The sequence below is a fragment of the Natator depressus genome, chromosome 11 (genome assembly GCF_965152275.1).
Source record: "Natator depressus isolate rNatDep1 chromosome 11, rNatDep2.hap1, whole genome shotgun sequence".
NCBI lineage: Eukaryota > Metazoa > Chordata > Testudines > Cheloniidae > Natator > Natator depressus.
In genome coordinates, this window is record NC_134244.1 from 30,358,902 (window position 1) to 30,603,039 (window position 244,138).

The 244,138-nt window shown below is 41.9% G+C and overlaps 2 protein-coding genes and 2 non-coding genes across 6 annotated transcripts; 2 read left to right on the plus strand and 2 right to left on the minus strand.

The window, feature by feature from the left end:
• Nucleotides 1–48,932: 48,932 nt before the first annotated feature.
• On the minus strand, nt 48,933–66,498 carry NR4A2 (nuclear receptor subfamily 4 group A member 2). 2 transcript variants are annotated; one of them, XM_074966820.1, is made up of 8 exons: nt 66,447–66,498; nt 54,694–54,815; nt 53,385–54,250; nt 52,462–52,591; nt 51,917–52,080; nt 50,962–51,164; nt 50,545–50,723; nt 48,933–50,426 (listed from the first exon to the last, which is right to left on the minus strand). In XM_074966820.1, exons 3-8 carry the CDS (start codon nt 54,246–54,248, stop codon nt 50,170–50,172), a joined length of 1,797 nt encoding a protein of 598 aa, XP_074822921.1. In that variant the 5' UTR covers nt 54,249–54,250; nt 54,694–54,815; nt 66,447–66,498; the 3' UTR covers nt 48,933–50,169. The 2 variants fall into 2 exon arrangements, with proteins under 2 accessions (XP_074822921.1, XP_074822920.1); XM_074966819.1 differs by lacking the exon at nt 66,447–66,498 and adding an exon at nt 56,465–56,824.
• Nucleotides 66,499–97,198: 30,700 nt separating this feature from the next.
• Nucleotides 97,199–97,270, plus strand: TRNAA-CGC (transfer RNA alanine (anticodon CGC)). Its single transcript has one exon. It is a non-coding gene; the product is annotated as a tRNA-Ala (tRNA).
• A 319-nt stretch (nt 97,271–97,589) lies between these two features.
• Nucleotides 97,590–97,660, minus strand: TRNAG-GCC (transfer RNA glycine (anticodon GCC)). The gene has a single exon. It is a non-coding gene; the product is annotated as a tRNA-Gly (tRNA).
• Nucleotides 97,661–117,614: 19,954 nt separating this feature from the next.
• On the plus strand, nt 117,615–241,185 carry GPD2 (glycerol-3-phosphate dehydrogenase 2). 2 transcript variants are annotated; one of them, XM_074967369.1, is made up of 18 exons: nt 117,615–117,902; nt 118,510–118,614; nt 143,971–144,080; nt 156,456–156,627; nt 172,411–172,535; nt 173,489–173,586; nt 177,746–177,909; nt 205,945–206,109; nt 206,949–207,093; nt 217,628–217,821; nt 224,617–224,751; nt 224,987–225,162; nt 225,733–225,864; nt 226,327–226,485; nt 231,360–231,472; nt 231,571–231,649; nt 231,761–231,859; nt 238,100–241,185. In XM_074967369.1, exons 3-18 carry the CDS (start codon nt 143,979–143,981, stop codon nt 238,223–238,225), a joined length of 2,184 nt encoding a protein of 727 aa, XP_074823470.1. In that variant the 5' UTR covers nt 117,615–117,902; nt 118,510–118,614; nt 143,971–143,978; the 3' UTR covers nt 238,226–241,185. The 2 variants fall into 2 exon arrangements, with proteins under 2 accessions (XP_074823470.1, XP_074823469.1); XM_074967368.1 differs by lacking the exon at nt 118,510–118,614 and having other exon boundaries at nt 117,616–117,902.
• Nucleotides 241,186–244,138: the final 2,953 nt, after the last annotated feature.

Genomic DNA, 244,138 nt, shown 5'->3' on the forward strand with positions numbered 1-244,138 from the left:
AGAAGCATCAGTAGTTACAAGTGTGGGCAATGCAGAACTGAATGGGGCAAGTACTGGACTATGTAGAATCAAGTCTTTCACAGTTTCAAAAGGAGCTTGTGCATCATTGTCCACACTAAGGTTCGACTTCTCCGTACTAATTCCCATAATGGTTCAGTGACAGAAGCATAATTGGGAATGAATTTTGCATGCGAGGAGGTAAGATCCAAGAAGGAACGTACAGTCTGCAAATCTGTTGGAGGAGGAACATTTGAAATTGCCAGGATATGATCTGGAACAGGTTTTAGTCCAGCCTGTGAAATTGTATGTGCCAGAAAGGAGAGTTCAGTTTGTCTAAATTTGCATTTGGACCTATTGAGCTTGAGGCCTGCTTTGCTGATGCAGTTTACTACAGACTGCAGGTTATTGTCATGCTCCTCAGAAGTATTTCCAAACACGATAATATCATCCAGATAGCACGGAACTCCATGTTGATTCTTCAAAATCAACGACATTTTTTGGAAGGCACTTGGAGCAGATGCGAGACCGTATGGAACACGTTTAAAAGGAAATAGTCCCTCATGTGTAATAAATGCTGTGAAGTCTCTGCTATCTTCATGCAACATAACCTGGTAGTATGCGCTCTGCAAATCAAGAGTATAAAACATCTTTGCTCCATGGAGTTCTGCAAATACTTCTTCTGTGCGAGGAAGAGGACGGCTGTCAATCACAATAGCTTTATTTGGCTCCCTTAACTCCACACAAAGGTGAATGCCTCCACCCTTCTTCTGCCTCACTACTATAGGTGAAACCCATTCCGAGGAGTCACTCTCTTCAATAATGTCCTTTTGAACAAGTTTTCTCAGTTCCTCTGAAACAGCTTCCCTGACTGAAAATGGTAAGCGCTGTAATTTCTGTCGTACAGGCATCACATTATTCCTCATTTTAACGTTATGCAGAAACCCACAAGCACAGCCAAGTTTCTCCTCAACCTGGTGTTGGGTCCCAGCTGAAACTGGTGTGTGCACCTCAAGAGTGCTTTGCTGAGGAAGATCAATTCATCCATTAACTACCCTGAGATTTAAAGCAGCCAATAAATCTCTGCCAAGGATAGGAGTGCCTTTGTGGACAAGGTAGAACTCAGCAGTTACACAGCAATCACCAAAAGTAACTATTGCTGGCAGGCAGCCATGTACTGGAATATGGTTTTTCAAATAGCACAGTAAGTGAAGCTTGGGTTCAATAAGAGGCATATCTTTAAAGTAATACAAATCGATGGAATCAGGTAGTATAGATACTGCTGAGCCAGTGGCCAGCATTAGCTGAATAGAGTGATTTGCCTGAGGGTATGGTGGGACCGTTTACAGTGCACTTTATTTGTTCTGGAATATGTGCAGTAGTGATTTTGTCAACGCTCAGCATAGTAACATCTGGTATTGTAACTGCATGCACCTGTTGCGAACCAGCTGAGCGGCAAACAGCAGAGAGGCTAACAGAGGGAGTTTGCCTGGGATCTGTCTGAGAGGAGGTACGCTAAGGGCTGCATTAGGGAGGCTGTGTTGGTGAGCCTTGAGTGGGCCTGACTGTTATAAAAAGCCAGTCAGCTGCGAACCAGCTGAGTGGTGAACAGCAGAGAGGCTAACAGAGGGAGTTCGCCTGGGAGTTCGCCCAGGGAGAGCCCACTGAGGCTTACATCTTGCCGGCTTCTCTGAGTAGTTACTACAACTCCTGAGGAAGCTCGTAGAAGGAAGGTAATATGGATGGGGAGCGTTCAGCTGTTTTGACCTTCACTGGATGTGCCATGTTTGTCTTTCTTCCACAGGACAGAAGCGACTTTGTCTGTACAAAGTGCAAGCTGGTCTCCATATTGGAAGAGAAGGGTCAAGGTCTGGAGAAACAAGTATCGACCCTGCGTTGCATAAGAGAAACTGAAGATTTCCTGGACAAACGTCAGGATATGCTTCTACGGGCTCAATGTTTTGAAGATTCAGAGCAGGCCGCGCAGCGGGGACAGGAGGACGGTGAAGAAATTTGGCAGCATGTGACCTCCAGAAGAAGAAAAGGGAGCATCCATGTACCAGCAGCGCAGATATAGGTAAGCAACCGTTTTCATGTTCTCTCCAATGGTACTAATGCGGAGAGTGGACTAGATGATTCATCTGAAGGAAGGGAACAGAAGGAGACTCGCCAATTGGAAGGCATGAGATGAACTGTCCTAGGGATGGGGGTTCCACGACCACCGAGCGGAAGGAGGAGGTGGGTGGTGGTGGTCAGGGACTCTCTCCTCAGGGGGACTGAGTCATCTACCTGCTGCCCCGATCGGGCAAACCGAGAAGTCTGCATCTTGCCAGGAGCTAGGATTCACGATGTGACGGAGAGACTGCCGAGACCCATCAAGCCCTCGGATCGCTACCCCTTCCTGCTTCTCCACGTGGGCACCAATGATACTGCCAAGAATGACCTTGAGTGGATCACTGCAGACTACGTGGCTCTGGGAAGAAGGATAAAGGAGTTTGAGGCGCAAGTGGTGTTTTCGTCCATCCTCCCCGTAGAAGGGAAAGGCCTGGGTAGACACCGTCGAATCGTGGAAGTCAACGAATAGCTACGCAGGTGGTGTCGGAGAGAAGGCTTTGGATTCTTTGATCATGGGATGGTATTCCAAGAAGGAGGAGTGCTAGGCAGAGACGGGCTCCACCTAACGAAGAGAGGGAAGAGCATCTTCGCAAGCAGGCTGGCTAACCTAGTGAGAAGGGCTTTAAACTAGGTTCACCGGGGGAAGGAGACCAAAGCCCTGAGGTAAATGGGGACGTGGGATACCGGGAGGAAGCACAAGCAGGAGAATGCGAAAGTGGAGGGCTCCTGCCTCATACTAAGAAAGCAGGACAAACAGCAAGTTATCGCCTATACACAAATGCAAGAAGCCTGGGAAACAAGCAGGGAGAACTGGAAGTCCTGGCACAGTCAAGAAATTATGATGTGATTGGAATAACAGAGACTTGGTGGGATAACTCACATGACTGGAGTACTGTCATGGATGGATATAAACTGTTCAGGAAGGAGAGGCAGGGCAGAAAAGGTGGGGGAGTTGCACTGTATGTAAGAGAGCAGTATGACTGCTCAGAGCTCTAGTATGAGACTGCAGAAAAACCTGAGTGTCTCTGGATTAAGTTTAGAAGTGTGAGCAACAAGGGTGATGTCCTGGTGGGAGTCTGCTACAGACCACCGGATCAGGGGAATGAGGTGGACGAGGCTTTCTTCCGGCAACTAACGGAAGTTACTAGATCACAGGCTCTGGTTCTCATGGGAGACTTCAATCACCCTGATATCTGCTGGAAGAGCAATACAGAGGTGCACAGACAATCCAGGAAGTTTTTGGAAAGGGTAAGGGACAATTTCCTGGTGCAAGTGCTGGAGGAACCAACTAGGGGCAGAGCTCTTCTTGACCTGCTGCTCACAAACCGGGAAGAATTAGTAGGGGAAGCAAAAGTGGATGGGAACCTGGGAGGCAGTGATCATGAGATGGTTGAGTTCAGGATCCTGACACAGGGAAGAAAGAGCAGCAGAATACGGACCCTGGACTTCAGAAAAGCAGACTTTGACAATCTCAGGGACTGATGGGCAGGATCCTCTGGGAGAATAACATGAGGTGGAAAGGAGTCCAGGAGAATTGGCTGTATTTTAAAGAATCCTTTTTGAGGTTACAGGGACAAACCATCCCGATGTGCAGAAAGAATAGTAAATATGGCAGGCAACCAGCTTGGCTTAACAGTGAAATCCTTGCTGATCTTAAACACAAAAAAGAAGCTTACAAGAAGTGGAAGATTGGACAAATGACCAGGGATGAGTATAAAAATATTGCTCGGGCATGCAGGAGTGAAATCAGGAAAGCCAAATCACACCTGGAGGTGCAGCTAGCAAGAGATGTTAAGAATAACAAGAAGGGTTTCTTCAGGTATGTTAGCAACAAGAAGAAAGTCAAGGAAAGCGTGGGCCCCTGCCTGAATGAGGGAAGCAACCTAGTGACAGAGGATGTGGAAAAAGCTAATGTACTCAATGCTTTTTTTGCCTCTGTCTTCACGAACAAGGTCAGCTCCCAGACTGCTGCACTGGGCAGCACAGCATGGGGAGGAGGTGACCAGCCCTACACCCCCTTTCCTGGGGAAGACTTGATAAAAAATCCTCACCAATTTGCAGAGGTGAACACAGACCCAAACCCTTGGATCTTAAGAACAATGAAAAAGCAATCAGGTTCTTAAAAGAAGAATTTTAATTGAAGAAAAAGAATCACCTCTGTAAAATCAGGATGGTAAATAGCTTACAGGGTAATCAGATTCAAAACATAGACAATCCCTCTAGGCAAAACCTTAAGTTACAAAAAGACACAAAAATAGGAATATACATCCCATTCAGCACAACTTATTTTATCAGCCATTTAAACAAAACAGAATCTAACGCATATCTAACTAGATTGCTTATTATCCCTTTACAGGAGTTCTGACCTGCATTCCTGCTCTGGTCCTGGCAAAAGACAACACAGACAGAGAGAACATTTTGTCGTCCCCCCCTCCAGCTTTGAAAGTATCGTCTCCTTATTGGTCATTTTGGTCAGGTGCCAGCGAGGTTATCTTTAGCTTCTTAACCCTTTACAGGTGAAAGGGTTTTTCCTCTGGCCAGGAGGGATTTAAAGGTGTTTACCCTTCCCTTTATATTTATGACACCTTCCTTAGACGTTTTTAAGGTCAGGCATGACAAAGCCCTGGCTGGGATTTATTTTTATATATTTTATATATAATGAATATGAATATATTTTATATTCATTTACTTGGGGTTTGGTCCTGCTTTGAGCAGGGGTTTGGAGTAGATGACCTCCTGAGGTCCCTTCCAACCCTGATATTCTAGGATTCTATGATTCTATGTTGATTGAACTGGCTGCTGCGACATACTTTAGCAAAATGCTCAATCTTTTTGCAACAATTGCACTGAGCTACTTTTGCCGGACATCCTGTGTAGCTTGCAAGGTGTTGTGGGGATCCACAGCAAAAGCCTGTTTTTACTGTATTTTGTATTTTGAATTTGCTGATTCGATGATTTTTCATTCGTTTTTCTCTAATGAAAATTGTTTGTCTGCAGCGATAGTGAACTTTTCTGCAAAGGAGTCACAGCCTGGACTGTGCCTCCTGTATCCATGCTCATTATTTTGGCTTCAGCTGTAGCTGACTCAATCTGAGTAGCAATGGTTATTGCTTTTTCTAGTGTAAATTGTGGTTCTAGAAGTAAGTGTTCTCTTACACAAAGCATAGTTGTTTTCTCAATGAGCTGGTCTCTAATCATCTCATCTGCCATATTCCCAAAGTCACAAGTTACAATCAGACTCCTCAGGGAAGCAATATACTGCATTATAGCGTCCCCTGTTTTCTGCTCATGCTGGCGAAATCTGTAGCGATTAGCTACTACATTCACTTTTGGCACAAAAAAGTTCTTTAATGCAGTGAGTGTAGTCTCATATTTATCATCTGCAAGGGGAAAAGTGTAAAATATATGCCTTCTCTCCAAGGCAGTGGATTAGCAAAGCACGCTTTCTTACTCAGAAATCTCTGTAGCACTGATTGTAAGCAGGTAAGTCTCAAACATATGGATCCAGGCAGTAAAAAGCAATTGGAGGCTCACCTGGGCTTTGCAGAAAGGGTGCACGTGGCCTCAGAGGCAGAAGATCCATCCTCGTCGCCAAAATGTTGTAACAACCAGGCAAGGGACTAACAAACTTCAACAGGACTTTATTTCTAAAGTGGAAACCTCTTTACCAAACTGCTGCTGCATCCTCGGTAGCTCTCATTCCGCCTCCTCAACTCCCCCCCCCCCGCCACTTCCTGTTTCCTGTCCTTTCAGACTCCCAACAGCCAGTGCTCCCAGTTCTAATCATTACAAGCAGTATCTAAACACCACAGGCTGCTGTAGCCACTTGGTGAACTCTGAGTGGACTGAGAGATACTCCTGATTTTTTGAGAGTCATTATACAATCTAAGGCCATTGGGAGAGTATCAGATTACAGGGAAATTTGTCTGGAATTATACCAAGCCTGAAACCTGGTCCACTTTTGCAGGTAAGTATGACGGGTAGTCGATTTTCTACTGTGTAGTAACACTTCCTTTACCCCCCTCAGAGCAAGATCTTTCTATGTGCTGGAACCATGAAGGAGCCAGGTCTTGAGATGGAGTATCCACAAATTAGGATGGCGAATGCATCCTTCATTCTGCAATAGGAGGTATGGAGTGGGTTGGAGAGAGATCAGTGGGCACATTACCAGTTGTTGCAGGAAAGGGTATCAAGTCTGTCTCAGCCAGGTGGGAGCAATCAGTATGACGTTTGATCTCGCTCTCTTTTTATTTTTAGTAGGACTTTTGATAGTAGGGGGAACAGGGGAAAGGCATAGAAGGTCCCTGTCCCACAGAAGAAGGAGAGCAACCCCCCAAAGAGTGTTGTCCTATTCCTGCCCTGGAGCAGTAGCATGGGCATTTCTTATTCAGGTAAGTGGCGAACAGGTCTGTGGTCAGTGTCCCCCATCACCTGAATAGGTCATGAAGTACTGCTGGATTTATCTCCCATTCGTGGTCAGGAGGGATCTTGCGACAGAGACTGTCCGCTATCGAGTTTTGTGCTCCTGGAAGGTACGCCGCTGACAATGTGACATTCTGGGAAATGGGCCAGTTCCATAGCTTTAGTGCTTCCGCACAAAGAGAGGGCAATCTGGTGCCTCCCTGTCGATTTATATACAGTGGAACCTCAGAGTTACGAACACCAGAGTAAGGAACCGACCAGTCAACCACTCACCTCATTTGGAACTGAAAGCATGCAGTCAGGCAGCAGCAGAGACAAAAAAAAGAAAAAAGAAAATACAGTACAATACTGCGTTAAACGTAAACTACTAAAAAAAGCGGGGGGGAATCAGCATTTTTCTTCTGCATAGTAAAGTTTCAAAGCTGTATTAAGTCACTGTTCAATTGTAAACTTTTGAAAGAACCACCATAACGTTTTGTTCAGAGTTATGAACATTTCAGAGTTATGAACAACCTCCATTCCCTTGGGCGTGTCATAACTCTGAGGTTCTACTGTAGTACATACATTCTATGTTGTCTATCAAGACTCGTGTGTGTTTCCTTCATTAGTGGGAGGAAGTCGGCGCATACATTCTTGACTACTCTGAGTTCGAGAAGGTTGATGTGAAGAGACATCTACGTGGATGACCACTTGCACTGTGTCGTAAGATTGCTGAGATGTGTGCCCCATCCTATGAGAGATGTGTCAGTGGTGAGGAGTAATAATGGGAAAGTTTGTGACAAAGGGATCCCCATGCAGACATTTGCTGGGTCTTTCCACCAGACCAGGGAGTGCTTGATTTTGGCAGGTAGTGCTAGAGGTTTGTCTAGTCTGTCTCTGTTCAGCTGGTAGACCGAGCTGAACCATATCTAGAGGCATCTCATGTGAAGTCTGGCATGAGATATCATGGACACACCTGCTGCCATATGCCCCAGAAATTGGAGGCAGTGTTTACCTGACATGTACTGTCTCTATGAGCATGGCCAGGGTGTGGAACCTGTACTGTGGCAGGAGTGTCTTTGTCTGTAATGAGTCATGGTCATTCCCTATGTGACTCTAAGTGCTGTACAAGGGTGAACGTTGATATTTTAATGTTGATCTGTAGACCCAGTTCTGTGAACAAGTCTACAGCAGTTTGGGTAACCTGCTGGGCCTCACCAAAGGAGCCAGATCTGAGGAGACAATCGTTCAGGTAGAAATAAATCATGATCCCCTGTGAGCGCAGGTGAGCCGCCACAATGGACAGGACCTTGGAGAATTACTGTCAGAGCCTATGAGAAGCAAAAGGGGAGTACTCTGTACTGGTAATGGTCCTGGGCCAGGGTAAATCTGAGAAATCATCTATGGGAAGGTAGGATCAATATGTGAAAATAGGCATCCTGCAGGTCGAGGACCGAAAACCAATCTCCCTGTTCCAAAGATGGAATGATTGCTGCTAGTGTGACCATCCTGAATTTTTGAGCTTTGACAAATTTGTTCAGTGTTCTGAGGTCCAGTGTGGGTCTCCAACCTCCCTTCTTCTTGGGTATTACAAAATAATAAGAGTAGAAACCTTTGCCTCGTAGATGCTGAGGTACCAGTTCTATGGCTCCTAGACGGAGGAAGTGATATATTTCTTGTCGTAATAAACTCTTGTGAGAAGGGTTCCTGAAGAGGAATGGGGAAGGGTGTTGCGGGGAGGGGAGCTGAAGTGGATGGAGTACCCGTTGCGGATGATTTCCAGGACCCATCAGGTGGATGTTATTCATTCCCAGTTATTGTAGAACGAGACAAGGCGGTACACAAATGATGTTGAGGGGAGTGGTCTGTCGGTGCCTCGACCAACATGTTAAAACTGATGTTTTGAGCTGGATAGTTGTGATAAGAAAGAATGGAGGCCTGATGGTTTAACATTTAGTAAATCTGGATTTTTTCCCTTTGAGGCTCATAGTAGCGCTGAGTTGGAAAATGTGGAGTGCAGGATTTACGCTGAATTTGTGGACTACATTTTTTTTGTCCAGGAGTATAAATCCTTAATGAATGGAGAATGGCCTGGAGTCTTTGAGGTGTACCTCCATACACTTAATCTTCTTGGCAAATAAGTTGGTGCCTTCAAAGGGAAGGTCCTCCACAGCGGCCTGCACTTCCTTAGGGATGCCAGATACGTGCAACCAGGACGCTCTCTGTATAATGGAGATGGACCAGGCCACTGTGTCGACTGCATCAAGCGCTGATTGGAGCGCTGTCTTGGCCACCAGTTGTCCATCATTGATAATGGCCAAAAACTGTTCACGGTGCGACTCTGGGAGCTGATCAATAATAGCGTTAAGCTTGGTGTAGTTGACATAGTCATACTTTGCTGTCAGAACTTGATAATTTGCAATTCTCAATTGCAGAGTGGTGGAGGAATAGGCCTTTCTCCTGAAAAGGTCAATCCCTATCACAGGAGGTGGATCTCACTTGGGGTTAGCAACCCCAAGTGCTTAGGACTTCCATCACAATAGAATTGGGGACAGGGGAGAAATTCCATATCCCTAGCCAGGACATAATATTTCTTATTGGTAGGCATGACTGATGCCAGCGTTTGCCATATAAGCTTGGCCGGGTCCAGAAGGGCCTTGTTGATGGGGAGGGCTATTCTGGAGAAGGAGTGCAAGATGTCCAAGGCCTTATAATGAGTGTCTTTTACCTCCTCGAGAGGTATCTGCAGCATGTCTGCTATCCTGTTAGCCAGATCCTGAAATAGCCTGAAGTCATTGGCTAAGGAAGGCAGCAGGGTTATCACTGCCTCATCTGGGGAGATTCATCTCCAAGGCAAAGTGTAAGTTAGACTTCATTTCAAAAAAGTTCCCAACAATCAAATATTCAGTCATAATACAAACAGCATATTTGCCTAACAATCTCTTTTGGACACATGGTAATTTTCAATATCTTATATTTCAGCCAAATCTGAACAGATTTTAATGTCGACAGCAAAAGATTCTATAACACTAGAATCATCTGGAGACAATTATGGAGATTCATGGACTATAAGGCCAGAAGGGACCATTGTGATCATCTAGTCTGATCTCCTGTATAACACAGGCCATAGAATATAATTCCTAGAGCAGATCTTTTAGAAAAACATCCAATCTTGACTTAAAAATTGTCAGTAGAGGAGAACCATAACCCTTTGTAAATTGTTCCAATGATTAATCACGCTCATCATTAAAAATGTACGCCTTATTTCCAGTTTGAATTTGTCTAGCTTCCACTTCCAACCGTTGGATCATGTTATACCTTTCTCGGCTAGATTGAAGAGCCCACCGTTAAATATTTGTTCCCCATATAAGTACTTATAGTTTGTCACCCTTAATCTTCTCTTTATTAAACAAAATAGATTGAGCTCCTTGTGTCTATCACTATAAGGCGTGTTTTCTAATCCTTTAATTCTTCTCATGGATCTTCTCTGAACCCTCTCTGATTTATCAAAGTTCTTCTGAATTGTGACTACCAGAACTGGACACAGCATTCCAGCAGCAGTCACACTAGTGCCAAATCAAAGGTAAAATAACCTCTTTACGTCTACTCAAGATTCCCATTTATGCATCCCAGGACCACATTCCCTCTTTTGGCCACCGTCTCACACTGGTAATTCATGTTCAACGGATTATCCCCCTCAACCTCAATATAATGAAGCACTAGAGTTCTTCAAAATCTAATTCAGAATTTTATTCATAGTGGGAAGTGTTAGGCAACCTCAATATAGGGGTTACTACCACTCCTGTAGGTTACTGTCACAAGGAACATAAATATGTATTATTTTTGTTCTTCTCAGCATGAAGAATCACTCAGCTGGTGTAGGACTGGCACAACTAGCTCCCATACCAGCACTTAGCCTGGAATAGAGGGTACATCAGCTCATTGAGAGGGCATGGCTACAGTGCACTGTGCTCTTGCAATCCCCAGCTAGGAGACAGTCATTTGGGAGCTGCTAATAGTTGGTGCAATGTGGAGCAACTCCTAGGCTGCTCTAAACTATGCTATAACAAGTGTGATACGGTAGCTCTACCCTGTCTCCCTTCCCCCACTTCTCTGTCACAAATAAGACCAAGAGCGCAGGTTTGCCTCTCTTGCTTTTAAGGTTTTGCCTTTAAGGAGGGGAACTGCAGTTAATACTTTCTGAGAACATCCCTGAGTAAGGTTCAGCATCTAAATCATTTTATTTCACACCTGAGTAAGAAAAGGGGAATAGTTCTTCTTTCCTGCTGTAAGTTTAGGGATTTGTTTTGAAGCAAGCGTTGCTTACATTTCACTAACTTGAACAAAATTAATTTAACATGTAAGCAGTGTCAGGGTGAGCTCCACCCTGACATCTGGTGGTGAGGTGTGGCAAGTTGTGGAAAAAAAACTTTAGGGGCTGATCTCATTTGCATAGGCACACCCACCCCGCCTAGACTGAGGCCATAGCTGCCCAAATGGTCACTTCGGCTGCTGTGGGATCCCCAGTGTCTCTGTTATTGGGGCAGGAAGAATAAATTGTTATTACCCTGATTATGGGAACTGTGCTTGGAACTGTACTTGGCCTTTTGCTATGATGGAGGGACTCACCATCAACTAAGTAGCACTCACTAGGCAAGGGTCATGGGGTCCAAAACTGTGTGAATTGAGAGAGACTTGAGACAGGTATTAGTACCTGGTGGTGTGGGCCCCTTTGTGAGGGCCTGAAGCACCAATTGCACCTCTGTCTCTCTCCACTGTGGAATGTCAGAGCTAATTTTGGGTCTATTAAGAGTCTTGCTACAGGTACTGTGCGGCATTCACTTTGGCCTTAAGGTGCACCAGCACTAAGGCCCCCACTACTATGAGCTGAAATCACTGAGAGCTGAAATCATTAAGAGCTGAAATCACTGAGCACTGTGTCAAGTAGTGGGGAGCCAGAAGATCTAGAGTGCAGCGGTGTGTTCGTGAGACGGCGAGCTGTGCGGAGTGGAGCCGGTCGTGGTGGAGCGGAGCCGTCTGTGAGACAGCGGTGTGTTCGTGAGACGGCGAGCTGAGCAGAGCTGTTCGTGAGACGGCGAGCTGTGCAGAGCGGAGCCATTCATGAGACAGCGAGCGGTGCAGAGCAGAGCCGGTCGTGGTGGAGTGGAGCCGTTCGTGAGACAGCGGTGTGTTCGTGAGACGGCGAGCTGAGCAGAGCTGTTCGTGAGACGGCAAGCGGTGCAGAGCGGAGCCGGTCGTGGTGGAGCAGAGCCGTTCGTGAGACAGTGTAGCAGAGCAGAGCCCTGTGGGGCAGTCAGCTTCAGGACACGTAAGGTGCCCCTTACCCCTTTCCCCCACACACAGGCACATTTTAGCCAGACTGGGGAGTAACACTATGCCGATGAACTTTTGAACTCTGGGGCTCGACTTTTTGGACTTTGGGTGATTTGTGGATTGCTGGACTCAAGAGACGTTTGGGTGCTGGGACTCAAGAACCCGAGGGAAAGGGGCATGCCCCAATTTGCTTGGGGTGGTTTTTTTTTGCTCATGGGTTGTGTTATGAATCCTGTTGGTGGTGTTTCCCCAACATAATGCCACATTGTTTCTCTCTGTTATTAAAAGGCTTTTTGCTACACTCAGACTATGTGCTTGCGAGAGGGGAAGTATTGCCTCTTGGAGGCGCCCAGCGGGGGTGGTATATATTTGTCCCAGGTCACTGGGTGGGGGCTCGAGCCGGTTTGCATTGTGTTATTGGAATGGATCCCCTAGATATTGAACCCGGCCCTTGTTGCTGCCAACTCTGATGGGCAGAAGGGTTACAAACATATATAAAGTTCACATAACTGAAATGAAACATCTGGGGTTTTCATTCTATGATGAAAAACTGGTCAACTAAGTAAAGTTTTGCATTTGTTTTTGGTGGTGGTTTTTGTTTGTTTGTTTTGGTTTTTTGTTACTGATTTCAAAACTTTTCCAAATACTAAAAATTTCAGTGTGGAACTGTTTGTCAAGTAAGATGCCACGATAGCATCAAGAACAACATAAGAGATAATATTAATGGACTAGAACATTACCACCGTATAATGGTTTTGGTCTGTTACATTAAAAAAAGAAGAAATCAGTCGAAACAAAACCAAGATGTTTATTTTCAAAGCTGGAGACATTTATCCTCCAATATTCCATTACAAAGCCTGGATCTTTTATACCAAATAATTGAGGGTTAAATCATACAATTTGATGGCTGTTGTTGTTATAGACAGTTACTCACTATATCAGTATTTAGGGTGTAATAATAATTGGGCAGGATTTTGCAGCCTTTCCAGGTTTATAACTCCTATGCAAATCAAGTTCTGCATGCAGAAGGACTTCAGAATCAGGCCCAATAGAAAAAAGTTCATGTATCAATGGGAAAATTAATTCCTTAAATTGCTGTACGAAATACTATCATAAAAGTATGCCTGGTATGTGACTGAGCCAGAGGACAAATCATCCGCACAACTACACGGTATCAAGATTCTTCTTAATTAATTTTCAACTTCTCAACTTTTATTTTGATATTTTCTTAGTTTTGATATAAAATGAAATCTAACCAGTCATCTTGCTGGAAAACTAACTTATTTACTGATAAAAACCACCACACAAAAAGTTTCAACCTGTTAGAACATCGGATACTGTTACTCAGATGTACAATATATTTTACGTTCTTATGGATGAGCTGTTTTTCGATTGACATAGTGACATAGCTATGCAAGCCAATAAGAAAGTATTCTGCAAGCCAATAAGAAAGTAGCTTATTTATAATGACAGACTGAGCAATTGTCACTGTATAGAACCACTGCCCTTCAGACAGATCATTATCTTCATCAGCCATTTGATAAAGCAGATATAAAGCAACAGGAAGATTTTGATCTCACACAGGAACAGATGAGCATTAATTATGCTGAAAGTCAAGACTTAGACCAGCACAATATTATTGTAAGACAGATCAGAGTGAGACCCAGCCTAACATCATGTGTATCATAGGATTTGTCTCTCACTTTGAAAAAAAATCTGTGCTTCATCTCACTATGTATTTTGGCATCAGCAAAACAGTTATTACTTTCCAAATTATTCAGAAAACTCCACATCATTTTCATACCCTTGAAGAGAAGCTACACACACACACAAAGCATAAGAAGTTGCACATACTGCATGCGCACGGTTATGTCATTCACCCAAACATTGTAAAACAAACTACAGTAGAGAAATAGTTAATTGCATGCATAAAAATGTATCGTGTAGAAATGCTACACTTAAATCTCAGCTCTGCCTGCATAGATATGGTAAGTCTCCTTTTAATGAACTGGGCTCCAGGCCAACAACTATTTATCACATTAGTTTCTCAACTGACTTTACCAAAAAAGAGTGAGATCCTTGGGTCAGCCTTTATGCACCTGCTGTTGCTAGACACCCTTACCCCAACCTAAAACTAGTCATGGGACCACTGGGCACCAGTTCTCTTTCCCAAGGCACAACTCAGACAAGTTTCAAGGCTTCTCTAAGTTGTGCCAGTTCATAATGATTCCCAAGGGCCTGTTATGTTCAACTGGTTCCTGGCTGCCCTAGCAGCTCATCATCCATGTCCCTCTTTTCCACACCAACATTACCTATGCAGGAGATTGGGGGAGAGGGGAAGAATGGAAGAGAACAGCATAGGAGCCATTATACATTTTGTCACCTGGAATTCCCCATGACAGGAAAATCACATTGTGAGTTAAGGAAATTTTCTAGTTGCATTGCACGTGAGGTGGGGGACAAATCTAGCCAATGTTTTTTATTATTTATTATGTGTCCGCAATTGTAACTGTAAGTTGTTAAAGTTAATTGCAAGTTATTCCGCAATTGTTAACACAGGTGACTTGGTTTGTTTCCTGTTCCCTGATTGGATTAATGAACCCTTTAGAATCAGATTTCCAGAGCAGATACTCAAGATTACAAATTCAAAATGAATTTTCCATAAGTGTTCTAAAATATGTATTTAAATATGCCATTTCATCAAATATTCCTGCCAGTAAAATAATCTAGTAAGATATTCAGGGAGAATAAATGCAATATAGGTACAAACACATTCAAAATAAATTTATTTAAAAATACGAAAGCATATCACTTATGTGTTTTTGCTGTACACCCTAGCGCCAGTCTTTTAACAGGCTTCTTTTATGCATATGTCCTGCTATTGTTCTATCAGGATCAGTGACCTTACCCCGGAGATCTTACAATTTTATAATCATTTTTAATCTTCCTAGCATTCCATTTGATCTACACTGTCTCTTTCGCGAAGCATTATATGCTATAAAATATCTTTCTGCAGACCCAGTTTCAACCATCATCTATCTTATCAGTTACATTTGATCTTGTTTTATATTATCTTGTATATGTAGCTCAGTGGCTTGGATTTATTATATCCTTTCTTAACTGTTTGATTGTGACTAAACAACGGCAAGAAGCAACTTAGATATTTGCTTTGAATTACTTACCTTGCCTATAAGATTTTACCTCATGCTGAATATAACATCAGTCCCAGCCAAATATAGAGGACACATGGGGCTAAGACTAAGCTGTTTGGTGCCCAAGGCAGAGTTGTGCAAGAAGTCCCCTCTGAAGAGGAAATAACGTTCTGGATAGTGTGGATGGGAGGGGGAGGCTCTGAAGACTAAAAGACTGAATAGAGTTTGGAGGGGACATATTTTGAATCCATCACATTTTGGTACCCTAGGTAGCTGCACAGTTTGCCTTATGGACTGCACAGGACTCCGAGGACGCATATAAGGAAATCAGTTTACATAACATAATTGAAGTAGACACTTCTGTCCAGTTTGCCTTTCTAGAGGTACAATCAGCCCTTACCAATCTACCAGAAATTTGTATTTTTGAATGACAATTAGAAACAAGTTCTAAATCTGAAGATAAACCCCTTTTAAAAACACAGCAGACCTAAAGAAAGGAATACCTATCAAATTACAAACATCACAGTGAAAAATCACAGTCATTCGGCTATGAGTCAAGATACACAATATGTGGGACTTAGCTGCAATAGAGCGATGCTCATCCCTTATTTCCTTTGACCTTTTTTTACACCTGATCTTATCTACAGCAAACATGCCTATTTTGTCCCCCCAAAAAATTACGGGCTTTCTCCAAGTAATTACAATACTAATGCAAATAAGAGATAAAGACGACAAGAGGCGTCTCTGACAAGGACTAGTAACAAAGGAGGAAAAATATACTGTAGCTGATAGTAGAGCCACATATCTAGAAGTCATGGGAGAAACCAAATAAGTTTGTACAATCAAGGCAATTAATACTGTAATTATCAGACATCGGGGTCATGACTCTTTTCCTGCTATAAAGACAGGTAAAGATGATTGAGGTTCCTATACTTAACGTTTGTCTGGTAAACCTCTTTCAAGACAGACATCTCCAGGTTTATGTAAAATAGTTTAGTTCTGTTTTTTTTCCTGCTGATACTTTCCCCATGCTTTTGTATACTGTACTATTATGATGATTTTATTAAATCCCTCAGCCTATGAAAAATTTAATTCCAATATCATCAGGTACATCTATTTTTTTATTAACAAGTATAAGTTTACCAGTAGGTAAGACATTTGATTTTAAAATTACTATCAATGTCTCCACTGCACACTGAGCCCAGACTCTGCTCAGGTTTGAGCAAAGCCTGTCTTCCATTCACACACAAAATCAGTCTGACTTGGGTCAGCAAGCATTCAGGATCCAGGATGTAGGAACCTGCTTGGGGGAGTGGCTCGGGTCCAAGCCCTGCCATTTTGTAGCATGGATGCACTATACTGACTGAGACAGAAGGTTGGCATAGTGCAATATAGATGCAATAGCAAGGCTCAGAGACCTGGGCCCAGCAATTGTAAACCCAAGTTTGCAATGCAATGTGGAGGCTCGAGCGCAGGCTTGGAAACACTGAGTCCACCAGCCCAGGACTACAATCCGGTGCAGACATACTCCTAGTGTCAAGACCCAAGAGGGTTATGAGTCAAATCCCAGATTTGGATACAGAAATTGGGATCCTCATTATTTGCATAGAACATGTAAACTGAGTCAGGATGAGCTCCACCCTGACACCTGGTGGTGAGGTGTGGCAAGTTGTGGAAAAGGACTTCAGGGGCCGATCTCATTTGCATAGGCACACCCACCCAGCCTAGAATGAGGCCATAGCTGCCCAAATGGTCATTTTGGCTGCTGTGGGATCCCCAGTGTCTCTGTTATTGGTGCAGGAAGAATAAATTGTTATTATCCTGATTATAGGAACTGTGCTTGGAACTGTACTTGGCCTTTTGTTATGATGGAGGGACTCACCATCAACTAAGTAGCACTCGCTAGGCAAGGGTCATGGGTTCCAAAACTCTGTGAATGGAGAAAGGCTGGGAACAGGTATTAATACTTGGTGGTATGGGCCCCCTGGTGAGGGCCTTACATGCTAATTGCACTTCCTCCTCTCTCCACTGTGGAATATCAGAGCTAATTTTGATTCCATTAGGAGTCTAGTTAAAGGCTGCTGAGCTCACTTTGGGCTAATGGTGCACCAGCACTGAGGCTCCCCTACTACAAGCTGAATTCACAAAAGAGCTGAACTGACTAAGAGCTGAAATCACTGAGTGTTGTGTTAAGTAGTGGGGGAGCCTGAAGATATATTGTGGAGCAGTTTGTGGGATGGCTGGAGCACCTTGTGGACTGGCTCGTGGAGCAGTTCATGGGACGGCGGGAGCTGCTTGTGGGATGCGGAGCGGAGCAGTTTGTGGACCGGCTGGTGGAGCAGTTCATGGGACAGCAGGAGCTGCTTGTGGGACGCGGAGTGGAGCAGTTCATGGGACGGCGGGAGCTGCTTGTGGGCCGCGGAGCGGAGCTGAGCCAAGCAGTTCGTGGGGTGGCTGGTGGAGCGGAGCAAAGCCCTATGGAGCTGCGGGGCAGTCAGCTTCAGATTATGTAAGGTGCCCCTTACCTCCCTCTCCCCCCTCCCATCTCCACCCAGGTTGGGAGGTAAAACTCCGCAGATAAACTTTCAAACTCTGGGTCTGCCCTGACCAGGGACAGAGACTTTTGGGTCATTGGACTTTTGGTGATTTGGGGTTGCTGGACTCAGAACCAAAGGGAAAGGGCATGCCCCAATTTGCTTGGGGTGGGTTTTTGCTCATGGGTTGTGTTATGAATCCTGTTGGTGGTGTTTCCCCAACATAATGCCACATTGCTTCTCTCTGTTATTAAAAGGCTTTTTGCTACACTCGGACTCTGTGCTTGCGAGAGGGGAAGTATTGCCTCTTGGAGGCGCCCAGCAGGGGTGGTATATATTTGTCCCAGGTCACTGGGTGGGGGCTCAAGCCGGTTTTGCATTGTGTTATTGGAATGGAACCCCTAGATACTGAACCCAGCCCTTGTTGCTGCCAACTCTGATGGGCAGAAGGGTTACAAACATAAGAGATAATAGTACCAATATCTTCTTAATATGGCCAGTACATATTTAACTGTGATAATTCAACACAGTTTATTGTGGTTGGAGTTCATATTGCCCTCACAGCTGAACAGCAATATCAGAAAGAAGTAAGAGGTGGAGCTATTGTTAATATTTCATGTGCATCCATAGTCCCACTCATCAAATACTACTTGTCAAAAATATGTTATTCAATTAATTTTGCCCCTTTTTCACTGACTAGTTTATTTGATTAATCATTTTTTCTGGTAACTGACTAGCTCTAAGTCATACATACTTCCATTGTGTGAGTAAAATTGATTCTCATTTTGGTTCCAATGGTATTTTCCAGAGAGTTAGAAAAAGGATTCCGGCAGATGGTCTTCAATACCATCAGATCTCAAGCAAACCAGGATAGAGTTGGGTCAGTGCTTGAACGGAAAGAAGTCTATGAGGATCATCAAGTAGTGCTGATGTGTCTGTAGGTGGCCAATACTCCAGCACACTATCCTGAGGCACTACCCTGCTGGGGGAGCAGGTTTTTTGGGTGACATGTAAAACTGAGGTCCTAACTAGTGAATCTCAAATATCTAATTACATTTATCACAAGAATAGGAGCAATGACTTCTGGATTCTCAGTAGTGACAGTCTCATTTGAAAAGATACTCACATCCTGATCTAGACACTATTGCATAATATTGTTCTCCACTATTAAACAGCTGCTGTTTCCCAAATTAGTAGTGGCTACATCTCAGCAATGGATGACGTCATCCCTGTCTGTAGTTTATATATCAGTTTGCAAAGTACTTTGGGATCCTTCTGAATAAAACACTTTAAATATAAATACAAACTTACTAAGCAAATCTTGCTGCCTCTGTATTAGGTAGGTCTTTGGGAATTATTCAATGAAAAGTTTTTTTCTTCAGACAAAGCCTATTCCTCAAAACTGAAGCTGTTGATGGGAAAAGATCGGTTCTTTTGACAAATTTCCTCTTTTGGGGGAAAAAGAGGTTTCAAAACATTTTCAAAACAAAAGTTCTGCTTTTTGATTTAAAACAACTTTTCATTTGGAAATTTAAGTTAAAAAGGTCAAAATCAAAACAAAGCATTCAAAAATTATTGGAATTAAATGTTTCATTTAATCTGATCCAAAAAATGGATTTTCAGTTTATGAAAATGAGAGATTTAGCCTTTTCGTCCCAATTTGGGACAGGATATTTTTCCAAATCTCAAAAATGCCCACTCAGTTCTAGAAGTAGGCACTGTTTCCCTCCTTCACCACTTGTGTGAAGAACAGGCTTCCAAGGAAGGTGGCATCATTGGAGGTTTTTAAGAAAAGGTTGGACAAACACCAGTCAGACATGGTTTAAGTATCTTGGCCCTGCCTCAGCACAGGGGAATGGACTAGATGGTCTCTCAGGGTCCCTTCCAGTCCAACATTTCTATTATCTCTATGAGGATATCGTAGTTCAGTTTCCATACCTATCAAGTCTTGTCCTCTTTGCTAAGACTGTCATAGAGTCTGCTGATTATGAAGGTGGGTTTCATGTTGTTCACCTTACCCCCACTAGAACTGAACCGAGGCCAAACTCAACCAACTCAACAGTGAACATTGAACAGCCATCCAAAAATAACAGTTTTCAGCTACTAACAACCTGGGCTAGAACTGAACCAGCAACCTAGATGCTGAAGGCGATACATAGCCCACTGCCAGTTTGCTAAGCCATTCAATTTCCCTTATATACTGAATATGAACTACTGTTATATAAAATGTGAGACAGAAAAGTCGAAGCCTAATTTCTGTTTACATACAACTATATGAATAGTGAACAATTGTACATAGTTTTTGTAAAAATTAGATTAAAAGCTTTTTTTTGTGAGCCCCCTGGATTTCCTTTAAATGTTTGATATGAAGCTTTTATCTCTGAGAACTGAGCACAAAAGATACAGCGACATGGAAGAGATATTTCTGAATATGTTTGAAGAAATTTCATCCATGAAGGAACCAAATTACTATGGTAATTATCATCATCTTACTTGTAATTGTAAGAATAGCCTTACATGGTTCATACATATGAACCTTTCTTATTCTGTGTCCCTTAAAAAAGAGATTATCTTTTATAGAGTAGCAATATTAAATGTGTTCTGTCAACCAGAAAGCTATGGTTTATTTGGGTTCTTTGCAGATGGTGCCTTATTTGTGGCATAATTTTAAATGTTCCTGTTCTGCTTCAGTGCAACCTTACAGAAGACTGAGAAAATGAAGGTTCTAGAAAGCCTGCAAGTCTCATATTCACTAGTGAAGCCTGAGAACTACCTGCGTGTTTATCCGTGTTGCATTGTCAAAAGCCGACTAACTGCAGTAATGCAGAAGTGTGCAGTGGAATCAATATAATTTCAATTCATTTCAAAAATATGTAAAAACTATTTAATATGAGAAGTCCAAAACAAAGGGACGATCAGTATTAGTTTGTCTAAATTGGCGATTATTTAAATGTGAAGGGGTCTTTTGGTGTGAATCAACTATTTTGAACAATGGTAGAGCAGCGAGCAGGGCCGGCTCTAGGATTTTTACTGCGCCACACACACAAAATTTTGGCCGCCCCCACTTTTTTTCGTGCCCCCGCCCCCAGCTCTGCACCAACTCCGCCCTTTCCCAACCCCTTCCCCAAATCCCCAGCCCCCCCCATTGCTTCCTGCAACTCCCCCCCCCGGCCCTAGCTCACCTCCGCTCTTCCTGTTCCCCTGAACATGCCGCTGCTCCGCTTCTCCCCCCTCCCTCTCAGGCGAGGGAGAGGCAGGGTATGCAGGGGAGCAGGCGGAGGGGAGGTGAGGGGAGTTCAGGAAGTAATGACAGGGGTAGAGGAATCGCTCCCCGCCCCAGCTCACCTCTGCCACCTCCCCCAAGCATGCTGCCACTCAGCTTCTCCTCCCTCCCTCCCAGGCTTGCCGTGCCAAACAGCTGTTTCACACGGCAAGCCTGGGGGGGGGGGCAGAAGCAGAGCGGCGGCAACGTGCTCAGGGGAGCAGGCGGAGGCGAGCTGGGGCAGCAGGGGCACATTTCTAGGGGCGGCATGGCCGGCGCCGGAATGCCGCCCCTAGAAATGTGCCACCCCAAGCACCTGCTTGTTTTGCTGGTGCCTAGAACCGGCCCTGGCAGCAAGTCAAGTCAAGTGTTGTCAAACGGTATGTAGGTAAGAGTCTTTAGCTTTGCTGGCCCATTCTGGTGGTCCATTCTTCTGAATCAAACGTTGTAGGTTGCCATCTTCCTGGTCCAATTCATTTGTAGAAAAATCCATTTTTCCAAACGGTTCTCAATCACCCAGGAGGGCAGAACTAGGGACAGACAACTACTCACTTATTCAGCCTAGGAACCGAACAAAGGACATGTGGAGTCTGGGTCACAAGTTCAGTTTAATTCAATCAGTGCCTGAATATTTGTTTCCTGAATGTTTGTTAAATGTTTGTACTGAGGGAGCAGGTAAATTAATTCATAAAACTGGCTTGACTTCAAAGAAGGACTTTCAGTATAATTAAGTGAAAAGAAAGACTGAGTCAGTCACCAGCTGGCAAAGCTCTGTGTGGAAATGAGTGACTCCTTGACTCTCTGAGAGACTAGCAAGCAAAGCGAAACTCAGGATAAAGGTCTTATGAGTGAGAGAACACAAGTAGGATTTCCCGCATGATAGCTCTACAACCAAACATTGTAGAAAGAGATTAGAACTAAGACAGTTTATGCAACAAATTGTAATGGGCTTGAATGCTTCACTAACATTTAGAATCTTGTTAATTTCTTACTCGATATGTTAAGGTATTCTATAGAACTTCTAATTTATAGAATATTTGCATGTAATACACTTTTTAAAACTATATTTATCACTAATTTTCTTTGCTTTTGTGCGAAAAGCTTAATATGAAATTTAAACTGAAAATGAGACCACTTTCTTACACAACTTACACCTACATTTTTTGCACCCTCCGATTAACTGTGGGCACAAATCTTAGTAGATACCTGTGGAGAATGAAGGAGATATATATTATTTTGCATAAAATTATGTACCTAAATTTACCTTCTTGATATTATCTTGGCTGACTGGATGGAGTCAGATCAACGGACGTTATATAGGGGAACAAGCAGGAAACAAAACAACGAGTCTGATAAGGTACCTCCTAGGAGAATTCCAACAGTCATTAAGTGCCCAATGGATGAGCTGGTCATTGGGAAATGCCTACCTGCCTGTTGCCAGTCAGGTTCACAGGGCTACTTTTCCCAAGGCCAGAGCCTAAGATCAAAAGAACACTAAAAACTCTGCTGTAGAAAGAAAAAAAAGAGGGGGTGGTGAGCAAGCAGCAGCAGCTGAGGATAAGAGGTGATGCAGGAGGGGCATAGGGAGAGTCTGTTCTGCAGCAGTTCCGTGGCACTAAGCTTTGCCTAAGCTTTGAGAGAGTTGATAGACTGTAGGCAAGACCCAGGCCTGTGGACCTTGGGTGGTTTTAACCCTCTCCTGTGCTTACTATGTATCACTGGCGAATAGACTATATGTCTGTTTGGAACAACCTGTTCTGAGTTACTTTAAATCAGCTACCTGTCACAGGCACCCAGAGGAGTGTCTTGCAGGTACTAGTTAAAGTTGGGCCCATCGCATTAACATGTTTGGGAATAGGGACAGCGTGCCACCCCGCAAGAGGCTAAGACTGTTAGAACGGCTGGTTTCCACCCAGAGAGAGGTAAAGGCAGTGAAACCTGTCCCCTGAGGGATGCTGTTGTGAGGGACTGCAAGAGGTTATAAGGCATTGTTCATTCTAACTATGGCAGGACAGTGGACTAGAGGGTGTTGTAGCAGGATAATCCAGTCTAACATGGGGCGAACTTTAAAGTGGGGAGTTCCACTTTGGGAAGGGTGCAGAATAGGCCTGTTACTCGGAAAGGGCACCAAGGAGAAACTGGGGAAGAGATCACAGGTGCAGCTCGCCCCTGAGCAACCACAATAGCCATCTCATTTGTAACTGAAGTTAGTAGTAACACATTTAAATACCTAAGATTTGCATCTACTGTTAAACTGCAAGAACAGTAGAACCTCAGAGTTACGAACCCCTCAGGAACGGAGGTTGTCCGTAACTCAGAAACGTTAATAACTCTGAACAAAAAGTTATGGTTATTCTTTCAAAAGTTTACAACTGAGCATTGGCTTAATACAGCTTTCAAACTTTACTATGCAGAAGAAAAATGCTGCTTTTAACCATCTTAATTTACATGAAACAAGCACAGTTTCCTTATCTTGTCAAATCTTTTTTTTATTTCCCTTTACTTTTTTTTAGTAGTTTACATTTAACACAGTACTGTACTGTATTTGCCTTGGCGGATGTGGGGGGGGGGGGGAGGGGAAGAGGGTGCTCTGCTGCTTGCATACTACCAGTTCCAAATGAGGTGCGTGGTTGACCAGTCAGTTTGTAACTATGGTGTTCATAACTCCGAGGTTCTAGTGTAGATTTTTCAGAGTACAAATTGAGTCTATTAAAGGTACACAAGACCATTGAAAATGTGGACTTTAGTCTTACCCATATATGGGTCTGCTTAAAAAACATTACATAGTCTTACTATTTTATGCTGTACACCTGTTGGGTAGAGATAGTATTTGTAAACAGATTCTATTGTATATAAGGTATTGATGACTGGATCTATTCTGAAAGCATATTTCTTAGCTAACTGGGAAAGACATTACCTAAAGAAGCAGCAGTTAAAAATAACCTTCTGCCACTGAAGTGGGAAAACAGAATAATGAGGGGGTTCTTTTCACAGGCCATCAAGTCAAAGAAACCTCATCTTGAGATAAAGGCTGTATCAGTGGTTGTACAAAAGGGGTGTGGTTTAAGTTTCCTCAGGGAGGTCAGAGTAAGCATCTGACGGGACCAGTTTTAATGGGACGTTGGAGGAGTGGATGACTGTGAGAAAGAAATATTAAAGAAGCTAGATGTTTATGCCTACAATTGAAGATGCGCATTTGTCGTGAATTTTCTGTTTACTTGCTGCAGATAGAGGTTTCTCTGTTTCAGAAACATTAATAAATAAATAATCATTCAGAATGCAGAAGCCTTGCTCGGTTTTTATTTATTCCCTACTGTGGCAAGTTCCCACTGAAGCCAATGAAAATTCTTCAAACTCCCCCTTGAAGACAGTGGGAGTTTGTCTAAGTAAGGACTAAATATATACTTCAGAATATGGCTGAACAAATAACTACATATGTAAATTTTCACATTTCTTACTGGCCCAGCCTTCTTCCCATTGAACTCAATAAAAGGGATTTTGGGGGGTTTTGTTTGTTTGTTTTTACTGATTTCCATTAAGAGGACTGAGACCTAAGCTTTGGACCAAATATAAAAGCAAAATATTAAGGCGTTATCTGACTAACTTGGAGAAGCTGATGTAAATACAGCAGAAACACAATAACCTTACTCATTCATTAACCTACCTGAAATTTCCTGCACCATGGTTGTTAAAATGAACATTACAGAAAATGGTTTTTTAAATCAGCTTTGGTTATTTGGAGTTTACTTGTCTGATTTTGAACTCACAATATGCTTGATAGATCTGTGTAACTGTTTTCCACACAAGACAACACAGGTGTGACTGGCAGCACCACCTATTAAGGTTGCCTGAAAGGTCCCTATTTGTAGTTGCTTACATCTTTGCCAAACTTTAACCATTTGGGGTGAAATTTTCCATGCTGAGTGACTGCCTCAGGCTGAATTTTTCTGGTAAATTACAGCCAAAACAGTTAGGCTGTTTCTGAGAACAAGTGTAGGGAAAAATACATAGTACTGTCTCTGTTAAAAAATTCTTGAGATGTTTTCTTGGAAGTGTTCTGGTACTTTGGAGTAGGGACTTGAAATTTTTCACAGGAGTGGCCTTTACATCAGGGATGTGCCTTTTGCTGTGCCCATGAAAGTCTGCTCAAACTTGGTCAAGTTATAAGCATTTTGAAAAAAAATCAAACTTTGCACATGGTCTGTGGCGACTTGCTAGAGCTTAACAGATAAAATCTCCAAAGATTCTGTTTCAAGCCTCTCACAACTCCTAGTGCAAACAGGATTGTGCATGCACCATCCCCACAGAGAGAATGAGCATGTTCAGCCCAGAGCTACTCAGACTCAGAAGGAATTTACTTGTAATGGCTGGTCCCACTAAGAGGTAGGGAAGGCAGGAGGGAGAGGGCACAGGTGCCAAGAGCAGGGAACCCAACTCTCTTGTGTTCTCAATGACCTCCTTGCTGGTACACAAGGAAGCCATCTGACGCTAATGCTGAGGCGAGGGAAAGGAGTAGATTGGGATAAGGAGTCTGGCAAGACTGGGACGGGTGGGTGAGTGAGTGAGAGAAACTGGGACTGGCTGGGCAAGACGACTGGGAGTGAGAGGATAGAGGAGGTTGGGATTGGTTGTGCAAGGAGACTTGGAGTTGTGGGAGGAGGTAGGGGCAGGCAAACAGACTTGGATAAACAGCCAGAATGAGGGTGTAGGGAGATTGGATGAGAGGCCCAATAAGGGAGATGGACTGGGAGAGTGTTGGGGAGAGGGGAGAGACACATCAGGTGAGGAGCTGGGAAAAGGGAACTAGGACTGGGGAGGGGGTGAGAGGGACTCAAACAGTGAGCCCAGAGAGGGAGACTAGGACTAGTTGGGACAAGGAGACTGGGATGAGAAGCCTGAGGAATGGAGACAGAGCAGGTGAGGAGAGTGGGACTGAGAAAAGGAGCCAGCAGTGGAGAAGAGACAGGTTGGAGGGATGTGCCAGGAGTAGTAAAGCTTACAGGACAATGAGCAGAAGAATCTGTGCTCACTAGACAATACTCCCCACCAAAACATGGAATGAAATTCAAGATTCCCAAGTCTAGCCACTCCTCTGCTATCAGCCAATATCTGTGAAACTCACCGGCAAAGTATGTTCTCATCCCCTCTAGTGGTGGTCCACATACATGATTATAACTTAGTATCGTCAGTATGCATATGATTTTGTCAGAGTAAAATTAGGCAAAATTCACAGTCATGGTAAAAATGTACAAAATCAGGGTATGGTCATGGCAACAACAAAAATTGTAACAATTTAACAATAAAGTATTACAGTGTAACGCAGAGGCGTTGACAAAGACCCACAGGCTGGGTGGCCCCCTGAGGTGAGTCAGGGGTGGAGGTGGCAGTCTCTCCCCAAGCCCCGCTGCTCAGGGCTGAAGCCCAACCCTGAGCCCAGAAGCCCAAATTCAGAGACATCTCTTAAAATCAGGGAATCCATGACCTCCATGACAAAATTGTAGCCTTAATTATCAGTTACTCTTTTAGCTCCAGTGGCAGAAGTCTGGGCAGTGGATATAAAGATTCCATGTCTGCTGATGTCCCATGTGAGTTTCAATATGAGGTCACATGATGGAGTTTGTTTTTTCAGTTTGCTTTTTTAAAATACCTAGGAAATTACACACATGCACAAAAAAACTACATTTAAAAGAAAATTATTAAGGTTGCAAAGTCAAGCACTCAAAAGTTAGGAAATGCCAGAATTAAGGCTGCCTGTGCAACCCAGCTCTGCTCCCATGTCCCATAGAAGCAGATGCAGAGAGTGTTGACTGGATTTTTAACTTGGCCAGAGGACCAGTCTCAAATACGTCTCCCCTATCCCGTGTCTTTCAATGGGGCCTTTGTTCCCCAAAGAGAACTAACAAAAGGATAAGGTGCAAAACAAGAACAAGTTTATTGACAAAAAACAGTTACCTGAGTTTACTTTTATCTTGTTAAGTAACACAGGTAAGTATAGCAAAGTAAAGTATTGAATAAAACACTAAGGACTCCCACAATACAACCAAATGGGGCCAAATACAAAAACGGGCACTGAGTGTAATGGAGGAGGGCTTAAAGCCCTAACCCAAGGCTACTCCCAGATTAGGCTAGGTAGAAAGAAAGATATTGGGTCTCTACTGTATCTTGAACCTTTAACCAATGGCACCGTCACAGTGGGACTGGCTCCGGTTCCAGGTCCAGATGACTCGGCAGGAAGGAAAGAAGGACCTTCTGGCACAGGCTGATGGATGCTCTGTTCTTGCAGCTCTTCTTCCCTGCGTCGTCGTGGGTGGATGTATGAGAAGGGATGGCAGATGATAGCTCGTCCTTGAGTGCAGGTATGTGCCATCCCGACAACCCTTAGTGTGGTCCTAGGCCTACCCTTCAAGGTGAACAGCAGCACTTGCTACCTCCCAGACAGGCAACCCCTCCTGACTGGAGACCAAAGCCTTATATGCTGCCCAGTCACTGGGGCAGACTGCAAGTCAGGTGACCTGCCAGTTTCCCAGCCTTAGATGAAAAAGCGTGCCAAAACACAACAGGGGGTGATGAAGGATACCAAACATGGATTCCAAGTGGTTGTTACAGTAATCCAAGATGGCGTTATGAGGAAGATGGTGCTACAGGGATATTACACAACAAAGGAAAATTTCTCTCTACAGGAGGAGTCCTGGCCAAAGTGCACCACAGTACAGGTACTCTCGGTTTCCAAATGGTCACAAGAAGCAGAATCTAAGTTAGAGGAGCCTCTTGGTCCAATAATACAGAGAATACAGCACTTAAGTAACTTAAAGCTACCTTTGTCCTCCTCCACCCCTTCCATTTCTGACTCAAGTGTAGGTCTGGAGAAAACTGAAAATCAAGCCAAAATTTTCAAAACAAACCTTTCAACCAAAAAGGTCTGAGTTCGGAGTTGGTAACAAAACTTGAACTTGTATTTCTATTCATACACTAAATAAAGTTGTAATTAATATTCTAACTTGCAGCTAAATCCTTCAGTCCTTACTCAGCCAAAGGGACTTTTGTGTGAATAAGAGCTGATTACTCCATTGACTTTAGCCCTTTAGGATCTATTATTTTCCACTGAAAACACCTACTAGGCTAAGCAATACCTGTGAGAGTTCTGTACAATGCCAGTGCAGCAGGCATCCTAAGATCCAGCAAGCCATATCCATGTCCCTAATGCCTTCACATATCATAATCATTTTGAAAGCTTCAACACATGTCTTCTAATGGTGTCACTCTATATAATGAGATATGCAAATTAGAATGCTATAGAGAGTCTTAATTGCATTATATCATTCAGAGTTGTAAATGTTCAGCTAGTTACTGCCCAGGTAGGGCAATCAGAAAAAGAAAAGAGAAATATTCTTTTAGCTGTCTGACCCCAAAATGAAATAGACTTCCATTACTAATAGGCATATTAATATGCTTCTCAGACACATGTAGAAACAGTGGGTAAACACAGATAGCCTCAGGAAATCATCAGCTTTTCCTTATAAATGCTTTATGAACCCTGGCTTCAGTGTTTTGGGGTCCTCGGGCCCTATTTCATATATTGTTTTTAAAGCTTATTGTAGACCCTGAGGAGAAAAACTTAGATCAAATACAGTTTGGCAGGTAAAGGGCATACTGGAAACTGCATAAGCATACCTGCTAAAGGGGGAAATGTGTTCACAGGATAAGAAACCCTTTCAATGCTGTGCAGAAGGAAGTCTCCCCTGCAGAATTATTTCCCTTTGTCTCAACTATTGTATCCCTCTGAAGGGTTGTTGGACATTCTATTTTTTTTAAACAAACAAAAGACAACATTCATTACTACTGGTGATCCAGAGAGTGATGTCACTCCATTTATATAAGGGGTCACTACCCTATGTCTCTTTGTTCTTACCCCCACTGGTGTGTTGCTAATGTGCGCATCATCAGATGCAGGAGCTAGAAACCAAGGGGAATGAGAATGAAACATTGCAGTGTAAGCTGTGTAGCCGCCGCCCCTCTGCCCCACATAGCAAATACCAGAGCTTTGAAACTTTTAGGTTTCCTTTCTATTTATTCATTAATCTAGATAAAACAAAAAGTATCTAAATTTTCAAGAGTGACTAGCAATTTTTTGTGCCTAAGAGAACTTAAACAAGTGGTTGATGCTCTGCATTTTCTGAAAATCAGGTGTCTAGCAAGTATCATTGTGGGCACCCAAAATCACTACTCACTTTTGAAAATTTAGGCCAAATTGACTTGTTTTCCAGAGTAGCATTTAACATACATATAGAGACATATGTACATTAAAACAGGATAATTCTTAGGAAACAAACCTTCAGAAATTCATAATATTCATAAGGACTTCCTCTAGTAATAGCCAAACTAGGAGACATACAGAGCAATAGGAAGTAGACATATGAGATAGGGTGCTGTACTATCCCATTACTATAATACTTTTCACTTCTACAGTGCCATCTGTCTGAGGATCTCAAAGCTTTTCAAATATTAATTAAGCTTTGCAATACCCATTGAGGAAAGGAGGTATTATTATTCCTTTTACCCACAGGAGGAAATCTCCACAAGACCAGCCTTCTTCTCTTTATTGACACACTGTATAGTAAGTCAGTAGAAGAAAAAGCTGGTGGAAACAGTTCTGAAAATAAATAGAGGCTGCAACTCCTTTAGAATACTTCTTTCTATTCCCTTTGCATAACTAAACTCCCTTCCATTGGAATAAAAAAAAACCTCATACCAACCTGAAAATGTTAGTTATGTATGATAATCCAGACAAAAAGCTAAATAATGTGACTCATATCTCCTTTCCCATTGGTGTAGAAGCTCAACAAGACATTTGAACATTTCTGACAAGGTCTCTTACCTCCAGCTAGTACATCTGATATTCATACAGAATTTCATGGCTGCCAACACTCAAACTCACATTACTATACTATTACACCCATCTCAAGTTTTTTGGACCATTACACTTGTGAATTTGTTCCAGCTGGCAACTCACAGATTTATACTGACCACCAGTGGAGACCTCCATCAGAATCAGATATGTAGAAAAAAGATAAGTCTCTGATACAGATGAGGCAGACCAACAAAGAGGGTATATTCAATATGCAAGAAACACTTGTTCAAGAATCCACCACTGAAGACCCCAAGTCTTAACAGTCTGCCTATTCTGTCTCAAGTATTTCAACCTATTTAATTCCATGGAGAATGCTTAACACTTCTTTTTGATGTTACATTTTTAAGACAACTTCTCTTCTTGCCATGGGAACCACACAGATCTGTCGTTGCTTTTCATATTATTGTACGAGATGTTGGATGGGGATTTTTATATAGCTCTTCTGAGCTCCTTGATCCCAAAACATAGACACAGCTGGGAACATCACCAGGCACTGTTCACAAGTCAGATGATGGAGACCAAACTTCCTCATCAGCTGTACACAGACAATAGTATTTCCTCTATTACTTTTTGTCTCTACATACTTTATGTAAAGACCAGAATGTGTTCTTCATAGGTTGAAGAGAGACATGCATCCTACCTAAGTCAGACGACATTCCCACTCACACCCCACACCAAATCAAAATGAGCAGAATACATCTGAGAAGGTCTGATTAAGACCCTGAGAAAACCCAAAGAAACCCTGTAAATCATGCCTAATGAGTGATTCACTGTATGTATCTTCTCCCACAACAGAAAGTATCTGTTACCTTCCTCTGAAGTTAAACTGAGTTATGATCAGCAACTGGATAATCATGAAAGACTCAAAATTCCTGGTCTCTCCCGGCTTTCATCTTTTCCTTCACTAAATGTAGAATACTATGATATTGTGCTTCAGTTCTAAAAAGGGTAAGTTACTTTGCTGTTTGAGTCTTTAAACTTTATGATACAGCTCTAACTATAGAAAGACAATTTTGTTTCTCCTTTCAAGTTGCCTTCAGTTTCCCCCTTTGGTTTCCAAACAGTGGCAAACACTGTACGGAAATGTTTAAATTCAAACAAAGAAAAAAATTTCCATTTAATATAAAATTTTGATAAACTATTTTACAAAACCTAAATTTCATGCCTATGCTGCAAAGCATCATCACTGCAAGATTATTTCCTCGCATTTAGTTCTTTACATATTCTTATTTATTTCCAAAAATATGTTTTGCTCAAGTGCAGTTACTAAAAAACTTGCTTCATTAAAAGACATCTGTTCATTTTAAAATATTTTCATATGCACAAGTATTTTATGCATTTCCCTAATCGAAAAGATCACAATATATGGTTTTGTGAGAGATTGCATCTATGTTCCTTTTTTTTTTTTTCCAAAGAGATTGCATATTTACATTATCAGACTTGAAAAATACTAAAAGCTACAGAGAACCAGAATGGCAATCACTTTTTTTCTCGGGAACTTTGCTACCATCAAATACAGATATACACACACACATACATATTTAAAAGGGTCCGAGAATATTCAGACTCCAAAAAACAGATCAGATATAAATTATGTCATTGCACTGCAGGTGAACGATGTAGCCTAATGCTTTGAAAGTATGACAGAAACTGCCTATTAAAATAAATATCATCACTCCATGGTTTTGGTGGTATTCTTTGCAGATTTTACCAGCAATAAGCTAAGTATCAAGCATTTATCTAAACACTGAGAAGTGAAAAGAGGACAACAAAAAGAAGTTTTCAAAGATTCTCATGTGGTCAAAGGACTTTCCTGTTACCTGGGCGGAGCAGAATCGTGAGTTTAAGCGAAGTCTACCACTAGGGGTCTTCACCACTTACAGAGTAATCATGCTGTATTTATACAATATTCTCTTCTCCACTCTCAGACATTTTATGGAACATGCCCTCTTTTGTTCATAAAGGTTTGGGGAGCATAACTTGAGAAAAGCTTGTCAATATGTAAAGGGAAAACCAGAGGATAATAGACTACCCTCATAAGGGGGAAAATGGAAACCTACATTATTCTGTTGCCTAGTGTTCGGCATTACTTAATTTGTGCCGGGGCTTGCCTGGGCTGAGCCCCGACACCTCGAGACTTGACAGTTCATAGCCCGGCACCTCTGGACTTACGTGTCAGTTATGAAAGTAAAAATATTGTTTGAGCCCCAGCACCTCTTTCATTACAAACGAACACTGGTGTTAGGCAAATGTTTGCAGTGAACTCCCAAACCACAGAAAATTCTGAGCTCAGCTTTGAAGAAACCTCAGCTAGGCTGGAGTGAACTTGGGCCACAGTTATGGTTTTGCATAGAAATCATGGAAAATTTATAATTTCACAATAGCTTTATTGTAGAACCAGGGGAAGGATGATGTTTTAAATTAATTTTTATTTTAAGATTTTAGGCTCACTTGAACCTGAAACTCAGATGGGTACAACACACTTGAATCAAAATAAAAAAAAATGTTTGCACAAAGCCCTATAAAATAAAACAGCTATGTTTCATATAGCGCTAGTGTTGACTCACATGCTGATGATCATTTGTTCTTCCTCAGTTTTCCTCTTCCCACTAGGCAAAGTAGAATATTTAAAACTGCTTTAACCTAGCACAATGTAAATGCTTTTGAGCATAATCTGATGGACTTTCTGCACATTGCTGTCTGTAAGAAATATGCTCTTTCCCTTACACTCGTGCGGATCTACAGGCAATATATGAAAATGCTAAATGGTATACGTATTTAATATATACAAAATCTGAAATGAAACAATCCTTATTACACTATCCAAGGAACTCTGATGACTACTTACCGATTATTTAGCTAAGATCAAGTGTAGAATCTCTTTAATAATACCTGATACATCTTCTATCTAGGAGATTATATCCTGCATTTGCAGGGCATTGACTCAATAATCTAATAGGCCTTTTCCATCTCTGACTTCTATTAGCCTATGAATCATAACAAAAGGACCATTAGGCAAACCATAATTGTGGAAACAGCCTTTGACACATGAGACTAACTACTGTCATGATACAGGAAAAACCCTAAAATTACAACATGGACAGGCAATTGAAAGTAAAGCTTTCACTTTACCTGGGTGTTAACTTGCTTGATTAAAATTGAGACAAAATTTCAGTCAGTCACAGCAAAGGCAAATATATTTCACATACTTTTTCCTTATTAGGTAAATCTCTGTCTTGACTGCATAGAAAATGCTGTGTTGTCACAGTAACAACCATCCAGTCACTGAGTTTCACTCCATTTACATAGGACATTTTCCATAGCTTGTGTGTGTATACCACTAAACTTGCCCTACAGTCTAAACCAATAATGGCAGACTGCCCTTGCTCTGTAGTGGAAAGCCGCATGTCTTATCTTCCAGATGAGATTTTTTTTTTTTTTTTTTAAAGGAGGCAAGCATATTGCCAAGGTTTGCTATCTCAGCTATCTGTGGAGGATTCAGAAAAATAAGACGTACTCTAACAGCACTGTCTACCACATGCCACCTAAAGAAGGTCATCTGATGATTCACAGCTACCACAAGCTGAAAGGATGAGTAAGAAACAAACAAAACCATACATTTTAATCTATTTATAGTAGATGTAAAACCACATATTAATGTAGCAAACTTAAAATATTGTAAATAAGACCAGCTAAATCTTAAGAATCTCCAAGTTCCCCTATGTAGAGGCTAGAAAACTCCACAAATTTGGATTTATCAAGTCCCCCCACTCCCCTCATTCTCCTGTCATGGGCACAGGGTCCCCCTTCTCATGGAAGTAACAAGAGTTTCAGCCCCCTAAATCAATGGATCTCATGGGATTTGTCGATGTGGAAACCTTGCTTCCTCTCACAGTTTCCCCTCTCTTCCCCCCGCCCCCATCAGTAGCCAAACTGCAAACTCACTTGACAACCACTACCTCTAGAATCCCCCTCCATGAAGTTAAACATCATGGAAGAGGAATTTGTGCACATGCTTAACTTACGTTTGTGAGCAATTCCCCTGACTTCAATGGGACTATTCACCAAGCTTAAAGTTAACCATGGACCTAAGTGTCACCAGTAGCATGACCTTAGGAAGCAGTAACTTGCACCAGACTGGCCCTTCAACACATGCTCCACTTCCTCCCAGTCTGCAGAGGGTGAGTGTCATAGATCCCCTAGCAGGGTCAGAAATGAGGAAGGGAGCATGCTATGATGTTGTCTTTCCTCACTTTCATTCTTTTCCAGTCCAGATCCGTGATCCTTTCTACTCAAAGAAGCTGTGGGAGCATTTAGGCCTTAGATATTAGCAGAACACTACTTAAAGCATTCGGGGACATCAAAAGTTAAAAAAACAAACAAACAAAAAAAGTACTTTCAAGCAATGATTTTCTTCAGTTTTCAACAAATGTGCACAAAACACTGAACATCGCTTCAAACAGAAGTTGCTCTCATTAGCAGTTTGACTGATACATACTTTTTCCATTAATACATGCTCCCTTTTTCTCACTATCTTCCAAAAACAACATTTATGCAATGGATGCTCATTAAAGACACTCTGTGTGGTTTCATCTATTTACAATGTTCCTATTTACAAGTGCCATAAAGAAAAAACAACACTGACACACAATACCACTGCCTTACCCTTTTTTTAAAAAATGTAGATTCACTTCTATTGCTAGAAACATGAGAATCTAGCTGTAGAACTGCAAAGTGGAGCCAAACTAATGCATTAAATTGTTGTACAAGCTTTCCCACACAGCTGTGCCAACGCACCACAAAGCAGACTTGCAACACATCTGCTCTTCCAGTCCCAGCCCTCTGCTGAGGAGAAGCTGCCAACTGTGCCTAGCTGTGCCAAACCATGTGGCAGAGGGTTTTTTATTGTTGATGTGGACAGACGTCCAGTAGGGACTGGGGGGAGACTAACGTTTATTTCTATTTGTGACTAGCAAGATTTGAAAATAGGTCTTTTTGAACATCAGTGGGTGAAAATATATACAGACAGTTTTTGCAATACTATATTCAAGGCTGTATTAACACTTCCATTTAAAAATCCTATTTTAATGGGGTTTATTAGTTGGCAGGAAATAGTCTCCGTGGCCATACATGATCCCAACCTGAAACAAATTTTTCTAATTAAAGACCTTATACCAAAGAACATATAAAATACATTTAAAAAAATCTATGCAGGCAGACCCTTGCAGGGAGCACTATTGATTCAATAGGTATCCATGTAGGTACAAGGGCCCATGCAAACAAAGCTCCTTGAGTTTGGACCTTAATTGTTAAATAAATATGTATGTTTTTCTGGTTTAGGATAATGCCTTTAAAAAAAAAAGGTATTTGCTTGTTTTTATCACTTTTTTATATTTAACTCCAAAACAAATCTGATTTTTAGAAGTCCAATTATTCCACCTTTACTCGCACTGAGTAGCACCTTACTATAGTCTAATAGAGTTTGAAACATGCTTTTAAGGAAGCAGAGAATACTTTAACCACTGACTTTAATGAAAGTAAGCTCTAAAATATAGGGAACAATCCTGCATTGGCAGGAAACACCTGAAGGCAGTAGAAGCAAAATTATTCTAGTATTGCAACCTTAACACAAATACAATAATACTAACCCATTTTTAAGGTTACTCATTCAAGGCACAGATCTTGGCATGCCACTGAGGCCCTTTAATTATTTTACTCTTCCCCAAATTCCATCTAACTTTCTGACATCTTCTAATAATTAAATACTCAGGACAGACTACAATATTCCAGCAGGTACAGATTCCTCATATAGATAAGGACTATCACTGCCCAGGTCTGTCCCACAATGCCTTTGCATATACAACTACAAATCGTATTTGCCTTTTTCTTTTGTCGCCATATCACATTACAAGCGCAAATTAAACTTGCTGTTCACTCTTAGCTCTGATTTAACATCACTACTTTCCAGATATCTCCCTCCCACTGAATATCTGTTTTGTGTTTACTTTTCACCAGCTAACAAAATGAGAATCAACCTAAAAAAAAATTCAAAATCTATTTCCTGACCGTGACCTTAATCAGATCCACTGAGGCAGACCCTTACAAACCATACGGAACACCTTACCTCATTCAGCGTGACTCCACATGGATCTGCTTACAAGAGCAAGATCCATATTCCCAACCTCTCAGTGTCCCCTTTGTATTACTTATCTGTCCTCACTGATGTTTGCAACTCCTCCCACGTAACTATTATCTACAAATTAAATTCACTTTCTGTTCACCTTTCTCTCTCAAATCATTATAAAGATGCTGATCACTGTAGCACTCCATTCTACATCTCTCACAACTCGATACATTGTTGTTTATCTTACTTACCATTTTATTTATGGCTCTTCAGTTGTTTTCATTCACGTGAAAGTGCTCGTATCCTAACCTAGCCAGTTTGAATTAATCTTTGAAGTAAGATTTTGTGAGGCACTGTATCAAAAGTCCACATATATTACATCTAATGTGTTTCCTTTCATCCACTAACTTTGTAAATAATTATAAAAAATGACTGAGTTTGACTGGCAAGATTCTTCCATATAAAAAAAATCTCATATTATTTACGTAACTTTCCTGAATAAATATTGCATTTTTCATACTAACTGAATACTTAGTCCACCTGCATCTAAAACATACTATAAATGTTCCCAGAAATGGCATGTATGTATTCTGTTCACAAAGGGATTATTATTCCAGAATCAAAACTTACAAAGAAATCTGCATGACACAAACATTTCCAGGGATACAAAAATTTCTTAACAATGACTAAATGCATACACCTAGCCCCTTGCTTTCTGAAACTGTAGCTCCCTTCTTTTTGATGACCCAGAAGATATCAGCAAATTAATAGGTAACCATGAACATCAGGTTAATGCTAAATAACCATGATCCCATCCTGTTTATTTTGATATCTACACCAGCACCTTCTTATGGTTATCTAACTTCATTTATGCCATTTTGCTTATACTGTTTTATTTTGTCAATTTGTTCAAAATATAAAGTTTTAGAAAATATAAAGTTTTAGAAAAAATGCACTCTAGAAAGCAGGTATAGATATGGTTTCATCCTATTCATGTGCTCCAGTTAAGGACAGACTATAAGTGGTGTATGTGTGCTCAATATGTTTTTAAACAGGAAAATGCAGTGCATTCAACATTTTTATTTTAATTCCCTAAACCCTAACTTTGGAAATTAGAACCATGTTAATTTGTAATCTTATAACAGAAGCCTTTTCAGGCATATAAATACTCCTAGTGTAACTTAAAATTACTTTCCATATAAAGGGAAATGATACAATTTTCAAACCCGCAGAAGAGACTTTGGATTCTAAGTCACTTTTTACCCTAAATCTCCAAGTAATTAAGGAGACATGCTGATACTTAGAAGGAATTTTAAACCAGTGTGCAGAATTTATAGCCTCGCATTCTGATAATAAAGAGCAGAATTTGTAAGGCTACCTTCTGAACATTACTTTTCAAACTGATCCTTTAATGCATAGGTGCTGAAACTAGGGGTTCTGCCACAGCCCCCCGGCTTGAAGTAGTTTCCATTATATACAGCATTTGCAGTTTGGTTCAATGGCTCTCAGCACCCCCACTATAACAATTGTTCCAGCACCCCTGCTTTAATGCCAATGGACTAATTTAGCTCGCCTGGATGCAGATAGGCAATAAATTTCACTGCAAACTGGGGGTGGACTTATGATCCCAGACCCCAGGCCACTGAAGCTGAGCATGTCATAGTAATGATGAGTTCAGACTCCAGGGAAAGCGTGCAGACCAAACTGCTCATAAAGCATCCATTCCTAGCAACTCCATGAAGTAAACCAACCCTGACATCACTTCCAGAGAAAGCTGCTCACCTGCCCTTCCACCTGGAGGTAAGGAGCTGTCATGGCAGCTGACAAGAAGTAAGTGGAGATAAAAACAGGAGAAATATCTGGGACGAAAAAAATGTCAGACCTTACAAAGTTAGGAACATTCTTAAAGAGAATAACATTTACAATAATCCTACAGAATTAGCAACATCAGGGTTAAGGGGGAAAAGTGATTAGTGGTATATTATAGTTACTAAATCACCTGCAGAACTTTCTGCCAAGCCTATCTCACAGATTCAGCACACAGAAAAGGTTCTGCATACCATTTACGTTCATCACCTATGGAAATAAGTGTCTGCATATAGTTTTCATTCAAAACTGTTACACTTGGCAGTTACCTATGAGCATGTTAAAACATGCTATTACACACACACACGCAGCTATTACACAGCCACAAACTACAGCAGATACTATACCATACAGTGTACCACATTCTATAACTCACATAGCCACAACTACAGTGCAGTCACAATTATTGATTCTTTTGTGAGTGCCAGACTAAATTATAGTTATTCTTTGGGTCTGTACCTGGAGCCCACCTCAGAAACTTCAGCTGGTGCAGAATGTGGCTGCGGGCTTACATAGTGATGGTTCTTTCATGAATGATGTGTGCACTCTGGTTTCCAATTTGCTTCTGGGTGCAATTCAAAGTATTGGTTTTGATCTATAAAGCCCTCTCGAATTTGGGTGCTGTGCATTTTAGAGACTACTTCTCTCCTCATGTTATAATCCAGCTACTGAGAACATCTCAGTCTCTCAAGGTCACATTCCCTAGAAGTGGAAGATGGAGGCAGAACATTATCAAAGGGGGACTCAACTCCGCAATTCGTTCTTCAACCTTCATCCAGCAGAGCCCATCTTTTTTGGCCTTTAAGACATGCTGCAAAGCTTGCCCCTTCTTGTAGGCTCTTTCTGAAGGCATTGTTTGAGAGAATTGGAAGGGGAGGCTGTTCTTGATTTAAAGGAGATACTTTAACCATTAATCAAGATATTAAATCAAAGTAAGCCTAAGAGTATGCCTTGCTGCACTTCACTGGACTTGTCTATGAGAGCCCCTCAATTCTAGATATTTTACCTACCTACCCCTCGGTCCAAAATAGCACAACTCTATAATTCAGTAACTAATGTACCACTGATCACTTTTTCCCTTAATATTTTAGGGCACATCACAAGTTTAATCTGTTTGCCCAGGCTTTTGTGGAGGGTGGGAGCACAAACAATGGTTTTTTGCTTTGTTTGTTTTATTACTGGATTACAGCTAAATTTTGACAACGCATAGGTCTTGAGTTGGTGAATGTATTATACTGTATTATTGTGTGTGTGATTTTAAGTAATGACAGACTGTTTAAAGCTTTGGATGGGTCTGTTGTTCTAGAAAACAAAATAAAACAGGGCTAGTAGATATCTAATGTTGAAAATTTATTCTATTCATTTAAGTGTGACTGAATGGACACATTATGTGACAATACTGTATTGAGGGGGGTTTGTTTGTTTTGATAAAGTACTTCTACCCACAGGGCTGAAGTACATCTCTCACAAGCACTACTCTCAAGCATACATGCACAACCATGCCCACATAATGTTTTAAAAATTACAAGGGACTGGTTGTCAGAGGCACTGGATTCTGTTTCTGCCATGGATACTCTGTGAAGGAAATGTGAATAAAAAGCACTATATATAGGGGGAAAGTATTATTTTATTAAAATATCTTTTCTCATAAATGGGCAGATGCATAAAGGTTAAAACTACACTCTCACATTGTTTCAAAGATCCCTTTACTCTAAAATGTACAATAAAGGTTAAGTATCAAAATAAAAGGGCCAAAAATGTCACACCAATTCTTCTATCACACTCAGGATTACAGATCAACCTCATGATCCTACACAAATTTAGGTTTGTAATCCCAGATATTTAGGTTTTTTCATCCCAGATATTTAGGTTTGATTTCTTATAAAAAGACTATACACCACACAACCACTCTAGACATAATTTCACCATATTTGCAGCCTACTCAGCAAAGGTGTACTTGTGAGTTTGTAATCCACAATCAATCCTTTACTATCAAACAAGTCACTTATTGGTCAGTTATGCTAACTAGCTTGTAGAAAACATTGCATTTGAGATTCAAATGCTGACAAACCCATAATTTTTGTGAGTATGATCATCCTAATCTATTTACAATAGCACTCCCTACTTTAAATTGATACTCGGTAATAAGCACACCACATTTATAGAGCATCTACATCAAGCTTCAGATATGCAGAATCCATTGCCTTCAGGTCTTTCTTTTGAAAGAAAACGCAAATCACCTCTTTCGTCACAAGAACTGCTCAGCTTACGATTGTGTCACAAAACAAAAACAAAATCCCATACATTTCTTTGCAGACCCAGCTCCCTGCCTCCAACCCAGCCCACCACACCAACCTGGCAAAAGCTACATTTTACTTTAAAAAAAAAAAAAAAGAAAGAGAGAGAGAGAATCAGGAAGACAGACAAAGCAGCACACCATATACAAAATGTCAAACATGTCAAAACATTAACGAATACCAGTATCTCCCACCACACCATAACCAGCTGTAAAGGTTATTTAGGGCTAACACCCCTGCCAAGGCAGATTTTGCAGTTATGGATTTTATTTTTCTTATACTTAAAAATGAGCCACAGGTGTGTCAAATATGTTTCGAGGTATGCAGGCCAGGGATTCCTACAACTGAGAGGGCACAGGAGGAAGTACACAGAACAGGGATTTTCAAGTTTTGACTACATCAAACATGAATTCCTACTGACTTATTTCTAACTGTACATTCTACAGGCAATTATGGTAATTAAGTAAAGGATTAATAAAGCAAGCATTGCTGGTTGCATTCCAAAACTAATAAAGCTCCTGTAAGAGTCTGCCTACAGTAATATATCTTTTCAATACTTCATCTTTAAAAGGCAGTTTCAGAAGATGTTGCATAGCTTTCTTGTCCCTAAGTCACCAACTGTGAATTATCTCAGAATAACTGCAGACAAGTGTAGTTTTATGGGACTCAGCATAATACATGCAAAGCATACTTTCATACTACCCAGGCCCTCAGACAAATGAAGCTTAAATTAAATGTTAAAAAGGAACAGAATCTATTGTATAAGCAAACACCTGACCTAAATCCACCATCAGGACCAGCTCTAGGCACCAGCAAAGCAAGCATGTGTTTGGGGCGGCACAATTCAATGGGTGGCACTCTTTTTTTTTTTTCACTTGGGCAGTTGCACTCTCGGACCTTGGGGCGGCAAAAAAACTAGAGCTGGCCCTATCCACCATATCTTGTTTGTGCAAATTCTAATAAACTTTGTAAATTAATATATTTGTGCAACCCCATCTTCCTTACGAAGTAGACACAGATAGGTGTTCCACTGTCCTCTGGAAGGAGGCAAAGACAATCCACTACCTTCACATGGAAACGCTGTATGGACTTCACCGGAAATGGAAGTGTGGCTTTTAAAGAAAGATTACTACAGCTAACAGCCCTGGTTCTGCTTTCACTTACACATCAGGGTACAGAGTTCATGACTCCTCTGAAGTCAGTGAAGTTATAGCAGCATAAATAAGGTCAGAATCAGGCCCAAGGAGTTCAAGGGGGGGGGGGGGGACAGCTCAGTGGTTTGAGCATTGGCCTGCTAAACCCAGGGTTGTGAGTTCAATCCTTGAGGGGGCCATTTGGGATCTGGGGCAAAAACTGGTGATTGGTCCTGCTTTGAGCAGGGGGTTGGACTAGATGACCTCCTGAGGTCCCTTCCAACCCTGGTATTCTGTGATTCTGTAAGTGGTGGGTGCAAGACAAAATGAGGCTTGGGGGCCAGCTCATGGCTGGGGCTTTTCTTCCTCTACCATCGTGCGACCACTTGCTCCCAGAAGAGAGACAACTTCCATAACAGCTATGGAGCTACCATAACTAAGACAGTGACCTGGAAACGGGGGTAAAAAGAGTCAAAATGTTTGTATTGCCCACAGACACGGATTGGTAAAGCGCTTTTACAGTCACTCCTCCAATTTGCAGCTTGACGTCTGCGATCTTTGAACTACACCTGCACGCGGCTGCCTGCCTCGGCCTCCCCCGGGGCTGGAGAAACCAAACTAAGGAGCAGCCGGTCTCTCTCTCTCCCCCATTCAAGGGGCCCTTGACTCCCCCAACCTCTTTCCCGCCCCAGGCCTTGAAGGAGGGACAGCCGCCGCCCCCGGCTACTTACACACTGTCCGCTTCCCTCCCACTGCCCTGCTGTAGAGGCACCGGCCGGCCGGTAGGCTCCGGCGCTGCTGCGGGAATCATTCCCCTGCCTGGCGAACGCACCGGGCCGCTCGCTCTCCAGGCTCCGACCACACCCAAGCGCCCAGGAGCCGCGAGGCAAGGCGAAGGCGAACGGAGCCAGCCACAAAATGGCCGCCCTAGGCAGACAGCGGCTTCTCTTCGCCAGACTTAAAGGGCCAGCTCCCAGCACAGCACGTGGGCGGGCACAGGAGCTCCAGGGAGGGTCTGAGCTCCCACCTCTGGGCGCTGGGAGGATGTGAGGGACCTGCAGGGGTCTAGAGCCGCAGCCTGGTGCTGCTGTAGGGCCCGTGGGTTTCCTTGGGCTTCAGGGGCCCACTTCTACCCGTGTGACAACGGCTCGGTTGCAAACGGCCCGCGCTGGTTCGTATGTGCCTGATACCTGCTCCTAGACCCGCTGTGGGGAAGGGGCCCACCGCCAGGCTCCCGCGGGTGTCTGCTTATCCCGCCCCTGCAGGACGGCCTAGTTCCTCCACCCCAGCCGCTCCCGGAGAGGCCTTTCCCAGGCAAACTCCAGGCGCCCCGTTCAGTAGAAAGGGCCGCACATAAAGGAAATCAAAGGGCCCCAGCGTTCCCTTCGTTGCAATTATGAGCCTAAAAAGGGGGTAGGGGAGAGGCACCTAAGGGTGCAGTGGGGAAGGGAGGCACGGAAGGGTGCAGCCAATTCCAAGTGGTCACACCGCGGGGGTGGCAGAGTCAGGCACAGAGCCATGTTCCTGGCTCCTCGTCCCCTGCTCTCACCATGACACCCGCTCCCCGGTGATACCCCCTTTGCAGTCCCCGGTGCCCAGGTACCCACTGTCAGCTGGTGTCTATCCTGACATCTGTTCACAGCTCTGCTCCCCGTGCTCCATCCTCCCATTGAAGTCCGCAGGAAACTTGAATGGGAAGAGGATCACCAGACCCAGACATCCCTGAGCTACTTCGGATTCCCTCTGCCTCCTCCAAAAGCCCGCACCAGGCTCAGGGCCAGCGGCTGTCTCGGATCTCACCCACTCCCAGCGGGTCAGTCTCCATATCTCCTTCCTTCCCCAGCTCCACCTGACCTTCCCCCTAGGACTCAGTGCGCTCTCCCCTACCCTCCACCCCACAAGTCCCCTGGCTTCTCCCTTCCCCCGATCTCTTGTTTTCTCCCATCTCTTTGCCCCCTCCGAGCTCCTTCTCCCTCTTCTTTCTCAATTACCCTACATCATCTCTCCTCCCACGCCACCTACCCGTCTGCTCTCTCCTGTCCCTTCTTTCCGCCACTCCCCGCCCCTTTCCCAGCGTCCATTTGTCCCACTCTTCCTTTTTCTCGCCCGGCTCATCTCCCTCCCCGTCCAACTCAAGCTCAGTCTCTCTCTCTCTCTCGTCTCTCTCCGTCTCCACAGCAGCCCGGAGGGTTACATTTTGCCTGTCCCTCTGTCTCACACCACAGCAGACTCCCCCATAATAAACGCGAGTGCTGGGCGTTTGCCTACTAAAGATGAGAGAATCCTCCATCAGCGCTAGATCCGTGTGCGAGCCCTCTGAGCTGGAAGTGGGACAGGCACTTTCCCTAGCTGCAGGAAGTAAAACAATCCTTTACCAAATATCTTGTCACCCCCACAGCAGCAGAGCCCTGCAATAGCAGAGCTCGAATCACAGCACAGTTTGGCTGCGCTCGCCTGTATTGTCCACAGCCTTTGTTTCTTTCTCCGATCACAGAAATAATAGTTGATGATAAAGAAGCAGTGGGGGAAATCCAATCGATTGCCATAATTTCTCCACCTTAGCATTTATACTTCTTGTTATTCATGGGGCGGGGTAATCCATTCCTTATACTTGCAAGGGTTTTGTCGTTTGATCAAATAGACAGCTTTCCCCTACTGAAAAATGGGATCGCTTCTTATGCCTAACAAAAACTTTCAGCGGTGGATTTAGCTGGACAGATGTTTAAGGACTTGCTATCATTTCCGATATGCGTAGGACTTGACAAAAAGCTTAATACCTATTACATAAACGTGTGCGTGCGTGAGTAAATGCATCCTCACTCATTTTACCGATGTGTGTGTGCTGCACGTGCCAGTTTATGACTGTCACGAAAGAAATATGCTTAAAAGACTCTAATGAATTGACCCGAAGCCTCATAAGCTCTGTTACTTGCCTTATACGGCTCTCTGAAAAACCTGAAAATAGGTGAGCCCGCATAAAATATAGTAAATGTGCATAGAAATTATTGGTAATTGTCTGTATGTGAGTAGTAGTATTAAAATGCGTCGGAGATATCAACTCCAGTCTATACTAGCGTGTAACATTTAAATTCAAACAACTGCTCTGAAGCAACATGAAATGGCACCCTCCCTTTAATGTGTGCATTACTCCCGTTCCCTTTAGTGGAAGTTCCTTGTGATACCCAGAGGAGAATAGATGCTTACATGTCTTTAGCGTCCTTTCCTTGTTGCAGGGGTGTTTGAACCGTGAGTGATTGCATGTGTTTTACACTTGCCCCTATTAGGTGGGTGCCTGTCGCCACATATACGTAAAACCATCTAGTGCATATGCATGCACCAGCAGCTGCTGATTTTACAGAGCACGTGGCAATGAGCCCCATCTGTCTCAGAACAAAACTGAGACCCATATGTGTGGTAAGGGCGGCATTTCAAGATGAAACCTGAATTTCCTGGCTTCTTTTATTATGAGACTAACGGTTATCCCCTACATTTTCAAAATGGTGCGCCGGGTTTTAGTCCTGGGATTCCCATTAAAGTCAGTGACCTCCGGTTTGTTTAAGGGTATTTTCAGAGAATAAGCCTTGAGTAGAAGATGAAACTCTTCCCAAGCCAGGCAAACCAGTATCCTTTCCATTCTGTTGCAATAACCAGCCGAGTTATTGTGACATACGCCATAGCTGCGGCTGGGGAAGCAACATGACCTATAGGCTTAGCTGAAACGATGCTGTTTGCACAGTGACGGTGTATTATAAACAATGAATAGAAAAATGCAGGTAGTTTCGCGGTTGGTGTGTATACTCACTCTTCTGGCAATGCATGCGTACGGGTGTGGCACCTCCTGTCTGATGAGTGCCACCCAGAGACAGGCTGACTTCTCCCTCCCCTCTCAACGCCCGGAAGGCTTCATTTGACTATTAAGATCTGTGATAGCGCCTGAAAAATTATTTCAGAAGGCGATGGAACATCCACAGGGCAAGGAATGAGGCGCACGTGCTCACAAGTCCGGCCACACTTGCAGGCACGCTGGTGCATCAACGATTTATGGGCAGACCCTACGCTCTTTAAAGCAAATGAGATGGTTGCCATTGCTTTCGATGGGAGCAAGATTGGGGTCTCTTCGAGCTAAGGCATGCGAATGGTTGATGACATGTTAAAAGATTGCCACGAAGACGTATCGCCTCATCATCTTAAACTGATGATCTGTTATGTGGGTTTGGGGGGGATGAGGAACCACACTAGGGTTTTTGTTTTCTGTCTAAATGATTTGCAAAACATGATTGTAGAACTAAGAACAAATCATGCACTCCGAGTAGCTACCAAAGAGTGACGTTTACAATGTGCCAATAACCCCCGGTAAGTGCAAAGGTGTTGAACTGATTTCTTTAAAACTCACACACACCGAGAGAACTAAAAAAGTCAATGATATAATAAAAAGAAATACATCCCTGGCACTATTCCACGTGGTAATATTTGTTAGGTTGTTGGACTGGGAGCACATTAGGCCTCCAGCAACTGTTAGATAGGTTCTGTTTGTTGTGTATCCCCAGCACCCCTATATTGACTGTGGTAATGGAATGGTCCATCAGAGTTCAGGATCAAATAACTGCTCTGACAAAATGGGAGTGTTTGCTGTGTAAAGAATTGGAAGCATTTCAGATGTTGAATATAACCAGGATCTATAATTTTAGAACAATGCACACATGCAATACAACAGATAAGATTACATCAACTAAAAGCTGCAAAATATTGTCCCTGCACCTTCTGGCTTTTGTCTCAGAATACTGTCCCCTGCTGGGGCAATATTTTGCCCCTCTTGACCTCCAGAAGCGATCAGGTATGCAGCCTCCCGGAAGAGGCTAGGCCTTGTTGCAAAGGGCTTTGGCTCAGCCGTCTCCATGCCAGAGAGGCAACAGATGAGCTCTGGATTAAGGGGTATGAGTGGATGAGAGTATGTGAACAACGAAAGGTCACTGTGAAAGAGTGTCTGCATATTTGGGCTAACTGGAGATTTTTCTTTAGTTCAGAGAACTTCCCTGGGAACATGAAATCTGTAACAACACAGAAAACACAGAAAGTTCTTCCCATAATTGTTAATTGTGTGCACAGAGCTATATATTATGGAGCTAAGTAATCCTCTCTTTTTAGAGGTATTTACATAAAGTGTACATGAAGTGTTCATATGACAATGGATCTCTCTTCTCTAAAGCTACGTGTATTAGATACACAGTGAGATATGCAATAACTCCCAAGACCCACTTATTGTCCTTCAGTGATGTGCAGGAGGCACCTAAAAGGGAAGGCTGAGCTATTTGTGTCCAGCGACTGAGAAAATAAGTCGCACAGGCAAAAATGAATTCTTCCATCACTTGTAAAAAACACATGTTCCGTCCTTGTGCCCTGGCTTTCAGACCGATGCGAGTCCGTAACTAGATATAAAGGTGGTTCTTGACAGAAAAGCATCTTTACATTTAAAGTAACTGTAATAAGCAAAGTCCCGGTAGAGGCGTGCCTGAGAATGAGAAGCGAAAAGACATTCAGAAGACGCGCACGAAAAGGAGGAAATCAGTTTGCAGTCGCTAAGAGAGACGATCAGCCTCAGGAAATAAAAATAACGTTACTTCCCAAATTGATTTAACTCTAGGTGTCTCCATAAATTAATACTATTGTCCCTCTGTTGACGTGTATCCTGCATAATCTGTACATTTACCTAGAGAAATACTCATCTGTTAAAAGCTTTGGGCTGTATTCTGATGTCATGCACATCTGGATAACGCCGGAGTAACTCCGTTATAATCACAGATACACTTGAGTACATTCGGAGTAACTTCATCAAGAGAACAGAATTTGGCCCAGCGGGGGGATAGTTTCAGCGCATTTGGGGATAAGAAGTAAAATAACCCCCAACCTAAAACGTGCCCTGGAAAGTTTCGAAGTCTTTGGAGAATCTCACTCCGGCTTGGATTTCTAGGACTGCGTGAGGCAATCACAGGGCCCTGCCATTTGATCCTTCGCCTTTTCTCTGCTTAAGGGATCGGTCAGGGCACTAACTTACAAAGTTTGATCCGCAGCGACAGAAGCTTCCTGCTCAGAGACCTTGAGTTCCCCGGCCCCAAACAGCTGGGTGACATTGGGAAGATTTTACATCCCCCGTATTGCTAAAGAGTCAGAGACTTGGAGAGCAGATTGTACCGCGGAGAGCCCGCGACCCTGCTCCCTTTAGTGACAAACAACAGACAAGCTGGACACAGGACCTGTCCCTTCTCCGCTCTGGAGCTGGGCAGTCCTCCGCCCGCCTTAGCCCAAGCGCAGCCTGGGGGATGAAGCGGGGAGTCGGAGAGCCGGTCTCCGAAGGGAAGACAATGAAGATCCCGGGGCGTCGCTGCGGTACAACCCCGGCGACAGGAGTTCAGTGATACCGGGGTTGTGCGTTGTACAGCACATCCTCCTACGGTATCAGCTGGATTCACTGTTAGCCTGAACAGGTAAAAAGTGAAATAACTAGTTGATGATACCTACGCAGACTTGAGCCGCACAATGGGATGGAATAGGTTTAAACTACACACTCGCCCTTCCCCTGCTTTGGCTCTCGCCTTCTCATTCCTTTGCCTCCAGTTATCTAACTCCGGAGGCAAATTTCCTTAGTTTAATAAGGTTTGTTAGCTGTGACTTGGGCTTTTACCTCCCACGCTCCTAGACTCTGAGAAGAGATTGAGAATCTCTCGCTCCTAAATCCCCTTTTCTGGAAACCCGGAAAACTGGTCTTATCTCTTTCTCCCTAATCTGTCCATCCATTTTCTTTATTATACTTTGCAAATAATATATTTAAAACAGATTGAAAATAATAGATGAGCATAGTCTCCGGGATACAGCTCCACATACATTTTCCTTCCCTAGCATAAGAGACTGAAGTTTTCTTAATTCCCCTGATATAGTACCAAAGCTTTCATTGCACTGTAAATTTTACCACATAAGTATAATATGTTGGCGCTAATCATTCAAATAGCCACAGTTTAAATTCATTATATTGTTTCACAATTTCTCCAATCCATGTTTTGTTTCTAAACTAATTTGCAGCCTGCATCGTTCAAAGCTATGAAACAGAGACCTATTTCTCAGTCTCACACTGAAATACAAGAGGCTTGGGATCACTGCAAACAGCTAAGTTAGCTTTTCTAGCTTTCATTTTCTTTACACTTTAGAAGTCGCTAAATATGAGACTGTCATAACTTATTTATAGCAAGCCGGCGTCAAAGCAGACAATTCCTGTCTTATTTATTCAGACACTTTCTTCAAAGAGAACTCTAAGTATTCTAAGCTGGGCTCCAATGATCCCTAAAATGAAAATATTTCCATGTAAACAAAATTTAAACACATTTTTTAAAAAATCTTCAGACTTCAGAAAACAACATCTGTGGGACTGTCACCAGCGTCTGTCCCCTTTACTTTCCCCCATTCCAAACAGACCCCAAGAGCTACAGTACAGGATTTGGGAAATAAAATCCATAAAAGTTGCTTGCTTTTACAAAAACAATACACACGAAGCTTTAAATGACTTCTGTGCCATTGGAAGTAGTGCCTGAACTCAGTACCAGGACAGGAACTTCCTAAGAATAAAATCTGGACCAACCTTTTAGGCTTAGGTGTTCCTCTTGCTCCTCCTTCAGAGTCTGCACATTCAGCTCCACAAATTACTAAATAAGTGACACGGCTCATCCGTTCTCCTTTTCACTTTTTATGACTATATCGTCAATTTTCTTTATCTGCAATGGATTTTGGTATTGGTACTTCTCGCTTAGACAGAAAGGAGACGAAATTCTATTCGTTTACATGGTTTTATTGTTGTAAACATTAAAATTGTCTTTCCCAAAGAAAGAGAGTTTATCAGGGAAAAAAAAAATTCAGCGTCTCTAACTGTCATACACCATAGAAAAAAAGGCAGTGACTTGTATAATGTGCCATACTGGAAATATACAAAGAAAAATACTACAGAATATGGCAATATTAAAAATATTACTCAAACATAAAATAATATATTAACCGACAATTTTAGACATAAAAAACAAAACAAAAAATTCAAAGTGCTCAGTAATTTCCAGGGAGTTATATATATTATAAGCACTCTGGAAACAGTCAAAAGCTGCTGCATGCAAGATTTGTTTAGCTTTAGACAACAAAATAATCAAGATATAAACTTTTTTTAATCAACATCAACAGTACATACAACACTTACAAACAAGGAATGTTGGACGGTGTTTACAAACACTATGTGCCCCTTTGTCCAAGATTTCGGTTTTGTAATACTTGTGCCCACCTATTTTACAACTGAGAAAATGTTTGAAGCTTAGATAACTACCAATCTTTATAAAATCTAACAGACTACATAGTGTCTGAAATACTATTTATAGAATATAGACATTACTGAAATAGCAAGTGCCTATAACATTATCGTCCTAGAATCATCATGCTTTCCCATTTTATTGAGTTACTTAATTCTCTTTATTTGAAAACACATCTATGTTCTTCCTTTTAGAATTGGTTTTTAATATTTATTCATAAATAGGCACAGAATAATTTAAAGAGCCAAACTGCATCTGATAAATGTACAAGCCTTTGCCTTCTTTAATCTCATGCCACCCACGCAACATTTAGTTTTTAGTATATATTACAGCTTTCTTTTACATCAGAAAACTTTAGTCTTTAAGAGGGTGAGACTTGTGGGTCACCTTAGTACTTTCTCATCATATGAGTCTTAGTCCGGCGTTGCCAAATATGATCGTCTTTTTAATCAGAAGTCCTTCTTAATAATATTTTGAGCCGATAATAAAAAGCTTATACCACAGTATTTAAGTTGTCCTTGTTCATCATCTGAATCCTTGATGCCCCAGAGCCAAAATGCCCATTCACGTTCTGCCTTCAGGAGGTTAGCAACAGTTTTGGGGATGGGAATCTGGCATCCAAAGGTGCTGCTTTGCGCACAGGTGAATTCCCCTTCAGACAGGTCGAGTTTATTTTCTTTAAAGTTCACTTTAAGTGCACGGGAAGAGTCTTAAAAAGGTAAAGTGTCCAGAAAAAGTTTGTCGATTATTGCTGGAGGTGGCACCAAATCTTCTAGTTTCAGGTAGAAAATGCGTTGTAGCCCCTGTGTGCAAAGGGTGCGAAGTTCAGGGAGCTTCCCCAAGAGTTTGGACAAATAATTGGGGCGATTCAAACCTCCGTTATTGAAAGTCACATGGTCTTTGAGACAATTCACAATCTTGTTCTGAAGTTCTTCCACCCTCTTGGGTTCCTTTAGCCCATGCCTCTCTGCAAAAGACAAGGATGCAGGACATCACAGGTTTGACAATGTGGATACCAGAACAGGGCAACTGGGCTGTGTAGTGATGTTGAAACACCAAACACAAGAAGGTAGAGCTGTACTGACCTGTTACCATAGCCAGGGCAGCGATGCATGAGAAGGCAGATATGTCGATGTTCATATTTTGCAAGTTGGACGAGAATTCAACAATGGAATCAATCCATTCTCCAAAGCCACGGACACACTGCAACCTGTGCAGGACCACCCCATTGCAAAAGATAAGCTTGCCCTCCACTGGGCTGGACCTGCAATTAATACAAGGTGGTGTGTGGGGGGGGGGGGGGAGAGGGGAGAAGAGGCGAGAAAGAGAAAGGGGCGAAAAAGAAAAGATAAGCTAAACAACTAATTACGTGAAGAGCAATAAATGGAGGATTTAAGAGGCACCTAATTACCCAGGAGTTAATAAAACGCAGATCAGTGGACCATGAAAGGATTTGATTTCATAATAATCTAGAAGTTGCCTTTTGAATGTTGGCCATTTACCTGTATGCTAGCCGCAGCACAAACAGTTCCAAGAAAGCGGATTCGAAGAGGAGGTCCTGATCCGGTTTAGAGAGGTCAGTGAAACCAGGGATTTTTTCTGCCCATCCTCGGATGATCTCCATGGAGCCGGTCAAGAGATCATAAAACTGCTGGATATGCTGAGTGTCATCTCCGCTCATCTGGTAGTCAGGGTTAGCCTGGAACTGGAATTTCATTTTAAAAAGCACTTAATGAGGTTCTCTAAAATATATAACCCGTGAAATTGCTAACCCCATTTCTAGTAGGGGAGCCAGGTTTTTATAACAATTAAACCTCTCTCTGACCAGTAAGGAAATGAGATGTTCCAGGGCAATTAATTCAATTAGGGATGGTGCTATGAGGTCGCTGCTTTGAATATGTAAATTGCCATTTCTATACAGACTAAACAGAGGGTCACCCTGCATTGAGAAGCGTTCACTCCTATCTGCACAACACAATTAGCAAGTTAGTATTCATGCCAGTCCCGATGTTAGCCTCCTGGAAAGCCTGGTAACCCCTTAATAAAAGTTATAGCACTTTATATATTTTAATACCCTTCCCCCCCCCCTCCCCCGTCATTAGATGCTGTATTTCCGCGCAGCTGGAATAACACCGAATATTCTTGCTAGGCTACCTTCTCCCTCACTCCCAGGCCAGTTTGCCACAGGATCACTACTCAGTGCATGGACTACAGGCTACCAGCTTTCAGGGTGTGTAGAAGCTGAAAAGCATGTGCTCAGAGTATACACGGGTGCCTGACAATGTCACGATAGTCCCGAAACTCTGTGGAACAAATGGGACCGACATCTGCAGGGTGTGCGTCTTGCTCGTGGTGAGTGAAGGGGGGTCGGTCACTGTTCTCTCTCTCTCTCTGCATATGGGCACGTGTGTGCGTGTTTGCAGCTATGTCTGTATGTTAATATTGTCTCCAGCTTACCCTGGAATAGTCCAGGCTGCTCATAGCCGGGTTGGAGTCGACATGGGCTCTCACCAGGGCACTGATCAGACTCACCGGGGGAGAGGGGGGTGAGGGCTCCTGGGGGCTCTTCGGTTTGGATGGTAAGCGACCCCTTCGGCCTTTTAAGCTGTCTGTGCGAACCACTGCGAAAGAAAAGGACGTTCAGCGTTCCTTCCCCCCATCACTCTCGTATAACACACGAGAGTGAAACACACAGATGCTGCCCCCCCCTCCGCCCCCGCTATGGGTACCAACCTAGACCGGATGTGTATAAATCTCCAAGGCTGCAAGGCTACAGCCGAGAAGGGTAACACAAAGAAATGCTGCTTTATTTTATTTCTTATTCCAAGGGGATCCTATTTGAATCAAAAGCTGCGTGGCTCTCGGGGAATCAGAGATCATGCTCCCAGCTGAGGCCTGACACAAAGACATTCTGGGGTGGGGGTGGGCGGAGGGGGAACAGAAAGGATGTGTGGGGGAGGGTGTAGCTGAGAGGAAAGGGCCGGGGGACGCTGAAGACCTACCTTCTTTGACCATGCCAACTGCAAGGCACTTTTGAAACCGACAATACTGACAGCGATTTCTGCGGCGTTTGTCAACTGGACAGTTTTTATTCGCTAAACACACGTATTTTGCGTTTTTCTGGACAGTGCGCTGAACGGAGAAAAGGAAATGACAAGTTATTTGTTAATTTCCATTAAATTCTGTAGCCCCCAACTGATCCAGTTAAAGTGCCTGCAAGGCTGGGATTCCCCCCTCCCCTCCCTTTTTTTCCAGGGCATTTAACAGAAGAAAATTGATAGCGTTAACATTTGAGCTAACCTTGCAGCTCCTAGCAGTGTTTTATATGCCAAGAGAAGGAGAAGGAGACGCTCAGTAAATACAAATCCGTGGGCATTCATATTATTTACATTCCTTGGAGACCTTCTCCATTTAAAATGATAAGATTATTCAATCAGGATGGTGAAATAAAGAGATCACTTAATTTTACCATAGGGAATTCTGTTCCACTTGGTTAGCTTCGACACGGTTCTCTGTCCTAACCAATTTCAATCTGAAGGGGAAGGCAGCTTCTAGCACATGCAAATGCCTCCTGTTCAACTCCTGCACGCAACTTCTCGCCAAGGACCTGCAGCCATTTGGGGCCGGCCCCAAGGACACCAGTGTGTCTTGGCCCATTGCAGCGGGGAGTTTTGCAAAAACTACATCGGGCTTAGAGGAGCACAAGGCGCTGTTATTTGCAAACATTTGCCCTCCTCTCCTGCTTGCTCCTTCTGTGTTTGCCGTTCTCCCCTCCCTCCCTCCCAGTGGGATCTGCGCCTGAGCTCCTTGGCCAGGCTGTTGCTTTGCACTGGTGTGGGTGAGCACAGCACGGGGATCCCTTTGGAGTTTGTGAATTAACCCCTTCCGCCACCCTCCCCACGCTAGCTCAGCACCTCCAGCTCACCTTGAAGAAACCTTTGCAGCCCTCACAAGTACGCACTCCGTAGTGCTGGCAGGCCGCGTTGTCCCCGCACACAGCGCAGAGGCCCTCGTTGGATGGAGACCCCCGGGAGGGAGGGGATGGCACCTGGGTGTCCAGCAGCTGGGACGCATGACCAATCTGTAGCCCTGGGAAGCCCATGGATGCCTGTTTGCGGATGGGATTGGGCACTGCAAATGTCTGGCCATCGACTACATGGTGGGCCCCGGATGGCTCGGGGTTCATGGGCACGTGGAGGGGCCCGTCAAATCGCATCTGGCAGCTGGACACGGGGGTTCCTGGGGGTGATTGCTTAAATGAGAATAAGGAGAGTCTGGACACCGGCGTTTTCCTCTGCTCGATCATGTGGGTGGTGGCCACGTAATTCTGGTGGAAGTTGTGGAGGGAGCCAGGGTCGTCCCACATGGGGCTGTGCTGCACCTGGAAGCCGGGGGTGGTGGGAGTCGGGGGCGACGAAGGCTTGTAGTAAACGGAGCCTGAATGAGGCATCATCTCCTCCGACTGAGGGGGGAGGTGGTTGTGTTGCTGGTAGCTGTGCATCTGAATGTCTTCCACTTTAATAGAGGACTGCTGTCCGGACAGGGGCATTTGGTACAAGCAAGGTGGCTTCACGTCGTAGCTTGTGCTGTAGTTGTCCATAAAGGTACTGAAGCTGGGGAGAGAAGTGGTGGCAGTGATTTCAGTGTTGGTGAGGTCCATGCTAAACTTGACAAACTCTGGAGTTAAGAAATCGGAGCTGTATTCTCCTGAAGAGTGGTAACTGTAGCTCTGGGAAGCTGGGCTGGCTCCTTGAGGCGATGACCCATACTGAGCCTGAACACAGGGCATGGCTGGAAATGAAACAGTGTAATATATACTCAGCCTGGTCAACTGCATACTTTCTCCCCTGCTTTGTACACCTGCTTTCTACAACACTGCGGGCCACATTAGGAAGCCGCACACACTTCTTATTGCGCAAAGAAAACGTGTTCACAGGGGAAAAAAAGAGATTACACTAAAGTACATAGAGCTCTGATGTCTGTGAATGTTTACAGTGCATAGTGTACCCCCAAAATGTCTTTCAGGCCCCCACAAACAGACCGAATGAGCACCAGTCGCTTTATTTCTGTGTACAATGATATTTTCAGCTAGTTCATTTGAAAGAAACACGATGAAGTGAGTTGCACAATGGGAAGTTGTTTGGAACACATCTACGCACGTGTCTTACTTATGTTACTTGGCTTTCAGTGTGAAGTTGTTTCTTTTGAATATTAAAGAAATTAAGCTCACAAACCTTCAGCCGAGTTACAGGCGTTTTCGAGGGAATTAAAGGTGGACAGTGTCGGAATTCAATGGAGACAAAGTTTCCAAGATTTTAGAAAATCAGTGAGGACTCCAGACTGCCCAGTACGTTCTCTGAAACAGACACAATAGACTTTATGTTCAGATTTACTAAGGACTGGTTTGAAACAAATGTAGTATCACAAAACCGTGAGCTTCTCTAGTACAAGAGCTTGCCTGTTTTAGTAAGAGGCATTGTGCGGCCTTTTAATAAAGAAATCAGACTTAAAATAGTTTAAGAAAAGAGCTAGTCAGAGCGAATATGAAATGTTGTCCTTGTGGCATTTTGGCATATAAACTAGTTCTCCCAAAGAGTTATTATCGGGAAGAAAACTTACTGAAAGCAGGTTGATATTTACATTATTATTTTTAATTATTTTTGTTCTATTATTTCCACGGAAGCGAAAATTGATTGGATTTTTAACACATATCCCCTCCCCAAATAACAGCTGAGTCCAGTTACTGAAGAACAAAAGGGGGAAGGCACCGTTTTGCACCTTCCCTTGAAAGTCCCTACAATCCAATGTGACTTTTAACGACAGCTCTAAAAAGGGGCATAGATGACAATGAACAACGTTAAATAAGGTAACTAGACAATCAAAGAAGCCAAAGGAGTTTCAGATTAAAGAAACCTGATTAACAGTGCTGTAAAATGCTTCCAGTGGATGCGCTTACCCAGGGAAATCTTAATTAACAATAAATGAACGCCGCCTAATATATGTTCGCTTTGTTTTCTAACTATGCACAACTAAAGTCAAAAAGGGACATGTGAAATAAACAGAACCCCCCAGCTCCTTTAAGCAGGAGTGACTTTAAACGCCCACCAATACTATTTGCTTCATAGTGTGACACCTTACACAAGTAACACATTACCAGTGGTAGAACCACAAACTTAATATACACCCCGCCGGGTGATACAAACCACGCTAACGTCCCTAACATCTCCAGACTGCGCTGATACCACAGACAGCGACTACGCATCTTCATTCCAACTCCACTTGATCCAAATATCCACTCCTTTCTCTTCCGCTAATTAACGCCTGGCCTGACGGCTTGCTTTGTTGATGGTCAGTGTACACTAAGTAAATAGCAGGTTGGGGGGGAGGGGAAAGGATCACAGCCGAAAAGAATAACTCCGCTCGATGAAACTAGCAGGAAGCCTTGCAAGCCACCCCCTGCAAGCTTATAACACGCGCACGGCAGCAATAAATATAAAAAGGCAACTAAGTGCTAGGACACTAAAGAACTCTATGGAGCTGCCTTATACCACCAGCACCGGTTGCTAACCTTGGAGATGGAGAGAGAAAAATGTTCCCAAGCAGAACTTTCCTCCTGCTATTTAACCGTGGAAGTTCAGGCCCCAGCTACACGCGTTTACCCGAACAGCCCAACTTCGACATTCTAGGTTAGCCAAACAGGTGAAAGTTATAGCAGACAGACAGGGGCAGATTCTTGCACCAAAGTTGATTTCATGTTCGCATCTTTTACAGAACCAGATCGGAGGCTCACTGAGTGATGAATTAACCGAATGACATTTTGAGAATACAGTATAGAAGAAGGTGGCATTTGAAAACCACACACACAATATTTTAACACCTCCTATTTCCATCTACTCTCCCAGCCCCCTCCACTGGAGTCCATTGTGAAGACTGAGGGCATCCTGCACGGGGCTGTAAATCAACGACAAGATTAAATAGGGGGATTTTACAAAAATCAATACTCACTTGTTAGCAATGTCTTTTTCATTCATTCAACCGTCTGCACAACAGGTTCCCAGGGGCAGATCGGCGGATAAAGCCACCGATGACGGAGCACTTGCTAGTTATTCTCTGTTGGGAAGTACAGTACTAGTAAAGCACAGTGCGAGCAAGCCGGACAGACTGGCCCTTCCCTCCAATGTGCCTTTGTTTATGTGGGCTCCGTATTCCACAGCCAACATGCACCTAAAGTCTCCAAGCGTCAGTGCACGTCAGTGCCGCCCGCCCAATCAGCCATTCGAGGGGCTGGATCTCTCGCCACAGTTGGCCAGTTCTTGCTTTGGTAAATTTCCGACGTGACATCACCAAGAGTGCAGATTTTAAGGTGGGAACAAGCTCCCTCGGTTCACCTTGTTACAGCTTTTCCAAAATAGGTGCAATCCCCCCGCACTTACACCCCCCCAGATGTGCTAGACTGTAAACAAAGAACTAGATTTCCCCTCCCACCCCCCCACGCCGTGTCATACACCTTAGAGGATCTCTCTGCGGCTCTCTGCACGCAGGCACACTGTATAATAACGCGTGTTGCTCTGTCTGCGTGGGGTCTGCTAAATTGTGTGTCTATATCACAGTACGGTACGGGGATTTTTCTTGCATACGTACATACATATGGACATCGCTACTTTCATACATTTGTTAGATACAGATTTTTCCCCTTCTTTGTGACCCATGGAGGCATTTTCTACAGGCTAGAAATGAGGACCTCTCTTCCCCCAAAAAACAAACAGCAGCGCCTGTTCGCACCAGATTCACTGTCTCCAGGCTTATTTGAGAGAATGTTTTATTACGCGCCGCAGAGCAATCGTCATTGTATAAAATCTGAGTCCGCCGGTGCCTTGAAATCATCCTTCTGTCAAAACAATACAGCTTCACGCAACAGGTTGTCCAATTGTTAGGAAGATGGGGGGAGGGGGAGTTGGTTTACATCTCACAGCATATTTTCAGCGCTTGCACCACTTAAAAGTGCTAATTAAAGGCATTGGAAATACATGTTTGTTTTTGGAGGAAAGTTCCTGGCCCGCCGTGGACAACGTCTCTGTCTGTACGTGGGGAATAAAGAACCCGATTGTACGGAGTTACACGCATTCTACTTTAACTTATGCAATGTAAAAGCATGGCTGCAATACCTCTGTGCTCTACCGAGAGAAAAAGTGCAGAGCAAGGGTGATGGTGGGGGGTGCCCTTTACTCAGACCAGGGTAATACCAGAAGCTGTCACACAGCCCTGTCTCTGCTTTGCATGTTAACCCACTGAAATAGGCTCGGAGTGGGCACTCCAACTCACAGAAGGAAGGGAAGGCGTGCAGAAAATGCCTGCTAAAAGGAGATATACTTGCCTGTACATAATAGGAACAATTATAGGGTTCCCGCAAGAGCCACACCTGTCCCCACCTCCCCTTTTGACGGAGGAAAAGCTGGCTCTCGACCTGAGGGTATGGCCTGTGCTTTATGTTTTATCCCCTTCCCCTGCAGGGCATGACCCCTTCGGAGACCGTCCGGGTGTCCCTGCCCAGCTCCTGCCCGGCAGTCTTCAATGGGGTTTCATTAAAGCTCCAGGGAAGCACCTCATCTATCCTGGTTCCCCCGACGACTGCAGCATCTGACTTCCCTGTGCTGGGGTTCAAAGCTCTGTTAACCTGACGCCCACGCTGCAAGGAAGCAGCTCCCTTTGGATGGCTCCCCCACCCCATCAGCGGGAAGGGGCTTGCCCTGCTACAACTCCTCTGACCCTCTTTGCAGCCAGGACGCGTGTCTGCGCTGGGGGGGCCGGGGGCAGCCCACCCCTTTCGCCCCGGGCGTCACACGGGAGCTATGTTTGGCAGCGCTATAAATAGCCCCGGGCGTCCCAGGCGCGCCGCGCGAGGCGAACCTGAGGCAGCCACCTTAAGCTCGGCGGCGGCTGCAGGCTGGGGCGAGCGGCAGACGGGGAGGGGGCTCATTAGCATGAGCGCAGTAGCGTCAGCCGCCGCCCGTGGGCTGAAGCGAACGAAAGGGAAAAAGTGAGAGTTGGGCGGGGCGGCGCGTGACGCAAGGGGACGCCGCTACTGACGCAAGCAGCCGGCTGCGCCAAAAATAGCAGCTGCTTGGCCGGCTCCCTGCTCCATTGCAGTGCGGGGAGCCGCTTATAGCCCCAGAGTGGGCGGGGCTATTTTAAGTATCGCCGGTCGGAAGCTCGCGCGCCGCCAAGGCTCGGTGCCCGCGGGCTCACAGCGGGAGTCACTTGTAACGTTCCTTCGGGGCGCCGCACGCACCTGCCTTGTCTCTCTGATACCCTACGACAGGCATGGCTACAACAGCCCTGCAAATAACTATAAATGAGGGAGAGGTGGGTTTTTTAAGCACTGTATCTGCCATTGTCAAAACTCTTATTAAAAGCTCCCCTGAGCCACTGTACTTCAAAGGCGCTCCCAAGTGTATCACACTCTCCCCCCCCCCCCCCCAACTGTAGCTTTTTGCGATAGCTCTCTCCGCATTGCAACTTTGCAAGTTCCCCATGATCTTTCTGCAGGTAAGCATGATGATCTGCTTATTGGTTTTATGCAGCTATGTTGAATCCGCATTAATCTCATTCCTAAAATACAAGAGAAGCAAGTTTCCACGAGGACAATTACTTTCCAGAAAGAGTGGGAAGGTATTGTTTTAACCCGTGCAAAACATTACTGAAAGTTCTCTTCACTCACCGCTCTGTACCAAAATTACACCTATACTTGACATCTTTGGGTCTTTTTTTGTGCCTCTGGTGAAGGGATAACAGTAGTTGTGACAAACTGGGCTGCAGTTACTCCTATGCTAAGTAGGAATCCTGATGTCCAGCAGCCAGATGTGTTCACACATGGACACAGTGTGTGAAGAGGTTTAAACCACCACCAAAGTGGTGGAAGTATAGCAGCAGCAGCCCAATCAAAACCACCAGCCACTGCAGTTCAGGGATCCCACCAGTAGGGGGCTAGACTTCACAATCAATACAAAACCGCACCTAGACAGCCTGTGCAGTGCTATGGTACTGTGTTGGGCCCAGGATGTTAAAGATACAAGGCGGGTAAAGTAATATAATTTACTGGACCAATTTCTGCTGGTGTGACAGACAAACATTTGAGAAGCCCTCTGTAAGCTCAAATGCTTGTCCCTCTCACCAGCAGAAGTTGTTCCACTAAACGATATTACCTCACCCACCTTGTCTCCTTGTACAGAATGGCATATGGTTCTGGAAGAGCAGCATAGAAACCATCACTATAACAACTTGTGTATTGCTTCAAGCTTTTAAATAATTTCCTAAATAAGTTGGCATGGTGTTCTCTCTATTTTGGGCCAGATTCTAGGAATCTAACTCCTCAAAAGGAAGAGGTTTTATGTCCACATAAATGCCATGAGAAGCAGTGGCTTTTTAATCACCTAACAAAATTCAAATCAGGTTTGGAAAACCAAAAGGTATATTTTTTAAAACATTAAGTAAATCAACTTAACGAGAGGATTCCTGACTGTAGAAAGTGTGTGTATATATATATGTACGTACGTACGTACACACACACACACACACACACACACACACACACACACACACACACACACACACTATTTATAAACAGTAAAACAATGGGCTAATTGTAAGTGATTTCCCATACTAAAAATGACTCCAGCTGTTCAAAATTGTTATACAGAGAAACCATGATGTGGCAGTGTGACAGGATGTGCAGTCCTTTTTTAGGCCCAAAGCCTAATGACTAACCTTATAAAGATTTGTGGTCAAATGGGAAGGCTTCATACAGTTCTTAAAAAACATAGTATCTGTATTTCTAAATGTTATTCCATTACTGCCATCTTCTTGAAAAAAAAAAAATACAGAGGGGAATAAAAATATGAAAATTATTGGTCTTTGTCCTTTTAAAATAAATGAAAAGTTCTACAGAGCCTCAGCAAAATTAAAAGAGCTTTGATTTTCAAAAATAGTAAAAGTTTTTAAGAAGAATAGATTGATGGCAGCGGATGTTTTCACTGTGTTTTTTCTCCTCATACCAACAACATTTCAATAGTGAGGGTTGCTGGGGGTTTTTTGGACCCTGTGTTCCCTCCCTCCTCTAAATCCAGAATTTATGCCATCTTTTAAAAACAAAGAAAGTAACATTTTTAGACTAATAGATCAGTGGTCCTATTGCTCTGATAACTTTGAAAATTAGCAAAAGACTAGTAGTTATATGTGCATTTTTATAATAATTACATACCACTGTGTTAAAATCTAAAAAAATACCACTCAAGGGAACTCAATTATAATATTTTATTGTATATAGTACACATAATCTGTATATACACATTTAAAATACAGCACAATTTAGAAATTAAACCTGAACCAGGGAACTTTTAATTAAATGGTTAATAAAGGCCTGCATGAAATAAGTATTTTCCTCATCTCAAAAACATATGAAACATTGTATATGCATCACCCTACTGATGTCAACAGTAAGACTCCCAATGACTTCAGTGGGATCAATGACCGAAACAGAATTCTGAAAAAGCAAAAACTTAATTTACAGAATAAAGTTACATAGAGTGAAAATAAGAGCACTACCTTTTCATTAAGACCACTTTAGGAATCTATTTTAAAAGGCAACATAACAACCACTTTAAACAGTGTAGTGATGCACTACACTTCCTTGGACTTAGGAGCAAAGAGAGGTAGCTAGACATTGGCAGTAGTTTCATAATAAACATTTGTCCCATATATTGGATTCTTGTGAGAATGCAACTTCTGAGAATTGCTGAGTGTCTTCAAATTGAGTTTTCTGCTGCAATTAAGTCTGTATATTTAAAAAAAAACCCACACAAATCAGTTTATTTCATACTTTTCCACTGATATAGTTTAAGAATAAGGTAAGCTGATATTTCTGTAATATGTATGATCCAGATCTTTGGCAATTTGCATGCAATTTTCTTTTCTACAAGTCAAAAACAAGGCAGAAAACTATTATATTCTTCTATTATGAATGTAAATAGAATAAAACTAACAAAAATTGACTTAAAAAAAGACATCTTTCGGGTTATATGCAAATATAATCGGTTTAGAATGAACAAAAAACTTCACAGAGAAATATTTTAAAACAACCCTCCCTAAAAATTATCTTTTAATGCAGACAGTTGACATTCTAACACATCCAAAATATTAAAGATAATATTTACATACAAGTCCAAAAGCACTCATAAAAAACATGCAATCAGTAATTATTCCATTATACTGTGTCTAAACTGAGAATGCTTTCAATTTAAGAGCTAAAAATATTTTTATATTGTAAATATAGCACCGGATATACAAACATGAGGCCCAAACGGCTTGCTTTTTCCTAGATATCTAGTCCCACTGAAATAAAGGGAAATAATGCAAATACGTTTCCTAGCATGTGATTTAAGTTCTTAACTATAGATTTGTTAAGTAAGTCTCACTGATACCCTGTGTTATGGTAAAGTGACCACAAGTAAAGTTAGTAAAAATTCACATGTACAGCAATATTTTAAATTTCATCTTCAGAATCTCTTTCTAAAAACAGGTTTGCTTTTTCTAATCATCCTTTATTTCAACAGATATCAATTAAATAGTTGGAAATTCCAACTTGAAATAAAATATAGGGTTTAGTTATTCTCACCTGAAATTATGACCAGTTTACTGTAGTTCACTCTCACTTATGTTCAGCAAAATAACCTTAGACTACTTCTGTAGGCCAATCTACCATTTGAATGAAAGTCACATTGAATCACAAAACTAAAAGTATGACTAGTTCGTAAGATGATGAATAGTGTATATTTCAATGGTTAGCTCACACCACAGTTTTAAGAGAAATAACTTATAGCAAAGACCCTTATCATGATAAGTAATACATCTAATTACCATATCCTTAGAATAGATGTAATATAAATTTCATTGCTCACTTAAAAGTTCTAAAGTTAACAGCATAAACTTGAAGTTGAGTAATTAAGTAATCCTTATATAGACACTTATTAAAGTATTTATACATATTATCTTAAATCTACATCTATCATTTTGCCAATTAAAATTAGGACTTTAATTGCAATTAAGTAATTTAATTGCCAATTGAACAGCAAAATTGCTAAGTGACTAATTTTAATGCCTATTTTAATTACCAATCATGACTGGGGAGGGAGCTAATCAAGCAGTATCAGAGTAATGATGTGAAAAAAAGGGAGAACAAACATTCAAGACTACATGCTTTAAAAAAGAACCTTACATTAAATAAATGCAAAAAACACAATTTTATAAAATGTAGTGAAATGCTGTATTTTGGTATCTAAATACAAGAACACATTTAATTAAAACTATCAATCTGAAAAAGTATTAAATAGGAAGTGCACTTTTACATTATATATTTACATGATAGTCCCACTAAAAGGGATAAACTAAAAACTGCATATCAATGTGATATTGTCTACATGTTTGTAACTTAATAGACTGAACCATTTTAGAAGAGATGTACTGGTCACTTTAGTAATAAAAAGTTACTTTTTAAAATGAAAGATGGGAGACAATCTGTCCACCAAAGAAGTACTGTAGTACTATTATACAAATCAGAGGCACACTTTCACATGGGGGGGGGAGCAGCATAATGTTGACTCTCTCTAAAGTTTGTCATATATTGCTATAGCTCTTACATCAAAATGAGAAGCAAAAGTGCAAAATATTTTAATACATCAGAGTGAACGATAAACAGCTGTGGTTGTAATGCAATCAGAATTACACTATGAGGAAACTAATGCATTTAGGATCCACAATATGTGATGTTTGAATTTTTTCAAATTTCCTCTCCTTTCCTGCCACAGATGAAGTATGTGCACCATTATGTAATCAATGTTCCAGTCAGTTGGCAATTTAAGAGATAAGAATGTGAATAATGAACCCTTTTTGGCATTGAAGACCCATATCTAAACAAATACTTTAAAATCCAATGTTTTACCAATCACTAATAATGTGATTCCCTCCCCAGATCATTAGAATAATAGTGACAGGTTCAAATGCAGTTCAATCCTTCTATAGGGCTAATTTTGGCAGCCAGCCACTTCTTAGACCTGGACTCCATAGTCCTTACTCAGCCAAAGCTCCCCACTGACTTTAATGAGCACCTTTAGGACTACAGGATGAAGTTAAAATGATAATGGATGTTACCTAGGACTTTAAGACAGTAATTCAACACAAGTCATATGTGGAAGTGGGACATGCATGAACAGAATCAGTTCATAGAGAACAAAAACCAGAACTAATGCCTGTAGAACAGGTTTGCATTTTTTAAAAAAGTGAAAATGAGTACAAAACGAAATTATAGAGACTCATAGAATGTAGGTCCCCTTGAAGGGATCTTTATAATTCTGTGCAGTTTTATTTGTTTGTTTTTAAAGTTCTCAATCAGGCACAATAAGTAGGAAGATCATGCATGGATCAAACACACTGGAGTGAAAAGTATTAGTTCTCTATGTTATGAGAACAGTAGTTGTATATCACAACACAGTGACACTTGCCACAATATTCATCCATTGGAAATCCTGTTAAATACAAGAAGCATTAACAGAATACCATTTTTTCTAAGCATATTCTGATCAAAAAAATTTTTTTTAAAGTCAAACAAATTATTGTATGTAGTATGATAGAGTCTTGGCTCTATAGCGTTTTTTATACTTGTTGGCAAAATGGCAATAACTCATTGTGCCTAACATGATAAGTTATTTCATATGTGAGCAACTCAAACTTTGCCTTCACATATTTAGATGGAAAGGCTCCTGTAATTATGTACTAGGAATAGGGGCTCAATTCTGCTCTTTCTGCAGCCAATGGAAAAAGAATGGTGCCAGTATACTGAGAGAGAGTTTGGTTTTCTGTTGGGAAAAGGAAATAACTTCCTGTAAAAACAGGATTTTTGTACATGATACATACATACCTCCAAACATATGGTATATTAATTAAAACATGCTCACATATCCTGTTTATGGTATATATATTTTTGGGAGTATGAAATCTCATTTTCTATTAGCTGACCAACCGTTTTTAATAATTTATCAGGTTTATCCCAAAATAGAGGGATATACAGTGATATTTATTATTAGTCTTACAATACCACCTAGAGGCAGAGCCCCATAGTTCTAAGCATTGTACAAACATATAGCAAAGAGACAGTCCCTGCCCCAAGGAGCTTGCAATCTATATTGATTACCTGTGTATAAGTAATTTAATTTAAGGTTTAAAAATATCAGTGACAGACTCAAAATGGTTATATGATGGATTTTAAATCTCTCTTTCCTGCTTTTATTATATTAATTTTCTTTCCATCTTGAATGAAATATCAGAGGGAAAGAATACAATCCATTAGTTAATAAAAGTAAAAGTGCCTTTGAAAAATTAACTCAGAGTGAGCGCAAATGTAAAAAAATAAACACCCTAGAGGTTCAGGTTGGCAGGTCCTTTAGAATCTGCTCACACTTCAAAACACTACCTCTGACACTAAAAATAGAATACTAGAGGCTTTGTCAGTTCTCTACGGGACCAATCCAACAGCCTTGGGAGACAATGGGAGGCTTTCCATTGATTTTTTGGGCGTTGGATTGGGACCTAAGTGTTTTACATCAAAGTATAAGATCAACAATGAAAGGGTATATATACCTGTTTCGGTTAGAATAGTTAGCAACTTTATTTTTATGCAAGTGTAATTTCTGCCATTTTAATTTTAATCAATCATACTGAAGTCAAAAACTTTAGGTCATAAAAAGATAAACAAATGTGGTCCCTGATGTAAACCGGTTTGAAATTACTGAGCAGCAACAAATTTATCAGGATCTATTTTCCTAGTTTTTTGGAGAATCCTAATACTTAGTTCCATAGCACCTTTCCCTTTTTCTTCATTCCTGGTTCATGCTGTTCAAGTGTGGATAGTTTTGGATATTGGAGTGTTTATAAATAATAATGTTTTATACTGTCAAATGTTTCCAGAGATACATGTAGGCAATTTTACTGAAGACGGTTGAAGCTGTAGTTGTCCATTTTTATTGTGGACATGCTTTTATTGGGGCACGCTTCACTGTCTGAATAATTTGACAGCTGTCAAGATCCTAACATGCAAATGTTTATAGTATTTGAAATCTAGCCCCATTTGGTCACATTCTTATTATAAAAACGGTGAGTTCCATTTACCGTCTTATTGTTATATAGCATCAGGTCAAGGAATATAAATCGTACCAAGCAATTCATCTTCCTGTTCAGAGAGTCATTAAATTTCTCCCAGAACATATTTGATTGATATTCTTGGAGGTGAAAGGCTAAGCGGACCATATGGCAACATGTTGCATTCCATATGTTATCTGCCCATCCGTGCTTAAGCTGCCATTAGCAACATCTGCACCCAGCGGAAATCCAGCTGTGCAGAAAACTATTGATGGAATTGTACTTGTGTAAAAAAAAAGCCTAGCTTAACGCCATTAAATCGAGGCAGGCAGGTAGCCTTCCAGGGCGCAGAAACCTCGGTTAAGTTAAATTAGGCAAAAGCTTTATTGGAATTTAATTTTCAACTTTCAATTCGCGGGGCTGTTTTGAGAAAAAGCAGTTACGCTTCGCTGGAGGGCCGGGTCCCACCTTCGCTCCTTTACTGGGGAAGCAGGCAGGGCAGTCGTACGCCCACCCCAGCACCCCGATTGCTACTTTATGGGATCGCAGCTGGACTCTCCCGGAAGCCCCGCACGGGTGGAGTGGGTGCGTGGGGGCAACAGAGAGTTAGGCAGCTGAAGGAGCATCTTTACACTTCCACAGCCCCAGCCAGCCCCGGGGGGCGGAGGAGGGGGGAAAGGAGTCTTCCTTTCTCCGGGCAGGGTGCTAGGAGCCGAAGTTTCTTTGTCTTGCTTGCGGGACTGGTCCCCCATAAAGCGGCGCGCACACGCCTCCCCCCCGCACCTGCCTGTAACGACATTACCTGGCTCCTCTCTTGCCTGCGCTGTCGGCCGCCGCGCGTCCCTCCCAGCAGAGCCGCGCCATGCCCCAGCAGCGCGGGCCGCGCTCCCCCAGCTCAGCCCGGGCGCCGCCAGCGGAGGGGAGGCAGGACGAGGCCAGGCGCGCCCCGGGGGCGGCGCTAGCAGCAGCGCCCGGCCCCCGCTTGCCGCAGGCGGGGCCCGGAGGAGGAGAAAGCGGGGGCTGCGGCGGGGCGCTCGCTGGTCCGCGCCCCGTTCCCAGCGCCACACAGAGCCCCATTGTAGCCGCCGCAAGCCCAGCGGTAGCGGCCAAGGGCGTCAGCTCCCCCGTCAGCAGCGCCGCTCTCCGTGACGGCAGCGCCGCTGGATAAATAGCCCGAGCCGGGCGCGGCAGGTGGGGGGATTTTCCACTGACGCCGCAGCGGAGATAGGAAACAATGGCTGGGGCGGGCGCGCTCCCCGCGCGCACAGGGGGCCACGGGGGAGCCTCCCGAACGCCCGCCGCTGCCGCCTGGCTCCCGGCCAGCCCGGCGCAGGGCTTCCCCCGGCGGCCGCGGGCTGACACAGAGCTCCGCCCCCAGCCTGCACAGCTCGGGCTCTGCCCCGCCCGTGACCCCAGAGGCCCGCCTGGGGAGCGCGGCATTACCCCCGTGCCACGGAAATCCCGCTCCGCCCCCACGTGTGCTCCCCTCCCATTTCCACTAGAAGAGCAGCAAAGCTGCCGCAGAACTTCTCCACCCGCCGCCGCTTAGTCCCCGGAAGGAGCTCGGACAGGGAGGGAACGCGCGCTGCCGTTCCCCGCAGCGGCGCTGTGCTGCGATGGCGAGGTGAAAACACAAACACCGCCAGGGGAACTTCTAAACCCAAACTCTTCATTAAGCGAAAACCATTTCTAGGAATCCTGGGCTTTGTGAAATCTTTTCACACGGCCGAGGCGTTGGGTCTCAGGTCCCCCAGGAAAGTTCCTTTAATAATCATACACGATGAGTCCTTCCCATGAACATTCACTGGCCTCTTCTTCTTGGGGCTTCTCTTTCCGTTGTAAAGTTTATAATGATTTATGATCAAGTTGAACGGGCATAAATGATTGTTTGAAAACAAGTTACTGCAGATTCATGCTTTGTAGAGCACCTTCCAATTCTTTGGCACCGCCAGTGCTTTATAAACATTGATGAAGAAGCCTCATAACAAACCTGGGGGGTAGGCATCATCTTTGTTTTAACACGGGGAAACTGATGCGCAGAGAGATTAAGGTTTACATTTCCAGGAGTTCTGAAGTAACTTGGTGAATGAGGGCCTCTGTTTCTCTTCCCCCCTCTCCTTCTCCCTGGGCCCTGTCTTGACAGGCAAAAAAGGATTGTTATTCAATTGTTAGCTCATCAAGTTAGTTTAACACAAATTGAAAAGCCCAGTCAATATGCAGGCTAACAAGTCTGAAGCCCATCTAACTAACACAGCTTTAAACACTTTAGCTTGCATCTTGAGGGGGCTTTTCAATTGTATTGACCTAACAGAATTGGAAAACACACCATCAAGACCTGGCTCCTTGTGTTGGTGTTCTACTTAACACATTTTATAAATTTAAATTATAGATCGCACACCTAACTTTAGTTATGAAAACTTTGCCATACTTGTCATTCAAAGGTCCTAATCTGCAAAAAGCAGGTACCATATCAATAAGCACTGTAGTTGGAGTTCCCATTTTATAGAAGGGCCTTTCCCAGTATGGTCTCTACTGGCAGCTGGCCCTTTAAATCTGAGAAAGCTAACTAGCTGTAGCCTTGAGGGAGTCATTTTGCAGTTTTACAGCTAAAGGTTACAGCTCTGTGCCTTTTAAGCTTGGTCTATACTTCAACATTAAATGGCATAGCTACATCAGTCAGGGGTGTGAAAAAACCACACCCCTGACCAAAATAGCTGTGTCAACAAAACCCCTAGTGTAGTCACAGCTATGCAAGAGGAGAGCGCTTCTGTTGATGTAGCTAATGATGTTTGGGGAGGTGGTGTTCCTACACCAACCAAAAAAAACCCCAAACTCTTCTCTTGGGCCATGTCTACATTACAAACTTATGTCAACCTAACATATGTCAGCATATAGCAACCACAGTTATTAAATTGCTTGTGTGTGCTCTAGGGTGACCAGACAGCAAGTGTGAAAAATCAGGACAGAGGGTGGGGGGTAATAGGAGCCCAAATAAGAAAAAGACCCCACAATCGGGAAATCTGGTCTCCCTAGTCTGCTCACAGCTCCTTGTGTTGGCAGTGCGCATCCTCACTAGGAGCGCTTGTACTGATTGTATTGTCAGAGCGGGGCATTGTGGGATGGCTCCTGAAAGCCAATCAGAGTCAATGTAAGCAACACAGTGTCTACACTGCATCAACCTTATTACATCAACCTTGATTCTGCTGCTCGGAGAGGCGGTGTTACCTAATCAGCTTATAGAGGCACTTATGTTGGTGGGAGCAAAATTTAAGTAAACACACTTCCACAGCAAGGTCAACACAAGACAGCTTATGTTGACCTAACCCTTCAGTGTAGACCAGGCCTAGGCTGTGTCTATGCTAGGGGCTATATGAGAATAGCTAGGCCAGCATAGGCTCCATAGTGTAGACGTACCCCTAGCTAGTATTGCAGTTATGCTTTTTCATAGCTTTCCCTTTGTTTAATTCCTGAGATGACACACTTTCGTATCTTGGAATATATAACTATTTTCTAGTCATTAATATTTAAAGGGCTGTATCAGGTCAAATTTGGTTCACAACTCAGATCATATTATTTTCAGAATGATCTAAAAACTCAAATGAAAATAGCTTTTTCCTACAGCCAAATCTCTCCCTGCTGTTTTTACTATAAAATGCTGCAACATTGACCTAGTGTGCCAGAGCCCCAGACTGAAAGTGACTATATGTAAACAAAAGTGAAACAAATTAGTCTGCTTTTATTATCTAAGTGGCATGAAATACAAAGGTAAACAATCAAGTTGTGGTGAACACTACAGCCCTGTTCCTCAAGGCTGCTCTCTATGGACAGACCTCTTGCATGGTGCAGAACAAGATTGGGCCTAAATTAGGATCTGCTCCCGCTTGACTGATGTCAGTGGAGCTCTATATGGGAAGCTCCAATTGCAGAATCAGGAGAATAGATTTTCAAAATCTTTCATTTCTAATTATATGTGGTGGAATTAGTAACATAAGTAAGGTGTTCCTTAATATATATATATGATTTATAACCTGATAGTAGTTCCTTGAATGCTTTGAAAAGACCATAATACAGTAACTACCGTATATTGTAGGAATTACTAGAGCAAGGATCATAGCTTCTGTTATTCATTTTTGTCTTTCTGTCATCAGACAATGAAGCCAACAGGGTTGGTTCTATAGATGAGTTACAAATAAAACCCCAAAACTACTTATCTCCACATAGGTAATTTATAGGAAAAATGATAGTAAATTGTTAGAACTGGGATTTTCCAGGATTTTGAAATGAGATTGCTTCCTGTTGAACTTCTGAATGAATCTGAAAGTTTTATGAATTTATGTGTGAAGGCCATGGGATGCGTGTAGAAAAGCAGAAGTTTCCAACAAATTAGATCTCAAACTATATGCTAAGAACTAAATTTAAGATAATGCTGAAACAGTAATATCTGACTATCAAGGCTGGTGATTAGGGGTCTGTATGCCTAGTTTTTGTACAATGTGCCAAGTGGCTAGCTGAGTAGGTTAGCCTGGAGATAAAGGAAGCTATTTACATTTAAAGGATCCAGTACCCTAAGCTTTTGTTTTCAAGTTCTCTTACTGTTTCCCACCTCATTTCTTATTTTCCTGTTGATAACATTGCCAGAAGCTTTAAGTAGATAGTAAATAACTCGAACAGCAGACATCTGATTCAAATTTCTGCAGATGGTCAGAAAGCTGAATGTAGTATATTTGAAAGTGAACATTTTCTGTTTGCCTCTGTTTCTTTTATCATGATTCCCCCAATAGCTAGTTATGAAGAAGTCATCATGTTAAACAAAATAAAATAAAATATTTCTTGAGGCTTAAACCACTCTAGAAAAAAGATGAAAACTCGATGTCTGATACCTACATAGTAATCTGCTTGTTTTTGTAAATTCTTTAAGTGGCTGTACGTTTCAGGAATACTGTCCCATCAACTTTTGTTAGGAGGTTCTGGTAACATCACAAAAATGACACAAGTGATTTGTTTATTTCATCAGAACTTCAAAGTGAAATTATTGAACATGCTTAACAAGTTCTTTAGGAGATACATTAATGTAATAAATAACTAAATCTGATCCCCCCAAAAAACAAGGTGTCTTGTGGCACGTTAAAGACTAACAGATTTATTTGGGCATAAGCTTTCGTGGGTAAAAAAGTCACTAGACTCCTCGTTGTTTTTGTGTATACAGACTAACATGGCTACCCCTCTGATACTTGACACCATGCAAAGCACTGAATTTAGCTGTATGAAGTGGAAATCCATCAACTTCATGAAAAAACTCGCACAGATACAGACAGACATCATCTTCCTCTCCAAGAGCAAACAGAGGGACATCATACCAAATGGACTGAAGGTGAAAAATCTATTGCAATCTACATACCACACAGACTATGCTGACAGATTGTGCCACACACTCTCAAAGAAACTGAGGAACCACCTGATCAGCATCCTGTATAGCAAACAGGAGAAGATCAAAAATGAGGTCTCAAAACTGGAGACTCTCAGATAAACCAACCTTCCACACAAACTTTCATGTGGCTGGACTTTACAAAAACAAGACAAGCCATTTAAAATGTACACTTTATTTCTCTATAGAGGAAAAAGGACAGTAAACTATCTAAAGTCCTACATGCCACAGGGGGCTACAACAGTGGTACCCTTAACTCACCCAACAATATTGTTAATCTATCCAACCACACACTTAGCCAGTCAAAAGAGTCTGTCCTATCTTGGGGACACTCTTTCTGCCCCCCCACCGCCCCACACACGATACGGTTCTGTGATGGTCTGGAAGCCTACTTTCGCCGTCTCCGACTCAAGGAATATTTTCAACACACCACTGAACAGTGCACTGACCCACAGGACTCTCCTACCAACACTACAAGAAGAAGAATTCTGCATGGACTCCTCCTGACAGTTGAAATGACAGACTGGACTTCTACATAGAGTGCTTCTGCAGACGTGCACAGGCTGAAATTGTGAACAAACAGCATCACTTGCCCCATAACCTCAGCCACACAGAACACAATGCCATCGACAGCCTCAGAAACAACTCTGACATTATAATCAAAGAGGCTGACAAAGGAGGTGCTGTATTCATCATGAACAGGTCAGATTATGAACAGGAGGCTGCCAGGCAACTCTCCAACACCACATTCTACTATCACTAGTAGGAGGTCACTATTCTCCGATCCCACTGAGGAGTATCAAAAGAAACTACACCATCTGCTTAACAAACTCCCTGCTACAGCACTGGAACAAATCTACACAGACACACCCCTAGAGCCTCAACCAGGAGTATTCTATCTGCTACGCAAGATCCATAAACCTGGAAATCCCGGATGCCCCATAGTCTCAAGCATTGGCACTCTTACATCAGGATTATTTGGCTGTTTGGACTCTCTCCTCAGACCCTACGCTACCAGCACTCCTAGCTATCTTCGAGACACCACCGACTTCCTGAGGAAACTATAATGCATTGGTGATCTTCCTGAAAACACCATCCTGGCCACCATGGATGTGAAGCTCTTTACACCAATATTCCACACGAGGATGAACTACAAGCTGTCAGGAACAGTATCCCTGATGAGGCCATGGCAAACCTGGTGGCTGAGCTTTGCAACTTTGTCCTCACCCACAACCATTTCAGATTTGGGACAACTTATACCTTCAAGTCAGTGGCACTGCTATGAGTACCGGCATGGCCTCACAGTATGCCAACATTTTTATGGCTGACTTAGAACAACGCTGCCTCAGCTCTCATCCCCTAGCGCCCCTCCTCTACTTGCGCCACATTGATGATATCTTCATCATACGGACCCACGGGAAGGAGGCCCTTGAAGAATTCCACAAGGATTTCAACAATTTCCACCCCACCATCAACCTCAGCCTGGACCAGTCCACTCAAGAGATCCACTTCCTGGACTCTACAGTGCAAATAAGTGATGGTCACATACACACCACCTTATACCAGAAACCTACTGACTGCTGTTGTTACCTACATGCCTCCAGCTTCCATCCAGGACACATCACACGATCCATTGTCTACAGCCAAGCCCTAAGATACAACCGCATTTGCTCCAATCCCTCAGACAGAGACAAACACCTACAAGATCTTTATCAAGCATTCTTAAAACTACAATACCCACCCGGGGAAGTGAGGAAACAGATTGACAGAGCGAGACAGGTACCCAGAAGTCACCTACTACAGGACAGGCCCAACAAGGAAAATAACAGAACACCACTGGCCATCATGTACAGCCCCCAGCTAAAACCTCTTCAGCACATCATCAATGATCTGAAGGACAATCCCTCATGCTCACACACCTTAGGAGGCAGGCCAGTCCTCGCTTACAGACAGTCCCCCAACCTGAAGCAAATACTCACCAGCAACTAACACACCACACCACAGAAACACTAACCCAGGAACCAATCCCTGTAACAAACCCCGTTGCCTACTCTGTTCCCATATCTACTCTAGTGACACCATCATAGGACCCAACCACATCAGCCACACCATCAGGGACTCATTCACCTGCACATGTACTAATGTGATATATGCCATCATGTGCCAGCAATGCCCCTCTGCCATGTACATTGGCCAAACTGGACAGTCTCTACGTAAAAGAATAAATGGACACAAATCAGACATCAGGAATTGTAACAAAAGCCAGTAGGAGAACACTTCAATCTCCCTGGACATTCAATAACAGATTTAAAAGTAGCCATCCTTCAACAAAAAAACTTCAAAAACAGACTTCAAAGAGAAACTGCAGAGCTACAATTCATTTGAAAACTTAACACCATTAATTTGGGCTTGAATAGGGACCGGGAGTGGCTGGCTCACTACAAAAGCAATTTCCCCTCTCGTGGTATTGACACCTCCTCCTCAATTATTGGGAGTGGACCACATCCACCCTGACTGAATTGTCCTTGTTATCACTGGTTCTCCACTTGTAAAGTAACTCCCTTCTCTTCATGTGCCAATATATTTATGCTTGTATCTGTAATTTTCACTCCATGCATCTGAAGAAGTGGTTTTTTACCCACGAAAGCTTATGCCCAAATAAATCTGTTAGTCTTTAAGGTGCAACTGGACTCCTCGTTGTTTTTGTGGATACAGACTAACACAGCTATCTTTAAAATCTGATACAGACTAACACAGCTACCTTTAAAATCTGATCCCCTAATTTGTCTTGTCAACCTTCTTTCTTAATATGAAATCCTTTCTCCTGTTCTTTTTGTCTACCTTCCTATGCATTTGTGATTCCCTCCCTCATTCTTCCATGAAAAACACCTTAAATGTTTCATTAAAAAAATCACAAATGTAAAAAAGGAAATTATTCTGCTGCATAATATAAAGCTAGACAAAGTCATACTAGAAATAAGGCATACATTTTTAATAGTAAGAGTAATTAACCATTGGAACTATTTACCAAGGGACACGGTGGATTTTCCAACACTGACAATTTTAAAATTGAAATTGGATGTTTTTCTAAAATATATGCTCTAGGAATTATATTGGGGAAGTTCTATTTTGACCTGTGTTATACAGGAGATCAGACTAGATGATCACAGTGGTCCCTTCTGGCCTGGGAATCTCAGCATATGCTATACAAATGCACCCCTCTCCCACCCACACTTCCAAAAATCATAAAACACCCACACATATTTATGGATTACATGTAAAATTCACAGCATCTCATTTTAGGTATTTATAAGGTATTTAAGTACCATTACCATGGTATCTAAATGTTTCATAATCTTTTTTTAATGTAGTTATACTCACAATGCCTCTGTGAGGCAGGGAAGTACTATTATCTACAAATTTCCTCAGAGACCTCGATTTTTACACATTATTTTGTTTACATTCAATGAATAGTTCATGTGTACCTAGATCAGCCTACAAGCTGCTTGCATATTATATGTTGTGACTGTTGCTTTAAGCATTCACTAGTTGCGATTCACTATTTGTGTTGTGTGATTGGTCACCTCCATCACATGATATTGTTTCTGCTCTCTGACAGAATGTCTCCACGACAACGAAGAGCTTTCAAGATGGCTAATTTCAGAGTAGCAGCCATGTTAGTCTGTATCCGCAAAAAGAAAAGGAGGACTTGTGGTTAGTCTCTAAGGTGCCACAAGTACTCCTTTTCTTTTTGCAAGATGGCTAAGTGAACATTTCCACCCTAAATGCTCTCAGATTATAGCTTCATAGTAAGGTGTAATTCGACTCTGACAAGTGGCACTTTTAAAATGACATAGCGAGGTTCCACACATCTTGTCTCTCAGTGAGCTACAAATCCAGGCTCCAATCACACAGTGCAGTTCCTTCTGCCCATGCAAAGTCCATTGACTTCAACAGGACTCTGTTCAGGTGTAGGGAAGTTTGTATTTATGGATCTCTTTGCATGACTGGGGTCTTAATCTGCTCAGTTTATTTTCTTTTAATAATTTCAGTGTATTATATCAATAACATAATTATTTAAAAATCGACTAACATATTCCTTACAATGTTAAGGCAACAATACACAATAAAATAATAGGAGCACATTGGTTATCTCTAAGACTACCTTAAGTAAGAAATATTGATTTGAGAAAGAATACTAATACTGAATAATGATATTTTGGGCTAAAGAAATTTAACACATGTATATAACTAAGGAAAAACTGCACTTTTTGTCTGTTGTATTTTAGCTAAATGGGACCTGATTCTTCAATATGAAAAATTAGATTAATACTAAGATGAAAATTGATCCTCATTAATATTATTAGTGAAAACAAACATGCTACTCTTCAGATACGAGAGCTTTAATAATAAAATAAAAATGTATATGGACCCAAATCAAAACTGATTTTTATATTTATCAGATTATTCAACAGCAAAGCCAACAAAATTAGCCTCTACTGATAAGATAAATAAGCACAAATACATTAATTTCTCGGTCACAACATTTCAATAGAACAGATCATTAGAAAATGAAGTCAAAACAGCATTTTATATCAATCAAATTCCTATTAGATTAGTCCATATTATTTAACAAGAAATCTTACAGAAGTAGGCTCTTATAGACATATTGGTAAGTAAATGCAAATATATTGCTTTCCAGATGATAGGGATTCAAACCAAAAGCAAAGCTAACTAAAAATGATTTCATTCAAATTCCAGTGAAATCAAATAAGTATCTGATCCTTATTAGAGTCATTCAGCACTTGCTCATTTAACAAGTAAAAAGATTGTCAGCCCTGTAATCCTTGCCTGGTATCAGTTGCAAGTCCTTTCTGGCTCATGCATCATCACCACAATAAAATTCTGCAGGTAAAATTCGATTCTGTAACATTGCTGAAAATCTTGAGTAACTGCACCAATGTTAATGGAGTTATTTTGTATTTACACTGGTAAATTAAAACAGAATGTGGGTCTTAGACTTGGATCTACAAAAGCCAGGTGGCTCGCCACCTGAACTAGCCAATGAGAGACAATGATGTGCTAAATGCTGCCCCTTTCTCACAGATAGGCATCTAAATCCAGGCTACAAGGAGGCACCAAGCTCTACTAGCAATCCACAAACAGGAACCCCCCTCCTGGCTTAGCAGCCTATGTAGTTTCTTGGGGGAATGAGTTAGGTGCCTGCCTCACTCCACACAAAATGTTGTGGTACCTACCTTTTAACTTTTATCCCAGTGGTTAGTGCACTTACCTGGGATGTGGTAAGTCCAAATTCAATTCCCCCTCCTTGCAGAGGGGAAAAAGGGATTTGAACAGAGGTCTCCAGTTCTCAGGAGGGGTTAGGTGCCTTAGTGTGCTCATTAGACACCTAGGTGCCTATACAATGCTGTTACTCTGAAACCTATACAATGAATGGGGAAGAGATAGGTGCCTTAGGCTATGTCTACACAGCAAAGTAAGCCTAGGGTTAGTGGGACTTAAGTCACCTGACCTGTGTCAGGGAACCCTGGGCTTGAGCATCTACACTGCATTTTAACTCTTGGTTAATAATTTTCTAACCCGTGCTTGAACCAGGGCTCCAGTATTCACAATGCAGTGGATCAGAGGAAAAAAACACACACACCCCAGCCTGACTACTGCTGGCTGCGGAGCGATGAAGTGCATTCCCAGGGCTTGGCGTGCAGTGAGCTCTCGCACCACCCATCGATCCCTTATCTCTGCCCCTGCCACACCCCAGGAGGCTGCAAGGAAGTTTTGGAGCTGGCTCCCACTCACTGCCCTGACAGTGCACACAGCCCAAGTGCCCCTGCACATACAGCCCCAGAGAGGACAGTGGAAGCCTGGCAGCAAGGGCCAGAGAGCAGAGCGGGACCAAGAGCTGCCTTGCAGGGAAGGAGAGTAGCAGAGCTCCTGGCTCAGCTGGCCCAGGGAGTAATGACCCCCAACATCCCAGTGGCCAGGAGCCACCTTCCACCTTGCAACTTTGCTCCCTGCTCTGGGCAAGCTCCGCACAGCAGCAAGGGGGAGCCAGAGTCACTGCTGAGAGAGGAGCAGGAACAGGGAGTGGGCTCAGCCAGGCAGTAATGGTGCTTCTAGTCTGCTGTGCTGGCTGCCTGCAGTGCTGCTACTCTGCCTCCAGGAGCTGTGCTGTGGGATACATACAGAGGGCTCCTGGGACCCAAGTCAAGCCAGGGCCATGTGTACACAGGAAACCCATAGGGCTCAGACCAGGGGTTCCAGCTTAACATGGTCTCAGACCCTCCAGACCTGCAGGGTCCTGGGACCCTGGAACCAAGCCCTGGTTTAGCACAATTGCAATGTGGATGCAAAGGGGAGTTGGCTTGAGCCCAGACTCAGACCCGGTCATAAATTGCTGTGTAGACATACCCTTAGAGTGCTATCTCCAAAGCCAACATGCTAGGTGGAGTACCCCTAAAATGGGTGTGTCCTACACCCTGCCTCTCTCATGGAGATAGGCATCTAAGTCCAGACTGCAGGGAGGTGCATATCTCTGCTAGCGAGCACCTCTGCCTGACTCATGTGCAGGGCCCAATCCTACAGGTGTGATCAGAGGCCACCTAACTCCACAAAGACATCCAGGGAGAGGAAGGAGGACTTTCCTTATATCTTGTAGTTCAGTGGTCAGAGCACCAAGGCTGTAGGAGACTCCAGTTCATGTCCTCACTCTACCTGGTGAGGAGAAGGGACTTGAAAGGACCTTTCAGCTGAGTGCTCTAACCACTAGGCCTTGGAATATTGTGGTGAGCCTCTCCATCAGTCTCTCCTATTGAAATTGTTCCACTTTAATTCCATAGCTGAATAATTATAAATTGGGGCAGAGAAAGAGTGAGTAACTCTTTAGCTCAGTGGTTAGGGCAATCCTCTGAGACATAACAGATCCCTGTTCAAATCCCTTCTCATAAGGCAGAGGGGGAAGCATGCCCTACCCCCCTACCTGCTTTGTGTGGAGTTAGGTTGCCTCTGATCAGGCCGACTAACAAGGACCAATTTTGATATAGTCAACTCCTCAGAGCAAAACTGAGCTTTAAAATGACACAAATGTACAATTCCTATCATAGGTCGTGTGGCTTCCCTAAACAACGGGCTGAACTTTACCTTCAGAAGTATTTATTAGTGGTAATTAACCTTTGTCTACAGATGGAAAGCACTGTATCTCAAAGCTCCTTACAAATATGGAAGTGTTTCTGGAAACCCTGTGGGGCAGGGGCTGTATTTCTATGGTGCACAGCAACATTTTCTAGGTCTTTACATGAAAAGAAGGATAATTTCTGAAGGAAAACAAGCCCCCTTTGGAGTGAAAAAGCTTAACATTTTTAAAATAGAAATTTAGTTTCAAAGGTGTTTGATACATTGTTTTAGCCATGTTGGTCCCAGGATATTACAGAGACAAGATGGGTGAGGTAATAACTTTGACTGGACCAACACCTACTGGCGAAAGAGACAAGCTTTCAAGTTTACAACAAAGAGCTCTTCCTCAGGTCTGGGAAAGGTACTCAGAGCGTCACAGCTAAATACAAGGGTAGAACAGATTAGATTGCAAGAGACAATTCAAGGTGAAATGGGCAGTTCTGCTTTATTTACCTGTGAACTCTGCCCACTTCCCACTTCACCTTGGGTTAAATTCTGCTCTCTGACACTAGTGGAAATCTGGAGTATCTTCAATGAAGTCAATGGAGTCACTTTGGATTTACAGTAGAGTAACCGAAAGCAGAATTTGGCCCACAGTCTTTTGTGAATATAAAATCCAATCCTGCTTCCATGTAATCCAGGGAAGTTTTATCATTGACTTGAAAACGTTCTAAATCAATCCCACTCTGCCATTGGAATTCCAAATCATTATGTTAAAGTTTCCAAAAGGAAACCATTTACTCTTCCTCATTTAACTAAAACATTTTGTGGTCACATTATGGGTGGTTAAGAATTTAAATAATTATAGTTTGTGTGAAGACCCTGCTTAACACACTCTTAATTAACAGTGAGTAGTATATCTAATTATTGTTTCATTACACATCAAAGATCCTTTGACAGCAAACAAGCCTGGAGCACTTCAAAAATGTTCTAGACCACGCAAAACTCTTTGATCAAAGTGACAAATAAGCATCTATTAGAATAATAACTCTGCATACTTGCTGTAATAGCCAATATACTAAAACTTGTAGCAGATAACTATTAACATCTGGAAACTCATCTTATATGCTTTTCAGAGGTAATTATAGGCCTATTCTTACATGCATTATATTGAAAAAAAACAGCCTGGTCTTCCAAATCCTTAGTCACACAATCCCATTGATATAAATGAGACTACTATCAGGAATTCAGATTATTTGTGGAAGTAACGGTTTGCAGGACTGGGTATAATAATGGGGAGATTGAATGAGTGTTTAGTTGAATATCAGAGAGAAAGAGAAAAAGTGCACATGCCTATATGTATAAATGTCGATAATTTTGTAGATAGAGGGGCTAGAATAAGATAGGCATGTAGACTCTGAAGGTACACACAAAATAATTCATAAAGACACATCTACCAACTACTGACACATTCACTTTCACTTGTATCAACAAACAAAAGAATCCTACAGATTCAGAGAAAGACTCCAAAAATACCTTTAGTTGTGAGGCCTGATTTTAGTGCTATAATTAGTGTTTGCAATTATGGGCGAAATCCATATCATGTAAGTCAGGAAAATATGATGAAGTAGAGTATTTGCTGTAATATTCTATAATTAATAAAATCCAATTAACCATTCTTAATAAATAGCCATATCATTCAAGTTGTACATATTATGACCAACTGTACATATGTTCTAATTTTGTGTGCTTAATTTGAGACATCTTGTGTCTGATTTTCAGCAGTGCTGAGGTGGGAAGATAAAGGTTGGGAGAATGCCTCTTTTAAAGACATCTATTACTAAATTTTCTAATTTACACTCTAAGCTCATTGATACCTCCACCATCCAGTGATTTCATAGAGTAAATTAATGTTTCTCTCCTTTATTTCTGCTTTCTTTTCCTGGATGACCTCTTTTCTTTCATCTTTTCTTGTGAACTTGTTGCACAGTCCTGACATCAGGTGTGGATGTTGACATGTAAAGAGGCACAGAAAGTTTACCTTCAGGGCCAGCTGACATAGTCAGCAAGGCATATATTAGTAGTGTCTTCTAGGAAGTAAACTTTAAACTGACTTCATAACTCTCCTTTTCTTGCCCTTATAGGAATATATTAACTGAAGTTGAAGTTCATAGCAGAAAACTATTGTCCCAAGAGTTTCTCAGTTATTAATTTCAGAGTGGTAGCCATGTTAGTCTGTATCAGCAAAAACAAAGAGGAGTACTTGTGGCACCTCAGAGACTAACAAATTTATTTCGGCACAAGCTTTCGAGGGCTAAAACCCACTTCATTAGATGCACGGAGTGGAAAATACAGTAGGCAGGTATATATACACAATACATGAAAAGATGGGAGTTGCCTTACCAAGTGGGAGAGTCAGTGCTAACAAGACAATTCAATTAAAGTGGAAGTGGGCTATTCTCAACAGTAGAATACCAAGGGAGGAAAAATCACTTTTGTAGTAGTAATGAGGCTAATGTAATCAGGGTGGCCATTTCAAACAGTTGACAAGAAGGTGTGAGTAACAGTAAGGGGAAATTAGTATGGGGAAATTAGTTTTTGAAGTGACCCATCCACTCCCAGTCTTTAGTCAGGCCTAATTTGATAGTGTCCAGTTTGCAAATTAATTCCAGTTCTGCAGTTTCTCGTTGGAGTCTGTTTTTGAAGTTTTTTTGTTGAAGAATTGCCACTTTTAAGTCTGTTATTGAATGTCCAGGGAGATTGAAGTGTTCTCCCACTGGCTTTTGAATGTTATAATTCTTGATGTCTGATTTGTGTCCATTTATTCTTTTGTGTAGAGACTGTCCAGTTTGGCCAATGTACATGGCAGAGGGGCATTGCTGGCACATGATGGCATATATCACATTGGTAGCTGATGTGGTTAGGTCCTATGATGGTGGCCCTTGAATAGATATGCGGACAGAGTTGGCAACGGGGTTTGTTGCAGGGATAGGTTCCTGGGTTAGTGTTTTTGTTGTGTGGTGTGGTTGCTGGTGAGTATTTGCTTTGGGGGCTGTCTGTAAGCGACGACTGGCCTGTCTCCCAAGGTCTGTGAGAGTGAGGAATCGTCCTTCAGGAGAGGTTGTAGATCCTTGATGATGTGCTGGAGAGGTTTTAGTTGGGGGCTGAAGGTGACGGCTAGTGGCGGTCTGTTATTTTCTTTGTTGGGCCTGTCCGGTAGTAGGTGACTTCTGGGTACCCTTCTGGCTCTGTCAATCTGTTTCTTCACTTCACCAGGTGGGTACTGTAGTTTTAAGAACGCTTGATAGAGATCCGGTAGGTGTTTATCTCTGTCTGAGGGATTGGAGCAAATGCGGTTGTATCTTAGGGCTTGGCTGTAGACAATGGATTGTGTGATGTGTCCTGGATGGAAGCTGGAGGTATGTAGGTAACAACAGCAGTCAGTTGGCTTCTGGTATAAGGTGGTGTGTATGTGACCATCACTTATTTGCACTGTAGTGTTCAGGAAGTGGATCTCTTGTGTGGACTGGTCCAGGCTGAGGTTGATGGTGGGATGGAAATTGTTGAAATCCTTGTGGAATTCTTCAAGGGCCCCCTTCCCGTGAGTCCGTATGATGAGGATGTCATCAATGTAGCGCAAGTAGAGGAGGGGCACTAGGGGATGAGAGCTGAGGAAGCGTTGTTCTAAGTCAGCCATAAAAATGTTGGCATACTGTGGGGCCATGCGAGTACCCATAGCAGTGCCGCTGACTTGAAGGTATAAATTGTCCCCAAATCTGAAATAGTTGTGGGTGAGGACAAAGTCACAAAGTTCAGCCACCAGGTTTGCCGTGACATTATTGGTGATACTGTTCCTGATGGGGGAGGGGGGTTGTTCTGAAAAGACTTACAATTTTGGACTCTATCTGTAACTCTGATTTTAAAAATGCAGAGAATATTGAAGCATCAGATTCTGTTTGAGAAAGAGGAACAGCGGAGATGGAATTTCTCTGGAAGAATCTGGAATTAGACCTCTATTTGCTGTTTATGATGTGGCCATTCTCTTGTGTCACTATGATAAACATGAGCCTTCACTTTTCATGTAGTAGTTTCATGCAGTCGGCATCTTCTTCACTAGTATTTGCAATAATATGTTGGTTCAGAATGAGCTAATGAACACACATGTACATTATCATCAGTTACATGGGCCAAAAGGATGATTTGTTTCAGCACAGCAAAAGATGTACATTTTAGTGCACCAAAACTTTTTCAATAGGTGACCAAATTGAGGACAAAGTATGGAGGATATTTGTTTCAATAACTGAGTCCTCAGCATCTCTTCCTTAAAAATATCCTACTACTTAAAAGACAAATAAAGTAATTTTTCTCTCTCTCTCATGATCTGTGTTTTCTAAAGGCCTTCACAGGGTAGTGGGAGGAAAGGGGGGAGAACTGCATGCTTGGACTAAGGTTCATAAAATAAGCTGATGCTTTTCAAAATGAATCATTTTCAAAACAAAACCCTGATCATATATGAATGTCCTGTTTAATGATCTATCCTAATTGGAATGCTGTGTTTGTTTCCAAATCAACTTCTGTCATGGCTTCACAAGTGGGATTATAATATAAATTAAAGGCCTGTAAAAAGCAGTGTCATTTAACTGTTTGGAAACTTCTGCTTTATAAGCTGTGTAAATCTGTATAAGTACGTGAGACTCTTTGTTTCTAAGTTTTACAACAAAATTTCTATTTAACATCAAATCCAGTAATGTTAGTACAGTATTCTACTTTTACTCAGTTGAAGTAGAGTCAAGATTCTTTTTAATAAGTCATTAGGATTTGTACCTGCTTCCTCAGGGCTGAATTTGGCTCAAGGAGCCATTATTGTTCTGTGCAATTAATTTCTCAGTCAGATAATTTCTACAGGGCTATTACTTACTCATCAGTCTCCAACCATGACAAAATTTGCAGTTCAGAGCATTAATCCTGTTTTTCTGTCTTTCTATCTCAATTTTTTTCTCTAACTTTCATTGTTCCATATTACGTGATGGTAAATACCATATTTGTATATAACTGAATCTTACGTGGTGTACTAGACTATTCCTGTTAGGGACATTAAATATCTAGACTCTATGTGAGTCTTTATGGCATGCAGTGTATGAATGTGAGTTACACGAAGACTTTTTTGCATGCTCCACCACCTTTCTCAGATGAGTAATCCAAATCAAATACATGAGAGAAAGTAATTAAAAATCAGTTATGTAAAAGGACAGTGGGGCAGATTTTCAAAAGCACTTAAAGGATTTAGGAGCATAAGTCCCATTGAAAGTCAATGGGACTTATACTCCTAAATGCTTAAGCACTTTTGAAAATCTTCCCTGGTAATATTTACTCTGACAACTGTGTTCCCTGAGTGATAAACAGAGCTGGCTTTGGAAACTGTTCACAAACCTATACCAGATTTTGTAAATACATTCTGTATTTTAAAATATTTGACAAATAACACAAGCATGTAATTGGCATTCTATGGATTGTTCTAAATTAGTCACCTAGGTCATAAGAATTTGTTTCTGAGCCCTGATGGAAACTTTTTACAAGGAGAATGGAAATACCAAATAATATACTTTGGTTCAAATTGGTGAAATGTGAAAGATTCATGAACATTTTGTGATGACCCACTAGAATATTTACAAAAAAAATGTATAGTATATTCTTATAAATGGAAACAAATGAATTTGACCTGTTTGTTTATTCACAAATCTGTGATATTATTCAACTGGCTCTAGCATCATGAGAGATTATTATTTATTATTTGTTCTTGGCAGTGTTTACATTATAAAAACATAAAGGAAGAAAAGATCTTCATCCCAAAGAATTAGGGTGGGATCTACAAAGGGATTTTGGCATTGCAACACTGTCATAGCGCCTAACTTTTAGTCACCTAGAAGATCACAGGAAAAACACTGAGATCCAAAAGGCTGAATTAGTCTCTTACGCTCCCTATACAATGAATGGAGAGAGAGAAAGATACCTTTGAAGGTGATCCACAAAGCCAGCATGCTAAGCAGCGAGCTACCTAAATTAACCAATGGGAGATGCTGACGAGAAGGATGTGTACTAAGACCCGTCCTTCTCACAGACTGAGGCCAGGCCTACACTACAAAATTATGTTGACCTAACATACGTTGGCATACAGTCACTATAGTTATTAAATTGCTTGTGTGTGGGCACACTTGGCTTCTTGTGTTGGTGATGTGCATCCTCACCAGGAGTGCTTGTATTCATTGTATTGACAGTGTGGGGCATTATGGGATGGCTCCAGTAATAGTTGACGTAAGCAACACAGTGTCTACACTGACTATCACACAGCATCAACCTAATTACATTGACTGTGACTCTACACCACTTGGGGAGGTGGTGTTATTAAATAGGCGTAGAAAGGCACTTACATTGGTGGGACTCAAATTTAAGTGAAGACACTTCTACAGCTAGGTTGATGCAAGGCAGCTTATGTCAACCAAACCCTGTAGAGTAGACCAGACCTGAGGCACTTAATGCTGGGCTGCACAGAGGTGTCTATCTCTGCTTAGTGATCCATGTACAGAAACCTGCCTCCTGGAGTCAGGCAGCTTAGTTGCCCAAGTAGCTTCTTGTGGGAATGAATTCAGTACCTGCTTCACTCCACACAAAAGAGCCAGAGAAGACAGTGCTCACATTATAACTCTTAGCTCTGTGGTGAGTGTACTCACCTGGGATGTGGGAGACCCAGGTTCAAGTCCCCTTCCCTAGCAGAGGAGGAGAAAGGATTTGAACAGGGTTGCCCATCACCTAAGGGAGAGCTGTAACCTCTGAGTTAGAGATAGTCTGGTGTGGGGCTCCCTCAAACTCTCCTCTTGAAGCTGTTCCACTGTGGACAAATAATGAAAGAGTGACTGGAGCAGAGGGACTGGACACTAGGGGTAAGTCTGCAAAGCAAAGAAAAACCAGCTGCTGGCCCAGGCCAGCTGACTCAGGCTAATGGGGCTTGGGCTGTGGGACCGTTTCACTGCTGTGAGGACTTCCAGACTCGGGGTGGGAGGGTCCCAGAGCTCAGGCACAGGCCAGCTGCGGGTTTATCTTTGCTGTGTAGACATACCCTGAGTCTCCCACCTTGCAGGTAGGTCCCCTAACCATTGGACTTCAGAAAAGACCTCCTGAATCTTATAGAATTTTATACCCTCTGTCATTCTCATGAATGTTTAGAAATTAAATAAATTTGATATTGAACCCTTTTCAGATTGGATTATAGAAAGCTATAATGAGACCTCGCTACAAAGTAACAAAGGGATTTTAGAACTGCTCCTAATTACAGTTTATGTAAAATGGAGGAACTTGAAACTTTCAAGTGGTCTAATCTTTGTATTTAGGAATATTTTAGGGCAGTGGTTCCAATAATAACTTCTTCCAACTGTGATCCTCTATTAAAGCAGAAGAAAAGTTCTGGGACTCCCCCTCACATCTTAAAAGAAAGTGAGGGTGGTTGTAACTCCCCCGGCTACTGTGACTGCCATGTTGAGAACCCATATTTTAAGGGACAGAGGATGCTGTTAGTCTTTCATAGGTATGGCATTGGAGATCATATCCCCAGGGACAATTAAGCCCTTTCTTGAACAAGTACAGTAACTCCTCGCTTAATGGTGTAGTTATGTTCCTGGAAAATGTGACTTTAAGCGAAACAATGTTAAGCGAATCCAATTTCCCCATAAGAATTAATGTAAATGGGGGGCTTAGGTTCCAGGGAAACTTTTTTCGCCAGACAAAATACTATATATATACAGTATAAGTTTTAAACATACAATTTAATACTGTGCACAGCAATGATGATTGTGAAGCTTGGTTGAGGTGGTGAAGTCAGAGGGTGGAAGAGGGTGGGATATTTCCCAGGGAATGCCTTGCTGCTAAATGATGAACTAGCACTCGGCTGAGCCCTCAAGAGTTAAGACATTGTTGTTAATGTAGCCTCACACTCTACAAGGCAGCACACTTGGAGGGAGGGGAGACAGCATGGCAGATAGAGACAGAGACACACACTCTGTTTGAGAGAAAGAGAGAGTGCATTGCCCCTTTAAGTACGCTTACCCCCATTCTAAGTAGATTGCCTTTTTAAGTAGATCAGCAAGTTGAGACAGCAGCTGCTGCCAGCAAGCTCCCGCCAAGCTCCCGCCGTCCTGAGGCTCGTTGTGTTGTCTCCCCCCGCCCAGTGGAGATGGGGTAAGCGAGGCGGGGGCAGGAGCAGGCGGGAGGGGGACACCCTGACATTAGCCCCTCCATTCTCCCCGCACAGCAAGCAGGAGGCTCCCAGGAGCAGCTCCAAGGCAGAGGGCAGGAGCAGCACATGGCAGTGGGGGGAGGGGCAGCTGAACTGCCGGAAATTGATAGCCTGGTGGGTGGCTGCCCCACAGGGAACTTAGGGGAGCAGGGAGCTGATAGGGGGGCTGCCGGTCCATCCTGGTTCAAAGCCCCCACCAGCTAGCTCCAACGGGCTGTTCTTCCTGCAAGTAGTGGACAAAGCAGGCGGCTGCCAAACTATGTTATAAGGGAGCATTGCACAACTTTAAATGAGCATGTTCTCGAATTGATCAGCAATATAACAACGAAACAATGTTAACCGGGACGACTTTAAGTGAGGAGTTACTGTACAACATTTCTGAGGTACCAGGAATGAGTTAATCTTAATGAGAAATGCAGAGAAACTACTATATAATAGAGTGACATTGTTTTTCTCTGATGTCAGCATAGAAACACAAACACAAAGAGGTGAATTTAGTCCTGTGAGAGAGCTGTTGAGTAAGCTGAATGTTAAGTGTGCATTGTGGTATCCAGCAAAATTAAAAAATTGTTCTGCACAGTATTTCCTGGAACCATGGGTTGCTTCCAGACATCTGGTCAAGCCTGACGTGGGGGATATCTGGAACAATGATGAGATATGTATGTGGCAACGTTTGGAGTTTTGCATAATGTTATGGGAACAACAACAATGTTAGATTTCTGCTTTCTGAAGTTTTAAAAGCATTCAGTAGATGGGAATATCTGAGTTTTGTACTGAACCGATTTATAGTTACGTAAGGAAAGCAAAATATATTATATAGATCAATCTAAATCTATCTATTTCTCTGAGTATAGCCCAAGGGTAGTGTTTTGTTTGAGTGATTCAATTCACTCTACTTTTATTAAGGGATGCTCTGGGAGATATTTAAATTGGGCTGTGTCAGAAGCATGATTTCATTTTATTATAAGCTGCAAACAGCCTCTTACGTTGTAAGACAAAAGGAACATTAATTTAATACTTGCTGGTACTCTAGAGATCCGCATCTGTTTCTCCTCAGTGACATGGATGTATGGTGTCTTGATCTGCCTCCCAAACAGGAAGTTTCACAATTTGACTGACAGTCCATCAAAGCAGGCATTCCTTAAAGATACAGTGATACTATGCATTTATCATGTATTATTCAGACCCCGCCCCCTGCAGGAAGGTGAATGAGGGGAGAATGTGGCTTCTCACCTCCCTTGACTAGATCCGATTCTCTTGGTGCTAAACACAATTATTATTTTGTGCTCTGTTGACGATTAAATTAATTATTTTGTGTTTTGCATTAATTATCAAAAGCAAATTCACTAATTTCTGGAAGCTTGGTGGTTAGTGTCTGCAGTGTGGAAGACAATGTCAAATTATTTGTACACTACAGTAACTCCTCACTTAAAGTTGTCCCGGTTAACATTGTTTCATTGTTACGTTGCTGATCAATTAGGGAACATGCTCGTTTAAAGTTGTGCAATGCTCCCTTATAACTTTGTTTGGCAGCCCCCTGCTTTGTCCACTGCTTGCAGAAAGAGCAGCCCGTTGGAGCTAGCTGGTGGGGGCTTTGAACCAGGGTGGACCAGCAGCCCCCCCAGTAGCTCCCGCTCCCTTAAGTTCCCTGTGGGGTAGCTGCCCAGCAGGCTAACAACTGCTGGCAGTTCAACTGTCCCTCCCCCAACAGCCATGTGCTGATCCACTCTCTGACTTCACCACCTCCACCAAGCTTCACAATCATCATTGCTGTGTACAGTATTAAATTGTTTGTTTAAAACTTATACTGTGTATGTGTATGTATATATATATAGTCCTTTGTCTGGCGAAAAAAGTTTCCCTGGAACCTGACCCCCACCCATTACATTAATTCTTATGGGGAAATTGGATTTGCTTAACATCGTTTCGCTTAAAGTAGCATTTTTCAGGAACATAACTACTTCTTATAGGATGGAAAAATGATATGATAGACTGTCTGAAAGAACACCTTCACCAAGTATATGAATTTCAAAGCCTCAAATACTAGAGGAATATAACAATTTTATTAAGAGGCATAGAATCCTCATCAACTCAGAGGGTTGTGCTGGCACCAATGGGTACATACAACTCCTTATGTTAACATCTGTTATAAATGCATACAAACTGAAGGCAAAATAGCTTACATTATGATGAGATAGATATTGCTTAGATTCAAGAAATACACCTGAGCAGAAACTAAGGGACCAGTCCTTGTTCTCACTGAAGCTAATCAAATTTTTCTGTGGACTTCAGTGGGAGTGCTCACACAAGGGTTTGCTGGTTTTTCATTTATAATTGGAGTTTAATGTCAGTAAAGCTTATCCCATGAGAAAATACACTACTCTAAAAGACATAAATTTTACTCAAGCTGATTTTTATGTTGTTTCTAAGTGACATACTGAACAGATAAGCTTTGTAAGATAAGACATTATAGTCCGGTGCTGGACCATGCCTACATGATAATGAGGCGTCAGGATGCTTCTTCCAGATCAGTTTCTTCTTCCTGGAGATGTATTAATTTTATTTGACAACAAAGATGGTTTGCTGGTTGTTTAAACAAGGCCAGCCAGACCTTCCTTCAGTAAAATAATGAAAATTATTCCAGATGCATGATGGACAAGAAGGAAAACTGCCTTGAGCAGCTAGTAATCGGAGTCACAGATTCATTGGAAAAAGGAGAGAGAGAAGGAGAAAAAATATCTAAAGGGAGAATATAAGTGAAGGGATCATAACATGTTACTGACGCTAAGAAGAGAGAGAAGTTGGCTAACATCTTATCTTAAGTGAAAGAACAGAATATTTTTATTATAATGTTTGGAATGAATTCTTTGGAAAATAGCTAATAAAGTCAAAGGGATGCTGTCAAACTGAAGCCTAGCTCAGTTACCTCGACAGGAAGATTTTCTCAGGACGGAGGTGTGGTTCTTCGGCTTCCAGTGGTCGATGCAAATAGTTCATTTTACAATTAGTCTTTGAGGACAAACTCTTACTTTATATCATCAATTAATTTTATGTTTCCCAGAGCATTTAAAAATGACAGTATTTTTTTCACTCTTCAAATTTCAAAGTTTGATAGCCAGACTATGTTATGACCCATGGAGAACTCAAGAACAGGGAGTAATGCTAAGACCAAGCATTTTTCTTTTCTTTTTTTTCTCCTTTGCCCTTAGGAATCCCAAATGCCATAGTAACAGAAATATCATTTAATGTGGGAAGGAGTATTAATCAATTAATCAATCAGTCTGAGATGATCTGATAGCATATCTCATGCTTTATCATAAGTCTGGTCAAGTCATACTGAAGGCTTCTCAAGCTACTTCCTGGACAGTACAGAGTATTACTCTGAAATTATTAGTCTAACACCATCATCTTTGTATGAGCCAGAACGAGCAAAAGCACAGTCAAAGAGCAGTTACACATATGAAAAGTTTCTAACCACATTTCTAACAAAATTGACGGAATTACTCAGCCCATAAAACAAAGGGGAGGTATTTAAGTTTGACTTTATAGCCCTTTGCTTTGTTTGGAAAAGAAAACTATAGTAGGGAACATCCACTCAGAATGATTTGGTTCATGTGATTGCCTTACTACTGCAAAAAACTCACAACCGGGTTGTGCACAAAAAGGCTATAAGGGTGTGATCCACAAAGGTACTCAGGAGCCGAAGTTACATTTTTAGGCACTACTGCAATCCACAAAACTCCTGCTCAGCTACTGGCCAGCATTTCTCAAATGTGGCTACTGTGGCCACATGCGGCCACCAGGGACTTTTCATGCAGCCATGACAGCCTCCTGGGTGGTGATGAGGGGAGGGAGGGGGGTAAAGCACCGGCCCCTCCCACTCCCTCCTTGTTGCTCCTGGATGCGTGGCCCTATACTGCCTCTGGAGAGACGTGGGGCACAACGCTGCAGGAGCAAGGTGAGTTCTTGACCCATACTGGGGGAAGAGGGTTTGGGTGGCAGGCTCCAGCGGCAGGACTTCAGGAGCCTGGTTGTGCGGCCCCAGACTCTGACCATGGGGCAGTGGGTACTAACCCCACCCCCCGACTCCAGCTGTGGGGCTTCAGCCTCCGACCCCTAGTTCCAGCTGTGTGGAAGCAGGCACTGGCCCCCAGCTCCAGTCCTAAGCTCCAGCTGTGTAGTGGCAGGCGCTGGCCCCAGGCAACGATGACCCCCAGCCCCAGCTGCACGGCAGCGAGCTCCAACCACAGGGCAGCAGGTGCTGACCCCCAGCTCCGGCCCCAGAATGTCAGTTGGCCTCTGGCCCCCAGTTCCGGCCATGCAGGGGCGGGTGCTGGCCCTGGGCTCCAGCCATGCGGCCCCAGCCCCTAGTGCTGATCCTCTTCCCCAGCTGCAAGGCGCTGACCCACAGCTCCGGCTGAGTGGTAGGGATGTAAACAGTGGGTAAAAAAAGTAACCGTTTAACCGGTTGAAATTCAATCGGTTAAATAGTTAAAAGTTTAATGGGGAACTAGAGGTGCAGGGGCGCTGCAGCCCCCCATGTTTTACATGGGGCTCCGCTCCCCCCCGGACCTGGGATCCCCACTGCCCCATCCCGCGTGCCTGGGGTCCCTGTTGCCACACCCAGGATGCCAGCTGCCCCCCACGCACCTGGGGCCCCGGCTGCCAGCCCCACACCTGGGGCTCTGCTGCCGCCATGCCTGGGGATCTGCTACCTCTGGTGCCCGGCATCCGGGGGCAACAGCAGTGCCCCAGGTGCAGCAGCAGCCGAGCCCTGTGAGCAGGCCAGCAGCAGAGCCCCGGGCGCACGGGCTGGCAGCTGCGACGCCAAGTGCATGGGGGGCGGGCAGCGGAGTTTAATCGGTAACTGGAACTGATAAGCATCAAGCTTATCTGTTAACCGGTTAAACTTTTACATCCGTACTCAGTGGCCCCAGCACCTGGCGCTGATCCTCTACCCCAGCTGCACGGCAGCAGGCATCAACCCACAGCTCTGTTCCCAGGCTCTGGCCACCTCGTGGTGGTGGGACCTGGCCCCAGGTGCTGACCCCTGGCCCTGGCCGTGCAGCAGCGAGCACTGGCTCCAGTCACAGCGCCGGCCACTGACTCCTGGCTCTAGCCATACAGCCCCAGGCTCCGGCATCCAGCTCCAGGCTCTGGCCGTGTGGTGGCAGGCATTGGCCCCAGGTGCTGCCCCACAGCTCCGGCTGCACGGCAGCAGGCTCCGATCCCTGGCTTCGGCCACGCAGTTCCTGTCCCCAGCTCTGGGCTCTGACAGCAGGCACTGAGGCCCTAACCGCATGGCAGCAGACACCAGACCCTGGCTCTGGCCACGCGACAGTGGGACTCACCACCCATCCCCATCGCCTCTGGCTCCCATTGCCTCCCACAGCCCCGCATCCATCCCCACCCTTGCCTCGGGGCCCCACTGGCTCCCCTGGGCTCACATCCATCCCACCATCACCTCTGGCCCCTGCTGCCCCCCCTTCGGTTCCCCGATCCAGGGCTTAATCGGTCCTGGGCCTTGCTGAGAAAAGAGTTATTAACAAACACGCAAGTATCACTTTTCGCAGCAGACTTACTAGCTATATGTGAAAAGTGATACTTGTATATTTGTTAATATCACTTTTCCTAGCCTCCCAGGTAGCTACTAAGTGTGCTGTGATATTAACAAATATACAAATATCACTCCTGAAGGGGAAGGCAGCATTATTTTTACTTCTGAGTCTGCCAAAAAACCCTACAAATATAAATTATAATGATTTGGACGTGTATCTGTCCATATTTAATTGTTTTTCCTAAAGTGAATTAAGTATTCTAGGAAAAAGTGTCAGTGCAGCCATCAGTGAGAGCTGGTAGCTGGACTCTGAGGCCACCAAAAAATTTGCTGTGAGAACCCCTGCTGTAGGCAACTTGGCACCTAGGTTTTTGCCGCTGAATGTGTGCACTGCTGCTCCACTCTAGGTGCCCCAGGGACCCTCTCTCACCTAAGCCCTGAGCAAGTCATGAAACGGGGAAGACAGATGTTCAGCTACGTAAATTGTGTGTGGGGCCTGATCAGGCAGGCATATTCAGAGGCTGCCGACTGGATTAGGCCCCTCAGGTGAGTTCACAGAAAACAGCTAGAGGAAAAGCTCTCTTACAACATTCTCAGCTCTTAGGTTGTTTCTTCCTTTAAAAAAACAAAAACAAATAAACAACCAAAAACCTTGCAAAATCCAATGGTATGAGTTTCCTGCAACATAATCCTTCTATTATGAAACCAATAGCAGAAAGATAAGGGAAATGGTAAGGGAAATATTATAAACAACTTTTCTTTCTTATTTTAAATACACTTATAGTTGACTATTTTTAAAAAGTTAATTTTTAAAGTTAAAAGGAGCCTTGCCACTTGTTAAATGTTGTTTCTGGGTTCACAAGCAAGTAGTAATTTCATTCTAGAGTGCCCTTGCTAGCTCTACACTAGGAAATCCTTCAAAGGAAAATTGCTGCTTCCTTTCCCAATAGCTGGGCTCCATTTAACATAACTATGATTTAGGAACTGAATTGGCGTGGTTTCAGGAACTCTAATTCAGTGTCCTTAGTAACAGCACATTTTAAAGAAGATGTGGGGAGCAGAAAGAGGAGAAGGCAAATAAAGAAAAAGAAGAAAACTGAGGGAGATGGATGAAGTTTTCCACATTAACATTTCCTTTTGTATGTTAAAGATTATAGTCTAGACATGATAAATCGACCGCCGAGTGCTCTTCCGTCGACTCTGGTACTCCACCGGAGCGAGAGGCGCAGGCGGAATCAATGGGGGAGTGTCAGCTGTCGACTCTCCGCAGTGAAGATACCGCAGTGAGTAGATCTAAGTACGTAGTGATACAGTGAAGATACCGCAGTGAGTAGATCTAGTACGTCGACTTCAGCTACGTTATTCACGTAGCTGAAGTTGCATAACTTATATCGATTCCCCCCCCCACCCCCGCAGTGTAGATCAGGCCTTAGAGGGGTCTCTCTCTCACAGATGTATAGTTGAGGTTTCACACTTGTAACTTCTGTAGGCCAAGCTTATTGCCTACAGGGGCTCCTTGCATTCCTCTATTCCCCCAACAAGCTCCCTATGTGCTACCCTCCCATTCCTCTCTATTTCAAGAACTCTCTCCAACTCCCCCCGTCCCTTCTGTCATGCCCAGGGCTCTATGTGCCACTCCATCATCCGATGCCTTGGTCTTTGTCTGGGCTCCCCATTCCATCCTCCCCTCATAAGCAGAATCCTTCCATCGACTTAGCTACCGCCTCTCTGGAATTTAGATTAATTACAGTGATCAGAGAACCCCTCCTGTCACTGTAGTGAGTGTCTACACTGAAGCACTACAGAGATGCAGCTGCAGTGCTGCCACTGTAGGGGTTTAAGCATAGGCATAGCCTAGTTACAGTACAGGATTACACAAGGCATGCTTTTAATTACATTGATTTGCTGTAATGTGTACTATGCTTTTGGACAACATGACCATGAATGCCATCAATTTTATCTCACCTCACTAGCAGGTGGCAAATGCTCTTCCCTCTGTGTACAGTTCTGACTTCCTTCTTCCATCTTCCTTTCCACACCATGGAGTGGGAGGAAAATCATTTGGCCACTCATTGGTCAAGGCTCTGGACTAGAGATTGGGGAAACTCTTTAAATGCTGCAGGATTCTTCCCTGGTCATCTCTCCCAATACTGTGCCTTATTTTTGGGATGACTTTGAAGGCTGTGTGGGTAAAAGGAAGTAGCAAGTTCTTGCCATTGTGGATGCCACAAGAAACAAATCTTCCTCGGGGGTGAGCTGGTCTGGGCTGCCTCCTCTAGTGCAACATGCTCTAGTACTCTTTGATATTGCCAGGGATTTTTCAGGATCTAGTTTCTCAAAGGGAAACATAGGCTATTTGGTACTTAACCAGAGAGCTTTAGGCACACCTGGTCTTTAGAGGCTGAAGCCCATGCTCAGTTGCTACAAAGGTGCAAGTGGTGGAGTTGCACCAGGGCCCACAAGGTTATGAGTTTGTTTTAGAACCCCGGCGGCCAGAAGGACAAGGGTGGAGGGTACTGTCTCATGTCTGGAGATATAGTGGATTGCACCGCCAATTAGTGTAGTAGATGGGATGCAGGCATAGGGAAGCCTGTGCACCCACTGCCGGGAGATGTAACCAGATTGTATGTATGGATTACCTCCAGTGGATAGAACCAGGCGTCCAGCAATTGGGGTGTGAGTGTGCTGTCTGTGCTGATGCTGCAGGGGGTTGCTAACAGTGGAGCTTGGGTCTAGCTGCAGACATGTATCCCTGTTCATGCCGTTGCCAATTTGGAAGAAGATGAGCTACACCGCAGTGGAGAGAAGTCGCTGTGGAGAGCGGGGCTTGCTGGCCTACTGGGGCAGGGAGTGCCTGGGATGGGGAGTCCCTCTGGCTGGGACAACCCCAGGCCCTGGACATGAGCAACTGGCAAGGACAAGTGGAGAAGGTTTGGGGGGGATTGCAGTACTGGGGGACATGCAGGGTGTGTGTGTGTCGAAGTAGAGACAGGAGAGGTACACCCCCCCAAGACAAAGCACAAGGCAAAACTATCAGCCACTTTGCATGGGGCGGGAGAGGAACTGGGAAAGGAGGAAAAAGAGGGAGCTGGGGTGAAGGAGTTGGAGCACAACTGGATAGAGCAGGGCTGCTGGATTGGAGCTGGAGGGTGGGGAAACAGGGTTGGAGTGGCGCTCAGGGGGTCTGGATCAGAGCTGGGAGAATGGGGAGAGCATCTGGGGATTAGAGAAAAGCTCTATGGTGGAAAGCTGAAGGGGAATTGTAGGGACCTGAAATTGAGCAGGGGGCTGGATCAGGGAATGGGGGCCAGGAGATGATCTAAAAAGGGCTGGAGTGGTGACTGAATCAGAGCTGGGGAAGTTGAAGGCTGGGGACTGAAGGAAACTGGAAGGGGGTTGAGGGAGAGCTGGGGGAGGAGCTGGATCAGAACTGGAAGGAATGAGAAGGGCTGTGAGGGACCTGAAGTAGGGTTGCCAAGCCTCCAGGACTGGCCTGGGGCTGGAGTCTCCAGGAATCGGCATCCATCTCCCAGTGACTATTGAAAGCAATCTGGGAGATTTTAATTTTAAGAAAATGACATTACATAATGTCTGGGAATCTCCCAGAATAGCTTCAGAGAAGGCAACCCAAACCTGAAGTAAAGTTAGACAGGAACTGGGGGTCTGCAGGGGCAGGGGATTTGGAGAGGAGTTATGTTGGAGCTAAGGGGCTGGGCAGGAGCTAGGGAAGATGGCGGCTAGATTAGTCCTGTAGAAAACTGGGCGGGGCTGGACTGAACATAGGAATGGCCATACTGCCTCAGACCAATGGTCCAGCTAGCCCAGGGGTTCTCAAACTGGGGGTCGGGACCTCTCAGGGGGTCGCGAGGTTATTACAGGGAGGTCGCGAGCTGTCAGCCGTCACCCCAAACCCCGTTTTGCCTCCAGCATTTATAATGGTGTTAAATATATTAAAAATTGTTTTTAATTTATCGGGGGGGGGGGTCACACTCAGAGGCTTGCTATGTGAAAGGGGTCACCAGCACAAATGTTAGAGAACCACTGATCTAGCCCAATATCCTGTCTTCCCACAGTGGCCAGTGCCAGATGCTTCAGGGGGAATGAGCAGAACAAGGCAATTATAAAGTGATACATCCTTGTGGTCCAATCCCAACATCTGGCAGTCAGAGGCTTTGGGACACCCAGAGTATGGGGTTGCAGCCCTGATCATCTTGTCAAATAGCCACTGATGGGCTTATTCTCCATGAATTTAACTAATTTCTTTTTTATACTTTTGGCCTTCACAACATCCCCTGGTAAAGAGTTCCACAAATTGTGCCTTGTGTGAGGAAGCACTTCCTTATGTTTGTGTTTAACCTGCTGCCTATTCATTTCATTGGGTGACCCCTGACTCTTTTGTTAGGTGAAGGGGTAAATAACACGTCCTTATTCACTTTCGCCAAGCCATTCCAGAGTTTATAAACCTCCATCAGAACGCCCAGCTCTTTTTTCTCCCTCCTTATAGGTCAGGGGTTCGAGCCCCCTGAGCAATTTCGAGCCCCCTGGGCACACCATGGATTTCTACAGTGCTCTTGTCTACCCCTTTCCTAACTGGGGCTGTGTGGCAGCTGGAGGGGTGAGGATTGGGGCCGGTGGCCAGAGGTTACGGGGAGTCTGGACTGCGGCAGGTGGCCAGGCGGTGTGGGGAGCTGGAGGGGCCGGCTTGAGGCTGTGGGGACGGGATTGGTGGCAGGTGGGGCAGGTTGCGGGGACGGATTTCAGAGTCAGGAAGGGCTTCCCCCTCCCGCCCCTTCTTGCCCCAGGGTCCGTTGGGGCCACTCGCGCCACTGCCCCGCTCCGAGGAAGGCTCCTGCCAGCGCCAAGCCCGCAGCGCTGAGCAGCCCCGGAGCAGCGGGGTCGCCGGAGCCGAGTGGGGCTCGCTGACTCCGGGCCAAAGGCGCAGCTTCAGACAGAGGCGCCCGGGCGGTTCCCGCGCCTGGCCTGGGATGTTGCCGCCAGCGCTGACGGGGGCGGGCAGCGACGCTGTGGGCGCGCCGAGCGCAGCAGCCGCGGCCAGGCACGAGCCTGACGGGGGAGGGGGGCCTGGTGCTGGTGCAGGGCGAGCGAGGCCTTGGGAACGATGCATAGGCCTGGCGGGGCTCACAAGGACAGCTGGGGGATGTAGCTCAGTGGTAGAGCGCGCGCTTCGCATGTGTGAGGTCCCGGGTTCAATCCCCGGCATCTCCAGCCGTTTTTGTTTTTCCTTATTAAAAATAATTGTTTCCAAGCACCGGGCTAATCCAGTGTCGTCGTCCCCCCCCCCCCCCCCCCCAACTGCCTCCGGGCTCCCGCAAACCCCCCGAGCCGGCCCCCGAGCTGGTGTCTGTCCTTCCCAGTCCAGGCCAAATAATGGGGATATTGAAAATATTGTAGCAAAAGTTTCTGGTGAGGTCTGGTCTTTGGCGGTGAGGTGCAGCTTGTAGGGAGACAGCGGTGAAAACAGAGAGTAGGAGTGGATTTTAATTACAGTTTTAAAATTGAATTTAGTCGTGGGCAAAAGGCCAGCTGCATTGGCCGGGAATCGAACCCGGGCCTCCCGCGTGGCAGGCGAGAATTCTACCACTGAACCACCAATGCACTGCTCTGAGTACACACCAAATATATCCTATTAAAATGTATCCGATGTGTATTTCTTAATTGTACTTCAGATCAGAATTTATATTTTTTATGATGCAATTTTTTTTAAAAACAGACTATACTTTTTAAATCCACCTTCCGCTAAATAACATTAGGTTTATATAAAATAGTCTCTGAGATTCAAAAGTAATAAATAAACATGAAGATTTGTGTAATGTCCTGGAAATTGCCTGGTAATGTGTGCAATGGAAGCAGCAAACTAGGGTTATCTTTTTTCATTTTATTTATCCTGAGCTTGCCTGATTTTGTTGTAGGGGACCATGACTTTAGCCTTCCAGGGCTCACATTATCCTCCAACAAAGCAATGCATCATGACTGCATTTGCAACATTGTGTCTTAATATTTTGGCATTTTGATATAATATGATGTATAGTGATATTTTAATTAAAAATTAAGCATTGTGAACTGATGAGGTATCAGTGTAATGTCATCACTTGCACTGTGATGCAGCAATGTAATGTTGTTACAAATGATAGAAAGTCTTGACACCTTAGCTTGTCTTGTTGGACAGACTCTCAAGACTAGTCATGCATAGCAAGCAAGACTTTCAAGGGAACACAGGAACAACTTGTGAGTCATATCAAGAGAAAATAAGACCTGAAAGTAAGAACAGTGTCTGCAATTATATAGCCTAGAAGGCACATAGGAATAAATTCAAACCAGAATGAGCTTATAATTAATTATAAACACTATTAATGGAAGATTTAAAAACAGATATCTGTTAGATTCAAATAAAAAAATAAAATAATTATTTTAACACCAAGGGACATTTTCAGCTCTCCCCTGCTTTGTGAGTTCATAAAATATTTATGTCAAAATATGAATTTGGCTATGCGAATGGCCATTTGTGCACATAAGTCTTGTAACTGTGGATATGACTACCCTATGTACACTCATAAGTGCATGTTTAGCATGTGCAAATGGGTGAATGTGCAAGTTTTCTCTGTGTGTAAAAAGAGAGGCTGCATGAAATCTGCCCCCCCTGCCCCGGATTATTGGAGTCTTTATCCACAGAACAGGTATAGGCATTAACTTTCCCAAGAGTTAGGTAAATAATGAAAAAAAAGGAATGTTTTATTTGGAAAATAACAATGAAATGTGCCAGATAAATTATTATATTTGAAAATTATTCACTCAGATGTACATACTAAGGCAAACACATTATTTCGAAATATAGCAATATTTGTTCAAATAAATTATTTGCTAAATATTAATCACTCAGCTCCCATTAATTGTAGGAATTAATCTAATAGCAGGAATTTCCTTTGAGCATCAAAAGGTAAAGTACACCGCTAAGGCCCAGCACCTGACCCAGAAACGTGGGGTCAGAGATGTCTGTACTCATGCGACGTCCCGCTGAAATCAGCAGAGCGCTAAACAGCCACAAGCGTTCCCCGGTGTGGTTCTCTTTGTAGGATTAGGGTTTAGGTGACTAATGGGACAGGTTTTATTTATGTTGAATTGCAGTCATCAAGAAAATGTTTAGATTGATTTTATACAGGGGAACTTGCCACCGGAATGCCTTACAGGTTAGCAAGACTTGTGCGATCAGCAACTAACCCTCTGGTCTTTCTCCGAGCACAAATGAAGCCCATTTGCACCCACGAGTGCTAAATTAACAGAGTTTTGAAAACTGTTATATATAACAGTATATACTTCTTGACAGAAACACTTCTTACAGTAAACCAGACTAGAGTGTATAAAAAGAAACTATCACACTACAAACAGAGGTGATGTGTGTGGAGGAGAGGGGCATGCAGGGTCATGTGCCTCCCCAGATTTGCTGTTTGGCTTGTCTGAACATGCTTATACGGACTGAGCATGCTCAGTAACACTGCTGAAGCTGGCTGCCCTGACTCTGCCTCCCACTATCAGCAGGCACAGGTTGTCTCTGACTACAAACATATTTGTACTGTTTGCTTAGACTCACACTCCTTTTTGAGCATTTGCTCAATAATATTATATTGCATTAAGAATAAGACTAATTCTTTATTATTCTTAGAAACAATAAAACTATGAAACAAATGTAAAACCATGCCCTTTTGTAGGACTAACTTAGTTCGTACTCTTGTTCCTTTTATTTAAGTAATACACCAGATCTGAATATCACCAACTGAAATAGAAGTATATGACTGGGCCAAAAACAGTGGACACTAATAATAAACCTGTAAAGTGATTCCTTAGTTGTATTATGGATTCATGCTCTCTAGAAACTGAAGAAAACTTGGCCTACCACCTAATTTCTTTCCCAGGAAATCAAGTGCACATCAATTTGTGTTTAACGTGTCATAGAGTACAGTGGGCATTTTAAGATAGCTATCTACATAGACAGAATAAATATATATTGTAGAGCCTTCAGCAAAGATTGTTTAAACAAAGCAAACAAAACAATTGCTGTAATCTTTAAGGTAAGACTTACTATGTCGAACAACTTGTCAATGCGGGTTAAAGTTTTAAGGCCTAGCTATTTTGACAGTGTCCCTTTAAGCACAGTGAGAGCATAGGGAGTTGTAGGACAGGAAAAGGTCACTTGGTCACACATATCTGCCTCCTTTAAGTTCATCTCAACCCCCAGTGGGCTTGTCCCAATTAATTATTTTAATATACAAAGAAAATATTTATGTAGAAAAAAAGTCTAATTAAACGCTACTGGATGGCTGGCATTGCCAAAAATATTGCTGAAAAACAGCTGAGAACACAAAATACAATCAGCAAGATTAATATGATATTGGTCATTTATATCTGGTAATTTTTTTGTCTCCTCAGAAACACATGTACAGTATTAGCTAAATGGAAACTCCCAGATTTCCTCATTTCCCTTTATTTTCAGCTGCATAGTTCTGCAATGCAAAAGGTTACTAAACAAAAATTTACAAGAAACATGAGGTAATTTGAACTAATTTTATTTCAGTAGACAGCTATTGATTACATAGCTAGCAACCTGCATAAGCTCCTTGTGAATTTATAGGCTCCTGTGAAAGCATTTGTATCTAAATATTATCCAAATGCCTAAGTTAATTAATTAATTAATTAAAGAGAAAACTGATCTATAATATGAAGAATATAACTTGGACAACATGGGATTCAAATCTTGTGTTTACTTCTTAAATGTATTGTACTGTGACGTGCCTTTAGACAAGTTTTCTAAGATTTTTTACTAATGACTTGAACTGTTGCTGGAGAAAGTTTGGAGAAAGTTTGCCACGTTTGCTGGCATTGAATCTAGTCTGTTATTGTCTCCCGTATAGAAAAAACAAGTAGGCTTCTGTCATGTTCTGGGATGCAACCCATAACCAGTAAGGGATTCTGCCCTGTAGTCTAGGGTGCCTTAACTGCTTGGCTGCTGTGGCTCGCAACCTGGACACCAACAGCCAGCTAACCAACATGCAGTATCCTGAGTCTGTGTGTGCTCTTCAGCCCTGCTTCAGCGCCTTAACCCCACCAGCCTTCCTACAACACAACAGCCCCACCCTGGTACTCATCACTCTTTGGCTACAACTTGAAGAGGTGACCCCAACACACTTTCAATGCAAGAGGGAAAGGGACTCACTGATCTCTGGTAGTGAGTTTCAGTTGACCTGTCCAGCTCAGTGTGCCCCAGTTCATTAATGTATCATGTAAGGTTTCATTGGAAAACTAATAACACACTGAACATTAATATTATTGCGTACGGTAAACACCCAAGGGACCATACAAATATGAAGGAAACATGGAACTAAAATATGTTTGCCAGACAAGTCTGGGCAGCGGGTAAACAGGCTTCTCCCAGACAAAGAACAGGCCAATGTCTCTAGCCAGGTGTCATGAGAGTTGATTAGCAATCTCTTCAAGTGGCCATTCATTTGCATTTTAGTAAACACCAGTGCAGGAGGAAACCGACATGGAATTTCCTTCACAAGCAGGAGGAGTATCCTTCCTCACAGCTTGAATGAATTTTATTTTGGGGAGTAACCTTCAGAAGAATCGATTTCAAAGGTTCACTGAACTATAAAAGGGAGGGCAAAGAACCCCAAGTTATCTTTCACCTAGCAAGACAAAGGAACTGAGCACTTTGGACTTTGTGGGAGATGCTGACAAGAGGGGTAGTCAGCCATCTTGCTGGAAGATAGTATGGTAAGTATCTGACTTTGAACCAGGACGGTTTTGTCAAGGCTTAGTCTCTAGAAAGCATTTTTCACTTTTATTTGCTTGTAACCATTTCTAACTCTATCCTTTGTACTTGAACTCATTTAAAATCCTATTTCTTTTTGTTAATAAACTTGTTTTACTTTTAATCTCAACTAACTTAATGCTCGGTCTGAACTGAAGTGATTGTGAATGCCAGTTAAAGAGATAAGCTGTGCATTTTGTCTCTTTAGAAGAGCAAATGAACCTTATTATTCCTCTGAATGGTCCAGGAAAGGGCAGGATGTTGCAGAGTACATGATTTTGAGAAAATTCAGGACTGGGGGGTATTGGGATCATCTTGCCAGGTGTAATCAAAAAGCTGGTGGATACCAGAGTATAGCTGGGTGTAACAAGCAGGTTGCTGGGATCAGAATTGCTGGTCCAGGGCTGCTTATCACACAGACAATCTGTGCATGCTTGTGTGCTGGCTGGGAGTGTCCAGACAAGGGAGCTACAGCAGCAGAGCAATATAATATATAATATGAAGAGGATAACTTGGACAAAGAACCCAGGGTTACAGGGCAGGCAGTGACAATCTCTCACAGCTGTGGATTGAGAGCTACAGATTCCTAAAAGCCTATTGACAAGTCCTTCCTTTCTCCCTCTGGCAAAAAGAAAAGAAAATTCATTAGATATTGTTACTTTGTGGCACAACTACAATTATGAAAAAGTGGAAAAGAAATATCCTTAAATCATTCAAAAAATCCTGAAATAGTCTTGCAAACTGTAAATGAAAAAAAAGTTTTTGTTGATAATTTCTATGGGAATTTTCAATTTTTTGCAGAAATTTCCATACCAAAAATATTGTCCAAAATCCTAAATATTTTGAGCTTTTGTCAAACTATTTCATTTTTCAAGCATTCTTTTTTTGAAGAAACTTTCAAAATTTGATGAAATTTTCCATGGAAAACAGATGCTTTTTGTGAAAAATTAATTAGTCGAAAACCTAATTTTTTGTGAAAAAACAATGTCTATGGAAAAATTTCAACCAGCTTTATTGATCATACATAATCATAGAATCATAGAATATCAGGGTTGGAAGGGACCTCAGGAGGTCATCTAGTCTAACCCCCTGCTCAAAGCAGGACCAATCCCCAATTAAATCATCCCAGCCAGGGCTTTGTCAAGCCTGACCTTAAAAACTTCTAAGGAAGGAGATTCTACCACCTCCCTAGGTAACGCATTCCAGTGTTTCACCACCCTCCTAGTGAAAAAGTTTTTCCTAATATCCAACCTAAACCTCCCCCACTGCAACTTGAGACCATTACTCCTTGTCCTGTCATCTTCTACCACTGAGAATAGTCTAGAACCATCCTCTTTGGAACCACCTCTCAGGTAGTTGAAAGCAGCTATGAAATCCCCCCTCATTCTTCTCTTCTGCAGACTAAACATCCCCAGTTCCCTCACCCTCTCCTCATAAGTCATGTGTTCCAGACCCCTAATCATTTTTGTTGCCCTTCGCTGGACTCTCTCCAATTTTTCCACATCCTTCTTGTAGTGTGGGGCCCAAAACTGGACACAGTACTCAAGATGAGGCCTCACCAATGTCGAATAGAGGGGAGTGATCACGTCCCTCGATCTGCTGGCAATGCCCCTACTTATACATCCCAAAATGCCATTGGCTTTCTTGGCAACAAGGGTACACTGTTGACTCATATCCAGCTTCTCGTCCACTGTCACCCCTAGGTCTTTTTCCGCAGAACTGCTGCCTAGCCATTCGGTCCCTAGTCTGTAGCGGTGCGTTGGATTCTTCCGTCCTAAGTGCAGGACCCTGCACTTATCCTTGTTGAACCTCATCAGATTTCTTTTGGCCCAATCCTCCAATTTGTCTAGGTCCCTCTGTATCCTAACCCTACCTGCCACCGTATCTACCACTCCTCCTAGTTTAGTATCATCCGCAAATTTGCTGAGAGTGCAATCCACACCATCCTCCAGATCATTTATGAAGATATTGAACAAAACCGGCCCCAGGACCGACCCTTGGGGCACTCCACTTGATACCGGCTGCCAACTAGACATGGAGCCATTGATCACTACCCGTTGAGCCCGACAATCTAGCCAACTTTCTACCCACCTTATAGTGCATTCATCCAGCCCATACTTCTTTAACTTGCTGACAAGAATACTGTGGGAGACCGTGTCAAAAGCTTTGCTAAAGTCAAGAAACAATACATCCACTGCTTTCCCTTCATCCACAGAACCAGTAATCTCATCATAGAAGGCGATTAGATTAGTCAGGCATGACCTTCCCTTGGTGAATCCATGCTGACTGTTCCTGATCACTTTCCTCTGGTGTAAGTGCTTCAGGATTGATTCCTTGAGGACCTGCTCCATGATTTTTCCGGGGACTGAGGTGAGGCTGACTGGCCTGTAGTTCCCAGGATCCTCCTTCTTCCCCTTTTTAAAGATGGGCACTACATTAGCCTTTTTCCAGTCGTCCGGGACTTCCCCCGATCGCCATGAGTTTTCAAAGATAATGGCCAATGGCTCTGCAATCACAGCTGCCAACTCCTTTAGAACTCTCAGATGCAACGCATCCAGCCCCATGGACTTGTGCACGTCCAGCTTTTCTAAATAGTCCCTAGCCACTTCTTTCTCCACAGAGGGCTGGGCACCTACTCCCCATGCTGTGTTGCCCAGCGCAGCAGTCTGGGAGCTGACCTTGTTTGTGAAGACAGAGGCAAAAAAAGCATTGAGTACATTAGCTTTTTCCACATCCTCTGTCACTAGGTTGCCTCCCTCATTCAGTAAGGGGCCCACACTTTCCTTGGCTTTCTTCTTGTTGCCAACATACCTGAAGAAACCCTTCTTGTTACTCTTAACATATCTTGCTAGCTGCAGCTCCAGGTGCGATTTGGCCCTCCTGATTTCATTCCTACATGCCCGAGCAATATTTTTATACTCTTCCCTGGTCATTTGTCCAATCTTCCACTTCTTGTAAGCTTCTTTTTTATGTTTAACTTTTTAAAAGATTTACCACCACCATTTATAATAATTTCCAGAAACTGGAATAAGATTTCCACTTATTTGGGGAGATTTTTAGAAGCCAATCTTAATTTTTATTTTGTTTTTTGTTTTAAAAAGGAGCTGCAAGGCACTTTCTATCATTCCCAGACTTTTGGGCTGCTGCTAGCCACCTGGAGACAGCAAAAATGTTCCTGTTTTATACGTTATTTATTGTATCTACTGAGCCTCCACGACTGCTGCACAGGCTTTATCCCATTGCTGGCCTGTTCCCTCATTCCTCCACCCCCCAGGGCACAGAAGCCATTAAATGAGAGAATATGCTCATTATCTTGATTATATGTGAGATAATATGTTTCAGTTACTCCAAGGTGGTGATATAAGGAAGCAATGTTATAAAAAATAACAAGGATGAAGAATCAGGAAAATCCACGGTCTCATTCCACCCTGCACATCAGCATCACCCGATTTCTGGCTGTGTGAGGTTGTGTGTACTGTTTCTTTAAAACTGTAATGGGAAACTATGCAGAAGGGGACTCAGGAAGTTGTTAAGATCGTGCCTTTTAGGTCCACAACCCATAAATGCACCAAAAAAATCTTGTGCCCCATCATCTCCCACAGTCCCTTTTGAGTACAAAGAATTGTGGGATTTAGAACATGAGACAACTATTTGGCCATTTTGTTACATGCAGATTTTACAAGGTGGGGGATGTGGGGATGGCTGATGGTGTCAAGGGGGCTGTGGGTGAGCACAAGGGGCACAGAGTGGTACACCTGCAGAGTGTGTATGTGGGGTGATGGTGGAGTGGGGTGGGGGTTGATTGCTAGTCCTGAGTGAGGAGGTGGTGATGGTGCTGCTGCTGAGGTGGGCTTTTCCCTTCCCTCTCCCTGCTTGCATAATACTTGGGACTGGAGCTTGAACAGCACTGCTCTAGGAAGCTGAGGTTGGTTCCCCAGCTCCTTGAAGCTGCTCAGTTTATACAGGAGCTGAGCCAGATCCAGGTCAGGGAGGAGCTACTCTCTCTGCCTTGCAGACAGGGTGGGGGAAGCAACCACAAGGAAGAGGAGGAGGGTGATAGGAACAAACAGTTCCTTCCCTAATTTGGCCTTGGTTTCTGCTGGGTCCTAGCGCCCTTATCAAGCTTCGTAGTTCAGGCTCTGACTGTGCATGAATCAGCAGGACCCTAGGCAACCGCTTTTCAGGATGCTGTTCTAAGGGGAAGGTCTTTCAGGAGGAAGTTGGGGAAGAGAGACAGAGTAGCTTTAGGGACAGTAATGGCTCCCTTATTCTAATAAATTTCCTTGTTAAGTATTAGATGAAAACAACTCTGTGATCCTCTATCATTATCATCACGTGAGAAGCAGAAAACTCACGTAAGCAGGCAGGAATGGCTGAGTGGGCATTCACTGGACATTCAGAGCCAGATTCTGATATCAGTTGCGGCAGTGTAAATTTGCAATATGTCCACTGAAATTATTGGAAGGGTGGGCGTATTTCTGGCAGGGACTGCATTGGATCACAGCTCATGAAAGTGCCTTGGTTTCACGGGAGAGTGTGCACTTGAGAGTTTGTTGAGACCTTTAGCTTCTGGTTGTCGAAAGATGCAATTTGCATTTATGCAATGCATAGAGAGACTGTCTTGTGTAACAGAGTAAGGAATAACGAGGAGTCCTTGTGGCACCTTAGAGACTAACACATTTACTTGGGCATAAGCTTTTGTGGGCTATGTAGGAGCAAGGTTGTGGAAGACTGGCGAGGAGCTAAGTGGTGGACTGAGTATGTGACTGGATGTAAGCGGAGGATGCAGGCAGTTTCAATGAACTTTGTCCGACAGACCCTGCCAAAAGACATTGTAGCATATTTTTGCCTGTAAAAGAGTCAGTTTATGTAATAAGCATAAATCATACATATAAGAATGTAGCCAGCTGTTGACCCCACGTAACCCCGAGATAAGCGCGGAGAATATAGCGCCGCAGAGGACTCCCCCCCGGCGGAGTCCTACCTGGTCAGCTGTCCCGAACGGCCAGAGTCCCCTGCAGCCCCTCTGCGCGTCCTAGGGGATCCCCACGCAGATTGGAGCGTAAGTTCTTCCTTCCTTCAATAAAGCATAGTTTACTGTTCTTAGGCCTGAGTGTCCTCCTTTTGCTGGTATCTTCCCCCCCAGCGGGCACAGGCTAGAACCCACTTAATAAGGAATGGATATTAGAGCACCTAGCAATGCTTTGACTACGACACTTTTGCATGTGACCCCCCATGTTAGGTTGACAAATCTGACCATGACAAATTCTGCCATTCAGTGTTGTGCTAGAGAGGAAGCTAGGAGAGGCCCTCACGAGCCCATTGTTAACATTCCACATCAAAATAAAGGGAAGGTTGAGGTGAGTTCCCCTGCTTCTAGCAGGGGTTGCCTCTTTTCTAGATATTGATTAATAATCCCTGCCAGAAGCATCTTATCTGTAGATTGCATAAAAATACTGCTCAAGAGCTAACTGCACTGTCAGACACCATTTATTCCCATTGCCTGCCTCCTGCAGAAGGTGAGGTGCTCCCATTCTAGGAGCCTGGGCTTGGCCATTACATTATTTTGTGTGTTCTGCATCAAATAATGAGACCGGTGACTATACACTTTTAAAATCTAAATCGTGACTTTTGCATTTTTTGCTGACTAAGCCATGTTTTTTAACATGACAACAAGAAGCCTTAATTATGATTAAAATGCATTTTTTAATGGGAAAATGAATGGATTCCCCACTTCTCCTCAAGCACTTACACCCCTGGAATATAAGGTTCATCACGCTCTAATGGGGAACATTTTTGCAGGAACTCCCTGATAATATATTGGCAACCTGTGCCTAGTGTAAAGCCGTTCAACTGGATTTCTGAATAATCAAGTGATACTTGATAGCAGCAGCCAGAGAGGGGGAAAACACATTTCTAAATGTTTAATCATAGCTGTGACTAAGTACTTTTGTTCTCTGAAGGTAGTAATTATAATAGAGCCCTCTTGAAGAAATCTCAGAGTTCAGACTCTGCTGCTATTTTCCTCACTATATTTTTCTACTTCTCTGCTGTTATTATTCAAAAATGGAATGAAAAATAAATAAATTTAGTTGAAGAAAACAGTAGCAGTATGGACAGATTGTCTTCAAGAGTGGAGCTCTTATGATTAGGGGTCCACCAAATTTGCAGCTGTGAAATTTGCATCTCAGACCGTGAAATCTGGTCTCTCCCATGAAATTTGCTCTCCAACCGCCCAGCTCTGAAGGCAGAGCAGAGAGTGGCGGCTGCTGCCCCGGGTGCCAGCTCTGAAGGCAATGCCACCCTCCAGCAGCAATGAAGTAAGGGTAGCAATACCATGACCCCCTAATAGGCTTGCAACCTCCTCTTGGGTCCAGGCCCCTAGTTTGAGAAATGCAGCAGAGAAATCCCATATTTGTCATGGGTTGGTCATAGCATAAATAGCAAATTTTGTGGATGTGTAACAGAGCTGCAAAATTTTGCTATTTATGCCATGACCAACCCATGAAAATTGTGTGATTTCTCCGCAATTTAAGTCGAGCCCTACTTATGATATAAAACTTTGGCATATAGTCAAGAATTGATAATACTTTTCTCAGTATTCCCTTGCTAACAAAAAGAAACTGCCTCAAGGTTTAAGGACAAAAGGTGAACTCTTCCTTAACCCAACACCTGCTGAGCACTTGATTCTGGGCCATTTGAAATTCTGGTCTTGACGTACATCCCAAGCAGCAAACTGCATGAAGAATTGGGAGATAATAATGTAACCTAGACATTAAATAAAACAATATACTCAAAGGGATGATTTTTAAAAAAATATTTTAGGGCACCTAATTTTCTGTTTAACTGTGAAAAGGATCTGTTTTAATATTGTTTTGGTCCTGTACCTTTTAACTTATGAACCTGTCCTTAGCACAGTCAAAAGGATTTGACAAAAACTGGATGCTCAACAGAAGTTTTCTAATTAAGGTGGGGCAGGATTATACCTTGTACATTGGGCTTAGTTGTAGAGCCCTGTGCAGACACAAAATTTGTAACTGCATCCGATCAGCAAGCATGGTCCATGGATATCTGCATCTAGATATCCGCGGATATAAAGAGGATATCCGCAGATTTTGAGGGCTCTAGCTATTTGGGTTGTTTAGCAAGGATATTGCCTAATAAAGGTGATAATTTAAACAGATTTCACTAACTGTTGGATTTGCTTTTTTTCAGAAGAGCAACTCTGCCCCTTTCCCTACTTTTTTCCACTCAGTCATGATTTTGTTGGTTTTGGAGGGTTCATGAAACACAGAAGGTTCAGAGTTCAAAATGTGCTCACTTGGGAAAAATGTACATAATTATCTTTTAGATTTATATAATGCCTTTTATTTTGAATGATCCAGAAGCACTTGACAAACTATATGCATTCATACACCACCACTGAAATGCAGCAACCTTCCACCACAGTGAGAGGATAGAATTTTAGTCAAAGATACTGACAAAGATACAAAAATACGTTAGGGGTTTTAGTGTCCACAAGAGATGAACCAAGCTGCAAACTTCAGATCCAGTTTACAACCTCTGCATAGTTTTGATGTATATGTTCAGTTTGGAGTTTTGTTTTTACCTATTATAATATCATGGGGTATTTGTAAATTACGCATCAAGGTTTGGATTTTGAACCCTACTGTTTGCCTTACTTCCTTCACCTCCATGTAAAGTTCTGGGCTTTTGGTTTGGGTCTAACTCTGTACATACAGAGAAGACAAGCTCCTGGTTGTTAAGTTCTCATCTGAAGGATCTCCACCCCCAAAGCAAACTGTATGGTGCCTAGTTTATCTACCCCAGAAGGGCAAAGGGCTGAGCTGGCTCTAAGGGAATTCAGACTTGATGTTCTAGGGTATTGAAAAATTCCAGCTCTCACGCCAATGACTTTCCCGCCCTTTTAAAAAGTATTTCCATCTCTCTATTTTATTTGAGATATTCAGGCTGCCAAAATTGGAAGCAAAGACTATTACTTACTTTGCAAAATTTTTGAAAGCCAACACTGAGTATGAGGAAAGTGTTTACTGCTTTTCAGTGATCTCTAGAGATGTGACAGCCACATATTATTAGTTCAGCTTCCAGTTTAGTTCATCTGGTTATATCAGAGCTAATGTTTATGTGCAACGGGAGAAGGATTGGATTTCTGTGGACTCCTCAGATGGGACCTGCTGCTGACATTTAGCTGGCTGCCAGGAGACTGGAGCATGCCTTAAGGACAGTATGTGAGGGCAGGAGATGGGCCCTATCACCGATTTGCAGCAGCAGCTTATTTTTCTGTGCCTGGTAGACGACATGACTTGTCCTGCACAGAAAGCATGTTGACTAGGCATTGAACAGGGAAGTACAGCAAGGAAAGTAGCTCTTGGGACGCAGCCAAGAAACGTGATAAGGGGCAATCACTGCTCCCTTCATCCCAAGAAAGCAGGGGTCAGTAAAATGCATGGTCTTTTGGGCAATCCTGCCCTCTCAGATCCCAGTTCCCTTAAGCAACAGATCTAGGCAGTGCATGGACAAAGACAGGCTGACAGGGAGCTTGGGTGTATATAAATAGCCATAGAATCTGGTTGCCTCTGAGTCTAGCATGGGATTTTAAGTGGGCTTCACCTAGTGAAAAGACCCCACTGCAAGAGCTAAAGATTAGCATCGGCGCTGGCTGGCATTCTGCACTGAGTGGCTTCAGCTCCTCCCAGGCACAGTGCAGGGCAGCAGCAGCCAGTTTGCAAGGGTCAGGCAGTGCTCCCTGCAAACTGGAGCCAAGCGCCTGTCCTCCTCTTACTGGGGCTTTCCCATTATATTGGGTGAACGAGATGCCTGTTAATCAGGCAACAGTGACCGGGCCCCCTTGGTCTTGTGCATTTCTTAGTATCTGGAAAGCCCATATGCTGCTGCTGTGTACAGGTGAGATCACAGGTATGGGGGGTGCTGGCTGGATGCTGCATCGGCTCCAGTGCATCCACCACCACCTCCTCCTCCAGCCTAGGGGGCAGAGAGACAATAAGATTTCCCCATCAACAGAAGGGAGGGTGCACAATATTCAGCTAAATAGCAAGAGAAATTAATACAGGAAAAGAAGGGGGGTCAAAACAAGGGATCCAGAAGGGAACATCAGACAATCCCCACTGCTCTAAGAAGGAATCAAGGTTTTGAATGGATCCCCCTCCAAGGAACTTTGCCCAGATACATGCTAGAATGAGTGCTCAGAGAAAGGCCCCAGAGTGACAGGGAGAGCCCCTCCATTCGTCTTCCTCCTGGACCTGCAAAATGGTCATTTGGGCCAGTGCCAGGAGGAAGCTGAGGAGGAGACCCTGAATATTTGTAGGGACATCATCGATGGGGTATGGAAAAGTGCAGCCAAATTTTAGTAACACATTTTGGAGGAGGTGTCAGCAGAAGAGAGGCTGCAACTCGTTGCACTGTAGATAAGTGTGTGCCAGGGTTTCCTTCCCACAGCAAGATTCAGGGAGCAGAGGAAATCTGTAAACCACATCAAATCCATGGCCATGCTCACAACCCCACTCCACACAGGAGCCACCAACTGATGTCCCTGGCACACTGTGGAACCAAAGTGGAATACAGGCTGGCCCACCAGAGACCTTAGCTCTTATATAGAGGTGGCAGATCCTGACACTTGGGATCATGGTAGGATTAGAGGGCTGTAAATACAGTGAGGAGCATGAGTATTATCAATATTGCCAAAGTGTAGCACAGAGACAGACTTTCTGGATCTCATACAGCCTACTTGGGTAGGGTGCTGGAGGCCTGACAGTGGCCTAACATCAAGCTCCAGAGGGCCAAGGGATACAGATTGGTGGGGAGCACTCTCTCACAAGACTCGCTCAACATAAGCAAGAGGTGTGGGACAGGGAAGCTTCATTTTCAGAAGCACAGTGGGAGATGAAGGGATGAGCAGTCCCACGTACTGGACAAGCACAGTTCAGTCCACCCAGTTCCACCAACTGAACTCTATAGGTATGTCTACACTACAGCTGGGAGCAAGCCTCCCAGCTCACGTAGACAGCCTTGCATTCATGCGGCTTGAGCTAGTGTGCAATAATAGCAGTTTGGACACTGTGGCTCAGGCTGGATCTTGGGTTCTCAAGTCTCCTGACCCATTCTGCTTGAAAGCCCAAGCTCCAGCCGAGCCACAAAATCCACACTACTATTTTTAGCATGCTAATTCGAGCTCCATTAGTGAGAGTTTGTCTACCTGGGTTGGGAGGCTCACTCTCAGCTGCAGTGTAGAAATGACCCTACTCTGGTGATGCCAACTAGGACCAAACTTTGGACCACTAAGGGGAACTCCATCATGTGCACACAAAGGTAGGGGTTGGGTATGAGGGGTTAGGCAAGGAAGCCCTTGCCCCTGACAGCCTGAATAGACCTTGTTATAGAGACCAGCTTCCAAGTCCTGGTAAAAGACCAGCAGCTCAGAGAGGTGTCAAGGGAGACCTGTCAGTTGATGTAAGAGAGCTGCCAGTCATATCAGAGACCTCAGAGGCAGTGGAGGAAGACACACTCAAATGCTTCATACCAGACAAGAAGCAATGTTAAGGAGGGCTTGAAAGTGGGAAGTGTGGCTCTAGCTTTGTACACATACCAGGCCCTTTCCACGCTCTCCCAGAGGGAGGCTGAGACCAACTGTGGAGATCCAGTGCTTCTCTGGCCAGAAGAAATCCAAGACTTTCCTCTGGGTATTAGCCACATTACTCAGGAGTGAGCTCAGGGTTTTGTGCTGGTGCCAAATTATAGATGGGATCAGTTATTTAATCACCAGTGTCCTACCACTAAGAGGCAGACTGGAAAAGTCCAGGCCCTGACTACAACCGGTCAGATATCCTGGACTCCAGTTCAGTCCAATTGACAAGTGGGGAGGGATTAGTGACAGAAATATGGATGATGAGAGAAAGTAGTGGATGTGTGTCCCACTGAATAGTACAAAGCATAGGTGGGAGGGAACCCATTCCCAACCATCAGGGGAAAACTCTTGACCCAGATGACACTGGTGGAGGAGGTCGCTCAGTAGGTGAACATGCAGGCATGCACTCTCACCAGATTTCCTGTGTACTGAGACACAAGGGCCATGTTGTTTGCATAAGCCAATGTTACCACCATCAGTCTGGCTCCTGAAGCACCTACCTGATCATCTGCCAAGGAAGAGACAGAGGAGGGGCTCAGTGGCAAGGGCGTAAAGCTGTGTGGACAGAGGAGAGCCCTGACACTCCCTGGATGATGACAAGTTAGGTCAGGTCCCCGTTGAGGTTGACCCAAGACTTCACAGAGCTGTGCAGCACCTGAAAGAACCCCTCAGTGCAGAGACCAAATCTGAACACCAGCAGAGTCTCCATGGGATACCCTTTCCCTGGCCAGAAGACCACTCCATACATACCAGATGTAGCACAGCCCAGACCAGAAATGAGTTATCAAAAATACTCTGACCTGCGATGACATAGGTCTGGTTGGGGTGGATCAATACTGCCAGCACAACCTTCAGCCACAGTAAGATGGTCTTCATTATGACCTTGTGGAGAAGGAATGTGTGCAGATATTCGCTGGGTAAGGCTCAGCGACAGACCAGCTGCGTGGTATGTAGCCTGCTCAGGTTGTGCAGCACAGTGATACTGGGCACCAATTCCTCACATCACTGAGATCCCCTTTCTTTGGCAGAAGAGCTAACACTGCCCATCTGCATGAAAGGGGAGTGCTCCACTCCCTATGGATTCGGGTTGAGACACGGAGAATGTCTGGAATGAGGACATCCCAGAACACTAACGGGTCAGTCCATCAATACCTGGACATTTATTAGAGAGTATCCTATGGAGGACTTTCAACAGCTCAGACAGAGTGAGAGGAAGCTCCAGTTGGACCTAGTCACCTGTGCTGACGCTTGGAAGTTCATCCCAAAGGACCTCGCAAGTTTCATCATTTGTCAGATCCAGAGAGAACAGGTCAGTGTAAAAAGCCCTTTCTCTTTCCCAGTCATCTCTGGATCTATAAAAGGGAACGCCATCCTGCCTCAGATTTTGGAAACCCTCCTCTTCTGTAAGGCATAGAAGAGCCACATGATCTATTCTCTGAAGCACTTTGGCACATGACCATATGAATGAATGAATCACAGGCATGGTGGTCACCAAGGGCCATAAACTTCCTGCATTTCTCCAGTCTGCAGAGGGATGGATCATTGGTGTTGGTGACCAGGCACCTCTCCAACTCTATCATTTCCTACCCCAGTGCTGCATCCTTCCACAAACTGGTCCCCTTACTGTAGTGGCAGCAAGAGAACTGTGCATGCATCCCATCCATCTCCTCCTCACCATGGTGCAAGCACCCTTCTGTCCTTGCCAGGCGAGCCAGAACTCCTGTGAGTGTTCTACGAAGCCCATTATGACAGAGTGGCAGTATTCTAGAGCTGGCTCACCACATTGTGGTCTTTGTAAGTGCTCCTGCATGGGCCAAAATGAAGATGTCAGTGGTGACCTAGTACCTCTCACTCTTCATATAGCCCCACAATTCAAAGTTGATGTTAAAATCCCTCTCTAGGACTAGACACTCAAAAGGATCAAAGATAGCTAAACACGATAGATGCTTGCTGATATAAATACACTAATTTTGGCCTATGGGGGCATAGATGTCCTCAAATCCCGCCCCACTGTATGCTCCTGGAAGTGCAGCAGATGATTCAGCACAATCTTGGTGACCCTCAGCTCTTTGGACCATAGGTCCAGGAGAAACAGGGAAGCTACCCTGCCAGATAACCTGGTGAGGTGACTGAAGTGCACACTATTCTCCCTCCTCCCCACATTCCAACTGCCAAGTGGACTGGGCAGGCACAGTGCTGTGAGTCTTCTGCATGATTATCATAGAAAATTCCCCCATCCAAAAGTAGGAGAGTATCTAGCACCTCCTGCAACAGTGGGGGCTGCACTGTGCTCTGCTTCATAGGTGAACAGGGAATCGTGGAAGCAATGGGCCAGCTGGTACTATGTTGAGTACCACTCCCATTCCCTTGCTTCCTACAATAGGGCCCTCACAGAACTGAGGAAGCAGTGGAAACTCCAAAATTCCTGGAAAGCAAGCTTCGTCAAGCTATTCACCTGCTCCAGGAAGTGGGGTACAAGTCCTCCTGTGGAACAGCACAGGCAAAGGAGTCTGTGGACTCAATTAAGCTCACTGACTCACAGTCATCCTCTGTCAGACTTTCATCACTTTTGCTCTGCCTGTGGGGACAACTCCCCTCTCCACAGTGACAACAGCTTGGCCTGGCACTACCTATACCACATAGGCCAACCTGTCCCTCAACATAGGTGTTAGAGACAGAGAGAGCAAAGCAGCTACACAGGGAATGGGAGAAGGAGAAAAACAAATATAGCCTCCTGGTGACTGTCCCCTGCAGAATGAGAGGACTACCCCAGGGCTGTTGAATATGGGAGGTTAGTCAACACCCCTAGATCAACGATGGGATCAACAATACCACAGCAATCTTGGTAAAGGTATCAACAAGGAACTCCAATCCATCTTTGTGGCTGGAGTCTATGAGTTTAACACCAGGGACTGGCAGTGCCACAATGGACTCAGCACCCACTGACTTGGTTTTGACATTCCCCTTGGCAGGCTCAGAGTCCCTGAGCAGTTTCAAAGGAGCTCAGGGACAAGCTGCTCCATCCAATGGCATCCCAGAAGGCCCAAAGTATGGCCACCAAGCTCTGTTACCCACCAAACTGGGCATGACAGCGAAGAGGCTACTACTGTCAAGCACTGGGCCAGAGTCTAGGCCAGGGGCAGAATCAGGGTCAAGGATTGGGAAAGGAGGAAGCACTACAATGGGATGACTAGGGTCAGCCCAGGGCCTCAATATCCTTAAAGATGGCCTCTAAGTCCACAGAGTTCCCCCTATAAATCACTGAGGAGAATTTGACCTTGGCACCAACTGGTGGGAATGGTGTTAAAGGCGGGGGGATCTCACCCAAGGCCTATTCCACCAAGGACTCCAAAGAAAGGAAGACAGCAACTTTGTCCCCTTCTGCTACCTCCTCAGCCATTTCCATCTGTTGGACTGTCCTAGGGGGCAGCATTTCAGAGGCAGCTACAACATCGTCTCTGAATGGTGATTGGCAGGCTTGCTGCAAACTGTATAGAGTCACTTGTCTGAGACTCGTGCTTTGGCTTTGCCTGGAAGATGACTACAGGCAGTGGTATTAGAATCAGCACAGATAGCTTACAAATAAGGGAGACAGAACGGGCTGATAGAGACAGGGATCTTCTCCTTTTGGGGTTACTCTGCCTCTCCCACTATCTCTTACCCTGCTAAGAACCTGTAGGATGGATCGTGATGGCTGCCTGCTCAGCTGGGTTCATCTCCAGATCAGAGGAGAGTCAGGCAGGGCTTCACCCTGTGCCTGAGGTGAAGGTGGGTGAGGGACTGGCTGCAAGTGTGGGGCAATGGTGGCACTGGTGTCAGTGCCCTCTCTTGACCTGGAAGGGGGGACTGGTGTTCCCCCCTGGCTGGCCCATAGGGTAGTCCTTTTAGATGTGCCCAGTGCCTTGCCCAGGAAGCACTGCACCTCCCCTGATGGCAGTAAAGCTGTGCATGGCGGAGGCTTGGGGTCCTTGAACTCCATCAGGAGAGTGACAGTAGAGGAGCTTGATTTCCCCGGGGCAGAGAGGGGGAATAGAAGGGCCACATTAAGGAGGAAGGGTGGCACTGAGGACAGCAACACTCTCATGCCCATTCCCTCCAAGGGCTTGATGGGGAAGCAAATGTCTCACACTGCAATTGCCCTTCAAAAGTCACTTTGTCGTACATTTTGGAGGCCACCACGATGGCTGAGGGCCCCTCACACAATGCCCACACCGAGAATTAGGTGACCACCAGGAACAGAAAGCCAGAACCTGATCCTCCTGTCAAGGTTGAGAAAGGGGCATCATCTGCTCTAGGCAGAGAAAAATTGGTAATTAGTGGCTCTGGCAGATGGTAGCTCTGCAGCCACATGGTCCTAGGACTGTGTACTCCTGGACTTATGGAGTGGGTGGAAAATCTGGAGGTGGTGGTGATAGACGCAACCCCAGCCCCCGAAGATGGGGTGGCTCTAATCAAGAGGTCTTTCTGGTAGGCCCTTGCCTTTGCCCTTAGAAGAAAAGAAAGTGCTGACAGTGGAAACTTTGTCCTTGAAGGGAAGGCTGATGACATGGAGTGGAGAGGACAACAGTGTTGACCATGGAATGCCCTTTCCCCCTCAGCCTCTGACTCATCTGGGCCAAAGGGGCAGAAGCCTTATAGGGGAGGATGGGGGCTTGCCAAGGTGGTGGGAGAAAAATGGGGGCAGTTAACAAAAATGATAGCCCGCCCTCCTTCCTAGGAGGCAGGAGGGTCCAAACAAAAGAACCAGGGGAACTAGGGGAGTATTAGTGACCTGCCCCTCCCGGCCGCGTGGGGATGGCTAGAGAGAAGAGCTCAAGGCAAACATGGGAGGTAGAGGAAGGGAAAGAAGTGTTCAGGAAGGGGCAGACACGGGTGGGCAGAGGGGAAACAAACGGTGAGAGGAGGACCTCAGTTGCCAAGAAGGGGGGTGGGGATCTTCTTGGGCATATGAGAGCAGAGAGAGGGGAGAGAAGGGGCGTCAAGCCATGCGCCCCCCCCCGCCCCAAAGGGGGAGGCAGCAAATCCAAATTGCATCAAGGGGACAAAAGCAGCGACGAGCCAACAAAACAGCGCAAGGGGGAGCAGGACTGGCCACTGCGGCCAGAGACCCTGGTCCAGGGTAGGAGGTCGGGGGGGATCAGAGCGCGCGCACCCGCCCGCCCGCAGCAGCAGCCGCGGCCAGTGCCAGAGCAGGGACAGCTCTGCGCTGTTCCCCTCGCCGCTCCTTCCAGCAGCAGCAGGAGGAGGTTACTTCTCAGTGTCTGGTTACCAGAAGACACGCCTTGTGCTGCCTGGAAGCGTGTTGAACTAGGGGCTGGACGGGCAAGTACAGCAGGGAAAGCAGCTTCTGGGAAGCAGCAAGAAGCACGGTAAGGGAGATGCACGGATTCCTGCATCCCGAGGCAGCGGGGGCCAGTGCTGCACAGGGCCGAGTGGGGAGCCTACCCTCCCTGCTCGGGGAAGACTCGCTTCCTTTAGGCAACAGCTCCAGGCAGTGCGCGGACAAAGACAGGCCGACGGGGGAGGTATAAATAGTCACAGAATCAGGTTGCATCTGGGCCTAGTGGGGGGTGTTAAGGGGGATTCACTAGTGAGTGCTCAGGCCATAGTGCAAGGTGTAACGGCTCTATCCTGCTGGCGCCCTAATCTGCACTCGGTGGCGCTAGCTCCTCCCAGGCACGGTGCAGGGCACCAGCAGCCTGTCAGCACAGGCTGCGCCGTGCTCCTTGCAAGCCCGGGCCCAGCGCCAGAGCGCTGCAAGGAGCTCATCCTCGGGTCCGCCGCCTGCCCGCGCTTTGCCGTTCCATTGGGCGAAGGAGACGCCAGTTAAGCCGGCGGCCCCGGCCCAACCCCCGTGGACTTCCGCGCTTCCTGGTACCTAGAAAGCCCATGAGCCGCTGCTGAGGGCTCAGGTACCGAGGCTGCTGGCTGGAAGCTGCATCAGCCCCGCTGCATCCACCTTCTCTTTCATCCTAGGCGGTAAAAACCTTGCTGGAAGCATCGGCTAGTATTACGGGGCAGTTCCTCGTGTTTCAGGGAGCAACAGCCTCACTAGGCTCTTTGCCAGCAAATTCCTGCTTTGTAAGTGTCCGTGCTATTTTTTTAAAAGCTGCTTTGCTTTAAGTTGCCTTCATGTCAGTAATATAATATAGAGGGATACTGGGGGAGAAAAATTGAAGCATACCACCTCACTCCATTTAAATATAGTGGGCTGGCAGAGCTTTTTTGAGAGGGCACTCATGGGAACACTGGTAAGTAATCTGATAAATACTTTAATATTATATGTACATGTAAAATAATAAAACAAGGCTTGGCAGCACAATCGATATTGCCAAGCAGCTGCTGCCCTGGCTGGGCTGCAGGAACTACTCCACCTCACCTTCTTGTTATTTGGCAGAATCAAATAAGAGCACAGCTAGGGTGAAAACATTTCCTTTCTGAGCTGTCATCATCAAAAGGCATTTTTATGCATGAGGGGCAGGAAGGGTTTAACTTGTGCATACTACGGCCAGGCAACTTCTTCAGGACTCAGTTACTAAATTTTGTTGTGTCATAACTCCGATGGATTGCATTGCCTCTTGCTTCCTAGATAAAATTGTAATGGACTTGTCAACACTTTTGTAGGCGGCAAGTGACTTTTTTTGCTTCAGCATTTAATTCTGATGTAAGTTTATATTTACAGTTGTGGATCCAGGGAGGGAGGGAGAAGCACTGCAAAGTGTTGCTCAGTGGTTTTAAAAACAAACCATGAACAGGATAATATATTTGTTATGAAACTAAGTGTAATCACTCAAAGTTATATAAACCATCCTTATGCATTTACCCATACTTGCAAAAGTTCTCATTTTTACAACCCCAGTAGATTATTATAAATTTCTTGGGGATACTCATCCTTTCAGATCACACGATTAAACAGGGATTTCACAGTGGAATGTGTTCCGTAACAGAAACTCCAGTTGTTACTTAAGAGTTGAAAGTATTTACATTTAAATTTTAAAAATTGATGATATATTACAAACTTGTATAAGGTGCCTTGTAGGTACCTCTTTTTTTGCATCACCTCTTCCAGTAGTTAAGTAGACTGAGTATTTCATAGTATTCTGAAGCTCTTGTTTTATATAGTGACATTTCAGACAATTCCCTAAACATTGTGGAATCTGTTTGGTTAACTTTTCTGCTAATGAAGCATTCTACTATAGTTAAGGTGGTGTCACTACTGAAAATGTCTGTTATATATTGCACCTTTTTTTTTGGAAAATTCTAATTGACAAAAAAGTAAATGTTCTATAACAAACTAATAAACATAGCGGAACACTGATTGAGTCTTGCTTTCCTATTGGATACCATACAAATCTAACTTCTAGGAAGATGGATACTGGCCACAGAATACCATATCCATGGTAACATTGCTGAACTTTTGAAAATAAAGGGAATTACTTTTAATTTGAGTTTTAAAAAAGATTTTTATGGAATAAAATCTTTTGAGTTGGGTATTTCTGTATACTTAATGACCAGGTGGAGTTCCTTGAGCTTTTCTCTCTTCTATCCAGCCACTAGCTGCTAGGGAAGTGTCTTGTGTGAAGGCCATTAGGACACACCCTCAATTATATGAGCTATTTCCCAAGGCTTGAAAAATTTATCAGATCTACCTTCCTTAGGACTAAACCTACGTAGAGGATGATACTAAAGATAAACTTGAAGCTAGCCCTGTACCCCAGGCTGCTGATAAGAAGTAGGATCTGTCTCTGAACTCTCACTGTTCTCCACTGTTGGGGCAAAAATAATTGTTTCTTTTCCCCTAGCAGCTGCATTTTCTCCATCCTCTGTCCTGTTTTTTGTTGTTGTTTCTCAACTCCAGTGCCTACTGCTGCTGCTTAGAGCTTTCTCAAGCAGCAACAGAATGAAATTGACAAGACTAGGCATTTGCACTGCTTCTACTCAATATCCTCATACCAATTTCACACTAATGCTGTTTGAAAAAGCACTGAATAAGTAGCAGGGCACTGGAGTTCTGTTTGTAGACTCAGACAACACTGTTACATTTGGAAATTCATCTTCATGACCATAAGGGGCAGGTTATTTTTATATAAAATCTTAATTCTTATGGTTCCTAATTTATGAGGGAGAGTTTCCTTGTCTCTGGTGACTGAAATTGTCAAGCCGTGGATACCTCTTGTACAAATATTATTGCAGTAGTGACACTGGTCTCAGACTCATTCTACTTTGTGATTCTTACCCATACTTATCACAGATGCTTTTCTTATATTCTCCCTCTCTCTCCCCCCTCAACACATATATACCCATACACACTCTTTGGATCAAAGTTTGAGAATAGTTGCTGGCAGTCTTCAGAAAGCTGGCTGGTCGTCATATGCTGGCTTTCCTTATTTCCAGCTACGAAGTCACTTTAAAAAACAGCTAAACTATATTAAATACTTTCCTAATATTACTTTCCCATGTAATGATCACTGTAGTTGCTACAAGACAGTTATGTGATTATAAATGAAAGGGGAGGTGTTTGATTGCAAATGGCAGGAGAGTTTGTCCACGAGATAGTCTCTCTATTTAGATGTGGTCCATCCTAGGAAAATTCTTGAACATATAAAGAGGTATCATTGATGCTATATATTAATTTTGTATATGTTAAAATAATGAATGCAACAGATTTGAGATTTAAATGGTCTGTCTGAGGTCAGGAAATTCAGACTTTGACTTTCCACTGGAATTGTAACTGTGTTACTTTCATGGGCTCTGTGCATTTTGCTGGGTCTTTCATTCCATGATCCCATGCGTGAATATGTATAGATTCCACTTAGCTGATTGTCACAGGGGCTATATGGTTTGTCATCTTAGGCTAGTTAGGCCCATCTTCTGAGTACTGATTGGTAGTATTATAGATAGCACTTATCAGATAAGTGAATTTAAATACCTAGGATCAATGGTTGCTGAATATGGTACCCTCCCGAGTAATGCCCAGCATTGTACCACTCTGGTTGGTACAAATGGCAGGAGATGTCTCTGTGATAAAAAGATGCCAATAAAGTTAAAAGGGAAGAGTGTTTAAAACTGTAACTTAACCAATCCTATATGTATAGAACAGAGACTTGCCCAGCCACAAGAAGAGAAATGAGTGTGCTCTCCAACACGGAAATGAAGATGTTGAGATGGTCAAATGGTTGGACACTCTGTGATAGGAAACAAAATGAGGTTGTGGGGGACCTAATGTGGGTTGTCTCAACTGAAGACAAATTGAGAGAGGTGAGGCTACGTTAGTATGGGCATATCTAGTGGAGACCCAGGAGTTATATTGGTAGTGATCGTGGATGGAAGATAACTAAGGGGAAGGCTAAAGTCTCAGAACATTGACCAGATATCAATGGACCTTAGGGAGACCAATTGTATAACAGCCAGGCATACAAGCATGAGTTTTGGAAGAAGGCTATACAAGTTGCTGACTCCAAATAGGGAAATGGCAAGAAAGAGGAAGAAGACGACTTATCCGATAAACAGTATCTCAGTCACATTTTAATACAACCGTTTTGTTTCACTCTTTAAAAAATCTCTTCTGCTCACCGACAGTGACAAAGCTGATAAGAACTATCATTTTCTTTATTTATAAGTCATTTTCATGCTATTAGATCCTTGAATTCTTCAACATTGTCAGATTATTTATATAGCTATGAAGAGACTAGCCAGATCCTCAATGGGTGTAAACATAATTCCACTGGCTTAAATTACCACTTCACACTAGCTAAAGATTTGGCTCATGGTTCATATTTTCAAAAATGGCCTCAAGTTGCATCATCCATAATTACATAACCCAGTATATTCATTATGCAATTTTCAATGACCAAGTTTTTTTTGCCTTCAAAAGACTCATTTGTACATAAAAGTTTATTGTCGGGGCGAAAATGCTTGTCTAATTCTGCTTCTGATGTCAGTGAATGTGTAGGTGAGGATTAATTTTAAACCACAAAAATGAATGTATTATTTAATTTTTTAAAAACTTACATTGCAGGAGGATTTTTTTTCCACTGAGGAAACATTTGAAACATTGCACATTTATGGACCTAATACTGCCACATTTGCCCCAGTTTTCCAACGATTCAAATAATACAACATTAGCTAGCTGAGTGGGAGAGGTACGTTCTCTGATGTTTGCTCTGCATGTACGTAAGGCTTTGTAGCAGGGTTCACTACTTCCTGCACTGACTCATGGCTTATCTGGGGATTGGCTCACCACTGATCAGACGTCCCTTCCAGCAGTTGCTCAGCCCACTGTTTTAATATCACCATCTAGGACTCTTGGTAGTAATCTTTTTTGTTACTTGTCCCTCCATCCAGGTCACTTTAATTCTCCACTTCAGGGGATGGGAGGGATGGCCATTAGTGTCTTTCTAGGTAAGCTGTCCCTCTGCTGTTCCAGTCAATTCTCTGTTCTACATCCAAGGCTGTGCCACTTTTCTGGTAGGGGAACTTAGACCTTCCCTCTGTTACAGGTTCTAGCCCAGAGATCCTATGCTCTGCAACTATGATCTACTTCTAGACTTAGCTGCTACTAATCTGAGCTCTGTTTTACTTCCTCTCTCTGTCCTCTCACACCTCTGGGTTTACTACCTGTCAGAGATTCCTCTGCTCTGTGGCTACTTCTCCAACGCTGTAATCTCTAACCAACATCCCTCCTGTTGACTATTTCCCCCTGCCATAGGTGCCAACTTTTCCTGGTGCAGGTGGGTGCTTGACGTCCCCTGACTCCCCCCCTACCCTGCCCCCATTCCAGCCCCTTCCCCAAAGTCCCTGCCCCAGCCCTGCCCCCATTCCAACCCCTTCCCTAAAGTCCTCGCCCCAGCCCTGCCTCCTCCCCTGAGCGCACTGTGTTCCCGCTTCTCCCCCCTACCTACAGCTTGTTATGCCGCAAAACAGCTGTTTCACAGTGGCAAGTGCTGGGAGGAGAAGCAGGGACGCTGCATGCTCAGGGGAGGAGACAGGTGAGCTGGGGCGGGGAGCTTGACTGCTGGTGGGTGTTCCAGCCCCATAGCACCTATGAAGTTAGTCCCTATACCCCCTGCAAGTCCTTTCTGTTCTCTGCTTCTTAGTTTTATTGAATCCCTGCCTGTTTCTGCCCAGGTAAGCTTCATCCTTAATTAAGCCTTATTGATCCTTGGCTCCCAGGGGCAACCTATGTGGTTAATTGGCCCATCTAGCATACCTTAACCCCTTAAAGACTGGTGTGGGTGAACACTCCATCACAGGCTCTTTCTATGCAGGGCTTTTTTGCACCAATGTAGCTATACAGCACCAATGTAAGATGGAGCATGCACTCATGGAGTTTATCTACATTATTTGGGCTGCTACTCTGAAACTTGTACATTGATGTAGTCACACTGGTGCAAATTTCCCAATTCTAGATAAATCCTAAAACAGTAGGTACAGTACCTGGAGGGCTACATATTCATTTGTATGACAACATGTGATGATGGGGTGTACAAATATCATATTAGGCAGCAAGGGTTGTTAGGCTAATAGAGGCCAAATCAGCTCCATGCTGTGGCATCTGAAGCTGGTGTCATTCTTTGAGGGAGGAGTTAAAAAGGGAGAACCCAGCTCAGGTGCTGCCTTAGTGGGAGGGAGAGCAGACTTTGAGTTCTTTCTGTGAGGAGAGACGGTTGGCTGGGGCTAAGAACTGGGAAGACTGCTCTTAACAGGGTCCTTTCTAGGTAAGGGATGAGTTTTTATTTTATTTTTTCATGTATATTGTGGATTTCAGCGGGTGGAATTCTTGTACTGGACTTTTTTGGGTAGACTCCATGTCTAGATCTTTGCAGCTGCATTTTGGACTTGGGAAGGAGTGGAGCTGTTGTGTGGCCTAGCGTGGAGGGCTGTGTCACCTCACCTGGGAAAGAGTTGGAGGCTGGGCAGAGCAGTGGAAGACCAGGAGGACAACACAGGCAGGACAACGAATGTGCCATGCCAAAATGGGGCATGTTTCTACATACTAATTAAGGAACAGATTGGGCATATAGTATATTCAATGGCAATAGTATATTTTTATTATACTATTATAATATTAGCCAGTATTAGCCAAACAGAGCTGTGCTATATCTCAGTGGTTTATGGAAAAGGTAATATATTATCATAAATGTTCAACAGTAAGGGGCAATGACTGAAGATTAGTTAACTTTTACTTAGTGTGTGATATCTAGGTTTGACAGTTAAGGACACAGTCAAGTGTCTATGTCCTTGTTTCTATATTTTCATGCATTCCCTTGTACATTTTATCTTCATATCAGATTAAAGCTCAGATAAGCTCCAGTTGCTGCATATATATTTGTACATGTGTGAGCACAGTAGTTACTTTTATGATTCTTGAAGTAGGCCCTCCTAATAACTTAGTGTCATCTAAACTATTATGTCTTTAATAGTAAATTCCTGTCTTTATATAATAAAATATATAAATGAAAAATCTATTTTTTGAGTACTACTGTAATGGTACAGAATTCTGTGTTTTGGATTATTACTGTACAATTTCTATAAAGATGTTAAAAATGTTCCCATTTATATAATAATGATATGCTGCATTGCTTTGTTAGCATTCTGAATTAGTGTCCTGAAAATTAATGTACTGAATGCTCCATGGAAGGCTAACCACTAATGTGTCTTCAGGATCAATCTATCATTAATTGTTTGTTTGTTGTTTGTTTGTGTTATCATAGCACCTTGGGGCCTTGACTTATGACTAGGGCTCCTTTGTGCTACATATTGTACAAATACAAAACAAAAAGACAGTCCCTGTCTCAAAGACTTTACAGTCTAAGTATAAGACGAGACAACAGATACCTATAGAGACTGTTGAGGGAATACAAGGAAACAGTAAGACAATAGCATGATAGGCTATAGCAGTGGTTCCCAAGCTTGTTCCGCCGCTTGTGCAGGGAAAGCCTGTGGCGGGCCGGCCGGTTTGTTTACCTGCCGCATCCGCAGGTTCGGCCGATCGCGGCTCCCAGTGGCCGCGGTTTGCTGCTCCAGGCCAATGGGAGCTGTGGAAGTGGCGGCCAGAACCACTGGGCTATAGGCACACCAATCGCTTAGCTCTTGATACTGAATGAGAGGTGATAGGCAGGGAGGGGATAGGCTGTGAAGGGCCTTGAAAGTGAAAATAAGTTGCTTATGTTTGGGATAGAGACGAGAGCTGCTGGAGGGATGCAAAGAGAGGGATCATGTGGTCAAGTGGCAGGCTAGAAAAATAATCTTTGCAGCTGCATTATGAAAGGATATGAGCAGAGCAAGGTTGCATTTGTCAGGGCCAGAGAAAAGGATGCTGAAGAAATGGAGATGTGACCTAATGAGAGTTTTAGATGTGCGGATGGATAGGAAAGGCCATATTTTAGAGATGTTATACAGAAAGAATGTGAGAGAGTTATATATAGCCTGGGTGTGAAGACCTAGAGAGAGGTCTGAGTAGAAGATAATGTCTAGGTTATGGGGCTGAGTACAGGCAGGATGTTGGTGTTGGGAAGGGATTGGGAGACGGGAAGATAAAGATCTGGTTTAGTCATGCTGAGTGTGAGCTGACAGCTAGACATCCATGAGGAGATGTTAGAAAGATGTGCTGAAAATTTAGTTTGGACAGAAGACGACCAGTCTGGTATGGAGAGAGAGAGCTGTGTGTTGTCAGCATACAGATGTTGTTGAATTGGTTTATGGATGAGATTACTCAGAGATAAAGTATAGTGGGAGTAAAGAAAGGTGTCCTGAATAGAGCCCTGTGGAATCCAGACAAAAAATGGGGAGCGGAGGAGGGAGGGAGATTAAGATCCTCTGAAGGACATGCTGAAGGAGAAATTGGTGAGGTGGGAGGAGAACGGGGAGAGGACAGAGTCATAGAGGCCAAAGGAGGTCAAGATTTCAAGAAGGATATGGTTGACTGTGTCAAAGGTGGCTGATGGGTGAAGGAGAATGGAGTACTGGGTTGGAGATTTGGCTAAAAAGAGGTAATTAGAGGTTTTGGAAGGAGCAGTTTCAGTTGACAGCAAGGTGAGGAAACCAGTTAGTAGAGAATCTAGAATGGAATTGGGGGAGAGGGACTCCAAACTGCAGTTGTAGAAAGGGGCTTTGGGATGAAAGGGAGATGGGAAGGTAGCTGGGGAGTCATGCAGAATCAAGTTTTTTGTTTTGTTTTGTTTTTTTGGCTTTTTGTTAAGATGGGAGAGACTAAAACATGTTTGTGTTAGGAAGGGAAGAACCAGAGAAGAGTAAATGATTAAGGAGCTTTGCATGGCAAGTGATGAGAGTGAGTGTGAGGGAGAACAGGAGATGGGATGACATCATTAGGCTGGTGGAGAGGTTAGAGGAGGAGAGCTGATGAGACTTCTGTGTCTGTGACCAGGGGAGAGAATGGTAGGGAGGGAAGGGAAGGCAAGGCAAGCTGATGGGATTAGAAGGGAGTTGGAAAATTTTAGGGTTAGAGGAGACCAAGGTAAGCCATGTTTTGGTAGATCAGTTTCCTATATGAAAACATTAGGTAAATTTTATCTAATTTCCACTCAAACAACAGTTCTTTGCTATTCTGTTTTCTACCCTCTAAAATCTCTCTCATAAGTATAGTTGAAGAATACCACTGTTTTCAATATCAGCTTAGAAAGTTGGTTCCTATTTTTTCAATGTAAATGTCTTTCTTGGCTGTTTCAAAGCAAGGGTTTTCATGCAACTCAAACAACAATTTGCTATTTAGTTTTATCTGTATGGCTTGTTGTGGTGTTTATTTGAATGCTGGTAGGCAGGTTTCCAGAGATTCTTGTTTTGCCTCTTCCTGAGCTTTTGTCTACATTCTCTTTTCCTTAAAAAGATAGGTCTTCTAATCTATTAGTATAGATGAGTTTAGATTTTACTGTATTTTCTTATGTAACTAATCCTTACGCAAGTGAGTGTGCCATTGAAGTTGGTGTGACAGATTTCTGTTACCAATCTGCGTGAGGCGTCAGGTGATCAGGCTGAGGCCACAGGATCGTTAAGGGAGGAGATGACGTAACACAACACGTGTCTAAATTTTAAAGCTTTATTGATAAAATAATATAACAGCGGAGAGTGCTGGGTGGGGGGTTCCCCATGTCACTTAGAGGAAGGAAGAAAGTGTTAGTGCCCCAAGCCCTAACCCACTTTCATACTCTCACACGCACTACATGAGGCTGGCCAGGCCTGGGTGTAACGTAAGAAAAAGAGGGGGAAGGGTGAACGGGAGTTCTGTCCTGTGTTTACAGGTCATCCAGGTCCATGGTGATCTCCAAGTTGCTCCAGCTCTCAGGAGGGTTTTAATTCCTGGGCTCCTTGGTGCTTCGTTCAGGGACTTCTGCTCCTGGTGCCCTCTGTGCCAGTCCAAACCAGCTTTCCATGGTGTCTTCAGTTTTCTCAAAACACCCCAGCTTCAGGGATGCAAGGCTCGGCTCCCCCTCTTGTCGTCTCGCTGGTGTTTTCAATCTCTGCAGTCTTGGACCTTGTTTTCTTCTTTGCTGGCCTTGCTGCTTTGCAGGTCTGTGCAGTGGGGTTTTTCTTTCTTATGGCTGCTTGGGCACATTCACGCCTCCGTCTTTCTCGGCTGTCAGCCAGGTCTCAGCTGTGATCAGTGTCCTTGGACTGGGGCCATTGTCTTATCGTTGGACTGAGCTTGCTAGCTGCAGTGTTGAGTTAACCCATTCTCTGCTCTCTTTCTCCTTCCCCCTTTGGCCTCTTGCACCTTGCAAAAGAATCTTTCACTCTTCACTCACACCTCTGACCCTCCCCAAAATGCTTTGTGATGCTTGCAACAGCGTTAGCAATATACAATGCTGATCTGCCTTCCCCAGGGGACCCCTTGAGGGAGGGGACCATCGGGGTGTGACATTGGTGGGACCATTCATGTAATACGAATGCAGGATTGGGCTCTTATGACAATCATGCATTGTATAGCCCTGAATAACTGGACACAAGTTGTTGACCCCCAACCCCTGCTACATTTTCAGGTTTATGGGGAACAACTTAATGAAGAGAGTGAAAAGATAACATGGGAAGGGAGGGAAATAAAACAAACATTAGACGAAAGATTGAAAAAAAAAAAAAACTAATGGTGAGGCAGATCAGAGAAAAGGGGGAAAAAACATGCTGTCAAAGAGGAAGACGGAACAGATTTCAGCAGAATGAAAGATGAGCCCAGGAAAATAAGTTATAGAAAAATCTACATAACAGTAAAAATAAATTAACATTTTGTATTCATTTTAGTGAATTTAACATTTAAAAGAAGATATTGTTTTAGACTGAGAAATATTCTGAACTTACAAAAAGGAGCCCAACATTGATGCGAAATAATCCCTCCCACTACTTCAGGTCTTACTCATGGGGGATGTGGAGTGAGGAGGGAAATGTTTGTAATTTTGCCTTTAAAAAGTCTCAGGCTTTTCTTTCAAAGCTGAATGTCAAGCTGCTTCCCTCCCTAGTGTCCAAGTGCAACCCCCTTTCAATTAAAAAGGAAAAAAAGTCACTGCATGGCTTCTGCCCTCAGTTCACAGCAATGAAGAGTGCACCTCAGATCTCACTTGAATCCCTGCAAATAATTGTTTTTTTTCCAAAATACCAAAAGGCATTATTTCACACCAAAAAAAAATTATTTTCAAGTTAACTAGTTACATTTAGCTAAAATTTTATAATAAAGCAACAAAAGGGGTGGCTTTAAAATGTGTATTGATGTCCCTAAGGTAGTCAATTCCTAATCCAGTTTAACTGGTTTGATTTTAAAAAACATCACCACACAAAACACTTACTTTTCTTAGTGCAGTTTCAAAATGTCCAGCGATCATCCACCTAGAAAGTGTAGGCTAATGTTAATAACTTTAGCGAACACCTTTAATTGTAGTTTATTTACTGGGTGCCTATCCAAACAGAGTACATATGCTTACATCCTGATTTGTTTTTGCCCTGTTAGAAAATTATCTTGCTATACATGTTGTTATAAGACTAGTGTTAGCTTCATAAACTGAGCCCATATGTGCTCATTAAAGGTCTGATTCCAAAAGATGTTGAACACCTGCAACTCCCACTGACTTGGATGGGAGTTGCAGGTGCTCATCAGCTTTACAGATGAGGAACTAATTTAGAAAATTGAAATCCTCCCCTGACATGCCTAAATAATTACTTCTTGTGAAATTACTGAAAGGGTGGTGTCTGTTTGGCTGTGCAGATCTATGTCCAGTTTTGGAATAAACAAGACAATTTTTATATCTCTCAACTTCCTCCTACAGTGTTTATTTGGCTGGAAAAAATGGCTGATGCTAAAGGGTAAATGTTAGGATCATAGTAATCAGGGTGGATAAAAAAAATAAAAAATGAGATTGAAATCAAATACAGCTTTATTAAAAATTATTTAATAGGTTGTCATTTCAAATTTAATTTAAATAGTTATTTTAAATAGTTATTTAACTATTAGTTATTTATTAAAATTTAAATTAAATGCAAAAAGAATTTAGTAGTACATATTTGCTGCCAAGTTTTAAAGAGAGTCAAACCACTGACCTGGTGGAAGGCACTTGGTAAGCACTTGGAACTAGAGTATGAAGTGCTAAGCTAGCTTTTGACAGCAATTGTAGAGAGAATATTTTCTTCACTACAGTTTATTCAGCTAATTCAGTTAACTGACTCATTCATTCAAGTTAAGAATCTTCTCTCCCCCCTGAAAAAAGTAGGAAAGCTTGTTTTCATCTTCCAATCTATGAATAAACAACAAGGTGTGAGATGATGAAATCTACTGGCTCTAAAATCTTGATGGACATGGTGACCAGAAATAATCAGTTAAGTTTATTAACTACAGATAATAGTTCCTTTGTTTAATAAATCAGTTAGTTTTAAATGTAAAATAATGTTTTGATCAACTTTTTTTGATAAACATTTTTTCTTATCTATTCTGCACATGTAATTATTTTTTAACCCCCCCCTTTTTACTTGCTGGGTATTTCCTTCACGGGGATGACTGCAAACAGCCGTTAATATGTAGGATTACTCTTGAGTCATGATAATACTTCATTAAACTTCTGTTAAATTAGACAAAACAGTCAGAGGTTGATTGTCTCACTCCTGCCTGTCCACCGTCACAACTGGCACCTTAGTAATGCAGTCTCATTGGAAAGGCTAAAGACTGAATAGGCAGGGAACCTGGGGTAGTAACTTCAGGTCAGGGCAGAAGCATGTTGGCAGGGCAGTGTGAGAAAGCTTACACTGTCTATGCCTGCTCAGTCTATAGGGACATCAGTCTGGAATTTCTCACCATTTTAAATTCACTTGAACGTTTCTTTAAAGGAAATGAAAACAATATTAAAAAATAGGCACAGCTATTAAAACCAATGACAATTTATAGTAACAATCATTATCACAACAGTCTACATGGATTGTGTCTATTTTTGAGTCATCTATTTGGGAGACTCACTTTTTATTAGTTATGCTGATTTAAAATGGAATGCAAGGCAACCTGATCCCATGGTAATAGCCTCATATAGTTCTTCAATACAAAACATCACAGATTGGATTACGTCTCTTCATGGGTTTTACATCTCAAACACTGTCTGATGGCAGTGTATAGAGCATTTCACACTTACTACCAAGCTTTACTTTTTTTATCCATCTGTTAGCCTGAAGTCTCTGGACTTCTACTTAAGTAGAGTCTTCTTCGATCTTATTTTCCGAAGAGCAAGTGCTCGAACTACTAAGCAGTTTGAACCTAAGGATCGAAGTCCTGGTGTCCTGTTAGTTGTGGATGTGACCTCAAATCCTCTCACGACCTAAGATAAAAACCTTTGTGCTAGTGGTATCATCCCCTGAACTCGTGTACAGTTACTAGAAACTAATTACTGTCTTGAAGTAAAGTTGTACTTTGGATAAGTCTCCCCAGCTGCCAGTCACTTCAAAGGGGGCTTCTTATTCTTAGCTGAGGACAGAATTTGACCCTTGTAGACCAGAATTATTTATTCGATAAGGGAAGATGGAAAATGTTAGCACAGAAGAAAGACAAAGGCGGAATCTAGACACTAAACACTGTGGAGCTAGATTTCACTAACTACTGAGTGTTAAATTGGCTGCACTCTCATGGGGATCATGCAGTATTGAAGTGGCCTGTGCAATGCTTGCTGGGCACAAACATTCTACAGTGCAGCTGGGTGGCTAGAGTCAAATTTGAGTAAGGGCCTTAGCTCAGTCCCTGCTCAGTGCTTTAGCCAGTTGCATGGCCAGATCTAGCCTGAGTCCTTCACTGCCTCTAGATCAGTAATTCTCAACCTTCTCAGACTGCTGTACCCCTTTCAGGAGTCTGATTTGTCTTGCATACCCCAAGTTTCACCTCACTTAAACTTCTTGCTTACAAAAATCAGACATAAAAGTGTCACAGCACACTATTACTGAAAAATTACGTACTTTCTCATTTTTACCATATAATTATAAAATAAATTAATTGGAATGTAAATTTTGTACTTATATGTCAGTGTGATAATTGAGTCTGTTTTTAATTGGTGAGCCTTGTTTGAAGCCCAAGTCCTGTTGCTCAGGGCTGAAGCCCTGCTTGCCACCCGCTACTGTTGGCCTGCATTTGCAACCCCCCTAAACTCATCCTGTGGACCCCCTTGGGGACTGCAGTCCCACAGTTTGAGAAATACTGATCTAGTTGAGTACCCTCAGTGGTGCACGTGCCCCTGGTTGAGAACCATGGCTCTGGACTACCCGATACTGCCCTAACTGGCTGGAGAAAGAATGAGCTGGATTAGAACTGAGGCAGAGTTCAAGAGGCTGGCCTTGTCTCATGTTGCTGAAGTTGTTGTGGACATGGTGTGTAGCCTCTTTTCTGGACACCAGACCTGCTGTGGTTTTGCTGAGCAGAGCTGAGGCCACAGCTTAGCTCACTTAGCTCCTTCCCCTTCATTCATGTGTACCTGTTCAAGTGGCTAAGAATAGCAGGGCTTGAACTCATCCATTAAAGGAGCTCTAGTAGTTTTGTTGTGGCTGAGGTATGGGGAAAGGCACAAATAAAACGGGAGGGAGTTTTGGTTGCAAATAGATCCTGAGATAGGGAAGAAAGATGCTCTTCTCTTTGCATCCAGTCTGGTTTTTATCACATGGTTTAAGGATTCACTTGGAAGAATCATCCCTGTTAAGGATGCATTCATTAAGGACTTGCTTACTTAAACCCTGAAGAAGTTTGAAGTCAATGAAAGAAAATGTAGAAAACTTGTATTTGTGTTTTGTTTTTGATTGGCTTTTTGTGTACAAGGCTAGTAAACCATGGTAGTTAATCAGTTTGACAACTTTCCCCTATGTATTTTGGATCTGTCTTTGCATTTTGAAGTACATATGTGCGTGAAAGAGGGCGCCTCCGACCCAAAGACACAAATTAAAATAAATCTGATACATCTTACTTTGTTCTGAAGCTACTTGTCGCAGTGCTCCTTGAAAGTGAAGGCAAAACAAGAACTTTCCATCCCCAGTTGTCTTGGCAGTATTGCCTGATGGATAGAGTAGACGACTTAAGAGATGTGGGTTCTGTTCCTGGCTCTGCCACTAGTCTACTCAGTGACCGTGGGCAGGCGTTCTATGCCTCAGTTTCCCCATCTGTAAAATAGAGATAATGATACTGACCTCCTTTGTAAAACGCTTTGAGATCTATATACTGAAAAGCACTATAGAAGAGAGAGGTGGTATTATTATTACTGGTAGCAGAACACAATTTCTCATGCTGTTTCAGAAGGCTTTGTGATATCTTATACATTTTGAACCACTTGGGAAGATGCTAGCCTTATTAAATGAGATGTATACATAGCAGAGAGGGACATCTTTAATTTTTCAGTGTAGTATGTTAAAGAAGAATCAAAAGTGGAATTCAGCTTCAGCTGGTATCTTTTGCACTGCTGAAAGGTTAATAAGTGTTTTGGTTTACTTTATTTTCTGTTGGAAAAAGTTACATTATTTCACCTCCTTATTTTTGGAAGTTGAATGTTAAAAATATAAATTTGTCCTGTATGCTAAATAAACTGAATATATTTTCCCTTTTATGTTCATTTGTTTTGTTTTTTTATTTCCTTGTAAATGTTAATATATATGTATATATTTGGAGCTCTACCAGTAGCTGTAAGTTTGAATTATTGTCCCTGTGAATTTTTATTGATCCTAAACTAGTTCCCTCAGCAGGATGCTTTACATTCTGCATGTTTTGCTTAACCCTTTGTGTGACAGATTGAACTATGTGTACCATAATACAAATAACTAGTTACAGGCTGGCTCTGAAGAATTTCAGTGCTCCTCGGTTATTCTTTAAGCACGATCCAAGCCCTGTAGAAGTCAATGGAAAGACTCCCATTGACCACATTGGACTTTGGATCAAGATCATAGATCTTAGGGTGGTTCTGTTATGCAGGTATAATTTGCATTTGGATAAGAGATTAAGAACAAGACACTTAGTGGCAGTTTATGATTTCAAGTCTTTGTCAAATTACAGCACTCCAGGTTCCTGCTCATGCTATTAACTGTTTGAAATATTTGGAATATAGTGGAATAAACCTGTTTGCATAACTTTATGTCCATTTTGCAATGTGTGCCTTGTATAGTAACTGATTTATTTTTGTAGTCCTTTAAAATTAATACAGATAGTTAAAAAAGTTATTGACGGCACAAACAGTCTATCTCAAACTTGGAGAGGAATAAAATTTTCTCTCAGAACTTGCAATAGATGTCTTTTTAATGTGTATGTGCTAGAAAAGTGTACAAAACTTTATACATCTACTGTCAGATGATTCTTTGCAATGCCTAGTTTATTTTTCTGATTTCAATAAATGCTTGTAATTCTCATGTCATGCCTCTTGGGTCATCTGCCCCTATCTGGGCCCATGATAGCCCTTACTTTAGAACACCGTTTACTGTGTCTGTGTGTGCACCCCTATATAGACCACTCTGCTTTCAGTTGGTGTTTTATAGGGCATTGTTACTTCCTTTGGCGGATTGCTAATGACAGGGCATCATGCGAAGATCATAGGTTGTTAAACAATTTCTGTTCCTGTTTTTTATTTACACACACCACACACACACACGGCTTGCTTTTCTTTCTCTGGAGTGTAAAATGCTTCCCCTCCCCCCCCTTCCTTTTCAGACATTGGGGTGATCCTGAGGAAAAAAAAAACACAGTGAAGATCAGGCATTTTTGTTTTACCATGAGATAAAGTTGCAGAGGTCCACTCCAGGTTGGGGGTATAAGGTTGACCTCCATGAATATACCTCACAGTAAAACAGAAGTGCCTGGTCTTCACTGTGTCTTTTACCACAGGAAAACTCATGCATGTTGGTTACCCCAAGGTTTTTTTTAAAAACATCATTTTTAGCAGTGAGGAGAAGCCCATACAGTCTATTTCAGTAGTTGGTCTTCTAGGAGTATTCTGTTCCCTGAAGTATTACATGTGGGGTGACCAGATGTCCCGATATGATAAGAACAGTCCCGATATTTGGGGCTCTTTCTTATATAGGCTCCTATTACCCCCCACCCTCTGTCCCAATTTTTCACACCTGCTATCTGGTCACCCTAATTACATGTAAATTGGTAATCTGCTCTGTGATTTAGGGGTGTTGATACAAAAGAGTTTAATTGCCATGAAAGTAAAAGGTAGTCTTTCGTTGGCAGCCTAGTTTGAGATATCAAGGTATCTTTAAGAAGCATACATACTATACAAAGTGTAAATTTCTCACATCAGTAGTTCTATAGCAGTGGTTTTCAACCGTTTTTCATTTGCAGACCCCTAAAAAACTGGAGGTGCAGATCCCTCTGAAAATCTTTGACATAGCCTGTGTATCCCCAGAGGTTGAAAACCACTGTTTCATATCAAGCAAAAAATAATAATTGGATGCTTCAGTGTGGTTTTACATATAATGTGTATTTGCAGCAATTAAGGTGGTCCTTTATTAGAATTTAAAATCATCCTCTTTCCAAATACATATAAGCTTTTAACTTAAGAACTAAATAGTTATGGAGCAAGTTGTATGAAGGTGTTGATGGTGATACTAGAAAAGGCTTCACAATCTTTCAGATTTGGGTGTATACTGTTTTTGCAGGACTGTTTCTTCATAAATCAGTGGTAAAATTAATTCTCTTAAATACGTGAAGATGCATTTTTTTTGGTAAAATAATAGATGAGTGAAATTTGCTTTATTGGATAGCATGTGATAATTCTCACAAAATCTGGCCGTTCAGTGCATTCAAGAATCTGCAGTAAGGAGCTGTGTTGAGATACCAATGCTCCAGGATCAGCACTAGGTACTTTGGCGCACTAAGCCACTATTATCGTGGTGGTGGTGGTTCTGGTGGTGGTGTCAGGAAGCTGATGGGAGAGGGTGCTTGGGCCAGAGCCATACCGGTGTGGTGGTTCCTGATCTTGGTCAGTATGCTGCTATTCACAAAGGAGCAGTGCTAGGGTACCCTTAAAAGGAGATATTCCAGCTGGTAGCTAAGGTGGGGCCAGGCAGGAGTAGCCTTTTAAAAATAAATAAATAATTTTAGGTGCCATCCTATTTAGCCTACCCCTGACAGCGACCCAGTGATTCCCATAGCACCTACAACATTCCTGATTTAAGCATATGCTGGGTAAGGGCAGGAAAGAAATAATGTTTGTAGAGGTATTAACAGTATGACTGTCTCCTCCCCTTAGTTTTTACATTTTAAATAGTAGCCGGATTTGTCTGGCTGTTCGTTGTGACTTTTGTGTGTAGGTGTGTATCTGAACAGTTAATTGAGTCTGATTTTGTTTCTTTATTTTTATGTAGCATTTTTGCAGACACAAGCTGCAGAAAACTAGCATAGAAAAAAGAAAATACCGATAGAGAACTTTGTGATTTTTTTTTTTCTTCACAAAGTATCTGATACTTTGTGTGATACGGAAAAATTGTAGCTCTAGGCTGATGCACAAAGGATTATTTAATCCATAATGAAGAAAATGTAAAGGTCAGTTGAACAAAACCAATAGGTAAGTTATTGCTATCAACCTAGAAAAACTAGACTTTTCTGAAAATAGTGGTAAAATATTTGTTAAAATGCCCTAATAGAATGTGCTTCTTTAAGATTATGGTTCTCAAGTTTAGAAACCGCTGATAAATAATATAATGGGTAAAGTTGCCTTGGAAACCACTGTTTTTTAAATTGACTAGCACATAGATGTGGAAATGAGCATTACGATTTTTGTCAGCATGTTCGTTAGTGTTCCAGCTCAAATTTCTCTACCTTTAATTCTATTGAATGAAAATGGTGTGCAGAATGTCAGTTCAAATATGTGCACAATCTTTGTTTCAAAATGATCTTGATAAATGACACATTTTCTTATTCTGCATGTTACCTTCTTAAGGGGGTTCCATTTTCAGCTTAGAGTTAAAAACTAATTAATATAAATCAACTTTTTAAACAACTTTTGTTCTCAATTAACTTCACGACAATTCCAATTTAAACAAACAAGGCTGTTCGGTATCTATAAAAAGAGTTCACTTACATGCTAGAAGGGACATTATTACAGAAAGACCATGCATAAGGCACTATTTTCATAACTAAAACTACTGAATTCTCATGGACTAATATTCTGAAGTTTACCGTTTACACTTGTGAAAGGTTGACTCTGTTTAGATAGCCAGTATATTTAAATCTCTGACATAGGTTCCATTTCACTTCTGTTTCCAAACTGCTTTTCTCTTTCTTCCATGTTATATTCTGTATGCACTCTTTGGGTGTAATCTTGGCCTTACTGAAGTCAGTGGGAGTCTTGCCACTGACTTCAGTGGGGTCAGGATTTCACCCTTGGTGTATTTTGCCTGCTGGTGAAGTTGACGCCCTCTGCTCTGGGGAAACCATAAGCAAAGTTTTCCCTAGTACTTTGTGTAGCGATGTGATATAACTACCTTAAGTGGAATACTTTTGTTAGTGCAAGTGTATCATTTTTAAAAAGTAAGATTTGCTTTGTGTTAAGATTTGCATTGTCTAGTTTTCTGTGCTTTTTCCTCTAAAGATGTAGATGTCTGATTCTATAAGCCATAGCGTGCTTTCAGCTCATTTGAAGCAGTGGGCATTGGGGATGCTAAGGATCTTGTAGGGTGATACTGGTAGTTAGCTACTATTTATTTACCATAAACTACTGCACTGAGCTGAATTCTCAAGTAAATTGTTGATCCTTGATATACACTACTTGAATATATATGAATGGGAAAAATATAGGTTTCATGATTTAGAAATAAATCACATTTTATAAAATGTGTTCAATTACATAAAAATATAAACCATATAAAAACAGCATAAGGAATTGCTTCCATTTATTCTCTTTATGGTCAGTTCATTCTCAGACAATGTAGGCTGATTTTTGCCTGGTGTTGGAAGATGCTAATTTGTTCTTTTTTTAATTCACTTGGATTCTAGAACATATTGTGTTCCCAGAACAAGCATTTACAAGTTAGAGATTCATTATGTTTTCTGAAGTGATTTCACTCCTGCTGCATCAAATGTGTGAAACTGCTTCCAGATTAACGTGGGACTACTAGTTTACAAATGGAATGCTTAATTATTATTCTGGCTATTGAAGAAAGTTTACAGTAGGAGTAGTGGTACATGGACTGCTTTGATAATGGTTATACATTCACTGAAATTGAATTCTCCGTTTTTGTAATTCCCTACAAACAAAAGATATGTTGACGATGGCAATATAATTTTTCTAGTTGGGCACCTTAATTCTTTTTGAGTATTGGATGTTTTACTTATGTTGATTGTTTCTCTTCCTTTCCATCATAAAACGTTCCAAAATTCCTGCACTTCTCTGCAGCAGTCACATTTTGAAACCACTATGAACTAAGATATTAGGTTTACCAAAACCATAACTGGAAATAGCAAATCCAGTAAGGTGGTGTGTCTGGTAGTGAAGGCAATTGTACTTCAATGATACACAAGTAAGGATTTCAAGGACTTCTTTTGTTTAATTGGGTAGTTAAGATTGGAGAAAATGAGGTGATTTGAATGCATGACAGAACCTTTTAGAGGTTACTAGCTTCAAGATTTCAGCAGGTTTTTGTGGTGTCTATATTATCTATCTCCATAGCATCTGAGCATTAGTGCAACACCTCTGCACCCTACTTTCCTTTCTAGTTAACAAAACAACTTACTTTTCCTCTAAGATGTTTCTTTTACTGTTTTCTGTGCCTCCTCTCCTGCATTGTGGTGAAAGAGAAAGATGGGCTGCTCTTTACGTGGCCACATTGAGGGAGTACATGTGAATTTAATGAAAGAACAAGTGATAGACTAATTGCACTAAAAAGGTTGGCAACATCACTGATGGAAGTTTTTAAAAGCAAATCTGCTGCTTTTCTGTCCATCCTTATGAGAGAAGTCATTTATTTCTAGGCTGTGGTTCAGGAAATTCTTAATCTGTCAAGTCAGGAGGCATGCCTTGGCATGTATTTCAAAACAGATGAACTCACTTACTTACTTTTCCCCTTGCCTCTGCCACAAATATGTTGCAAAACTGATTGATAAACCTTATTGGCAGGAGCTGTTCACATGAGGTAATATACTTGAGTCATCCAAGAGTATTCTGCTTGCCTTTTTCTTTCATTCTTTCAGTACATAGATGGATCTAGTGACTTATCCTCTTGCTGTTTCTCACACTGATACAATGTTACGAGTTAGACTATTACTAGTGGATGCATGTCATATAGACCTGATGCTTTGGCATAGATGTATGCTACCACTGATATGTACTACTCTCATGGAATCTGAGTTTATCTTCACTATATCTCGAGTGTTTTTCGTAGCTTGAGTTCTGTCCACACACAAACCTTTGGGTGTGGTTGTGCTTTTAACTCAAGTTGCTTGGCCTATCAAGGGGTACAGGCTACAGTTCAAGTTAGCACAACTTGTCAGTTGCTAACATGACTTTTCTGCAGTGTGGATGTTAGCTCTGCTTGAGTGCTGGTGGTACTCCAATGCCTTCCCACATTTCTTACCATGTACCCAGAAAGGACGGACAAGTTCTCCTGCAGTTCACTGGGAAATAATTCCTAGAGTAGCTCATCTTAGTGCATTGCAAAGAACCATGGGATATGGTCCAGAAGTCTGAATGCCACACAGTGTGGATGCAGCAGCTTGACTGTTACTTCACAGCATGATCCCTCTTACTCAGACTAGGCTACCTTGAAGTAATTGGAGTACAGATACTCTCTTGAGTTAACTCTGCTGGGAAAACATAACCTATAGGTGTGTCCCCAGAACTGGACTAAGATATTGCAGACTTTGTGACAGCAGTGGCCAAATTGGACTCCCAGATTATTGGGACCGAAGTTCTGAGCAGTGCTCTTGAGGGTTGTTTTAACCCTTTCAAGAACATTTCTGGAAAATGTTCCTGGAGCTGTCTACTGCATAGCCTTTCCCTCTGACTTGCTAAGTAGAAAGAAGTGGCTATGTGATTTTATCAAAACTGTTTCTGTATTGTTTTATCCTAAATGCAGAATGAAATGCATCATGCTATTGTTGAGGTAGGGTCAGGGAAGCTGACTGTAACTAATTTGACATGCAGTCAGTAAATAATTTGGACTAAGAGGTGTTTTTTTTTTTTTTTTTTTTTTTTTTTTTTTTTAAAGCATCTAATGATTTTTGGGTGCCTGTTTTCAGGTGCCTAACTTGAGACACCGTAAAGAGGCCTGATTTTCAGTAAGTGCTTTTACAGGGACCCAACCTTTATTATAAAAGTCAAACCTCTATAAATATGTGCACTGCAGAGGAGCCCAGACACCAAGATATGAAACCCAGCCTTGTTGGTGACTTTTCTTCTGAACTCCTGAGAGTCCCATCCATATAGGCCCACCTTGGAGGGAACAGGCAAATAATTTAACTTTTTTGCTTCTAATCTTGGATTTGCAGTTTTTCTTTCCATGTTCCTTTATACTGTTGAGAGAATGATATTCTTGTTTATAATATGTATCTAGATGATGTTTGTTATCATTAGAACACACACAAAGACCAATGCTTGTTTAAAAATGGCTTTCTGACCGTTAGTTCTCAGTTCAATATATCATAGAATATCAGGGTTGGAAGGGACATCAGAAGGTCTAGTCCAACCCCCTGCTCAAAGCAGGACCATTCCCCAATTTTTGCCCCAGATCCCTAAGTGGCTGCCTCAAGGATGGAACTCACAACCCTGGGTTTAGCTGGCCAATGCTCAAACCACTGAGCTATCCCTCCCCGTCGATTTGAACTAGGAGGCATGGTGATTTGGATCTGAGTGACCTTATTCAACATGTCTTTAAAACATCTGTACCGTGTCCTTCTCCCATACTATTGAAGAGACTGAAGTACCTTTGTCTAGCACAGGGGTCGGCAAGCTATGGCACGCTTGCCAAACACGGCACATGAGCCAATTTTTAATGGCACGCTGCTGCCTGCCGCACCCAGGCAGACAGCAGCGTGCTACTAAAAATCCTGCCAGGCCCGGCCTGCTCTTTTCCACCCACCGTGCTCTCCTTGCAGGGCAGGCAAGCTTCCCTCTTCCCCCACAGTGCGGCGTTCTTGCCCCTCCTCTCCCTCCCTGTGGCCGATCAGCTGACGGCCCTTGCTACGGAGGGGGAGAGGTGAAAGTGGGGGAGACATAAAAGTGGAGCCGCAGCGCCTCTCTCTGCTCCGGGGACCTTAGGGAAGGGGGGGGTGGAATCGGGGCATATCCCCTCCAGCCCCCTGCTGTGAGCCGCTCAGGGCAGGGGGCTGGGTGCACCCCCACGACCCCAGCCCACACCCCCACCCCCGTGCCCTGACCCCTGCACCCCCCCCAACCCCAGCCCTGACTCTGGCACCCCCCATACATACCCAGCCCCCTGCCCTGACTCCTGTACCCCCCACACATACCCCCACACCCTATGCCTTGACTCTTGCACCCCCCACATCCCTACTCCCAACCTGAGTACCAAATGGGAGCTCCTGCAACCCCCCCCCCCCATTCCCACCTGCACCCCTCGCACCAAATGGGAGCTGCCCAGGTAAGCGCTCCACAGCCAAACCTCCTGCCCCAACCCTGAGCCCCCTCCTTCATTCTAGCTCCTGGCCAGACCCTGCACCCCAACCCCCAGCCTTTTCCTTCACCCTCAGCCCTGTTCTCAGCACACTCCCACCCTCATCTCAGTGCAGAGAGGGGAAGAGAATGGATAGAACCAGGGAGAAGGTAGGTACCCACTCTGTGTGGGCAGGGCTGGGATCCCAGGCCGGCAGCGAGCTGACGGGGGCCGGCAACCGGGGCCCTGGCTGGCAGTAGCCGGCGGACGGAACCCTAGACAGACAGTGGGCTGGCCCCGCTCAGCCCACTGCCAGTCTGGGGTCCTGGCTGCTGGCCCCGCTTAGCCCACTGCCAGTCTGGGGTCCTGGCTGCTGGCCCCGCTCAACCCACTGCCGGTCTGGGGTTCTGGATCCTGCCCCTTGCCAGCTGGGGTCCCGGCTGCAGGCCCCGCTCAGCCTGCTGCCGCCCTAGGTGAATGGAACCCCAGACTGGCAACGGGCTGAGTGTGCCAGCGGCGTAAGATCAGCATTTTAATTTAATTTTAAATGAAGCTTCTTAAACATTTTGAAAACCTTGTTTACATACGACAATAGTTTAGTTATACAATATATAGACTTAGAGAGAGAGAGACCTTCTAAAAAATGTTAAAATGTATTATTGGCACGCAAAACCTTAAATTAAAGTGAATAACTGAAGACTCGGCACACCACTTCTAAAAGGTTGCTGACCCCTGGTCTAGCAGATGGCTAGATAGGAAATAAATAAACATGTATATGGAGATGTACAGTATATTTTTAGATGTCTAGTCTAATCATATTTACAGGATTATACAAATCACACTCCTCTGTCACTCAAGATTATTTCTGCAGGTGCTTGACAAGAAAGTTGTCATTATCAAAAGCAATTACATATACTCAGTTTAAGAGAACAGACATTGAGATCATAAGATCTATTGTAGTTGGAGAAGGAAAAGATTTACTAGATTATAATATCGTGTCATTCACTATACCCTGCCGAGTTTCCTAAAAGGGCAGAAAATTGTGACTTCATACAAAGCTTTAAACTTTTACTATTCCAAATCTCACTATGGAGTCAGTTCCATTCATGTAGGGCATGGACAAAGAACACTTTCCTATCCAAACAACTTTGACTGACTTCTAGTTACTGCTCCAGTCTCACTCAGCCCATATTTTTTCTTGTGAGTGAAGCTCTGCTGGTTCTGAGGAAAAATGGGTAGGCTACGCCTATTTAGGATTTAGAGACAGTCCTGCATTCAAACACTGTTCTCTAAGAATGTCTGACACACAATCCTAGTCTTCTGTCTCAACAGCTAGGAGGTGGAGTCCTGCACTTCAAATCTACCCTTCTTCACTTCTTTTTGAACTACTGTGTCTTGTCTGTTGCCTTTACCACTGCCTCCCATTGGTGGTTTGTTGACCATCAGTGACCCCTCTCTGCAGCATGGCTAGATATAACAAGCATTCATTGTCTGTTAGGCCACTGTTCTTTTTGCCTATCATTCTTGGGTGGCAATCGGGGGGTGCAATCAGAATTTTCCTAAGAAGGTTACTTTCCATGTCCTCATTGAGCTGCCGTATCCCTTTCTGGAGTGAGCCTGGAAGTGGAAGAGGCAGTATGAGGAGATGGCGGCCTTGGGTTCTGGAAAGCAGGAAGCTGGGTCCAGGAGAGCCCCAGGGGCTGCAGTCCGAGGAGGAAGCCACCTTCCCCATCTCCAGGTCCCCTCTCCTCCCTCTTTCCATGCCGGAGAGTCTGGAAAGACCATGAATTTGTGATAGCCTATGGCAGAGGAGGTCCCCGAGGTCCCCGGCTCTGCCTCCTTGCCCTCATTTATGCCCCGGGTGGCAGATTAGAGTGCAATCCTGTTGGGCAAATGGGGTTATAAAAAGGAGCTGGACAATGAGGAAGGATAGCTAGTGGTGGTTTTGCAAAAAGGGAAAAAAAAGGCGAATTTGTTTGCAAAGCGTACTCAGTGGCTAGTTCTGGGCTGGAGTTCACCTGTCAAACAGTAGTAGTGGGAAGTTTTAGTTGTGCTTAGGATGTTTTATGGCAAAAGCAGCTGCTTCTGCTCATAAGTACTTGCCTACAGTTGAGATAGGTACTAGGTGTGTAAATTATTAAGTACATTTAAATATTTCTATACACTTTCCTCACTTATTTTCCTCTAACACACACACTTCCCAAGGATTTTTGCTCCTATCTTCTTCCCGACTTTCTGTACTGATAATATTACAACCAAAATCATTAATATATTATCCCCAAATATTATATCCTCAGCACCAATTCTAATTGTAATTAGTGCTTTATTCTAGACAGTCTAAATTCTAACATGGGTGAAACATATTAATTTTACTCTTTTTCTTTTTTATAGAATAAAAAATGGCATTTCGTAAGGTAGTAAAAGGAACTGTTCTCATTGGAGGAGGTGCCATAGCAACAGTTTTTGGCCTCTCTCAATTTTCTCAGTATAGAAACAAACACGTAAGTATTAATTACGATTTCTGATAAAATATGAAACTTAAAATCTGCTAAAGCGTATGTTAGGTTTATATGAATAGCTTTGTTTGGATATGAATGCCAAGGGCCTCTGAGCTTGATTTGGTTGGAACTAATTTAGAGTACTGTATTAATGACGTTTCATTGCTGTAAATCTTTGAACAGTAAGAAAACATGGACATTATTCTCGTAATCGTTTTAACATTGATGCTTTAAACTTCCCATAAAAATGCTTTTGAAAACTTCCTCATCTCCTGTTGAGTTCATGTGGGGTAGGTTTTTCTTCACCAGTATGGGTAACAGAATAGAGTAGGCCAATATTTTCAAACTCAGGCTTGTCTACATGATCTCTGGTGCACACTAAAGGTTCCCTAGTGCGCTCTAATGTAGTACTGATTAAAACAGCACTGTGTTAAAATGCACCAGCAGGATCTACGTGGACCAATTAATGTGTAACTCATTAGTGCACTTTAGAAATGACATCCCTGTAGAGTGTATTACCCCATGTGTGTAGATGAGCCCTGTTCAGCAATCAGATAAGCAATTAAGTGGTTTGATTTTCATGGGTGCTGAATATTCCCAGTTCTCTCTTGCTTCAGAATGGGAGTCCTGGCTGCTCAACACCTCTGAAAATCAGGCCACTTACTTTGGGGACTGGGTCCAATTCCCACTGAACTTAATACAAAGATTTCTGTTGACTTCCATGGTTAGGTGCTTAAATTTAGGCACCCATCTTTGAAAACTTTGGTCATTGTCAAAATCCAAGAGGCAGAACAGACTCCTTTCCCCCTGTTAATTAAAACGTTGACAAAACAAAATCCTGCAATGGGAAAGGCTGTCTGTAAGGGTACTTTTGGACAAAACAGAGACATTAAAAAAAACAAAACAACCCAGTGGGTTGCTGGTTTCACTTTGTGGATCGATTCCTAATATTGTAGGAAATGGTTGCATTTTCTCCTTTCCTAAAAGGAGGAGCAGAGCTATTGGCCTCTTCCCTCTTTCCCCAAGGAGGCTCAGGAGTGGAGCCAGTATGGGAGTGCTTGTGTGAACAGAGGGTTATGGGGTGTTTGGACTGGTCTTCAGCAGAGCTGGTGGTGACTAAGTACCAGTCAGCACAATCCACTCACCACTCTGCCTTCTATGCAGATAATTGTATACAGTAACTGGCTTTGTGCAGTGCTATGGATTTATAAATATTCTGGCCTGGCCTGGGAATCTGTGGATGTAGAAATTTGCCTGGTGGGCTTGTCCTTAGTGCGGGTTTCAAGCCTGGCAGCTCCCCTTTTCAGAGTCTCTGCCATTCACCAACTTTCTGTTAACTCTGCTCAGTCTGAGTAGGTAGAGTGGGCAGCGCTCTGATCCCACTAGCCCCAGTCTGGGCTTGAAAATAGAGCCTGATCCCTAGAAATCCTTTTGGATTATATCCAATTCATTTAGCAAGGTGACTGGGTGCTAAATTTGTATATTGTTTTTCACAATATATGTGTAGCCAGCTGCTTGCTTTAACCTGCTTGCAATATAATAGCTTGCCATGGACAATTAACATCTCATCTTTTACTATATGTTAATTTTAAATTTTCTTGATTTGAATGATAAAATAAGATCTGGTTTTGGTTTTAATGGTCTAATGCAGGAGCAACAATAGTTGACTGTAGACAGCTTTCATTTAGTACCAGGAATACTTTGTATTAATCCAGAAACTTTTCCATGTGTGTGTATATGTGTGTGTGTATATATATAAAAAGAAATAGTAGAATGGGTGCAGGAATAAGAGATTGTGACCCATGACATGAGTAAAGTTGGAAAAAGGATAGTCCTGGATCCTTGTAACTTCAGATATAGTGTAACAGAAAGCGTATTGTAAAATAGCACATTTGGATCGTATGTTCAATTCAGCTGCTGCATCTGTCTTATACTAGTTGGTGTTTATGTTCCAAAGATTCCCTGGGGTCTTTATCAGGAGTCTGCCTGAATTAGTATACTGTAACATTTTAAAGCTTAGACCTTCAAATAAACCAAATACATAGGATGCTAATACCAGTCAGGATTGTAACTAGAGCCAGGCAAATTTTTTTGGGCAGAGAAATGTCACTAGGAAAAAAAATTGATCTCCCCCCCTCTCCCCCCCAAGTTGATATATTTTAATTCTTCATTTTGAAACAACTTAGTGTTTTCAAGTTTGACAGTAACAAACAGAACACAAATGGTAGAAAACACTCAAAGAATCAAATTGACTAGAAAATCTAAAATATTTAGTTCTGAGTCTACTGGAAAATTTTGTTGGATTCAAAACAATTTTTCTGAGTTTAGAAGAAAATTAGGTTTCTATTGAAATTGAATGAGATTATTTATATATATAACTCCTCCCCTCCCCCCCCCCCCACCCCATTTTGGAAGAAAAACCAGACCAAAAAATCCATTATTCACTCAGCTCTAATTGTAACAGATTAATTACATACATGGATTTTTATGAAATTGATGTTCCAAAATTCAGGGAATTGCTCCCTTCTCCATTAAAACTCGAAATCATATGGAAATCTATTTTCTGGGATGGATGTGACCCTAATGGCCAAGTGAAACATTGGCTTGTGACCTGATCTGTGAAGCTACTGCAAACTGTGGGGTCGTCCTAAAAAACTTCTCTGAAAAATTCTAGCATATTTATAAGCAAGGAGTGTGGCAAGTGAACAACATATAATTTTTCATGCTTCCATGTTGTAGTAACTTGCACATTTGCTCTGTGATGTCCTTAAGAATTACTTCCTTAAACACCCAATGGAGGGCAGCAGGTGGGACATAACTGGAGGGATTGGCACAATGGAGAACAGCTCATTTACAGTGTTGACATATCTAAGCTGTGAGCATATCCCACAGCAAAACTGTCCTCTCTTTAATAATGCCTGCCAATCAAATATATGGTAGGGCAAAGGATCTTCCCATCTACAAGAACCAGGAAAAGATGTTGCCCCAAGACGCATACTAATTGGCTACACATTGTAGTAAATCTGTGGCTTTTTCAAAAATGGAATTTATCACACAGTCAGACAGAAAACCTAAATTAATATGCATATGGATTTCCCCTTATCTGTAAGCATGACCTCATTTACTCTGTGGCAAGTTGTACCTCAGTGCTATGGCAAGGACTCGGGATTCTGTGGCACTCTGATGTGGCAAACTGAAATGTCTGTGGCAGCCAGCATCAAGTTGAACATGAACAAATTGAGGTCTTTAATATGAAAAGAAATAAGACAATCAGTACAGCAGCTCTTGTTAATTTTGATACAAAATGTTTTACATTTACATTTTACATTGTTTCCCACATTCAGTGTTTCAAATTTTTGTATTGAAATCACACAGCTGCACCATAGAAATTGTCAGGTGGAAGCTAGAGGCTTTGGCAGCTGGGTTGGGGAGATTTGGGGCTTTTGGAACTTGAGAAGTTGTGGGAGGACGTTTTAAATTCTTAATGACCACATTAGCTGCCTAAAATTTCTGCTAAAAAATAATCTGCAATGGTAGTTTATTTTGGCACTTAAATTAGCACAATTAGGTTTCAGAGTCAACATGAATGAGGCAGTTAACCTCAACTATGTTTACAGACTGCCTACAGATTCACGAAGAAATTCTTCAGTGGTTTATGTGCTGTTCATGGTTTTCTTCACAACCATTGGCAATAGGAAAAGTAATTTAACCCTCCCCTGTCAGATTCTGGAGCACAATTACCCAGTAAAGAATGGTATTAGGAGTAAATTCTGTAGCTATAGTATCACGGAATAACTGTGGTCCTGGGAAAATTGCACCAAAAGCTGCTGCAAGTGATTCCCTCTTCTTTTTCAAACCATCACTGTATAAGCATTGATTTGTGCAGCAAAAGACAAATTAATCACCTGGCTTAACTCATGGACATGGAGCTGCTTTGTAATAATTTCTGAATATTGGTCACTAGGATATTTCCTGTATGAATATATTGATTTAGTTGAATAGCAGGCTCTGAGGAAACAAGAGGGAGGACACTGGCTCAAGATAAGGCACACCAAGTAAACACTTAAAGGTTGTTACAGGACAGTGGGAAAGCCATTGGCTCAGAGGATACTGGCGCAACCTCCTGTGCAGCCTACCAAACTTGTTTGGAGAAGCAGGGCCAAAAGCCCAGGAACTGAGGGACATAGAACTTGGGCTGGATAAAACCAGCCTGTTTCTAGAGAGCAAAGTTGTTGGGGAGCTCTTCAGACTAAGGCAGGCATCTGCTGGGTCATCTGAAGCAGCTAGGCCTGCCTAAGCTTCTGTCCGCAGATGGGGAGTCTATAGGTAAGATAGACATGCATGTAGACAGTTTTAAAAAAATCCTTTTTTCCCCATCCTATGTTTTTCCCAGCTATTGGAAAGAAACAGTACTTTGTTTTCAGAACACTTCTGGTCACTGTATTCACCACTGGGCATAGACTCCTGAAGGGAAGAACTGCTGGCATTGAACCCAGTTGCACCCACTGGTTATGCACAGGTGATATTCTAGGTTCTGAAGCCTAGGGCCCAGTCTGAGAGTTGGAGAACTGCAGAATTCAACCCTAGGAGAGGGAGATGCATGAGGCCTGACACCTGAGGGGGTTGTACTCCGAGACCAGAATGGAGGTAGAGGTGCAGCTAACCTTGTAACTGTGTTGCTGACCGTCACAAATGGAACCACAGATGTGGCCTGTATTGAAGATATTGACTAGATTTTCTTTCCTTGTGGCTGGCTCACTCTCTGGTTTTTCTCATGCCTTCATGGTAACATTTCCTTCCTTTAAAGCAGTTCTTTCTGCTATTGTGATGTCTGCCATTTTGGTCAACACACTGGGGTTGCACCAGGGATCCCAGAGCTAAAAGCATGAGTTTCTGCAGCTTGAGTTAAAGACCAAGGCCCTGTATGTATGACTTGTAAGAGATTTGCATTCTCTGTCGAGCTGGCACAGAGGCTGATATGTAATAAACAATGACCATTACACTATCAGGGTATGTGAATCTGGATGGGGCTAATAGGGTCACTCTATTAGGGTGAATATTTTGCTTGGAAAAGGAAACAGATTTTTTTTAAATCTTACTCTTACCAAATGATGGCATTTTACCAGACCTATGAGTTTGATGATGTAAACCTACCTAGAGATAATACAGGGAAAATTATCATCAGAAATGCTTACTTTACAATTACTAGATTATTTTAGAACTCCAAATTCAGGCCACCAAACTAAATTTGTTCTCCCAAAGAATATAATCAAAACCATTCAAGGAACTCTTCCCTGAGAAATTGTAGATATAAACAGCAATCGCTTATTTTGGTAAACACAAGTGTTTGCCGCCAAATGAATAACATTATTGCAGATGGAATCCCTGTATGCAGCTTTCCTTCGGTCTCCCATTTAATTGACAGCAAGATGAATCACTATCAATTTCGAGTGCGCCAGGCACCATGCTGTATGTACACTAATATGGTATCTGTTTAGGACTTTATATCAAAGGATCTATTCAGCTGTACACACTGACTGTCCCCCTTTGAGTGCTGAGTCTTGTTTTTCTGGCAATATTATGTCCAGCTGAACATGTTGAAATTGATACAACTCTTTTGGTGAAGGGAGGGTGATAATGGTTAAAGGTTCTTACCTTGTCTATTGTACAGAACTAATTTAATGAAAGGGAATTTTTGAATTAAAAAAATAAAACAAACTTGCATGTACTGTAGAGACATGAATATAAATAGTAGCGGATAGCTAGAAATGGACACATTTCTGACTCATTCAACCATCCATACAATTTGGTTCATCTGTCATTCTGTGGCCCCATTTTAGCAAATCACTTAACTTTAAGCATGTGAGTAGTCCCATTTAAAGCTAAGCATATGCTTAAGTGCCTTGCTGAATTGAGGCCTCCAGTCAGAATTACAGATAAGAAGGTAACTTTTTGTTTCATGTGGAGGACAGCTACAGAACTGGACCCTAAATATAATAAAATTCAGTGGGTAATAGACTTTAGCTAGAGTGAAGTGAAGCTTGCTGATAAAATTTCAATGACACACATCTAAGTGAGAGATTCCGCACTCCCAGCTCTACTTTGTGTAAAAGATGGAAGCTGCAGTGAATCATACTGGTTCATTAAAGGTACCGTGGAATAGCATTGTATCAGAAACGGAACCAGAAGCCGGGATTTTGTTTCCTTCCTGCCCCTGCCCCCAAGAATAGATTTGGCTTTAAAGAAAATGTCATATTAAAAAAATCAAACTGGTGAATCTTTGTTTGCACAGTTACAATTCACATTGCTTTTATTTAAAATGTATTGATCTGATTTGTGTTTGACATGTGTAGCAACTGGTTAGCTAAAAGCAGTTTGTAATGTAAAAGCAGGGGAAATATTTTAGGTTGAGTGGGCCATTATAATTTCTCAAAATTAGGTTGTGAAATAGGCACATTAATTTTTACTTGACTTAGAGGAGGTATACAAATATGGTTAGTACCTCCTTAATTATAATAAATAGAATATGAAGCAATTTTACTTTAGCTACTCCATTGATTGACTCGTATAATACACCAGCAACCTCTTTCATTCTCTTATGTATTAAGTAATTTGCATGAAACCCTACACACTATGCTCAAATTAATACTGTACATGATTACAGGACAACCTGATTGTTAATTGCCTGTGGTCTTTAAATACGCACTTCTTTCAGCAGTAGACACTAATTATTAGATCTTGTTTTCTGTTGCACCAGTAGTGACAACTGTGTAGAACATTTAAAAAAAATTTGCAAGTCTAATAAGGGTTTAAACATAGGGAGAAAGTGATCTAATCATTTTGAGTGGAAGCTATCCAAGGTTCATAAACCATGGAAGGCTGTAGATCGGGCTTCGGTCTAGTCAGTAGCTCACCTTGGGGATGTCGTGTAAACCATTATTTAGTCTTACACCCACGGGGATGTGTAGCAGAGAACTATAAGGCAAACAATAAACTATTTGTTAGAGGGACACCGAAGGTTGACATGCCTAAAGCTTAACATATTTAAAATATCATTGTATTTTAATTGTCCTTCAGATCATGAAAATATCTGTCATGTGCCTTTATTTATTTTTTTCTTTAGAAGTTTTATAGGAAGGCCTTGCTCTGAGTCATTTCTACTACCACAGAGCTGATTGGCCACTTCAGAAAACTGTACCATTTGGTTGGTTATCTCAGGGAACCCTGCTCATCAGGATTAGGGATGAAAGATGTCTCTAACAGCTATAATTCACAGGCAATAGAGCAGGAGACAATGAAGCTATTTTCTAAAATTGAGCAATTTGTGTAATTCAGTGCATTTAAAAAAAGATGTGCCTTCATGTTTGGAGGTCATAGGCGTGGTCTACATGGTGAAATTGTCATGCTATTGTCACTTATAACTATATTGATTATAGGGCATTGAGGAAAGGCAGATACAAAGCATCTCAGCAAGTGGGAAGGGGTGGAAAAGCAGCATAATAGACAAGAACAGCTGCTCTGCGATAGTGGTAAGAAGATAGTATTTTGTAACTTAACCTAAACACAAGTAACGTGTGCTGAGCTGTTAGAGAGTGAAGACCAGTTAGATCTACTAGACTACACTCCATTGCAGGGTTGTTACCTACTATATGCATATACTTCAGTGCATTGTCCAATAAATTCTAAATATCTGTGGGTTTCAACCATTTCTTTTGGAAGAATATTCCATAATCCAGCGTTTCCCAAACTGTGTTCTGCACAATGTGAATAGGTGTTCCGTGAAAGAATCGTAATTAAAAAAAAAGGGTCTTGCACTTGATTTTTGTACTACTTTATACGTGCTTTCCAGTTAGAAATTATTAGTTCAAGTTATTTTAAATTTGTATTTTTTCTTTGTTTTATAAAATAAAATATATTTGAGCATAAATAACGCAATTTTTTAATTTGAAAACCGAACGACTACAAAATAATATTAGACGTGTTCCGTAAATATATACCAGGTGTTCCGTGGCCAAAAAAGTTTGGGAAACGCTGCCATAATCTGTCAGGAAACTCTTACAATGTTCAGCCTAAATTTTCTCCTTGTTCACTTTAATCAATTTCAGTACTAGCCGCACCCACTTGTATTACCTTAATCAATTCTTTTGTCCTTGGCCTTTACCCCTCTGCAAAAACTTATAAGATATGTCTACGCTGCAGTCAGAGGAGTGGCTGACTTTTGATCTATCTAGCTCAAGTTACAAATGCAGTGAAGCTGCGGCAATGTGGGTGACTGCTTGAGTACATACTTGGAATCCGGAGTGGGCCTGTACACCCCCATGCTGACTCAGCTTCACTGCTATTGTTACTCGAGCTATCAAAATTAGAGATAACTTTGGTATGTCTACATTTGCTGCAGTCACACTTCTGAGTGAAGTGTTGATTTTACCATAGGCAGTTTTGTGGCATACATGTTTTTCAGCAGATTGAGAAAAAAGATATGGGGTCTCTTAATTTATTTTCTTCTACTGCTAATCATTTACTCCTGCTCCCACATAAACATGAGTTTATTTTAAAATCAAAGTCATGATGCTTTACAATGTTAAAAATTAATTAAAATTTGTAAAGCCCTCTGAAACCAAAAAGCAACGTCTGACCTAAACAAACAAAATGACATTACTTTTGACACCGCTATTTGTCTAATTTAGTTTGTAAGTATATTGAAGGAGGGATTATGTATTCGAACCTCGGTGGTCCTAAAAGATGAGCTGAAGCAGGGGATGGGGAAACATCTTTTTTTTCAAAAAAAAAAAAAAAAAATAGCCAGAGCACAAAGCGCTGTGGCCTAGAGCTGAGTGTGTGTGGAAGAGGAGAGGAGTCATAGTGTTGACTACACAGGCTTTACATCACTGGGAAAAGCGTATGGCAGCTTTAAACTGGTACTGCAAAGGGCTCTTACCTTGCATGAGGATGGAACCCTGTATCTTTAAGTGACACGTACATCCTCTGGTGATGGAGAAATAGTAATATTATTCTTTCAGATTCAGCTTTGGTAGACTGAATCCCTTTGCTGAATTGTGCATGTGTTTAGCTAGCTGTTTCCTAACTTTTTACTTAGAATGATCATTTATATAAATAGAACTTTAATGAAGTACGAGGCTGAACGTATTCAGCCGATAGGGAGGAGTGAATTTTCGGAAAGGGTCAGCAAAGTTACTGACTCCAGCAAAGGGTCAGCAAAGTTACTGTTTCTAAGTTCTGATGCTTCACTTTCTGAAGAAAGAAGTGTTGTCACCTCACTTATATAAACTATTCTGCATATTACTTTCCTATATATTTCTACTGTCTTTTATTCATTGTGCAAAAAATATAGCAATTCCAATATTGGAAACTGAGTAGTTTTCAGATTGCAAAATTTAACACAACACACTTAGGCTGAAATCCTCATACCTTTCCAGCTCCCTTTGCACTAGGTGGGAGGGCTGGAGTGGCATAAAGCGGGCCTTAAAAGCCTGGTTGTGGCAAGGGAGGCTTTTCCTGGCACAGGCACTTTGGTAGACAGCTGTAAGGTTACCTCCAGAGGACTGTCATTGCAATATTAATGTGGGAGGGGCATGTTGGGGTGGAGCCACATCATACAGTGCTACAGAAATTCCAGGCAGCCCTGCAGCCCATAGGGCAACCAAAGGAGGCTGCAGTAACTTAGTTGGATTAGGGGCTTCTTCAGCTCCTGGAGCAGCCCAGAATTGGATTTGGGAGGGTGCAAAGATGGCTTAAAACTAATTTAGCCCTCCTCCTTTTGGGCTGTGTGCTCTGGCTGCACCGCTTAGACCAATGACTCTCAACATTTCCACATTACTGTACCCCCTTAAGGAGTCTGATTTCTTTTGTGTACCTCCAAGTTTCACCTCATTTAAAAACTACTTGCTTACAAAATCAGATCTAAAAATACAAAAGTGTCACAGCACACTATTACTGAAAAATTGCTTTCTCATTTTTACCATATAATTCTAAAATAAATCAATTGGAATATAAATATTGTACTTACATTTCAGTGTATAGTATATAGAGCAGTACAAAGTCATTGTATGAAATCTTAGTTTGTACTGACTTCGCTAGTGCTTTTTATGTAGCCTGCTGTAAAACTAAGCAAATATTGAGATGAGTAGATGTGCCCACTGGAAGACCTCTGTATATCCCCTGGGGTATGCATACCCTGGGTTGAGAATCACTGTCTTAGAGGCATTGCACAAAATCTCAGTCTTGATGTAGAAGTACTTTACCAAGGTGTATGAATTGAGCCTTGCAATGTCTGTGTGAGGTAAGGAAGTATTACTCCTATTTTACAGGTGAAGAAATGGAGATACTCCAGAGAGCCAAATTTCTAAAAGTGACCACTAATTTTGGGTACTCGGCTTGCAATAATCTGATTTCTTGGGGTGCTGGACTTACAAAATTGTGTTTCAGATCAATGGGAGCTGCAGATATCAGCAGCTCTGAAAATTAGTTGTCCGTTTGGACACCCAAAAATTGAGATAACCAAGATTAGTGGATACTTCTGAATGTTGAATTAAATGACTTGCCCAAGACCATATGAGGTCTGCTAGAGCTGGGGATAGAAAACAGGTGTTGTAACTCACACTCCAGTACCTTACCCACAAAAGTATCCTTCTTGCCTTCAAGCACCCAGACATACTAATTATTTGCACATGCTTTGATTTGATGTTTTGTCCTCAAAATCCATTTCCTACACAACAAGTGATTATTCTATTACGAAAAAGATTGTCAGCCCCTTCAGAGCTTGAAAACAATAGTTTGGGGAGTGACCCACTACCCAATTGTGCGCAACAATGAAGGTTGATGGTGAATAAGAATGTGAGAGGGAAGACAGACAGGGCTGGTGCAGACAGCGGTATGAGAGAGCAAGCACGATTTCTTTTGTGGCCTTGCATCTTAATTAACTTGGGAATAATTATGGTACCTGGCTACAGCCCATTGTACATAAAGTAATTAATATACTACATAGCAAAGGTGGATTACAACCCATAATGATGGTACTCATAATATAGATTATGAAGTGCACAACCAATAGTAGGATTTTAGGATACCCATAATTACAAGGGCTTTCAGACATCTGTTTAAATTGATATTAACCAAACCTCTTACCTCTAAGTAAAGTCTTTAGGAAATGGTCAATTTTTAAACTTCAAACAAAACAAAACAAAACCCCAAATAAACAAAAAACCAAAGCCTTCTGCCCATTTTGGTTAATTGACTTAGAAAGTTTGTCATTCTCTTTCACTAGGGTCATCAAGCTGAGAGCAAAGATGAGTCACTATAGAATATCAGACAATGATTGTCTTAGAGAAAATTATTATTCTGGAATCCGTTAAAAGCAAACCAGAAATGGTCTATGAATACTGTCATATTGTTATACTGTACCGCTAAAAAGGTAGCACATTGTATGATTTGAGAAATCAAAGCAAAGCAGGTTCAGGTTTTAAAAAAGGGGCTGTGCATAGCTGATTTTCAATAATAAAAATGAGAAAACATTAGCTTATATAACATTTACAGTCAGTTTTTTTTAATTAAACTTTTTTTCTTTGGGACATGGATGAATCATCTTCCTATCTGTTTGTACATCACCTAGCATACTGGGGCCTTTGATCAGTACCACAATACAAATAATGCATTAATATTTTAATGTTCCATGAAAGCAACAGAAATAATATGACTACCCTCTGGTGCAAAATATTTCCTCCAGTGGGTGCTGGATGCTCTGCAATGACTCTATAGCCTAGTGGATTAAGTGTGTATTTTATATGCTAAAAGTACAGAGTTCTAATCCTATTCAGGATATATCTTTATTATAAAATCTTCAATACTCCCTTCTGGTATTTGATACTGTATCTTGTTTTATTAATCCCTCAATAACTATGCAGGAGTAGCCAAGGTGAGTTAAATGAAAACTAACCCTTAACCTTTTAATGCTGTTTGTTACCTTTTGCATTTGCTAAAATATTTTCTATTAGATTTAAAAGTGACTTTGAATAAAAACACCTTTTTCTGATTAGTTTCCACAAAACTATACTGATTGTATAAAGAATATCAGTGGTGTGCCATCAGTGTATACAAGGCATGCCTTATGTGCTCCAGGATGGGCTGTGCCTGCAGGACTATTCTGTCTGGCCCTCGAATGTGCAAGAGAGGTGCCATTTTGTAGCACAAAATAACACACTCTGCACAGCCTGACCTCATATTCTCCATATGTGCGAGATTGTGCTCTGTGAAGGATGCCATTTTGCATACAACTGTACAACTGCATGGCTGACTAAAAATGTCATGGCACACCACTGAGGAGTAGACACAAATACTGTCTTGATTTTTGTGTCTTTTTAGGGTAACTTTATGTATGTTCAAGCAGCAGAACCTGTGAACATACCAATGAAAAATCACTTTCCTACAAGAGAAGATCAGTTCCTGGCTCTACAAAACACAAGCGAATTTGATGTGCTTGTTATAGGAGGAGGAGCAACAGGATGCGGCTGTGCGTTGGACGCCGTTACGAGAGGTGAGGCATGAAAGTATGAGCTTATTACAGTTAGAAAAAATTACCTACTATAAAAGTGCTTGCATGCAATTTAATATAAACTAATGAAACTGGATATTCAAACACAAAGCTGGTTTAAAAGGCAACCAGCTGTCTTCCCCACTGCCCTCCAAAGACTTGATTATATAACTATCTTTGGATCCCAATGGCTAGTGTGAACTTGAAGGAAACTGAGTCCTATTTTGTTGTTATAGCTGTAGCTATATGGAAATGCATTTTTCCACACCATGTGAGCCGTACTTAGAATGATTGGCTTACCCACTTCCAGCCTGTTAGTTGGGTATATCTTTAATTTAAAATGTGAGTCATCGAGGTTTGTGCAGGAGGACAATTACAGGAACAAAAGAAGGAAAAGCCATACGGCAGTCTGCAGCCAACTTCATTCGAGAAGGAGAGGGCTGGGCATGAATTCTACATGAGCAATCAAATATGGTGTCAGTCCCCTGTTTTCTGTAGGGGTGTCACGTGAAAATGGTTATCAGCCATTTTTACATGTTTGGCACATGTTAAATAGCTTTTACTCTTAGCACAGATTTAGATGAGTCTGTTTGAATTTTTCATTAAAACGTACCTATAGCATTCTGCTTGAAGATCCACATGGTAAGTATCAGATGTTCTGCTCTCTTTCTTTATGGAAAGTTTTTTATTTTTTGTTTTGAAATTAAGGTGAATGGACATATTTTAATACTAGATTAATGGTCTCCTAAAATTATAATTTCTTGTTAAAATAATTGGGGCAAAGTTTAGCTCCTGTTTAAACAGGACCAACACTTCTGAAGTGAATGGAGTTGAGTCTGCTTACTTGGGGTGAATTTGGACCTTGGATTTTAATTGATTGCTCCATTTTGGATTCGGCTATGTTTTTAAAGAGGAAAATCTTGACTTTTTTGTTCAGATTTTATACATCAAAAAAGATTGAAAACTAATACATAAGTTAGCTGATCTATAAAATGTAAAAAGAAAAGGAGTACTTGTGGCACCTTAGAGACTAACAAATTTATTTGAGCATAAGCTTTCGTGAGCTACAGCTCACTTCATCGGATGCATTCGATGTTATTGGTTAAAGAGATGGCCCAAGAGGTAATTTACAGGGCTCAACTCTAACTGGGTTTGGCCACAGCATGCTTCACATCACTCAAACTTGAGTCTTTGGTGTTTTTCTCCTTTGACATCCAGGCCTTCATTAGATCCTGGTGCTTTTTTCTTTATTTCCAAAATGTGTCCCTTGCTTTCCATCCTGTCTTGATTTTTTTTCATCCTTGTAAGGTAACTTTATGTAGGTTCAAGCAACAGAACCTGTGAACATACCAATGAAAAGTCACTTTCCTGAAAGAGAAGATCAGCTTGTGGCTCTACAAAACAAAAGCAACAGTGGTTCCTGCTCTCATGACTTCCCATCTTGATTATTTCACCGTCTTCCTCTTCTCCGGTCTCCATCCCCTCCAGGCTCCAGTCTTTCTAAAATGTAGCCATGTTCTTCCTTTCTTTCTGACAATGACTACTCCTCACCCTCTTTTATTGAATATCTGCATAGATTCCTTTTATAAATCCTGATCCCTGTACCGCTGAAATCAATGGGAGTATTTTCCATTGAATTCAAAGCGGGCAGGATCAGAGCCTTAATAGGAAGCTTCACCTCACCTGCAAAGCTCTCCACTACTATCCATACTACCTATTTTTCATTTTCTCCTGCTCTCTATACTTCTTGTTTCTCTTGACTGTGTTCTCCCTCTCTCCTACAGTTCAGACTTAGTGCTGCCTTTCATGCTGCTCTATAAAATTAGAACAGCTGCCCAAGAATATTTACAAAGCCCCACTCCCATTTATTATATGGGGATGTAGTAGGGACTTCTATATTAAGACGGCCTAACATTTTCTATAATAAATTATTCTTGTGACCATTTTTTAAGAAGCTTGAGCTTCTCCTTTGTTTGGCTTTGATGTTTGGCAAGGAGAAAGCCCTCAGGCTAGAGAAGTAACGTTTTTTTGGTCCCATGAAATTCCGTGTAGGCTTCGGTGAGTTATAATCTGTGTCCCTTCTCTTGGTTGTATTTCTCAGAAAATTTTTGGCACTGAGCTGTTTTTGTGCATCTTGTGCTTAGGTTGTAAATTCTTAAGGATGCAAACCATTGCCTTTTTCAGCTTAGCTCTTCTCTGAGTGCTGGTCCCTATGTGTATTCCACACATGGGCATGCATGGGCACCATATGCCTGAGTTTGGAGATTTCTAGCAAGTAGTGCCTGTTGGTCCGTGCTTGCATAGTTACTTTTCTCATGCTCCAAACTGAGGGTAGAAGGGGTGGTGTGGACCAACACCTCTCCAGTTCCTTCTTACCACCGCACAGCCTGAGTTGGAATCCTCTTATGTCCACAGATTTCCTCTGCTTCTTAATGCACCTATAAATAAATTGTAAATAGTTCTTAGTATTTTTGTATAGTTAGTTTTTAATCTCAGTAGAGTTTGTATAACAGTTTTTTCCTGTCTTGGGGAGTCTCTTCCTGTGGATGAAGACTGTGCCCAGAGTTTCAGGGTTTAAGAACTGCATCTCGTACCCCTACTTCTTCTCCATGAGTGAGCACCAACATTGCTTCTACTGTCCGGGAAAAGTGCACCTCTCTGCTAAGTGTGCAGCATTTGCTGCTTATTTCCCTCTTGAATCCGCAAGGCATGAGAGCGCCAACTGAGAAAACATCTTATAGAGAAGACTACGAGACCTCAGTCTGATCCAGGGCAGGGAGATCCCTCTTGTGGATCGGCTGCAATTGAGGAGCAGCACCCCTCCGAGAATGAGCTCAGGAGTGGAAACCAAAGCTACTAAGCCCAAGGGGAGATGTCATCCAGGACTTCTCATGAAAGTAAGGGGCACTCTCATAGGCATAAGGACAGAGCACCTCCTTCCAGGTCTACTCCAAGAGAAGAGCTCCCTCCTTGACTCTGTCCAAGTTGGGTGAGTCCTTGTGCACAGGTCCTAAAGACTTATGCTTGCTTAGATCCTCTGATTGTTGAGGGTGAGATGTGAAAGAGAAAGGATCCGCTGGTACTGGTGTCAGCTTTGATTTGTAAGCTGAAGGATTGGCACCCACCGACATCATCTAAGAGCTTCCCAGTAGTCTCTTTGATGGTACTGACCCCTTCCAGAAGAAAACTGTCATCTACGATGACTGTGGATGTGCTAGATTCTTCAATTCTGACTACAGAACACCCTAGACTCCTGGACGAACCAAAACTTACACTTCAACAGAAGATATTTCATCCTTCCATACCTTCTTCTTTTGGGTCCGACTCTTCTGAGACACATTGACACCAGAGGAGGAAACGACATAGAGGAGATGGGGATGTTCCTCGCCTCAGACCTTAGGCAGGAGTTTTCACTCATCAGTACAGACAGCTCTGCTAGTTGAACAGGAGCTGGTCTTCTCTTCAGAGAAGTCGGAGGCTCCAGACAATCACTTGATCCCATGTAGGGAAGGGAGTTTGAATAGAGACGTGAGAAGATCTGGGGTCTCCTCCTCCACCCATTTATGACTATCCAAGGGATTGGTGGTACCCGTTGCCATGGGGTCCACATCAATTGGCTGACCCTTCATATTGGCCGTATTGGAGCCCATGCGATTGTACAGTATGTGTCTGGATCCATTCTTGCGTCCCACGGTACCTCTCCCATCCAACACCTGCCAGCTTTGTCAGAGTGTGAGGGAGAGATGATTGAACTGGATCTGGAGGTAATGACAGGTGTTTCATCTTTGTCGCCAGGTGAGGCAAGTGTCCATCTTCTCTGTCCCCTCCGATGACCACAGGCAATATCAGGAGCTGTTGTAAAGAGTGACGAATAGGTTCTACTATTCTACTTCAGGTTCTACTAGAGGAGGTCCAGGATACCAAAAATCATTTATTTGACCTTCTATAGCCATCTGGTGCCAGCAGGGTGGCCTTCCCAATAAACAAGGCCATCATGGACCCAGCTAGGTAGTCTGGCATGCTCTGGCCTCTTGCACCTCCAGCCCAAAAGGGCAGAGAGGTGCTATTTTGTACCAGCCAAAGGAGTGGAGTTTCTTTTCACTCATCCTGTACCCAACTCCCTGTAAATGAAGTACTTCCAGAGTCCCAATATGGCTTCAGACCATCACGAGGTACCACCATCATGATTTTTGCAGCCAGGCAGATCCAGGAAAAATGTCAAGAACACCACCAGGACTTGTATATGGCCTTTATCGATCTGACCAAAGCCTTCAACTCTGTCAACCAGGAGGCTCTGTGATAAATTTGCTTGGACAGCCAAACTTTGACATAATTTTCCACAGAGCCTCATGGTTGACTGCCTCCATCCTGTGCAGTGGCTCTACCTCTGAGCCCTTTGTCATTGAGCTGGTGTAAAATGAGGTTGTGTACTGGCATCCACCCTTTTCTTCATTTTCTTAGCAGCTATGAAAATGTTCACCCAAAACAGTCTACCACAGGGCATTGGCATCCAATATCGGACTGACGGCAACCTCTTCAAGCTTTCTCATTTCCATGCCTGAACTAAAGTAATATCGGCAACAATTATAGAACTCCAGTATGTAGATGACTGTGCTGTAGTTGCACACTTAGAGAGCGATTTACAAACACCCCTTAATTGCTTCTCTGACGCTTACAAAAGCCTAGGGCTAACTCTGAACATTGGCAAAACAAAAGTTCTCCACCAACCAGCTCCCAGTCAATTATCAGACCCAGCAAGGAAGGTCCATGTTGTCAGAGAAGAACTGAAAAATATAGAATAGCTTGCCTATCTTGGCAGCCATCTCTCAGAGGGCAGACATAGATGTCAAGACTCGGCACGGAATCCGCTGTGTCAGTGTTGCCGGGTGTTCAATAATCACAACATCAGAATACACACTAAACTTTATACATTTTATAAAGCAGTGGTAGTCCCAACATTCCTCTGCGACTATGAGACTTGGGTGACCAACAGAGAACATCTGAAAAACCTGGAATGCCAGCACCAGTACTTTCTTAGGATGATCCTCAACATAAAGTGGGAAGATCACTGCACTAGTGTCAGTTTCCTCACAGAGGCCAACGTCTTTGGTGTTGAGGCCCTGATTATCCAGCATAAGTTGAGGTGGAATGGGCACTGTGTGTGCATGCCTGGTGTATGCTTAACAAAACAATTGCTGTACGCCCATCTCACCAAAGATGAAAGGAAATGGCAAGGCCAAAAGAAACTTTTTAAAGACATCCTCAAGATAAACATCAAGAGATGTGGCATCAACACCACACACTGGGAGACAGCAGCCCAGAATAGGGATAACAGGTGAAGACTTGTCAGAGAAGAAACGTCCACTTTTTAGGAAAATCTCCCTGCCCTGGTCGCAGAAAAATGCCAAAAAAGAATGGAAAGGCAACTATCATGCAGCAATCATGGCCCAACCCTGACTTCCAACACCACCTGCAATGTCTGCCAACAGCCTGTGGCTCAAGGATTGGACTCCTCAGTCACCAAAGGATCCATAAAAATATCTGTGAAAGAGAACATCCTTGACCTTGAGGGATCCCTGCCACCAACCCAACTCCCTGGTGGTGCAGGCTACACTAGCAGATAAAGGTTCTAAATGACTTGACCTTATAGGGAAAGAGTCATTTAGAACCTACAAGTCTGCAATATGTAATTTAAACTACTTCAGAAGGACAGAGCCCAATTCTAGGCCCTCATTGAGGAAGGCAAACTGATGGCTAACATATCACTTCATGCTGCAGTGGATGCAGCTGACACTGTGTCTAGAGGGCTAGCCATAGGTATACCCAGAGGCACGTGAGCTTTGGCTTTGCTCCTCGGGATTCCCCTGGGAGGTTCAAAACACTGCAGAGGACTTGCCTTTCAATGAGTAATTTGTTTAGAGACTCAGTCTTCTTGTTACACTAGTCGAAGAACTCGAACTCTGGGTTGAGTTGAAGGACTCGAACATTGAGACTCTGGCCCCAAAAAGAGAACGTCAGAAACTGGTGTACAAACCGAGACCTCCTGCCAAACTGTTCTATCACCAGCAGTCATTCGAAGCACTGCATAATCTCCAGAAGGTAAAAAACCCTGGATATCCCTATCACGATACGGCTACTGAACCCCATTCACTATCCAGGGATATTTTTTGATGGGATGATCAAGAACTGTGTACTCCTTTTGACGACATCCACCACGGCCCCTTCCTCCAATCTTTGATGGCTGCCTCACCCTTTTTGCCCATAATTGGGGGGCAATTACAACAGACAAGTAGGTACTAGAAATCATTGACTGTGGGTACTCTGTGTTCCTTTTCCTTCCTCTCCCCAAGTCCACTTCCTGGCTCCTCTTCAGGCATCACTCAGAGGTCAGAGATGCATGCAGCCAGGAGCTGTTTTCTACCTCGGAGGAGGCTAGCCAGTCACAGCCTCTCTGGTCATCGATTTAAACTCTACTGCCCTGCCCTCAGGTGACCAACTGTCATCCCCACCCCATAAATTCCTTTGGAATTTTGAAAGTCCCCTTCCTGTTTGCTTGGTGATGTGTGCAGTGGTCTCAGCACATCTTTCCAGGTGGCCATGCCTGCTCTGTGCACCAAGCAATCCCCCGTTTGGAGCAATGCCGAGCTGCTGGACATCATCAGCATTTGGAGAGAGGAGGCTGTCCAGTCCCAGCTGTGCTCCAGCCATAGGAATTATGATACATATGGACAGATTTCATGATGCATGACAGAAAGGGGCCATGATGGGGACACGTTGCAGTGCAGGGTCAAAATGAAGGAGCTGTGGAATGCCTACCACAAGAAGTGGGATGCAAACCGCCGCTCTGGTGCTGCACCCACGAGCTGCTGGTTCTACAAAGATGACTTGGACGTCTGATATGCATGCAGCCAGGAGCTGTTTTCTACCCCGGAGGAGGCTAGCCAGTCACAGCTGTCGGATGTTGGCGAAGCGCAAACAGGAGAGGAGGCCCCTGGTAAGTGGATTTGATTTTGGGAGTCACTGAAGCAAGTTGTTGAGGGCAGGAGGGTTGCAAAACGCAGGCTTGTCTCCCACTGAATGCCTAGTCTGAGCGGTGGAACAGGCTGTTAATTGACTCCCTCACTTCATGGAATCTCCATCAGAGATATCCAGGAAACTCTTGTGGAGATACTGGGCAATCTGCTGCTGCAGGTTCTTCGGCAGAGCTGCATTGTTTCTTGCCCCATTAATGGTAACTTTCCCATGCCACTGTGTCATCACTGTGGGGGTGGACCGTTGCTGTACGCAGGCGAGCCACACAGGGGCCAAGGCGGAAGCCACAGTCTTGGAGAAGACCCCCACCCCCCGCCCCGCCCTGAATCCCTGCTCACTGTCAGTAGCAAGATATCTTCCATAATGATCACAATGGAAAGTATGGAACAAGAATGATTATCAGGCCCCCTACAGTGCTGGCTCTCCCCAAGCACCACATGCCCAGTGTACAGCAGGGTCTAGGAAGAGTGATTTACCCTGCCCCTGCAGTTATTCACCATTTTGGGGATCTTGTGCTCGTGTGTGCTTGCCTGGGATCAGCCAGTTAGTGACAGGTGTGAGTACTGGCTGTGTTTTAAATCACTGAATCAGTGTTCTGTGTTGCAAACAATACTGCTTCTGTAAAATGTTGCATTTAAACTTCACAGAGATGACCTTGGTAGCCCAGCCTCCCTCTTTGTTATCGGCAGCTGAACGGCTGCGCAGAATTAGAAAGTGGTCAAGAAGAACTCAGGAGGACTTTCTGTGTGATGTTATGATGCACTCCGACTCCAAGAAACAGGAATTGAAGGAGTGGTGGGACAGCGAGAAGAGGGACTGAAAGGAGAACCTGGCACACCAGAATGAAGCCATGGAGCAGCTCTTAAAGATTATGGAGCGCCAATCAGACACGCTCCAGGCAATACTAGTTCTTCAAACTGAGCAGCTCCTTGCCCGCCCTCCCCTGCAGCCGCTATCGCAAAACTTTCCCATGTTCTCCCCAGACATCGCCAACACACTCTTATTAACCTCCTGGCTCCAGTTTATACCCACGGCATTCCACTCTTCCTCCCTCACAGTCCAGCCATGTGGACTCCCACTACCCACTGCACTCATCACCTATCCCTCTGCAGTTTGGCTCTGATGAAGTACCATACCCACTGCATTGTACTCCAAAGAAGAAGGTTGGATATGATCCCTGGACATAGAAATCTTTAGCCGTCCTGGGACCCCTTCTCCTCCTGGGACCTTCCCTTCCCCCATCCCCCTCACTGCTGATGGTTTTTTTTTTTTTTTGACTCACTCTCTCCTCCGGTTGTTCTTTTAATAAAAGAATTGTGTTAGTTTAAAAGCAATCTTTATTCTATTAATTGAAAGCAAAAAGAGCTCTGCAAAGCAACATATAATTATGTTAAACCCATATATTGCATTGTCTGCATCTATCACCTCCAATCATTACAAGCACTGCGCTCCCGAGCATAGCAACCAGTATTAGTGGCTTTCAGCTTCAAACTGCTGCCTCAAGGCATCCCTGATTCTTATGGCCCCGTGTCAAATCTTTGTGCCCCTCTAATAGCTCTGGTCTCTGGCTGTTCAAACTCAGCCTCCAGGCGCAGAGCCACTGCAGTCCAGCCCTGAGTGAAGCTTTCACCTTTCCCTTCAGAAATAATATGGAGCGTACAGCACGTGGCTATAAGCATAGGAATATTGTCATCGGCCAGGTCCAGTTTCCCATAGAGGCAGCGCCAGTGGGCTTTTAAACTGCCAAATGCACACTCAACAGTCATTCTGCACTTGCTCAGCCTGTCGTTGAACCACTCCTTGCTGCTGCCAAGTTGCCCCATGTATGGCTTTATAATCCACGGCATTAAGGGGTAAGCAGGGTCTTCCAGGATCACAGTGGGCATTTCGACTTCCCCTACGGTGATCTTCTGGTCTGGGAGGAAAGTTCCAGCTTGCAGCTTCCTGAACAGTCCAGTGTTCTGAAAGATGCCTGCATCATGCACCTTTCCGGACCAGCCTGCATTAATGTCCGTGAAACACCAACCGTGATCCACAAGTGCCTGGAGAACCATTGAGAAAAACCCCTTCTGATTAATGTACTCTGTGGCTAGGTGGTCTGGTGCCAGAATTGGAATATGCGTGCCATCTGTCACCCTTCTACAGTTAGGGAAGCCCATTTGTGCAAAGCCATCTACAATGTCAAGCATGTTGTCCAGAGTCAGTCTTTCGGAGCAGGATGTGATTAATGGCCCTGCAGACTTCTGTCAACATGAGTCCAAAGGTAGACTTTCCCACTCCAAATTGATTCCACTGCCCACCCTCCTTCCCTTTTGCTTTATATCTTATCTTACTCCTGGTAAAAAGAGGAACTGGAAAGGTGTCATTTTGTACTGGCCCTTTAAGCCTTCAGCTCGGAGCACAAAGAAAGCAACTGCGCGGGTGTGGATCAATGACACTACTTGCTAGAAATCTTCAGTTTCAGGCACATAGTGTGCATGCTTAAGCACAGGTGTAATGGCGATAGGAACCACACATCTCGAAGGACCTGCAGTTACAGGTAAATAACCTCCATTTCTCATATATTACAGTGCCATGTACTTTGGTAACACTATACAATAATGCTATACTGCATCTTTAACTTTGAACTCCCTGGCATTTGTGATTCAAATCTCAGCCGTAATGCTTTTCTTAGATTTGCATGCAATGTGATTGGTAGCTGCAGAATTGTGCATGGCATCTAGCACCCACCTTCAGGCCTGATGTAAGGAATGCCTGATGTCTGAGGGTGCAGTTCTGCTGATGCAAGGAATGAAATCCTGGCTCCAGTGAAGTCAACTACCATTGACTTCAGGGGGCCAGGATTTCACCACAGGTCTGTTTGAAAACATTTAGCTGAAATGTATGCTCATTATATATAAACTTTTAAGTTTTCTACATAAGGTAAAAGGAAGTAACATAAGCATATTGATATATTGGGGAATACATTCCAATTTTTAGTCCAATTTGTAATTAGTATGTTATGACTTTTAATGGATTATTAAAGATAACTAAATAGGTTTACCAGCTATGTGACTAAGGTTTTCAGTCCTGCCCTTCTTATATTGGTGGGCCTCTGGAAAAAATGCATTTGTAATTGAAAGTACACAAAGAATGGTTGAAGGTAAACTATATTTATCCTGTTACTACATAGTCTGATCATATCAGTAGTTTTCTGAAGTGTGAAATAATCATAGGCATTTGGTTAATGAATTGTGCATTGTTGCTGTTCATTCATGGAATTTGCTCTTTTATTATGTTTGATGCTTCACTTAACAAATTTTGCTTTCCTTGTGTTTGATATGTTTTCACCAAATTATTCCTGATTGTATCCATTAATCTTCAGTCACATTTGACAAAAACAAATTACTCTGATCTTTTAAAGTCACCAGTAATAATTAGATTTTTAAGGACATAAAAGTTTTGGGGAACCAATAGATGTTAAAGGGTTTTTATATTGTTCTACAAGCAATATTATAAAGCACTGAAATATCTTTAAGGTGATGCAGGGTAAAAAAATAGAGTAGTGTTAGTATTTACATTAGTTATTCTCTCCCTGTGCACGCAGTCATGTTGCTTTTGTCAACCTTGGTAAGAACCTCATTGATCCTGCTTCCTCTTCCTTTCCCCCTTGCCCACATACTTTCACTAAAAAAAAAAAAACAAAAAAAAAACCCCCAAACCAATGGTGTTGGGGGAATCCACTATTCTACTTGTTACAACAAAAGCAATCTTTCTAGGTACGTGCAATATATCTGAAAGTTTTGGAGCAAAAGGCCACATTCTTGCCTTGAGGTGCTTATCTTAATTGGATTTATTTTGTAAATTTTTACACTTTTATGAAACCAAGTCACAATATTTAAGGGGTGTGTGAGTGGGGGTAGGGGGTTTAAGCATTTCTATATAAGTTAATTTAGTTGTTTCACACTAAAATTACAAATCAAGACCTTAATTATATTAGAAGTTCGGAAGACATCTCTGAAAAGAGAACATCTTTATTGATGTGGATTGTTAAGGTTGTTATGTTGGTGTGCGCAAAACCTTTTTTTAATTATTATGTGCTAAAACTATGTAGAGTAACTTTTGTAAGATATCTACTGTAAATATAGTCCACATCATACACAAGTCATGCCCTTCTGTGAATACTACAAAACCGTTCCTGCCATGGATGAATTTTCCTTATTTCATAGAGCAAAAACTTTTCCAAATGGCATATGTTATAAAAACATTTTCCTATGTGGGATATCCTCATGCTTTATCCTTTGTCTTGAATAACCTTAAGGATACGGTAATGATTTTTAGTGCCCTTCCTACACAGCTTCCCTGGCATTCATTATTCGATTGAACAATGTAAAACATGTCTCTTGAAGGAGCTGGTTAACTGTGGTTTCCTTCCCCTTGGGGGGAAAAGGAAAAAAAGCGTTCAGGCCTAATTCTGAATTGGCTAATTCCATTCCTCCTATCTAGTTTCAAATGGATACAGTGTTCTTCTCTGTTTCTTTTTCTAAAAAAAACTGTGTAGTATTGGAGATTCAATTGCAGAGGTGTTTCCAGTTTGTGTGTGTGTGTGGAGAGGGGGGGACCACTTGAGTCACATTGTCACCTGAAACATCTGCTTGTAAAACTTTATCTTGGACTACACTGCCATGTATTTCTGTAATATACATATATGCGTGTATCTAACATGTATGTGTAAAAGGTGTGTATATATAATTCATGCACATTTGTGCATATATATATATATACACACATACACACACACTGAATATGTAATAAGCTTGTATATAAAGTGTGTATAAAAGATATACATGTGCATATGATTGTGTGTATGTATATATTCAATTTATTATATATGAATGAATGAATTGTTAATTTCCTTAATTTAGAGCTCACCTACATTTTTGTATATTGTAATGGAGGTTTCTCTAGCCATCTCTATTTTCTTGTAAGTCGATCATGACACAGTTTCACTTATTAAAATTTTGCACATTAACTTGCCTTTTCTTTTCTCTTTCTGAGTGAGTTGTATCCTCAATATCCATGGTGGACTCAGTGTGAAAAATTTAATCAAATTGAAGCAATCCAAATGAACACGGAGTGTTTTTAATTAATAGAAGAGCCACTTGGTTGTACACTACTTCAGTTGCCATAACTAAGCATAATATTAAATGGAGAGAAGATAGATTTTTATGTAATTTAACTTTGTATCACAATTGTTCTTAATCTGTTTTTCTCTGAATAATTAATGCCTATGACTTTTCATAGCAAGTTTTAAACCCAGAATAGATTTGAATTACTTTGAGTTAGCCAAACTGCATAAGAGCAGATACTGGTACACCCCCTGACTTTGATCCAGCAAAAGCATTTAAGCATGTGCTGAACTTTGTGAGTACTCCTACTGAAGTAAAATGTAAACTGGTGGCTAAATTCTTTCCTGAATTGAAACAGACTGTTCAGCACCCTCCATATTGAGTCCCAAACTCCTTTCTTTTACCACTTTTTTAGAAAAACTTATTTTTAGTTGATTAGTGTGTCAATTTATGAACACTTGCATCCAAGTTCCCTACTCTTTCCCTTCCCTGCCTCCCCCCACCAAATATTCAGTACTTTCAGTGGAAGGACCCAAGTCTCCTGATTATATTTTAGAGAACACTTACATTATTAAGGGTTTTACCAAGAACCTTAAAGCAATCTGTCTCTATCATCAAAATATGGTCTAAGCTCTAAGAGCTAGGAAATTGTGAGCGTCGGTCCCGGCTGTTACTGATTCCTTCCTTGGTTTTGGACACCTCTTTCTTAGTTGTAAAATGAGTAATAACAATGGTCAGCCTCACAAGGATATTGAACAAATAGGTTTGTAATGTTCCTAAGTTTTTGAGAGGGTTTATTCTGCAAAAAGCCACCTTTTTATTAATAAAAATAAAATGTTATAGGGTCGTACAGTGACTACTAACTCTAATGACCTTTTACCAAAAAGGTTAGTAGCGATTTGAATGTCTAACCTAGTGAATGCCAGTGAAAATGAGACAGGATTAGAGGCTAAAATAGGGAAAGAGCAAGCCAAAAATTACTTAGACAAGTTAGATATCTTCAAGTCACCAGGGCCTGATGAAATACAACCTAGAATACTCAAGGAGCTGACTGAGGAGATATCTGAGCCATTAGTGACAATCTTCAAAAAGTCATGGAAGATGGGAGAGATTCCAGAGGACTGGAAAAGGGGCAAATATAGTGCCCATGTATAAAAAGGGAAATAAGGACAACTCGGGGAATTACAGACCAGTCAGCTTACTTTCAGTACCTGGAAAGATAATGGAGCAAATAATTAAGCAGTCAATTTTTCAAAAACACCTAGAAGATATTAAGGTGATAAGTAACAGTGAGCATGGACTTGTCAAGAACAAATCATGTCAAAGCAACCTAATAGCCTTTTCTGACAGGGTAACAAGCCTTGTGAATGGGAGGAAGCAGTAGACATGGTATATATTGACTTTAGTAAGGCTTTTGATACTGTCTCACGTGACCTCATAAACAAACTAGGGAAATACAACCTTGATGGAGCTACGATAAAGGTGGGTGCATAACTGGATGGAAAACCGTTCCCAGAGAGTAGTTACAGTGATTCATAGCCAAGCTAGAAGGACATATCAAGTGGGGTCCCACAGGGATCAACTCTGTGGCTGGTTCTGTTCAGTATCTTCATCAATGATTTAGATCAGGGATCTCAAACTCAAATGACCATGAGGGCCACATAAGGACTAGTACATTGGCCCGAGAGCCACATCACTGACACCCCCCCACCTGCTGCCCCAGCCCCGCCACCACTCCACCCCTTCCATGAAGCCCCGCCTCTTCCCACCCCTTTCCTGTCCCCATTCCAACCCCTTCCTCGAAATCCCCACCCCAACTCCGCCCCCAGGGGGTGCAGGAGGGGTGCAGGGGGTGGGTTCCGGCCCAGTGCACACCGGGGGCAGGGCAGGCTCCCTTCCTGCCCCTGCGCCGCTCCGCACTGGGGGGGGGGCACAGGGGTCCCTGAGTGGCGCAGGGGCAGGGCAGGCAGGCAGGAAGGGAGCCTGCCCTGCCCCCGCTGCGTGCTGGGCAGGAGCTGCTCTAGGTAAACGTGGTGGTGGGCTGCGGGGAGCTGGCGGGCTGCAGAAAATAACCCCATGGGCTGGGTGGTTGAGACCCCTGATTTAGATAATGGCATAGAGTACATGTATAAAGTTTGCGGATGATACCAAGCTGGGAAGGGTTGCAAATTCTTTGGAGGATAGGATTAACATTCAAAATGATTTGGAAAAACTGGAGAAATGGTCTGAAGTAAATAAGATAAAATTAAATAAGGACAAATGCATAGTACTCCATTTAGGAAGGAACAGTCAATTGCACATACAAAACGGGAAAGGAAGGAGTACTGCAGAAGGGGATCTGGGGGTCGTAGTGGATCACAAGCTAAATATAAGTCAACAGTGTAACACTGTTGCAAAAAAAACAGCAAACATCATTCTGGGATGTATTAGCAGAAGTGTTTTTAAGCAAGACACAAGAAGTAATTCTTCCACTCTGCTCCATGCTGATTAGGCCTCAGCTGGAATATTGTGTCCAGTTCTGGGTGCCACACTTCAGGAAAGATGTGGACAAATTGTAGAAAGTCCAGAGATGAGCAACAAAAATGATCAAAGGTCTAGAAAACAAGACTTCTGAGGGAAGATGGAAAAAATTGGGTTTGTTTGTTCTGGAGAAGAGAAGACTGGGTGGGGGGGGGCATGATAACAGCTTTCAAGTACATAAAAGGGTGTTATAAGGAGGAGGGAGAAAAATGGTTTTCCTTAACCATGGAGAATTGGAGAAGAAGCATTGGGCTTAAATTGCGGCAAGCGCAATTTTAAGTTGGACATTAGGAAAAACTTCCTAACCATCAGGGTGGTTAAGCACTGGAATAAATTGCCTAGGGAGGTTGTGAAATGTCCATCATTGGAGATTTTTAAGAGCAAGTTAGACAAACACCTGTCAGGGATGGTCTAGGTCAGGGGTAGGCAACCTATGGCACGTGTGCCAAAGGCGGAATGCGAGCTGATTTTCAGTGGCACTCACACTGCCCGGGTCCTGGCCACCGGTCTGGGGGGCTCTGCATTTTAATTTAATTTTAAATGAAGCTTCTTAAACATTTTAAAAACCTTATTTGCTTTACATACAACAATAGTTTAGTTATATATTATAGACTTATAGAAAGAGATGTTCTAAAAACATTAAAATGTATTACTGGCCCATGAAACCTTAAATTAGAGTGAATAAATTGATGTTTGGCACACCGTTTCTGAAAGGTTGCCAACCCCTGGTCTAGATAATACTTAGTTCTGCCACGAGTGCAGGGGACTGGACTAGATGATCTCTCGAGGTCTCTTCCAGACCTATGATTCTAATTCATTCATAGGAGCCTTGCTGCGCTGCGTAAAACTCCAACTGCTTAGCTTCTATGTGCTGGAATGTCTTTTCATTGTGGTATGTCCAGATTTTAATGTGCCTCCGTTTAAGAGTTCTGTTTCGACTTTTCCCCCAGAAAGAGACTAAAATCTTTTCATTATAATACAGACAGTGCACTGCATTTGGAATACAAATTTACCTATGTTCAGAGTAATTTTTCTTGTGATTGTCTCTACCCTAGAGAAGTGTCTTTAATGAATTACATACAAATTGTGTAATTTAAGAAGTTAATTTGGTTTTCTGGTTACACAGGACTAAAAACAGCTCTTGTAGAAAGAGATGATTTCTCATCAGGGACCAGCAGCAGGAGCACTAAATTGATCCATGGTGGAGTGAGATATCTTCAGAAGGCCATCATGAGGTTGGATTTCGAGCAGGTAATTGTTTATACTGGCTGTTAAGCAAAAATTGCCAGTAGACTCTTTTTTTCCTCCTCCCAATTAAATCTCTGTTCTCATTTTACGGTTTTTAATATTTTCGTTTGTGGAACATCAGAGGCACTGTGCATACAGAATAGTTTGCTCAGTGAATTCTGCTAAAATATTTTGGGGACATTTCCAATGCTGTTTCTTGCTGGAGTATCATATTTACAGACGACCTGAAAATAGTATCTTGTGGACTGTGCATATCGCGGTGGGGGAGATTTCCTGATAAGAATTTTGTTGTTTGTTTTAAAGGAATTTTGGCAAAGAAAATATAGTAAATCAGTGGTACATATTCAATTCATCTAGAATTGGTGTTCCCATGCATAATATGATGGAAGATGGGACAATCCTCTACATTTGGGAAAACCCCCAAATTTGCCTTCCTCCTGTGAAACTTGCAATTAAAGCTGTCTGAAAAATCTTAAAGGTCGTAGATCATTGTACAGTGGAATTGGTTGCCACTCACTTATAGGGCCTTCCATTTTAAGGATCAGAGCAGAAGTGGTTTCTTGGATGTCTTCAAAGACAGAAAGAATTTCATACCTTATTAAGTGCCACTAGCTTCTAGTAAAATGGAGTATGGTTTTTAGGTCCCTTAATTAGAGCTGATAATAATTAGACTGACCTGTCATAGCACTAAAATGCCTAGTGGAATTTGCTCTGTACTCACAAGTTAAAGATTTTGTGTTACTGATTTGGGAAGTTGCCAATGTAATTCTTCCAACGAAGTGTCATTGTGCTATTGAAAGAATAGTAAAGAATGTAATAATTGCAAGCAAGCACAGAGAAGGTGTTCTGTGTATTTTATGGACTGATAGGCTAAACTGTTTTAACATTGAATGTTTGTGATCCCTTAATGAGGAGTTAAAGGTCCTGAATTGTTTTTTATTTTTATTTTTTTTTAGTACAGGATGGTAAAAGAAGCACTTCATGAGCGGGCCAACTTGCTTGAAATTGCTCCTCACTTATCTGGTCCTTTACCTATAATGCTTCCTGTTTACAAGTAAGCTCCCTGATACTCCTTCTGTTTTAATTTCTTACACCATTGCTTTTGAGAATGAAGCTACTTCACTGGACAAGGTTTCAGAATGCCTTTTTCTTAGCTGTTAACGTGTCACAAGCTTTCTTTTCAGAGATGAGAATTTGTTGCTGTATTGTAGAAGCGTGACGTTCATGTACAGCACTGTCTGTTAACGCCGTGTCAGTTAGCTGTCCAGCAGTATTCCTCAAATTCACCCTCTTTCAATGGAGTTTTACCTTGGAAAACTTTTGCACAGTAACTTTGAAATGAATCAGTTTGTCTGGGAAAGGCAAAAGACAAAAGTGTTTTTATTTTACTTTGTCCCCTCCCAGATCTTGTTAGGGGTGGGAAGAGGTGGAGAGAGAGTGATTTCCAGGCTCCTACTTCCTAATCTTCACTTTTACTCCCCCTACCAATAGCTAAGGCCTCCTCAGTAGAGTGACACTCACTCCTACACCCTGTCACCTCCAGGGCCCATCTGTGACTTTAAGTTGTTGTGCATTGAGCAAAGGTATCTCCTTCAGAGCAAAGGAAAGTGCTTTCATCTCAGGGGTTGGGCATGCTGCTTTCACCTGGCATTGGTGCATGAGGAATAAGGTCAGGACCTGAACTCAAGGACCTTCAGCTCTCCTTCACAGACAACCACAATCCGATTTTTCACCTGCTCATTCTCTAAGCCGCTTTCCCCAGTTGCATTTAGGGGGAGAACAGAAACCTCATTTGGGCTCGCATTCCTAAAATAGCTAAGGCCCCAGTCCTGCAGAAACATATGCACGGTGAATACACCCATTGAAGCCAATAGGACTAGTCACAGTACATAAAGTAAAACGTGTGTAAGCATTGATCTCCACAACCAACTTATGTCGGTATAACTATGTCACTCAGGGGTGTGGAAAATCCACTCCCCTGACCAATGTAGTAATACCACCAACCTAACCCCTGGTGTAGACAGCACTATGTTGATGGGGGGGCTTCTCCCAGTGACATAGCTACCACCTCTTGGGAAGATAGAGTACCAACCGTCAGCACAGGTAGTGTCTTCACTTAGCGCTACAGTGGTGCAGCTGTGCCACTGCAGCACTGTAAGTGTAGACGAGCCCTTAAGTCTCTGCAAGACTGGGTTCTAGGGTGGAAGAAACAGAGGGGAGGAAGCACTGGGGAAGAGGATATGTAAACATGGCAGGGGGAGAAGAAGTGGTGGAAAGGGCTGAAGAGAAGAAAAATACTGAAGATAAAAATAGAGATCAGACGAAAGGTCGAATATGCAAAGATAAAACACTTTGAAGGCAGAGAGGTTTTTAGAGAAAATAAAATGAAACATTTAGAACTGATGAAACATTACAGCTGAATAGTCCAAGGGGTTCTTTCCTACTCTTCACTCAGGAAAACTTGCATTGATGCCAACAGGAGTTTTGTCTGAGTAAGGAACATAAGTCTGGGCCCTTAATTTGCACTGACTTACATTTTACATGATTGTAACATTGTTTCTGTGATTTAATTGTTCCTAAGCACATTCCTTTCTATTGAGGAGCACATTCTTTATATATAATTCTAAAATTATTAACTCCGAAGCTTTGACTAAAACAGGAACAGTTTCAAATTCTAGGCAAATTATTATTATTATTGATGTAAAATGCTGGCATCTAGACAGGTGATGGGGAAATTAGAAATGTGTTGATAAGTCACACTTCTGCATGACTGCTGAAGCCTCCCCTCTCCCCAAGAATTCTTGAGTTAAATTCTGATTTTTATACAGGCACTCTCTCTAACAGTATTTCTCAAACTTATTTGATCGCACCCCTCTTCTGTGTGTGTGGTGGTGTAGCAGTAGTTTACGTCTCCCGTCCCAGTGCTTGGCCGGCAGCTTCCCAGCTCTGAAGGCAGCACTGCTGCTGACAGCGGCAGCGCTGCCTTCCGAGCTGGGCCCAGCAGCCGCCGCTCTCCGACCGCCTAGCTCTCAGTGTGTGCAGTCATATTTTTTTCTCCGTAAAGCTTCTCTCACCCCTACAGAATACATTCTGTGCCTCCCAGTCTGAGAACCTCTGCACTATAGGATCATAGAAATGTAGGTCTAGAAGGGGCCTCAAGAAGTCATCAAGTCCAGCCCTCCCCCATGCTGAGGCCAGGACCACGTAAACCTAGGCCATCCCTGACAGGTGTTTGTCCAACCTGTTCTTAAAAACCTCCAATGCTAAGTGTGACGGGTTTGGTCACAGAAACCCCCTGGGAGCTGCCATCTGATGTGCCAAGATTACTTCTGCTCCTGCTTTCCTGCCTTGTCAGCTTAGGACTTCAGTGCCCTGCCTGGTTTGAGCCAGACCCGCTAGCCTGCTGCAAACCCAGACCCAGGTCTGAACCACGTCCCCTACCAGCTGTAGGCTTAACTGAAAGCAGCTTACAGAAGTGTTCCTGTCCTTGACACTCAGATGCCCAACTCCCAATGGGGCCCAAACCCTGAATAAATCCGTTTTACCCTGTATAAAGCTTATGCAGGGTAAACTCATAAATTGTTCGCCCTCTAGAACACTGATAGAGAGATATGCACAGCTGTTTGCCCCCCTCCCCCAAGTAGTAATACATTCTCTGGGTTAATTAATAAGTAAAAGTGATTTTACTAAATACAGAAAGTAGGATTTAAGTGTTTCCAAGTAGTAACAGACAGAACAAAGTGAATTACCAAGCAAAATAAAACCTGCAAGTCTGTCTAATAAAACTGAATACAGACAAAACCTCACCAGTTCCAGTAAGCTTCCTTTTACAGACTAATCTCCTTCTAGTCCGGTCCAGCAATCACTCACACCCCCTGTAGTTATTGTTCTTTGTTCCAGTTTCTCTCTTGGGCATGGAGAGGCTCTCTTTAGCCAGCTGAAGACAAAATGGAGGGGTCTCCCACGGGTTTAAATAGACTTTCTCTTGTGGGTGGAGACCCCCTCCTTTCTCCTATGCAAAGTCCAGCTCCAAGTTGGAGTTCTAGTCACCTGGGCAAGTCACATGTCCATGCATGACTCAGTTTTTAGAGGCAGAAGCCATTGCCCACATGGTATTTTGAATGTCTCCAGGAAGGCTTCTTATGTGGATTGGGGCATTCCAAGATGCATTGTTCCTTAAGTGCTTCTTGACTGGGCACTTAACTTTGTGAATTCCTTTCTCCAGGAACTGACCAAATGCTCTACTAAGGTTATTTAGAAATCAAGACAGTACATGGCCAATATTCATAACTTTGAATACAAAAATGATACATGCATACAAATAGGATTAATAGATTCAGTAGATCATAACCTTTACGTAGATATGTTCCATGGCATATGTAGCATAGAACATATTCCACTTATGTCATATATATTCATAAGCATATTTCCATAAAGCCTTATGGGGAGCACCGTCACGCTAGGGATTCCACAACCTCCCTTGGAAACCTGTTCTAGTACTTAACTACCCTTATAGTTAGAATGTTTTTCCTAAGTATCTAGCCTAATTCTCCCTTGCTGCAGATTAAGCCCATTACTACTTTTCCTACCTTCAGTGGATATGGAGAAGAATTGATTTCTGTCCTCTTTATAACAGTCCTTAACAAAGTTGAAGACTATCATCAGGTTCCTCCTCAGACATCTTTTCAAGACTAAATATGTCCAGTTTTTTATAACTTTTCCTCATAGGTAAGGTTTAGAAAACCTGACCTCTGTCATTTTTGCTTTTCTCCTCTGGACTGTCTTCAGTATGTCCACTTCTCCTAAAGTATGGTGCCCAGAACTGTACACAGCACTGATCTATAATTCCCTTGATCCTCTTTGTTCCCATTTTTAAAGATGTTTGCCCTTCTTCAGTCTTCTGGGACCTCATCCATTCTCTGAGTTCTCAAAGATAAGTGCTATGGACATGGGCAAGCAATTTTGCCTCTTTGCCTTTGTTTCCTCCATATGTAAAATGGGGATAATATCTGAGGTGTATTGTGGATTAGTCAATGTCTGCTTGTAAAATGTTTTGAAGACAAAAAAGGCCTATGTAAATGGCAAACTTTGATGCAGAATAGAAAGTAATAACCATAGTAACGCTAATTACAGCTAATATTACAATATATAGTGATGATTGGAGGTGATTTTTTCCCTTTTCAGTTGACATTTATTTTATTTTTTTTTTTCAGATGGTGGCAGTTGCCATACTACTGGGTGGGAATAAAACTATATGACCTTGTAGCTGGAAGTCAGTGTCTGAAAAGCAGCTATGTGCTCAGCAAGTCAAGAGCCTTGGAACTCTTTCCAATGCTACGGAAAGACAGGCTTGTAGGAGCTATTGTCTACTATGATGGTATGTTTTGTTTCTATGTTTACCTTTCTAATCCGTCTTTATGGTTGATGTATTTAAAGTAAAACAAAAATATATAACTAATTTGATGTACTTACATAAAGTATTTTTATAGAAAGTGTGTCTTGAGGGAATCTATCTTGCATAATTTCCGTTGTCTAAATTTAGATGTATAACTAAATCCATTTAATTGGCTCACACATCTGATTGGTTTAGTTCTGGCCTTCCTATTTACCATCCTGAATGTAGGAGAGAGAATCTGTTCTGGTCTGTCAGCCAGTAGATGCAGCAAAATATGTCATAGGATCTTCATGGTCTGGTGATTCCCTATAGGAAGTTCCAGTGACTTCTGCAGCCATGCATAGTTGTGTAATACTAGAGAAGCTCCTTTTGTGTTGGATCAGTGTAAAACAGTCTATACAAATGTGGTATTTGAAGTGCTCTGTACAAGCTAACCCCTCATAAGCCTCAAACAAATATTTCCTAATCAGATAATATGCCAAATTTTATTAAGCATCTGAATCCTGTGTTTACTTGAGGACTAATTGTTCAGAGATGTTCTGAAGCCAAGACCCTCTTTAGTTTCCTCAGGAAAACTGTAGGATCTGTGAACATGTTTACCAAAATAGTCCATGTCAAGAAACAGATGTTGTTGATGATCTTAAATGGCTCACTACATGGTATTTTACATTAAAAAAAATAGTTCACACCTGTCTTGATAATCTGACTTCCCTTTTGTTGTTCTCATTTTTGAGTTGAGTTTGGTCCATCAATCGCTTTTTGCTTGCACCACCCTCGGCTATTTAAATTGTTCGATCTATGGAGAGAACTTACATTGCAAATATATTCAAATAGCACAAGCAGCTCTGGGGCTGGGGCGGTTTCCACTGGAAACCTCTGTATTCAAGGGGTTATAAATCTATAGGAAAAAATACCTTAGGGCTGAAACTTGGCACAAATGTCATCTATTGCACAGAATACAGTTTTGAGTGTTAATGTATGTATCATTTCAACAAAATGAGTGACTGAGTTGTAGAAGGAGAAGATTAAAGTGCTTTTTTGCAAGTCTAATATTTTTTAAAAATTGAAGTTTTGCAGTTTAAAGGTCTAAAGTGCACAGATTACTTGTTTGAAAAATATAAATGGAAGGGTTACTCTGCTTTTTAAAAATGGAAAATATGCAGTAGCAGCAACTTCTGTGTGTTCAAATTGTTGATATTAACATTCATGTTGATGGTACCAGAATGATTTGGGGGTTTTTATTTCATTTTTATAAAGTACGTCCATGCTAAGTCCCTAGGGGCATGTACAATATTTAGCAACTCGTATGGCTTTTCGAACACAAAAACATCGATTGTGCAACCCTGGCTCATGCTGGGGAGTTTGTATTCATGCACGTAATCTCACTGATTTCAGTAGGATTACTCACATGAGTAAGTCCTCATCAACATGAGTCAGGGTTGCACAATCTAGCCCAAAGTTTAAAAAACAAAATGTCTTCCACCCTGCACCCAAAATGTCACCTGCTATCTGTATTCAGGAAAGGCCCAGGAAAAGGGAGAGGCCTTGTAGCACACCATGAATGTAAACAACCTTTAAGACCTGTCAGACTAGTAAGAGAAGGGAATTCCTAAGCCAAGAACCCTAAGTACATTCTTCCACCAGCCCTCTAGTCAAAAGACTACTGGCTTGATCAGTCCAGCTGTATTCGGCTTCCTCTCTTCCTGTGTATTACCACAGCAGCCTCGAAGGTAGCTAAGAGAAGCCATGTAGAGTTTTATGTATCAGTCATCACCATGAGTTGCATCTCCCAGGAGGAAGTGGTGTGATGTATTGCTTTTTGGCTGACTGTGCCATGCAGGAGGACAGCTGCATTATGCATGAGTTGTAGCTGCTTGTTGGTCTTCAAGCCACTTACATAAGTCATTGCAATAACCAAGTCAAAGTTCCAAAGGCAAAGATAATTTTGGGGAGGTACAAGTCCAAAAAGTGTTGTCTCTATTGCTTTACCAACCAATGAATGAAAAATGTACGTACTTATAGAAATGTGGAACTGGAGGGGACTGTGAAGTCCTCAAGTCCAGCTCCCCCCAAATCCCTGGTGTGCTGAGGCAGGTGCAAATAAACCTATACCATCCCTAATAGGAGTTTATTTAACACAATAAAAATGTCTAATGATGGGGATTCAACAAACTCTTTTGGAAGCCTTTGTCCATGCTTAACTATCTTTATAATTAGAAAGTTTTTCCTAATATGTAACCTAAATCTCTTTTCCTGCGGATTAAGTCCATTAGTTCTTATCCTACCATCAGTGAACATTGAGAACAATTGATCACTGTCCTTTTTGTAACAGCCCTTAACATAGTTGAAGACTGTTTTTACATCCCCCTATAGTCGCCTTTTTCTCAAGACTAAACATGTCTAGGTTTTTTAACCTTTCCTCATAGGTCAGGTTTTCTAAACTTTTATCATTTTTGTTGCTCTCCCCTGGATTCTCTCCAACTTGTCCACATCTTTCTGAAAGCGAGGTGCCCAGAATTGGACATAGTACTCCAGCTGAGGCCTCACCAGTGCGCAGTAGAGTGGAACAGCTACTTCCTGTGTCTTACATTACATCCTGTTGTTCCTCAGAATGATGTTTTTCTTTTTCACTACTGCATCACGCTGACTCATATTCAATTTGTGTTTTGCTATACCCCTCAGGGCCTTTTCTTCAGTACTGCTATCTAAACAGTTATTCCCCATTTTGTAGTTGTGCATTTGATTTTTAGCTTCCTAAGTGAAGTATTTTGAATTTTTCTTTAGTGAATTTCATCTTGTTGAATTTAGAACAATTCTCCAATTTGTCAAGATTGTTTTGAATTCTAATCCTGCCTTTCAAAGTTCTTGCTACCCCTCTCAGCTTGGTGTCATCTGCAAATTTTATAAGCTACTCTCCACTCACCTGTCCAAGTCATTAATGCAATGGTCCACAAACTGTAGGAACATTTGGTGGGGGCGGCTCTTGCGGTGGGCGGCAGGGAGGGAGTGCCTGCAGCTCTGCGTCCAACTCCTCTGCTGAGCAAATTGTGCAGTAATGAAGTAGGAGCATGGACAGATTACATTACTGGTGGGGGGGGCATGACAGGAAAAGTTTGGGCACCACAGCATTAATGAAAAATATTGAATAGAACTGGACCGAGAACTGACCCTTGCAGGACCTCTCTGGATATGCCCTCCCGGTGTGACAGCGAACCATTGGGAAGTACTCTATAGTCCAGTTGAGCACCCACCTTATAGTAGTTTCATCTAGAGTAGTATGCATATGAGACTGTCACATGAAACTGTCAGTGGCCTTACTAATATGAAGATACTGTCACCTGCGACTCCTAGGATGGTCAGGGTTCCAAAAGTTCCCCCAGTCTGAGACAATCTTGGACAAACCCCCTCCACTGTGGGGGCAGGAACCACCTCTGCTATGCGTTCAAGGGCATTCCTCACTCCACTTCAGTCATCCCCATTTTGTCTGAATTAATCTTCAACTGCAGGGTGTTAAGAATTTCGATGAAAAAACACTCAAACCTCCTCACTTGATTTAATGAATGATGAGGTGTATGGGTCCAACATGCAGGTCATAGTGCAAACACCCATAGCGCCTTTGGAACCTCAGAAACTGGTGCTGGCTTAAACTTTTCCAGAGAAGAGATTGTGTTTGTTCCCTCTCGACATGAATCTGTCCATAGAAATGCTGACAGACAGGTCTGAAGCTGATCTACTTTATAGAGGAAAAAGCTTTTTTTATAGCAAGAAAAATAGGATTCTGGTTCCAAGTGAAGGCATCCAGGATGTTCCAAATTGTCCACTAATTGAAATGAGACTTGGTGAAAGTGTTTTCTTTGGGAGCATGATCTCTCCAGTTCACATATGAGTCCTGTATCTCTATGTCCGTCACCACGTGAATCAGAAAGCCCATGCTCCACCAGATCTTCATATTGCCAGCTTTACAGTGGCTTTGGTCATCCCCTCAGCCACTGAAGATGGCCACCCTGGAGATGCAGATGCCACAGCAGAACTCCCAAGTAAAGAACTCCTTAACAGAAGGTTTCTTTCACTTGCCAAATTTCACAGCTAAGTAAGGAAATTCCATAGTAAAATTAATAAACCTCCTAGACATTAGTAATTTCCTTGGCTTTAACTGCCTAGGAATTACCTAGATTCCAGAAAGTTAGCTTCTTTTTTGTTAATTGTGGGTGCCTTGAGTTTTGCTGAAACCTCTATATCTCAGCACATCCTAACTTTACTTGAATGTGTCTTCAAGGCATTCTGAGTTGCATCTGTGTCCAGCATAATATGTAATTACATGTACATTAAGTTTAATGTAAACCAAACAGTATTCAAATTTTTTAAAAAATCATGCACAGCAAAAATTGCAATAAAAAGACTAACAAATTTATTTGAGCATAAACTTTCGTGAGCTACAGCTTACTTTATCGGATGCATGCAGTGGAAAATACAGTGGGGAGATTTTATATACACAGAGAATATGAAACAATGGGTGTAACCATACACACTGTAACCAGAGTGAACAGGTAAGGTGAGCTATTACCAGCAGGAGAGGGAAAAAAAAAAAAACCTTTTGTAGTGATAATCAAGGTGGGCCATTTCCAGCAGTTGACAAGAACGTGTGAGGAACAGTAGGGGGGCAAAATAAACATGGGGAAATAGTTTTACTTTGTGTAAGGACACATCCACTCCCAGTCTTTATTCAAGCCTAAGTAAATGGTGTCCAGTTTGCAAATTCATTCCAATTCAGCAGTCTCTCGTTGGAGTCTGGTTTTGAAGTTTTTTGTTGAAGAATTGTCACTTTTAGGTCTCTAATCGAGTGACCAGAGAGATTGAAGTGTTCTCCGACTGGTTTTTGAATGTTATAATTCTAGACGTCTGATTTGTGTCCATTTATTCTTTTATGTAGAGACTGTCCAGTTTGGCCAATGTACATGGCAGAGGGGCACTGCTGGCACATGATGGCATATATCACATTGGTAGATGTGCAGTTGAATTTAGCTGTATGGAGTGGAAATCTATAAACTTCATGAAAAAATTCGTACAGATGCAGACAGACATCATCTTCCTTTTCAAATGCAAACAGATGGACATCATACCAAAAGGACTGAAGGTAAAAACTCCATTACAATCTACATACCACACAGACTATGCTGACAGATTGTGCCACACACTCTCAAAGAAACTGCGGAACCACCTGATCAACATCCTCTACAGCAAACAGGGAAAGATTAAGAATGAGCTCTCAAAACTGGATACTCTCATAAAAAATCAACCTTCCACACACACTTCCTCGTGGCTGGACTTTACAAAAACTAGACAAGCCATTTACAACACACACTTTGCTTCTCTACAAAAGAAAAAGGACACTAAACTATCTAAACTACTACATGCCACAAGGGGCCACAACAGTAGTTCCCTTAACCCACCCAGCAATATTGTTAATCTATCCAACTATACTCTTAGCCCAGCAGAAGAATCTGTCCTATCTCAGGGCCTCTCCTTCTGCCCCTCCACCCCCACGAACATGATACAGTTCTGTGGTGACCTAGAATCCTATTTTCGACGTCTCCGACTCAAGGAATATTTCCAACACACCTCTGACCAGCATACTAACCCACAGAGACCTTCCTACCAAGACTACAAAAAGAAGGATTCTGGGTGGACTCCTCCTGAAGGTCAAAACAGCAGACTGGACTTCTACATAGAGTGCTTCCGCCGACGTGCACGGGCTGAAATTGTGGAAAAGCAGCATCACTTGCCCCACAACCTCAGCCATGCAGAACACAATGCCATCCACAGCCTCAGAAACAACTCTGACATCATAATCAAAAAGGAGGTGCTGTAGTCATCATGAATAGGTCGGAATATGAACAAGAGGCTGCTAGGCAGCTCTCCAACACCACATTCTGCAAGCCATTACCCTCTGATCCCACTGAGTGTTACCAAGAGAAACTAAAAAGAAAAGGAGTACTTGTGGCACCTTAGAGACTAACCAGTTTATTTGAGCATGAGCTTTCGTGAGCTACAGCTCACATCCGATGAAGTGAGCTGTAGCTCACGAAAGCTCATGCTCAAATAAACTGGTTAGTCTCTAAGGTGCCACAAGTACTCCTTTTCTTTTTTCTTTTTACAAATACAGACTAACACGGCTGTTACTCTGAAACAAGAGAAACTACACCATCTGCTCAAGAAACGCCCTGAAAAAGCACAAGAACAAATCCGCACAGACACAGCCCTGGAACCCCGACCAGGAGTATTCTATCTGCTACCCAAGATTCATAAACCTGGAAATCCTGGACGTCCTATCATCTCAGGCATTGGCACCCTGACAGCAGGATTGTCTGGCTGTGTAGACTCCCTCCTCAGGCCCTATGCTACCAGCACTCCCAGCTATTTTCGAGACACCACTGACTTCCTGAGGAAACTACAATCCATCGGTGATCTTCCTGAAAACACCATCCTGGCCACTATGGATGTAGAAGCCCTCTATACCAACATTCCACACAAAGATGGACTACAAGCTGTCAGGAACAGTATCCCTGATAATGTCACAGCAAACTTGGTGGCTGAACTTTGTGACTTTGTCCTCACCCATAACTATTTCACATTTGGGGACAATGTATACCTTCAAATCAGTGGCACTGCATACTGTGGGGCACGGCAGTGTTCTTACAACTACAATACCCACCTGCTGAAGTGAAGAAACAGATTGACAGAGCCAGAAGAGTACCCAGAAGTTACCTACTACAGGACAGGCCCAACAAAGAAAATAACGCCACTAGCCGTTGATCCTAGCATCATCAAGGATCTACAACCTATCCTGAAGGACGACCGATCACTCTCACAGATCTTGGGAGACTGGCCAGTCCTTGCTTACAGACAGCCCCCCAACCTGAAGCAAATACTCACCAGCAACCACACACCACACAACAGAACCACTAACCCAGGACCCTATCCTTGCAACAAAGCCCGTTGCCAACTGTGTCCACATATCTATTCAGGGGACACCATCATAGGGCCTAATCACATCAGCCACACTATCAGAGGCTCATTCACCTGAGCATCTACCAATGTGATATATGCCATCATGTGACAGCAATGCCCCTCTGCCATGTACATTGGTCAAACTGGACAGTCTCTACGTAAAAGAAATAAATGGACACAAATCAGATGCCAAGAATGATAACATTCAAAAACCAGTCGGAGAACACTTCAATCTCTCTGGTCACTCGATTAGAAACCTGAAAGTGGCAATTCTTCAACAAAAAAAACTTCAAAAACAGACTCCAACGAGAGACTGCTGAATTGGAATGAATTTGCAAACTGGACACCATTTACTTAGGCTTGAATAAAGATTGGGAGTGGATGTGTCCTTACACAAAGTAAAACTATTTCCCCATGTTTATTTTGCCCCCCCTACTGTTCCTCACACGTTCTTGTCAACTGCTGGAAATGGCCCACCTTGATTATCACTACAAAAGGTTTTTTTTTTTTCTCTCCTGCTGGTAATAGCTCACCTTACCTGTTCACTCTGGTTACAGTGTGTATGGTAACACCCATTGTTTCATGTTCTCTGTGTATATAAAATCTCCCCACTGTATTTTCTGATGAAATGAGCTGTAGCTCACAAGCTTTTGCTCAAATAAATTTGTTAGTCTCTAGGTGCCACAAGGACTCCTTTTCTTTTTTGCAGATACAGACTAACACGGCTGCTACTCTGAAATAAAAAGACTGTTGTGAGTCATGCAAAAATCTTAAAAGCCAGGAAATTCACAGCTCGAATTGTACTTCAACATCTAGACACAGCAGGGTGTCCACTTAACTACTTTCTAGGTGCACCCCGTCATGCCTACATGCTAAAGGACAGTCTTATCTGTGAATTTCCTTCTTTACATCAGACCCTGAATGTTCTTTCGTTGTAGATTTTATTGGGTGATTATATAAATTGAAACAATTCTTTTTCTGTTAGCAGTAAGAGTGCTTTATGGAAAGATTTTCTTAACCCTCATGGGTAGTCTGGCAGTCTCATGATATCAAGATGTATGCAGAGCAGTTGTGAAGAAACTACACATCCCTTGCAGGGATGGAGATACCATCTTCAGAAGAAATATCCTGAATACTTATTTGCCAATTGTGGTGGATGTGTAATTAATTTTTTTACCTGAAGATAGTTTTTCTTTTATCCAGCAACCTGAAAGTTCATCAGACAATATTTGACTATAAAGGTTTTTTTCCCTTTTTTTAGAATTAAACTAGTTAATGCTTATCAATAGGGACATTTGGAAAGGAAAAATAGGGATATATCTCCTAACTCAATTGAAATACATTAGGTACAGAGAGCATTTAGGAGGCATATTGTGGAAAAATAACAAGCATAAGGATAATTAGAGGTTGTCCCTCTTGAGTGGGACCAGCTAGTATGTATATATATCTTCATAATCAGGAGTAATATGAAACTGTGGAAAGAAGAGAACTTGAATTTTAGTTTTTCTATTATCTCATTTTAAGAACTAGCAGATAGAGGGGTTTGTCCTTTTAAGGACTATCAGCAGCTGTATTGCCGAGGAATTTCTCCATCAGTTCAATAGTATTAAGGCAGTGTTTGTTGTGGGCATATGACTGACGAGTTCTAAGGGCAATACTGCATTGGAGTGAAGGGATTGCAGATTATAACTCACAGTACACCTTACTGTGAAATTACAAATCAGTAATTGTACAGAGTCCTTGTACTCTCATTTGTCAGTTTATTATTAGGTACTCATCATATAGTATTTTGGCACGTTTAACCAGAATTAAAATAACCAGTGCTCAAAAAAGCCAGATGGAACAATATGGGTATAAAACAAAGTGCTCTGAGTGCCCACCAACCGTCACTCATAAATTCCCTGCTGATGGGTAGGATTATTCTATTTCAGTATAATGGCTGGTATTTAGCTCACTTAGGGAAAGACTGTCACTTGCAGTGATAAAACTGTGTAAAGGAGAAGGGGGCATAAGCCAACCCCCAACCTCAACTTCCACCAACAAATGTGGGCACAGAGGGACACCAGGGTCTGTGGGGTCATTGCCTTGTGAGAAAATGGATGAGGAATGGACACACAGGGATGTAATTGGCTAATTGCAAGTTACTCCTTTCATCCCAAGAGGAAAAGATGAGAAATTGATTCTGAGAGTCACAATTCTTTGGTGGGGCATCTGCTGCAGGCGCGAGTGGAGGGCACAGCTATGAGCCACTCCATACTTAGGACGTTGAACAAAGGTTCAATCTAGTCTGTAATATGGGTGTCACTGTTTAAAATATAACCCTTCTGTTTTACGTAGGATACTTGGATTTTATATTTCACTATAGTAATTCAGAATGACTGAAAGTCATATGGATTTTTAAAAACTGTACAAATGGTTAGCATTACTCTTGATTCATTGTTTGCTAAAATAAAGGTTGTGGCAGTTGCTAGTGTGAGTTATCTTGTGGTGTTGAATTCAGGTCTGTTATTATCTTAACTAACTAGGGCCCTGAACCTGCAATGAGATTCACACCAGCAGAGCCTTCCATGGATCTCATTGCAGTATCAAGACTTAAGTCCCCAAAGCCTAATAGCAAAAATTAACCTGTCTACATGAAATGTCATGATATGGATTTTAACAGTGGACACTTAGTTTTCTCTTGATGGTACAGTACTTTTATACTTTTGCATATACTTCTTCCCCTTAGTCTACTTGGTTTTTAATAATAAACTTTATTACAGATGGCCCACTCTACAAAGATTTCATTTAACAAAATATCCTGTTGGGACTTAAGACTGTGAGATCTGCATTTTTTTCCCTTTTAAAAGAAAATTGTTAAAAGAATTAAAAAAAATCCCGGTAGCCTGCAGTCTTAAGTTTTATATTGACAAATAGATTTTTGAAAGTTTCTTTGGATGATCTGTAGCCAGAGCTACTGTAAAAATTTTTAAAGTGCAACAGCAACTTTCAACTTGAAAAACTAATTGGTTGGTTTTAGTTCATTCTTAGTAACCATTTTGCTGCTTTAAAATATTTTAAGATACTCTACTGCTAGGTATTAAAAAAAAAAAATAGAGTAAACTCTAATTTTTATAGTGTTACTTAAAAGTAATATTCTTAAAGACTGTAATTAACTGGAAACCTATTTGTAATCTATTTAAAGCTTAGTTCTGACTACGCAGTTTGATATTTTATGGCAAAATGATAATCGGAACAATTTAAAATAAGTCCTAGCTATTGCGACAGAGATGCATTTACAAGACACTCACAAAGGCTAATTTAAGGTTTTCTTGCAGAAATGCGACTTTAGATTCATTGCCGTGTGATGTCAAAGTAAACAGCAAGGGTTAATACAGATTTTTGGTGGAAAATTCTTATTTTTTTTCTTGCCAAGATACAGCACAAAATCGGATACTGAGTGATACTTTACTGATAGGCCTGATGCCTTCCCATTCAAAGAGCAAAATTTGATTTGTACCCTTTTTTGCTTCTGTAAGTTATGTAAAAGGGCCAGAAATGTTTTCAACTTTTTTCTGCATGTTTTTAACGTTAGAAATTCAGGTCTGGCCTATCCTGATTTCCCTGGACAACTGGAGAGCTCGTATACCTAGAGATCTTGCATGTGTACTGAGCAAGTGAAACCTGATTGACGGTGACCCTCTTTCTATTCAGACCATTTAAAGCTCTTTCCATTTTTAATTCCATTGCCTATGAACAGTTGGAAGGAAAAAAGCTGGCTTTTAAAGATTCTTTATCTCATCCCTTCAGTGAAGAATTCTGAAAGCTCATAATACACACTTGAACTATCAGAGGGTATGTCTGGATTTCAAGAAAACGTTTTTCTTTTTAAGTGTTAACAAACCCATTAACTTGCACTTTAAAAATGTAAGGTACAATCTGGCCCTACTGATGTTGATGGGAAAGCTCTCAGTTTTCAATAGGGCCAGGATTTCAGTCCAAGTGTAGATTAGGGCAAGTTATATTTTAACACTTGTTAGCTGACGGAGGTGAGCCCTAGGCTCTGCCCTACAGTTCATCTTGTCCAGTTAACTTGTACTGTTGGTACTAGTTTTAAAACATGTTAGCTAATGCATTTTTGGAAATGCACCTTGCATCCTAACCTAGACAAGCCCTGAATCTTGAAGGGAGGGAGGGGGAGAACAAGCAACACACACAACCTTTCAGTTCTTTATACATCATAAAGAAGCAAAATGATGGCATGAACTACTTGCAGTTCACCTTTAAGGAACTTAGCATTAGATAATGGCATTGACACTTAAAGCTCAAAATAGGTTGGGGGGGAGAAGCTTATATAGAAAGGAGTGTCGTAAGTAGTTTTATGTTAACAATTAAATGCAATTTCATAATGTTTCTTGCCTTCTTCTTTTTCCCTCTGTCACAGGTTTTTGTGCATCTGTACCCTTAGTTGCACCTACAGGCTGCAGTGAGTAGTGTTTAACAGCAGAGGTCTCCCCCCTAGAGTTGTAGTGTTGACCCAAGCCCCCCAAAAGAACACTTTTAATATACCCACTGTGTAGATTATTTTCTGACTTGATAAAACCATTTACACAGTTATTTACTATTTTTGCATTGGTATTTGGTTTTTATCAGAAGGGGATCAGCAGTGCTATTCCTGTTTTTTTTTCTTTCCTAATTGCTGATCTAACCAGTAACTTATCAAACAATCATGATTATATCCTACTGTATAGCTTTCTGAAATATTGTTGCTTCAGCCCTCTTAATTATATTTTAAAATTGTTTATACAGGCAAAAATGGATGGTACATTATAAATGTTGGAAGTACCAGCAATGGCAAATCAGACTTTACCAGGGGCTATTCTTGCTCTGTCTCAGCATCAGGAAACTATAGCATATGTTGGATGTTAGCCTGGGTGTACACAATGTGTCCTATTTATTCAAGGTTTCCTTTGAAGCCACAACTTACAAGTTTGTTTCTTAGGGGTACATGTCAGACTTCATTTAGCATTTGTTGGTATTCGGATACTCCTGAGTAGCAAAAAGGCAACATTTTGGGGGAAAAATGTGGCTGCTATCTGAGCAGTGATCTGTCAGTTTCATTTATGTAGCTCAAGGAAAATTGGAAAAGAGGCACTATGAAGACGCTAAAGCGGAGAGCTCAAGATCATAGAGAGAATTATTTTAAAGCATTTTTAATGGAAGAATTAATCTCCATTTGAATTATATGTACATTATGTTGGGGGCTAGGAAAATAGGAAACATTTTAAAGCAGAGCTCCAACAGTCAAGATTATTACAATTTTAAACAGGCACAGAAAATGCTGGCTAATTCTAAGTGGCAGAGTTCTCTTTTAAGATGCATTATTTCATATCTCTGGGTGCTATAGAGTTTTTTGGGTATGTACATATTCTCCCTCCAAGATGAACTTTTAAGTGTATAAGGAAATGTATTTCTAGGTTCTTTAGTAAGTCATGAATTTAAAATGGAATAGTTGTGTTAATTACCGTTTCTTACTGGAATCTATTTATATATCTTAAAGACAGAAAGTAGAACTGTAGAATCATTTGCATGATCTCATACAGTATTTTCTTGATTTTTTTTTTTTTGACACATGAAAAAAAATCTGATTTTCTAATGAAATTCACATTTTCACTTTGCTTTGCAAAATCTCCAGTTCAGTTAGATTCCAGGAAAGGCTCTCCATTTCATAATTCTGCATTCTCCAGGATTTTGGTGCGTATTTTTTTCCAAAGTATGTTAACTAAAATTCTATATCTTTGAACAAAAAAGTTGTTTAAAGAAAGGTGGAAAGGAGGCTCTTTGGTTGAGGACTGAGCATTCCTTGTTTACTGTAAACCCCATGAGAAATTCTTCCCATTTAAAAAAAAAAAAAAAAAGAAAAAAAAAGAAAAGAGAGAAAATAAATGCAAAGGAGTAGAGCGTTCATTAAGCTGTCAAAAACTGAATAAACGCTTTTTTTCTTTTTAAGCTCCTACAGCTCTTTTTCCTCGTATTAGAGTAAGTGCTGAATTAGGAAATGTTACAGCTTTATAGTTCATATTTATTAAATTAGTATTTTGAGAATATTAACATGTGTAATAGGGGCATTGCCCAAATGTAGGCACAGACAGTTAAATCCTTATTCCAAATTTTTCTCTCCCTTGAAAATTAAAATGGTTTGACAATTTGTCACTAGAAAGGTTTTATAGATATGAAGTCTGTTGCTACACATCTTCATGTTAGTAGAGTTTTAACTTGAAAATGGAAGACTGTGAAAGTAGCTTCTAATGCTCAGCCCCACAAGAACTGCTAGCAAACCATTATGGGTGTTTAAAAGCAGCTAGGATATGCAGAAAATGTTTTGACTGATTTTATTTAAAAGAAAATCTTATGGGTCGTATATGAGGGACCTCAGAAAGAAAACCAGTTATCTGCTGTGAGGAGGATTGTAAAGGCATGATTGGCTGCCTCTTGTGGAATATATGGGAAATGAAATATAAGCATTGACTTGGCTGTTTCTGTAGTTTCAATCTCAATTTTCTCTTTCATTTAAGAGTTCTTAATACTCTGATTTGGTATAAGTAGTAGTGGGGGAGACGGAGGAATCATAAGCCTTGGTATTATGAACAGTGCTTCTTATTTCTTAAATTAATGAAATCTGTAGGTTCTGTTTACTTGTAGTGCTTTTAGCACAAAGCCCTTTGAATCAGATGGTATTTTATCCATCAAAAAGTTTTTACTTTCAAAATGGATAAAAATAAATACCCTAAAATGACTTGTGTCTTTAACCCAGTTTTTCCTCTGTCAAAGGGTACAACTTTATAAGCATACCTATAGGAGTAATAGTTTGTTCACAACAAAAGAGACTGTGCATTCCATAGCTCTTCTTTTGCTGGAGGCATCGTTCCCAAAAGCATGCAGCTGATAACTGCATCTCCTGCTGTACCTGTAACAATTTAATTGTATAAGTCAGCCCAGTCAAGCATCCCCAGCTCATGACTGGGAGACATGAAATTCATTGTCATTATTGTCCCTGTCATTTTGGATCATTATATCCTGCTGCAGAATTTTCCTCACTTCAGTGCTTTTTTACCTCCAGGAACCAGGGATTATGGCTGAGGTTGGGGTGGGGGCAGGACTGTGAACTACATTTACCTCAGGGGAGCCACAGATTAAATTGGCTTTGCTCTCTGACTTGCTGGATTCATCTGTTTGTATGCTGTGAGTTTAAGATTGGAAATGATGAATATTCTAGCAAATTCTATGCTTTTATTTTTAAAAAACATTCCTATAACCAAAGGATGATTTTTGTCTCTCTTAACAAGAAGTGAATGGGGATTAATTCTTCACATCTCATGTTACCTAAAAGATATAAGATTATTCTCGAGCGAAATGACATTATTTGCACATTACGCCACAAACATCTTAGTATTCCCCAGCGTGTCATGGCGTTTAGAGGAAAGACTCCAGTGAAGCATGTAATTTTGTTGTAATTTATATGTGTATATTTTATGTGAACTTAATGGTAAGCCATTAGTTAATATGTACATTGTTCCATACTGTAGATATGATAATATATATGGCTAGGGAAAATCTGTTATGCCTTTCCCCACCATACTGTGTTTTATATATGAACTTTTAAAGCTGTTTGGGTATTTACTTTTTAATAAATATGAATAAAATGAAGGCCAGTTTACCTACTTGATTACACTGCCAGCTGCCTTCTAGGTTGATAGTAAGCAGTGCAAACTAAAGTGTAGGAGTCTGTCTATACACTGCAGAGTACAGGACTGGGGCCTAGAACATGCCATTTGCATCAATTAAAATGGATGGCCCATTCCCATACATACATGGAACTAGTGTTAAGTATTCATGTCTTTTCTTGTACCAAGTGGCTGTCTCTTTGGGCCTGCTCCTTTAGGGTGCTGAGCAGTGGATTTGCTGGCACATGGTACCGTACAGAATCAAGACAGTTAACGTTTACTCTAATTTCAAATAAAAGTAGAGTTCAGTGTCTGTCTATACATTCTCTGACCAACACCTCTCCCATTCTTTGTCTGATTCTTGTGCAATATCGTTATCGTGAAAGCGCAACTTACAAATGTAGAATTATTTTTTTTACATAACTGTTTTTTGAGTGCAATGTAAAATTTTAGAGCCTACAAGTCCACTCAGTCCTACTTCTTGTTCAGGCAATTGCCAAGACAAACAAGTTTGTTTACATTTATGGGAGATAATGCTGCCTGCTTTTCTCCTTATGGAGAAAATAATGATGCCTGTCTTTCTCCTTGTGTTTACATTTATGGGAGATAATGTTGCCTTTACTTACAATGTCACCTGAAATTGAGAACAGGCATTCATGGCACTGTTGTAGTCGTCATTGTAAGGTATTTACATGCCAGAGATGCTAAACATTTGTATGCTCCTTCATGCTTCAACCACCATTCCAGAGGACATGCTTCTATGCTGAATTTAAATTGGTATTCTTCTATTGTTTAACAGTGTGATTAAAGCTGCGATTAATCATGACTATTTTTTAATTTTGACGATTAATTGCAATTTTAAAAATCGCTGGACAGCCTTACTTTATTTGCTAAGATGTTCTTTCTTTATCAAGTGATGTGGATGCTGTAGACTTATACAGCGGATGTTTGATCCTACTCTGGTGATTATTTTTGTCAGTGACCGACAGAACCTGTGAGTATTGGGCATTTTCAACCCTCATTGACTTCACTCACCGCCACTGAGAGTTGAGGGCACTCAGTGCTTTGCAGTTTGTATTTAAATGTATAAATAAGCAACTAGCTGACCTGGTAGTTGGTGCTCTGTACAGACAGCAAACAAATGTGCAACAGCTCCACTGAGGGATTTTTACTTTTCTATACTAGTGATAGGGGTACTCTTATTTATTTATTTAGCAACTACTATATGTCCCTAGTGAGTGATGTGGTCACTTCTGTCTCATGAAGAGTGACTTTACATCTGCTGTGTATCTCTGATATAGTATCTGTCTGTTTTTATACTGTTGGATCATAACTCTAGCTCTGGTTAGTTTAGACAAGGGCACATAACAGGAAATCATTTCCTTTTATATCCTATGAAGTGAGCAATAGTTCATAAACTATTGACTGGTCTCCAGTTGACTTAGGATTTGAAAAATAGCTACTGACCATGCACAGTTAGTTTGCCTCAAACTTGAGATGTAAAGTCAGGTACTGTCTATATCAGTCAGTCAACCCTTACACTGCATTGATATGTAATAACTTGCATTGACATCACATTTCTTTCTGACACTACTGTCTCTATCAGTCAGTCAACCCTTACACTGCATTGATACATCATAACCTGCATTGACATCACATTTCTTTCTGGTTTCAGAGGAGCAGCCCTGTTAATCTGTATTCGTAAAAAGAAAAGGAGTACTTGTGGCACCTTAGAGACTAACAAATTTTTTAGAGCATGAGCTTTTGTGAGCTACAGAGTACCCAGAAGTTACCTACTACAGGACAGGTCCAACAAAGAAAATAACAGAACGCCACTAGCCATCACCTTCAGCCCCCAACTAAAACTTCTCCAATGCATCATCAAGGATCTACAACCTATCCTGAAGGACGACTGATCACTCTCACAGATCTTGGGAGACAGGCCAGTCCTTGCTTACAGACAGCCCCCCAACCTGAAGCAAATACTCACCAGCAACCACACACCACACAACAGAACCACTAACCTAGGACCCTATCCTTGCAACAAAGCCCGTTGCCAACTGTGTCCACATATCTATTCAGGGGACACCATCATAGGGCCTAATCACATCAGCCACACTATCAGAGGCTCATTCACCTGAGCATCTACCAATGTGATATATGCCATCATGTGCCAGCAATGCCCCTCTGCCACATACATTGGCCAAACCGGACAGTCTACGTAAAAGAATAAATGGACACAAATCAGATGCCAAGAATGATGATAATCAAAAACCAGTCAGAGAAAACTTCAATCTCTCTGGTCACTCGATTACAGACCTAAAAGTGGCAATTCTTCAACAAAAACACTTCAAAAACAGACTCCAACGAGAGACTGCTGAATTGGAATTAATTTGCAAACTGGATACAATTAACTTAGGCTTGAATAAAGACTGGGAGTGGATGTGTCATTACACAAAGTACAACTATTTCCCCTTGTTTATTTCCCCTCCTACTGTTCTTGTCAACTGCTGGAAATGGCCCACCTTGATTATTACTACAAAAGGTTCTCCCGCCACCCCTGCTCTCCTGCTGGTAATAGCTCACCTTTCCTGATCACTCTTGTTACAGTCTGTATGGTAACACCCATTGTTTCATGTTCTCTGTGTATATAAAATCTCCCCACTATATTTCCCACTGAATGCATCTGATGAAGTGAGCTGTAGCTCACGAAAGCTTATGCTCTAATAAATTTGTTAGTCTTTAAGGTGCCACAAGTCCTCCTTTTCTTTTCACATTTCTTTCTGACACTGCAGCATGGCCACAACACATCTGCAGTGACATTTTTTCATTGTGACATTTTAGCATGGTTTCCACAAACTGGCACTGACAATGTTTAGTTTTATTTTAACGCTGTGCTTTTACTTACACTGACACTGTAGTAAGATTGTTGTGACAAGCTGAAGGCTGATACAAAAGAAGTGGGAAACAACATAATTATAAACCAACAACAAAAAGTAATACTAATTCCTTCCTCTCAACCTCTTTTCTTCATTGTGTGGATAAATTCCTTGCGGTTTATGAAGTTCTTAGATGTTAGTGCTGGGAGATCTGTAAGTACCTCAATAGATAGAAATTCTGAATTAATGCTTCCATAATATGCTTTATCTCCCTTTTGCCTGGCTGTTGCAGCTTATTTATTGTACAACTGCTTTAGCTTCAGTTTCTTTACTTGGTAGTAAAACTGGTTAGAGATGGAAAAATAGTTTTAGGATTTGTAAAAAAAATTTTTTTCAAAACTCTGTGGTCCTTCCTACTTTGCTGTTTATTCCATGTGTTTATTACTTTGCGTAAAAAATCACTGTGCATTGTTTCCTAATTTTTTACTATGACATTTTTAACCATGTGACCCATTTACATGGTTCCAGCCTCCCTAATTCCCTTAATCTTTCCTTATCTGAGAATAAACTCAGCCTTCTTAAATTCCTTAAGTTTTTTCCTCATAACATACAGTGCAGATTTAAAATCTTAAATTATCATAGGTGGCTTTTGCTATGCTCTCTCCAGAGCAATATTTACTAGGGGTGGTGATGAATCTAGTATTTATTTATGAGTGGATAGTAGTTCCCTAGCTATCAGTTAGCAAAACCAAAATTCGGACACTGATAGGCACTGTGAGTAATGGAATTGAAATGCCTCTGTGGAGGTTGCTGAGTAGCGGGAGGAAGAGATCAAGCTCTTGGGGTTTAGGGTTGAGCTAAAGAGAAGAAGCAGGGCCATATTTAAATTTGCAGACATCATCTAGCTACAATCATTACTAATAACTTGAGATTTTTATCAAACTTCAGAATCTGTTACAAAGATGAATTTGTCAGAATAGCTGGATCTGTGAACAGACCAAGTTCAAAACCGAGAAATTATCCCTTTCCTAACACTCTCTACGGAATGGTGATTAGAACTGTTTATCTCTCTACCTGAATTCTTTGAGGTCTAAAGGATTCTTTCTTCTATTGCAAAAGCATACGCTTAGATGCATATTATATCCCTCTGCTGTGGGATGTGCATCCCACACCAGCCCTGATAGGGTTAACGCAATTAGGTCACTTGGCATCACCTGCTAGATGGAGGGCTGGGGTTAACTAGGGTGAAGCCCAGCTGGGGAGAGGCTGGGACAGCACTGTAAAGCCAGGAAGCTGAGAGTGAAAAAGCTTCAGGGGAAGGAGTCTGCAATCCCTCCCTGAAAGGAGGGAGAGAGTCAAGAACACAGAGGAAGTCCAGGGGGAGAGTAAATCCTGGGATCTTACCCTGAAGTAAGGAGTCTGGCAGGAGCCTAGGAGGGGTGAACTAGCCATAAGGAATAAAGTTGTAAATGCATTCACAGTGACTTCATGGGTCAAGGAATTCCACAGGTTGACCCAATTTTTTTTGTTTAAAGATGGATGACAATGACCACAATTGCATATGTGAATCATGTAATTGTGCATGCAGGTGACCGACCATATGTCATTTGTATGCCCAGTTCTCCAGAGTCTGTATGCAATTCTGCTAAGTGTTCATCTAAATTAGACACGCAGTTACACATGCATTTTGCATATGCAATTGTGCTACGGAACTTTTATAAAAATCATTCAGAGAGAGGGAGAGCATTGTCAAGATATGGCCCTTCCTAGGCTCGGAGTGATGCAGGATTCTTGGATGCTCCAAGTGTCATAGCTGTCAGGTAAATGGCTTGTAATGGACTATAGTTTCCTTGATCTAATGGTAAAGAATCAACAAGAAGACCTAAAAATTACCCTTTTCTGATTTCCATTCTTGCTTCTCCCCACTCAGTTTGTTCAACTCCACACTGAGTTTAGTTGCCTCTTTGCTTGAATACCTGCCTCTTGCAGCTAGAACCAATCCTGATGGCAAAGCTAGCTAGTGAGTATGTTGGCAGAAGACTTCATGTGCATGATTGCATAGGCACCTTTTGGTGGGTGAAGGGTGCTAGGTCTGCTCTTGAAGCTACGGGCATGATTTCCAGCTCAAGTACGTGTACTTGTGCTAGCAGCAGTTGTACCCGTGGGGTTCAGGTGAGTTTGTACTCAGCACTGTTAGCCCATGCTGCTGCTCTCTGCTGCCCGTGCTAGCCTAGCTACATTGGTTTTAGCTCCGTATCTCGATGAGAGCTAATACGAGCATGTCTGTGTGAGCTGGGAATCACGTCTACAGTTCCAAGTGTAGACATACCCACAGTGTGGTGATGAAGTATTTTCCAGTCTCGGGGGTGCCATGAGGAGGACTCAACAATGTTTTTTGGCAAAAGTTTAATACTTTCTTGGGCCCAAATGGTAACCTTCTGCAGAATTGCTCAGATATTGGGATTGGTGGGAGGTTGACTGTACCGAGTTTCCCACAGATGTTTGCATAATGTGGGAGCAGATAGGAAGGATGAGACATTGAACACAATTCCATAGCTCCTTTGGGAAAGGGAATCCCTAGTCCTATGAAGTGTTGGCCACTGCATGCTGCTTTCCTGCCTCACCTTCGTAGCATTTCGTAGCTCTATAAAATCTTGGAGTCAAAGGCACATACGCTTAGTGAGTGTTGCTTGAAGTAGCGTTAAATTAGCTATGGATAGTCTCCAGCTCTAGGGGGAGGAATGTATGAGGAGGGGCTGCTTTCCCATGCAGACTCGAGCTCAGGGGTTCTCACAACAAAACTTTTGGTGGCCTCAGAGTGCAGCCACCAATTCTCACTGACACTTTTTCCTAAAATACTTCATTAACTTTAGGAAAAACAATTGAATATGCACAGAGACACAGCCAAATCATTGTAATTTATATTTGTAGGGTTTTTTGGCAGACTCAATAATAAAAATAACGCTGCCTCCCCCTTTGGGAGTGATATTTGTGTATTTGTTAATATCACAGCACACTTAGTAGCTACCTGGGAGGCTAGGAAAGGTGATATTAACAAACATTCAAGTATCACTTTTCACAGATAGCTAGTAAGTCTGCTGTGAAAAGTGATACTTGCATGTTTGTTAATATCACTTTTCTCAGCAAACCCTAGGACCGATTAAGCCCTGCATGGGAGAGCTGAAGAGGGAGGCAGCAGGGGCCAGAGGTAATGGTGGGTTGGATGTGGGGCTGTGGGAGGCAGCGGGGCCCTGGGGCAATGAGGGGGATGGATGCGAGGTCAGGAAGGCAGTAGGATCTGTGTGTGTTTGTGTGTAGGGCCGTGGGAGGCAGAGGGGGCCAGGAGCAACGGCGATGGGTCTCGCTGTCGCATGGCCAGAGCCTGGAGCTGGATGCCGGAGCCTGGGGCTGTGTGGCTGGAGCCAGGAGTCAGTTCCTGGGGCTGTGACTGGAGCCAGCACTCGCTGCTGCGTGGCCAGGGCCAGGGGTCAGCACCTGGAGCAAGCTCCTGCCACCGTGTGGCCAGAGCCTGGGAACAGAGCTGTGGGTTGGTGCCTGCTGCTGTGCAGTTGGGGCAGAGGATCAGCGCCAGGCGCTGGGGCTGCGTGGCTGGAGCCTAGGGCCAGCACCCACCATCCATAGCCGGAACTGGGGGCCAGAGGCCGACTGGAGCTCCGGAGCGGGGGGTCAGCAGTTGGAGCTTGCTGCCGTGCAGCTGAGGCTGGGGGTTGTCAGTGCCTGGGGCCAGTGCCTGCCACTGTGCAGCCAGAGCTCAGGACCTGCTGCCACACAGCTGGAACCAGGGGCTGGAGGCTGAAACCCCGCAGCTGGAGGCCATGGCCACGTGGCTGTAGCCGGCGGGTGGGGTTAGTACCTACTGCCCCATGGTTGGAGCCTGGTGCCGCATGACCATATTAAAATACCATTTTAAAAAAGAAACTTATCCCACTATTAGCTGAACAGGGTTTCTTTCAATGGTCTGAAATGGATCAGAACAAAAGCAGCAGATATCAGACCAAATGACTGACTTTGACAGCACTAGTGTATTCTGTGTTGAGAGCACTATTCCTGGCAATCTTAACTCCTCTAGTGTTCAGACAAAAACCAGCCACAAACAGAAATTTCTACACCCCTACTGGCTGAAGCTTAGTACAGATGAAAATGAAACTACATGTATGTTGTGGATACTTCATGGGAGAATTTTTTTTACTGGGAATGGCACATACTCAAAGATCAACAGAGTCATGGAGAATATAACAGTTCATGCTAAGGGAATGAAAACTGCATTTGTCCAAACTACAGAAAGGCCATTATCGATCAAGTGGCGTTGTTAATTTTAAAATAATTTGTTTATTGATGGCTACAAAATAACTTCCCAGGCACCCCAATATGAGTGTTTAGGGTAGGGATTTTCAAAATCAGTGTTAGCTTTATTGCTTTCACTGGAGCAAAGATAGACTAATGCTGAGTGTTTTGAAAGTCTAACCCATAGTGTGTGACCAAAAATGCCATACCATTGAGATGCAGTGCAGTTGTAGCCATGTCAGTCCCAGGGTATTTGAGAAACAAGGTGGGATACCATTGATCAATTACTCTGTGATAAGCAGGCCATATACTCCACTGAAACTGTACCTAATAGGATGCTGGACTTTTTGGTGAGAGCAATTAGAAGCCAAATTGATTAAAAGATGTTGGCTTTTCCTGGTATCATCCTTCTGGGTGAAAGCATAGAGAGAAGATTGGAAAGAAAACTTAGAATGTTTGGCAGATTGACCCACAGATGGTTGTCCCAAGTACTTCTTACGTGGCTGTCATTCAAATCCCTTCTGAGGCAGGTCAGATTTTTGCTGAAGTTTGACACCCAAAACAATGAATACTTCCAAAATAGGGCCGTAGGAAGCAACAGGGCTAATGAAGTCATAACTAGTACAGGGCACGGTGCTAGTGGATGTCTATTAAGGGCAAATGCCGTAGTAATAAATTCCCACTTCGCTGCCCATAGGTTAGCTGTTGTGAGTTCTTAGGCAGCTGACTCAGTTCCTTATTTGAACGAACACACTAAATTACGGTGACGGGTCTAATCTATTATTCTTAAATAATCTCCCAAATGTTGTGATAAACTGAAAGATATTCAGCATTTAATATGGGTTATCCCTGAAAGCAAAGGAAGTTGATGTTACGATTTTCCTTAGCTTTGTACAGTACAACTCAAACTGTATTTAAAACTCTAGGCTTGTGCTTTCTTTAACACAGAGACTCATGTCAAAACCAATGGCTTTGCACAAACTGTCCAAAGTAAATAATCTAGGAATAACCATGTGTTTATGAATGTCTTGCCATTTGTCACAGAACTATACTTGTATTTTCTCAGGCATCCTCTTGATATGGCAATTGTATAGGTGTCAAAAAGCACTGCATGTCATCTCTAGAGCAAATTAAACATGGAAGCGATTATCTTGAGGTTGGAAGAGCTGTCAAACTTAGATGGGGAGGTCAGTATTTAGCTGAAGATTGATGGAAGCAAAGACAGCTGATTTTCAAAGATGCAAAGAAAGAGAACTTCTAATCCACTGAGATTCAATTGTATCATTAATAAAGTTTATATGTTAAAACGTACAACAAAGCAGTTTTGTGCAACTTAAACGGGTCCTTATACTGGACTATCATTTGACATTACAGTAACGAAGATCATAAAACTGTGAAAACAGATAATGTTCTTTCTGAAATAATATAATTACCCATCCTTGGCTTTAAGCAGAAAAACCCAAGAACAAGCCCTGTATGGCAGCTCCTCTTTATTTCACAAAATGTACTTTGCCCCAGTGAATGATGCATGCTATAGTGAGCACAAAACTGTTACTGTGCCCTGTATAGCATAGGTCTGTACAGAAAACAAAACACATGAAGCTCTTTCTTCTGGAAATCAAGAAAAGGATCAGTGCTTCTGAAGCATGGGATTTTAATATAATTGCAGTGTAATTTCAGTAAATTCAGTAAAGCTGATTTTTTTGACCATTCAGCCCATATGAGTATAAAAATTCTACTGGACTCCATCACTGTCTCTCAGAATTACTTAATCTAAGTGTTCTCCCCAGATGATAGAATTTGAAAAATCATAAGTATATGAAAACTCGGTTTACTCAAATGTTTCAAATTTGGACATTTCAAGATCTGGTCCAAAAAGCAGAGCTCACCATTGATTGCTAAATTATTCAGCTAGTAAATAGCTTAATGGAGAATTTTGAACAGATAAAAAGAACATCACAGGAACAAAAGGCTTGTATTAATGAAAGGGATAGGGGAAAAAAGAGAGACTGCTTTGAATCATTGATGCTGGTCACATACCAAGCCTGTATTTTAATTGTATGTTTTATTTTTAATAATAAAAAATAATTATTCACTCCAGTACAATACAGTAGGTTCACCCAGATCAGAAGCGCAAGGCTTAATAAAGGAAACCAGTACAATGCAGTTAAAAAAAAAAAAAAGCAAAATTGCTTTTTCCTCCCAATAAATTTGGTCCTAAATGTGTTGATTTGTCCACAAATCTTTACATTACAAAATGTGCCAGATAATAGTGCTTTAAATCTGATATGAAACTTAATATTTTCTTTTAGTAAATATATTTAGCTGTTGGACACTTTCTGCCTGCCTGCCTTGTGCACCCTACAGCATTCAATTCAATAATCCTGCCTGTTTCTAGAAGAAAGAAAAAACGGGGACAAATGTGGCATGGTGTGACATATGCTAGAGATGGCTGTAAGCTCTTTGGGGCAGAAGTCATGTCTTTCTTTTTAGTGCTCAGTGTTTCTGTAGAGCTGTAGAAATAAGATGCTTATAGAGAAACATGAACTGTATAAAATTTGCCTTACATGGTTTTATTTTCAAAACTCAAACCAGGTGCCCAGTTCACTCAAAAGGCTCATGAATATTGATTGCCTGCCTGCCTACCTGTCTGTCTGTCTAGGCATTGCTACAGCTCTTTTCACTATAGTATCTAAACACTGACTGCAAACCATCCAGAAAGAGGTTTTGCTTTGAAATCATGCCAAATTCAGTGAAGTACGATTTCAATATGAAATATGGCAAAATATGGCAGTTTCGAGTATGTTTTGTGGTGAGATTTTGAATTTGTTTGAACCCAGAATGCTAAGTTAGATTTGGAGAAGGATTGAAATTACATTGAAAAGAATACAAGAAACTCAAAGCCCCTGCCAAAGTGACACTACTAAGTGATAGAGCTTCAATTAATGTACTAGCCCGCTGGATTCCTGGTGCAAATTTGTCCCTGACGTAGCCCTGTTAGTCAGTGGAGTCATACCAGTGTCTTATCTGGCCCCCAGTATGCAAACTCTGATGTGGGTCAGAGAAGTTTAGCCTTACATGCACCCTGCCTAGTTCAAGCCATTGCTATTAGAATTCCCTTTTGAACAGTGTATTTCCTACCCCAGTTGAAAAAAGTGTCTTTTGTGTTAATGGTGAGATCTTAACTGGGATGTTCAGTTTTAGGGTTTTTTCCTAAATATTATATATGCCCAGCAACGGAGCAAGAATCAGGTATTGTAGATCGGGGTAATGCATATTCAATATATTGTGGATACAGTGTGTATTTATAGATATACAGCTCAGTGCAGCAGCTACATATTTCCAGCCCTGTTGAAATCCTTGTAAACACATTCTGTATCCATTAAAGTAGTTTTTGTCAGAAAAAGATAACCGAGAATGAAAGTTACTTTAGCAAACCCCTTGCTTATGGGGTGAGAAACTCAGACTTAGTGTAGCCTTCAGGTTATTGTATATAGTGGGCCAGATCCTGGGACTTGCTGAGTACCTGCCCAACTCTTGCACCTGTACCACCTATCAAGGTCAGTGGGACTTGTAGGTTCTGAGAAGATGCTTAGCATCATTTAGGCTTTGGCATAGTTTATATAGTACACAGTTAAGGTGCTTTTTTGCTTGAATGTTTTTTGTTCAGTTTTAGAAACTACACCTGCTTCTGCAGTATTCCGCCCACTGAGTGGAGTCATTGTACTTAGGTAATCAAAAAGGACTGAAATCCAGTGGAAAAAGTTGACTTTCAAGATATAAAAAAAAAAAATCCTGATGAAATAAACTTAAAATTAGTCATAGCCTTAAATTGTGCTTTTTTGTAATTGACAAGTCCACTCCTGAGATCATCCAGGGAAAAGCAGTTCATCCCAAGCACTAGCTTCTGTTGCCATATTATTGATGGGAAGTCACATCAGTGACTGGTGGAAGGGTCTTTCCCAGCGAAGAACAAGAAAGTGACTAAAGAGAATTTGAAGATCTAGCTCCTCAGCTTTCCTCTAATCAAATAATTGGAAATCATGCTGATCAGGGTCCAGCCGTGGTGCTACAAGACTTTAAAAATGAACAGCCCTCCTTTGATCATCACTCAAGTCTGGTCAGGAGAGTTGGCTTCAGGCCTGGTGCCTTCCCTGCAAGTCTATAGTATACATCCCAGTATAAAGCAGGGCAGATTCTATTTGCATTCATGCTCTGCACCATGGTAGGCCCTGCAGCTTTTATCTGCTGTGATGGGTTTTTTCTGTTGGCTTCTGTTACAAGCGGACCTTTCTGCTGAATAAGTGCTTCCTGTGGAGCCAGGATTTACAACCTTCTAGGTCTCAGGCAGTCTAGAAGGCCCTTCATATTTTCTGTTTGGAGAGGCTTGAATGAATCAAGACTGATTTGTGACCTCAAAACAAAACACCAGAGTAAAGTGGGATGTCTCCAGAAGAGTTGAAAGCCTTTGCCATGCAATCACCTTTTAAATAACTTTCCTCCTGCTACCTTCCTGGCATGGGGTTGGAACAATTGCTGCAAGGCAGGAGACAGTTAATCCCACAGAGACTGTTTATGGCTCAGAAGCCCAGTCTGAGTTACGGAGCATTCCCTCAATCCCATGGATGTCACCAGTGTGGAAGTTGCATTAGTCTCCAGTGGACCAGCTCACATATCCCCCTGCATTGTGGCGTGGTTTAATTATTCCTTCCCCATCTCTGATAGATAGATGTCTAGCTTTGAGTATCTTCAGTGATAGAGAGCCCATAACATCTCCTGATATCTGGTTCAATTGTTTAGCTGGTCTTAAGCCCACTACTCCTTGGGCATTATTTTGGTTTCTTTGACTAAGTTACTGTTCTTTTTTTAAAAAAAAATCTGTCATTTTACCCTTTTACTGTTCACACACTTGGCATAACATTTTTTTAAAAAAATAGTTGAGGACTGATTGCGCTGCATCGTTTCAGCTGTGTTAGACTGAGAAGTTTGGGGGAGGGAAAGCAGAGGCCTCAAAGCCATTGATCCTATTTTTATAACTTTGCCCTTTTAGCTTGGAACAGATGACTTGCAAGGTGGCTCAGAATTGCACAGACAGAATCAGAAGGACCGAACTTTACATAAACCATTTATACTAAATGTTTGGTGTGCTGGCAACATAAATCAACAACAATATCCATTACAAATTCATGCCTTTATCAGTATTATCTTGAGGGAACTGATCCCAACATGCGGGAATGAACCATACCTCTATAAGTCTAGCCCTTTGTAAATTAATTATTCAGGGCACACAGAGCCTGCCCCTGCAATGTAGAGTAATTCTTCCCAGCGAACATCCAGGATTTTAACTTCAGTGGCAATAATAAATAGAAAAAAGTCTCAGGTGATGCCACTATTTTAAAGTAATTAATCATCTTCCCCTCAGTGCCCCCTCACTCCCCTTTTTGGTTCTTTTTAACACGGGATTTTCAGTAATAAATCTTTAATGATATATGTTAAAAGCCATTCATTAATTTAATCTTGGTCTGCCTGCTTCTTTTTTTTTTATGCTTTTTACGCTGAACATTATTAATTTTGAACTGGAAAAGTACCTAAAATAAATGTCTGTTTATAGAAAACTGATTGCTTCGTGCAGGGATCTCTGAAAGATCATTTCTTGGTTTTTGAATGTCATGTAGTGCATGTGCTAATAGAAATGGTTAATTAATACCAGTGGGGCTGTCAAGAGTAAACATTCTGGAGATGCTGTATTGCTGCAGTAACAGAATCAGAAGATGCCTTACAAAAAATGACTTGTCTGTACCTAAATTTGAGATGACTGAATGCTAATTTTGTTTCATACCACGTCTCGCATAGAAATCATTACTTGGACAATAATCTTAGATGTAATGAATGCCCATGTGCTAAGCAAAGTTGCATTTTCTGCTGTTAAAATAGCAGGTTAATGCTCTGACCTAGAAGAGACAATGTATCTTTAAATAATTCTTGTTAGACCTGACCAGCCATCATGTATATTCAATGTGACAGGGACAGATGTGACAGATCGGTTCTGACACACTTCCATACCACAAGTCAGTGGCTTGAGGTGACTCATGTCCTTCCTCTCATTCTGTCCCCTGCTGCAGGACAACACAACGATGCACGAATGAACCTTGCCATCGCCCTCACTGCTGCCAGGTATGGTGCTGCCACAGCCAATTACACTGAAGTGGTGCACTTGCTGAAGAAGACAGATCCAAAGAGCGGGAAGGAGTGTGTCTGTGGCGCACGATGCAAGGATGTTCTTACAGGTATGAGGATTGCAATCTAATTCTAGGAGATATTTATAGAGTCTTGCCTAACTTTACCTAATAACTTTTATCGGTTATGGGCCTCTAATTAATTTAAGCCGTATTTCAACGTAGAGAGATAAATCTTCAGATATTTGCATTCTGCAGCACATCATTCACTGGATAAAATCTACTGGGGAAATTATTCAGTTTTATCAGTTTTTGATTAATAGAATAAAACAACTATTTAGGAAAACAGAATGTGTTCATCAAAGAAACACAGAATTAATAGAATTTAAAAAAAGGATGGGGACATCTTAAATTTGGAAATATCAATTAACTGACAAAGATGGGGTATTTCCAAAGTGCAGTGTCATGTTATTAATGTCAATCATCTTTAACTTCTGTCAGGTTTCTGTCCAAATCCGTATGCTTTGGCAGCGTAGACTAGGCTTTTACATTCAAAGCCTTCTGTCAAGCAAAGCTGACATTGTAAAATGCGGTGTGCCACACAGCAATAATACCTTTTGCTAAATTCAAGGTTTGAGACACAAATGGCACCAGTTTTTCAATCATCTGTTCGTCAATACAGTTCTTAACAAAATAAAGGTGGGGAAAAAAGTCCAGCACACTCAATTGTATTTGTAAAGGCTCTTTTGATGGGTATCATTCCTTGTTTCATATTTGACATTAATTTAAAAAAAAGAAATATTTAACTCTTTAATTCCAGCTGTTCGGGTCCTCTAGAGTGACACAATATACTTTACAATAGGTTAAGTTCATAGATAAATTAATAATCCAGAGCGTCAGTGAGCAGGGAAACAAATGGGGTATCTGATTGATGCTGTGTTCTTTCACAGGGCAGGAATTTGATGTCAAAGCCAAATGTGTTATCAATGCTACAGGACCTTTCACAGACTCTGTGCGCAAAATGGATGATCAGGAAGTATCAAACATCTGTCAGCCAAGTGCAGGCGTGCATATTGTGATGCCTGGTTATTACAGGTAACGATATTCAAAGCTTAGCCCATTTGTAACCATCTCTACTTGTGTCTATAATGAGTAAGGTGGTAGAGATACATTTGCAGCTTTTATGGTACTGCTTGAATGCACAGGATTCTGGCACTGTGCCTATTAGGAAAACAATTTTATCCTACTCAAAACAACCAAATAGTATACTACTTAATCAAGACTTACTAAGGCAAATTCCCACTGAAACGGAAGTATTGACTGCAGATTTGGGGGGTGTGGTTTGTTTTTTTTTTAAGTGGATTCTAGAGCTGACTTCTCTGTGATTTTAGGGGCAAGTGATATATAAAACCTCTTATGGACATAAGGTTTGATGATGTTAGTTTGCATCTTTCATATAGAAAATTCCACTCTTGAGTTTATGTAGCATTAAAGACTCTGCAGTGGCTGGAACTGCCAATAAATTGCCCTTCTCAGAGTATAGTTTTAACATGACTGGTTTCAGTTTATACAAATACAGTGTGCATTTAAAACCATAAATTAACCAGCACACTAGTAGGGCAGGCACCTCGGGGTTCCTGGTCTGTTGCTTGAGAGGGCAAAGTAGCAATATGACAAAGTTTTTTATTTGGGAAGTATTGGGGAATTGATTGGAGGGAATGGGGACAGCAAGGTAGTCCCTCTTGGGAAGGAATCATAAGGAGTCCAGTGTGGGAATCTGAGGTGGGAAGGAATCTTTAGTGGATGTGAGCTATATCTAGGAGCCAATGCTCTGCTGCTGTAAATGGAATCAGCTCCCCTGAAGTCAGAGGAGAAGTTCCCATTTACACCAGCAGATAATTTGCCCTTACTCCTAATTCACCTGTGGATTTTGCTGCTGCTGTTTTGGGGACACCAGTCCTGTAAAATTGAGCTATTTTTATCTACATTGAGAATTCTCTCTCCCACTTCTGGAACTGCTGCCTCAGTCCAGTGAATCCTGGAACCATCTAGAAAACAGTGACTCTTGGAACTGAGATATAAGCATTTGGTACCAAGGAATGTACTTCCAATCACTCCTAGTTCCTTTCGTACCATGGTACTTAGCAAGGCTCAGTACTACTGCTCATTTGAATTACTTAGCAGTAGGAGACTTATAAAATGAGGCTCATATTTCCCACGCATCTGAAGTCATGCACATTATAGAAATCCACCTATTCATTAATCAGATAACAGGGCCAGGATGAGTTTGATATTGTGCATTTCTGTATTGCCTTCCATCTGAGCACTGTAAACCACTTGAGTTTGATTTGGTGAAGTTGACATACACGTTCAATGACAGATTCAGCATTAGAGCCCAGATCTCCTCACTCCAAGTTGTGTGCAGTAACTACAAGGTCCTCTTTCTTTTCTCTGTGTAAGTGCAAAAGTGTTTGTAGAGGATGCTTTCTAATGTCATATGAGGAGCATGTGTATGAAGTCAGCTGCCTTTCTTGTTCTTTGAGAAGAGGGCCTGGGAGCAGAAGTTTTTAAAAAAATAATTTTTAATGTTAAGTTTTGTGTTCGGCAAGGATAGAGTCTGTTTATTACATAATAAACAGAGAGGTTTGAATCTGTGAAATTTAGAGAGTTCCTTTATTCAACTTCGTTCCTCAGCGTATGTCAGTGTGGGCATTTCTTTCCTTGTAAAATAGTGTCTACCCACACATACCCCCTCCACAATACCACTGATTAGTTAAAACTACACTGATTTCACTTTAAGAAGGCCAAGGAACAGTCTCCATAAGAGAAAAATATTAATAACATTTAATCTTAATTGTACACATAAATTAGCAGCAATTCTCTACTGAGTGCCAATTGAATGCTGCTTAATGAAAAAGATGTCATTTCATTGCAACCACTTTCCTCACTGGTAACCTCCTTTTATAAAAATTTTGGTGTAGTCTTGTAGTAATCAGGTAAAGGCCTTTTATGTTTAAATGTAGATAAGGTTTGATTAATTTAATGTTAACACAATGCAGTTATTTCCTAGTGGATTATTACATTTTGATACTCTTCATTAATAGTCTCTGTATTCCTCCTCTCATTAATTCTATTCTTAGTACACATGTCCTTACACAAGTAACTACAGTACATCTCTCTCGCACTCTCCCTTATGTAAGTGTATCATATGTAAGCATCACTGTTTTTTCTGTTGCTGTTGTCTCTGGAGATGGAGACAGGATTTAAACTACGTGTGTCGTGTGGGCCATAGCCACCTTCTGTCTGGAACTGTCTGTTTTCTTATATATTCATAGAATCCTAGACTTTAAGGTCAGAAGGGACCATTATGATAGTCTATTTTTAAGTTTTCTTACAAATTCAAACTATAATTTTCTTTTCTTGTCACAGATGTCCTCCCAACCCCCCAAAAGGCCATTAGTTATTCCCAGCTGCCACCTAATACCATTTTAACTTAAGTTTAGCATATATTAAACCCAAGCACCACTAAACTTATTAAAATTCATATAGTCATGCTGTTTTTGTTTAATTGCATTTATACTATTTTACTCCGCTGCCTCAACGGGAAGTCTGTTCCATTTATCTGTTCGTTCCACTGTATTTATAATATACCGTCTTCTTAAATTATTACAGGTATTGCCTCTTGACTTGAAACCTAATCCCCCTACAGCCTGGAGAGAATAGATAGTTCTGGTTTGTCCAGGGACCTCAAATAAATCACTAAACTTTATTTTGTAACCTTTAGCTAGTTTAATTTCTTCATATTTTGGTGGTCTTCTCTTAAGACTAAATAACCCCAGTTTTGTTCATATGAAAACCCTTCTATTTCAGTTAACATTGGGTTCCATATATACTTACTCTCCAACTTAACTGTTTTGTTCTCTGCATAAAGTAACCAAAACTCAGCACTATACTCCAGATGTGGTCCAATCGTTGAATCAAGAATGATTTGGGGCAAGTTCTATGGCCTGTGTTGTACAGGAGATCAGATTAGATATTCACAGTTGTTCCATCTGGCCTTGAAATGTATGAATTGCTTTATAAAGACACTGCCAGATATTCTTAGATTTAGAGGCCCTTGTTGAAACGGGGAAATATCTTAATAGTCTTTTTTACTTCAGCTGCACAATGGATCAGGTATTTAAATATTATTTCTATTGACAAACCCAGACCCATTTCACACCCTGCTGTACTATGCTACTGCTATTTAAACTTTACTTACTTTTTGCATTTTATACCTAAATACATTATTTTATGCTTACATGTTAAATTTGATAAGCCACCTGTTTGCGCATTTGCTTAATCAAGATTTTCTTGTCAAACGTCAGCATTATTATTTATTTTGTTTGTATTATGATAGTAACCGCAGCTTGTTAAATACTGTCCACTCAGATAGAAAGACCCAGTTGCCGCTTTGAAGAGTGTAATGTTTAAGAAGGCAAGCAGCATAAAAGGTGTTGGAATGGGATAAAATACATGCAGTATTTTAAACAATAAATACGAACTGTTTCCATCTGCCCCTCCACCTAGCCATCAGCCAAATGGGTTTTTTTGCAGGCATTTTGGTCTTGGGGGATCTGAAGTAAGAGAAGGTGGTGGTATGAATTGTTTTAAAAAGAATGTTCCATGCACAGAGGGAAGCATGGAAGATGGCTGCAAGAGAAGCCGTCAAATGGGGCAGGTCAAGGCTGGCATAATTGAAAACGTGTATTGAAGGTGGGGCTGTGAGATAGAAGTGAATAAGCAGGTTGGAGATGGGTTATGAAAATTCTTGATGCTTGAACTTCATGTGGTGGAGAAGAGAGTATAAGGATTCAAAGAAGATTCTGCGTGTCTGAGTCTTTCCCACTCCCTCTGTTGCTCTTCATTCTCTTCAATTCCTGTCCATCAGCTCAACAGTGATGATGGAGCAAATGAAGTCTTTCTACTATTATCTATACTGCACCAGCTTCATTCATCTTTAATCATTTTGTTCTGTCATTCTTCATTGCGTGTATCCAATGCATCCTCCATTTTCCTCTTTTTCTAGTTCCTTGCACTCTGATGTGTATCACCACATATGGTATTCTTTCTGGGTCCATTCTTGACTTGTATTCAAATCACTCTGTCTTTCTTGAATCTGTTACTATCATCTGCAAATGCAATGATCTAACTCATGAATTCAAATTTTTAAAGAGTATTGGTTCCAGTTTCCACAAAGGATACATACCTTGTAACCCAAACTCTGTGCTAGTTACCTTATTTGTAACCTGTTCTTTACCCATCTTAACAATCTATTACCCAAACCACATGTACAAACTTAATTCATTAATCATCACCTGAAACGTCTTTGAAAGTTTTCTGAATATTCTGATACTGCATATTAAATCTCTAGATTCCCTTTCTCTAAATCAATAAGTTTTTTCATTTTAAAAATTAATCATTTGTCTGGATGTGATTTACCCTTCACAGATCCATATTGACTCACACCTATTAAACTGTACTTCTCCAAATGTATCCTTAAGCTGTCTATAAATATCTCAATATAGATGCCAGATATGTAAGCTTGAAGGTATGTAATTTTCAGCTTTTTCTAGAGCCCCTCTTCCTAAATATTGAAAACTATTGTTTTCCAATATTTCCAGTAATCTGTGTAGCCGTCCTCAAAATAATTAACACTTCAGCTTGTGGCTGTCTAATGTTATGTATCTCCTATGGAGGTAACTCATGTCTAATCAGTTCTTTGTCTAGATTAATCTTAATTAAATAGTTGCTAAACCCTGTTTTGTTTCCTTCCTTCCATCTGCATCCTCCGTGGAGGTCTTTTCATGATCAGGTACAGATTCAGAAGGGAAAAAACAATTTAGTTCCTCTGTTTTCTTCAGAGTCAAGTCTTTACTTTGCCATCCCAATGAAAGCTTCTCACTCTTCCCTGGCTCTTGTTTTGGTTTCCATTATATTTAAAGAATCCTTGTGCCAATATAGCTATTCTTTCTGTTTTAGTAATTAGGTGTGGGATTTTCAAAAGAGCCTAAGGGAGTTAGGCACCAACTCCTATTCAAAGTTCTTTAAAAACAAAATCCTACCCTAAACTCCAGCCTCTCATTTGCATTCCAGTTGCACATGGGGTACATCTATACAGCCCGTGGCAGTGAGTCTCCCAGCCCAGGTTGACAGATTTGGGCTAACAGGGCCCACACTAGTGTTCTAAAAATAGTTGTGTAAACAGTGCTTTGAAGTTGAGGCTTTGGCTGGAGCTCAGGCTCTGAAGCCGAGGGAAAGGGGTGGGCTTTCAGAACCTGAGCTCCAGCCTGATCCACCACTTTGAAGTGCTGTCTACACAGCTATTTTTAGAGCACTAGCTCAGGTTCATCAAGCTGGGCTGGGAGACTTGTTCCTACAGCTCCCAAAACGCTGTACCCATTGAGGCCCCAGTTGAGATAATCTTCCCACTCTGCTTGGCACTGTGTAAACAGATAGTAAGAGAGAGTCCTTGGTCTGAAGAGTTGACAGCATGAATTGACAAGATAGGCAAAGGGTGGGAGAAAGGAAGCTTTATTATCATTCTTATTTTACGTATAGGCACTTGAGACACAGTTAAGACCTATCCAAGTTCTCACAGGAAATTTTGTGGCAGAACTGGAAATTGAACCCACACTTCCTGAGCCTTAGTCCCGACATGGCCTTAACTACAAGGCCATCCATCGTGCTTTGTTAGAGACGATTCCTTAATAAGCCCTTCCCTATCTTTATACTCACCTTTAACATATATTTTGCCTATTTATTTAGTGGTTTTGCCTCCCAAATACTTCCCCCCACCTTTGTTCTTTAGCCATTTCAAGGCTGGAACCTTCAAGACTAACCTATTTTGCTTGATTTCTAGGAGTTTCTAATGCCTGCTTCCTTTCCTCCCCATTCTTCACAACTAATTGTAGGGCATATGCAGAAACAAAAAAGGATCTGTTCCCTCAGGACAAGAGTAGAACACCTACTAAATACAAACACCTTTTCTAAAAGTTAAGCATTGAATCTACCTCCAAGTTAAGCCTCATGTAACATTTCCAGTCCAAGGAAACCATTTGAGTTTTATTCTAGTAGCAGCTGTGAATAAATGCAACTTCCATGTGTTTCTAATGCATGCAGACATAATTCCTGTTCACTTTAGTGGTATTTTCCTGTACAGATTCAGAGGGCAATCTAGCCCAGCATTGATGGAGTTAGTAGGCAAAGTGGCTTTTTATATTCAGTTTAAAAAAACAAAAAAGGTCATGAAACTCAACTGTTTCTTTGCTACAGTTTTCAGGTATATGATAAAAAAGGTACACACTTTTGCCTTCATTTTAAGTTATTGTTGTATTCTCTATTGAGAAGGCTGTCCAGAAATTGTATAACCACTAGTCTAGCCAGATTTTTTTTCCTTTTTTAAGGTGTAGTCTTTGGGCGCATTCCTGCAAACACTTGCATTGGAGTAATTTTAGTGACAGGAGTATTCCCATTTCTGACTTCTTAAGATTAAAAGACCTGTTTTCATATATATATATTATATGCACACGCGCGCACACACACATATTTTTAAGAGTGGTGTTATCTGTATGTCAAACAAGATTGTGTTTCAGCTGAGAAGAGTAGCACTGATTGCTGCATGTATATGACATGGGTAAAGACATTTAATTTCACATTGACCAACTGACCCTGAACTCTCACATAAAAAACATTCCTATTGAAACTTACTTTGACCAACACTCGTTTTCAACTTTTTCAAACATTAATTTTTATTCACTATTTTGCCAGACCATTTGATTTTAGACAAGTCTGATTTAAAACGATGCACCTGAAAAGTGCATATTATACAAGGTCCATACTGATCATAATGTTGCTAGTTAGCACTGTTACAGTTATCCAAGTTATTTTTTGTAAGCGTGCTAGCAAACGGCCAATCTTGGAAAGACATGCTATGTGATATTAGTTTTATTTATTATTCAAAGTTCTGGGAGCTGTGCAAGCAGTGGGACCGTTTGCTCTCTGCCTTGGCCTCTGATAAAGTCAATTATTGAGGCAGTTTCTCCTTGGGGAAACAGGCATTTGTGTTTGTGCTGAGATTCCTGGAAAACAGCCTACCTGCTGTTTGTGACCACCTCTGTTCCGGGACTGGTGTATGTATCTAAACAAAACAAGTTATATTTAGCATATTCCCAGAATCCACACAACTGATTTCTCCTCCCCTGGGAAGCTGATCTGTGAGGCCCAAATATCTGCTAATGATCAATGGAAGACAACGGTGTCATTAAAAAAAAAAAAAAAAAAGTCTTGTCCCACACCCCTTAAAAAAATCTTGGTTGGTGTATATTTTCATCTGAGGTTGCACTCTGCCTCCCTGTGAGGATACTCCAGATTGTCCCTATGCAAACATGTGCTACAAATTCTATGTAGTTTGCCCTTCAAATAACCTTTCACATGTTCACATACTGGTGTTAGCATTCACACTGAGAAAGCTCATTAACTCTAGTAGGCCCAGTTTGGATGGACAAGTGGAGGTTCTGGTTGAAAATCTGGTCCTCTGTGTTGCGATTTACCAAAGATAGATACCTATTCAGAATGTTTGTGACTACAGCCAATAAATGTATGCCATCACTATGGAAGCAAGTACAAATATCATCTACCGAAATGTGATTACTAGAGTAAGAGAATGAAGAGAAATGGGACAACTTATTGATTGGCAGATGAACTAGTGGAAGAAAGATGGGGTGAATGGGATGAACTAATTAAGTCACTGATATAGCTTTTATAATGTATCAATTTACTGTAACGCAACCTATACTACCTCAGCTCTGCTGAAATGGCATATCTTTTACATCGCCACACTTTCTTGCAGTACTTGTAAGAAAATAGGGTTCTGTGAACCATTCGTTTCATCTTTAATACAAAAATCAAAAGAGGCACTCATGACAATTAAGGGAAGAGAAAGCACAATTGTAGAAGACAGGTACACAAACAATAGGAGGTTGCATCACATTACAGGTTTAGCAAAAAGGTTTTGTTTCTGAATGCCCCATAACCAACCTAGAGTCATTAGTTGAAGAGCAAGATGGGCAAACGCTTGATAGAGTTATGTACACAGTTGTGGACATGTTTTATGTAGGGCCTGGATCTTAATTTGTATGTACGAGTAGCTGCATATAGCAAGGTCTCCCAGTAAGCACTAGAAGTATGTCAGCTTACAAATGCTCAGCAGATGGCAGGTGCTTCATGGGGAAAAAAAGGTCGTGTAAATGAAAGTCCAACTTTCCTTTCTCCTTTTTAATAAGAATGAATGAAAAGGGCAGGGTGCTTTTTCAGGGTAGTCATATGCCTATTTTTAAAATGTTTACTTCTGACCAGTTACCATAGTTAGAAATCTTTAGTTTGACTCTAGATTTTGATTTTCAAATAGTAAAGGCCATCCAATTTTTAAAAAAATTGGATACGTGCAAATAGTAGGTGGATCAAAATTCCTTACACACAGAGCTATTTATTTTTACCTGTTCTTCCTATTTGTGTACTGATACTAACATGAATTAATGAAAAATATTAATATGAAAAGTATATATAAACTTTTCTGTGAATAGTGAAATTAGTCTTTGCACTAGAATTGAGGAAATATTTTATGCTTCTGGTGTTAGCTATCCATTTTATGGAAGCTCTAAACAAAACCTTGGTCTTGACTTTCAATTAACAACTAGTAGTGACTGAATATGGATTTAACGTGTGGGAAGTGTCTAGTACTTGCAACTCCTAGGGCCTGAACCAAAGCCTATTGAAATTGATGTGAGTCTTCCCATTGACTTCAATAGTCTTTGGATCAGGGCCTTTTGTGACTTTCATGGAAATAAAAGTAATCTAGCAGCCACCCTGGTCAACCTTGCTTTAGGGTCCATACAAGGTTTTTTTGTGGCTTCTGTAGATCAAGACCATATATTTTAAGAATCTGCTTGATGATACCATATCAAGGTTGAGCATTTTGAAATATTGGCATTTCATCCCACTTCACCACACATACAATTTATAAGAGGTCACGTACAAATTCAGGCAGAAAAGTTCTAGTACATGAAAATGCATCCACTTAATATTGGCAATATCAGTCAATAACAATACATATTTGAATCATAGAGATATATGAAGAAGGGGGATGTAAGTAAGCCTGGACTTCAATTTTCATTTGATACAATAATGACCCTCTTTAATGTGAAAAATATTAAATTATATATATTCAACAAAATTATAATGTAACCAAATACTTCATGTTGGAATCATCATAAATTTATTACCAAGTATTCTTCCTTATTCAAACTACAGCTGAGTGTCCTAATGTAAGTAATGCAGAACTAGCAAGGTATACTGCTAATATGTACCTTCTAGCTAATTATGTTCCATAACAAAATATTAGTGTAAGGTTTTCATTAAAAATAAATTGAAATTCAGTGAAAGTGGTTTCACTGTCACCTGGATTTTGAATCGGGAAAGGGGTGGGAATAAGTGCTCATATTTCAAAATGCTCAACAGTGAAAAGGTGTTGTCAGGCAGTTTCTTTGAGTTCAGGGTCTTGAAATACAGAGCCCGCCAAAATATAACAAACAAACATTATATAGACACTAAAAGAAGATAGTGCCAAAAACTTGCATTTAGCTGCCTGGCTGAAGGTGCTTACTGGTAGATTGTGTAATTGGCTACTATGATAACTTCCTTAGAAGTTTTGGTCTCAAAGCACAGACAAGACTTCTAATGTTACTTTCCTTTTGTCTTACATTTTATCTCCTTTCTTCTTTCTCCTTTTCACTAATAAAATCAGTTATGTTATACTTGCAAGGAAAATATTTCTATGAATCATAGGCTCCTTAATGTAAATAAAGTAAATCTTTATAGTAAATGTAAGGGAACAGTGTGCACTTTTTTGCACTTTTTAAATATCCTACAAGTTCATCCACCTCCTGATAAAATTGTAAGTAACAAAAAAGTTATAAAAACACACAAAGCAATAACTTTGTATTAAATCTGGCTCCCTGCAGACATACTGGAGCTGATTTGTATTTGTTATAATTGGAAGTTTCATTTCATGGTTCTTCCCCAACCCTTTCTTTTTCACCTTACCTTATTTGCATAATATTTATTCATTATCCATTCTTTGCTTAAAAAAGCTTACCTAGGGTGTTCAGTTCATACCACATCTCTCACATCGCTGTTCTTAAAATTCACAATTTTTTAAATAAAAAAATCTTATGGCCAAGATTTTCACCAGCGACTCGTGCTTTTGAGGGCTCAGCTTGAGAGATGCATGAAGCCTGCTTTTTTTTTCTTTTTCTTTCTTTTTTTTAAAGAGAGTGATTCACCACCACTCTTTGAAAATCAAGTTCCTTGAACATGACTAGCTGGGGATTGAAATAAAGGCACAAAAAATCAAATCACTGGCCACTTATGAAAATCTTGTCCTAAGAACATTACATAAACTTCATTTGCGGGTCTGTTTTACTAAAAACAGTGTCAGGTAGTTCATTTTAGTGATGAAAGATTTTGTGAATAAACTAGATATTTTATTTGAAGTCAGAACTTGAAAATGAATAACCTCTCTTTATTCCAGCCCTGATAACATGGGGCTACTCGACCCAGCCACTAGTGACGGACGAGTGATTTTCTTCCTGCCATGGGAAAAGATGACTATTGCCGGCACCACAGACACTCCAACCGAAGTCACACACCACCCAATACCTACAGAGGAAGATATTAACTTTATTTTGACTGAAGTGCGCAACTATCTGAGTTGTGATGTTGAAGGTAAATTTAAAGGACCTTTCTTTTTCATGGGAGGGATGCTGTTGTGTCTGCAATGTTTGAAAGTGAAACTATACTGTCACTAAAGTTTTGTGTGATTTGATTTACCATGCTTTTGGTATTTTGGGACTTTATGTGACATAAAGGTCATCCTTACCAACATTTCAGGGTAATACAATTACTGCTTTGTCAGATGTACCCTGCATACCCTGGCTATTCAAAATAAAAACAGTTGATATATACAAAAAGAAAAGGAGTACTTGTGGCACTTTAGAGACTAACAAATAAATTGGTTAGTCTCTAAGGTGCCACAAGTACTCCTTTTCTTTTTGCGAATACAGACTAACACGGCTGTTACTCTGAAACCAGTTGATAGATAGATGTCCACTCTGAGTGCACCCTTTTGGCCAAAGTGGCGTTAACTCTTTTGGCCTCACAACCACCCAGCTGCTCCTCTTGGGCTGCGGGCGAGGTATGTGATGCTGTTGATTTTCAAGAGAGGGAAGGGGTGGAAGATGTGGAACACTTGAGGGTACATCCAGTGTCAAAGCGTGAGTTTATTGACCAGTCTCAACCAACTTTTTGTCTAGAAACAGTTTTTGACTCTTCCAAAGTTGTCATTCTGGTTTGTATTTTTTTAACCACTTTGTCCTTAATATTTGCCTTAAAAAAAAAATCGGTACATATCCAATACTATCAGTTTTCAGTTCAGGAGAGGGAAGGATTAAGGGCTAAAAGGGAATTTTTAAAAATAGAATGATGATGATCGCTGGGTAGGTTTATTTGATATAGGGCACTCAGATGGAAATGACCTGTTTGCATTCAGATTCGTGGTTTAGAGTTGAAAGGCTTCATATCTTATATCACCAAGCCCTTTAGCCATCCTGTCCCCTTCACCGTTGTTTTTAAAATGATTTTGTGAAAACGTTTGCGTTAGCAGAGATATTAAAGTAAATCTGAAAAGCACTCTGCCTGCTGGGAATGTAACAGTGTCTTGTAGTTAGATTTAGGAAGCCTTCTATCCAGAGGCTGAAAACTCTAGCTTACTTGTTTATTCTTCCCTGAAATGGGTAAATTGATAGTTCTGTTTTTGTATCAAGTTAAGAAAAACGATCTATCCAAAAAATGTACCATCAAGTCTCTTGAGCAGAAGTTAATCAGAATGATGTGGCGTGCCAGACAGGTGGTTGGTTGAACTAAGCTATGGCTCGGAGTATTGAATAGGACAGAATTTTTGCAAGGTATTTCACAAAAGTAGTTTTCTGGAGTGTTTAAAGCTTTTGAAGGAAACCCACCTAGGTGCATGCTGTTTTTCACGAATGCAATTAGCAGTGTTTATAGATTGCCTGTTATTGAATTAACAACTGTGCTGGCCGTATCAACTCACTGCAGACCTGTTTTTTTGCTGCCAGAGACAGTGCCAGGGTTATCAACTTACACAGGCTTGGATGTGTTCCAACTATTTAATTATAGTGTCACACATGCTGCTTTTTCTAGTTTCTTTAGTTTATAAATGTAATATGGTATCTTATTTCTGTGATTAGCACTTCATTTTGGTGGTTAAACATGCTGGCAGAGCAACATCGATTCTGAAATCTATTCAGTGCTCTTTTGGGATATTTTTATAGTCTGTTATCGATTTTCAGTTATCAGTCATATAAAAACAGAATCTAAAAACATACCCCAAAATGCTTCAGCATAAAGCAAATCAGTCAATTTTTTCCTTTGTAAATTTAATAGGCAACACAATTAAGTTTTATAAAAGCCTCTACTGCTCTCATGTTTTATTTAAAAAGTGAAATGATTCTAGAATCTACTTGTGGTTTTGAAAATAAATAATTTAATGGTATAAACAGATATGATCTGTGCTAAACCTGTGTTGAAAAGAGATTAAATTTGTTATAACTTGGCATTTTAAAATCATTTGGTCTCTTATATATTATAAAAAATAACATGGAACATCTTTTAATTACAGTAATTAAAAAAGATCCAAGGTCCACATCACAAAAAATATGACTTTGTGGACTGATGGAAAAATTCAGGCTGCCTGTGCACATTCCTTATACGGTCATCAATGCACTATGCAGGTGTACTTCTCTAACTGTATCTCACCTCCTGCAGGTATTCATAACGCTCCCATCCCCATGGTATGTAAGAGGAGTGGACTTTGTACCTTGCAGTAATTGGCCTCAATGGGTATGTCTACACTGCAATTAAAAGCCTGTGGCTGGCCCTGTCAGTTGACTCGGGCTAAGGGGCTGTTTAATTATGATGTAGACCTGGGGCTCGGGCTGGAGCCCAAGCTCTGGGACCCTCCCCTTCATGGGGTTCCAGAGCCTGGGCTCCAGCCCAAGCCCAAACATCTATATTGCAGTTAAACAGCCCTGTAGCCAGAGTCCTGTGAGCCAGAGTCAGCTGACACAGGTCAGCCTCAGGGGTTTAATTGCAGTATAGACATACCCAATAAGTCACATGGCTGAAGCAAAGTAGTAGATATTTTTTAGAGGCTAGGGTATGCTGTATTTAGTTATACCTCCGAGGGGTTTTTATTTTTACTATTTGATGCCTTCAGGTTTTATATCTATTATTGAAAAGTTAAAATTGGCTTTACGGGTATACTTATAACTGACAAGGAGCCAAGAAATAGCATAGATAAACATCTAGCCGGTTGGCCATGTATTTTGATAGGATGGGAAAAATCAAGATAACTTTGTCTCTAATGGTGCTAAGGATGGGAAGTTTGAAATCCTCTTATTATATCTCTTGTCCTGAGAAGGGCAGTTGAATATGGACCACATGGACTCTTGTTGATTATGAAATGTGTAAGATGGGGCCCTTTTAAAGCCACTGTATAGTAATCTGAGAACCCCAGCAGTATTGGAGGTTAGTGCGGAGCACAAGTTGTTGGAGTACTGGAGCTCTGCTAATAAAAATGCATTCAACCCATGTCTTTGTGCACGCCTGGGTATACTTCCACAAGATTTATTTGTCAAGATAAGAGCTTGGGATAGTAACCCAATCATTTTAGAAGAATTTTCGAAAAGTGTATTGGAAACAAAATGTCAGGCATGCAGACACACAGAAATGATGCTTAGCGTGTTTAAATGCGTGAAGAGAAATTGCCCATCTGAAGTCAGAGGCATGAGTGCATTGCACAGATTTACCTTACTGGTTGGTTTTCAAGCCTTTTGATTTTTCCGGTTTGTACAATGGACCTCTCTAGTTCTGGGTGCCTTTTTTCAGGTTAGAGGCTAGAGGGCTAAAATGTTTGACACTGATAATGCTGTGCTTTAATTCTCTAACCCTGCCCATTCCACTGCTCTGGAAAATCTCTCCTGTATTTTAAATGACTCTCTAAGGCTGTAACTACGTTTCAAACTGGAGATGTAATTTCCAGTTCAAGGACACTGTGATAGGGTGTACTGGGCCCTTTGATCCCCTTACTGGTGGCCTTGCGGTCCAATCGTACCACCCCAAAAAAGGAGCAGTAAAGGTGCATCCTTCAGCCCGCCTAGAGAGGTTGTAGGGAAGCAGTCAGAGTGCAGTAGCTGCAGATTAGTTCCGGCAGGGACCAGAGGAATAAGGAAGGGTGATCCTTGCTGGTGGCTGGAGCTTAAGGGAGAACCACTAAACTGGTTCTGGTGACATTTGCATTCCATAAGGAAGAAGCGATAACTTCAGCCCTGCGATAAGGGTGAAGAGGAAGGGGTTACACAGGAAGAGGCCCAGGGAATATCATCAGCAGCAACTATTCCAGGAAGCAGCATGTGACTGCTACTTATAGGGTCCCTAAGTTGGGACCCAGAATAGTGGGTGGGCCCGGATCCCCCCACTGGCAGGGTGGCCTGAGCCCCAAGAAAGGCATAAGGCTTGTTTAGAGGCCCAAGTGAAGGGCAGGTAGTGGAGTCTCCAGGAAGAAAGCCCTGGGGGCATTGCTCTATACAGGGCAGACACAGACTTAAAGCTAGCCCACAAGGGCTGAGAACTGAGCCCAAAGACAGGGCTGCAGATACCAATCAGGGCACTGTGATAGGCCCTGTTGTACCTTTGTTATCCCAGAAGGGGTTCCTTCATGTGATGAGCCACTGAAAACCTGCCTGGCAACAGCCAACAGGGGGCACCAGAAAAGGGAAGAGTTCTGGTTCGCACTCTGCCAACAGGAGGTGCTCATGAGACGTGAGTGTCCCCCGTCACAATGGCATATGGGATGTAGCCATTTGTGGTACGAGGGTCTAACAATCCTGAATACATATTTAGGGTTTTAGACAGGATGGTACTTTGGGCAGCTAGCCTCTCCCCCGAACTTGCACTGCTGTGGGTACACACTATTTTTAGCACATTACCTCAGGTATATTTAGAATGGGTGTGTGTCCTCAAGCTGCAATTTACACTAGCAGCTGTAGTGTAGACTTACCCGAAGCCAACACATAGAGTAAGGTTTTTAAGCTCCCTGTTTCATGTTAAACCTCTACTTTTGGGCAACATCCTAAGACCATTTGGGTGATTTACCCTGGTGCGCCAACCATTCCTAAAGTCTTGAGAGCAGCCCTGGTTGTTGTTTGAAGAATTTGCTAAGTGTTAATTTGTGACTTGATGGAGTGAAGCTTGGATACATCAATTGTTGGTGGTGGTTAATTTTTGTAGCTTCATAAGTATGCATAAAGATGAAAAAGGAATGTCCTGTCCCAAGGAATTTAGTCTTGACTTCAGTGGGAGTAGCAACAGGCCCTATCATATCAAGGGATTAAAATAAAGAAAAGGGGTAAGGAGAAACAGCATAATGGAAAGACTGGGGTTATGATAAGTTCCTTTTTCAAAATGTGTAATTTTAACATGTTAGCCTGAGGGACAAAAGTCAGTCAAGAGGGGCAGGAATGATGGTCTCCACTGAAAGACTAACTGGGAAAAAAAATGAAGCTTTTACTGCTGGAACCTTTGTTTGTTTGTTTTTGGTTTGTTTGTTTGTTTTTTGAGCAGTGGAGAAGTGGTAGTGCTGATTGTTCTCAGAGCAGTAACTGGGCACCGTATATGGTTTAAGCTGTTTGTTTTTATATTATGGTCACACGATGTATAAATTCACTCAACTTCTGTCACTGCTGGATCCAGCCTTCCTGACACCTTAGACAGAGATGAAGAAGGTGAGCTTTCATTTACGTTGTTTTATCTTTCACCTTCCATGTAACAAGGCTTTAAAAAAAAAAAAATAAAGCTACACAGTAGTAGAGGTGTTAATTCATTGAGGGCTCAGAAAGGCCCACTGTGCTCCTTTATAATAGCCATTACATTCTCCTAATTAAACAGTTTCCTCAAGACAAGAGAACAGCAGAATAGCAATTGCATCATTTTAAATAGTGTTGATGCCAATTACAATGTTGATTGAGACCAACTGTGCTTTTCTGGTTTAAAAAAAAATATGAAAAGTCAGTGTTGTAATGGCTCTCTGACTCTTTGAGATAGTCCAGAGGAAATTCTGTACCTCGAGGCATAGAACACAAATAGAGGACTTAAGTGTGAGAAACTAGTGATTTCAAGGAAAACAAATCTTTTCCTTTTTAAAAATAAAATTACTATCATCCTGACCGCTCACCCTAGCAAAAAAAACCACCTGACCAATTTTCTCTACCCTCAGCAAACCATCACCAGCTCCACTCAACTGGTGAGAGATTTCCAGGATGTGGAATCCCCCTCCTTCATCTCTACATACATCACAAAAGTATTTTGTGGAAAGGTTCAGCCCCTGGTTACCCACATGCTGGACACTCAGTGGGGGAAGCTCTTTGTTTCTCCCTAAACCTTCACATCAGGACAAGTATTTTGGTGGGGGCAGGATGAGACTTCAGGGTCTTCAACCCCCGCCCCCCTTTTCAAATAACAGGTATAGGCTTGGCAAGGAAGGATTTCACCCACACTTTCCCTTTAACTTTCTGTTGAGGTCTTGGTGACGTCAAGATGCTAAGGTGCTAGGTAACCTTTGTGTAGAGAGCTGAAAGCATCATTAGCCTAACTGGCCCAAAAGTAAGGGTTCTGAGGTATCCCTAAATATTGCATAGTGGATCACTGTGTTAACAGCTGAGCCATTAGGAGGATCATCCAAATAATTTTTTGATTCTTGTTACCAGTTGTAACTCAGATGTTAATGATCAGATGGTTTTGGTTCACTAGTATGTGGACTGTTGCATGTACAAGTTGCTGCTGACCCGCTTTCTATTAGATAACTAAATAATAGGTCAGTGTGAAACATACCATGCAGCCACATATGTTGTGGCAGTTAGAAATAGTTGTAAAAAGAAATGAGCAGGGTGTTTGTAGAACAAAATAAAAAAAGTGTGCTGGAATTGTAAAATCCACAGGCTGTCACAAGTATCCTAATTTCCATCATATTTGAGGTTGTCTGAGCACATGACTGGGAACCAGGAATCTTGGAATTGTAACCCGGTTCTGATATTGAATCCCTCTCTTGTCCTTGAGACAGTCATGTCAGCTTCTCTGTTCCATTTCCCCATCTTCAAAATGGGAATAATAATACTTCTCTCCCAAGGGGGTTGTGAGTATTAGATAGATTTCAATAACATTTTACAGACGCTATTTTAAGTCATAGGATGTGAGTAAATTGAGGATACATATACCTCTGTCCTTGCCTATCTGGCATGTGAATTTGAGGGGAGAAATGTAAACATTATTTGTGCCAGAGTAATTTTAAGAAAATGAAATCTTTGCTTTTAACCAGAAAATAATAAAACTGATTAAGTCTGAAGGCTTTTTTCTAATTCTGTTTGGCCATTATTTGCTTCTAAACAGTGAGAAGAGGAGATGTCTTGGCAGCATGGAGCGGCATTCGTCCTCTTGTCACAGATCCCACCTCTAAAGACACCCAGTCAATATCTCGGAATCATGTTGTTGCTGTTAGTGACAGTGGACTTGTTACTATAGCAGGTACTGGAAATCCATTTCAGATCTCTCATATGGCTTTGTCAGGATTCCCCAGTGTATTTAAGTCAAAGGTAGTGAATGTTTGTACAGCAGATTTGAAGGAACAAGCAATATTATTTAGTTATTAGCGAATAAGTGATTTACTAGTTGAAGTCCAGTAAGGATGAAACTGGACTAAGTGTGAAGTTTGGCCGATGCAACACACTTCCACTAGTTTACCAAAACAGATTGTTTGCAGGTGGGAAATGGACAACCTATCGCTCCATGGCACAAGATACCATTGATGCAGCCATCCAGGCTCACAACCTCAAGGCAGGTCCATGTAAGACGGTAGGACTTTTCCTGCAGGGGGCTAAGGACTGGAGTCCTACTCTTTACATTAGGCTGGTCCAAGATTACGGATTGGAAAGTGAGGTGAGTCAACTATATTTCTACTCAGTGTTTGTATTAGTTATCAATAACATTAAAAAAAAAAAAAAAAAAGCAGCCGCACAGCCTGTATTAAGGGCTCTTAAATTGGCATAAGACTACACTGTTTGGTCAGGGCAGAAATAATTGTATAAGAAAGAAATCCAGTCACAAATTTTCCTTTGCTAGTGGAGTACTAAAAGCCACGTGCGTTCTTTATTTCAGCGTCTGCATAATCACAAAGCTATGCCCTCTGTTTTTAAACATGTATGACAAGCTAGGTCTTGGGCACCTCAAGCCCAACAAAATCTATTCTTCAAAGGTGATCACAGTAGCAGAAAGGAGCTGAAGCATCATTAGTCACCGCTACATTGATACATGCATAGTAGTGTTAGTGCTGGTCTAAGCATTCACAACTCAAGTTGTTTCCTCCCACACAATCAAAATCTAATACCATCCTCAGCCTATTTATTACAGGCTATGGGAGAACTGACAAGACTAGTTTTATATCTATTCATCTGTGCCTCAGAAGGTGCTGGGACGTAGTGTTCGCTAAATGTGCTCTTAATTCTATAGGTGGCTCAGCACCTTGCGTCTACATATGGTGACAAGGCTTTTGAGGTGGCCAAAATAGCCCAAGTTACTGGAAAGAGGTGGCCTATTGTTGGAAAACGGCTTGTATCTGAATTTCCTTATATTGAAGCTGAGGTATGTGAAAATGGCTACGTTTCTCGTCTCTGTAATTTGTGGTGATTATTAGTCACCCACCCTGTGAAGTAGGAGAGGGGGATGGAGACTGTATCTGGCATGTAAACAGAAATTTATTTGAGTAAATAATGGAATAATTTTTTTTCTGAACTTTTATTAAACGCATTTAAACACATGAGCCCAGATGCTTTTTTATATTGCAGCAAAAAAAGTGGGGCTTGCTTCATATAAATCCATTTTCTTCAATCACTTAAGCAAATTATGGCCTTATGTGCACATATGCATAAGGCTCCATATCCGCTCCCTCCAGTGCTCTTGTTCACCTTACCGCCCTGTTTACCAGAGCTTCATGCTATTTTTTTCCCTCATTCTCACATAGGTCCAGCCCCCTTTCCCATGTCCAAACACTGCAGAACCTTACATTTTTTCTTTTTATCTTTTTATCCAATTCTAATATCCTAGGTTATGTATGGGGTAAAAGAGTATGCATGCACTGCAGTGGATATGATTTCACGTCGCACTCGGCTGGCCTTCTTGAACGTGCAAGCCGCTGATGAAGCCTTACCAAGAATTATTGATATAATGGGGAAGGAACTTCACTGGAGTGAACAGAAGAAAAAGGTACAAAAGACACTTTAGAACTGGAACTTTTTTTAAGCTCTCTTGTAGAGCCCTGTGCAGGATTATTTTTTTTTAATCCTGCTCCCGCATTGTTTTTTGCATTTTTATCCTGCTCCCTCCCACAAATCCCGCAAGAGAGAGAAATTTCCGCATTCTACTAAAAAAAAAAAAAAAAAAAAAAAAACCCACCCCACACAGTCGGTTAATGTGTGTAAACATTCAGATACAATTTCTACCACTAAAACAATAAAACAAATCTTGCTTAAGCCATATAAAAATATACTTTAACCCCTGTTATAAAGGACATCAAATCTTTCTATCCTTCACTTAAATTTCAGAATTAAAACCTTTATTTTAAAAAAAGAAAAACTTGCTTTACGTTGCTGAAAATTCTATTTATGACAAACTGATGAGAGATTGAGTGTTTTCTCACAAATTACCAGAGTCTGTTTTTTGCCCACCCAATCCTGCCTGCAACAAAGTACGTTCAATCCACTCCTGTTGTTATGGCAGTGGGTCGTGCGGGGCATGCAGAATCCCAATCCTGCTGCAGGGCTCTACTCTTGTTTTCCTTAATCAGTTTCAGTCTTAAACCAGTTTAGACATGCATTTGTTAATAGAACATTGCAAATGCCCTTTTCTTTTGGCATATGCCATTATAAAAAAAAAAAGCTATCAAACCAGTTCCAGTTGCTCTGAAAAGATCAGAATCTATAGTGCTGAGCTGCGTAATTTAAAAGTGAAAGTAAAATTGGAGGTTTCATCCTGTTCCTTAGTGGACATTTTGTTCAACATTAAATTTGTCAGAAAAGTTCGAGAGAGACAAAATTTGACTTGTAGGAGCGTTTCAAGACAGGACTGCTGTTCGTTGGTAGAGCTGTGGAAGGGAAGCTTGCATGGCATTTGCCCATTGTTTTTTCTTTGTATCCCTCTTATCTTCCTTCTCCTCTCTTATAAGGCTTCCTTTGTGAACTGATGATGAAGTTGGGCTTGATACCACTGTTGGCCTCACTAACAGTCCCAAAGTCATCTTTCTCTCTCCTTTCCCTCATCTCTGAGAAGCCATTGAAATCTAGTGATATGGTCCACATAGGGCCCAGGTGGTGAGCATCCTTCACTTTCATTGCAAGATATGTGACCAGCACCTTGCAGGATCTCACATTTAATGCCGTAAAATGCTCCTGCAGCATGAGGAGTAGTGTCAGGGAGAAAAGTGCAGTCATGTGGGCTGGCTCATTCAGTTAGAGACAATCCTGTGTCCAAGCAGGATGCCCGGGTTTGAGCTTGATTCACTCACACCTCTTGAAGAGGGCAGGACTGCATGCATGTTGTGGTTCTCTCAGCTCCTAAAGGAACATGAAGCCTCCTATTGCTCATTCACGATACCTTTTAGCCAGTTAGAAGTTGTATTAAAGTTCAGAAAGAAGCTCATTTTATTCCTGCGTTCTGCACCAAAAAATAAAAATTCTGCACCAAAAAATTAAAAATTCTTCACACAATATTTTAAAATTCTGCAAGTTTTACTTGTCCATAAATAAATGCAGAGGCTTCAGCATGGCAGTGCACGAAGTTGGGAGATCACCCCGCAGCCTCTTCACCCCCCCACCCTGGGGACACAGACTCAGTGGTAAGGCTGCACCCAACCCTGACATGGCACAAGGCCTGGGCCTGCCACAGAAACACCCCGAGGCACCAGGTGTGGGGCAGGCAGGCTTAACCAGGCAGGATCCAAGTGTGGAGGGGCTCAGTGTGTGGGGATCCAGGTGTGGGGTGAGAGTATTGTGTGGGACAATCTGGGTGCAGGCAGCTCAGTGTGGGGGGATCCGGATGCACAGAGGCTCATTGGAGGGCTCCAGGTGCAAGGGTAATGGGACTCTGCTGGGGCTTCCAGGTGAAAGTGGTTGGGGCTCAGCAGGAGGGTCTGGATGAGGGGGGTCTCAGCAGGGGTGTCTGTGTGCTTGGGGAGTGGGCTTGGTGGGTGAGGGTCTGGGTGCAGCTAATTGGGGGTCAGTGCTGTGGGTGTCTGGATGTGGGGCTCAGGGTGGTGCAGGGGTGTGGGGCTCGTCAGAATGGGAGTTTGAGTGCAGGAAGCTCAGTGGGGGGTGGTCTGGGTGCAGGGGTTAGGGTCCGGAGGCAGAGGGCTCCAGATGCAGGGGTTGAGATTCAGTGAGGTGGGGTTTGAGTATGGAAGACTGGGGGTTTTGGGTGTACGGGGTGAGGCTTGGCGGGGGTGTCTGGGTATGGGAGGTCTGGATGCATGGGGGTTGGGTGGATGCGGGAGCAGCTCCTTGTACAGTGACCCCTTTCCTTCCCCCTCCCCCCTGCAGTTGAGGAGCTATGGGGGCAGAAAGCAGGATATGATGCTGAGCTTCCTGAATCTGGAAGAGGTTTATGGGGGTGCATCTGACAGCCCCAGCCACTCCTTGCAGAGAAAGAGGAAGGTCCGTCCTCTCCTGCCTCCAGTCCAGCTGGGATTAGCAGCTGATCCTGGCTCATGGTAGGAGCCACTGGCTGGGGTGTCCCCAGCTCTGTGGTGATTTAACTCTCCGCCTGCTGCTCCGGGTGCCTGAAATGATGTACCCGAGCAGCTAGGGAGTGGTTCACAACTGCTCTTGCAGCTTCCCTGTCGGAGAGTAATTTTTCTGCGGGGAAGCAAAGAAATCTGCAAGGGACATGAATTCTGTGCACGCACAGTGATGCAGAATTCCCCGAGGAGTATCATTTGAATTCTCTCAGCTGAAGGACTTGTGATGACTCTAAGCCTTTCCAGAGGGATTCATAAAAAGAGGGATGCAGTTATATCACAGATGTGTGCTAATTTGCTTGGTACATATCTTGAAGGAGGAAGGGAAGGGTTGTTGTACTATAGCTACAGTAAACTAACTGGAAGGGGTTTGGTTAAAAATAGAGAAACAAAAGAAATTAAATTCAAAAGAAAATCATTTTGGTAAATTAGTACATGTTAGGATTCATATAATTCTATCCAAAACATTAGGTTAAGAGTGCTAAGGTTGCAAACCAGTCAGAAAATGTCAGCACTGAGATTGCATGGCAACCTTTCTCTAACCCCTTGCGCATACGCATTATGATACAGTCTTTAGTTGCATGATCACACAGTTGCATGATCATCATGCACACATTTCTCCAACAATACAAATAACATACAGTTTCTGTAAGTGTAGACTGATGGCCTCTCTCCAGCCCAGGAAGGAGTGACACCATGCCCAGTTTCTGGAGCACCCCCTTTTTCTCAGGGCTTCATTTATTGGTCGTACCAACAGTCTTCAGAAAAAACAACAAATAAACAGTTCAACATAAATCCAATGGCCAAACCAGGTCCCTTTCCCTTACCTCAGGACTTCATTGTGGGAGTCCCCCAGCTCTGGTAGCTCTTTCCCAATCCTACAAGCCAGCTGTCTGGGAGTCCCACTGCTGCCGGAGCCAACCTGCTGCTTACAGCACTCCTCCCTCAGTTCTTTCAGCCCTTATCGGAATCCAGTGCTTATCAGGCAATCACCTGATCCCTTGCAAATTGCCAGGTACTTATCTATTTTTTAACAGGGTTCTGCCTTAGTACAGGGCTCACTGGCCCCAGGACACCTGGCCTTTACAGGGGCATATCACCCTGTTACAGTAGCTACACATGTAGCATCTTTAAATGTGATTATTTTTTTCATTCCTATCTGTGCTCTATTTTCATTATGGTCCAGTATATCTTTCTGCTGTTTGGGGGTAGAGAGTGCAGTATATTATCAACACAGCATTCCTCCAGGGGAGGAGGCCATTAACTTCAAAGCTAACTTAGGTCCTGATCCTCTAAAGACTTGTGTACCTGCTTAACATGAAGCATGTGAGTAGTCCTGATAAGCTCAGTAGTTCTCCTCATATGCTTAAAGACCTGAAAAAGAGTTCTGCTCAAACGCTTGCCTTTTTCACCCACAGAAGTTGGTCCAATACAAGATACTGCCTCACCCACCTTGTCTCTCTAATATCCTGGGACCAATAGAGGTACAACAGTGGAAGATATTTAATTAATCACGGGTGTAAATCTTTGCCACATGTGTGCCCTGGCTATAAACTTAGGATACACACACACACACACACCCCCACCCAGCAAATTTGTACTATTGGTATGTGCCATTTATATATAATCTATAGTATATTGAGTAAGTACGGTTTACTGTGAACTCTTTGTATTGGTGACTTTTATGGTATACATTGACAATAAATACTAAAGATGCTATATAATTCTAATTAAGGTTGTAGAAAATAAGTGTATGCTAAGCTAATATACTGTATTATATATTTGAGAAATAGTATGTGATCATTTGATTAAAGGCTGTAAATTCTCATTTGACTACAATATTGAAGGGAGCTGGAAGGGTCAGAGCCAATCTCTCGGGTAAATATGCATTTTATGGCCTTCCACACACGATGTTAAATACCCAAAACCCCACCCACAACTCTTAAATAAGTGAAGAATAAGATACCAATTCTTAATGAAAGGTGATTTCATAGACTTGATCTGGAAGTGCTGTTTTTGGTGACATCTCTGTGAGTTGCATGTGTGGACTGAGGGCATGATATGGCCCTAAAAATCTTTGCATTCCATGTCTTCAGTATAATTATCAATTGATAATCAACACTTGTATGTCAAAGCCAGTGATCTAGATGAAGCATGAAATGGTTCCTTATCTTAATGACCTTGTTCACTCTAAGCACTTTTTTGGCCATCAAATGCTGATATTCCTCTAAAGACCAGCAATTATAAGTATGTGAAAGGAGCCAATGAAATATTACGGTATAGAAGAAATTCAGCATGTAAATATTCAGTATTATTCTAGAACTGAGACTTTGTTTCTTTCATATTTTAGGAAGAACTTGAATCTGCTAAAAAGTTTCTGTATTATGAAATGGGCTACAAGGCAAAAGTAGGGCAATTAACAGACAGCTCTGAAATCACTCTTATACCTTCAGATATTGACAGGTAAATGAAGTACAAATGGACCTCCCAGATAGTCCCTGGGAAGATATTTCTGTCAATCTTTTGTGTATTCCTTTTCCATTAATAATCCTATTTTGCAGATATAAAAAGAGATTCCACATGTTTGATAAAGAAAAGAAAGGCTTTATTACCATACTGGATGTTCAAAGTGTGTTAGAGGTAAAATTTCTCTTTTGATTTTTTGAATTCTTATCTCAGTTGTGTAGTATGGTATAAATCATGTTTAACTGATCCAGTTGATTTGCCTGTTTTTGTTGTTCTTTTATTTAGAGCATCAGCATTCAAATTGATGAAAATACACTTCATGAGATTTTAAATGAAGTGGATTTGAACAAAAATGGGCAGGTTGAACTCGATGAGTTTTTGCAGGTGAGTGGTTTTCTATTTTAGTTGTAATGAAAGGAACACAAGAACCCTCATCTCCTTTTGCTCTGTATATTGGAAATTAATTATCAAAGCTAGATGTAGAGTTTGTACATAAAATTTTACAGACTTGCCATTCATTTTTTATTCATTATTAATTGTATATGAATTTACGTTGCCTAAAGGTGGACAATGCTTGAATCAACATTAAGAAATACTAACAATTTCTACACCACTGTTTGTATTGATCACAATGTTTCCTATACTCTGAGCCTGTCCTTGTAAGGGCAAATGCTGCAGCATGTGCTTATAAGTTGTTTTTTTTTTTTTAGTGATGACCATTATGCCTGGACAAAGCATTGGAGAGAGAGACTGAGGGGTTGTTTTCACTGCTTTATTAGCTTGAAGTGTAACTCAGTTTTCTTGCTAACCCGGTTGCCATCCCGCACACAAATCTCTAGTTTGAGCTGGGTGGTGCTTTAAGATCCAGCCAACTAGCCTATCAGTGGGTATGGTTGGCTGACAACAGCACTAGTAATACAGTGGGGATGCAGCAGCTCACATCACAGCAACTCATCAGACGCTAATCAAATCCTTCTGTGTAGCTCAAGTGTTGCGTATTGTGATCCCTCTCTCTAGAGACTAGCTCTGAGTGAGAGTGACTACAAAGCAGAACACTAGGCTAGCTTGAGTGTAGTAACTTGAGAGTACTAACCCAAGCTAACTGTTGCAGTGAAGAATTTCCTGAGGCTGAAATCCAGGCCCCATTGAAATCTGTAGGAATTTTGAATATTGCCTTCAGCGGGGCCAGGATTTCACCCCAAGCCTGTCCTGCGTTGGCAAGGGGATATACTAATTGAGCTAGTAGGTATCATCCATCCATGACTGCTAGGAATTTTCTTTTTAAACATGGAGTTTGTCTTCCTCCCTTTTGTTGTGTTTTCCCCAGCTGTCGGGAGGCTAAAATAGTGGGCAAAAAGAAAAGGAGTACTTGTGGCACCTTAGAGACTAACCAATTTATTTGAGCATAAGCTTTCGTGAGCTACAGCTCACTTCATCGGATGCATACTGTGGAAAGTATAGAAGATCTTATTATATACACACAAAAAGCATGAAAAAATACCTCCTCCCACCCCACTCTCCTGCTGGTAATAGCTTATCTAAAGTGATCACTCTCCTTTCAATGTGTATGATAATCAAGTTGGGCCATTTCCAGCACAAATCCAGGTTTTCTCTCTTCTCCCCCCCCCCCCCCAACTCACTCTCCTGCTGGTAATAGCTTATGAGTAAATGAACACAAATCAGATGTCAAGAATTATAACATTCATAAACCAGTCAGAGAACACTTCAATCTCTCTGGTCACGCGATTACAGACATGAAAGTCGCTATTTTACAACAAAAAAAACTTCAAATCCAGACTCCAGTGAGAAACTGCTGAATTGGAATTCATTTGCAAATTGGATACAATTAACTTAGGCTTGAATAGAGCCTGGGAGTGGCTTAGTCATTATGCAAGGTAGCCTATTTCCCCTTGTTTTTTCCTACCCCCCTCCTCCGCCGCCCCCCCCCCCCGATGTTCTTGTTAAACCCTGGATTTGTTCTGGAAATGGCCCACCTTGATTACCATACACAATGTAAGGAGAGTGGTCACTTTGGATAAGCTATTACCAGCAGGAGAGTGAGTTTGTGTGTGTGTGTGTGGGGGGGTGAGAACCTGGATTTGTGCTGGAAATGGCCCACCTTGATTATCATACACATTGTAAGGAGAGTGGTCACTTTAGATAAGCTATTACCAGCAGGAGAGTGGGGTGGGAGCAGGTATTTTTTCATGCTTTTTGTGTGTATATAATAAGATCTTCTATACTTTCCACAGTATGCATCCAATGAAGTGAGCTGTAGCTCACGAAAGCTTATGCTCAAATAAATTGGTTAGTCTCTAAGGTGCCACAAGTACTCCTTTTCTTTTTGCGAATACAGACTAACACGGCTGTTACTCTGAAACCTAAAATAGTGGGCTGTCTTCTGTACCTTTTTTTTTTTTTTTTTTTTTAATTAAAGTAACCCAACTAAAAGATTTGCTGAGGGGAAAGAACAAAAGACTTCATGCTCCCCTTGACTTCTGTGAGAGAGGATCCTAAATCAGCAGATCTGAACTGGGGGCAACACAGAAATGACTAACGGTCTCCTGATGCAAACTCAAACCCTGTACAAGCATCTCCGTGTAGAACCCTACCTTCAGGGATAGGGTTAGGAGCCCATCACTCTCTGTAAGTCTCCTAGCAAACTTGAGGGGCGAAACAGAGCAATACACTGCTGATCAATTCTGCAGTAGCCATTTATGTGGATTTTCTGTCCGTGCTGTGGAGATTCCATCAGGGAATAGCTGCAGTTGGGTGGCACATGCTGTCAGGAGTCCTCAGAAGCTGTTTGAGGCCACAGTGCCTAGGCAATGCAAGAGGGCGAAATACCACTTATCCCCCATCCTCCCCCAAAGAATTCCCAAGCAACTCTGAAACTAAAGTAGTTTTTCCTATGCAGAAAAAACCCTCCTTAGGTCCAGACAGTCTATCCTGTAGTTTGTCGGGGTATCCTTTCAGTAGTAGAGGGCTGAATCATGCCTGTTGCTTCCTTCAAATTAGGCAATAAGCCACCCACACATCTGTGGGCACAACTTGGCCAGCTGCTGCACAGTTAAAACAATAGCTTTTGTTCATGCTTAATAGGACTATTGATTAAAAGCTTAACTGAAAAAGTATCGGGGGCAAGAAGCTGCAGGTTCAAAGTGTGGTGTATGCCATCCACGTTGTCCTGCTTAATTTCTGAATGATCTAAAGAGAGAAGTGCATGAAAGGAGGACATTAACATCAGTTTTCTATGCATCTTTCTGCAAATGCTTTCCAAAAAAAAAAAAGGGGGCAATAAAGATACCACTAAATTGTTTGCCTCCAACCATTTGACTCCCCTCACATGAGCAGTTTTCCAGCCAGGTCTGTTTTTGTAGAGCCTTATTGGTCAGGTATTTCAAATGACTGCCAGGTCTTTCCTGAATCAGGGCAATGATGAATGCTGAACATGCGATAAATTAATGCTGGGGATTTTGGTCAATGTCAGCCCTTTCTTCACTGTGTCAAGTTAAACAAACAAGATCAAGGCAAAGGAAATGGTAATTGTCTCTCTGGAGATGAGCTGTAGATAAGAGCATTCTTGAATCTAAATGCAGAAAATTTTTACAACTTATGTCCAGCATTCTAAAAAGGGAGGATTTATTTGCCTAAAACATAGTCACCAAAAAACATTTAAAATAAAATGGAAAAAATAATCCTGTGACATAATCCTAATATATTTTCTTTAAAAAAAAAATCACACATCTTTTCAGGCAATTGAGAGAGAGCCCACCTTTTTATATAAAAGTTTCAACGGGGGAAGAAATTTGATTTTGCATTTTATAAACAGAACTCTCTCCATTTCTGAGTATGTTATGCTGTAACTTGGTTAGTTGAGGTGCACTATAATTCAGAAACAGAAAACTGGCAATTAATCATGCAGTGTTTATTGTGCTCAATACTCTCTTTAGAGGTTGTCTGTTTTTTGTGGTTTTAATACTTCCAAAATGTGAATGACAGCACTTTTTGCATATTTTTAAAAACTAATTATTGGTGGCTTCTAGTTTGTCCTCTGTTTCAAAAATGCACCGTAAGCCACATTTTGAAACAGGTTCCTTAAAAAAAGAAATGAAAATAAATGTTTGAAATCTGGTTACTGAGGTCATAGGCCTCAAAGCTTCAATAATCAGACCTTTGTACATTTGGGCTGAATGTCTTCTATGTATGTGGACAGCATGTAGCATATTGTGCACTACTATAAATTAAGTTTTAAAATAACAAGTAAAAAAGGTAACAAGTAATAAAACAAACCTTTGATTTTTGCCACCAAGGTAATTAAATGTGTGGAACTTACTTAAATGGTAGTAAATCTTTTTAAATGGATATATTAGGATTCATGCTCCTTTTCTGTTTGCTTTCTGAAAACTTTCATTGGATTACTTTCATAAAACTTTCATTGACAGAATGTTTGTGGAAACTTATGTTTGCAAATACTTGTGGAAATTTGTACAGTATTTGAATGTGTTTCAAGGCGCTTGCTCACTTATCCAAGTGGGGAACAAAACACTGCCATGTGATTTTTTCTGACCAGTTGCAAACAGTCAACAATGGATGCTTTCAGAAACTGTTTGTAGTCTCTCTAATGAGTCAAAAAGAGTTAGGAGTTTTTAAATAAAGAATAGTCATGAAGAAATCATGATGCTCACAGATATATCAAAAACAGAAGCAGAAGCTAAATTCATTAGATACGTTGTTACAAAGTGTTTGTTTGCTCAGCTCTAGTCTAGTCTTTAAGAGAAAAGTCAGATATCACACAAATCAATACTGGAGGAAGGAAGATAAAAAAGGATGTTTTCCTGATTCTTGTAGAGTAAGACCTGAATAGAAGAACATATCAGCATCTGGGTAGCTAATGCAGTTGTGATCACTAGTCTGTTACATCACAGACCAGTTTCTTGACTGTGTCGACTGGCATATTTCCACTGGCGAGAGTGGAACTATGACAATTTACACCAGCTGAGAATCTGGCAGATCTTTAACATTACTGTGTAGATATTTGGATATTTTTTGGACAGCAAGTACTGTTCAAGGGTCCAATGCTGCCTTCACTTACGTGGACCAGAGGCTGTGAAACTGTAGGTGGAGGCCACAGAAGACAGGGGAAAGAGCAGTTAAACAGGAGGAGGAGGGACTGGATGAATTGGTCCTCTGTGGCATGCTCCCTTTGGGGCCAGACAGATTTTTCTAGCAGACATTCTCTTGGAGGTTAATTATCCTCCAGGTCACCAGGTTTGTGTGGGCCCAAGTCTACCTGCGATAGTTTTGTAAAAAGGGAAGAAATCTGAAGTGAGCTGGCTATTTAGCTCCTGTTGAGAGGAAGAAATATTTTGTAAGTGCCGATTGCTTTTTGTATTAGAAAGTCTCTGACCAGCTGACTACATGTACTTTCAAGTCCAATGCGGCTCTTATCCATCGATTTTTAAAAACAAAAATCTAAAGTCTAACACTAGAGTATGTTCATTAAGGTAATGCTGAGAGTCCAGTTTCAAGGACTTAAATGCAAACTAGTTTTAAAAGTCTAAAGCAGTGTTTCCCAAACTTGGGACGCCGGTTGTTCAGGGAAAGCCCCTGGCGGGCCAGGCCGGGCCGCTGCTTCCCGCAGCCCCCATTGGCCTGCAGCGGCGAACTGCGGCCAGTGGGAACCGCGATCGGCCGAACCTGCGGACGCGGCAGTTAATCAGACCGCCCCGGCCTGCCAGGGGCTTTCCCTGAACAAGCAGTGTCCCAAGTTTGGGAAACACTGGTCTAAAGAAATTTGGATTTAGAAGAATCGTGGAAGTCAAGTACACTATCACTAGAATAAGACTGCTAAATGAGAAAGATACATTGCAGGGGCAGTGGTAGATCAGGAAATATGTTCTCTTTTCTATCTTTGTGACTCTTTCTTTTCAGATTTAAAAAGAATTCACACACATGAATTATCTTGCAAGCTTGATTGTAATGAATGGCTTTAGAAAGCCATGGGGTAGGGGGGTCTGCTGCACTTTTGTTGCAAATATATCACATCAGTAACTTGTACATGTCCTGCAGCCCATACACAGGCAAAACTACCATGGGCCACACTGGAAAATGTACATTTAAAGGGCGGCACAATCCAGCCCTAGAAAGCAATACCAACCATTTTGTTTAAAACCTTTAATAATAATAATAATAGCGTTATTTATTGTGTTTTAATCTTGCTACTGGTTTGGACAACATACTTCATTAACTCTGGCATTGTTTACACTGGAGATTTGTCTCAATTTCAGCCATTGGTAGCAACCCATCAGGGGAAGTTGCAACCGTTCCAAACCCCTAGTATAGACAGTGTACATAGCTACAAACTGATTTACACCAGTGCAGTATATCCTAGTTTCAAGCAGGGGTAGGCTGCACCAATGGAAATAGCAGCTCAGAGCAATTTTCCTTGTCTACATGATGGGTTTGCTTTAGTTGCAGCTACCTTACTGGTTGGTCACCAATGGGTTGAATCCCCAGTGCAAGAAAGACTTCAGCCTGTGGGGTTAGTATCTCTTTAAGTGTTGTCCAGCAATTAAATTTGGCTACTATCATTAATATGCTGTAAACATTGGTTTTTTTAAGCTCATGAGTGCTATTCAGAAAGGATATGTGTCTGGAAGCCGATTGGCTGTACTTATGAAAACTGCTGAAGAGAACCTACGTGAGAGAGTTGTTATTCCAGTGGATCGAAGTGGTGGTGGACTGTGAGTTTGAGAAGTACAAAACCTGCTTACAGCTACCAGAGAATTTGTCTATGTGTAGCTGCCTTGTTCAGTGCTGAAAAATATTCCAATGTTTTCAAATATCTGTTTATTCTAGTGAACTGTATCTGGTGGTCAGGGTATACAAAAACACACTGATACATTTATTTTTCCTTATTTTCTGTGCTGATATTAATACTAAAATATTAAAATGTGGCCTTTTGGACGGGACATGCTTTAAAAGTAGAAATTATTTGCAGGAATTCAGAATAGAGTCTGCAAAAGGCTTGTTCACAGACACTACCTTTCTCAACTTTAAGCTTTTAGATAATCTTCCCCCTTAAAAAGAAATGGTGCGCAGAAAGTGACTGCTTCCTAAGATCCAATCACTAAAAGTATTCTGCATATGTGCAAGACCATATGTGTTCAAAGTGCCTGTCCAGTAAAAGGAAGAGAGGAATCATTTTGGTGGGGGAAGGGGGAATGTTCACATTTAGGTTTCAGGAGGATGCCACAAAGAAATATCTTGAGCGCTGCCTAAATTAAACGTCCTGGTAAGGAATCATAGTTATATTTATGAAACGTTACATAGATAGTCACTTCAGTACTTCTCAATGTTGTTCTCATTCAATGGCACCAGTTTCATTGCCAGACAGATTTCTGGCAATAAAAATTTGACAGCATAAGACTGGAAGAGCACAAGATTGGACCAAAAAAACCAAAAATCTCATAGATGAGTTATAATTTAGAGTTAAAAATGTATGGGTACAGCTTTCACTCCTCCCAGTGAAAACCATGCTGTCTTCAGTATATGCCATTGTCTAGCAGGTATTGCAGTGTACTATAAAGTGTCAGACTGTTTTTGTACTTTTAGATAAATACTGAAAGTATGTAAAACAAAAGAACTTTGCCATAGTGCACTAATCCTAACCACTTAATATTTGCAAAATGTACACTTAAATGGGAAAGTTACTTTGCATTCCAGCAGGCCTTACTGAAATGTGGTAAGGGCTATTCGCCTTTGCATTAATTTGCTGAAAGAGCCAGTTTTGGACCATTTATTTGAGCCATTCTCAACAAATGCTCCACCTGGCTATTTACCCTGTGACTCTTCCTATTATTAAATTGGCTATGATCAGCATTAAGATCAGATGGAGGATTTCTGCCTGATCTGTGGCAGGGAGGGGAAAATGAATGCATATTTTGTTGGTGTGTCTCTTTCATAATACTCCTTTGAGTATAAGTATAAATGAGTATAAATACCAGTTTACATGTCAAACCAGAAGCCTTGAGTTTAAAATGCCACCACATCTGTACACAACTAAATGCAAAATCTGATTAATTTTAATCCTGTTTTGAAAATTCTTTAACATGATGCCAAGTTAATATTCTGCAAGCAGTACAGTTCTGAAAAATAGACAATTAAAAAAATTCAGATCCAAAGTATATAGGTGCTGAGGACTTGTAGTAACTATGATAATAGTGCTAACTGTAGGTGGTGGTGGTTGAATATTTTGGTCTGACAAGTTTCCAGCTATTAAAACTGTATCTATCTAAAAATGGAAGGAGGAAAAACCCACCTGAAATTCTTAAATGAATACAGAGCACTTTGTCTTCCCCCCAAGATTTTGCTTAGATTGTCTTCTAAAAAGTCCCAGGTTAAAATGATTTTAAATGATTTTTCGTTATTAGGTTTTCCTAACATTAAGATGCTTTGTACCTTATTGTACACATCGCAGTGGGGAACTAACTTTTCTTGCCTTTGAGACCACTGAGCACTCTTTAGTATGGCTCAATCCATGTGAATTAAGTCCTTGTGCACACTTAGACTATATGAGGTCAATTTATGAACAAAAACGTCATAGGATTGTTTCTCTATCAAGCTTTTGCATTGAAATATGTCAATATACACTGGATAAAATGTATATCTGTATTTTTGAGATATTAAGCTATTTGTGTCAAATGTCCTTTCAAGGGAAAGAATGAAGAACACAATAACAATTTTGCCACATATTCCAGAACTGGGGGGAAATCAAGGTACAATAATACAGAGTTTTGTTTTATATTTTTCAAAAAGACATTATGCTACCAATAATTTTTAAAGTGTAATGGCTACAAGTGACACATAAGAGGCTTTTTCAGGTCAGGCGAAGAAAACCATTGTATTTAACATATTTTTTATGGTTCAGTACACCTTTTAAAATAGTTCCCCCTCTACTCCCTTAATAAGTTGTACAATTAAGAATGATAATTGAGGTTTCACTGTAAAGCCTAGACTGTCTACTACATACCCACTCCTTGCTGTTCTTTTGCTTTACTAATGTAAATATAACATGCAGAATGTAAAGGGATTTTCATGGCTGTGTGCCTGTCCTGTTATATTGATTTACTTTGAATTTTAGCTGTAATAAATGTCTTAGCCCTCTGCTTTTTTGGTTTCTTGTGGCACAGTAGAATGTGTATAAATACTTACTTTGTACAACATAAAAAGTTGCATATGTTATTTATACTGGTTTAAATAGTAAAATGAAAAAATCCAGAATTATTTGATTTCATCAACACACTTTTTTATGTTTTGAAAAAAGATTTCATGATTATTGTTCAGGTCAATTCAGCTGTAAAATTTCATTGTTCTAATGTAGTGTGAAACAACTACTGTTTAAACAAAAACTATAAGTTCAATAGTGTCTGTGGGAAGGGGGAGAGATGTATACTGCATATTTTTCCATGTGGCACTTTTATGTATTGTGTTGGTTTATTGTTCTAGATTGGACTGTTAAATACTGTGTTTGAGGCTGGGTTGTCATTTTTATAACTGTCTCAGTGTTTTATTGCCATTATTTATTACTTTTGATATACAGAATGAGCTGCATGCATTTATAGAGCAATAAGAGAATATATTTAATGTGCCTTGTTTTTAACTGAATAAGAACTGAAAGCATGAATCAATAAAACTGATTAAAATGGTACACTCACAGGTACTTTGATGTTACTGGCAGTTACAGAAATAACTTTGCTTAGTCTTAAACAAGTTTAGAATAAAGGTGCAAAGTAGATACTTTTTAGTAAATAGTATATTTAGCAAATACATGTCATTTAGTTCAGAATTCAGTGGTTTTAAATCATAAAAGTTAATACAGATTTATCATTATCAGGTAGATTCATTTACTGCTGAAATACAGGTGAGATGTTCTGTGAGTATCCTATTTTGAAAACTCATACTAAAAATACAACTAGCCAATTTCAACAGGAATTTTGTTTAACTAAATCTTTTCAAGCTCAATCTTCCTATGCACAATGATAAATGTTATCATAACTAAAATAAATAGAAATGAATGGAAAAGATTACATACAAGATCCATTTTGATCATTTTACATGTCAAGTTAGTCTAGGGTTGCCAAGTGTTGATAAATGTTCTTACAGAAAAATGCTATATATTTTCATTGTCAGTAAATCAGAATCGCTATTATCAGTTTTAACACAAATTTTGTAATGCCCGTATTATTTTATAGGTTTTAATTTAGTCATGTGGCAGGGATAGCCTATATTTTCATTTAGCCATGCTGCATGCAGACGTTGGGTATGTGCTGCAGGGGTGAAAACCAAAGCACTGTAAAATATACAGAACTGTTACCTCCAGAGTGCAATTGCAAAAGATTAAAAACATTGTGCATTCTGCCTTGTATAAATGATTTGTCAGAAAACATTTACCATAATACTTTCTCAAATATTTACAGTCCTAAAATTGCTTAGGAGTGTGATCCTGAATCCCTTCCTCAGGCAAAACTCCCATTGAAATTAATAGGATTCTTGCCAGAGTAAGAACTTCAGCCCTCTCTTAGCATTAAATATATGGAGAAGGTGCAGATTTGTTGTAGATAAAATCGGTTGCAGTGAGCATAGAAATATGATATGGAATATCATAGCAACATTAATATTTTAGTGTCAGTGCTCAGACTGGGTGATTCCTATGTCAAATGTGAACTGATTGCATTTGATTAGAGGCAGCAAAATATTGAGAGAAAAACACATCTTCGACAAGGATGTATCTTTGTCGCTTAAGTGAGATATTTGTTTCTGCCCCACTAAAAATGAAGGGCTTGTCATGATTTCAGATTTTTGTTTCCTTTACATTTTATCCCTTATTCCTCTAATTAGTCACCAGAGTTGTGAATGTATATAGAGTGGTACGAGAGCTTTGGTGACACTGCAGGATATTTGCACAGGTAGTGTCACAAGAAGGTGGTTGGCTTCACTCCGGAACCAGTGTTCAGTTTATGCAAGAAACCAATGATATGGGCAAATTGCTGGGCTCATCTTTGCTCTTCATATTTCATAGATAGAAAAAGAGACTAGTACATAGATATCCTGAGCTCAATGGCAGGCTCCTTTATTTATCCCATTAGCTTTTTCACAACAAGCCATTCATGAAGACTTTAGATGTGTATTAGATGATTTGATTGGATGTGTACAGAATAGTTGCGAGAACCTGTTTCCACAGACGTTTAAGTTGGTACTGTATCTGTAACTGAATTTGATCTCTTGGCCACTGCCAAATAACATCCACTCTTCCAAGTCTGGCTCTTGTTTCCCATTAGTTCCCATTAGTCCAGCATGACTTCAGAGTGACACTTTTGAAAGTTTTCAAATTAATGGTGATCTCAGCTTGGCTTCTCTTTTATTTAATGGCAATTAAAACTGCACTTTGCTTACAGGTGCATGTTTTAGGTGATAGTTTATTGTGTATATAGTGCATCTTTATAGCAATGAGCTTACTGCCCTTCAGTTAAAATATCCAGAAGTGTAATGGGGCTCTTTATGCAATGTAACTGGATATGTAAATCTGGCTTTTTTCTCCTTTATGTGCTTTATTTAACTAAACAAGACACATTTGATTCTGTCTTACCAAGATACCTTAATCTGTTTGTCTAAGTGATGTAAATGTAATTAGCTTGATCAGTAAAACTGATGCTAACTGAAGTGAGTTCAATCAGTGTAGACTGATTCTCAGATTCTTTTCAAAGCAAGGGCTCCTTCTTCCCCAGCCCCTTACCCTCACCAAAATAAACAGAGGACTTCCCCCCCCCCCCTTATTTTGTTCTCTTATGAGTTGCTGTTTAGTTTACTGAACCACCAAGATTCATTTTTTATTTTTGCATCCCTACAATTAACAGATCTGAAATTCATTTTTATGCATGCTGAATTTTTCCTGTCCATGTCAAGAAGCTGTAAATTCTCAGATCTACTGAACTGACAGTGAAATATATTTCATTTCCTCCCATGAATCATTTGCCATCCTTATTGCAGAAAAATGGCAAAATTATGGTGTACCATGTTTTCATAAATTACTGCTTTTTCCAACCTGTTCTATGATTTGCTTGGAGAGAATGTGAATTTAAGAATCCAGAATAGCTTGGTAAACCGCACTTGTTTCAGTCAAGATCGAGATCAGTCTGAATTTCAGACTATTAATTGTTCTGATTTTATGAACTGATTAATGCATCTTTCATGTGAATCCAAGTTTTACTGTTTGCTATTTAATATCTAGTCAAAACAATTTAAAAGATAGTAAAGTACTGAATTAACTAAATTATCTTAAAAGGGAAACTGTTACTCTTTGTGATATATGTAATGTTCTTCAGATATTTAACAATAGTCATTTCTTAAAGATGTCTACATATTTTGCATCAACAGCTTGCAAGCTACTGAAAAGCTGTGCATTCTTTGAAAAATAATTGATTGCACATTGATGGAAATTTATTAAAAATTTGAAAATATACAGTGTTCATAGTAGATTTTGCTTTCAAAATTTATCCAATTCATAATGCTAGTAAACAACAAATATTTTTAAATTCTAGAAAAATTGTTCATTTATTGCACTTCAGGCTTAGCCAAGTGGATCATTTTGATTAATGACCT

Coding starts and splice junctions, on each gene's coding strand:
- NR4A2 (XM_074966820.1), bottom strand. CDS start 54,248: ATGCCCTGTGTTCAGGCTCAGTATGGGTCATCGCCTCAAGGAGCCAGC. Junction 52,081..52,461: donor AGTTGGCATGGTCAAAGAAG/GTAGGTCTTCAG, acceptor TTTCTTTCGCAG/TGGTTCGCACAGACAGCTTA. Junction 50,427..50,544: donor TGCCCTGGCTATGGTAACAG/GTCAGTACAGCT, acceptor TGTCTTTTGCAG/AGAGGCATGGGCTAAAGGAA.
- GPD2 (XM_074967369.1), top strand. CDS start 143,979: ATGGCATTTCGTAAGGTAGTAAAAGGAACTGTTCTCATTGGAGGAGGT. Junction 172,536..173,488: donor TGAGGTTGGATTTCGAGCAG/GTAATTGTTTAT, acceptor ATTTTTTTTTAG/TACAGGATGGTAAAAGAAGC. Junction 226,486..231,359: donor GGAGTGAACAGAAGAAAAAG/GTACAAAAGACA, acceptor TTCATATTTTAG/GAAGAACTTGAATCTGCTAA.